Below are 242141 nucleotides of genomic sequence, written 5' to 3'. Positions count from 1 at the left end.
ATATATATATATATATATATATATACATACATACATACATACATGACTGTGATGTTGGACACTGCTAAGTTCAGGTAATTGTCTAAAACTTTCAGAGGAAAGATCATTGCTTTGCTTAAACAAGGAAAAGGATACAAAAAGATAGCCAAGGCATTGAATGTTCCTTACTAAGAATACAAATGGAAGCATAGGTTGCAAGTTTTGAGTTAATGTAACAAAGCAAAGCAAGGCAAGTTTATTTGTATAGCACCTATTTATGTACAAGACAATTTAAAGTGCTTCATATGAAACATTAAAAGCATTACAGATGGTGTAAAAAAAAAAAAAAAAAAAAAAAGCATAAAAGACAACACAAATAGCAAAATCACAATAAAATAATAAATTTTCAATTAAAAGTTAATTTGCAGATGTCATGCATGGGCGCATGAGAAAAGAAATGTTTTAACCTGGATCTACATTTGGTGAAAGTTTAATCTCCATTGGCAGATTATTCCACTTGTTTGCAGCGTAACAGCTAAATGCTGCTTCTCCATGTTTAGTCTGGACTCTGGTCTGGACTAGTTGACCAGAGTCTTTGGATCGAAGGGCTCTACTTGGTTTATATTTTCTGAACATATCACAGATGTATTCTGGTCCTAAACCATTCTGGGATTTGTAAACAATCAGCAGGGTTTTAAAATCTATCCTGTGATTGACTGGAAGCCAGTGTAAAGATTTTAAAACTGGTGTGATGTGTTCAGACCTCTTAGTCCTAGTTACAGTGACTACACTACCTGAACGTGGCAGAAAAGGAAAGCTATAAGTGTGTGGTTTTTGGATGCTGCTCTGTGGAACAATAAAAACAAAACTGCAACTTCTCCAGCCTATGGATCAGTAAGTAGGTAAGTAAACTTTATTTGTAGAGCGCTTTTCACAGACACCAAGTCACAAAGTGCTTCACAATATGAAATCAGAAAATAAACATAATAAATAACCATAAAACATGTGGAGAAACACAACAATACGAGTATATAACAGTAACACCATTGGGTCTACATTGAAACTAAAAAGCTTGCCCAAACAAATATGCCTTTAAAAGCTTTTTAAAGGCATAAGGAGTTGCAGAACCTAGGGAAGTTCGTGCCAAGGACAGGGAGCGATAGCTTTGAAAGACCTGTCTTCCGCAAGTTTGTGGGACCATCAACAGGTCTTTCCTGGATGACCTCAGGCTTCGAACCAAACTGTAGGGCTTTATTAATACCGCAATGAAGCTAGGGGCCTGTCCATGTAGGGCTCGGAAAGTTCGTGCCAAGATATTAAATCGTATGCGGTACAACCTGAAGCCAGTGAAGAGACTTCAGTGTGGGTATGACATGGACTCTCCTGCTGGTGCTGGTCAAAAGCCTCGCAGCTGAATTTTGGACCGACTGAAGATGAGCCAAACATCAGCAGGATGTCTGGAGCAGGAAGAATGAAGCAGACGTTGAAAAGAACGCCTTGCCTATACAGCGAAGAATGGCGCTGGATCAGTGATGCTCAGAAGTTGCTTTGCTTCCTCTGGCTCTGGAAACATACAGCGTCTGGAGGGCAAGTTGCATTCAGACAAGTATCAGGAAATCCTGGAGGAAATGAGATACTGTCTGTGAGACAGCTGAAGACTGGGCACCACTGGACCTTCCAACAGGACTATGATCCAAGCATACCACCAAAGTCTACCAAAGCTTGGTTTCAAAAGGAGTCCTGAAGGATATTAGAGTGGCCATCACAGGCAGTTGTAGCATAGAAACCCAAGACCTTTAATGAATTGGAGACTTTGCCCAAGAGGAATGGGCTAAGATTCTACAGGAATGCAACCAGAAACTGGTGCATCACATTTGCAGCTGGTCATAAAAGCAAAAGAATGCTCTACTACTAAAAATGCTTATCATGAAGGGGCATAAATAATTCACACTGAATAATTTAAACCTGAAGCCAGCATGCAGAGGCAGTGTGATGTTTTTTAGAGCTCTTTAACAAATAAAACATATTGGTTAACAGATTCTCACATTGTTGTGGATCGGTTTTGGCCCAGTCTTATGAAGGTTAATGGAAATTTATTTTATCACAGGTCTGGAGGTTCTGCAGCAGAACTTAAATGGAGTCTAGGTCTGGACTTTGAGTCATTTCATCACTGATTCTTTTCTTGAGAATCATCCTGTATGGCTGATTGGGACATCAACTCCTGGGGAGATTTGCAGTCATCTTGAATTTTTTTTATGTTGTGAAAAGCCTTTTTAATTGTCAGTGGACTCTAAATGGTTTGGAAATTGCTTTAAATCTTCCCTGATTTATAGGCAGAAACAATTGCTTTTATAAAAATTATTTGATGGGCAGTTATGTGCATCTGAAAAGCAGAACCTGGCTTCTATAGCCTCTACATCAGGGTGTCAAACTCAAAAATACAGCGGGCAAAAATTTAAAATTCAAATTCATGGGCCAACATTAATATTTATTGAAAAAAATCTTCTAGCTATTTTCAATTAACTATTTTTTCATAAACTCTCCCTCATTGAAGGACCGGGCCTATTTTGCCATCTCAGTTGCAGTAGCTTGAGGTTGCTATGACTACTGTCAACAGAGGAGAGAGTCCAGTCCGGATTGCACACCAAACCACCAATAAAGCAATATGGGGTTTGTAATATTAGTACTTGTGCTGTATAATACCGGCAGGCCAGCTCTAGTAGTCAGGTATTTCCCTGGGCCAAATATAATGACAATAGGGCCAAAGTTAGCCCACGGGCCAGAGTTTGACCCCATCATCCTACAAAACCAGTTAGGGTTATGGTGTCAAAATTTTGAGGAGTTTCCACCAACTGCTTATACATTGCGGCTTAGATTTGATTAAATAATGACATCTGCAGGTGTCGCTCTTCTGTGACCACATTTGCGTTCTTATTATTTTCTTCTCAAAACAAAATAAAGCCATAGTACGGAAGAGTATTAGGGCCACTGAATAAAAAAAAAATTAATTCTGTGAAAAAAGTCACAGAGGAGGTGACTTTGGTGCTGCTTCCTCCACATCTGATGTCAATTTACAGACCATTGTCAATTAACTCTTTGGCCAGGTAAGGTCATGGCATCAATTTAAAACAAAAGTTTGGTCATTATATTCCCAGCTGCTCAGCAGGTTCATTCCAATCTGACATGCAGTGTGTAAAATGCAGTGTGTAAAACATAACTTTGAGCATAGTTTTTCGTAGATACTATACGTATCAGTAATGAGAATACGTTGAAAATGTAAAGACAGGCTCAGAGTATAGGGCCACTGAAAAAAAATTTCTGTAAATTCTGACTTCAACCTCAGAATTCTTACTTTTTTCTCAGAATTCTGACTTTAATCTCAGAAGTTTAACTACAAGTTAAGACTACAAGTGTAATGCCTGGGTTTTCAGTCGCTGTGTTCTCATTTCATTCTTTTGCAAAATTTGTCAGTTTTGACTAAAAAAAAATTGCGATTTGCAGGTATTTCCATTGAGCTGTGTATAGTGTGTAAGCCTCAGTTCAGAATTGTCAGAATTGCTGCTTATATGCAAGGAGCATGGCTACTCAGAATTCTGGCTTTAATCTCAGGATTCTGAGAAAAAAGTCAGAATTTTGATTAAAAAGTCAGAATTCTGATTTTAAAAAAAAGTCTGAATTCTGAGATTAAAGTCAGAATTCTGAGATTAAAGTCAGAATTCTAATATTAATTCAGAATTCTGAGAGCCAGAATTCTGAGGAAAAGGTCAGAATTCTGAGATTAAAGTCAGAATTCACAGAATTTCTTTTTTATTCCGTACCATGGTTCCAATCGCTATTGATCGCATCGCCAGTTAGTTCTGAGCTCCACATCCTTGGGTTTGTAAAATTTAATCGACATCCTCATGGAAAGTTGGGGAATCGTGGAGATTTTTCACCAGCCTCTACTGCCACGTCACCACCAGGTTGCCACAGAAATCATTAATGAGCAGGTGACGCGCTCTGCAGCAGCGCACGAGCCTCCTCTGCTCCGCTGTCTGCGCGCGCTCCGGTCGCGCTGGTGCACAGCAGTCAGGTGGTGAAATGTAGCTCAACTCAAAGCGGACAGGCTTCACTGAAGACCATGTTTTGACAGTGGTGGAGAAAATTATGTCGATGCACAACCCACGGAAGCAGACTAGATCAGATCCGCCGCAATGAGCGCCTCCTTTCCTAAATCTGATTCCACAACCTCCCTTCTGAAATCCTCTTCGGTGGCGAGGAGACCGACACACCTCCCTGGACAGACAGCAGATAGCCGAAGAGGTCAGCATCACCATCAGCATCACCACCGTCCCGCAGCAACCCAGAGCAGCAGCAGCAAAACGGAGGAGTCCTTCTGGTCAGCCGAGGGCGACGTGAGTGCCAGAAGACCCCTGTGCCACCCCGCTCTCAGTAGCCAGGACAGTAGTCACAATGCAGCCACGCGGGTCAAGTCCAAGTCACATGTCCCCCACAGCCAAGTCCCCCTTCTGTCGGATGCCAACGGGGACGCAGGCCAAGGAGAGAGGGAACGCTGCAGGACGTCCAAACCCGCACACCGTCACCACCGCAGGAAACACAACCGCGAGGACCACCCGCCGGCAGCAGGACCACCTGAACCTGAGCATCCCCGGCGTAATCACACGCACCCCCGCCCCGTCCCCAGGGTACCCTCTCTATCAGACAGCACCGACGACAGAGCCCCGCTTTGTGAACCGAGGGATAAGAGGGGCGGCTTGGCCAATGGCCGGGGTCAGGTCAGCAGTCCTTCCCCGTCCTCATGCTCTCTTGTCCCGCCATCCAGCAGGTCGTCACGCCGTTCGAGGAGGTCCAGTGCTGCTTCCTCCACATCTGATGTCAATTTACGGACCATTCTCAATTCACTCTTTGGCCAGGTAAGGTCATGGCATCAAGTGAAAACAAAAGTTTGGTCAATATATTCCCAGCTGCTCAGCAGGTTGATTCTGACTTGATATGCAGTGTGTAAAATGCACAAACAGGCCTATCTCAGAAAAATATAGGCTACTCTGAGTAGGATTTGGGACATCACTTCCATAACTTATCACAGTTTTGTTTTATATAGCTTAATGAGTCAGGCTGTTCTGAGGGCTGACAGATTAAAGGCTCGCTGAAGGAAAGATATTTTCCTGCAACCTGCTTCAAAATCTCTTTGAATGGATTTCTTATGATAGATTTGATTAGTTTTCATCTGTTGAAGTTTGGCTTTGTTTGTGTTGAGTACACATGGACATAAATTAGTTAATCCTGACATCCTGGCTGCAATTCATACACATTATGCTCTGCAAACAGTCCTGGACAGGCTACAGAAGAAAACCAGATTCTACGTATTTCTTATGTAATTTGTAAATACACTGCTGCCTCCTACAGATTTCCTCAATCAGGCTTCTGCTGCTTCTGATTGAAGTGGATGTGCTGAGGCAAATAAAATGTTCCAGTACCACAGAAGTGGAAATCTCTGATGTGCTAATGCCTCTTTGGTGAAAAAGACACATTTATACTTGTAGGCCACAGTCATGTTTCTGCATCATTCAGGAACATTGTGGCTGATTATGTTTTGTGTCTGAAGGCAATCACCCCGATGCCTCTGTGGCTGAGGGAGGCTGTACTCTGAGCATCAGATCTATTTATACAAAAGGAAGAAGTACAGCCTTGTGTGCCTGTCTTCTTATCAGTTCTGCCATTTTGTGTATTTTCCACATTATGAAAGCAAACAGCTTTATTTTTGCACAGAAGATCTCCACATTCCCCCAGTTTGCTTCTTGATAATTGTTGTTTACTGGGAGTATTCCACAGAAGTCGTTCTTTTGTTTCCTTGAATGGTGTTTCGATTTTTATCAGGAAATGATTTCCATATGCTGTCAAAAAGAACGGGGTCCTTGTGTAAGCATGGAAATTTCTTCCTTTGTGGCTTCAGGGAAAAACATCTTGTAGATTTCATAGTATGAAAGCCATCACTACAAATAACCAGTGAGTCAGCTTGGGAGCAGTTCAGTGAAAACATTAGCGTGACCTGAAAACGGTCTTTGATGAGACACCTACTGTTGATGGTGAAGGGTACAGTGGCAGACAGAAATGTAACACATGGTTTGAGTGCTACACGCAATACAGTTAGTGTGTACAATACATTCATCAAAGATGCTCCTTTGGCTGCAGCTTGTGGCCTGACAGGCTGTATGTGCTACAACAGATGCTCATCAGGTACAGTTAATAGCTTGAAACCTATCTTGAAGAAAACCATTTTTCTCATAAATCTTCTGTGCATGCAGACATAAGTAGTGGACGGCTTCTTTCTCTCTTATCATGTCTGTCTCTGTATGGTGCCATGTGGCTGGCGTGTTGTAGGTCAGAGTAACCTTGTAACTGCCTGCAGAGGGCAGAGGATGCTTTGTGAGAGATGAGGAGAAAAAAATCCAACTAAAAGCAGAAGATAAAAAAAAAAAAAAAACCACTCAAATTAAATCCCAAGGCTAGAAAATGGCAAACTGTTTTCTAGCATTGGAGATTGCAAGTGATGCAAAAAAAAAAAAAGAAAAGAAAAGAAAAATAGGTCATAACAGAGTGTTCTTTTAAACAGATGTTTGCAGCTCAGAAAGAATAAACCTCTTCGTGTGCAACCCTGGACATGTCAGGTGCACATTTTAAAATGAATGTATTTCCCTTGGAGAGCTAAATGCTTTTTCCATATTTCTCTTGTTTATTCTAATGTTTGGTGCTGGTGATTTTTTGCTGAAGTGTCAGTGCTGTTTACAGAATAATCAACAATTTGGCTGGTGTGACAGTTGCATGAAATATCTTTCAGACGTCTCTTTACCTTTAATAGGCATTATTCTTGGGTCACATCCCTCCCTCAGTTGCTTTCTCACTTTCCCCCTTGTGCATCCTCTCTCCATCTCACTTTCCTGCACTCTTTGGCGCGCTTAGTGTTGCTTAAGTTCATTTAGGCTAACCCAGGCTGTATGGTCAGGTCACTGTTTTCATTCTGGAGGTACAAATTAGCAACCCGGGCTTCATGGGTCTTGCTGAAAGCAGAGTTTACATTCCTTTCAAAACTGCAAACCTAACAGAGAGAAAGCCCTCATGGTCCTATTTAACGCCTTTTTTCTCCTTTGGAATGGGAAACTGCTTAAACTGGCCACTGAGAGCGGTAAGAACTTCCTCCATGCGCTGTACTCTTCATCAGATTGCTTTTGTGACACGTTTTATACTGAAACTAGACTTTTAAGTTGCATTCTCAGACGTTTCCTCTATTTAGCATTATTTCAGAACTGTTATTAGCTGCATTATTTTTTGTAACTAAATTTAAAATTTTTCCCTTTTTTCAAAATAAAGAAAAAGAAAATCAGTGGATCACTTTTTAACTATTTAGGATTAGATAGCCGCAATCTTTATTGTTATTTTTCTGTGACTACACCACAAACTGAGTTTAATTAAACTTGTGTTACAAGTGCTTCCAGATTTTCACAATCCTTTGCTATACAAGACTTATTTACCAACAAGAACTGAATGTCCCACAGAAGAAGACGTGTCTTGATGTCTCTGCTGCATAATGTCTTCTGCAGTGTCTTTTGTCTCTCGTGCCCTGCTGCTTTGCTTGCCTTTTCTCTTCCTCTGAGTATGTTTACTCTTCCTGCGACAGTGTATAGTTGTGAGGTGCCAGTCTGTACAAGTGGCAAGTAAACTGTTATGAACAATGAGTGGAAAGTTGGCATCATGTTGTTTAACAGATGTATTTAGGCTAACCTTCTGCCATGTTTTCATTTATGACATCATTACTCTTGCACACTCGTACAAAACGGACATGTAAAAATCGGCGCGGTAAAAATGTTTTTACCGCGCGAGTGTTTAAGAAGGGTTGTTTCACAAAATATGACTAGGTTGCGCTCACTTTCATTTTTAAGATTTTATGGATAAGGACAAAGTAAAAATTTATCTGATCCTTACCAACTCTTAGAATTACGGAAAATACAACCAGAGATAAACAACAGCAAATAATACAATATTATATTGTGTCATTACTTAACAAACAGCAACAAAGCCGGAGTGAAGAAGCAGTGTAAGGAAAAGTACACTCCATTATTATTACATATCTTGTTACACCACATTCAGCAGCAATATTATCTGTTTGACATTTCTCACATTGTTGTGGGAATATTTTTATTCACTGTTTTTGCTTCAGTTCAGTGACATTTGCAGGCATTGGTCTTCTTTTGTAGTTTTTTACTAGGCGTTTGACATTATTTTCATGTTTCATTAATCGATTTTTGCCAAGTTTTAGCTGATGGCTTCTTGTTTGATGTTCTTTTTCCACTGATATGCTTTGTTTTTGTTTTCATCAAATTTATTATGGCACATCGTGACCAAATTTCTCTATTTGGGTTTCATCTTTGCAGGAAACGTTCCTCCAGATGTTTTTTGGTTTAGCTGTAATGTTCTTTTAACAGAGAGGTTTCTTTTGACAATACTTTCAAACAAGTCTGTCTTCTTCAGACATTTTCTGACTGTATGTCATGAAACTTAATATTTAACATGCTAACTGAGGCATCTAGAGAGTAGTTTGCAGATGAGCTGTTTGTTTTCGGAGCGAACTTGCTGGGATGCCGTCTTCTGGGAAGATAGGCAACTGTCTTGTGAACAATCGGTCATGGAGTTGTTTAGAAATGAACCAATCACTCTTTCATTCATTTATAGTTTAACTGATAAGGGCACTTTGTAGCTTTGTATGTGCTGTAGTTCATCTGAGGTTGTATTTGACCAATTTCAAGACCTAGTAAGGAACCAATTTAAAGATATAGACATAGATACACATCACTATGAATTTGAAGACACCTTCTTTAACATAAAGCAAATTAGTGACTTTCTTATGTGAGCTTACAAATCCCTACTCTACTCATGTCTACTCTGCTCTGTGTCTGCATGCTTATGGAAAGATGCTCCAGGATGCTGAGAGGAGGCTCAGACTGGTGCTGTCATGTGAGGAGATTGGCCAGACAGACTATCTTGGGCTTTATCAGGACTCCATTGTTTCCATGACACAAAACTGCGTTTTCGTGAGCAACATATTGGGACAAACCTGTGTCTTCCTGAGTAAAGGCATGGCAAAGAGCAGGCAGGCTGTACGTAAGTCTGGACAAACGTGCTTTCATCTGCTATGTTCATATTAGCAAAGCTAGGATTTCTATTATTTCCAAACAAGCATGATAAATGCCGTCAGCTATAAAAGTAGGGAACACGTGTGTGTGTGTGGGGGGGGGGGGGGGGGGGGATTGTACTGGAAGTTCATATATAAGCGCAGAGTCAAATCAATGTGCTTTAAATTTGTTCTACCCTCAAAGTCAACGCGTGCCGATTTTTTTTTTTACACCTTGCAGGCGCCACATTACCCTTTGACGCCTTGCAGGTGTCGCACTAGATCAGCAGTTTTCACTTTTCATGTTGGAACAGGTTGAAGGTTGAGCTGATTCACCTTTACTTTGTATAGTTGTTGTTAAAATGTTACCTGTCTGGCAGTTGAACATAAAAAACTGGGTTTAATAAATAACTTTTTTATATGTTTTCAGTTCACAAACACCCACACACCAAAAGTGGCAAAACCACAAGTTTTGGAAATCACCTGCGATTTGAATAAGCCTGACGTTCAGTTTGTATAAGAGCGCTTAGACTCTTCCAGACTCCACATGCTCCCAAATGTATCGCTGAAACCTAAGATACAATGTAGATAAGTCTGGAAAGAGAGGTAAAACATGGCTGCACCCCTGTCCTAACTTTTATTTTCAATTTATAAAATCACACATGTAAAACAAATTAAAATAAGAATCATGCATTTATGATTTCAGGCTGAATTTTGTTAACTTTATGCAGGTTTGGTCTCCATCTTGTTTCCTCTTGTTGTGGAAAATGTAGTCAATTGACAGAAGGTTGTAACTTTGAAAGTGGCATCAATAACTTTAAAAGCACAAATAACCTTATATTTCTTTAAATGTCTTGACATTTGATGACTTAAAAGTAATCTGCACACTAAACAACTCATGCGGGTCGTTTTTTTACACTTCTGGGTTATTGATCATGATGGCGATTTGGATGTAGGGAGTAAACATTTTCTACTATGAAATGTCAGTGATGAAGGTTCATGGGCATAAAAATAGTTCATTTATAAAACCTTTATTTATCCAAGAAAATTACCCTTGAGACTTAAAGCTTATTTTAACAGAAGTGCTGATTGTGCTGTGTTAATTAGTGTTGGATTGCTAAATTCTTCTGGGCCCATGTGACTCTTGTTTTCTGTGTGGTTCTGTACGGTTGTTCTTCGGGCCTGACGTCAGCAGGTATGTTGTGTTTAGACATCTCACTACTCCTGCTGTTAACCCCTGAAGGCTCTGGGATATGTCTGCCTTTCTCTCTGCCCTTTAAAGGTTGCGTTCATTGTAAGCAAGCACTTAAAAAAAAAAAAAAAAGAAGAAGAAAACAGTTGGATTCTTCTGTGAACTGCAGAGTTACAATTACCGGTAGCCTACTGCTCTATAAGGATCAGCCTGTTTTTGTTGTCATGATGTGAGGCAGCTGTTCACATCTTTTCTTTTAGGCATCCTTTAGTTGAGATTAGCAACACGACGGAGGAGTGTCATGGAAAAGATCGCTGATCTAGATTTGGGCTTCACTCGGGTCACAGCGTTGTCAGTGGTATGTTTGCATGTAGCTCACAGGCAGACAAGGCTTGTTAGGATTTAATAATGCCTGCTTTTCATCTGTTGTGATTTGTTTTTAAATTGGGCATTAATAACATGTTTTACTTTAACAGGACAGAGAACTGCGGCCAGAAGAAATGGATGGTAAGATGTTTGTCCTGTCAGTCTTCATTAACATTGTGTTGAAATGCTTCATATAAAATCATTCACTTCTGACACTTAAAAGATACCGCTTTTTGCTTTTATAACAGAGCTGCGAGATGCTTTCAAAGAGTTTGACAAAGACAAGGATGGTTTCATCAGCTGTAAAGATCTTGGGAACTGTATGAGGACAATGGGATACATGCCCACTGAAATGGAGCTGATAGAGCTGAGTCAGCAAATAAACATGAACTGTAAGTACTTAGCTGTCTTATGTATTTATGATTTATTACGGAGATGTTTTGGTGTTTAATATTATGTGGTAAAATCTCTTCTCCTTAAGTGGGAGGTCATGTTGATTTTGAGGACTTTGTGGAGTTAATGGGCCCAAAACTCCTTGCTGAAACCGCAGATATGATTGGAATAAAGGAATTAAAAGATGCATTTAGGGAGGTAGGAGTGTCTATATTGAAATTTCAGTTACTGAATTTATTTGTTTATGTTAATGTATAATGTTTTTTGTCTCTAATGCTGCTGTCGTTCTCTTTGTTTTCAGTTTGACACTAATGGCGATGGTGCCATAAGCACATCTGAACTCCGAGATGCAATGAGGAAGCTGTTGGGCCAACAAGTAAGTGTTAAAAGAAAGAGAGAAAAAACGTCATGCTTCTAAACTTATTTCACCCTAAAAATCTATGTATGTTTGTTTTCAGATATGTCTACCAACCGGTATGCTTATCTATTTATTTACTCAAGAATTTCTTTTTCCAGGTTGGTTTGAAAGAAGTGGAAGACATCCTAAGGGATGTGGACTTGAATGGGGATGGACTCGTTGACTTTGAGGGTATAACAAATATCAAAACTGGATTATTTCAGCTGGGCTGTGAAGTTTTACATTGTTATTCATTTTTCTTTTTCTTTCTCGTTTCATTTCAGAGTTTGTACGAATGATGTCGCGCTAAGATCATGGAAATGATCGGTCCTGAATGTGAAGCTATGTCCTTCTTCACATAAGTCCACGTACTACCAAGGACATGCCAAGATATTCTGAGCCATCCAAATCTAAATACACTGGAAATAAAACGCCTCGAATGTTATGGAGCGAGGAGTCACCTCACACTTTCAATCAATAAGTGTTCTTCCAGAGAAGTCTTTAGTTAATCTGAGGCAGAATTTGCTGTAGCATAGCTGATGATTGTCTAATTCATGTTCTTTTGCACTTTAATTCTCACTAAATAACTTCATGTGTGGATAGATTGTTGGTATTGTCTCATCTTCTACATGGTACTGTTTTCAAAATGTCGCTTTTGATATACACCAACATCAGGAACATGTAGGAAAGACATAAAATATCAGCACTGTTGAATGTTTCTCTATATAATCACACGCTATGTGTTGTATTAGAAATTGTCTGTGGAAGTACCTGTGTGTTTCAATGGTGCTTCACCAAGGAATCCAAGTGGCAATATCACACCAGTAATGTACCTTCGTGACCATCTGTGATTTTTTTTTTTTTTTTTACTGTGCTAGTCCAGGCTGATGAAAAGCATCACTGTATGACATGCAACAAAAAAGATCTCTGATCTTAATGAGAAGCAGATCTTTGAAATGCCTTGCATTTTTGTTATTCACTCGTCCTAGATCAGGGGCAGTAGAAACAAGACCATATAAGATGTGCAACTCTCTTAAAGTTTAAATGGAGAAAGCCAAAGTGCTCACTGACACTGACAAGCAGTGGTTTGCAGCAATATTGACCATCTCTAGACTTTTAGTCTTTTAATGTTCACAGGTTTAAAATTCCCAAAACTTGGGAACAAGTAATAGCTGTTTTTAAAACTGTACTTAGCCCTGCATGAGGTTACACAGTAGGAATGACAAACGTAAACTGTATTGACTGTGGATCTGATTATGTTCATTCCTGTACTGTTTGTTGGTCACTGTCATGATTCTTGATGTGATAATGTCCCACACATCTGTGTTGTCCAAGGAATTTTTATGCATGCCAAAGAAAACAATTTATTGAATTTAGTATGCACATTTGCATTTTTGTCTAATAAAGTAAAAGAATAAAAAATCTGCCAGGTCAAAAATAGAAAAATAAAAGGTGTTGACATTTGAGAACCCTTTATTCTTGTGGTTGGTGTGGAAAATGTGTTTCGTCCAAAAGATTTTATCATGGCACTTATGCGGTCTCTCAATGTACTGAGTCTTCTAGGATATGTATTATTTATATGTGTCAACGGTAAGGCTGCAGGGTGGGTATACATTACCTGCAGCAATACTGCAGTAATCTAACAGCACTAGTCTCCAAATGAAAATGATTATAGAATATAACGATGGCAGCTGTGCTATATTCATTGTGAACCTCAGCTTGTTGAGTTCTGAATGAGAATTTAGTTTTATTACACTTGTTCATTTAAAAGAACATATTTGGCTGCTTTACTGTATCCATAAAATACTTTATAAAGATGACTTGGTTCCTTTTGGTAGATCTGACAAAGTAAAGTTTAAACCTTTTGCAGTAACTATCTAGTTAAATTAGTTTGGAAACATAATTCTAAAAGTGTAAAAAGAAGTTTGATCCAAATTTAAGTCAGAAATTGTAACAAACACATGAACATCCCCAAAATAACTGCAGTACAGTCTGCCTCATAGCCCTCTTCTGTAGAAACAGTATTGCACTGTATGTGGCAGGAAATAAGCAGCAACTTGTACACCACAAAATTCTCTACAATGACTTTGACTGTAAATTCATTTAATGGGGGTTTTTTTTTGTGTTTTTTTAGTATTATTTTTGTCCCTCTCATTTTCTGATATCAGCCTAACAAATTTCATTTAACAAAAGGAATCATTTTATCTTCAGTATGAGCTACTGGGCTTCATTTCAAGGACAGAGTATTTCAGCGTATGTTCACCAACGCAGTGTTACTGTTGCCATGGAAACGATCTTCATTCATTTGTTCCTTCGTCTTCTTCTTCTTCTTCTTCTTCTTCTTCTTGGTCAAATTGAAAGTGCACAGTATGCGCGTTGCGTTGGACTCTCCTGATTGGACACAAATCGGACCATACCATACTGGGGGAAAAAAAAGGGGGGCGTGACGTTTTCCTTAAGAACACGTGTAATAATAATACTGAACAATTTGAAATATGCTGCAGTCGCTTGAAATTAATCGTGAAAGAGTTGGAAACGACTGATTAACTTGTATCAGAATTCATCGTTGCATTGCCATTGCAATCAACTTTCATTTTCCAACTGCTGGCGTCTGTAAAAATTGATAGATGACAGCAGTAAACCACCTACAGCCGGAATGAGGGAACAAAACGATTACAACAGCAAATTAATAGTATAAATACTTTTTTTTTAAAAAACAAGTTTTCACAATAACTTAGCCACTTTGTAAGAGATCCAAAGCTTCAGACTGTAAATAAATGAATCGGTGGTTTGTTTTCTTCACAAATCTGAAGTCGTGCCTTATCATGTACAATTTAATATTTTAAAAAAAAACAAAAAAACATTTTTTAATTTATAACCATACAGAATGTGGTTATTTTATGATATAAAATGTGTGAAATAAGTCGGAAGTCTTTGACAGTACGATGTGATTCGACAGATTACCTGTCAGTCAGTGATCTCGGGAAAGGTTAGGTAGCGCTGTTCCGCCTCCGTCCACTGGCAGCTGTTGTAGCTAGCAGCAGCAGTGCAAATGTTCATCTGGATAAACACATTGAATGAAAGTCAGCGTGAAAAGCTGCAACTAGGAAAATTTGCACACAGTTTATATTAGGCTGTAGAAACCCGGTGAGACTGCGCCAACACACTGACAAAAGATAGGCTGAAGGAATTTGTGGAAGGTAAGAAACATTTGCATTCACGTTAGCTGGGCTTTCATTCACCAAGAATTTCTGGTTAGACAGGTAGGTTAGCTGGATTATTAACCTTTTTATTTGCTAGTTATGACTATTTTTAATAGTTGCTTTCTGAGCTGGATATCATGGTGACGTGTCATAAAATTGTTCACGTTAAGTTGGTGTACTTGTTAGTGATTCCTCTTGACATTTTCCGCATCTGTGTGGAAATGGTACCCGGTTAGCTTCCTGGCTAACTTACGGGTCTCATGTTTCATGCCTCTAAGACACGCTGGCTGGCTAACCTTGTGTGCTTAATGTCACATGCGGAAGGGTTACTTGGACACAAAAAATTATCTTAAACATAACCCGAGCAATTCCCGACCCTGACTTTTTCTGTATGTAGGCTGTACGGCGAGAGGAGGCGATGCAGCGGGTCACGGCGCAGCTGGTCGCCGGGCTGGTCGCAGCGGTGCTGCTGCTGCTGCTGTCCAGGCAGTGTTGGGCGGACGGCGGGGGCCCAAGCCTTTCGGAGCGGGTTATCTGGGCTGTAAACTCTGGAGGTGAAACACATGTAGACGTACATGGTATTCACTTCAAAAAGGACCCATTGGAAGGGAAAGTTGGCAAAGGTGAGTGTAACGTTGTTAGGGGTTACTCTATGAGCTCGTGCAGAGAGGAAGATGTTGCCAGCACGAACCTCTGCATGCTGCTGTGGTTTCCGCAAGTAAGTACTAACTAATGAGGAGTCAGCATAGAGAGCTGCAGTCCCGCCCCTTTCAGCATGCAAAGCAAGCAGGTGATATGATCAAATACACCGCAGAGGGTAATTCCTGACTCCATCCATGAGGCAGACGTACAATTAATGCAGTGTTTCTCAGTTCCAGTCCTCAGGCCACCTCCCCTGCCCTGCCTGTTTTAGACATGATCCTCCTCCAAAGCACCTGAGTCAGATTTTTGAACTTCCCCAGTAAGTTCTTTGTAGCCTGTTCAGGAGCCATTTATTTTATTCAGGTGTGTTAAAGTATGAATGAATGAATTAAACTTTATTATCCCACCAGGGTAGATTTGTCATTGGCATGTAGTGCAGATTCAGCTGCAGACACCATACATTAACACATTAGTATGGGTGGGAAAATCAAATCGAAAATTGGGATTTTTTTTTTTTTTTTTTTGTTTCACAATTTTAAAATTGATTTTTTTTTTTTTTTTCCAATTAGATAAAATTAATCCATTTAAAAATTTTTGTCATTTTTATTGTTTTTATTGATCTTTTTACTTGTCTTCTTGGGCATTGTAGCAGCAGAATGATGGTCTGGCTACTGTGTTGTTTTGTCCTACCTGAAATCAAGAAAAATTGCTAGAAAAAAAAAGTTTTATATATATTTTTTTTTTATCTACAAAATTCAGCAACACTGAACAATTTTGAGAATCGCAATTTAAATCGAATCGGCACCCAAAAAGTCGGAATCGAATCAAATTGGGAGAAAAGCAAATCGTCACAGCCAATAGTATACACAAGATGAGGCATAACAATGATACAGTAAAATCGATATATATATAACTAAGGAAAAATTGGTACAGACTTGTGCAAGTAAAGTGCATCATGCGTGTGTGTGTGTGTGTGTGTGTGTGTGTGTGTGTGTGTGTGTGTGTGTGTGTGTGTGTGTGTGTGTGAGATTATGGAAGAGGAGCGAAGGGATGAAAGAGAGTGAGCGTAGATGGACAAGAGATCCCCAGCTGAAGGCCTACCCCCTGCCCTATAAATTGGGAGCAACCAAGGGGGAGGTCTACATTCCCCTGAACTTTACATTAGGGAGGTTGGATGTCTAGGGTAGTGAATCCACAGCTGAGTCCCCCCCCTACCCCGGTCGGAAAGTGGAGGAAGGCTGGACTGTGCTGATTTATTTGTTAAGCAGGGAAATCGAGGTCAGGACAAAAGAGAGCTTAAAACGGTTGTACTTGCATTTGCTTGCTCTATAGCGCCGCCCTGAAGGCAGCCGGTTGTACTTCGAGGACGTGAGAAGGGTCAGGTGAGATTTTTGAGACTTGCCTTACCACAACTTCCTCATACAAAAGCTGATTTCTCCAAAGTAGGGTTGCCTATAAAACATGCAGGGCAGGGGAGCCTGAAGACCGGAATTGAGAAACACTGAGTTAATGCAAGATGAAGGCACCACAGTTGACCGCTTGCTGTTTTAGTAAGAAGACTAGAATCTGTCAAATTCGGAAAAGGGCATTGTTTGTGAAATGTGGTGTTCTCGTTCAATTTTTTTTTCCAGTGTTGTTGTTATTGAAGAGGTTTATGAGCATTGTGCACATTGAGACTTGTTGTTCTCCTTTGTAGCATCAGATTATGGGGTGCGTCTGCCAATACTGCGCTCCAGTCCAGAGGACCAGATTCTGTATCAGACAGAACGTTACAATGAAGACACTTTTGGATATGATGTTCCTATTCGTGAGGAAGGAGACTATATACTAGTCTTGAAGTTTGCTGAGGTTTACTTTGCACAGTCACAGCAAAAGGTATTAATTCATCAGTCATTTTAAAGTCTGTTGTGTTTTTTTTTTTTGGTTGGGTTTTTTTAACAATTCATAAGCTGCAAAACTTTGGATTCATGAAAATTAGTTATTTCTCACTACTTATTTTGGAATATGTTTCTGTAGGTGTTTGATGTCCGTCTAAATGGCCACGTTGTGGTAAAAGACTTGGATATCTTTGATCGAGTGGGTCACAGTACTGCTCACGATGAGATTGTGGCCTTTTCTATTAGACGAGGAAAGCTGAGTGTGCAAGGAGAGGTGTCCACTTTCAACGGCAAACTCACTGTAGAGTTTGTAAAGGTGAGTTGACATTTTTTTCTGTAGGTCAACATTAGTAAGAAGGGGATTATTTTGCAGGACAAACAGCAAAAAAAAAAAAGTAAGATTTCATTAAAAGTTGTGATTTTTACTGCTGTGAACCCACTGCCAGAGAGACAGCTGGTTTGTTACAGAGTGAAAATCTGTGAGTTCAGACCGGCCTTCATTTGGAAATATATTCATCCTGAAACTGATAGACGCAAAACAACACTTGTCATGTGTCTAGCAAATGTTCAGAAGAGGAAGTTATTTTGCATTGTATAGTACTGATAATAGGAAAGAAATCTCAATACAAAAAACATTAACTGATGCACAAGCATACCCAGACTTAAGTAGGTTAAGGTTAAGGCAGGTTGTGGGTAAAAACATGATAGGGAAGTTATTATAGTTCAAAAAACGGGAACAATCGACCACTATCTGTTGTGGAAAATTCCCTATTTTACAGCTTTTTGAAGAACTTTGAGCCATTTCAGCTTATAATTACAGTCTAGGGAGTACACAAGACACTATTGTGCCCAAATTAAGTAACAGAACATTTAAAAAATGGTAAATCCAGATTAATTTTGCAACATTTTACCATCCAACATATTTTAGTATATTCTATTGTGTCCTTATCTGAAATTTGAACAACTTTTATTAAATAAAATTGCAGTGATTACATTAACGGACAGCTACACACACATGCAGCAGGAGGATTTTGGCTTATAATCATGTGGTCAGAAGACTCCAAACTTTTTCCCACCATAGTTTTCTCCAGGATAAAAAAAAAAAACTGCACCAGATTGCTCTATTTGATTTTTTTTTTTTTTTTTTGTCAAAATCTGCACCAGATGAACAAGAGAAAATAGCTTGAAATCATTTGAGATGACGCTGAAACAGCTGTTCTCTTACTCTGTCGTGATATTTTCAGCGGCTCCCATCTGACACCATTTTGTTAAATAAAACAACACCTGTTTGTTAGGTTGATGTCAGTTTTATTGCAAACCTGCAGTCTAATTAATATGAGCCTGTAAACTTTTCAGGGAAGCTTTGATGACTGTGGCCATGGTGTTGAGTGAATTAAAAGAACCTATTTTTATTAAGCTGATAAAACCCACGTTGTTATGCCAGTGCAGCTTAATCTTCACTAGTGTGGTGTTGGTTTTTTCTAACATGGATAAAAGTGTGATTTTAAGCTGCTTCGATCTGCTGCTGTTATGTTTTACACAACTGTGACATATCTGAAACACTGAGATGAGCGGTTAATGCAATATGACATGTTGATGTGTGACTACATGAGAAGTTTAGTTATGCATGGTACTAATCAACAGTTTGGACACATCCATTCATTCATTTTGAATGAGTAGATGTGTCCAAGCCTTGGACTAGTATTTTATGTTACTGGATTACTGTCCAGTCTAGCAAACATCATGCAGCCCTGTTGGTTCTTTTCACATAAATATCTGAATGAACCCATGAGGAACATAAATGTTAAAATAACCTCTGTTTAGCTGTAAATTTATTCATTTTAACATACTAAAAAACCTAATATAGTTCTGATTTAATGGATCACACACACAGATCAGTGAAGTAAAGTGACTGTGTACCACCTCGGTTGCTACAGTTTTATTGTCCTCATTCATTCCTGCCCAGAATTTGTCCGAACACAGCTAAGAAGAAAAAGTAGGAGTGTGCTGGCAGAGGACTGCTGTCATATTGACATAAAGTAAAACATGTTTGGCAGTTTCCTCAGACTGGCTTTAAATTAGATTTGCCTTGTCAGCTTTTATTTGGCACTAACTTCCTTACTCGGGCCACATTTGCTATATCGTAGACTAGATTCTGTTTTTAAATTGAAGAGCTACTGACTATTGTTAATCCACCTTAAACAGGTGCATCTCTTTTGGAAAATAAAATTATTTCTAAGCTGTTCTAAGTAAAATGACTACCTTAATCTTTCTAGGTTTGTAGAGCATGTGGTTGTAGGCTAAATTTGTAAAATGGCTGAATTTAAAACCTTTCTGCTCAGACTTCTTTATCCTTTCTATGAGTAGATCTTTGGTCACCTATTTGTCCATCCTAAATGACAAAAATGGGACACATTGTCTTATTCTGGATACTACCATTAGTTATTCTCTTATAAGTGGTGTATTTACATTTCCCAATAGCCATGTAGGAGGGTACATAACATTAATAAGATGCATGTAAACGTGTACTGACTGCTTTATTGGGGTTTTTTGAAAGCAAACATGATTACAGCTAATTGTGAGAAACCGGTTTTGTCATCACTTTTGTGTACATCAAATGTGTTTTGCTAATAAAGGCTCAGATAGAGTCCTGCTTACATTAAGCACCACACACTGATGTTTTCATATTGTCCTTTTCAGGGTTATTATGACAACCCCAAGATCTGCGCTCTCTACGTTATGAAGGGGACTTTAGAAGGTGAGTCTTAGCAGATAGGAAACACACCCCTTCAATTATTTATAGCTATTATTCCATCCATAGTGCACTTTTTAATAAACTGTGTATAAGTGTCTTTATTTTTTTTGTTCTTGTATTTTGTGTGTTTTGTTGCTTTAACTTGCCTCAACCACTTTCATATGTTTTTTTTTCTAACAGATGTACCAAAACTTCAGCCTCACCCCGGCTTGGAGAAGCATGAAGAAGAAGAAGAGGAGGAGGAAGAAAGCGAAGGAGGTGAAGAAGGTGGGAAGAAAAAGATCTCGCCCGGTTCCAAGTACAGGGTCCAGTCAGGTCCCCGAACACCAAACCCCTACGCAGCAGACAACAGCAGCCTTATGTTTCCCATCCTTGTTGCATTTGGGGTGTTCATCCCAACACTGTTCTGCCTCTGCCGGCTGTGAGCCAAAACTCACTGTGGGGGAGACATCGGGAGTCTTAAGATGGACGTGGTACTTTGAAGAAAGAGGGGAAAAAAGGGTGGGGGTTGGGGAGAGGGGTGGGGAGAGGAGGTGAAGGTGGCAACAGTAGCACAGGGAAAAGCATACACACAGGAGATAGCCGAAGGCTTGGGGGGAAAAAAAGAGGACAACGGAGGACAAAAAGACACGCTAACTGTTCGGGAAGCCAGTGCCAGAAGAAGCAACCGCTGCTGTTGACAGAAAAGGAGATGTTGGAAGTGTATGCTGTGCGATTCTTTGAATGTGTTTCACATCCACCTCTGCTAACCCCATTTGAACAATGTTAGTCATTTCTACTCGGTGGCTGGGCAGGGTTTACAGGTGCCAGTCTTCATGGGTTGAAGCCACATTTCCACAGCTAAGAGATGCTCAGGAGTGATTGTTCTGGGCCCTTTTTATAAACTAAAGGCATTGTTTTGTACTGGGTGTAGCAAGGAAGCACACTCTATTAAACACTCCTGCTCAGCATCTGGTCGACATGTTACCTTCAGGATGAAAATGGTGCTGCTTAGAAACTGATTAAATGGAGTAGAAACTATAAGTGAGGCAGTTAATGGAAGTGCAGTTTCCATTTGAGAGGCTCCCATTCTTCTCAGCTTGGAAGCGTTTGTATCTTTCCATTCAGATCTACTTGGCCTTGTGTCGAGGTGCCATCATATATTTTGCCATAAGATGTGCAGAGATGAAGTCAGCTGGTGGTTCCTCTGCTGTCTATGTCTGCTTGCCTTTACATGAAACATATTTTGGGTGTCACAGAGCTGTTTGTGGCATGTGGTTCTGCTTAATGAACAGCACTGTTTCACCGTAGACAACTCCAGAACCATAGGAAGTGTCCAGCAATGATCACAAAAGATGGATCCTTTTTTGAAATTCACACCTTAAATCCTTTTTATAGAACGAGACGTGTGGTTGGCGAGAGGCAAAGCTTATGCTGTGAAACGCTGAAACTCCAGTGAGCAAGAATTATATTACTGTATTTGATTATTTTTGCCTTAGTTTTTACTCACTCATTTTGCATGTCTGCCTTTTTGTTTCACCAAAGAATGTCTTTGTTTTATTTCATTAGAAAGTGAAAAAACATAGTGTCCCCTTTTTTATTTAAAAATGACTCACAAATTCAATTCTTGTTGGCTTTAGTGGTTCCCAGTTGAACGGGGCACAAGGAGAGTAAAATATGCCCATCAATTAAAAGTAATAAAGACATTATAATTAAGAATCACAGGAGGGGTTTTTCTCTACTCTGTACATGAAAGTTGTAATTTGCGTCGAGCATTTTGAGTTAAAATAGGATGACCTATCCTCCGAGCAACCTTTAGCTCCAACCCTCCATCGTATGTTAAACTGAGCAATCATGCTGCTCCACCTTAATGTTGAGTCAAATTTATCAGAATCTGTGCCCTTCAGTGCATTTGTGTTGTACATCCTCCATGTTGCTCTGTACCACAAGTTTATCCACATGCAGTTAAAGATAAGAAAGCACAACATTAGTCTGAGCAGAAAATTAAATGTTTACCAGTTATATGTAAAATTATCCACTTTTTTTCCTTCTCTTAAAACCTTTTCAAATCATGTCTTGATAGATTTTAATGTATGTAGGTAGAACCATATTGTTGATTCAGTCTAACTTGCAGTGCAATAAAGCTGCATACTCCAGTCTTTAAGAAGGCAAACAACATGGCCATGTTATCAAAGTCCACTTTGACTCTATTTAGTCTTCGCTTTTGGACAGTGATATACTTTTTGAGCTCTCCATGTGGAATGAAAAGCAGCTTTGTTTCTCTGTTTTTGCTGAAGCATTTGTGAGCCTTCCTATTTATGTGTCAAGTTACCTCCCTTAAGTGCTAAGCTCTTCTTCAAGGATGATTTAGAAACATTGCCTGTTTCACAAATGCGTCTTAAATGCCCTTCCCCTCACGAAAAACCTTCCCCTCCTCTCCTTCCCCAGTATTGCTGTTGCCATAAGCAGTACTTGGAAAGACAACCAATTATTCAGGTGTTGTAAATCTTCCTCGCTCCTTGACTCTCCTTCCCATTTCGACTGGCGTTTGAGAAGCTTGTCACAAAACACTTGGTCAGTTTTTTGGCAGTTCTGCTGTTTTTGTTTTTTTTCTGTAACCTCGAATCACATTGAAGTCATACAAGCACCTTTCTTTTAAAAAGCTGCAAAAAGTTCAATTAATTCACCAAAGTCACCATTGCCTGCTCCACTTTGTCTACACAGTCGCGTGTGTATATATACGGTACAAAAAAAAATCACATTTTCTGTTGAGTGACTTTTGTTTTCATAAATTTTGTGTTGTAGCCGAGGTGTTTGGGGTTGTACAATTTTTCTCGTGAGGAAGACTTTGTGGCCTTTCTTTCTGGGGAGGAGTGGTTGTTTGTACAAAGTTTTTTTTTTTTTCGTTTTTTTTTTTGTTTTTTTTTAAACAAGCAGCCACATGAACTGGCTGTCAGAAAGTAAAATAAATGAGATTGTCTGAAAATATGGGATCTTCCATTTTATTATATATAATTTAAATCTGAGTGGGGCTGACCTGGAGATGTTTTATAATACACATAGATGTGTTTTGAGTTTTTTCCTCAGGATCTGTTTTAAGTTTTTAAAACATGATATTTTATTGGTGTGACATTTTGCACTGCCCCGTGTATTTTCAATGTGTTTTTTATATACATGTTTTTTCTTTGTTGCCTTGAATTATTATTGAATACATCTTGATTCACCATCATTCGCCTTGAGATTTTCCTTTTTCTTTTCTTTTTGTCCTTTCTCCGCTAATCTTTCAGAACAAGATTTTCATTCCACACCAACAGTTCGTGGTAAGATTAGAGAAGAGAAGTTTGTAGATTTGTCATCCTGAATCCAGTATTGATAACTCTTTTGGGATTAAAACCAGTCAAATGAAATGGAAAACGTCACACAAATGGTCTGTAAACCGTCTTTTACTCCTTTCTAACCTGTAAGTGTGTCTGATTGCTGAAAGAACTGGAGTGGAATGGAGATCTGCTCTTTGCGTCTTTGCCACTTAAGAACCAAAGATTTGCCGTCATTCCATCTGAACATTTATCCACAGCGACATAACATGACTTCAAGGGTTTTTGTTTCTTTTATCCCCCCCCTTTTTTTTTTTTTTTTTTTTTTTTTTTTTTAAACCACCCTGCAAAGCAACGAATAAACCAGGTAAAAACAAACATGTCTGTCATCAAATTTGTTTTTACAAAACTTGATTTATCTGACAAGACTCTACAAACAGCAAGTAGAAGTCTTCTGTAATTATTATAAATTTGTTTAGGACATGTTTCTGCTTTTTTTTTTCTTTTGCAAAGCAACTAAAGATGTGACATATTTAAATGGATAAACAGCATCTTGGGCAGCAGACCGAACACTCAAACGAGGTCTGCTTCCACTTACACAGGGTGATCTGCAAAATGGAAAGTGTGCATTACAGGTCCCATCAAACTGTAGATACATGTCTGTCTTGGATAAATAACTGCTCTTCTGGGGGCAGGAGGCAGCAATAGGTGGACAGAGATACTTGCTCGACCCCTGATTCTCTGATGTGGCATATCTCTGCAAAATGGGAAATGCTGAAATATGCTGTCTCTTTTTAATAAATGTGCTATTTTATCAGAATGTGTTGTGTAGTCTTTTGTTTCTTGAGTCAGTGCTGAGCATGTTTTTTTTTTTTTTTAGGTTTTCATATTTACCAGACAAAAATATACTTAATTTTTAGTTTTGAAAACCAAACCAGTTGAACTACATTTCTTGACATATTAAAAGAGATGGTCGCATAGTTCAGCACATTTGAAGCTCTCGTACCAGTCTTGTTTGTTCAGGTGTCCCACCCACCCAGTTTTTCCCAGCAACTAAACGTCTTTAAATAGAAACACATTTCTTAAAAATGTCAAACAGCTGAAACAAGTTAACAGAACCAGGTTTAATAAGTAAACAGGTCGCACACACTTTTCATAAGCCACTGCTTGCTGTTTTAATAAACAAAGGCTAAATAAACTATTAATACACCATATTTACATAATATATATAAGGAAAGAGGGAGAGGGCTTGTAAAATATTTATAAATTAATAGCTTTGATGAAGTGCATTATATCCTAAGTTTTGAGGCAGATGTTTTCTTAAAAAAAAAAAAAAAAAAAAAAAAAAAAGTTCATCTGTAATACAGAGCCATGAAGGGTGAGTGTGAGAGGTGAACACCGCCAGTTCTACATGGGACCCACAATCCAGCCCTGCTGCAGCCCAGGATCAAGCCCAGGTCCAGAGCTGGCACTGTGCTGGAGAGCATTTCCCCCCATGCATCACCGTATGTGTCCTGCAGAGCCCCTACAGAGGGCTTTTCACCTGGTGGCTCCTCACTGGAGAGGAGAATAGCCCGTCTCACGTTTACCAAGCTGGGACCTGGTCCTGCACCACCTGCCGCTTCATGCAGACTCTGGAAAAGGAACAACAGATCCACTCTCAGCTGTACCATGTCACCCAGCAACTTCAAAGTGTACCTAAAAGGAGCAAGAGACAAGTGAGTTATGACCAGACCCAAGACCTGCAGAGACCATCTATGCAAAACAATGTTTGCCTTTGGTAGCTTTCATTCTTTTAGCTAACATGAATGTTAAAGCAGAGATTTCACCTGGTAGGGAGGTTGTGCTTTGACATAAATGGAATCAAGGGTTGAATGTCCAGATGTTGTGGATTAGAAAGCTGGAAGTGAAGCTCAGCTCCTAAAACTGCCAACGATAAAATCTCCCTGGTGACGACAAAGTCCAGATCTGCTTCTGGTGAGGAGAAAAAGCAGAATTTCCTGAGTCAGTGTTGCATTTCAGGTTACAGGTCCATCTTCAGTCATGATAAATCCCAAGGATCAGTAAAGGATCTCCACTGCAGAGGTTATGTTTTCACTCCTAATGCCTTGGTTAATCTGTCAGCAGGATGTCTCAGCAATTCTTCATGGGACTTTAAGCCAGCTGAGTTATTTGTATGCAGATAACAGTCTTCTACAAGACTGCATTCACCAAGCCATATGCACAGGCGACTGTTTTAATGCCTTACCTCTTTCACCTAAAAGCAGCTTATATTTGCCACAGGAAGGTTCTGCACGGTCACTTTTTTTTTCTTTTTTTCTTTTTTTTTTACATGCATCTGCTAATAGTCACTGCATCGTTTTATTCTTGCTAAGCAAATTCATCTTAATAAGCCAAGGTTTATTTACACAAAAATGCTTTTAAACATACCTTATGATAATCTGAATTCTTATTAATTGCTCCTTTGGTTTATTAACACATTTTTAAGGAATATTTATTATTACCCTTAAGAAAAAGGTTGATTTAAGCATGTTAAAGATCAGATCCATTAATCTAATTACAATAACTTATATAATCTTCATAAAACACATTGAGTCCAGGAAAGAAAGGCCTTTTTTTTCTTTTAGTTAGTTGCCTTAGCATTGATTCTGAACATTTGTGTAATTCTGCTATAAAATTAACAAAATAGTTCCCTGATTTGAGGGAAAATGTTTTAACAGTTCAATCCAAAATCTTCCAGAGGCTGATGGATTGTGATGAACTAGTAACTGGAAAGGCCACAACCAGATATTTCAAATGATCCTGTAATCCCTTGCACCCTAAACATGGAGGACCTGACATCCTGAAAGAGACCACTACCATAAAATGGAATTAGTCTTACCTCCTCTCAAGCGGCCTTGAATCCCTTTAACGCTCCTGCAGTTTATTCCTTCTTGACAGCAGCGATAAACCTGTCTGACCAGGCTGAAAAGAGACTTTCCAGGGAAAACCAAACCCCGCGAGGCCCTTGGAGAAAACGGTCGTACACGGACTTTCAGCAGTGTCCCACCCTCCCCCGTGGCTTGCTGCGTGTTTTCCAGCCAAGGGGCCGCCAGCTCTGCGCATCGATCCCCTTGCGCCTCCGCAGTCCCGCGCCTCCACGGACCCAGTACGTCCGTGCGTAAAGTTTCTTCCGACGATTCTTCTGCAGTTTTTGACGATTTTGACAGAACCACGTGGGAGTCCACCGCCCTACCAACAACTCCAATGTCACTTGTCATCACTGAAATAAGAAATGAAGCAATCCAGAAGCAGTTTGAGGCGTCCATGGTGAGATCCTAAATCCTTCCCTTTGGTGCCAGCTCTCCAAAGTTTGCGCTCGAACGGGTTGGTCTCCGTGCTAAATAGCCCACTGACAATGGGGACAACTTATCACTTGGAATTTGAATCCTGGTCCTCCTCACAGTCCCTGCCCCTCTTATTGTCCGTGCCCTTAACCACCCGTTTGACCCCCACTGCTTTCTTTTCATGCGCGTGCATAATGAGGCGCCCCAAAGCGCGCCGACCTCGTCCATTCAAATTCAGACACTTAACTAATGCCTGTAATCACTCTTTTTTTGGACAACCAAGTACGATCTAATTTACTGCATGGTATAGTATTCCTGCTGGATCAGAATAACGCCGTTTTACAACAATGAGTAAGCTTTTTAATACTCTGCACTTCATGTCATTATGGGATCAAGCAAAAGGTGCAAAACGTAAGGAACCAGAGTGGAAGGTCACATACAAGCCACTGATAGCTTAGTTGATAAGGTTACTGAAGCTTTATACACCAATGTATAAAAGCTGCTCAGGTAAAAGCCAGAACACAGTGGATCAGACACGTCTTTAATTTGTATCAGTGCTGCAGACACTATAAACTAACACCAAGCTTTGTACACTTTTTAGGATTCTTAACTAATTGAACAAAACTTCAAAGAGAAGTTTGACATTTCCATAGATGTTGCTTGGAAACTTTTTGTTTAAATATATAATTAAATGGAAAAATACAGGACAAACATACCATTTGGTGCAGTGGGAAATGGAGAGCATCACAGTGGGAAGTCTGCAAACTGTGCATTTAACACAGCATTTTTAACACAGTTACAGTTCTATATAAAAACTTATATCAGAATATAGGGGAAATTAAGTTATAGTAAAACAAAAAGTGTAAATAACTGAACTCATGGTATAGATGAACTCCTATACTTAATATTTAACAATCATCCTTTCAGCCTACATTTATAATTCTTAGATTTTTCTGTTAAATTCACAATTTTACTGCGCAGTTCAGTGCAATGATGGTTTTATAGCACAGCAAAGTCTTGTATACAGTCTGTAATGAAGAAAACTAAACTCAGCAGCCACAAAAAAACAAATTTAAATCGAATTCTACAACCACCTACATTTGTTTTTAAGCTTACTTACATGCTGGTCTTTTACATTTTAAATACAGTTTCTCTGGAGTTTTGAGAGCTGGTTTCATGCTACCGTCCAGTCAGAGCAGGTTAACCCCGTGTTTCAGCAGCCTGTGCCGGGCTTTACTGGGCAGTGAGAAAGCGCTGTCCTGGTGGTTCGGGATGCCCGAGTTCCTCACTGATCCCCCGTGCTGCTGGAAGTAAGTCTCCTGTGCCGCACTACGTGTTCCATACACAGCGGTGCTCGCACTCCTGCCATTAGAATTTCATAGAAATTTATAATATTTCAAGTTTTTAAAACGAGTGCATGCAGGACACAACAACATAGCAACGGTTTAAAGTAGCAGTGGGGCAAATGGTAGAGTTGGAGTGCGATCCATATAGGTTTAAAAATGAACGATCAAAAACAAGTGTGATGTGAATTATTACATATGATTAAAAAGACAAATTCACCCCCGACCCCAACTTGTACTGTAGAGTAAGAAGAATACCCCCGACCACCATGTGACAGCCATGCTGACCTGATAATAGCATCCTGCAGAGTTTCAGTGTTACAGAAATGCGAATGAAGAAGTGATGTGGCTCTGACAAAAGGATGCTCTGGGGCTCCCCCTGGTCGGCCAGACACGTTGGCTGCAGAGACACACAATAACAGAGGACCATTAACCTGTACAGGCATGTCTGCTGCACAAAGGAACACTGATCACAGTCTCACTAATTAGTCGTTAGCTCATGCAAAGACAAATATGAACTACAACCCCCCCCCTTACCCAGTACCCCGAGTAGAGTTGCAGGAGCTTGTAATCCCTTGAGCAGAAAAGTGGAAAAACAGGGAAGGAAAGAATGGGAAGCACAGGAACGTGATCCGAGGGCCTTACTTGTCAGGGTGCTCTGAATGTGATCAAAATGGGCAAATAGGTAGGGCCCTGGAGCAACTGGGGGTCCTGGAGAGATGCTCCTGAGATGGGCTTCAAGTCCATTGAGTGAAGCCAGACTGCTGTGATACTGGACACAAAACACAAAGACATGCTAGCCCAATAATACTCAACAACTGCCCAAACGTACTCTAATTTCTGTTTTTCTGCGGTCACAGAAACGTTAAAAATGAATGTTTTCTCACCACTTCCTCCATGGAAACACTGTCGCTCATAAAATGAGGCTCCACCAGCAGAGCCAGCACCAAGCCGTTGACCCGGTGCATGTAAAGCATCACGGGGATCAGTTGACTCTCATCTAAACTGTCAAAGGCGCAGCAGAGGGGAGGAGGGTGTCTCATCTCTGCCTCGTGGCCTTTAGCAATCCCACAGCAAACTCCACTATCTCCAACCACTATCTTATCATCATGTGCCTGCTCATTCCCAGAATCAGCCCTTCTGTAGTCAAACACTGGCCCACAGGCAGCGTCTCTATCTCCATTTAAATGGGGGTGTTCCTCAAACACTGAGCCGTCTCCTTCCATTTGTATCTGGCTGCCTCCGCCTCCGCTGTTGTTGAAGCTGAGATAGAACGAGTCTCCCAGTGCTTCCTCTTCAGGTCCATGGGAGACACTTCCGTTGGAGGGGTTTGGTGAATCCGTGGTTTTCTGTGACACAGCTGGGCTAAAGACAGAGTTATCCAATTCTGTAAAGTGAGGGCTGTGGGACAACGTGTGGGAGGAACTTGGATCAGATGGCTCTGACCCAGTGGAGGGTGTGTCTGATAAGGTTCTGGAAAGACGGGTCCTCTTTGGAGGGGCATCTTTGAGTGGAGTGGAATGGGAACTGGTGGGTGAAAAACCATTTGAGACTGTCAGAATCTCTTGCAAATGTAACTCAAGTATTGCTGAACAACTTTGTAAAAGTTAAACATTTTATATGTAAAGGTGTTACTGAATTTCAAGGGTTGCTACCTGACATCTTTTTGGACAGGAGCAGACTGCAGGCACTGCAGCTCAGATGTGGTCAGGAACACGTTCGTGGAGCCGACAGCACCACCAAATGAACCGGATGTGCTCGGGGCATTGGACCTATTTGGCTTAAGGAAAAAGTAACAGATCCACAATCTGCTTTTTCTACTTGCAGAGAACTAAATTAGTAATCACCAATTCTATGTTGACTTATGTCTGTCTGTACACTGAATTGTGCCCGAGATCAGCAGCAGGTTTGCCTGATGCAGTGCTCGAAGTTATGCCAGCTAAGCAAAAAGAAAACCTGCAAATCATCGGCTGGAAAGAAATGCACTGGCATAATATCCTGGGAGATGGAAAACCTTGGTTTGTCACTTGTTTCAGGTATTTCTGATACCTTGCATTTTAACAGCGTATGCTGCACCAAATTTACTTGAGATTTATCCAAAAGTTAAGACTAAATTGGATTAATCTCAAGTAGATTTGGCTCCTGGTCCTTGAAAAAAAGCCTTTCAGTGGTGTAAAATGTAATGTGCAACTATGCAAACAGAAACCATGACACTTCGCTTGTCCTACCTTGGTGTAGGTTTCACTCTCATGTACCATGACCTTCATTGTGAGCTCTGGAGGCATTTGTGTGCTAACAAGTCTGAAAGATGGAGGAGGAACAACAAAGTTACAATTCATAAGTCATAATTATAAAAAAAATATATATATTTAAAAAATATATATAAATAAAGAAAAAAAACTGTTCTAGAAAAATGTGAATTATTTAAAATGTCAGCGCACCTTCCTTTGAAAAGAATGCAGCCTGCTAACACCAGAGGGCAGCGCTGACATGCCTGGAGAATGAGGGCAGCTTTTAGGAGGAGAAGTGGGTCAACCTGGCAGTAAAAAGGAAAATGTGTTACATTTAATAGTAGAAATTTATTTAAACTGTTACACAAAAAATATTTCATGTTATGGATATGAGATGTTTAAGCGCTAGAAAACTGCACATTTCAACCTTTATTAGATCCATGTATTCTGCCGGTACATAAATGCATCCCAACTTCCAATTAAACTTCTTATGAAGGCTGTGCCACACCACCTCTTCCTTTCACAGCTTCTGTATTTTGTATATTGAAAAGTTAAAGCTTCTCTGCGTTTACTGGTCTATGATTTCACTTGCTCAAGAAATTGGAAGCTTCTTTCTTTTTTTCTTTTTTTTTAAACTAATTGCACAACAATTGACTTAAGGTGCAGCTTGGCGCCTGCCCTGCTGTTTCTGGTTCTGCATTGTTGTCTTGCAGAAATAAGAAAGTATTTCTCTAAAACTGATTTTGGTTCAGTCAAATAGTCTGATGAAGAGATAGATAATGTAACTTATAATGAGATGGCCTTTGGCTCTTTGGAGAATAACTTATGAAAAACAGACCCACATCACAGCTTAATGTGAGCTTTGAAGTCCTAAATTTCTCTGATCATCTTTTCTTGACTTGGTGACATGAGCGTCAAGAAAAAGTGCACGTAGCAGCTAAGTTCGACCTTCTTCATTCTTCATTGTTCGACCTGCTTGTCTGGATGACAACATACGCTGCTGAATATCTTTACTGATGGTTCAGCATTACCGATTATTTCAAAGATGTTGAAGTTATGGCTGTAATATAAACTAATGTACTTGCATACCATTATAGATGGTTGCTTTTTAACTGTCCTTTCATACTCTGGATTGTCTCTACTTTTACCTTGAGGATTCAGCAATAATAATTTCACAAAGTTTTCACATTTGCTTTATCTAAAACCACAGTATAGACGTCTGATGTACCAAAGTTCATTCTAAATGATTTAAGTACAAGAGAAGGCTGCAGTGCTTTTACACCAAACAAGCATTAAGATTTTCATTTCCTTTCTTTATGTAGTAAAGCTGGCATTTGTACTTTTTCCTGAAACGCTGCATAGTGATGCAGTGCTAAGCACCGTCACCTCACAGAAAGAATATTCCTGGTTCAAACCTCAGCTTCCAGCATCTTCTCGCCGTAAAAAGGCGAGGTGAGGTTAGGGGGAGTGGTGCTTCAGAAATGACCCCAGCAGGGAGTAGCCGACGGTCCTATTCGTCCCTGTGTTGGTTTGTCTTGTGATGCACTTTCAACCTGTCCTGGATGTATTCCAGCACCAGGTATAGAAAATGGATGGACTGATCCTCCTGAGTCCATGTCATAATTTCAGCAACAGAACTGTGTGTCTTGTCTTTAATTTGCTGCAGCTGACGAGTCTAAGGAGTGTTTTCTCTTGCATATAGATATTTTCAAGGCTGTTTGAATCACTTAACACCCTGACATTTGTATAGTCGCTGTAATCTGACACTAACAAACAAAAGTTCAAATGATTTGCAAAAGTCTTGCATTTAATTTTCTTTACAATGCCTCATTTTACCATAAGCGAGCTTAGCTGTTGAAATTTTGAGTGTAAAGACAGACCGAGTCTTTTTAAAACACCACAAGACACAGTGACAGTCATATCCTGTCTCCTGTGAAATAGCAGATTTAAAAACAAACCACTCCAAGCCAAAAAGCAGAACTCTGACGTGTTGTACATACATTAGTTGAATCGATGGTCCTCACGCTGCTGAAGGTGTTGTACAGCTCTGAAGGTCCTGACTGCAGGTGTGAGAGGTAGTACGCCCACTGAGCTGCCAGAGTTTCACGACTGTTAAACTACAGTGCAAAGAAAATTGTCGATTATAAGAAACATCTTGCATTAATCTCCTCAATAGTTTCTGGAAGTTGATTAAATTATTTAATAAAACTTTAAATATAATACAGTCAGACAAATCTAGTGTTAAAATATGAGAGGCTGTACCTGATAGCTCTGGCGAACAGAGCCATGGTAGAAACAGAAAAGGTTTATGAGCTGATCCAGGAACTCACAGACACTAACTGTGGGGACGTCCATTGAGCAGCCCAGAGCCTGATAAAACAGAAAATACACACTCAGTTTAGAAACCTCATCAAGTCCAAGTAAGAACAAAAGCTGAGCCAAGTCTGAAAACTCTCTGGAAGTCAGTAGCGCCATCTGGGAGCACGCATACCCAGAAGAAATCCCCCTTCATGCGAATGGCAAACTTGCTGCGTCGAAGCCTCAGTGTGCGTACGGGAGAGGAGGAAAGCTCAGAGACACAGCGGCCCACCCCAGCCAGCTGACCGCAGAGCAGCTCCTGCTTATCTAAAGGGGTCTGACAGAAATATGTACAGAAAAAAACATCAGCTGAAGACTGATCATCCTCATCATTCTCCCATTCACAAACTCCTTGATAGTTTGCAATTTGTGACAGTCAGACCTGCTCAGGGTAGAAGTAGCAGATCCCTTCTCGTGTAGGGTCACCCTCCTCTCTGACCTTGGATCCATCATAGAGGAAGAAATAATTACACCTGCAACATGAACACAGATAAACAGATAAACAGCTGGCAGAAGATTCAGACAGATGCCACACATTTCATTCTTTTAAATAAAGTCTGATTGATAACAAATGCAAAATTACTGATCAAAGCTGCTACAAGACTTGACAAACTACAAATCACCTACTAGTGAAGGGTTGTGTGTTGATGAGCCTATCCCGCAGGATAGCACCAACCTGAAGGGAAACTTGTCTCGGCCAGCCTTACCTCATTGAGCCTGGCGGCTTAAACTCAGCCATCGTTATCTTGTATCCATGTATGTCCACTCCAGCAGCCTGAGGGATGCACCTAAACTATAACACAGTAGATGCCGTGATCACGCAAAACCCTCCCACGCATTGCGGACTGACAGATGTTTGCGCCAAAAGTGAGTTTACCTGTCACAACTCCGGAGAATGAGCAGTTTTCTCAAGTTACTGTTTGTCAAAGTCGCTATAAAAGTTGTATCGCTTTTTCAGACTAAAAGTGCAACTTGAGGAATGCTTGTAGGTCACACGCAGTTGAAGTCATGTGAAAGTACGGTAAGCATAAAGGGACAAACTACTGCGTCACACAGAAATATTTTCTCCTCGAGTTTTTTGGTTCGAGCTTAAAATAAAAAGAGGTTTACTTCCGTGTTTTACGTAAAGTTCAGTTTGAGAAAATATTAATGTCTTTGCTTACGACGAGGGTGTAGTACTACAGCATTTCAGAGATTAAAGTTAAGATTAATTTCTCTTCGGAAGCTTGTTATCTGTGATTATTAAAGCTCCAGCATGGGATTTATAAATGAAATAAAATGAAAAATGAAAATGAAAAAACACTTTATTAATCCCCAAAGGGAAATTCAATATTGTAGGATATAATTAATTTGAGGAGGTCTTGTTCCGGAGGTTGCTGGCTGCTGGCAGGTATATGATCTTCTGTATCTTTATATCTTTTGAGATATGTTTTTTTTTTTTTTCTTCTTCTTCTTCTTTATAGAACGATAATATGACTTTCAGTGGAGATGTAAAAGGGTTTATGTTCTGTATTTCATTGTTCTTATTAAGTTGTTTTTCATTTTATAAAAAGAAAATTATATATAATCTCATTATGGATGGATGGATGGATGGATGGATGGATGGATGGATAGATAGATAGATAGATAGATAGATAGATAGATAGATAGATAGATAGATAGATAGATAGATAGATAGATAGATAGATAGATAGATAGATAGATAGATAGATAGATAGATACTCATATCCATAAAGCGATAATTCGGGATCAGTTTTGTATTTCAGCAGGATACTGAACGTAATAAATTATCTGAAAACCATGACATTTGCAGGGGATTTTAATACCATACTGTCTTCCTGGTGTGCTGCAGGAGCACCAACGCAAATTATTAAATTAACAGAAATATAATCAATGACAAGATTAGCAGAATGGGACAAAGCTTGCTCGATTGTCTCGGATGAAGGTCAGTGCCTGTTTCAACCCGTTTTATGACAAAGACACACATACACACACAGCCAGACATAAGAGAGTTATACTTGTATACTGACTAAAATCTGTGTTCCTAATAAACGATACATAAAGCAGTGGTTGCTCTTAAAGTCTATGGTCGCTACAAATCTTTATTTCGGTGCTCGATTAAACCGGGCTGCATAAACGGAGCATGGACGCGCACAGATCTGTCAGCCAATTGCTTCAATAATAAAGCCCAAACTGGAATGAGCTAATCGGGAGATAATTTTGAGGATAAAATTCACCTATTTAGAAATCGAGATTATGATTTACAGACATATTTTGGTCTACTCTTGATCATGTAACAGCTTGGAGCAGCACTGCCGCTGGAGGATGTCCGCCAGGCGTCATCGAGGATTGAGGCGATGGGGGGGCAGGATGAGGCTCTGAGGGCGAGGGGAGGATTTGTGAAACGCCTGTTTTTCTAGAATAATCCCCAAAAACAATTAATCGAAAAGATTTGTCAATAAGAAGATGGACTGACTGTATAGGCGCCCTTTATTAATTTCACGCAGCCAAATTGTTTTATTGGACCATGTCACATTATTTTCTATATTTTCTAACGCTTTTCTGCCTTTAAGCCAAAGAACATGTACAAAAATATTTTTTTTAATTAAAAAAAAAATATTTGCAGCTACGGAAACTCGTAAGTATCAATGTGACTTAGAAACCACACAAATTCAATTTTAAACAAATAAATAATGATGAAGAAATCTATCAGTCTTTATACTCTCAGAAGAGAAACATAGGTAGAGCTGATCAGCATATGGAGCAGTTCAATATGTTAAAAAAAGAAGTGACAATTAAAAATATCCAGATTAACATCTTAACTAAATACCCTCTCATTAGCATTTACAAATAATTTTACAATATAAATATGGAAGTACCATGTAGTTAAAAAAGAACAAAGTAGCACATGCTGCTGTCCCAGCTGGAAATCTATTTAAAATTTCTTTTACCTCTGTAGTTCCTCTTTATATTACAAATATTTCAGAAGAATGAAGTAAAATATTCCACAAACAAGTGACCAAATAATACAAAGCAGAATTGCATTCTCAAAAAGTTGACCTAAAAGCAACTTAAAATGTTTCACTTGTTTCTTCTGAGATTCCATGAAAAAAAACCCTCTGAAAAAAGGAGTAAAAATGGCAGGAATGCAGGTTAGCAGACTGCAATGACACATGCCACATGTAACTACTGTCTCTGACAGTAGCAGATTACATTCACAATGCAAAATCAACTTCTACCAATCACTACTGTTGGTTCATATGCTAAAATAAATGTATGCTGAGGTATTTCATCATTGCCAAATGAAAAAAAAAGAAAATTATGAAAAATAGCTGTCATATAAAAAGTGCTAATCCAGATTAGAAATTGTAAACTTCTGGCGCTTCTGCATTGACAGTGATGCTCTAATGATGGCCTACATAGATACGTTTTCATATATTACACAGTAAAATATTTTTTAAAACCAGAAATACTTTTTCACATCTCCTTCCAAACTTAACTTACCAACCTTATGGTACGTACACTGCAGGCAACACATGCCAGTCTGGGTGCACTTTGACAATGATAATATATCAGTTTATGTAGGTAATGAGTGAGTGATATAAATACATGTAGCTTATTATATTAGGAGGACAAGATAAAAACATTTTTTTTACAAATTTACAATCACATCAGCTGCTTATCAAGTAATAGGATTTCTTTTTCCAGCTTCCTCATTTTAAGTTCTCTGTAAGCCATCTCTTGGTCCCGGTTTTCCATCTCCTTCTTGAGGTAAGAACAGTAAAGGTTCCTTAGGTCTTCTGTCTGCTTCTAAAAAAAACAAATATGCACACTTATTAGTCTGGCCCTTTGTTTTTACCAGTGCTTAAACAGCATCATCAGTGTGTCTGGTGTACATCACCTCTGCACTTCTTCTACCAGTTGTAGCCTCGGCTGAACTGCCAACCTCCTGGAAGCTACTATTATTTAATTCCTGGAAACAAAATGAACAAAAGACAAAAAACAACAAAGGAGAAAAGTTTTTCTTAAATATTCAAAGAAAAAATACTTTCTTTGAAAGGAGATACATTTATAGATCCTCACCCTTTCGAAATGAGCATCGCTGATGTCTGTCTCATCACCACTTAAACTCTCTGGTTCAGTCTTCGTAACAGGCAAGAGGAGGACTGGATGACCCGACACTGTCCAGGTGGGAACAACGTCAACTTCTGCCACAGTGAATTACAAGCTTCCTTTAATTGTGTTAAATAACACCTACCACTAATAAAAGAACTATCAGATCCAGTTATGGGGGCAATGCAGGCACCTCCAGGCAGAACTTCTACTCTGAGCGTGCTGTCTCGTTGATGCAGCACATCCTCCTCAGTAGAGGTCAGAGAGGGGGTTTCTGACCCCCCCTCTGTCCTCATCACCTCTGCCCTTTTTCTTTTTGCTGCAGAGAAGGCACACCTCTGAGTTAAAAATCTCTCTTGGATATTAGTTTAGAAAATAAATGCAATTGTGGAAAGGAAGAATATCTTTTAGTTAGGATTACCTGTTTGGACTATATTCTTGTGCTTGACTTTTACTTGCTGCCATGTCCTTTTATAGCCACTATCTGAAACACTAAACACATGAAAAACCAATCGTTTCATACAGTAAACAACTTAGCACGTAAATTAAATAAAGCTATGTTTGGTTAATTATTTTGTTGTTGTTACATGGCATAACTGTTATACTGCAGGGAAGTATATTTATTTTCCTTTTAATGAGGCCACATTAGAAAGGAAAATGCATCTGTGGGATTAGCGACAGAGATGATGAGTATGTGGGTTACCATGAAAAACTTGCCATATCTACTCTCAATAAACAACCGATTTCAAGCTTCTGAGATCCAAGTTTCTAGATTAAACCAACTGTATTCCTATCCCAGTTCAGGTTTGCCTCTGGTACCCCAGGTGTCTACAATCAGGCAACTTAAAAGCAGCAACTGGGAGCATGGACACTGGTACAATGATCAGAAGATCTGACCAATTATCATTATTATTATTATTATTATTAGGTGCAATCTATATTCTCCACTGCTGTTCAGACAGAAATAATCTTGTTTTTTTAAACAAATATAGCACTTAAAAAGGAAATTAACAGACTTCCCAACATTAACACTGATTGCCAAAAAGCAATTACAATAAAGAAACAATGGCCTAAACACAAATTTATCCACTTTAGTCCCTTTGTGAAAAGGACTAAATGGAAAATGATACACAATTTTTTTTTTTTTTTAAAAAGGGAGAATATGAAGCAATATTTGCTACAGTCAAACTAACCAGAAATGTATTAGCAAACCCTCTTACGCATTTATCTTATCAGCAATCCTTTGCCAGGCTTCCTCTCTCTGTTTAGAGGCACAGGTGGTGTTGGATTTGGCTGTCAGGATCTCTCGCTCTTCTTCATACAACTTCAAAATGAGCTCCTGTTCTCTAGAGCTGAAGAAATGCGCTCTTTCCTGTTTTCTAATCATCTGGAAATCTATAACCACAACAAATTATATGTGCATGTGTTATTGTAAGAGTCGTGAGTGATTTTTATTGACTGTTTATACACATTATGAAGTCTTGAGCGAGGTCTTCTCACCTCTGTCCGGGTTCATCATCATTGTGATCCGCGTTTCGGTGTGCGACTGCTCTCCCCTTAGTAGCGGCGCGAGTGCGCGCAGTTATCCGAGATGTTTCAATGCTAGATTTAGTAATCAAATCGTAACCCACCTCAGTGAAAGGGTATAAAAACCAAGCTTAATCCAAGGGCCAGTTGCACCCAGTACGCGTCACGTCATAAATAGTCGTCCAAGAGATGGGAAGGAGGGAAAGATAAAGGCAGACATCAGACGGAATATCGACAAGCTTTTTTAACCCAGGATTTTCTAATTCGGCTTAAGGCGCGTTCACGTGAAAGAGGTGGAGTTTATAACAAAGGACGAGTCACATGTAATAAATCGTCACATCATACAAGCTGATTATGAGCTTCGTACGTTGGCCTCTTCGGTAAATACTAAAAGGACAGTGCTGAAAATAATCACTACAGTACAACATGGGTTGTATGAGACATTTGTCATGTGTCAGAGCGCTAAGCCGTTGCCATGGTAACCGGGAGTAAAGCTCGAAGTGTCAGAGATCTGTAGTTTGCATTTCCATGAAGGCGTACAGTTTCTGCCACATTTACTACATAGGGCGAGGAGCAGGGCCGGATTAAAAGTGCACAGGTCCCTGGGCCCAGAGTGTTACAGGGGCCCCAATCCACACCATAATTGTAAAAATTGTGAATGATACACTGTGAAACGACATTTCTAACATCTCTCAGCCAGTGGTACCAGTAGCAATACACCAGACACTGTGGTGTAACTATCTGGCTTTTATTAACATTTTGTGTCATGCCCAAACTGATGGTGTTTATCCTACGCGGGCCCCCAATGGGTGTGGGCCTCACCTGTGTCTTTAATGCCCATTGGGTAATCCGGCCTTGGCGAGGAGTTTCTCTTTTCGATTCTATGGGGTGTGTGTGGTAGTGGGCGGGGCGGGGCGGGGCACTTAAAGGTTTTGTTTAATAGCATTTTCAGTGGAAATATTTGTTAAAATGATCTTGTGTTTAGGGTATGATTGTTGCGCAAGGCTGATTAAGTTGTGGTTTAACATGATGCTTACCACACTGCAAGAACAACACCTGGATTGATAAACATCTCTGCACTTCATGTTCTGCAAACCCAAACTGTTTTGCTTTAAAGGTATATTATTCAGCACCAAGACACTTACTCATCTTTAATCTTATCTGTAATCTGTATTTACCTCCACTGATTTAATTCAGTATACTCACAATTTATAAAACATTTCCATCTTCTGGTCACAACATAATTATTAAGAGATGCTGTCAGATTTGAAATAACTCTGGTTAATTAGCTTTGCAATTATATCAGACGTTGACTTTATTTACATATCCCATAAACACAAATATATGTAGAAACTTCAAATAAATCATAAGTATGCCTTCAGTTTAACTCATTGGCTGCCAGCCACTGTTATAGTAGATGTCTTTGGCATCCAGTGAGTTACAAGCCAAATTACATTCAAATTAAATGGATGACTTAGTAAGAATACAAATACTTCCTAAAATGTTCATAGTGCATCAGATTACAGTTGATTACAGATTACGCTACAGGACTTTTCTGCAGTTACATTAATTTGCCAGTGTGGGAAAATTTGAAGCAATGGAAGAAAAGCATTAGTTATGTTTCTGCTCCAAGCATAAAGTGACATCAATAATGATCAAGAATGTTTGACTGGACTATTATGATTCTTGTAAACGTGCTTTAGAAATAAGCTCGAACTTGTTTTTAGACCAGGGGTATCAAAAGTCAGACCTTGAGGGCCAGGAATCGGCAGGTTTTTGTTGTTTCCCTGCTCTCACACACCAGATTCAAAGCAAATGGATCCAACAGCTTCTTGTCAACCTATTTTGGAGTTTGACACCTGTGACTTAGACTAAAAAACAGACTTTAGTCTAAAAACAAATCTTCCTGCAGTGAATTTTCTGGGAACAGGAAATCTCAAACCTGAAATGAATAGAGACAAAAATAAATTAGACTGAGGTAATAGTTACTTTATTTATGTTAATTCGGTTTAAGCTGACATTTTGTCTTAATGATCCAGAGCTGTGGAATTATTGTTTCCGGTGCCCCATGTCAAGAGCACAGAAGTAGACAAAAAAAAAAAAACAGGTAAGAGTAAACTGGAATTATGGGAGTGTGGTCCTGTAACAAAACGTTGAGCTATTAATGAGGTCTGAAAAGGTTACTCGTCATGCCCCTCATAACCATCTGGAAGAGCATTCACATGTGGGTTGTGAAAGAGTGTCTTATTGCCATCTCCCCAGGGGAAACGCTGCAAGGAAAAAGAACAGGTAAGCATTAAAAAGATATATAACAAAACTTGTTTTTATTAATCTTACTACTGAGATAAGAATGTAAATCAGTGAATAAATAAAGCTGTCAAACCTTGGAACGGATGCGAAGGTGGGAGTATGGGACAAACTCTGGTTGCTCATGGCTATGGTGCTGCTCTTTCAAGTACATGTTCAGCATGCACACCCCAACACCGGGCAAGGCAACCACAAAGGTGAGGATCTTCCATGTTTTAGCTGGAAGATAGATATGCATTTCATAAACCAATAAAAATTACACTCTATAGCAATGGTCACCAGCTCCAGTCCTCAACTTCTAGCATCCTGCAGGGACTAGAGTTGGTGGTCTGCTCTACAGGCAGACGGCAAAATAAAAACATTATAAAAAAAAAACTCAAGACCTTTTATTTATGTATGTATGTATGTGTCAGATGTTCTTGGCAATGGCAGCAGTGCTCTTCCATCTGGGGGAACTACGGCCGTATGACGTTTCAGGGGTAAATGCCTGTTGCAGTGTTTGTGTCTGGAGTTTATTATGAGCTTTCGTCACCACTTGATGCTGCTTGACTCTATTCTTTATTCTGTATTCTTTATCCTGATTCTTGCACAGGTGATAAAATTAGTTGTGTCGGAGTCCGTTGTTGGGACTGTGAGCGAGTCTGTTGTCGGTTCCACGTCTGTCTTTTTATATCCAAACTCCATCCATGCAACAGAAATTTCCCGTTTTTTACGAACAAGCTCATCGGTTTTGGTTGGCAAGTCATCTTTTAGTTAAACACGTCTGCTACTGTCTTTCCCCATGTTTGTTTTGTACATTGCAGCGTGCATGCTGTAAAGCGCATCTTGACTTAAAATACTGCACTCAAGCACCTAAACCACAGGTGTCAGACTGCAGTCCTCGAGGGACAGTGTCCTGCAGGTTTTTGTTGTCTCCCTGCTCCAACACACCTCATACACAAACTCATAAATAGGTTGGCAAGAAGCTGCTGGATCCATTTGATTTGAATCAGTTGTGTTGGTGGAGGGAAACAACAAACACCTGTTGGATACCGGCCCTCGAGAACTGGAGTTTGACACCCCTGACCGAAACAATAAAGCCTCATATGAAACAATAGACATTTTCCATCATCCAAATGATGGATATCATCATATCACCCAGCCCTATTACTACCTCTAACAGACTCACCTACTCACATACATTATAGGTTTGTTCACTTCTACCTCAGTACAATATGCACCCTAATGACCCAGTAAACTTTATTGTATTCATTATTACACTATGAACATTCACTGTGTGTGGCTTTTCAAATGTTTTTCTCAATAGTTTTAATTACTTTAACTTAATTACATTAGATAAAATGGTTTGCCTCTTTTTCTTATTTCTCTTTAAATTACAAGCCTTTCATTCATACAGCTTAACAGTGCCCTTTAAATTGATCCTTGGAGACTAATTTTATTCATTCAAAATTGAATGTTGCAACTCAAACAATTTAATTTTTGTGCTGTCATTTTAAAATACGACACACTAATAGGGTTACATTGCAATTATGCCATGATTTTGTTTGTTTGTTTTGGTGGTTAATAACATTATTCAGCAGACTTATAACTTTACTGCAAGTCATGCTGTGTGACATGGATCAAATAACCCTAGGTACAGTATTTTCCTCTGTGTAAACTATTTAACCTTAAGCTAGACTGAAGATATGTCTCCCCATACCTTACTTCTGAAGTGGTACTTTCTTGTTACCCGTGTGGTCATAGACAACAAGGAATGGGACTTTTTAATAAACAATGTGCTTCTTGCAAAATTTTGTATACACAAATGCAGATTTATTAAGGTGAAACCCAGATTTAACATATTTCATAATGAGCTCCTTTCCCATATCAAAGCCTTGAACTTATTGAAAAGTAAATACGCTATACAGCTTGTCAAGTTATTTACAATGTATAAGCCCTAACAAATTATTATTATTATTGTACATGTGAGTATGTCTATATGTACTAGTTCAGCATTCTCTAATGATTTTCTTCTTTCTTTGCTTCCGTACACGCTCCCGAAAATGGTTTTCTTTTAAAGAAAAAAAGTGTTGCCAGATTGTTGTATCTGACTTAGATCAATAAAAATAAAAACCTTGTTGCTCCCCTCTGGCTCACTCTGCGTTTCTTTCCTGACACCTGAGACACTGCACTTGATTTAAGTCCAGACTTTGTGTACGACTGAGCTAAAGACTTAGATAAAGCTGTGCATTTATTTATTTATTTTTTAAAAGTCATGTTTTCGCAGCAAATCCTCGACTTCTGTTCAAGGATGTGAAGCTTTAGCAACAGAAGCTAATGCTAGCTCAGCAAGGTCACATTCAAATAACACAAGCTGGACCAAAACTCAACTACAAATAATACAGCCCCTGATATGTCGTGAAGTTTATTAATTACCTGACTGTTCGCCATGCCCGGCTGCAGCAGAAAGCTGGCGCCGAGTCTGGGCCAGAGAAGACCTCAGCAATAGTTGAGTGAAGCGTCCGAGAGCCGCCATTTTCTTTCCGTGAGAACAGGAGACCGGAAGGAAACTTGTGCGGAGACGTTACGTGGAGACCATAGACATAATATATACAGAGAAGCCCCATTATATCACGCTGACGTCCCATCGCGCCGCCATCTTGGATGGGTCCCCCATGCCCCTCCAATGCATTTATTTGTAAGGTGGAGGCCCAACCACAACAATAATTTCACGAATTTTCACTGGATTTTTCTCACAGTTTGGTTTGTTACAAAGGGCAGAGATATTGTTATGGTACAGATCACTGTAAAACATAAAAAAAACAACGTGTGTTTTTATGTTAAAATATTTTTTATAATGTTATTTAACAAAGACACAAGGTACCCACAGTATAAATAAATGTATAAATGAATTTGATACTAACACGTTTGATTGTTTATTGATGCATTTGGATTTGTCTTTCTATTTTTATCTGGCTAAGTAAATTATTATTCAACCTTGTGAAATGTAATTCCACACACTCTGCTTTCAATATTTTGACTGTTATTGCAACCGTATGCTGAACAAAATACGGGAATAGTTGCTGGCTTTCTCTTGACTATGGTTGACTCTTTTTTTTTTTTTAATTTACATTTATTAATTTATCAAAATAGAGATATAGTTGTACAAACACTGATAATAAAGTATTGTATCAAAACTGCAATTCAGAAGTTACCCAGAAAAACACCAGGAAAACGCAAACCTCCGCCAAGGCCTTCAAAAAGTTCCTGGATCCAAACTGTGATCTGGCTCACCACCAAAATTAAATCAGTTCTTCCTTTTTTACGTTTCCAAAAATTCCCGAAATTTTCATGAAAATCTGTCCACGACTTTAGTTATCTAAAACACAAACAAAAAAAGCCGGTAAAAACATAACCTCCTTGGCAGAGGTAATTAGGCTACTATGTACAACTCTCTTTGTGAAGCATCAATATCATATTTTTACATAAACACCACATAGGAGTAAAATCCATCATTTGCATTTAGTAGATTGTTCACTGTGTTAACATTATTTAGCAACCAGTTATGTAGAAAATTGTTTTGTTTGTGTGTTATGTACATATGGAAACCCATTCCCGCCACTTGAAATTAAAAAAAAAAAAATCGTACAATCTCATAATTATGAGATTGTTTGTAAGATTTTTTTTTTATTTCAAGTGGTGGTAATGGTCTTCCATATATACGCGTTGTTCCACAAAAAATAGTTTTCTACGTTGACTCTGCAGCAAGACTTGAAGAAAGCATATAACCATCCAATATGGCGGCGACGCTGGTTTACTCTCCAGCGCTCAATGAGATCTCTCTGTACATACCGTGTCTATGAGTGGAGACGCAACCGAGCGTTGGTACGTGACTGTACGCTACAGCGCCGCGAGGCCATCAAGCGGTGACATTGTGAACTACAAGCGCTGAAACGTGAGGCTATCAACTCATCTCCCTCTGAAATTTTACATTAAAATCTTATTTCTACAACATTTCACGATTGAGTGACTACTCCTGAATTTTCCACTTTTTCTGTAATAAATAAATATAACAAGAAAATCCACGAACATATGACCCAGAATCTGTTCAACTTCAAAGTTAGCCACAACAACCATTTCAGAGGAGACAACAAAACCATCAGTGTTTTCTGTAAATGTTCAATAATGAAAGGAACGTGAAAGGAACCTGGAGACCTTTTAAGAGATTTTTAAATTTACAACTACACAGGGACTGTTATTTCAATGTCAACAATCCATAAATCAATCAAATTAATCAATATCAACACAAGACATTTGAACATTTCTCTCTTTTTGTTTTTTTGAATACTCTCAACTATTCAATTTTTATGGTAATCTACATTATTAATAATTTATAAAATACTCTAATATTTTATGTGAGGTTAATAGCAACATTCTCGCCCCCTCTTTCTCTCTCAGTTTTTATTTATTTATTAATCAGATCTCTTTGCATCACCTTCAGCATGGTCATCATTATGGTCATCTTTAATTCATTGTTAGGGATTTTTAAAAGAAGAAAGTTCTAACTCTCAAGGTTTATGTCAGCAAATGAGATTTCCATGCAGCAGTTCTGAAGGTCCACAAAAAAGAAAAAGTATAAAAATTGGAGTATAAATAACATAACACTTAACAACCTCAGAGAGGATATAAAATAGTCATAAATATGTTTCTCATTTATCATACACACACACACACACACACACACACACATACACACACATATATATATTCATTCATTCATTCATTTTCCGAACCGCTTATTCCAATTCAGGGTCGCGGAAGCTGGAGCCTATCCCAGCTGGCTTTGGGCGACAGGCAGGGTACACCCTGGACAGCTCGCCGGTCCATCGCAGGTATATTATATATATATATATATATATATATATATATATATATATATATATATATATATATATATATATATATATATATATATTATTATTATTATTATTATTATTATTATTATTATTATTATTATTATTATTATTATTATTATCATCATTATTATTATTATATTACTGATATTAGTTAACTTAGAAAATATTTCCCCAAAACATCTGAGAAAAATTGCAATTGTAATTTGGCAATGGTTAATTTGTCTTCTGAGGTCTGTATTAAAGACAAGGTCTGTATTTATTTATACAATACAGTATTTAAGTTCAAATTTGACTACACAAGGCCAGAAAGTGCAAAAATATTAATTTGTGGGCATAATTCAGACTTTTAATGATTTTTAGGAGGAAGTTAATTTGTGTTATTGTGATCCTAGATAATCAAGGCAGAATAAAATTGCTTTTTTGCACAGCTTGACATGACTTGTTGTCCTTTAATTCTTTAAATGAAGGTTTGAATAGTAAGTAGTATGAGGTCAACAAATCACTGCAGTTTGTCTTTTATTTGAATAGTGAATAGTATGAATAGCCACGCATACCCTAATATATCAGTCAAATATTTAATGTACAAATACAACACATTATAGGCCTCACGGTTTGAATGAATGGAGACTGCAAGTGTTTCATGATTAAAATGAATGGTTCTTGTCCCTCACAGCATTAATATAATTCTGGTGTTGACACATTCTGATCAAGTTATGGATATCACTGTCAAGTGAAGTGGACTCATCTATATATGTTGTTAATCTTTTGCCTCTAAATCCAAAATGCTATAATGTCAACCATTTCTCTGGGGCAAAAAAAATACAAAAATGGTAAAAAAAAAAAAAAAAAAAAGATCACAAAAGTAAACTTTTAAAAGAATTGTTTTTAATAAGAATGTATGTGACCATCAAATATACATTTTTTGGTTTTGTATGCAAATGTTTGTTTTAACTCTCATGACAGGGATAAAAACCAGAACTGACTTATACTGACTTCATGAATACATAGACGCTGCAATTTTGTTACCATAGAACAATAATAACTTTCTTCTGGTTACAGTTCACAGTCCTGCATTCAGTTGGGTCGGTTGACGCTTTGGTAACTAACTAGCCTAATGGAAGTGTCTTCATGTTAAATTCCCAGTTGCAGAAGGATGAAGGTTAAACTTCCAGAAGACTATTTATTGAGCCGTTAATAGTTAACATTTGTGGCAGAAAACAAACTGCAGGGATTTGTTGACCTCTTATCTGCTTCTGCATTTGGCACTTGTCTCTGAACGGACGACTTCGATTGACAAGAGTAGAAGAAACTATCAAATGGCTGTAGTTTCTACTGGTTAAAACTCAAATACGGTTTTTGTTTCCAAACTGATCTTGTTACCAGTACTTGTTACAGTACTTTCTGTAATGGATTCTCAGTATCACCAGTTTGAACCAACTGATGGCAGTACTTCTCGAGGTGTGCAGAGTACCACACAAACAGGTAAAAAAAACCCCCACTTTGATTGATTTTGCTTCACTTATTTCAGATATCATTAAGAATAATTACACCATGTTTATCAGCATTTTCAGGTATGAAGAGGATAGTGATTTATATCCTTTACAGCATCCTGGTGCTGCTGCTGTTGATTCTGCTGATGGTAACAGGGATAAGATGTAAGGCTTTAAAGACATTACTACAAAGTGAAGATGGTTTATTGATACAAAATTAAATGAAAGTAATATAACTACCTTTTAATGTCTTTATCTTGCAGTCTCTCAGATAAACAAGGACATATCTGATGTCAAACTTCACCTTGAGACTATCAGCAAACAAATACCAGCTTCATCTTCTAATGCAGGTTAAAACAAACTGATAACAGTTTTATTATAATGATCAAACTGCAGATTTTATGTTTTCTAAATAATTTCTGTTTTTTTACGATTTTTTTCAGGAGCAGCAACATTACCAGCGATGACTCTGGAGAAATTGATCCCAGTCAGAGGTAAAAATGTCATTGTTAAAAAAAAGTGAGAGAACATTAACCATTTCACAGCCATCAGACTGTTTGGTTTTTGTCAACCCCCCATTTAACCAGGAACATGTAAGGAAGGCTGGGTAAGTTTCCAGAGAAACTGCTACCTGTTGTCAACCACCACTGCTACCTGGCACAAATCAGAGGAGCTGTGTAAATCACACAGAGGATACCTGCTGGTTCTGAACAACGTGGAGGAACTGGTGAGGTTCATTTTAAGCCAGACTAGCGGTACAGTAGCACACAAGACTAACTTGAGTCACAAAAGCTTGAAAATAACCTTCTGCTGCTTTTTTTCTAAAACCTAGGACTTTATTTCTAGAATAGTTGAAATCAGATACAGCTACTGGATCGGACTTGTGGAACGACAGCATGAGGGACACTGGAGCTGGGTGGATGGAACTGATTTCAATTCAACCCCAAAGTAAGATATGTAAATACATATAAAGAGGAATAAAGACAGAAAATGTGTTTTAGAATGAAAATCTCCATGGTTCCATCTCCTCCTTGTGTTCAGTTTTTGGGATGCAGGTCAGCCTGACGACTGGGACTACAGAGTGAACGGAGAGGACTGTGGACAGCTTCATGGCTCTGCAAATCGTAAACGCAAGTTGTTAAATGATGCAGACTGCAATCTGATGGAAAGGTATATCTGTGAAACCAAGGCATAAGACACTGGTGACGTTCCTGAGATGACCAATGTGCCAGACTTGTTGAAGTGAGGAAAGATGCTTTAAATGCCAACAGATGGATTTTTTGTGTGTAAAAACAACTTGTAATCAAACATGTACTGCATATGTGAAGGACTGTATTTTTTAACATGTCAGTTAGACATTTAATTACTTTATCAGGCCATATTTTAAGTTCAACTGTTCATTAGAAGTTTTATTTGCAAGATGTTTCCAAATGTTGTTTGTTCTGAATTAATACAGAAGGAAATTAAAACAGTTACCAGGGAATGCCAGCAGGGGGAGTTTGAGCCTGTTGAGCTGTAAAACGAGACACCGCTTCCTAGCTTCAGTTAAATACATGCAGGAGCCAAGGAAAGCTGGTGCCCGTGTATTTTATAACAAATTCTTCCCTTATCAGGTGAGAACCCATTTTTAATTGCAATCTGAGTTCTTAAAAGGGTTAAGCAAATGTTAAATATGGTCTTGTTGTTTCGTGAAATTGAATATTTAAATGTAATAAAGTAAGTTCTGTGGCAACTGTTAGCCATATGCCGAGTTGAATGAATTAGCTTAATCGTGTCCTATGCTAACTGGTTCACTGTACATCAGCTTGGAGTAATAAGAAACATGGAATTTGCTGTGCTGTAATTTTCAGTGTTTTGTGTTTAATTCATGTACTGTCAGGATGCTGTTGATTGTGGAATAACAACTAGGTTAGAGAATGCTTAAAGTGGAACTATTGTGTGCATTTCAGGCAAATTTTATTTTATTTCTGAGACCAGAATGGCTGGGATTGATCAAGTCATTGTCACAAATGGCTTTATTTACTTCAGACCGACCCTCTCCGTAGGCTGTCAGATCAGCCCGCCTCCCGCCACTGCACTACATCGTGAGCGCGCACCGCAACTGCTTTCGCCGTCATTGTAACATCTCATAAACACAAGGATTAGGCTAATATAAACAAAATACAACGTCAACACATAGCACACAGTCCTACATGTTTGAACCTGAATCAGACCCTGAAAACAAAGTGGAAAACACCAGCAGGATGTCTCTCTTTGGTAAACTCACCAGCCATCGTTCGAAATAACTTTATGTGATGTTTTTCACCCGCCTGATGTATTTGTACATGCCCTTGTTAACAAGTAGAAGGTAACCAATCACCGAACCTTATCCCCCAGGATGTCACAAGTATCTCGAAGTAGAAAAAACTCTCTAAAACGACGCGTTTTTCGTTGCCATGGAAACCGAATGGAAGAGTGCTGGAACTCAAACTCAAACTCAAACCTGCGTTTAGGTGATAAAAAAAACAGTGCCGTTCACATGTCTGATGAGGATTCAACACTGTAACGCAGTAGAAAGCTCAGAAAACTCGAAATACCATAATAGGACCCCTTTAAAATTCTAGCAACAAACTCATCTGCAGTATTTCAATTTTCTTTCCTGTATAATACTTGATCTGCAAATGTTGGTAACAAAGCTGTACATGTAGTGTTACCTGTTCCCAAATGTTGTATGCTACTTATGTGATGTCCTAGCTTCAGTTAAATACATGCAGGAGCCAAGGAAAGCTGGTGTCTGTGTATTTCATAAAGTCTTCCCTTATCAGGGCTTTTACACATAAAGTGATTAAACATTTATGTAGTGTCTGTAATGTGTTTTTTGCACACTTTGTGTGAAAGATGTGGATGCAAAAAACATCTGTCTGCCACTGATGACAGTTCATGTAGAAAAGGCTGCCTAAAGGATTGACACGCTGGCTCTTTAAGGGGCGGAGCCTGGACTACCGCAAGACCGGTTGGGTAGTCTGCGTTGTGGTCCCTGTTGTTCACAGATGAACAAAAGAAATACCCTTTATGAAAACTTATTTTAGTGTTTTAAACAACTCAAATAAAGCTTGATAGTGAGCGCAGGGATTTGATAAGGTGTTTCAAAGCCTTATCTGTACACCACAGTGCCACCACAGTCATGTCAGAAAACACTGAGACACAAACAGAGATGTTTTATCAGTTTGGCATACCCATCAGAATAGCTTACCTTTGCTTAATGCATATGCATACAATAAAATGCAACAAAATACCATCAAATGTGGCAAAACTAAGCACATGAAAGTAGGACAGTTTACTAACAAAGACTTTTGTAATGTCTTTTGGGGGTTAGGGTTAGGAAAACAACTTGGGTTTGGCTGAATCAGTATGTTGTTTCGACAAAGCAGCCAAAGCCAACAGGTAACCTATAAATGGGAACTTGTGGTAAGGTCTTCTGATAAGGTATGCCAAACCCACAGAACAACTGCTAAAATCTATTACATTAAGTCACATAAAATCAAAACATCCCTCATACTGACCATGCAGACCTTCACATTCTGTATCAGGAAAGGTGTCATTAAAATAAAGAAGGTAGAAAAACAAGATAATCAATGAGTCACATACATCTTACTGTTGTAGGTCACAAGTTTGAAAATACAACATTAAAATAACAGCAAACTGAGTTGTGCAGTTTTAGAAGTAAGTATGGTGCAAACTGTCATGTGCCAAAAGAATAATACATGCATACACAGAGATTTTTATAAGCACAAAAATAAACAAATCCTTTTTGTTGTATCTAATTTAGTCTCATCTCATGCTGTACCATCAATTTTTTTTCCAATGTTAACATGATATATTTAAAAAATAAATGCAGATGTTCAGTAATAATATCTCATGTGGATACTCTGCACTGGAAAGCCGTGGGAATCGCTGCAAGTGTTATTTGCACAGGTGTGTGAATGAGAAGGTGAAGGGGAGTTCATTTTAATTTAAGTCCAGGAAATAAATCTGTGAAAATTCAAAAGTGGCCAAAAAGACATAAGTTAAAACACTTGTGAATAATTAGGGAAAAGAACATAAAAATATCAAAACAAAAAAGGAAAATCTGCTCCCATCACCGGTGAGGCTGGATGTAGGGTATTGTCAGCCTGAATCCCTTTGTCATGTCACTTCTTTCTGTGATTCATATTTCCTTTAGTGTTTTGTTTTCTCATCATTTTTGCTTTGTATATAAATTTGGTAAAACATGCAGATAAATTGTCTTAACATGAAAATTCTTAAGAAAAATGAAATATTTAAGCATTTTAAGTATTTTTCATCACGTCAATCAAATTTTGTGGTTTAACTGAATCTCATTTCACAACTGCATATCAAAAACTTCATTTGTAACCCTTTCAGTGCTAAAATACAATGTACTTTATCAAACTAAATTACTTACAGCAAAAATTTTACAAGAAGGAGGGAAAACAGATTAGAAGATTTTTCAAAGCATTAAAATCATTCAATTTTTCAATATAATTGTTTTGAAGACTTCCATGAATTCCTTAAGTTTAGCGTTACACTCTCAAACATTTGATCAGAATATTTAAATTAATTTTTTATAATTGAAATAGCTGCTGATTCATTTTAATAATTACCTTTTTGATTAATTAAACTTTAATCAGTTAATCCAAATATAAAAATGAACACGGTGGTGAAAAAATTATGTATTCCCAGATAAATATTTTCTACAAATTAAGCTCCACTGTGACTGCAGGAGTCTAAAACTTAATCTATCTTCATGCAACAGAGTCACTACAGTTAAGTCAGAGGTTTTCATTTCTTATATTGTTCAAATGAAAACTATTAAACACAATAAAGGCATTTTTGATAAAGACCCATCTCTTCTTTACATCAACATATACAATTACACATGTAGATTTTACCACATATTGAATCTTGAACTCAGATAATACATGCAAAAGGCCAACTGATAAGCACAAAAATGCACAAATATTATAAACATACTTATGTTTCAGTGTCTTGCAAATATAATACCAGAAACAGATAAATAAATCCAATGAAAACATCTCATGTTGATAATCTGCAGTGGAAAGCCATGGGAACTGCAGCAAGTGCTGGGTATTTGCACAGCTGTGTGGTGGAAAGTTGTTCTTCATTTAAGTTTTGAAATACAAGCCCAGAGCAGCCCTGTTTGGCCTGAGAACAGATGTATCATTGTATTCTAAATGTACAAATAAATTGTTGACATAAGTAATAGGGTATATAAATAAATTAAGTTTGTTATACTTTTTCAGACTTTTAAAAAAAGTGTCTGGAAAGATCTAAATGAAAATAAACCTGACCAGAAAATCCACATGCAGTTTATTTTGACTATACAGACTAAGTTATTACACTTTATTTTGTGTTTTGTTTGAATTATTAATTAAATACTTATACTAGTTTTCAACTATAGTTAATAATGCAATATTCTAGCATGGTTCATAATGTACCATGACTCCTTGCTATCTGACAGATGTTACAACCTGACATAAAGCCACAGCATATGATCAAGGCTGACACTACTTTAATGAGTAATAACACAAAGTACTGTATATTTAATATAGTGAGACAAGAGCAGTAAAAATGACCCAAAAGTCTAACCATGCAAGCCAGATGTGCATACCATTTACAGCTGGAAAATATTTAAAAGTAACACGAAGACCAGCCATTGCAGGTCTATGGACCATTGGAAGTTAGAAAATGTTTATGAAGACAGTTAAAGTAGCACTTTCTCTCATTATTTTTAATAAAATGTTTATTCAGCTGTTTGTTCATTAAGATTATCTTATTTTTTATTAATTCTAAGGCAGCCCACCGTTATTTTCTGGTGAATTTCTTTCAGTGTTATCTTTTATTTAAAACAAATCTCTGTGCTTTCTGTGCTAACGGTATTCATGAAACACATCGAAGATCATGCATACAAGTGCAGTCAGGGCTAAGGATTAAACGAGGACCTCCTTGTTTAATCCGTTTATAGCATGATCCCTCACAGTAAACATTTCACAACAAATCTTTTTTTTTTTTTTTTTTTACAAAGCTTTGTATATATGCTGAAGTATAGCAACTATTTTTGTTGGCCTAAATTTACTTATACTAAAAAACTGTCCGCTTCAGCACGTTTCTCTCATTCACCTGTCAAAACCCAGCTGATGAACATGTTGCTATGGTGACACCTGTACCGAGTGATTTCACAGTGATTTAACTTGCCATACTACGGGTTCACATATACAAAAATAATGCAGCCAATTGACATTACAGTTATCACTGGCCATGGTATAAACATAGTTAAAAACCTCACTGGTAAACTTTTACAAGGATACCCGCATAGAGCTCCCTCCCCTTTGTTTTCTCCTTATCTGAGTTTTCTCTCCCCTCCTGTCTTATAAGAGCGGACAGGCCCTAATTCAGGGTCCTTCAGGCTGTAGTCATGAATGTGACAGCTGCTCTGCTTCTGCTTCTCACTGGTAAGTCTTCAAAAAGCTTCTTTTTTATTTTTTCTGATCCATTTATGATGTATTTGTTTTTCTTCCAGTTTATGTGGCTGATGGAGCACGGCTGCCCAAAGCCTTATGGCAGTTTGGGAAGATGATCACCTGTGCCCAGCCAGGTGTTGGTCCTTTGGCATACAATGATTATGGCTGCTGGTGTGGCTTTGGGGGGACTGGAACTCCAGTTGATGAAGTGGATAAGTAGGAAGCAATGAGTTTTGTATATAAATAAAACATTAAACTGAATCTTTTAAAAAAAAAAAAAATCATGCTCCTTTTCTTGCCTTATTTTTAGGTGCTGCAAAGTTCATGATAACTGTTACAAAGAAAGCAGAAAGGCTCCTGGATGCACATCTTTGTCTGATCTTCCTTATATTATTGTTTATGATTTTACCTGCTCCAGCGAACAGGTGAACTGCTCAGGTAAGATTACTTCTGGATGTGACACATTCACACACTTTTTAAGACCTAAAATCCATACTGACCTGTGTGACTTGTAAGCTTTTTATTTATCAAATTCAGACACTTTGTTATGAATTGGATATCTTCATTTAAATACACAATTCCAGTAACAAAGCAGTCCAACACAGGTTTTTTTTTTGTAAAACAGATAATATACAGTTGAGACAGTCTGTATTGTTTTTTTGTATGTCTAAATACTAAATAGACAACAGCTCTTTAAACAGCTGTACTGCAAGGAGCACATTGTAGAACCAGCTTCACCTATATATTCAAGTTTTTTGCATGTGATCAACAAGCTACTTTACATTTATTTGTTGACTCGACTTTTTCTCTGCAGCTACTAATGATAAGTGCCAGGCTGCTGTGTGTGAGTGCGATCGTGTAGCGGCTCACTGCTTTGCTCAATCCACATACAACCCTGAAAACAAGCATCTGGATCCTGAAGTCCACTGTGTCAACTGACCTGTGTGTGCGTGTGTAACATAGTTCTTTAACAAATTTTGTCTCTTATATTTGAAATCTGATGTGATGTGAAGGATGTTTGATCTTTACAAAGCGATCATCTTGTAATAAAAATGATAAGGGAGCTTCTCAGAGTCAGTCATGCAGTAGAACTTCAACTTGTGAGTGGCTTTATGTTTATTTACACACCAGTTGTGCTGTTATTACATTTGAGACTGTGCTTATCTCAGTGATACAAAAATATTTTTATAGTATATTTTATAGATAGTTTATATTCACCTCTGCCAAGTTTTTGCTTGGATTTATGTTTGTGTTTATGTTATGTCTTTTGGCAAGTTTACACAAAAACTACAACACGGATATTTGTGATTTTTATGTTTTGACAATGAGTCTTGGTCGGACTTAGACTCAATTAAATTTTGTGTGTGATCTGGAAGGAAATGTGGACATGTGAATTTTAAGGATTCTTCAGATTTTGGGTAGGAACAAGCTGCTTGGTGGTGGTCTGAGTGTTTTTCCAGCTTTATTACATCAACAGTAACTTTGATGCGGAGGCTTTACTCTGACACAGCTATGGTACAGAGGTGGCAACTTTTTCTGTTAAATGCTAAAATACCTTTGTTTAAAGTAGTTTAAATGCTCACTCTTAAAGGCAAGAAGGAACTGGGGTGTATTAAGGGATTAATGTGCACCAGCACCGACAACATACTTCAAACCAAGACAACGTTATTTAGCTCTTGAATGGAAGTATTGATCTATTGCAACACTTCCTAATGTCTATAGGACACTAATTACTCTCCTTTGGTCATGTTTGGTCAGTAAAAAAATCATTTTATTTAGGATGTTGCTTATTCTCTGGAAAACTACAAGAGAACAGGATTTTTGCCAGAAAAATATCTTCTTTACAGAATATGATGCTGTCATTATGGTTTTAACCTTGTCAACAGAGAAAAGGTCTGTTCAGTGGGGGTGTCATGGTTTTTACACAACATATAAAAGTCAAGTTACGTTGACAGACTGATGAGAGAAAATTCAAACTGAACTTCCACTAATAAACCCACTAATGTAAAATAGGAATAAAAGATCATTTTAAAAAAAACTATTTTAATGTGCACCAATGAGATTTTGTTTCAATGAATCAAAACACGTTTATTCACAGAAAAAAAGAAGAAATTGAATTAACTAAAGTATGCTCATGATTGCCAAAGAGGTAAAAAATAATACCAGGAATATACTTTTGTCAAGTTGCAACAAAACAAACAGCAGCTATGCACAACAACACATTGTTAACATTTATAGAGTAAGATGCTGGATTGTGTTTCTGCAGATTATATTGGCTTGTACAGAAGAGTGGTCACATATTTTTTCTTGTATCTGTGTGTAGCGCTGAGAACCATCACCCCTTCCTAAAACACAGAAACAAGAGAGGAACCCAGATTCAAATTAGGTCTTACACTTATTATTATACTTATACAGCATTTACACTTTTGAATGAGATCCAAATTGTCCTGCTACTGAAGTTTCACCAGGAAGGTTGGATGCAGTATTTTTTTAATGCATATGAATAACAAATTTCACATCCTATTAATGTACTTTTTTAAAAATTAAAAGAAAGTCTTATTACTGTGATGAACAACTGTGTAAAATCAGGAATGCATTTGAGTCTACTACCTTGATAGAGAGGGCATACAGGTGATTGAGCATGACATGGTTTGGCTCTGGAAGCAGCGTCGGGTCACACTGATGGGGACATAAAGGCAAGATGCATTATTAAAAAATTCATTGCTTTTGTCGCTAGTCTCATTCATGCAGACGCATTACTGAGACAATCATGGGTACCAGCATCATGTCTGCACTTACAGAGACACCTGTGTCCTTGTTGAGCAGCACTTGAAGCAGGTGGGGCGGTAAGATAGGAGGTTGTTTGATTTTGTCTTCTGGCTTGATAACGTATCCGTCCTGATGATACGGGCCGGGTGGGGAGCTGGACAAATCTGGGAAAGAGTGACCATATAAACATATTCCAGCATAGCTTTCAGCCAAACAGTAAATGTCACTGATGAATACAGTCAGCATGACGAGCACAGATCAATCCAGGTATCCTGTATTCTAACTATTCATGTTGGTTGCGACATTTATTACTAAAATTTGAGAAGTTTGAGGTAAGAGGAAGTCTGGTGCCATTACCAGACATGTCTGCTGAATCCTGCGAGTCAATCCTGAGGGCATCAAAGACTTCAAAGTCAGTACTTTTAACCTGAATGACATTGTTGACTGTTCCAGTTTTGGTTGTCGTCACAGCCTGCAAGAGATCACAAGCAACAATTCAGTGTAAAATACTGCAAGTACACACTACTGATAGACTACTTTTTGTACAACCAAATGGTTTTAAGCCTTCACTCACCCCTGTCGGATCCAAAGTCCACTGACCATCCACGCAAAACTTGTACTGGTGCTCTCCCTCCGGCAGATCCACTATAGCCACAAAGTTTTTCTGGCTGCATATGGAAGATATTCATATTTAATACAAAGACATAGATCTGACATAAAGATCTACTGAAACAAGAGTCAGACTACCTTCTGTTGAGGGGAATCTTGGTGGTCCAGTTGTTAAAAGACCCAGAAACATACACTTCCTTGGCAGACCCCGACCATCTGAACACAGTTGGGGCGGCCTGCATTGGATTTTTAGTGTCGCAGTCCAAGTCCTGCTGCCAGGCGAGAAATTCCTGTATTTCCTGTGGAGTCTGAGCAGAATGATATTAATGTATAGATGGTCTGTTAATGATTGCTCGTCTTTGTTGCCCAGAAAGGTTTTCTGTCTGAACAGTCAGCTGGGAGGTGAACTAGTGCATAACTGAGGTCTAAAGTAAGTGTTTATGCACACATTTTAATCAAGTTTAATTAATCATTTCTATGATTTCACATGTTTGTTATGTACAGTTTGCTTCTGTTTATAAAAGGTGTGACCTTATCTGCTTCAATGACACATACTGTAGATTCCTGGCTCAGTACACATTGTTTTTATACTAACAGTTTATTACTTTGATCAATTAGCATTTACCAGTACAACATGTTGATTTTCTCATGTTTCTGGGTGTTTTTATGCAAAGCCAATTTAATTATACAAGGCAAACAAAATTGGCTGAAGATGCCTTCTAAACTGAGTCATCCAGCAAGTTTATTTATTAGCAGCAGGTAGCTTTCTTTCTGTCTTTCTGATTTAACTTGCTAGGTTCTGGTGCTCCTGACAGTCAATGGTTTTGTTCTCCGCGGGGATCATGAATCTAGAGTTGGCCTGGGTGGGTGTATATGTGTGTGTGTGTGTGTGTATGTACATATGTATGTAGGTGGGTATGTATGTGTATATACGTGTATGCATTTATCTCTTTCTCTTGTTTTCTCTGTTTTCTTTTCTGTTCTCTTTCTGTCTCTCTTCTGTCCTCTCCGGTCTGGTCCAACAGCATAAACGGACAATTAATACGGACAATTATCCAAAACACGGACAATTATCCAAATACGGACAATTATCCAAAACACGGACAATTATCGTAATACGGACAATTATCCAAAACAAATAGAAAAATAAGATAAGAATCCAGAAATACAAGGGGATCATTATAGCTATAAAAGCTCCCCTTGGCAAAATAAACTTGCTCAGCAGAACATAGCATCCAGAACATCAGTCTGCTTGCTTAAATGCTGGACAAGACAATTACAAAAAAAAAAAAAAAGATGCCTTCTAAACAAGCCTCTTTTTTTATTCATCTTTTGTAAATCAGTGTTTAGAAATCCATTTTGACTTTATATGCAAAAACATTAAGTGCAGTAGAACGTATTAGCAATATACCAGTCCAAAAGGTGACATTTTTTGTACACTATGCAATGTTAAAAATATGACAAAAATAGCCATATTGTCCTTTTAGATGCAACATACACATGTACATATACGTATGTGCTGCAAACACTCTCCTTTGACTTCCATAGTTCATTATGGGCTCAGCCCTTTTCTCTGCCCACGGACCACACAAAGATGTGCCCACATGCACACACATATGAGATAACATGGCCGTTAGCAATGAAGAGCTCATTCTAAAAACACACCTTGTTATCAATTTGGAACTGGTTTGGTTTTGCTCAACTCAAACTGGTGACTCAGACTCTGAACATGTTAGTTAAAAGGGCTTTTTCTACCAAAGGTGGCAGCACAACCGATTTATTGCAACTCCTCTAACAGAGGCATGCTGTTGAGTGGAAGAAGTGCTACTCTCTGAGACGCACAAGAGAGGAACACAAACTCCGATAGGAGATGGCAAACACCAGGGAGGATGTTTTCACACTGTACAGCATATGACAAGTAAGTGTCACAGTGGATACAGAACACGCATGGAATCCCATCGCATAACGCTAAAGACATGGCTCCTATTTATATGGTGGATAAGTCCTACTTTATTTGTCTTATTTATCAATTTTTTGGCATATTTACATGCAATAACATTAGAGATAATTATACTTTTATTTGCGCAATACCAGTCAGAATGGTCAAAAGTATTTTTGTAATAGCACTGAATATTAAATTTATATTTTTAAAGGTATTTAGCAAAAATATTCAAAACAAATGTTCTAAGAAATATTATAAAAAATGAGAAACTAACTCCCTACTCTGGGACAATGTTAATAGCAGGACATTTTAAATGTTTTGTCACAAAGTTATATTTTCATCATTGTATATAATAGCAGGGCCTGACATTCTCTTTTATAAGCACGTTTTAAAGTTTGTGTTTAGATGCACAATAAATTTGTATAAACTCTGACAAGAGATGATGAATAAAAGCAAAATTTGTTTTAATTTTCTGATACTTGTACTATGTTTTTAAGACAAGAAAAAAAAAAAAAAAAAAAAAAGTATATATAACAAAAAAATTGTACCTGTTCTCTCAGTGTATTTTTAACATGAATCAAAGTGTTGACAAATGATTCCTGGACCTTATGACTGCATGGGTAAATTTTTACCCACTCCATACAGCCAACACAATTATTTCATCATCTGAGATCTCAGAATCTTCAGCAACCAATGACGTTCAACATTTTCTTCCTGACAGGTTTTTTCTGCCCATTTCCAGCCCTCACAACCATCATGAGTTGGATGGTCATATGACTCCCACCTCGTGTCTAAGTAGTGGAATTGGTGATTTAACTCCCCCCCCCCCCCCCCCCCCCCCCCCCCCATGTTACAACTATACCCAACCTCCCAATCCATTTAAAAAATTTTAAAAATAGATAATAATTTGCATCTATCTGTAGGCTCAATATATAAACACCTACTTTTGGATCTTCTCTGTGGAACAGGTCTGCATCCTCTGTGGTGTCCACTATGATCTTAGATCGGTGTTCCTTCCCTCCTTGCTGCCCATCTCTGAATGACCTCTCCGAACCGTACCTGTCACTGCTGCTGTTGCCCATCCTGTAGGTGTTGAACACTAAAAGACACAACCATATACACAACACAGAGCTGTTTTATTTCCACACCACAAATCCATGAGAAATTACACAGCAGGCTGTATGTGGTTCACAACGCCACCACAGCGCTTGCTGTGCTGCAGCAAGCATCAGCATTTACAAATAAATTATTCATTCATTGAAACCAACCAAATTCTTCTCGGATGAAATTTCACTGCTTGTGGTCTCATCAAATGCAGTGTTTAGTTTAATGAAGGCAAAATCTGTGAGTGGTTTGAAGTCGTGCAAAGGTCTGTCCTGGTCGTCGCTGTTTCCGTTTTTGAAGAAGTTTTTTGTCTGACTGAAAAGACTCGGCAGCATCCGGCGGATAAAAACAATCAAGCAGTCTTGTGTGTACTTTCAGCATACAGTTTCTCTCTTTTTTCCTGTTTGCTTTCTTCTCTCGCTGTCAGACGTCCTTTGTATATTTTCGCCATTCGGTGGAAACTTCAGTGTTTCTGCCGTGAGAGATAGTGAAAACACACCTCTTCCGCCTCCTTTGCGCTTCACGGAGAGTTTAACCATTTAATGGCCCTCCATGACAACTGTTTCATCTTTCAAGACAAATAAATTACTATTTACATATTGGTTGGTCTCTTTTTTAAGTGCATATGTTCAACAGGGGAGGCTGTGTTAATGTCCTAATCGCTTGTTGAAATGTTTGCTTTTCTCCGTCGTCTTTAAATGCACAATAGCAAATTTAAAGTAAAACAAGATAAAATAATTTGTGCTTTAAAAATGTTAAAATATCAAACAAATTTCCTGGATAGTTTGATTCGTGATTTATTAATTCTTAGTCTCAAAATAAGTTAGCATCTTTACTAAAAAACAAGTGACACACATCTAAGCAAACTGATTTAGTGGATTAATGCTATGACTTAGCATTGACTTAGCATTGCTAATGCTAAGTCATAATAGAAACAAAGGATATCAGAATAGGTCTACTGAAAATTTGTTTTATTCTAAGCCTATTAGCAGAAATATAATACATATCAGTATTTTTAAAGAACATTAATTCACATAATTTCTTAACAGGGGGTCTTTAACCCTGTCCCAGCTAGCACTGATCAAAACCCAAACAAACACACTCACAAGCTCTTCCTCACATAAATAACAAATATGGTCAATTAATTTGCCCTCAATTAAATGCATACACCTGATTTATTGTCTTTAAGTAAACATGCATTGTTTTTTTCATTACATTTTGTTTGGTCAAAGTTCAGGTAAATGAGCAGCCAGAGCAGCTTTATTTTCTTGCAAGATCAGGTCACTTTTCCCATATTTTCTCCAATTTTATTTGTCTTTAAGATTTATGTGACTTCGCAGTTTCTGTGTCATAACACAGCAGATATATCTGAGACATTCTCACAGCTATCAGGTTTCCAGGGTGTTGCTGCTCTCTGCACTCCAGATAATGATAAAGTGTCATCAGCATTTCAGTGACTATGAGGTCATCCTTCTCCTCTTGTCAGGTCGGTGGGTCGAGATCAGCCACACAGTATCACTATTTCAAGCTGAGCGTGACTGCGTAAACAAATTATACCATTTCCCTCATTTAAATACCTTTCATTTCAATCAATTGTGCTACACATGTTTTATGTGTGTTGCAGCTCTGTAGAAACTAGTTTGATGCAAGAGTGAAACTCCAGTAACTGATTCATACTGCATACTAAGCTACTTAATACTACAAAAAAAACTGGCAATATTCACTCTGGATGACTCTAAATTTATTATATGTTACCGTTCCATCAAATCTTCAAGCTGAATAATGTCTTACACCGTTAGCGGTCTCTGCTGTCATCTTCATTTTTTCCTCAACATTTCCTTGAAGACTTAATGTTTAGACTTACATGCAAAACCACATGTTTTTTTAATTTCAATGTTTTTTGTTACTACATAAAATAAGCAAAAATATATGAGTTTTATGACTAATGCTGAACAACTGCAACATGCACTGAACTAACCAAGTTTTTTACGCTTAAGAGTATGTGGGACAGAAGACTAAACTTGAAGCTTGATGTACCTTTGAATCACTTTTGAAAGAAATTCCCTTTAGACAGACAACATAAACAAGTCACGGACCAGTAACAACTGAGCCTTAACCAAAGACAAGCGATGAAAACTGCAGCAAGTACTCACAACGGTGTGTAAGGATACATAGGGGCGCATGTGGACAGTCAAAAAGGGAGAGAGGAAACAACATACAGTCCAACCACATATGAAATAATACCACCAATAAATAAAAGCAACAAAATGACACAGTCAACAAAATTGTTTTAAGAAGCACAGTAGATTGTTACAATAATAATCTACTGTGTTATAATAAGAAAAGACCAATTTATTTATATCGTACACTTTATACACTAAGAACTTGAAAGTTCTTTAAGTCAAACAGAAGAGAGAAATAGCATGAAAAATGTTCATGAGAGAATAAACTGAAAGAAAATAAGAAATTAAACAAATGATGAAGAAACAATGAAATAATAAGAAATTATTTAACCAAATTGATAAACAATAATGTTTGATAAATGTGTAGTTAAGTGTCAAACAGTATTTACCATGTGAGAGTACCACGTGTCAGCCTGTAGCTTCTACTGAACAAAAAAAAAAAAAAAAAAAAAATAGAAACTGCAGAAAGAAAGCGTGTCTTTCTAAAAGGTTTCCAACAGAGGGCAGTGTAACTTAAAGTTATTTTGCATTGTTTGACATTACTCAAAGCATCACTAACAGACCAAAAGCATTTTATTTAATTTTGTCACCCAACACATGTCTCATATAAGTTGAAAGCATGTTTGGGATTTTCTCCTTTTGCTTGTACATTTTACCTCTCATTTACCTGTAACAGCTTTGATATATCTGATTCAAAATAAATCCTCTTAAACAAAATAACAAAATAAACATTATTTATCTGATCCTTATTAGTAATAAAGATAGATTACTACAATGTCAGATGAAGAGCAGTGTATGACACATCATGTAGCATTAGACTATGTCATTATCTGGGTAGCAAAAACTGAACAGAAATACAGAGGCAGTGTGGGAACGAAGCAACCCCTCACTGTTTCCATGAGAATTTAAAAGGGAAATAGTGGAAGCATGAGGCTTGATTTTGATTATCAAATGCACTTGATGATCATCAATCTGTCATTGTGTCCCTGCGTAGGACACTTCACCCTCCTTGCTTCCAGTCCCTCGTCATCGCTGGTGTATGAATTAAATCAAATCAAATTTTGTTTAAAAAGGACTTTTCATACCAAACAGAAACACATGCTTTACATGCTTGGAAGAAGAAAAAATATCTGGAGAATAAAATATTTCTTTCACATAATTACACATGCACACACATATGTACGCATGAATATGAATTAATGTTTCAGTCGTGGTCAGAGGCTGCTGGGGTACATTGGTTGCTTCGTTTCTGTCAATGTGCCAACTCATGCAGCTTACCATCAAGTATGAATAAAAAGAAGGAAAGAAGAAAGAAGAAAGCACTTTTGGTGACTGAAAAAACACAATATGAATGCAATCTATCATTATTATGTGTGAGCAAATTGATAAATACAGATGTTTTAGCTGATTGTCCGGAAATTATATGGAGAAGCAATATAAGTCTGAGGCTTCTAAAAGTAAATTATAAAATTGTTGAATAAATGTTGAAGTTAATGACAGTATGGCCAGAAAGAGACTGGTGGCTGGTTTGAAAGGGTTACAGGAGAGCAGCTATTTGAACGGGAGAGAAAAAAGTGGAGAAGTTTGATCAAAATGCAGATTTCAGTTAAACATCCTTCATTCATAACACAGTGGAATATAAGAATGATCAATGGAAACAAAAATAATTAATCTATGGAGGTATGAACTTAAACTCGTACACAAAATAAAAGTGGAAAGATCAGATCAAAGGACAGTGATCCCAAACATACTAGAAAAACTGCAACTTAATGATTGCAGAAGAATCAAGGTGTTGCAACAATCCAATCAAAGTCCAGCCCTCTACCCGACTATAATACTGTGGTGGGACCGAAAGAGCTGCGCATTAACAAATGACTGCAATGAATGAATGGATCAGTTTAATATTTAAGTCACTTTGGACAAAAGGGTTATGACTAGATTAATATTTAACTTTTAACTTTGATCTGACTGTTTACTTTTAAAGTGAAATTTTAGTTCATAATAAAATACAAATAAAAAACAAATGAATTGAGTAAAAGTAGTTGGTTTTTTTGGGTTTTTTTTTCCCTGTTGGCCCATTATTCCTTATTACATGATCACAGAGTTCATTTGTGCTAATAAAGAAAGGTGTTTATTATGAATCTTACGAAAACAACTCATTAGTAACTCATTTAAAATTCTCTCCATAAAGTTCTCCTTTGATGGTCACAGCAAGGCAGGATTAGGACACATTTGAGTAGAGCTTACTTACATTTATAACTGGGAATATTTAATGGTCTGGTCTTTTATAAGAGACTTTGTATCATTTAGTATTGACATGCATTTATAAACAATAAGGAACAGAACGCTGGTTGAAATGATGAAGGTAAAAAAGCTTTTCAAGGTTTTACCATTTACCTTTTTTTTTTTTTTTTTTTTACTATTTCAAACTCATCCAGGTTCAAATTCACATTTCCAACCACATTTCATTGTCCCTGGGGAATGTCCATGAGTTTCTGAAAAGTGGCTGCCATGGTCAAAACCAAGTCACTGTGACCTAATTTAGCTGAGTTCCAGCCATAATTTTCAGCTCATTTGTTGTGCACCACTCAAAAGGCTTCATATTGCATTGATGTTTGTCAGGTCCTGGCTTCATGGTAACAGTGGAAAACAGTAATTAAAATGCTCCACAAACTCTTCATGCAGATATCTCTTGTCTCAGTGATAGGCTGATGATTACACTTCTATTTAGTTTTTAATTAGTACGTTGAATCGCCACGCTTGGAAATTAGATGCTCTATTTTTAGACTTGTCACAGTGATAAGATTTCGAATCAGAGAACTCGAATCCCTCTGACTCAACAACTTGCAACAGGTGTCAAACATGGTTTTTAAGGGAGCTAAGTGCATATCTTTATTGAGCAGATTTCAATAAAGATAACAGGTATTGAACAGTATCAGACAGTAGTGATGCTGAATGTTTGTATTTATTCCTTCAACAGTAAGATATGTTGTATTGTTATTAAAGTGTGAGTTTTGGCAAGATTAAGGCTTTTAAATCTACATATTCCAACATGTTTCCATTATATTTTCACAAAAACTTCAAGAGTTGTATCATTTAATTTGATCAAAGCACGAATGTCCAGTCTTTTATTTAGTTATGTCTTTGTCATTGTTGTTAGTTCAGATGTAGACTTAGAAAATGCATAATTTTTATTGGTGCTAATATTACAAGATCCTCTTTTCTGGATAAATGATCATTCCATTTACCAAGCAATTACAATAACTTAATTAAACATTTTAATATAGCTGAAAAAAAAAAAAAGAGTATCTGGTGGTGAAGAGAGGCTGCCAGAGCTGGTACTTACAGAAGCTAAGCAGAGCTCTGCTGCATCCGATGAAGCTGGTCTTTCCATGCAGTTACATTTGTTTGCAACTTCTACTTCCACCTCAAGGGATCACACAAGATGCTGCAAAATCAACAAAATTAGCTCAAATCATTTGATCTATTTGTAAGATGACTTATGCTGTGTGTACTTACAGTAGTAAAGTGACCAATGTTGTATGCAGAGATTATCACAAGGCCAATTCCAAATGAAAAACGCACCAGGTGGAGAGCTTTCCTACCAAGCTGCCTGGAGCCGTCATAGTCCTTTTCAGCATAGCTCCTCTGAGCCTAAAGGATGATGAAAAAAAAATCAGTTTCAACACACAACTATACACATTTTCAATCCTGTTCCATTATTCTGGTCAGTAAGGCAATAATAATCTCTTGTAGCAAATGTTGGAGTTGTGTGTCTTTCACACTGAGCATTCACAAAGAAACAGTCCTGCACTTGCATTTATCTTTTTAATCATCTCTGATTCAAATTTATATTCTGGGTTTTGTTCTCATCCGAGATAGAAAGGTGCATATCTGTCCCTGAACACATCGTCTTATGACTCATGATACAGCTCCTGCATGTTGACTGGACTGTGTCCACTCATACAGATTAAAGACATGGGACAGATCTAAAAGATGTTACTCCTATCTATCGCTTTGACATCTTAAAACTTTCTATCATTCCCACAGGCAGTGAATGTTTACTGAGAGCAGCAGGAATGGCTGGGCACCTGAATAATCTATAAAATGAGAGTATATTTGTGCTTAGTGTACTTCAGGAAAGGCAGTCGGGCACCGAAGTGAAGAGTACAGACACTACTTTACAGGCAGATTTTGCTTTAGAAATTTATGACAGGTATTTAATATAATCACGCGTTGTACTTAGTGGGATTTCTCTTGTGACACTGTCCTCAATACTTTCTGAATTCATATGTTGTGCTATTGACTAACTTTACTGAATAATACTTAAAACATCACATGCAGTATTTCATCCTATAACTTTCCATAGCAATATACTCAGAATATCCAGATTTTCAATCTGTTTTGTGACTCACCAACAGAGAGAAAATGAGTGTCACAATATTGATGGGCCACGCTGGGCAGAAACAGGGTGAACATGGTGAGACAGAGGTAGGTCCTTATAGGGGGAATCTCCTGAGCCTCCTCATTCTTCAAGAAGTCAGAGCTACCATCCAGGGACGGCTTTGCACTCATGACCGACTGCGATGTCCCGCAAGACAGTAAAAGCAGAGGGTGAAGCAAAAGCACTGAGACACTGGGAGATGGTGCTGAAGGCAGGGGAGGGGAGGCAATGGAGCATTGATGATGGAAGAGAGAAATCAGCCAGCAGAGAGGTACGACAGGGAGGCAAACGCAGACCGGTCTGAGCTGCAGAGAGATTTGGAGAGGGTTACTGGGAAATAAAATATAGAGGTTGGATTTATGAATTGTAAATTACAAAATATTACCAATCCATGTTATTTTTTATTTTACTGAAGTTTAATGAGAACAAACACGTATCAGTAAATGCAGATGCATAACCTTACTGTTGCTGCCTAAAACAATAACTTTAACACAGACCACTTTGCATTAACTATCATATTTGGATATTTCTAAGACCTTCATGAACCTTTGATGGTTTCTCAGGGAGGAGAACACAAATACAAAAAACACTGACACAGGAATAAGGCATTTATGTATTGTTACTGTGATGTTTAAAGATTGGTCTTCATTACAGGGTTCTACCATTGGACAGAAACTTTACAATTAACATCAAATGCCATCCATCCATCCATCCATCTATCCATCCATTTTCTGCCACTTATCTGGGGTCGGGTCAGGGGGCAGCAGCCTAAGCAGAGAGGCTTAGATTTCCCTCTCCACAGCCACATTTATCTGGGTCTTTCCCTGAGTGTCTGCCCAGAGGGACGTGCTGGAACACCTCACCAGGAAGGTGTCCAGGAGGCATCCTCACCAGATGCCCGAGCCACCTCAACAGGTTCCTCTCAATGTGGAGGAGCAGCGGCTCTACTCTATGCCATTCCCTGATGACCGAACTTCTCACCCTATCTCTAAGGGAAAGTCCGGCGGAGGAAACTCATTTCTGCCACCTGTATGTGCAATCTCATTCTTTCGGTCATGACCCACAGCTCATGACCGTAGGCGAGGGTAGGAACATAGACCGACTGGTAAATCGAGAGCATTGCCTTCTGGCTCAGTTATTTCCTCACCACGATAGAATGGTGCAGAGTCCGCATTACTGCACCGATCTGCCTGTCAGTCTCACGCTCCATCTTTCCCTCACTCGTGAACAAGACCCTGAGATATTTAAACTCCTCCACTTGAGGCAGGACCTGACTCCCATTTTCAAATAAATGCATGGAAATATAATTAGGGTGTTTGTGTGGCAGTTCAAAAGAGTCGGCTACAAGCTAAAGATATAAAACCGGACAACGCCACCCTGGGTATGATGTCCAGGGAAAATAGCTAGGTGGTTACACCCACCACCAGGCACTCAGGTTCGTTAGCAATGGAGGCAGAGACATCAGTTACAGATATAAAAATAGATATTATTCCTATTTAAAATCTACAAAAATACTTTAAGGTAAATCAGGGCTGAGACCTACTGGGGTGGATGTGTCCAGAGAACTAGGGAAGGGACCCCAAGAACACCACACATAAAAGGATAAACAAAACCACACCAAAGAAGTAGGGAGGCACCACCACCAGGACACCAATCCACCACTGCAGTCTCAGCACCTGAGAAAAAAAACCCAGAAATGGTTAAAACACAAAATTAAACAATATAAAAATATTAAGATTAAACAGCTTTGTCCCAGAAAATGTCCTTCCGTTCCCCACTATCATGGGCGGCTCGACTGTCCAGTCTGCACCAGCTCGTGGTGAATCCGGCGCCCACGTTAGCGTTTCCTCTTCTCCAAGAAGTTGTTGAAGGCGGAGAAGGAAATGAAGTGAAGTTGAAGCCGCAGTAACAGAGCGGCCGAGGGAACACCTGGAAAGATGCGTCAGAGCAGAGCAGCAGCGGTCTCCAGAGCAGTTTGATACACCGTAACGCTCCCCGTTTCCTGGTAAAAGGAGATCGGCGTCCGTCCAGTGCAACGCGGGTGACAATATTTTGGCATCGACTAGTCTAGCTCCAGCATATTTATGTCAGCTTCCGCCTGACCATAAAACTGGAACACCGTCGTATGCCTCAGAACCAGTAATGCTACTGGCAACAGCTTGCCGCAGCAATGAATGATCCAGGCTACTGAACCAAGCCTTAGAACACCCAGCGCCGATCTCTGAAACGAAAAACAGCAGAGAGCAGTACCGGATGGGTAAAATGTAATTAAAACGTGTGATGCTGCACCGCCACTGAGCCTACCTGCCACCAACCTGAAGCGGAAGCAAGGAATCCCCTGAATGACGTAGCCCAGCTGCTAGTCGGCAATCGATGATCTAAATTCAGAAAAAAGTGAAATCATGATCTTTGGAGCTATGTACCTCATCGCACGTACCTCATCGCATCGCATCGCACCGCACCGCACCGCACCGCACCGCACCGCATCGCATCGCACCGCACCGCACCGCACCGCACCGCATCGCATCGCACCGCACCGCACCGCACCGCATCGTATCGCATTGCATCGCATCATATCGTATCCTATCACATCATATATAGCTTTGTATCACATTGTGTCGAACCATATCATATTGTAATTATTTGTATTTCAGTTTAGTGGAACTGAATTGTTTTAATAGGACCAGAATTCAACTTGCTTAGTTTGTATACTTTGTTTTGAATTGGTGCTGTATAGATAAGCAGAATTAAACTGAAAGTGAACTGAAAAGTTAAAATTCAGTCCAGTAAATTCAATAGCCAGTAGGTCAGACAAGTGTAGTGGAAAACTCCATTCATCCTATTGGCCAGTGCTCCCCACCCACTCTCTGGCTCAATGGTCATATTTCCTCTGGTGAAGGGTAGTGGATACTGACAATTATTCCTACTTCAGTCTCCTATTGAACCTTAGACAGAGGGTCAATAGCGGTGATACTGTTGTTCTTTAGTGGGGAAAAAATTGCCAATAATAGTGATGCCACAGGCTGTGACAACAGTCACAATGCTGAATTTGGTCATTTCCATTGGGTGGTTGAGTTACTACAAGTAACATGTGAAACTGTGTCCCAGAATCCTGAATTTCATTTTGAAGCTAATCTACCTCATGTTTTAAATTATATAAAGCCTTCATAAAAGTTTTTCATCACTTTAGTAACTGAAACATAGATATGTGTTTACTGTACTTTTGTTCTTTCCCATTTACATATTTATATTGTGGTATATGATGTATATCATGCACAATCATAGCTGATAATGAAATCTTTTTATCTCTATGTTCTAACTCAGAAAAATGGTTAGAAATAGATTTAATTATCTATATCAGGGTACCATATGTGCATGAAAATTTGCCATAATTGTATCTTCATTTTTCAGTCTTTTATTTAAATATTGTATAAAAATGTGAAATTTCTTTAATGGTAAAATTAAGACTAAAAACAAAATCCACATAAGCCATAAAGTACTACTGTAAAGCAATAGCAGAAATCATAATCCTTAAGAAAATGCTTTAAAAGGTTATAAAATCAACTGTTTAAAAAAATGTAAAAAGAAAAAAAAATCAACAGGAGATCAGAGTGGAATGTTTTAAAATAATTTATTAGGAATTTTAAAAAGTTTTTTCCCCCCTCAGGAATAACATGACAGGAAAAACAAAATCAGAAAATGTTACAGTGTTGACAAGATTGTTATTTTCAGTGAAAACAGCATCAAAGTCTGAAAAAACCTCAGCATTGAGGGCAAGTGTATCAAAATGTAAAACCTGGTATGTTGTAGATCAAGAGTGCTTTGTTTTTTCAGCTAAGGAAAATACATTTATCATGATCCGCCAGTGCAACATCCTAGTAGCTCTTGTTTTGGTCTAAAACAAAAAAAGCGTCACATTGCTACAGTCCGTGACCTCCAGTGAATATGCAGTGATGGATGGGGTAAAGGAGAAACCCATTTAAGGGCTTCCTTTTCTAAAAGGTTTTAACCATCCACACTTTGAAAAAAGATGTTAATGTAAAAAAAAAAAAAAAAAAAAAATCTGATCAACATTTCACATTTTTCAACTGAGAAATCTAAAAAAAAAAACAGCACATGGCACATTGGAACCCAATGTGTAGAAAACCACATGACATGCCCACACAAACATCCACTTAACCTGCAGAAGGGAATCACTGACTGCTCCTGCATGTTTGTCCTTCATTTTCCTTCACAAGCAATCATCACATATTTGAAAATCAGTTAAAACAACAATATGATAAAGTAAGAAACAGCATATTTTCCCTCTCCAGACAGAGGAGTGTTTTCACACCCTTATCGCCCAAACGCAGTAACTGTTTGCTCCAGACTCACCCTCACTCCTGCTGAACTCAAAGTAAAAATGTCATCTCTGAGGAAGCTTCTGACTGTCATAAAAGACTCACACGATACATGGTTTATAAACTCCTGGAGAGAAATACAGAGTATGGCTGGTCTAACATAGACAGACACACTGAAATGTTCTTGACCTCCAGGTGGGATTATAACACGTAAGAGTCAAGCTCTCCAACACATAGGAATCGATTAAATGTACCATACCTCCAAAAGCCTTCCAACTTGAAAAACAGCAGAGCCCCGTCACCCAGAAACCACTCATATTTACAATATTTTACAAATAAAAAAAGTACAGCTCATGAAAGTTAATTATGTAACTGTGACAAATGACCTTTCTTGTTTGATCATTGTTAGCGTAACAAATTGTTGTTAAAACCTAACATGATATACAATTTGTGGCATTATTTCAAGAAATAATATTAATACCAAAGTGTTAAAATTCAGTATGAACTAGAGACAAATATAGTTTCCAGTCATTTTACAGCTCCAGATGTTCAAACAGGCGTCACCTGGAGGCTTCAGTCCTCTTATCTCAGAGAGATCATTTTAGAGGTAAAATAAAGCCCTCCCAAAAAAAGAAAAAAAAAAGACGGATAAAACAAATAATGCCATAATGTGGCAATCACAAAAAACATGAAAGAAAAAAACTACAGCATTTAAATGTGTAGCTATTACATGTAACAATAAGCTTTTTGCTCCATTTTGCAAACAATTTTTTAAACATATATTCAGACAAGGTGGAGTTTAGTGAAACATCAGTAGGGTCGACACCAGTGTGGAGGGGTGAAGCTTCAGTGCCCTCCCCCCTTAGCTGGAGACGTACACTGGACAGAGACAGGCCAGATCAGCTCCAAAGCAGCTTCAACTCCTTCCAGCTCTCAGTCTACGGCTCTGCACTGACACACAAACCAGTTGCATTATTCAGTGGTCTTCTTATGTTATGTTACATTATGTTACACATAAAGATAGCAGCTAGCACGAAGACTCACTCACACTCTCAGTGATAGCCGTTAGTGAAGGCTGTGGCAATCAAAGGGCCCTGTGGGAAGCAAGCATGCAGTGTTAAAGTTACTGTTCGACAAAATGCTGATTTTGAGTTCATATGAGGTAAAATCTTTTATCTTTGAAGTCTTTGAGGATGATCATCAGTGAATACAGCTGCTGTGGTTTTGTTTTAGACAAAACTTTAGATGTGGAAATGTGAGGGGAGAATAACATTTTCTTTCAGACTTATAACAAAGAAAATAATGTGTCACTTATGTTTTTATCTTCATGCGTATGTAACTTGAGCATCGAGGAGGAATTTTAAAGCGAAGTATGAGAACTTAAAAATCTGGTCTATTTTCTTAAGCAGGCAAATAAAAAGATCAACACTACTCTTCAATCTCTAAAATCCCTTTACCAGCAGAAGGTTGGTAAAGGTTGGTTTAGTTTAGCAAAAAGATTAAAAACAGCAAAACAGAAAGCCTTGCTATCATTGAAAGGATATTTCTTCTTTTTCTTTTTTTCTAATGTGTGTAGTACAGCCTGAAAGCTCTGTCCGGAGAATTAAATCATTTCTTAGCAGGCAACGCTAAAAAGCAACTCAGAATGGAGCCACCGGGTAATAAAAGTGATATAAATAAGAACTATATTGTGTGTATTTACACTGCATCACCTCTAGCTCAGACAGTTACAAATATTGGGCTCAAGAAACTTGCTCCATAGCGCCACATGATCAGAGCATGAGCTGTTTCTGAACACTGCAGAATGTGTTGCTATGCAGACGTTCAGCTGTCAAAGTGTTAACAATTTCATGCAAAAGTGAAGCCACGTACATCCACAATGTGGCTTTTGCTGAAAACACAGACATTTTTAGGTTTGATCTGTTTTAGATGGTGAAAATATTCCTTTTAAAAGAGTTTCATTGAAATTTCCGTTTCATTTAATTTTCCTTTAGTTTTAGCACAGTTGTCAGAAATGCTTTATGCTTTACGCAGGGGGTTCTGACCACAGTCGATAGCATTTAAAACTGACTAATCAAAAGTAGTGCATCCAACCCCTAACCCTTTAGCAGCAACTCAATCTGCAGGGCTACAAAAAGAAATATGAACAAACTCAGTACCAATATCCACAGTTGGTCAGATGGCCATTCAAGGCCGTGTAATAAAGGGGTTGTGCGAAAGTGCAACAATCAACTCCGTGATCTTATAAAGATTTTCAGCTACTTCAGATATGTATTTATTGATTTTAATCATGCCTTCTGGATACATTCTAATAAGATGGCACCACTGGATTAAATAGAGTCATAATAATAATGTGAGTTGTGCAAGTGGATAGTTGGATTCTGTGAAATAAAAGAAGACCTGTTGATGACATTTTCAGGAGAGCTGTCAGTGTTTTACAATAAAGTCTCTGTTATTGTAGGTTTCAAAATATGGGGATTTCAAGGCTTTTCCTAACAGTTAAACATTTTCATGACCAAATGTAACGAGTTATAAATCTGCAGTTTTACAGTGTGGTAACTAGGATGACAGACTACAGATATATATTTTAGATAAGTTGCCTCATTTATACTTTCAAATACTAACTATAATTTTTAACACTTTGAGCTCTTGTTTTAAATTTTTCATGTGGCTTGTTTGTAGGTTCCTATCAAAGATTGTAAATAAAATATGAAGTGTTGCCACCAACAAGGACAACACAGACACACATTAAGGCAGTGTTTCTCAATTCCGGTCCTCAGGCCCCCCTACCCTGCATGTTTAATAGGCAACCCTACTTTAACACGCCTGTTACAAATAATGCCGGCATGTGTCCCTAAAACTAATTTAGTAACATGTGTTTAGTCTCTGTGACTGGAAACAGGCTGTTTTAAAAAATGAAAGATTCAAATGTGTAACAATGTAGTTTTTGTGAGCCAGAAGCCATTTCTTTACACTCTTCACATCAAGTTAAGCTGACTGACAAGTTTGGCCTTAGGATTTAATGGAAAGGTACAAGCGTGGTGCCAGCTTCTCATTTATTCCACCATGCAGCGATGTACCAAACACAGCACACAACCTGTGGCTTCAGCGCTGAAACACATAATCATCAGTGATGTAAACTTACCCCTAAACTATGGCTGAATCCAGTGCTTGGGGCAGGGCTCGGAGCACTGAGGTAACTGCTGACAGCCGACTCCTGGCTGGCTGTTCCATAAAGGTCTGCCATCGGACCAGGGCTGCTTGTACCTAAAAATCCAGCAGAGCGGGAAGGGGTGGAGCCTAAAAGCAAAATAAAAAAATATTTGATTTTCCATCCTGGAAAATCCACTAATGAAGTTTTGTGACATGAATTAAATCCTCTGCTGATAACTAGATCATTAATATCATGGAGTGCACAAAGAGAGAAGAATGAAGCATTAGGTCACACAGTCTAAACTATTTCCGCTGTAGTGCAACAGTCAAGCGAGCACCGACTAGATTAATGATGGATACAGATATTAAAATGTAAATTTTTTAAATCTTTAAGGGTTTAAAGTAATTTCTCCAAAACGATTTTTCATGTGTATCTCATGTGAATCTCTTTTCGCTGGACTAGCAGGATGTTCAGGGGATGAAACTGAGATAATCCACCACTTTAACTCAAAATTATATTTACACTTTTTTAAAATATTGAATTGATTTCCATTTATAATTAAATCCGCAATGAAAGAAACAAATAAAAAAAAACTTTCCAACCAACCTCTCCTGTGCTTATTGCTAATAAGAAAATGTTAACAATCCAGCTAAATTGGATTTTAGTTTTGACCTTTACTTGACATGTTTATACCTCGGACTACTGCCGCCGCCGCCGCTGCAGCCATTGGTCCGTATGCTGTAAGAGGAATGGCTGATGAGATAGCAAAGAAAAAAATCCAGGTTAAGCATCTTGGTTTGGAAGCATGCAACAAACAACAGAATCATATTACAAGTCATTTATCATGTATTAACAGAGGGCTTCTGATAAAATGGAGGAAGCCTTTTTTAACAATTACAACCTTCGCCATTACTGTCCGCAATCCTGTCTTCAAAGAGAAACCAAGGAGCATCGACAAACACAAACATGCAAACCAGAGTGATCAGATGATGATGCTAATGTGTTGTGAAGCAGACTGACAACATGCTGCTTGTAAAGTCCAGAGGAGCGGCTGACTGACCTGTGAGCTCAGGGGGGTGGGGTGAAGTCAGAAGGGGAGTCCTCTCTAAGTGGAACTCTAAAACAGAAACATCAGAGTGCTGTTGAGACACACACCGCCGCCACCAACAATGACAACACGCACACACATTAAGGCAAGGGAAACACCTCAAAGGTGAGGAGGTGAACACAAGGGGCTTGAGGAATGCAAACAGGAATTAAAGGATGGAAAGATGCTTTATAGTCCAAAAAGTGGAGTAAACAATGCTCCCAGTAATCATTCTGAAATAGCAAGAAATAAAGCAAGTGTTACAAATTTGTCATTCAAACTGATAACGTCTAATTCAAGGAAAGATTTAATATAAAAAATAAAAAAAAGACACAATTTACATTTTCAATTAGTTAAAAATCTAAATTGGGATTATTTCCCGGCTCAGCATCACACACTCCACTGAAATACACAGCCATGCTAGAATGCACATGCACACGAACACTCACACAAGCAAAAGCATTTCCACTCCCTGATATTTACAAGCAGCCATTTCCACTCAGAGTGTGTCATGTGCATCTATGGAGACATGTTTGTATTTGTGACAGCGTGCACACTGCCAAGTCAACATAAAACTGCACCTATTACTGTGTATTTACAGATATGGTTAAAGCTTTTTAGTTCTTATTAGCAATGACACATTTTGTTACTGAGTAATCTGTTGGTTGAGAACACCTTTCCATTCAATATGCTGCTCAGTGGATTCATGCCTTTTAGGTATATGCTGCAGACCACATGACAATTCATCCAACACAATGAGTCATTTTACACAAATTTTGCACATTTGTTGTATAATTTTTTCACCCCCACAAGGTGCAAAGTTGCTGCAAGTCATTTCAGAGTGTTAAACTCAAGAACAAGCAGATCATATTTCTTATTTCATCATTTACTAAACAATCAGGAATCATTTCAGTGTCAATTTTTTCACTGATTAAAAAAATAAAAACACTTAAAAATGTCCTGTACTAAGGATTTCCTGTGCTATTCACTTGAACTTTCCCAATGAAACATGACCACATTAATTTCTCAGTTAGTTTGACAAAAATCGTGTGAGTTGCTTTTGATTACCAGGGAACTGATAGGTGTATCCAGGAGTGATGCCTGCATAGCTCCGACTGGTGTAAGTGGCAGTCTGGAAGCCTGGATAACCTGTACGGACAAAATAAGTGCAGAAATATGAGTCCCTTCAAGAGCCAATAATGGCACGTGCATCATTAAGCATAAAACAGCAGCGTTACAAAGAAAAATATAAACGGCACAACTCAGAATGGAGAAATCGGTTTGTGTGTTGCGACAGGAGCACTGAAGCCTTCTACATTCGTGACAAGCAGGTGGATGATATTCTACACTTATGGTCTGGTTTTCCTCACAAAGACAGGACTGAGCAGCTTACAGGTTTAGTCTTTAGTTTCAGTCCCAGCAGTCCACATAACACAGATTTTCTCTGCATGCAACCAGATACTAGGAAAACTGACCTCAGGACAACACTAAAAGTGTTAACTATGATGCTATCTATTATGAGAACCACAAGTTAGAACAGTGTATCCCTTTTTCTTTTTCTTTTTTTTAATTTGTCCTCACTGTGGCTTTACATCTATTGATCTGTGTTTGCTAAATAAAAAAACTAAAAGGTTTTGGAAAGTAGTTCTCAGACTGGACAGTAGGTGGTAGCATTGGTGCGGCAAGTTTAGGTCCAGTTCTATAAAAACTATTGCCAAAACAAGGAAAAACTATCAGAAAAGAAGTTTGAATGATATTGCAGCTGGAATTTTAAGATTATCTCTATGAAAGCGTTAGTATTAAACCTGCAAACAGCCTGAGTAAAACTACTGCTTTGCCTCTGTGGGGATCATCCAAATTACTGGAAAGTTGCTCTAATAATACTATGGAGACCTCTTCATTAGTTATCACAGCTTGAGCTTGATAAAAAGAAAATTTTAATAAGTGGTTGCTGATAAGAGAGCTGCCTTTGGTTTGGTTTAAAGTATCAGTCATTCTGTGTATGTGTATGAAACTGTGTCTCAACCAGTCAGGATTTCTTTTAAATGTGCCTCTTGTGTGACCATGAACTGTAACTACGATTCTTGACGTGTAAAGATACAATGAAACATAACGGAGACGTATCAAGTGGTTTGAACATATTTCTTTTTCATTATTTGGACACTTTTATTGTCTTAAGTGTGGATAATAAAAGCTATGAGGCGAAGTCAGCAGCCCACATCAGCGGTCAGCACTCTCCCCATGAGGTGCCATATGACCTTTAAGGCTGTAAGGCCTTTAATCCAGTAGCAGAAACCATCAGTTTCAGGTGTGCTGCCACATCTTTCCTGTCTTGAGCAAAACTAACTTACCTAGCATACCAATGCCCAGCATGAAGGCGTCCATTCCATAGGGCATCACACGAGAGCGCCCCCTAGCTGAGCCAGTGGGGGACATCACCTCTTTGGGTTGAGCTTTCTTACACTCCACCTGTTTCCGGACAAGAGTAAAATAAGTCCTGCTTAGTTTTCTAAATAAGACTGGGACGTCAAAGTGTGAATCAAGGTTCTCACCATTTTGTTGTTGATCTCATGGAAGTGGATCTCACAGACTTTCTCCACCACGTCCTCATTCTCAAACGTCACAAAGCCAAACCCTAATGAGCACAAGGTTTGTGGTTAAAAAAAAATCCCTGTGGTATGGTGGAATTAGACAGTAGGCTTTTCTGTACAGTGGTAGAGCTAATATCCTGCAGTAATTAGTGCTGTAATAGCTGCTTAACACATTTCCCCCCCTTCCCCCCTTTCAATGTTGCTATTCTGTACTCATCCTTTTTTTCCCCCCTCCCTTCCCGGCCAGAAGGACCGGGCAAAGCTGGTAGGCTGTCATAATCGATCAATCCCAGGGTGGGGAGGAGGTGCTTAAGGAGGCTTTATCCTGATCCCGATTAACGGACTGGCTAATTAGACTAGTCCTGTTCGTCTCCTCCAGATCAGCCTACAGGAAGGAGACGCGTATGGGGGGTTGAAGGGGATCAATAGACCCCCAGTAGGTCTAGAGGAAGACTAGTAAATCCAGAGCAAGAAGGGATATGAGGAGTGAGTGGGCAGAGAGAAGGGTTAGTCCATCTCACCTCTGTGTCTGTTTGTGGTCTTGTCAAACATGAGCATGGCATCATCGACCTAAAGGGAGACAAACAACACAGGCTTTTACGCAGTGCTCCGTCTTGCCACGCGGCATATTGCCTGACCTCAGCCCTTCTCAAGTTCTGCAGGGAGGCTCAGCAACAGATGGACAGAGAGGAGGGAGGAGGGGGGGAAAGGAGTGGACTAGAGACGAGCGACAGGTTACAAAGAGGAGGCCCAGGGGGGTAAAGACAGGAAAATATGTTGAAAACTGTAAAACAAGCCCCAGAGCTGTATGAAGCTAACAGATGCAACCGGAAGCAGAAAAAGCTGGAGGTTGTGTTTGCAGCTAAACTCTTTCAGTCACAATCCTCACAGAAACAACCCCTCTCTGCATTTCCAAAGTTTGACATTCCCATGGCAACTGTACAAAAAGTTCTCTAAAAAAAAAGATAAAAACAAAGTATTAACTCCAGCCAACATCCAAAATGCTTTTATGAATGATGGGAGTGAGCTAATGAGACCAAACGGGTCACAAAGACAGAAACACTGACAAACACAAGCAGCAGGTCACGAGCAGAAAGGTGAATCCTGTGGGCAGGTGGAGACACGAGGAGAAGGTAGAGCTGATGGTGAGAGGAATAGTGACAGGTGGAGATTCAGTGAAAGAGCGTACAGAGTCCTGTAAGAGTGAGAAAGATTCTGTCAAAGTGGAAAGGAAAGAAAAAGAAGAAACAAAGGGAGAGGAAGAACAAAGAGGCCTGGAGGCTTTGTTTGTTGGCACAGTCAGCCATAATTCCTCCTCCTCCTCTCCCTTTGACCTCTCCCTCTGGCCCAACCTCCCTTTATAGAGCAAAGACACAGGTGTCTATTCAATGAACACACACACACACACATGCACAGTTTCTTATGCCAAAGTTGACCCACTCTTTCTGCGACGATTTTTTGCTTCCCTTCTTCCTCTTGTCACATGCTGACATGTTTATATTCCAGTCTGAACACTAAGGTCCTTTTAAACATTTGGTAAATTCATCTGCGCTCCTGGTCTATAATAAGTTTACTGGATGTTCTCCACAGAATAATCTGTCATAGTCGAAAAAGGAGTGTCAGTGATAGGGCAGTGTCTGTGTGTATGTGTGTGTGTGTGTGTAAACCCTTGAGGGCATTTTGCCCACAGAAAGGTCAAAGGTGAGTGAAGAGTGTCAGTGTGAAAGGGGACCTTTTAGTCCGCCTCTCAAGTCACCGTTTGCTTCCAGCCTAAGAGTTGCTCTCTGCATACAACTTTATATGTCTCCAAAAACATTTTTTATTTTATTATTTTAGGCATAATTCGAAGAAACTCCCCAGATTATCACAATTTACAACTAAAAAAGAAATAATCCCAGAGATAAAGGAGTGCAGCATCCTGATCACAGTAAGATTTATGAGAAAGAGACGAAATCTAACAAGGCTAACCCAGAATCCCATACAATCCCGTCATGAGCTAAAACCTACCAAATCACCCTGGAGGACCCAAGCAAAGCATCACAACTATGTTAAGCACCACAAGTAGAGTAAATTGCACATCACTGGTCAATATTTCAAACATTTTTCAAATGGCGTATGGCCAAACAATATTCCCTCTCATCCCCCCCCCCTCCGACTCTCATCTTCCCTGTTATCCGCTGCCCATCCCTCTCCGCACTCCTTTGTCCTCACCAGGACGGGACACAAAAGGTCCAGTGAGGCAGTCTAATCAGGAACTTCCATGGATGGCTGCAGCCTACATTTCACCATCCATCCCTCGATATCTCTCTCGGCAAAAATTCATCTAGACGTTATGATTGAAGAGGGAGCAGAGAGAAACTCGAGGCCAAAGCTTTTGGCGCTGAAAATAAAGTGCCGCGCACTTGGAAACGTGGCGACTGAAAGGAAGTTTTTGCACCTTTGACTTAAAAAAAAAAAAAAAAAGTTTCAAGGAGCTTAAGGTGCAGAATACTGAAAGGTTTTGGATGATTTATTTATCATTTTATTATTTATTTTTGGTGTTTTTTTTTTGCAAACAACCACTAAAAATTAATAAAGTAGTTAACATGTTGCACCTGATTACACACAGTATTCATGGTCATTTTCACAATATTGAGCTAGAAAAGTCTAAGACCATTAAGTATGCATATAACTTCTGTGCAAACTAACAAAATATTTGCCTTGCTTTGTATAGGGGTATAAAGCCTTCGTTACCACTCCCCCCAAACACACAACACACCCCATCTTTGCCCCAGTTCCCTCTCCTGCGCTTCCACAAGTACGGCCCTCCCTCCCCAGTCAGTGCCTTTGTCAGCCCATCATCTATTCTCTGCCTCGAGCCTTGAAGAGTTTCATAGATTATATATGAGAAACTTGCTAAAAGTTTAGGAATAAAATGGTTTAAGAAATAAAAACACAGACGGGAGCTGCCTGATAAGTTTGTTGGGTTTGCAGAATCATTCAACTTGTTTTTATTGTTACTAAACCGCTAATTTGACCCCCACCAACGCACTCGTTCTAACACCCCCCAAACACCACCTCATCCCTCCTCCTTCAGAACAAAAACCCCCTTACCCACAGAATTATATGGGGACAATGGGCAAGCCAGGTCACCACGGTAACAGGCCAGGAGGGGGTTGTGGGTAGTAGCAGCTGTTACATCAGATTAATTCAGATTCTGATAATCCCTCCTCCTTCCTCACGATCACCACACACTCAGCACAAAACTTTTATACCCCCCCCCCCCCCCCCCCCTATCACCTCCCACCATCCCCGCTCCCTCCACTCCCTCTTGCAGTCCCCCAACCCAAAGTTCGCCTGCTGCTCCCGGAGCCTCACAGCTTCGTTATTTTTCCTCCTCTTACTCTCCTCCAGCCCTTTCTCTCCCCTCCTTTCTCGCCCTCCTCCTCCTCATCGCGGTAACTCCTTCATCTCCGGGCACTCAAAGTGAAGTTTTTCTCTGAGAATTTGTGGTGAATCAGAATCAGCAGAGCTGGTGGGATGTGGTACTATGTGTTTCTAAGCTGTCGATCTGCTTCTGCACCAAGAAACGCTTACATGCCCGTTAGAACTGCCAAAGTTATCTAACTCAGTTCTTACATTCTTATATTCTCATGTCAATCTGACACCAAAACTGTGTTAAATTTCTCTTAAACAACACTCACCTTCCCAAACTGGTCAAAGTACTGCTTGACGTCTTCAATAGTTGTGTTTACTGACAGGCCACCCACAAAGATCTTTTTGGTTCGAGTCACCAGCTGGAAGTAGAGAGGCACTCATTAACGAAGATCATTAGAAATACTTGCATTTTCATCTAAATCTACTATTTGTAGATGTATTCCACCATGTTTGTGACATGGTAGGTAAAATCACATCGTCCAGTGTCGAACATGTTGAGTATTTTTTTCAATATTACCCCTAAATACACACAAAGACAGTAGTTTGTATCATCACATTGGGAATTATTAGAAAACTTAATTGTCTTTTGAATCATCACACCATCAAGTCATTACAGATATAACCATTTTTACACGAGATTTAAAAATAAAAAACAACATTTTGGGCTATAACATCTTTCTTAAATGAAAAAAAAAATTAAAAACAACATTAAATCTATGATACATTGATACTAGCTATCAACTTTAAATTGTTACCCACCTTTAAAAGTCATATTAAACAATTAAAGTAAAAAATACTTTGACTGCCATCAGAAACAAAACCAGCAAGTATGTATGGCTGAAATATCACAGCTACATTGTGGGTCATTTTTAGGAATGAGTATCCTTTATAAGACAATTCAATCTGTGTCTCAATCTGAGGTATTAGATATATTTCAGGGACCAAACTAAATGACTTGGGTTGAAGCATTTAAAATCCAGCTAATGGTGTGAGACTAAGAAATAGTTTTGACCCACTCTGACCGTTAACCCTGACAATATCGCAAAAATCTCAAGTCAGCTGTATGATCTGCAGAGAGACTCAGGAAAACCTGTTAATAGTTTATTTACTTGATGCAGTGCTCTGTGTAATTACATCTTAGATGTTAAAATCTTGCTCTGATGATTCATCTGCTACTCATCAAACACTGAGCACTTTTGCTTAAACTAATTTATGGGCAAAAACAGTTGATCAAACATCTTTCATTTAACTAAATAATTAACTTATTGTAAAAACAGTATTATACACCAACTCCTGTCAGACTTAAAACACGAAAGTAACAATTGAAAAAACACTCATTTTAAACTGATGTCCCTTTTTTATGTGTTAGTTTGTCTCTATTATTGGTAAAATAATTTTTAAAAAAGGAAAAATTCAACATATAGTCACACTTTTTTTTTTTTTTAATCTATTACAATAATCTTTTATCGTGTGATTCTGTTGAAAACTAAACAAAATAACTTTAGAAAAGACAAAAGAGCCTTAGCCAGGATGGAGCACACAAAAAGAAAACAAAACAGGTTTTTAAGTGTGCTAAAACCTCAGAAACTTTTCGTCACCTAACGCTCGAATTCCTGTTCAGCAGCTGCCACATTTATCACATGATGCAGCATTAGTTCAGATGAGAGGCTGAAAAACTCAACACACATCAAGCTGGTGCAACCAATGCTCATCACAAAGGGGGACAATTTATCTCACCTTGGGCTGAGCTCTCCGAGGGAAAGCAACCTTTGGATCAATCTACAAGAGAGGATACAGAGAACGAAATGACTGGTTAGTAACGTGCTGCGACCCAGAAGAGCCAGTCATCTTGCCAAGCTTGTCATCTTCCCTCGCCGGACTCTGATATCAGAGCCTCGTCTTTCATTCTTTAAAAACTCTGCAATAAAGGAGAAATCCAGGGTCCATGTTGTCCAGTTGGTTTGGATTTATTCAGCTGCTCAACGATGCAAAAACATCTATTTTCCAGTCTTATGAAGCTGTCTCAATGCTTAAAAAGAAAATCCAGAAGATGTTTCATGTTTAGTTTACTCTAAATAAAACTCACTTTTAAAGCACAACATGCAAGGTGAATAGGCTGACATCTTTTACCGATACATTTTTGGAATTTTTCTAGCTGATTACTTACAGTCTGAGAAATACTGATTTAGGTTTAAGAATTTTATTGATAAATTAAAGTCAAAAGGTTTGTAACTAGAGGGATTTTTAATTAAATGTTCTATAAATCAGGCTGTTCATAAGGATTAAGTCCTCTGACTAAAACATTAGAATACAGACAAGGAAAACTTTCTGAAGGTAATATATAATGGCCAAAATAGGAAAAAGGAAATAAAACTAGTTTTCAGTAGAAAAATTGATGTTACAGGAATTAGAGCGATTCATGTAGCATCTATTTGGCAAAAATGGGTAGTTTTGAGTTTTTTCTCACAAAAGCTAAATTGTTCAAAACCTCAAAACAAAAAAAAGAAAGTTTTGCCTTCAGTGTCTCGCCCACTGTAAGATCAAAAAGTTGCTAACAGATTCCCATTGTGTAACGTACCAAGATCTGACGATGAACTTTGCACAGTAGTGTCTGAACACACTGTTAAAACTACATGTGTGCATACAGTATATGTGTGCTTAACAGTGATGTCAGTGTATGAAGCTGTGATGAAACAACTCATCATTCTGGTTTGCAAGGTACTAAACCATGCTGTTTTGGTAACAAATGGCAAAAAAACCCCAAAAACTCCTCAAATGACAGTTTTTCGTAAACTTACTTTATTGTCGTGATGTGAACTGAATCAATACAAAAATATGGCACATATATATATATATATATATATATATATATATATATATATATATATATATATATATATATATATATATATATATATATATATATATATATGTACACATACAAATATATAATGAATGTATGTTTGTGAAATTCTACATACAAAAGGCAGCATTTCAGCAACTTTACTGGCATTTTGAAGGTCTTTTATGTTTCTGAATAATATATCAATTAATTTGTTTATGCCTATAATAATATATTATGTATTCCTTTGCACACACACTTTTGGCATGCGTGTAAGTGTAAATATACATGTGTGTGAGTGCTCAGGTGGAATGCCCGGGAACGTCCAGTGAACCCCAGCCTCTCTCATCACCAGCATGTGACATGTGATCTCGTGGAATCTCACACGGGCACCACAATCACAAACGCACCTCACCTACTCAGCGAGGATGGTCGAGAGTGTGTCGGAGAGACAGTGAGAGAAATGAGGAGGAGGGGACACGGGAACGGGAGCTGTCAATCACGCCACGCTGATGGCAGAACGATACAGCTCTGCTTGTTTGTGTTTGTTTGCTTTTGCATCTATCAGCTATTTGACAGAAGTGATGACAACAACAGGGGCTATTCATCATCCTGCACACATTCAGGTGATCTGGATCTTCCTCTGCCCTGTGGTTTCTTCCCTTTGCATTTAATCCCACTAAAGAGGTCAAGCTTGACTGTTTCTCAACAGAAAGAAATTTTTACATATCAATCTTAACAACACAACTTGAAAATCCAGTAAACTGGTCCTTGATGTGGTGAAGCCCACTGAATGTCACCAAGGTTAAGATTGGAGAGAGAACCAGATCATGCCATGAGGATGCAATCATACACAGAACAGTAAAATTGGAATTTGAGACCTCTATATTAGTCTATACTGGTCTAATAGAGCTAGAGAACAACTAGACTACGCCACACTGTACTGCTGTTACACTAAGAGATGGTGAGACAGTACAGCGCTATGGTTAGTCCGTAACCATGAGAGGGTAGAGTTCAACTACAATAGAGAGCTAGAACCTCTATGGTAAACCTCATGCGTTTACCAGTGTAAGGGCAACATTGTTGTTTCTACCAAGAGTTCACATCACCCCAAGTTTTCTCTTTGTCTTTTTGTTTTTTTTTTGTTTTTTTTTTTTACTTCTGTTCTAGAGAGCAGAGTGAGAAAACTATAGGCTAAGACTTTAGGATCAAATGCAGACTCTAATGTTTAGTCTCTATGGTAGCTAGACTACTCTGATAGTCACCTCTGGTCACCAACCCTCCTGATGTCCAACACTCCTGTGCACATTCAAAAACAAACAGACACACACACACAAACAAACAAACAAAATCAAACACATGGCAGCACACATCACATCCAAGAGGAGGAAATTGTGGACATTAAACAGATAAATTTGCCGCATGAGTGAAAGCGGTTTATTTTGTGGGGAAACAATGTTGATCAGTGCAAAGATTTGTACTCAGAGGCGTTTTGCTTATTGTTACTTCAGTTAGATGTTCAGCCTTCGTAGTTCATGAGAGGTTGCTTTCACATTAATCTGCAGTAGTACTTACCAACAATCTGATTTTAAAATGGTTACGTACAGCAATAAATAGTGTCTAGTTTGGAAGTCAGATAAGATGGAGAAATGAAACCTTCAGAAATATTTATAATTCAGAAAAATCTAAAATCATTCAACGCTGAAGAGAAAATAAACTTGAGACATGACTGATTATTCCAAGCATGATGCTATAAACCCAACCTCCTTTATAAAGCTGTGTGAAATTACTTAAAGGCTTCAGAGACGTCGTCTACAGAGTTTGAGCCTCATTCTGCACTCAGAGCAAGGTAACAGGGAAGAAGCTTGGACATAATTCCAAGAGAGCTTTATGAAATCAGGGCAATCCCCTTTGACCATCTACATCCCAGCTATGCAACAGTTGGCCGAGCGTGCTGCCTGTCAAAGCCGGAGCTGGGAACACAGTCGGAGCAACCTGCCGATTGGGCAGCAGTCAACATCTCCGAGGAACAACTCAAGCCTGATGACTCCAATCCTATTAGTTAGGAGAGCCATAGTAATCACAGATGGGGTTATCCGATGCCACCACCCCCCCTGCAGCCAGCACTTTTTTCCCCACTTAACTCGGTACTGAAACAGTTGAAGGGGTCACAACATATGCCTTTTGAGAGCTGTGTGTCTTTGCTATGAAACTTCAGCGAGTTGAAAGTTTGCCTCACAAAGGGACGGCTTGCAATGGTCGTCGCCTCACTTGGCAAATAGCGGGAAGCTGGAAGGCCACCCAAAGGGGCAGCTTGAGCAGAAGTAGTTTCATAAATCACTGAATGTACTACACCGGTGCAAACTGGACCACATCTGTCCTTTAACACAATAAGTACCAATAAATTCCTCTGCAGCACTGTATTTGCTCTTTAGCCTCACAGTGGTGTAAAGCTCTGTTAATTCCAGCGACAGAACGGTTCAGTCGGTCACAGCATGGCACATTCTTTCTGTTGCCACTGGAGAACTTTCCTCTCTGGCCTCTCAAACAGGATAACCTGCCTGCATGAGGGAGAGGGGAGGGGCAGTGGGAGCAGTCTAAAAAGGCCTACTCTACTCACCATCCAACCCCTGTTGCTGATTACTGAGCCCAGTCCGCAGCAAACACACACTCGATGAGACAGCCACAGCCCCCCCACCACCCGACTCCAGCAAATGCAGCCGACACACCCAAGTGCCAGCCACAACGGGCCCTGCCATGGCCCGCGCGCTTGCGCAGAGGTGGCACATGCACATGATGTGAGGAAAAGTTCAAATTAAAAAGACAGAATCGCCACCTATGACGTCTGAAATGTTTAAACTCAATAAGCTGCTTGTGTGAAGAGGCGATGAGGAGACGATGTCAGTATCATGTCCTCCCCTGTTTCTGCCTTTACGTGCAGTCTTGATTTCTGCTATCTAAGAAATTATTGTAAGTGATGTGCATTGGGTTTTTTTTTTCTTTTGTGACAGAACCATTCTTCAACAGTGGAAGAGAAGGGGAGGGTCACTATGGAAACAAACCCCATGGTGAGTTAGTGGCGTCCAACCATGATGGCACTACTTGTCATAGCTGTCATGTTTGCAAGTGACACTAAAGCAGAAAATATTTTTAAAAAGAGGCAACAACAACAAAGAAGTCAAATCAGTGTCAAAGACAAATTTCACATCTGCTAATTTTCAATAAGTTAGTTAAGTAATTGGTTTTTTTTTCCTTTAACTTTCTAAAAAACCTGTACATTCTTTATTCTCCTCTTTGCAGCTTCCAATTATCTTCCAAAGAGTTGCAAAGGTGCTTTACTCAAAGCACAAAAGGGAAAAAAGAAATAGCCTCCCCTCATTTCAATACAGTGACTAACCCGCAGCCATCACCACTCCCACTGAGGAGAGAGAGGCGGGGGCAGTGGTCCCTATGGCGACCAACGGGCCACATTGTTCCCAGACCAGCCCACATTCATTACGGACAAAAAAAAAAAAGGAAAAAAAAGACATCCACACACGCACACACACACTTTGCAACACAAACCATTAATACATTTTAAGTTACAATTCACACAGGTGGAAGGGCCTGAATTTATCATCACAAAAATCCATTTTCTTCCCCTTGAGATTAACAAGAAGCTTGCAGGAGTTTGATTGTCACTTTCACACCTTGATGGTTTCAGGTTGCATTCACTTGTTCCATTGAGAAACTTTTTTTTATTTTCTATTAGGTCAATTCTACCCCCTTAGGGACAGAAAAAAACCCAGTCTTGGCTCACTTGTTCAAAGAGGACAAAATCAAAGATTGACTTGTCTTGTTCCCCTTGTTTCTATGGAAATTGACACTGGGTGACATTTTGTTGCTTTGGCAGAAGAAAGATGAGAGAGCACTTTCTCAGAGTGTCGACTAATGACTTTATCATGTTAAGTGCTCGCATCTGAGGTGGGCAGCAGACGCAGACAAGAGTCCACGTACGCAGTGTGTATTAATGACAGAGTTAGAAAAACATCAGCACAGCAAACCCTCAGCAAATATACTAAAATGCAGCAATGTTTCACCTCTCTAGCGGATTATTAGAAAATCCACTAATCAAACACTGAGCGGTGGGATTAGCCGGTGGAGGGAAGTAAACACAGAGAACTCACTGTTTTTGAGTCCAATTCGTGCCTGGTTTGGGCCAGAACTTTATCCACGCCGGCCTGATCAACAAAGGTGACAAATCCAAACCCTCTGCAGACATCGGAGGGAAGAAGGTATTACTGACACAGGAGCTGATGTTGATGTGTAATGATACATTATGAGCAGAGAGGAATCATGGAGGTCAGATAAACTTTCAGCACCAGCAGAGAAGCCAGGCACACACAGCTCCCTCACCTCGAGCGCTTAGTAACCGGATCTCGCATCACCATACACTCTTTCACCTCGCCATACTTGCAGAAGTACTCCTTCAGACCCTCTGGGAAACAGAAACGGAAGAACGACTCATTCATATTGTTGATTTTTTTAAAAAACTAATTTTGGAATAAAAAGTTTGAAAGGTTTTAGCTGCTCTGCTGAGATTTTTCACACATTTTTCAGTTCAAAGTCTCAAACATAGAGTGTGAGCAAGATTAAATAAATGATTTTTTTTTTTTAAATAAATAAAATTACATAATTATTACACATAACATCCCTCAATTTATTCAAATCTGACTAATTTATGATACTTTGAGAGAGCTTTTATGAATCACTCAGTTAGCCTGTGGAAGTTCTGAATGGGGGCATTCATTCAGGAGCAGGTTCCATGAGCAAAATTTAGGGTGGGGGGGAGAAGAAAAAGCAAACGTTTTCAATGAAAACAAATAGAAACACTAAAAGTACAGCTTTTGAAACAAGTTTAAAAAAAAATAAAAGAGGAATCAAGTGGATATTTCCAATCCCTGCCTAGATTTTTTTTAAAGACAAAGTGAGATTTGAGCAGACTTAGTGGTGGAAGAAGATTTTACCTTGCGTTGTTTGCCAGCTGAGTCCACCTATGAACATTTTGCTGTGGAAAAAATGAGAGAAAATGGTTATATTTACCAAGTCAACAGAGGAGGATTCAGTGAGTTGCATGTTTACCTGCTCACACAGTCATGACAAAGTTGTTACTGAGGTTTACAAAGAGTGAATCGCGACATGAACACATGAGTGTATCATCTCTGGTTTAAACACGAAACTCTGCGTGGAGGTGTGTGTGAGTTGAGTCCGACTGCACAGCAGAGTTCTCGAGCAGAAAACCAGGTTTGTTTGTGAGGTGTGTGTGTGTGTGTGTGAGAGAGGTGAGTGTGTGAGCAGAGGTACGACAGAAAGTTTAAAAAGCTAAGTTTTTTTCGTTACCAGGGGTCGTGAGGGGAGTCCGTGGTGGACAGGCTGCTCTGGCTCCCTTCCGTCTCCATTCCGTGTCCTCGCGGTGTGTGTGAGTCTGGCTGCTGCTGCTGTTGTGTAAGTGTGTGTGTAAGTGTGTGTTTGTGTCCGGGCCGAGCCGTGCGGGAAAACAGGCGGAGAGTGAGTGAGAGGAGCTGGGCGGGTTTGGCCCGGGGTGACAGAAAGGGGAGCGGGCCAGATGCAGGCTGGGACAGACTCCACCTCCTCCACTTTAGTCCCTGCTGCTGTCCCTCTCTCATCCCACCACCGCCGAGGCACACGGCCCGGGTTGCCAAGCCAACTGGTATCAACCTAAGTACTTCCGGTGAAGCTTTTCTAAATAAAAGCCTTATGGCGGGTCGTCCGTAGATAACAAAGACGGACCAAAGCACCTGTGACATCTTTATTAAGAAATAATGGATCAATGTAAGTACGTGTGTGTAAATATTTATGTTAAACATTTCTAAACTTTTAACAATTTACTTTCCAGTATAACTGTGTTTATATCTAAATATAACCTGATATATTCTATAATGTTTAAGTACTATAAAACTTTAGCTACAGTCATGCAACTTAACTGTTATGAGGCATTTTCAAGCATTATGTGGAATTCAAACTTGGACAACAACTATAATAATAAAAAGACTATGTTTGCTATCAATTATGTCACCTTAAAGTCTAATATGATAATTCAGTATCAGCCAAGTCCTTTCTGAGAATTACTTGTAGTCTAAAAATGAAAATGTCTAAAACTTATTTAAGGAGCAATTATCAGATAGATAGATAGATAGATAGATAGATAGATAGATAGATAGATAGATAGATAGATAGATAGATAGATAGATAGATAGATAGAGAGAGAGAGATAAAACTGCAGCATAATCTTCAGTCAATAGATAAATTTATAAGCTAAACCAAAATCAAATATTGAAGTTTTATCTCCTTCCTCGCTGCCTTTAAATTTCAGCCATTATTTTTAAGAGGAAAACCTCCTAACTTCCTGTCACCTTCTGGGTAACGTTAAATGCAGTGATTAAATTTTACAGCTTTAGTTCAGATAAAGCAGAGGTGTCTACCTGTGGTCCTTTAGGGCCGGTGTTCTGTAGGTTTTTAGTGTGTCTCTGCTGCAACGCACCTGACTCCAGTTAAATGGCTCTAACAGCCTCTGCACAATGACTCATTAATTTGGACACACATGAGACAAGATGTTATCAGGCACAGTTTACAGATAAACATATGGGTGGTGACATCCCAACTTGTTCAAAGGAAACGTTAAAAGGTCAAGCATAAAATAGGACAGGTAAAAATTATAAAGAAAGTCTGACCCACTATATTCTTCTCTGACTGTGTTGATGCGAACTGTATTTTGTTCTAAACAATAGATCATGATGTGCATGAATGGTTCCTCAAACCGTGTCCAGCATATTTATCTAAATGTCGTCCTAATTTCACTAAGCTCTACAATTCATGACATGTCTTTTGTTCATCATGAGTGAATGTTTTAGAGGAGCTCACATGTTTCAGTGTCCTTGATTGCAATGCAAGCAAAAATCTGTCTGTCTCAATGTGCCTTCCATATTGCAAGCTGGCTTATGCAATCCAGGAGGATTGCGCACTGCATGCTCATTCATTGCCAGGGTTTAAGTATTTAATTAGTGCCAAAGCCAGCTCCAGCTAATCTTCTCAACACTGACTCAACATGTGACCTGGTAACCAATGTTAAGGCCGATCAATAGCCTGAGCAATTCAAACAAAGACAATGACAGCTTTGACTTACGGTGGATATAAACCTGATGCTGTTTTGCATGAGACTCAGAGTTATGAGCAAAGTTTGGAGACTATTTTTGCATCTTTTTAGAGTGGACTTACGCTGTCATTCATTAAAGTAAAAATAAAGGGCAAATTGTGTCTGCACAATGCACCAATAGTTTTAAAGGGACTACAAACTTAGAGTCTGCAACGTTAGGTGTGCAGACATAGATTTGGATGTGTGATTGTTCTCTCCTGCACAGTCCATCCTTTTTCTAGTGCTGCAGCCAGTCTCCTGCCTGCACACTGTCCTGTTCTCTATAGATGAACAGATGAAGCTCTGGAAGTGGGACAGGGGCTATTTGGACAGGAATTAAGGGGTGTGTTAAATTTCTGCATGCATGATCAATGGGGTTGAATGGTGGGGTTGGGGATGTGGGTGGAGGGGCAGCACACCAGGCTGAGGCAGGGACAGAGAGTAAGAGAGCAAGCAGTGAGAACATACACAGATAGGCAATGACCAATGGTTCACTAATGAGAGATGGACAGTGTGGATTGTGTCTCATTACCAATCAACATAGCTTTGAGCTCTCTGGAGAGGGAAAATGCGAGCTCTAATGTGTGCTGCATGTGTTCCTTTTTGATAAACCCAGCATGTGTGGTGGAGCATTAGTCACAGCAGTATCTGAGTTGTTGGAAATCCACACACACTACCCTCTGTCCACTTGGGTGAGGAGTTTCCTCTGAATAGTACAATGGGACTTAATTACAGGTCAGTGGCATGTCTCAGGGAGATAGAGGGAGCTCTGTTACCCTTCCAAATACAGTATAATGCCATCTTCCCAGGGGTGGGGTGGGGTAACAAGAGCTCGACACAAAAAGGTGCTGATAGGCTGAACCTGAGAATGGTATAAGGTGATCCAGGCAGAGAAAGTGAGCATTTTACGCTGAAAAGAGAGAGGAAAGATAAAAGACTACATTAACTATCAAAGGTTTTAACCCATTTAGTTTTGCCCTCTTTCCTTTCCAGTTTTCTTCCTACTAATCCTTCCTGCCAACTTTCCTTGACAAAAAGAAAAGAATTGGATCAAAGACAAAGAAATGTTAGATTTGAATTAAAACACAGAGGTCTACAGAGGGAATCCAGTGAAAGCATGTGGAAACTTGCTCACAGCTGCATGCAAATAAAATCTTTAAAAACAATGATATATGTGTATTCAAGCACAAACAAATAACAAAAAGTAATTTTGTCATTAGACCTTCCCAGGTGAAGAAAAGTGTTGTAGGATAAACCTGTAGTACAAAAACGAGGACATATTTTTCTTATAGAGTACAACATTTTTAATGCAATGCTTAGGTTTTTAGACATATTATGTCTTATAAACTGCAAAACATCAGGAAAAATTTATGGTACATACTAAATTCAAAGTTTTGGCCTTAGGAGGTCAGTATTGTAATTATGTGCTGTGTATAACCTTAATCTGTCAATTACAAGAGAAACAAGGTATAGACTCTAAAAAAATGCATTTAACTTAGCAGAACAAGTAAGGAAATTTGGGGTTTTGGGGGATATTTATTTGTTGTAACAATGAATTGTTCAGGTCATCGTTTGCCATTGACAGACAATTTTGAAAGTTTTTCATGGGCCCACACACGCAACTCTGCTAATCAAAAGTTACACCATATAAAAAAAATGAACAACCTTATCAAAAGTATTGCCAAGAAACATTGAAGCAACAAAAAATAACTAAGCAAACACAAATTTCCTGACTGAGTTTAGTTCAGTTTTAAATTGCTGTTAGTGTTTCCATTAAAGATGATCTCTTTAAAATTTCTTACATTACCTTATACAATAAGTTTGAGGTTAAAACATAAAAAAGACATGTTCTCCAAAAAGACGGTAAAAAATATACAATCCCAAAGATTTATTTTTTCATCTGCCATGACTTATTACTTTATAATCATTAAAGACAGAGTTGGAAATAGTTTTACTGCAATCAGCAACTAGCTAAACTTTAAATTCAGTAAATTCTCCATTAAAACATAAGTTTAAATTCACAATTAGATTAAATTCTGGAGGTAATGGGTCCAAATCATTAAAGGATTTTTTCAGAGTTGTTTTAAAGGCGGACACTGACTGAATGAAGCCCCACCAGAATAAGTAGATTTAATACAAAAGGAGGCAGTCTGAATTATAGATCAATGGCGCTCTCTACTGGCAGAGAGGACCGACAAAGTCATGTTTTATCTCCTGAACCGTTGTGCATTATGCTCCACCTTTGCCAAAAACGTTGAGTTATTATGAACCTTTATTCAAGCCACCAATCAACATAACTGGAACATCAACGACATGAAGAAAAAAGGTTGAAAGTTTCTCTGTGTCCTAAAAGTCCTATTGTGGATTGATAAGAAGTATGCTGCTGAAGCATTACTTCCCCACTTCTTATGTATACTTTCTTTTCTTCTCTTTTACGTTTTCTGCTTTAAGAAATATGTTGCGGCTTCTCACTTTAATATATTGTTTTATAAATTGCACTTTGGTCACTGTTGGGGACTGAGGGAGTGGGGACAAAGTTCGCAGGGCGCTTATAAGGAGGAGGGGGTGAAGAGGAGGAAGGTTAAAAAAAAAGAAAATTGACCTTTGAAAGCAAAACAGCAGGTGGAGAGCTAAAACCAGACAGCTCAGGACACATCGGGAGGAAATCCAACCAAGGAAAATGAAAGTATGATTTTTTTTTTCAAGTTGAAGAAGGACTGGAAACACAATAATGAGGCCCAACGGTGACTGTCTAGCTGCCATTTGAGTGTGGCGGAGTACATAAGAGCCGTGTGCGTTTGTGAGGCAGTGGCAAGGTAAGACATAAAACCAATGGAGGGAGAGGAGAGGGCCGGGACAGCAAAAGCAAGGCCGAATCGTTTGACGGCACTTCAGGAGCAGCTTATCTGGGCCCTCTTGGAATCTGGACTGTCCCGGGATGTTTTGGTCCAAGCCATTGGAGAACTGGAGCGAAACAGAACAGGTACCGTTGCTGAGAGGAAAGACAGGGGGGATGGAGAGAGCTCCGAGGAGGGGGAGATGGATTTCCCACCACCCATATTCCGAGAACTGGAGAAACTTCCTCAGGATGAAGTAGCGAAACTGAGGGCTGAAGTCGACCAGTTACTGCAGTAAGTAGATTCCATGCGACCATGGAAGCTCCATCGTCACGGCAAAAATCATCTCTATGTCTTAGTAACTAAAAATTAGTTGTAAACTGACAGACATCCTCGGCACTCTGATTCTCCTTCCTCTTCTGTCCCCACAAAGCAAAGTCACTAACATATGAAACAACGTGCCTACACAACTATTCCTACTATCTTATTAAGCTTGATAACCCTCTCTTTACCAAATCCTCCCTCCTTAACATGCTGTTTGGTCTCTCTGTCTCTGCAATCTGGTGTCTGAGGCGATTTTAAAGAGGGTTCCTCCTTTGCTAGTTACTAATTACCCATCATTATTACCTTGTCATTTCTTAATAAATAAGCTACATGCATACATGTAGGTGAAGATTAATGGAGTGAGGACTGGTCCTGAAAGGCTATGTTTGTACAACAGTTAGGCAATATTTCTGCATTCAGATTTACTCTTAATTGTGAATATTTCAAAGGCAAACATGGAATTCATGTACATCTTTTATAAGTAAAAATGTGTGATTTATAAGCTGCCATAAAATATCTTATACAACTAAACTCCTTCTAAAAAATAAATTAAGTAGTTAAATGGTTTTTAATTAAACTTCTAAAATTGAGTATTTTTGCAGTTTTTTGGATTTTTACTGCTTCAGCTAGAGAGATAGAGCATTCAGCTAGGCCTCATAAACCTTTCACACGTTTTTCCCCTCCAGTGAGCTGAAAGAGCTGGACTTTGCTCCTGTGTGCTTTCCCTTATCTCGCTCTGTCAATAAGCTGCTCTGCAACTTCCCTCTGAGTGACCATATTTTAAGTCTAATGCCGTCACAGCCTTCGCCTATATAACACTTACCTAGAAATTGGTAAACTGTTAGTCGAAAAATATAGAATAAAGAAAGAAAGAAGAATATGCATTTGTCAGCAGACAGGTGTATGCATGTGCTCTAGTGGAAGATGTTTTCAGATCCTTTACCTGAATAATAATATCAGTGCAGTTAAATAGTAATGATCCACTACAAATAAGTCCCAAATGAAAAAAAACTTTATAAAAGTCATATAATCATTAGCAATTAAATACAATCAAGTCATATCATTATGGAATAATCTTCAAGATGAACTCAAACAATGTCCAAACATTATCCAGTTTATGTAAAAAGTCAAAGAAATGTTATTCAGAAAATATAAATTAAATGAATGTATGTAAACCAATGATAAACAGGTATGTAAAGCTATACTTCCAATAATATATGGAAGTATATGCACATGTGTATGGGTATGCACAACTGAAAGTATGTAGGCGTATGTTTTGCCTACATGCATGTGTGCATGTACATGTAATAAAATTATATGTGTATATGCAGGTATTTAAGAGACTATATAGATAGGTGTAAGGCCACCTATAGATGTATATAAGTCATTGCTTTGTCTCTGTGAGTGTATGTGGGTATGTATATGTGTACATGCTGGATGTACATATATATATATATATATATATATATATATATATATATATATATATATATATATATATATATATATATATATATATATATATATATATATATATAGATAGATAGATAGATAGATAGATAGATAGATAGATAGATAGATAGATAGAGAGATAGAGAGATAGATAGATTATTTTGACAACTGCAAGGAAAAAAAGATTGTAATTGTAAAGGGGGGCAGGAATAAATAAGCATTGCTTCATCCTGCTCCTTTTCAGACTCTATAATAACTGTTACTTTTCTTTAACCTGTTCGTTAAATTGTGTTATTTTGTTCAAAATAAAGAAATATCCATCTATCCATATAGTAAAAAGTACTGGAGTGAATTCTGTGACTGATATCCTATTATATATGACCTCGACAGGGTTAATAATCCTGAGAAACTATTGAAAACCATAAATACTTTCACAAGAATCAAGCTTCTTTCCAGAGTAACTGAGGTACAGCACTTGTGTAAATATATTAAGTTACTTCCCTTCTGTCTAACAGGGAGGACCCCTGGCACGTCGCAAAAATTATTAAAAGCTACATGCAGCAGCACAACCTACCTCAGAGAGAGGTGGTGGAATCCACAGGGCTCAACCAGTCCCATCTCTCCCAGCACCTCAACAAAGGCACACCCATGAAGAACCAAAAGAGAGCTGCTCTGTACAGCTGGTACGTCAAGAAGCAGTGCGAGATCAGCCAGCGTAAGTACCCGAGGCACCATGGAGCACTGAGTTCATCTTTCTGACACATGTCTAATATAAAAAATGTCCAAAAAAATGCATTTTCCTTTCAGAATTTACCAACGCCAAACATGGACTTACACCTGCTGAGGAACAGGGAGAGGAAGTAAAGAAAGGACGAAGAAATAGGTTCAAGTGGGGCCCGGCTTCCCTCCAGATCCTCTTCCAGGCATATGAAAGACAGAAGAATCCAAGTAAGGAGGAAAGAGAAGGGCTGGTGGAAGAGTGCAACAGGTGAGTAAAAGGTCTTTTTAGCCTTGCTTTTCTGATTTTTCCGTCCAGATCAGGTGTCAGATTTGTAAAACCTGCATTACAGATATCTTATCTTCTCAAATGATGTAATATTATATGTTACATACCTAAATTTATGAGATAAACCTCATCTTGGTGCAGTTCCATGTGACACATCTTAGTAAGACTAAAAATCTTAAATTGAGTACACATATGCTTAATTTTTAAAGGTAAGATAATTCTTAGTTTTTACGCCAGAGAATTCCTTTTGTTTAAAGAGTACTTTTTTACTTGTTTTGGGAAGTCTTGACAAGCCAAATTTTCTTGTTCTGTTGGCAGATTTATTTTGTTTTAAGCAACATTTAAATAATATTTATAAATTTTTTTTCTTGTTTTTTAAGGCTGAGTTTTTGGAGTGAAGGATAATTACCGCCCAATGTTAGTTTAAACATTTTAAATAACTTTTATTGATAATTTTAGTTAGACTAAGTATGGACACATATCATACAGACAGTGCATATCTCTGAATTGTGAAACCATTTAGCAGTATGCTCTTTGTTTTTCAGGGCAGAGTGTCTCCAGAGGGGGGTGTCTCCCTCCCAGTTAGCTGGCCTGGGTTCCAATCTGGTTACTGAGGTCCGAGTGTACAACTGGTTTGCCAACCGACGGAAAGAAGAGGCTTTTCGCCACAAGCTGGCCCTCGATACACCTTTCACCAACCAATCCTCCTCTAATCCCACCCTTGCACCAAGTCCTGAGCACGGTAAGAAGTCCTTCAAGCAAGCCTGGACTAATTCACTGAGCTGTAAAAGTGAAACCAAAGGAGAATCAGAGGATATGAGGAACTGTTAGAACTAGTCCCCCTTAGACCACGTCTGTGGACTTCACGTTCTCTTGTGTTCAGCTTGTACTTGTTCTGTGACCTGACTTGTGTTACTTGCCAGGTGTGAAGTACAGCCAGCAAATCTCCTGTGACACCGTGAGCTCAGCTAGAAGCAGTGGTGGGGAGAGAGTGGGACGTCTTGTGGTCAGTCCTGTCCAACTGGAACCCAGCCACACACTCCTGGAAACCCATAACCCCAAGCTGGTGAGTGTGTGTGTGTCATAGCACTTTATAACCTCCTATCATATAGCCTACCAGCATGCTTTATTGCCATCATGACAACACTTTCCTCTGGTTAAAGGTGTCCAGCAGCGGACCACTACCCCCAGTAAGCACTCTGACCTCCCTGCACAGTCTTTCTGCCTCCCCTGCATCTTCACAGGGCCTCATAATGGCCTCAGTGCCCAGCGTCATGAGTCTGGGAGAGTCCTCTCTTCTCATTGGTAACACAGGCTCTCAGTTCACACTCTTAATGTTTTTAAAATATAAAAAAAAAGAAAAAAAATTTGTGACAACAAAGCTATTTCCTTATGTTTCACAGGTTTAACCTCCACACAACCACAGACTGTGCCTGTCATAAACAACATGGGAGGTGGTTTCACAACTCTCCAGCCAATTTCATTTCAGCAGCCGCTTCATGCGTCTCACCAGCAACCGATAACACAACAGCTTCAGACTCACATGGCTGCCAGTCCATTCATGGCAACCATGGCACAGCTGCCATGCCACAGTAAGCCCACAGCAACAACATGAAACCAGCTGAACATCTTACACGAAGCAAATAATTATTCATCTGTTCCTCTTTACAGTGTACAACAAATCAGATTCACCCCAGTACCATTCATCCAGTTTGCTGTCCCAGGCCATGGTCATCACAGACAGCAGCAGTCTGGGGACTCTGACCAGCCTCGCTGCAGTCAGACAGGTACTGATCCCAATAGATCCGGTGGTCTGTTATAGCTCCACTCAGGTTATTCAATAATCCTTCATTTTGGGTTTCTTTTGGGTAGATTCTCACGACCGATTCTGAGGAGCAGACGGATCTGCCCTTACAGGAAGATTCTTTACACCTGCAGCCACACACACCTGTGCCAGGTAAAGGAAACAGCTGGAAACACAGGCTTACTGTTAAATATACACCGATCTCAAAATGAGAAATCAATGAATTTCAAAGTTAATTTCACAATTTAGCAGATTTAATTCAGAATGCATGATTGCTGGTGACATTTTTCAAGATTAATCTGATTGGATCAAATATATTGAATGACTGCGGTTTTACAGAAGCTGACAGTCATACTAGGAAAGGTAATATGTTAATATGTGTTCATATGTCTTTTTTACATGAATTGGAGAAGGTTTATCCCTCTGGAATATCTGGTCAAAATGAAGCAGGAACCAGCTGTTTTCTGGCCAAACAATAGACAAAGTGTTCATAAGTGAGACCCAGAGGTGCTTGTCAGATTTTATGTGAGAATGGATCCATCTTCTTATCACACAGTGGATCAATACACAGTTTAAAACACTTCACTGCATTCATCAAAATTGTTGCAGAAACAAAAGTGCGGCCCCTGGCATCCACAAATGCCAGGGGCATGGTGTCTACAGCAAGTATCCAGATGTCTTTTAAAAACACATTACTATATCTTTACTTTAATTTTTTTAACAAGTTTAACAGCATTTTGCAGAAAATATTCACTGATGCTGACTTTTGGCTAGTTGTATAAATGTCCCTTGTACCTGTATACAAGAACCCATGAAAATAGATATTAAAACCTCAGAAAGCAGCTTGAAAGAGAAATTACACCCAAATCAAGTTTTTTTCTTTTTCTCCTAGTTTCCTCTGAGAGCCTTGAGCTGTATTCTTCCTCTCAGACGGCAGATCGTCATCAGTCTCAGCTCCTCTCACCTTCTCCAGCAGACATCAGCTCTTACATGCCATCACAAATGGTGTCGACAGCACAGTGAACTTTTCTTGGCACCAGTAGCATCAGTTCCCTGTCAGCTGGACTCAGGAATCTAAAGTTCTTTGGGATTTTCAGAAAAATCTGGAGAAGCGCAGATAACGTCTCAGACTATGACTGACTCAAGTTCACAATAAGCACTAGCTTCAGAGGATTCATTCTTAAAACATCAGAGAATTAAATCAAGATCAACACAAAAATGTTTTTTATTTTGGTAATGTTCTGTAATATTCAAAAATAGTAAATTTTGTTTAAACTTTGCAACTTGTTGCCTGTGATGTTTTTAACTCACTGCCTTGAAATATTTTTTCCCCACACTTTCATAAAAAAGTAAACTATTTTCAATATCAACACAAACAATTTATGTAAAGCATCTGAATGAGTGACATCATTTTGTTTTTCTGGAGAATATCACAGCATCCAATCACCTCGAGACACTGCAACAGAAAGGAACATCAACGGCCCAAAACAGTGGATTCACGTAAAATAGAAGTTCAGGTTTAATCATTCTCTTCAACATTTCCTTTTCGCTTTTTTTTCTTTTTCCTCTTTAATTTAACTTCTGTGTGTTCCTGATCGGAGTTCCCGTGTTCACCGTCGCTTTGATTAGCAGGATAAGTAGAGTCCACCTGCTCGCTCTCGTCTTTATTCTGTTTCCTCTTTTTCTTTTTCTTGACAACATGACCCTCTTCTTCCTCTGAGATGATCTTCTTTTTCTTTCTTCTTTCCAAAATGGGAGACTCTGCTGAGGACGGTAAGCATGTAGAGGGACATGCTGATGAGGGTAACAGATCTTTGACACACACCGCTGCCTCCTTCAACCTCATTTCCATCTCACTGTCGCTGTCACTATGAAAACCAGGGAAATGAAGAATTGTTTGGTGTACAACTACTGCCACAACTACCACTACTGAAATAATAATAATAATAATAATGATAGTAATAATAATAATAAGAATAAGAAGAAGAAGAAGAAACCTTGAACTGGGAATAGGCCGCCGTCTCACAGGAGCTGGAGGCTCCTCGGCTATCTGTCCTGGAACGGATGTAGAAAACAGGCGAAATCCTACAAGAAGAAAAGTTGTAAAAAAGTTGTACATTTAAAAGCTGAATCTAATAAAACTAGGCAGAGACTTTACCCTCATCATCATCATCATCATTATCATCATCGCCTTCGCAGTTTGTTGATTTCAGATGGGATGAGGTCTCAGACTGAATCTCTGAAATGCAACTTAAAGCCAAATGTATTCATAAATTGAGTTTTTTCAAAACATTTTTATTCTTTATGATTAAATCGTGTTTTTTCCTTCAGTGAAACAAGTTACCTGTCAAGAAAATGTACCAATTTCTTTGCAACATGTGTGCGAAATCCTGGAGTGACCTGGAGCTCGTTGCCATCGTGTTCATGGTCAGCGACTACAACACTATTGCATCAGAGAACATTGATTTATTTCTCATATTTCAATACATGATTTAATATGGATTACTTATTCATTACTTTTTTAAATGAAGTGCCTCTACGGTACATATACATTTTTCCACAAAGAATTTAAACTCTTAACCCAAATAGAAACAAAAATTTTATAATAAACACGCTACTTAGAGGTTTATCATAGGTGAGGCTCATTAAATGGTCCCTTCATGCCTTAATACTGTATAATAAATAGATACTTACCGCTTTGACTGTATGGCAGCGCACTCCCCATCTTAAATCAGACACAGAATCATGGATTAAATTCTCGTCTTAAATAAGACAGAATCATGAATTAAATTCTTGTCTTAAATCAGACACAGATACATGAATTAAATTCTCGTCATGAAGCAGCTAGATAGATTAATCTATCTAGTATCGTTAGTATCGTTATATCGTTAGTAATTACTAACGATAGCAGCTCACTAAAGTCTGCACAGATCTACCTCCTGCTGAAAGAAAGTTAATATTTTAGTCATAAGAGATTCAGATTTCTTTAATTAAGCATTAATACAAATGGTTACAGACTTTACTGGGCTGATATTTAGTCTGTTGACATGGCAAAAGGTTGAAAAATACCATTTGTTCACGACTACAGATATCGTCGATAAACTCCCACCTTTGGTCCTGACAGCTTTTGTTTCCCAAACTGCCTCCTGACATCTTTTAAGTTCCTCGTCGTCGCTACTGCTCGACTCATCCGACACACCAACATTTTTAGAGACGGTCGCAGCCATATCTAAACCACGTGCAACTAGTGTTTGGCTGTTCTACGCTGAGGATTCTGGGTAATGTAGTCTTTCGGTGGGACGGGATTTTTTTTTTTAAAGGTGCCATTTCTCAGATTTGTGTTCTTGTTAGACATTTATATCTACACCAATTCCAATAACTCATAAAAATTTGTCACTTTTTAAAAAAATTTAACTCACTTTTCAAGGCATTTTGATAACCTACCATTGACTTTTTAAAAATTATCAAATAAGATGCTAAGATACCATTTCAAGCTAAACCAGTGCCCCTGAGCTGTAGTCTCATACATCCAATTCACCACAGTGCCCCAAAACTGGGAATATATAAAATAATCCCATCTGTTTTTCTGAATGATATAGTGTAAGTGATGCCTCCTACGATCAAGATTTAGCCTTTAAAAATAAAAGGTAATGACACAAAATGTCTAAACAAAGGCTTAAAAAAAAACCCATTTTATTCAAGGAAGTACTGTAACATGGTGTACTTCACTTCTGCTTGTTGTTGTGCTTTTTTCAAAAGCTGGTTATAGAAAAACAGTGGATTCTTACATTAAAAAAAAGAAGTCATCACGAGGATCCTAGGCACATGGAAGCAATATTACATTGTACAGCTAGAGTTAACATTGGTAATTTGCATGTTGAAAAATTATTTCCACACTACAAAAAGCATGATTTAAATAAAATTTCTTTCTGTTCATTTGCAAGGTTTTACACTTACTTCCTTCTTTATTTATGTGTAATTTACACTGCTGCCACTTGAATTAACTATAGGCTATTTCAAAACGCCTTCCAGTAAAAAGGGGAAACAATGAAAAAGCACAACAGTATATAGTTATGTCAGGACTAACATAACAGGACTTACTGCAGGGCTGTTGTAAAATAATCACATTACATTGTACAGATCAGATTGACATCATTTGCAATGGGATAAAACCTGCAAGACTATCAAGTGAGCAGAGCTTCTGTGAAAACCTCAGCTAGGTCTGTGTCATAGCGCCTCATTAAAAATAGATCAACTATCAAGCTACATCAGTCTGTATGGTCAAGTTGTGCACTACTCTGCTAGGTTATCAGGAAACTGTGAACCTGAATGCAACAGAACACCAAGTCTCCAGTTAAACAAATTTGCTGCACTTATGGTCAAACTTAGGTTTCAAACAGAAAGTACACAGTGCTGCCATGCCAATTACCTCAGGAAGACAGATTTAAGAGGATTAAATGGCATAAGTACCAAGAAGTATTTTAAAAAAAAAAAAAAAAGGCAGACAAAATGGTTAGCAGACAGAAAACTTTGAATTAAATTTAATGAGAATCTTGTTTTTTCCATGCACCCCAGATTATATTAGAAAGAACAGACTTCTGAAACATCTGAAATCATGAAGCGTTCAGGTTCTTCCTGGATTAAAAAATGTCCTTCCATAGCAAAGACTGATGAACATATAAATGTGATATGAAAAAAAGGATGTTTTATCTGAAACAAACAGTCCCAGTGCCTTTCATGATATCTAAGGAAAAAAGCAAACTTGGAAAAAAAAAAACTAAAATTGGAAAAAACAACTCATGCTACATAATAATCTTTAATTAACACTAGAAAATATCTAATTAAACTTTTTTCTATGGGGAAATCCAACTCTCACTTGCTAATGTAAGATGAAACAAACATGAACTAACAACTTCTGTAATTCAGTATATGATATTCTAACAAACTTCATCTTTGGGTGTTGTCATGAGAGCTTTGTGGCTCAACGTGTCCCCTGCCAGCAGAGACGCCAAAAAAGCTAAGGCAAAAGTGTTCAACCCAGAACGTGAAACACACAAAGCGAAAACCAAAATACATTAAAAAGAAAGAATTTCAGTCAGATACAACAGACATGTTGAAGAAAACATTCCTCTGAGTCCCAGAAACTGAACTCGTTGAGATACAGTTAAATTGATCTATGACTTCTTATGAAGGCAGAGTTGGTCTGTTGTTCTTTTCTTTTTAGTTCGTATGATGCCACATTTATTAAAATGTTTATAAAAAGAGAGAATACTTCTGTCTCCCCCCCAAGGGGAAGCTTCTGAAGGGACATAATCCAGGAAATCTATCCACTGTGAGGCAATGCACCCATTTTTTTTTTTATTTCAGAGATTACAGCCCACCATTGTAGGCATAGTCTGCCTTGTTGTGCATGACGAGTTTATTGTCCACAAAGTAGAAACTGTCTGATTTGGTCTCATAAGGATGCTCCACCATTTGGCGAACTGGAAGAGGAAAAAGAGAAAAAAAAGATGAATTAATGGATCATTATGTTTAAAAAAAGGAGTCCAATAAGAACTGTTGACGAGAACTCACTGAGGTCATCTGGAAGCTGGGGAAACTCATAAATGTGTTCACATGTGTTCCGGCTGTTTGGTATACAAAAGCCGAAGTCAAAGTCAAAATTCTTGAGAAGACGTCCCTGGAAGTAATGTCTCTCGATCATACGAAAGCTGTTAATGGGGCGGTCACCGACGGTGAACTCAACGCTGCAGTTAAGAAAGAGACAAAACAGAGATGGCTTTTTAAAACTGACAAAAGAGCAGAGGGGCTAATGGTCACGCAGGCAGAAAGTTAGTTTGCTTACGTTGCACCGACAGTGCGCAGCTTTAGGAAGGCTGGTGTGAACTGGTATCTGACAAAACGTCCTGCGCTGGTGTCTATGTCTCCACTCTCATCGTCAGTCTCCAGAGGAACTGAAACAAACAATATACTCAGCTGAGTACTGTTAAGACATGCCAACAACATAAGGATACATACTTTGTTATATCATTAAAAAACACTGTCCAGTGTCTTTCATGTTATCTCCCATTTGTCTTTTCAAATACCAAATTATTTAAATAATCAGCAACTTCAGCAAATCAACAGTTTCCTTATTTCCTTCCCATAATATATGGAACAATGGAGTAGGAGAGAAAAAAACATTAAATACTGCTTCAGATTCTGCCCCACTTGTGGGTTTTAAGTTAGTTGATAGAAATATTAATATCAGGGATAAAAATAACCTTGAAAGAGCACATGACAACAGTGCAAGAGCAATACACAACACCCCCATAAGAAACTTGTTCTGACGTTTGGTGACACTGCAGTTTACTGACTGCACAATAGCCTTAGGTTATACATGACCAGCATCACTGTGTCTGTGTGAATGTCAGAGAAAACTCACAGTGTTTACAGTTTACTTTACTCAACTTACATTTGAACAATTTTGAGCTTTGTTTTGTGGCAAACATTGATGTGTGACTCACCGCTGTTCGGGGGTTTGGCGATCTCAAACAACACTGTGCCAGTCTCGAGATCTCTGATTTTGAAACGTGTGAAGTCAATGTTGTATAAGTTGTCTTCGGGTCTGCAGAGGTAGTCTGAAAATTTTAATTAGAGTGTGAGTTAGAGACATACAGTTAATGTTTTTTTTAAATACCAGGTCCAACTCCACTAATCATATAGGAGCAATATACTTCTTCCTGAAATGTGCAGAGGAAACAATAAAACTGCTTAAAGGTAGAAAGAACAATTACTGCAACACGTGATTAAAGCCCTTATAATGGTGAGTATCACTCCCTCAGTTGCAAATGGAAATCATGAAGGAGGCTTACAGCACACACACCCCTCTGGCTTTAATATCTACTTCTGTCTTGGAGATTTTCTAAAGGAAAACAGATTTGTGTGCTTGATAAATCTACCCATCTATACACTCGCTAAACTTACAGGACTTTAAAGTGGTCGATAGAAACCATCATCTGATACTAGCTACAATTATCACCGGAGACTTGTGCTCATTCAGCGGTATAATGTTACAGACTGCTACCAAGATCTGGTTAACTTGTACTTTAGGTACCTTCCGTGACAACCCGCAGACCCAAGACATGGTCGGGGGAAATATCTTTGCCCAGAGCCCGGAGTTCATCCTCTGTAACAACAGGCCACTTATCCGTGTGGCTGCGTCTCGACTTCAGTTTCTTCAGCATTCCTCCTCCAGACTTTCTGTCCCCGTGGTTCGTCTCCAAAGCGTCCGTGTGTTGCCTAATAAATTACTGTGACGGCTTGTTTCGAGAACTGTTAATATCGCACAAACTGTGGCGATAAAAACACAGTTTGGCTTTGAGGGATACTAAAAAAAAAAACTGCGGGAGTAGTTTTAAGATGGCGTAAAATGTGTTTGATGAATGGAAATCTGAGCTTCTGATTGGCTGAGAGAGATGAAGGTTGTCATAGATACCGAGAGGGTATGCTTAGTTTAAGCCTCGGGCTTTCCCGTTTTACATATCACCGAAGAATGCTGCGCACATACAGATGTTGTCTGCCAGTATCAATAAGCCAACAAAAATAGAGATAACATAGTGAAATTATTTTTTAAAAAGACCTATGGTACCTGTCTTAAATGGTCACCTAAGGTAAAATAAGTTCAATTCAAACTGATAAATAATATTTATCCTGCTGCTGAAACTATGAGAAAAAGGTTCAATTTTGAAGTTAATCCATGCGGTTTTTGGATGACAAAAAATGAAACAATTGAACACCTCTTCTTTTCCTGCTTCGTCACAACAATGTTTTGGAAAGATGTTTACAGGTGGTTAAATATTGGGACATCAGCAATTTTTGGTTTAACACACAGCAAGTGATGATTTATATGGAAGGTCTGCCAAAAAGAATATCTAAAATGGTAAATATTATTTGTTATGGGAAGATATTATATCCAAAAGTGGAATAACAGTAAACCCATCAACAGTTTTAAAATTTAAATAAAAACTACATAACTTCCCTGAAAGTATTTATAGAGGAAAATCAGTCAATACTTGAGTTATACAAAACAGTGTCGGAGTCTCTTTTCTTTTAAGTTCAGATCCTATGTTCTTGAACACGCTTAAACATTTTATCTAAAAAAATAAAAAAAAAAAACCTGAAAAAAATTCTTTTTTTTTTATTCTGTTCTTTTCAGAATTTAAAAATGATATAATAAGGTCTTAAATACAAACAATGGCTTTTTTGTTTTCCTCAATTGAGTTCTTTTGTAAATTGTTGTAATGCCATTCACTGTGTAAGACATATTGTGAGTTTAAATAAAGCATTTAAAAAAATAGGTGTTGTCTGCGTTAGATTTGACCAGATTCAATTGTCTACATGGTCCTGTGTGCAATATCTTCCATTTCTAGAGCCTTTTTTCCCCCTCCATTTTAGAGTTTTTGTCTATAATGAGAGTAATTCCAATGAGAAGGTAAGCAGACTTCAAATTCGTGCTGTCTCGTATATAATCTCAAACGCATCCGTGCAGTAGCGCTGCATGTCCAGCAGGCGGCGCTAGCGCCAGTCTTTGGGTGATTGTTTTGTTGCCGGAAGTTCCCATCGTCGGAAATAAAGCAGCGATGGTGCGGTTGAAGTCAAGGTATATATTTAAAAAAAGTGCTCCACGGAACACGTTTCGTCCTCTGTTTATTTTACAGTGTATAATGAAAGTTAACTTTCTGTTTGCAGATATTTGCTGTGCGAGGTGATTGTATCAGAAAAGAGTGATCTGTTTCTGCTGGATGACCGAGCCATTGCATTTGCGGTGAAGGCATCCGTGGCCCGCACACATGGGGACTACGGAGCTGCTCTTTGCAGCATTGGATTCTCTGGTAAGACTCAGTAAAATAAAGCCGGAGATGTATTTTTCACATAAAAAAAAACGTATTATAATTTTAGCATTGCCATATCTGTAACAGTTTGTGATGGCTTTAAAGCGATATTACTGATTAAACATTTTAAACAACGCCATGGTCAGTATGCGTCTACAACACTAATATATACTAAGATCTACACCAGTGTTTTTCAGCCTTTTTTGAGCCACGGCACACTTTTTTTTTTTTTAAACTGAAAAATCACAAGGCACACCACAAACCAAAATGTTTTTTATGTTTTTTTTTTTGTTGTTTTTTTTTACAGTCCATATAATTAATATAAACTCCATCTTGTCAAAGCCTCTTGAATAGAAATCAGATAAAGGAAAGGAAAGGAAAGGAAAGGATTTTATTGCCTTTCACTGGGACCTGTTTAGATGAACACAGAGCTTTTTTTTTTTAGACCAATTAGGTGAAATTGGATAATTTCTCATTGGCACACTAGTGTGCCACGGCACAGTGGTTGAAAAACACTGATCTATATAGTGAAAAAATATACATATATGTTTACTTGCTGGAGCAATACAGAAACAGAGAAGTTGCATGAATGAAAACATTCGTCCTCACATGGTTTAACTTAAATCTTCACAATCCAATTGATTATTATGATTGTGAATACAATTATTTTCAGTACGCTTCTATTCAGGGGTGCCTTAACTAGATAGGAGCCCAAGAAGATGTGCAAACTCTAAGAACATTATAAACCCTTCATTAAAAAATATTATTTTTTTCCAAAGCTATATGAAACAGTAAAATAACAGTAAAATAAACACATAAACAAAAAAAGAATATTAATGTAATGTAATTAATACATCAGGCCAAATAAAATCAGCCTTCACGTGCATATTCAGCGTGTGCAGCAACAGGTTTGGACTGGTAAGATGGATTTATCAATGTGGGGCGGAAAAACTTGACACATGCATCGCCAGGTGTTTCTGAAACAGAAAATAAGTGTTGTATTTTATTAAATTATTTTTTTAATTTAAAATAACAAAAACTTGAAGTCTCCAGTTTCTGTAATAAGCAGTTGCAGCTGACACAAAGTTAAACAATTAGCAAACAAGAGGTGGGGTCTATGTCGTTGTCTTTTATAGGGCCCAAAATTTCTAGCGGCGCCCCTGCTTCTACTTGTAATGGCTGATTTCCAGTGCTCTTAGATGTTGTAGAGTCGACTGACCTTTCTGTTTCTATTTTTTTCTTTTAGTGAAATATCTAAATGCTCATACTGGGATGATATTTCTACGTTTCCGCAAGAGGTATTACAAACTCCTCTGGTCTGCTTTACCTTTTATCACCAGCATTCAGTGCCGTGGACAAAAAGTTTCATGTTTTCTGAATTGTTTGCATGTAGGAGGTAAGAAAACTGCAGTGCTCTTTGCAAGTCACCTGTGTATATAAGCTATCTTTGATATTTATTGAATGTTAATCTAACTTGTGGAATTTGGTGTCCCCAGGAACAATTAGAACATGTCAGAAGTTTTTGATCCGATACAACACTCAACAGCTCCATCGAATGCTCCCCAAATGTAAAAATGAAGGTGAGGGATTTAACCAAATAATGTGAAATCTTATGTATGGTGCACAGAAAACTAATAAAATAACTTCTATCTCTTAACTTAAGGTGCTTGCCATCATTACATCTGAGCCCTGTAGGATGATTTGATCCTCTCAGTCTATTTAAGTTTTCTGTCGCAGCCTTTATTTTAGTTGTCACACCAACATGGAAATTTCAAGAGAAATCAAGTTTTGACATATTTTTTTTTTGTATTTTCATTTGCAGAAGAAAAACAGCAAATTCGCCTGGCAATTTCAAAATGCTCTCTAATACGTGGTGGCAACAAGGAACGGATTGAAGATCAGTCAGAAAGCGAAGTAGAAGATGAAAAAGAGGGACTTCATGATATGCCATAATCTTCTAATTCTGCTTGGATAACTGACTGATATATTATTTTGGTAACGGGACTTATATGGTAATAAGAAGCATTGAATTTTGATCTACTGCTGCTTGTACTTTTTTGTTAACTTATTTTTATTTTTTAAAATGGACTAAACCAAGCACAGAATGATCACCCTTTGGCTCAATTTAGAAAATACTGAGCAATGTCTTTTTTCAACCTAAATTAGTTATTATAAATAGGACCTCAAGTTATTAAGTAAACTCACAGGATCAAATCAAGTGTGAAGAAGTGTTATTTTTTTCATTTTCATTTATAAAATCTAACCTTCTCTTACAACTAGAGGATTAACACCCAGGTAGTTCTGCACTGACCTAACTTTTCAAACTAAAGTTGATTACTTATGGCAAAACTCGTAATCCTGTTCACTCATTGGGTCATGTACAGAATGCTACTTAAAAACAAAAAGACAGATGTTGATTGTCATCGCCATTAACGTCCTTCAAAATGCAAGTCCTGTTTTTGGATCCTTACTATAGCTATTGTAACTGGATTGATCTGTCAGGTCAAAAGAAATAATGTGGAAAGCTGAAAAGTGGATTACAATCTATTACTGACAAGTCAATGTCTTGAGTTACTCGGAATTTATTCTACCTTTATATGTTTTGTCTGAATGTGTACACAGGGGAAAAGAATGTTGACTAAAATGGACATAAATGTAGAGGTGGGATGTGTAATTTTCTTTCAAAGTGAACTATATCTTCCTGATGGATTTTGCAAAGTTGTGATAACTGCACAAGCAAAGACTATTCATAAATAAATAGCTACATTCAACTAATTCAAGTTAAAATGGCAAAAGCCTTTTGTAGCACTTGCTTTTGAAAAACGACTGTGGGAATGAAAGGAGATTTTTGGTTGGGTTTTCCCCGGAAAATTCTTTTGGAAAGCTTTATACTTCTGAGAACCGAGGGCGAAAAGTATAATTCTGTTTCTTTTTTGTGTAATATTCTGATTATACTGACCTAAAAATAACATATTCCTTTTTAAAAAAAAACAAAAAACAAAACTAACAGCATGACCTCAGTGGACATCAGGATGATTTTAGTGTTAAAATAAACTAAATTCTGAAAATGAGCAATGATGACTTTTGAGTTATATTAACTCATGAATACATTCAATTTGATCTAAATAAAATTCTTCATGGATTTGTGTCATGAATGTGATATAGCTTCATTTTGATTTCCTTTTTCATAATATTTTAATCAAATCAAATCAAACTTTATTTGTATACTTTTCGTGCTTAAAAACAATACAAAGTGCTTTACATAATAAAACAGTTTACATCAAATTAGATAAAACACATACACCCATAGTCCCCTTTTTCCCACTCACAACCACCCTTAATTATCACCTATTATCATTCATTCATTCATTTTCCGAACCGCTTATTCCAATTCAGGGTCGCGGGGAAGCTGGAGCCTATCCCAGCTGGCTTTGGGCGACAGGCAGGGTACACCCTGGACAGTCCATCGCAGGGCCACACACAGAGAGACGAACAACCACACTCATGCTCACACTCACTCCTAGGGGCAATTCAGAGTGACCAATTAACCTAACATGCATGTCTTTGGATGGTGGGAGGAAGCTGGAGTACCCAGAGAGAACATGCAAACTCCACACAGAAAGGCCACTGACCAAACCAGCCAAGGATCAAACCAGCGACCTTCTTGCTGTGAGGCCACAGTGCTAACCACTGCGCCACTGTGCAGCCCTCACCTATTATCTATAACAGTTAAAAGAAGATGAATGGCCAGGTACATGTGTACTAGATAAGGAAACGATATCCTCAGGGTGCATTTATACCCCCAACCACGACCATCCAGGCCATCACCATGGAGGCCATCAGGGTCCGGGCAGACAGGACCCACGCCACAACTGTAAGGCTGCAGCGCTGGATCCCGACCCACCAGACAGGGACAGCCCCCACAGCAACACCCAGGCAGTCAGAGCAGGGGCAGCCCTCGGTGAAGAGGACCCCATTGATGAGAGAACATGAGTGATAACTACACAAAAGTAAAATCTATACAAAAAATAATAAAATAACATTTATGCTCATATGTAAATAAATATATAAAATATGTAAATAAATCAAACTAAAAAGAAGAATAAATATAGGCTAATATGAATATTTTAGGCAGTATGCATATGTTGGCACATGACACAATCACAATAAAAATTTTGTATAATAACCGAACTGGATCCATCAGCCTCATATAAAAGGAGAACTGGTCCAGAAGGTGTGTTCCAATAGGGGGATCTCTTTGGGGCTCCTGGAGAAGGAGGGTCCAATAGTTGAACTTTGGATTCAGGGGGGGCAATGTGGTTTTGGTCGTGGTTGGGAAGTGGTTGACCCGCTTTACACGCCTCGCCAGGTTTTGAGAGGGTATTCACACAACCAATCTACATGTGCTTTCTACACCTGGAGAAGATTGTATCCTTCAGAGAGTGCCTCTAGATGTACCAGGAACCTGGACTGGTAACAGTGTTGGGCTCCTCCAAGACTACCCTTTTCCACCCACTCTGTGACTTTCATGGACAGAATTTCTGGGACCAGCCGAAGTGTTGATTGAATTCAGATTGATGCTTTCAGGATTTTGGCCTCTGCTTTTTGCAGATCAATCAGTCAAATCAATCAAAGATACTTTATTCATCCCCGAGGGGAAATTCGGAGTTCAGATCACATCTTCTCTGGGTCAGGAATGAGGTCCTCAAGTGAAGGAGTTCAAGTACCTTGGAATCTCACTCAAGAGTGAGGGAAGAATGGAGCGGGAGATCAACAGGTGGGTTGGTGCAGCATTGGCAGTGATAGGGACTCTGGAGTGGTCTGTCATGATGAAGAAGACGCCGAGCCAAAAGGAGAAGCTCTCAGTTTACTGGTTGATATTTGGTGATGACCTGTTAGTGGTGAGTGAAAGAACAAAATCAAACATACAAGCCAAAAGTTCCCTCCTCACATTTACATATGGGAGGAGAGCCTCGGTCATCTAGGATGAGAGCACAGAAGAGCTGCTGCTTATCCACATTCAGAAGAGCCTGATAAGGTGGCTTAGGCATCTGCTTGGGATGCCTCCCTGTATAGGGAGGTTTTCTGCATGTCCCACAGGGGAGGGGTGTGGGAGGGGCCAGAATACCCACAGACTATGCCTCTCAGCCAGTCTGGAAAAGCCTTACAATCCTTTGAGATGAAGTGGAAGAACTGGCTGAGAAGCAAGTCCAGGTTTCTCTGCTACTGCAGTTGTGGTCTTGTCTCAGATAAAAAATTCTTATTCTATTCTTATTTACCATCTCTTCCTATCCAAGGCTTAAGCTCATTCTTTTCATCATTTTACTGCTCAAATTGTGAAACTGCCTCTACAATTTAATAGTGAATCCTCTCTGCTTCATTTACTAAATACATTAAAATGGTCTCAGTGTCCACTAATATGAACAATCATAAATGACAGTTATCTAAAAACAGAAATCTGTTCAGAGGTAAAATTTTCATACCGACAAGACCTAAATATGGTGAAAATAGCAACAAAGGAAGAATATTTTAATTTCTTTTCCTCTTACCGTAAAATATAAGCCATATTTTGTGTGTCAGAAATTTTGATTGAAAAAATAAACTTAAATCTAAAATTGCAAACTTATAAAATGGTTTATTGCTGGAAACCCCAATATGTCCTCCAAAGAATACTGTAGGTCTTGATAATGTAATGCTGAGATATGTCTAAATAGGGCTGTGACAATATGCTTTTGTCCCTATTCGATTCTGATATTTTGGGTGCCGATTTGATTTAAATTGCGATTCTCAAACTCTTCAATATCGCTGATTTTTGTAGATTGAAAACAAAAAAAAAAAAAGTTAAAACTTTTTTTTTTTCACTCGTCATTTTACTTGATTTCAATTAGGAAAAAATAACACAGTAGCCAGACCATCATTTTGCTGCTATAATTTCCCAAGAAGACAAGTAAAAAGACAATTAAAACAATAAAAATGGCAAAAACTTTATAATGTATTGTTTTTATTTATTTATTCAATAAAATTTTTCCACCCCTATGTCTAAATGTGTATTTTATTTTCAAAGTTTTTTTTTTTTCAGATTAATATAGCAATGTTGTGAAAATTAATTTCTCTCGCGTGAAAGTAACTTCTTTGAAAGTAACGCCAGTAACTTTTATTATGAATTAATAACTACATCCAACTGATTCAAGATGAATTCGCATAAATACTTTGTGCTTTCCAAAGCAAGTGCTAATATGTTATAACATGTTTTAATACCAAATGGAAGGGGATTTTTTTGTGGATTTTCCCAGGATGTCATGTTGGAAATGTGTATTATTACTACATTTCCCACAATGCCTCACTCGGCCTTCGCGTAACAGGCGGTACAAGAAACATCCGGGTCTCTCGGCTTCTTGTCTGGCGACCCGTCGCCATCAGTGCATGCTCAGTTTGCCGAACGAAATTTTTTCGCTTACATTTATAAAATTAACACGTTTTCCACATTTTGGAAAACATTTCACGCCTTGTTAAAGGCACATTGTTTTCATTAGCGGGTAAAATAGTCCTTAATTCAGGGGTGTTGGCCCCGCGTGGCGAGCTTTCGTCCTCTACTCCAACAGCATTCTTAACTTGAGACGCCATAACCGTGTCTCTTATTTTTTCTCTAGTTAGTTTTGTTGTCAAGATGTCGCCGTGATGGGGTCCCCGCGTTTGATAGAAATGAATCAGGGCCTTCGTCGCCTGACCCGCACTCACTGCAGCCCACTTTCCAACATCGTTTTTCAATTTGATGCTAGAGAGCTCGGCGGCTCTCTGCTCGGAGTTTGGCCTGAACAGCGCTCACTGCACGGAGACAGACATGGAGAAAAACACCAGCAGTACCAACACCAAGGTTCCGCCCCGTTCCAGCTCTACCGGTCCAACACCGGGCGAATCTAAACCAAAAGCAGGTGAGAACCTCTCTGCATAAAATAAAAAAAACAAACAAACCTATTTTCTTTTTTTTCAAGGTTGTCAGACAGTGGGTGCACTTGCAGCTAAACACCAATCGCCCTCTGGCCTGTTGGGGCCTAGCAGTGCTGCACAGATTGTTTATCTGGTTACCACTGACGTCATCGTCGTCGTCGTCGTTGTTGTTGTTTATTTCGAACAGTAATTAGATTATAACTCAAACAGGAATATAAAACGACAAAGCAAACTAAATTAAGAGGTCACACATGTGACGCAAAAAACCCAATAACATATATATGTACACACAAGGGAAAAATCTATATGTTCGAAAAGGAGTAGGAAGAAGTGTAACACTTGTGAAATTCTACATCTTTTTCTGATTGTCAATGTTGCACAGCATAAATCCACATGTAAATACAGAATTACAGCTTCAGACATCAGACCATGCTTATTAGTCGTTTTCAAAACATTTGATCTTCCGGCTGTCAGGACTGAAGCTGAGACATTATATTCAGTAGGGAACGTTTTTTGCTTTAAAAAGAAAATAAATCTATTTTTTCCCAAATGAATAAAAAATAATACATTATAAAGTTTTTGTAATTTTTATGGTTTTATTGATCTTTTTACTTGTCTTCTTGGGGAAATTATAACTGCAGAATGATGGTCTGGCTACTGTGTTGTTTTTTCCTAATTGAAATAAAGTAAAATGACGAGTGAAAAAAGTTTTGGACATTTCTTTTTGTTTTTAATGTACAGAAATCAGCAATATTGGAGAATTGTGAGAATCGCAATTCAAATTGAATTGGCACTCAAAATATTTGAATTGAATCGGGACAAAAGCATGTCGTCACAGCCCTAATATTCAAGCAGCATTTGTTTGTTTGCATCAACATGTGCTGACTCGATCTAATAATCCACAGAAAGTCTCAAACTTCTCATGATTTTATTTACACCTGTTTAATTTAAAGTAATCAACAGTTGTGCTCATATTTATTCATACCCTTTAATCAAAGAAGGAAAAAACAACTGCCTGTAAAATCAGCTGAAATTGACTAAAGTAATGATAAATACATTTTTTTAAATGAAAATCATTACATTATTTTCTAATTCTGGTTCAATAGATATTTTTTTTTGTAATAAAAAAAAAGCAAACAAATAAGATAATTTATTACATATTACATCACTCATAAACTAATATTTTGTTGAACAATCCTTTTAATGTTTCCGTTATAGTCAGGTGTTTTCTGTTCCTCTCAGTCAGACTTCTGCACTTGTTGACATGTATTTTGTCCCACGGTTCAACAGAAAAGTGCTCTTATTTGTCCAGGACTTTTTTTTTTTTCCCCCTTATTTTCTTTCTCCAACTCAATTAAATGAAAAAAGTGTCTGATATTACTAAATTATATTTTTGCAAATTTTTAGTTATTGTTCCTTTTTTAAGTCTCTAGTTATTTGAGTGACTGTTGTATATTCAGCCTTTTCTTTAATCAAAGGGTATTAATACATATGAGCACAACTGTATATCTGGAGGGGAAAAAACCTAAAACAACAGCTAATTAAGTTTTAGTTCTCTCTGCCATTGAACTGATATTTGAAGAGCCACCAAATCTATTAAATTTACAATGCATGATTTGCATAGGTCAGCTTGTCTTGTTGGTTTTTAATATTCTTGGTTATATATGTAACAAACATAACATCAGATTGTCTGAAAATATACAAATAGTTAAGTGACAACAAATTTACTAGGATGTTAAAATGCCTTCAAATAACTGTCCACAGATAGATTCATATAATACATGTTTAAAATTATTTAAAAACGGCTACTTGTCTTTTCTCACGCCTAACTTTGGTTTTTGTCTGTTTGATTTTCCAGAAGGTAAAAACAATGGAGGCCCTAAACGCTACAACCGTAAGCGCGAACCCTCATTTCCCAAAGCCGACAGTTTTTCTGGTCCTCGCCGCACCAATTCACAGAAAAGCAAGAATTTTGACAAGAGACCCCCTCAGAGAGGTGGAGGACGACAGTATGGAGTTGCAGGTGGAGGACGACGTGAGGAGGTTGGTGAAGGCATTTCATTTTAGATTAAAAAATGTTTTCTTTATTTTGGGAGGAAATGCAATGCATCTATTGTTCTCCAGGTAGTAGAGACGCGCAGGGCCGAGTTTAGCCCGGCTCAGTTTGCTGGACCGAAGAAAATAAGCCTGAACCACCTGCTGAACTTCACCTTTGAACCCCGTGGAGGTAATGGTGGTGTCGGAGATGGGGGTCATTCCTGTTGGGGTCGCCGAAACAAATGGGGCCACAAGAACAAGCCTTTCAACAAGGAGCTTTTTCTGCAGGCCAAGTGAGCAGCCCTCAAGGCAGCCATCAGTGTGTGTTAGAGCACATGCTGAACACGTGGAAGTAATCCAGTCTTTGTGTGTTGCAGTTGCCAGTTTGTGGTGACTGATGATCAGGCCTACAAGGCTCACTTTACTGATCCAGACACTCTGGTCAGCTGGGACTGTGTGCAGCAAGTGGTGAGTATCCGTTAATATCAAATTTGTTTATTTAAGAAGTACAGCTCATAATAACAATTATCTGCATGTTAACAGCGCATTTATAGCCACGAGATGCCATCTTGCCCTATTTGCCTCTACCCTCCTGTGGCAGCACGCATCACTCGGTGTGGACACATCTACTGTTGGCCATGCATGCTGCACTACCTGTCTCTTAGTGACAAGAGCTGGTCCAAGTGTCCCATCTGCTACGAGGCCGTCCACAGTGCGGACCTGAAGAGGTAAATAAATAAGAGGCTAAATGTTTTGAGTAATTCTGAGATGAAGCACAGCAGAAAGCAGTGACATTGATTTCCTTGATTAAAAGCTAAACAGTAATGAAAGTCTAACAAAAGCTCCTCAGGTTATTTTTGTTTGCGTAGGGGTTTTTCTGACAGTCACTGTTGTTACAGTGTGGTTGCTATGGAGACCAAGCAGTATGTGGCTGGTGACGTAATCACCATGCGCCTGATGCGAAGAGAAAAGGGGGCTTTGGTGGCCATGCCAAGTTCTCAATGGGTGAAGGTGGAAGAGCCTGTTCGCTTTGGAGGTAAGGGTCAAACATCCTGAGGGCTTATTTTATTTATTACTAAGTTGCAAATATATATATTTTTTTATCTTATACTGTTTGGTTTATGTTATAGATGGATTTAGTCTATTTTGAAAGAAATGGGAACATTCGATATTTTTATTTAGTAGATTAATTTATTTAATAAGAATAAAACAAAACAAAAATGGCTAATAAGAAAATGGCAAGACAATTTCTAATCATTTGCATTTCTTTTAAAGACTAATGACAACATGTTTTGCAGATGCCTGTTTGAGTCCATTCTCCAAGCTGTTGCTCACCTCCCCGGTGCAAGTCCTGGGTCTTATTGCAGAGGAGAAGGCTGTCCTGCAGGCTCAGCTGAGCCATGAAGAGGATAGCCAAGGATGCTTTATCCAAAGCGCCCTTTGTCTGTTGCAGGTGAAATTATAGACCTGCATGTGCCACTACTTGAAATGATGAACCAAGAAACAGAGTATATATATATATATATATATATATATATATATATATATATATAAATACACACACACACACACACAGAGAGAGAGAGAGCGAGCATATATAGATAGACGTGTGAATAAGGGGAAAATAAAAACTTAATATGGGGCCTTTTGAAATTTCTGGATGTGACAGTCATGAAACAACACTGCAAAACTTTTTTTTCGCATAAATTGTAGAACAAAACCATACAAGTGTATAATTGTATGTCTGTCTTTGAAGGAATGTGAGGAAATGCTCCTGAAGAAACAGAAGGCAAATGTAGACAGCTTTGACTTGTCGTCTATGACTCTAAAAGAACCCTCCTCTCCTGAGGAGGAAGTTGTTACCAATGTAACCAGTACTAAGGTAAATCTTTAGAACAATTGTTTGGGATAATATTGCATATCTGGTGATAAATTATTTTTGTGTAATTTCTTTATGATGCTGTGTTTGTTGTGTTACACTTGTATGAAGAAATGCTCCTCTTTCTTTTCCTCCAAGCCTGTGCTGAAGTACTCCTCAGCTTTTGATGACGAGGTAGTGGAGCCTGCAGATGACAGTGCTGCAGAGGTGCCAGGCTTTTCTGAAGCCATTCTGGAGAGTGTGCTGGAGGAACCCCCTGAATCTATGACTGAAGCTGTCCCGGAGCATCATGATGAGGAGAACACGCCCAACCAGGCAGAGTCAGTCCGCCCTCCAGGAAGCGTGGTGCATGGACCTTACTACTATTTCTATCAAGGTGGGGAATTCTCTTCCTTCCAGCCTGTCCTACATCATAAATTATTTGTAAAATATTACAGTGAAGGAGGAACAGCGTATGGTGTCACAAATTCTGAAACAAATCAAACTTCATAAAGTGCTTTTAATGCCAAGGGGAAGACAAAGTGCTTTACATTGTTAAAAACAAAAAACAATGCATGCATGTTAAATAAAACAAGCTTTCACACACTAAATTCAGCTGCATAGCAATTTAAAAACTCTTTTTTTTTTCTTCTTTTTTTTTTTTACCATCCAGTCATACACACACACACACATTCAACAATGGTCCATCCGTCGCCCGCCCTTCTCAAACATGACTTCAAAATTTCTGTCTCATAATTCAATATAGATAAAAATGAATAAATAAAATATAAAAGTAATGAACATCTGGCTCGATTCATGAAAATTGCTGTTTTTTAACTTGCATGCTTATGTTTTCCTTCATTTTTTTATGTTTCTCCATTCAGCTGATGACTGCCAGCAGATGTTCCTGCATCCTGTGAACGTGCGCTGTCTGCTGCGTGAATACGGCAACTTGGAGGCCTGTCCTGACTCCATCACTGCCACAGTGGTGGAGATAGTGGGACAAACAGTCACTGAGGTCAGCAAACCAGTATAGATACAGATTATGTCTGCAAACTTTAATAAGTTTTACTTGGCTAATTGGCTTTAGTCTGTCATTGTTTGAAATAATTTTGATATTTTACAATTGTCTCATTGCAGGAGATCCGTCGTCGGCATCGCTATCTGGCTCATCTGCCACTCACTTGCGAGTTTAGCATCTGCGAGTTAGCCTTGCAACCACCTGTCCTGTCCAAAGAAACTCTGGACACATTTGCAGGTATTCAAACTTAAACCTCAATTTTCAGTATTGGTGAACAAATTTAGTGTTTCTATTTATTTTTTCCAACGTTTTGACCAAAAAAAATTGTTGTAAAATTTTCAGATGACCTGGAGAAACGAAAGCGCCTGAGACAAAAGAAAGCGAGGGATGAGAAGCGCAGGGAGAAGCGAATTGAAATTGAGGAGAACAAGAAGCAGGGTAAATGTAAGTAAGATTTGTGACTTCGAATCATTTTAAAATGATGCTCTGTGTTGATTCCACAATTCCCTATTTATGCATGTGCACTTGTATTGTCTCAGATCCTGAGGTGCATATTGGGCTGGAGAACCTTCATCATTTCCCAGCATTTAACTCTCCGCCACACACCAGTAGTCCACCAATCCAACCTGATTTTACTTTAGCTCCTCCATCACCTCTCAGCAGCAGTCCTTCCTCTGGTAAGATCGCCTTTTATCCAAGTTCATTTTTATATTTGGCTTTTTTTTAAAATAGTTTACTTACTATGGCTTATGATTAGGCATCTGATAACCAAATTATTATTTATGTTTCTTTTTCCTTTTTTTTTGTTTTAGATGGAATGAGATTCCTGAGTCTAAATGTGCCCTCTCCCACTGTGGGTAGCTTGGAGGAGGATTCTCACTGTATGTCCTTTGCACAGGTGTGTATGGTAAAAATCTCATTGAGATTTCATTTGTTGGAAGAAAAATGCATCACATGTCTTGATGCATGACCCTAACTGTGTCCTTTTATAGATGCTAAAAGATGGGAAAGCCAGAGTTGATGCTGGGCCCAGGATCACTCCAAAGAAAGGTAGTACGAGATTAAAGATGGTGTGATATATGTGGAAAGTGCTTATTAATTAAGCACAGTTAGTTTAGTACAAAAGTTTAAAAATTCTCTGCTAAATATACAAAAAGATTGTATATTAGAAAAAAAGCCAACATTTCAGCAGTACGTGTTAAAATCATATTTACTTTCTAATAAAAGTGTGCTGACTGGAACGATGATGTGGGGAATAACTAATTGGATAACTATTCTTCTACTTAACCTAACCTGTTGTCTTCCCATGCAGAAAAGCTGCTTGCCCCCCCAGCAGCAGACAGTGACGGAGAGAGCGATGGCTCAGATCGCATACCTGTTCCCAGCTTTCAGAATTCCTTCAGTCAGGCTTTTGAGAAGGCACTTCTACAGCTGGACAGTGGTCCAGCTTCTCAACCCCTACCTGCGGTTGAACCAGGTCTGTCACTTTTAAAACATTTTTTTTTATTATTATTATTGAGTACAGTTTTGCACTCACTAACTTTAAATTGCTTGTTTTTCAGATGAAAAAGGAGGAAAGAAGAAAAAGAAAAAGCAGAAACTTCTGTTCAGTACATCCATGGTTCACACAAAGTAGACAACGCTGACTTTCATTTAATTTAGTAGTTTCTTGAGATTTTCCCACTGCTTGTGTTTCTTACTTTCATACAAATCTTTCTTGGAACTAAGAGCAATCCAAATAGGTTTTAGCATGTAGCTGAAGTTCATGCTACTGTTGACATTGTTCTACTGGCGGACACTTTTTGGGTGTCTTCCTATCAGTTTCATTAACATTAATTTTTGTAATGCAAAGCTGTGCACCATCCTCCTGACACACTGAAATTCTGATGGGTAACTTATAGTTCTGATGTTAAGGGAATATAATAAGCTCCTGGCTCCAATATTAACATGTGCTTTTAAGCTTTTCATTACTTCCAAATACTTGATGTAAATTTTGTTTTTGAGCTTTGCATTAAGTCCCATGAGTAATGTGGATGACCCGTTGGTAATGTGGACAAGATCATTTGAGGGTGCTTCATATTAGAGTAGCAGTCAGCCAGCTGCAGGTATGTTGCACCTTTAAACCTTTCCACACAGTATCGAGATTGAACCTCACCTGACAGAATACAAATAGTACATTTTTCAGTATTTCACAGGGGGGGAAAACACAACTTTGGCTTCTGCAGAACTCGGTGAAGTGTTTTCCATCACCAACATAAATGCCACTGTCATGAACACAGTATTGTATAAAGGAGATTAGTTTTGAAGGTTCAACTGAACATGTACAATCTGCTTGGTGAAACCATACATACACACTTTGTTGTGTTTCTCCTGTTTCATTTCTCCCGGTTTTTTTTCATTTGCAATGCTTACTCACTTTAAGTATACTCCCCCAGTTTTATTTAATTTTTGGAAAGTTGGTGGGTTGTTGAGATTTAAGAAATGCTTGCAAAATCTGAAGAAAAATGGATTGCATATTTTTCGAGGGTTCTCTCATTCACCTTTATTTTTGTGCAGGTTTGTAGGCTAGTGAGTAAAACTAGTCTATTATAATAAAGATTTATGCACAAAGAAACTGTTATTTTTTTGTTTGATTAAGTTTTATGAAATCACATTTTTATATTGAAGTATTTTGTCCTAGCCACATTAGGGTCATCACAAGCCCACTGTTCTGCCAAGGGAGTTATACCTAATGAGGGTATAAAAAGGATAAAGGTTTAAAAAATGCTTTAGGAAAACATCAATGATACCAGAAATATAACACTGGTGATTAGCATGCCACCAAGCTGCTGAACAGTACATTTGGATTATCCCACAAAGGTTGGCATGTAAAAGGGTTTTACATGTAAAATGACCACTTAATCTAATTTATGTGAGATCATTGCAGTCAATAAGTTTGCCTTCAAAGTCAATACATGCATAACTAGAATAAAATAAACTTTGTCATTGCAACAAGTACAACGAAATTTAAAGTGCCATTTCAGTTGATGCCTCATTCATTAAATAAAACATAAAAAGATAAAAATAAATAAAATACACAAACATCACAACAGTGTACATTCTGCTGCCCCAGCTCAATCATCTATGATTGCAGAATTTAAAATGATGACATCCGTTAGGTAAAAGCTGTTCTTAAATCTGTTTGTCTTCTTAAATGATCTATACCTTCTACCTGAAGGTCATTGTTCAAGCAGAGAGTGCCCAGGGTGCGAACAGTCTAACCAAAAGTTAGTTTTTCAAACAAAAAAATAATCCATTATAAAATTTTTGTCATTTTTATTGTTTTTATTGATCTTTTTACTTGGCTTCTTGGGCATTATAACAGCAGAATGATGGTCTGTTCTATTGTGTTGTTTTTTCTTAATTGAAATCAAGAAAAATGATGAGCAAAAAAAAAAAAAAAAAGCTTTATACATTTATTTTCAATCTACAAAAATCAGCAATATAGAAGAATTGTGAGAATCTGAATTTAAATCGAATCGGTACCCAAAAAAAAATCGAATCGAATCGGGACAAAAGCATATCATCACAGCTCTAGTGTTTACGGTATGTCTTATTTTGAAAGGAATAGTCGGAAACGTATAGGTTGACGCAGCTTGACGTCGCCTTAGCGCCTAACCATTCAGACGGCTTGCGCTGGTCTAGCCTGTCAACAACACTGCAACCTGAGACGGGATAGCCAGTCATTTGGCTGGCTAACTAAACCAGCTAAGTTAGCTGTCTGCTAGTCCTAACAGACTGTCACGACTCATTATTATTCTATAAAGTTGGCTGGATTGGTCTTTGAAACAGTTTCGACGAAAGGTGAGGAAACTTCACCGTTTGGTAAGTTGTCTCCACTTCGGCCAGTCAACCAAAGACAGGTCCAATCAATGTTTCCATTTTGCGAGTTCAGCTTCTTGAGTTGTTAGCTTAGGGTTGCTAGCGAGCAAGCTGTTGATGCGTTTCTTTCCTGTGGTTTGAAGTCTCCGGAGTCGTTACACAGTCCAAAACGATACGTTTTCCCTGAATCCATTGTGCTCCTTCTGGACACGAGTTCAGGTTTTGGTGAAATATGCACTCCTGTTCAGGGTGGGCTAACCGAGTTCATTGCTGAACCGGACCGGATACTGTCCACCATATAAGATAGTTGAAATCAGGTTGCAAGACAGAAAAAAAGAAATCCCAACTGTTGATATTTAAAAAAAAAAAAAAAAAAAAAGTTTTCTTAGAAAATCTCCATTGAAGCTATTGCCAATATAGTCAAATATTAAAAAATCAGTCACTTGCTTGGTCTTTGGGGTTTGTTTAATCGCTACAGATTGTCTGTATGAACATCTAAATTAGTTATATAAGCTTTATTTAAGTTCTTAAGTGTGTTAATGAAGGAATCTGTGTTATCTAACAAGTACATGTAAAATGTACCTCCGTAGGTAAATGGCATGTCCTATTGCATCGGATTTTACTAAATAAAAAAAAAACCTTCCAAACCTACTTGTTAATGTCAAGATAAACTTAAATCTGCTGTTGGATGATATTGCTAATTGCTTTTAGATGTTACAGTTTTTGAAGTACATTATTTAGGGATATAATCTAGTTCTTTGTTTTACACACTAATGTACTGTTAGTATATCAGTCAATATGAAGTTATCTGTTGTTTATCTAAGGAAACCTTCTTTGTAAAACTGGCTTGGTCAGGTTATTGACTTAATAGCTGCTGATGTCAAAACACAACAAACCCTTTGCTGCTTTACCCTATCCCCTGCTATCTTGTATGAACTAATTGCTGAAAGTCTAATAAATCTCTTGGTGACTTCTTTAGAAACAATACATACCAGGTATATTACATATAAACACAAGCTCTGGCACAAGGAAGTTTATTTCTGTGTCTGTTTCACTTATATTTTGTTGTTTGTGTATAATAGTAAGGCAGACACTTTACTAATCCCCGCTGTTCTGCTCAACCCACCATCACAGGGAATGTTTTGCATTCCTGCTCGGCAAAGGCGTTTCCTGTCAACACAAAAAGTTCATTTTAATAGTTTTGCAATCTTCTTCAGGAAACCCCATCTTGTGTTTTCTTAGCATCATTATCTTTGCTTGTCATTTGACAACAACCACCAGTTTCTACAGCATGCCTACTTTTGATGCTCACACATTGAAGTATCAAAGAAATACTATGGTGAGTGTTTTATGAATCAGGGTGAGTGAGTAGTGGTCCAGGATATAATGCATGTAAACAAACTGGAAAAGAAGAACTCAGAGCAGAGTTAATCAATTTTCTGTATTTTGTTATATACATCTGGACATATGCCATTGGGTGTGACTCTGTTTACCCAAGTCTGTGTCACTGTGCACATTATCGTCTCTTTGCCGCTGTAGAAAGGCGTGAGAACTCCACAGTGAAGCAGCCTTTGGACAACTCTTTTGTGGTTCTGCTTTGATTTGTCTGCCCTAGCCTAAAGCATTGCAATCTTGACAAGTGAAAAACGTGTGTGCTTTAACACAAAGCGTGTTTTTCTTAGGCTTCTTCAACTTGTTCCTCCTGTGTGATATGACATCGTGGCTTGGTTACAACAAAAGCTCAACCTCGACAGCTGACGGTTGACATCTGGTCAGGTAAGAAACATTGGGATTTGTCACATTTTTTGCAGCAAACATTAATTTATTTTTTTTTAATCCACCAGGTCATTATTTTGTAAAGAACTTGCTGGTCTGTGCAACAAAGTAACTCAGCACAGCAACATGTGGAAAGCATTATCAGATGTGAAAGAGCCTCTTAAAGGGCTGACGCAGGAGTGCTTGAGTTCTTTTTTTTTTTTTTTCATGGTTGCTGTAGAAACAACTGATTCTAATTATTATGGTCATAAGATGATTTACATTAATTCACACATATCCATTCATCTCATTTGGACTAAAGAGGTTGTTTAAAATAAACGTGAATATCATCATGGGTGGAGCTGTAACTTTAACTGCGGTCTGCTGCGAGTTTGCAGTGGAATCCTGTATTCACTGCCAGTAAAGACTGATATGATGTGTTACAACAAGGAAGAAATTAATGTCAAAGCAGGATTATCCAGCCACTTCTTATCTCAAGATCTACCTTAGGGGAATGCAGGTGTGATTACTACTATACCAGTAATTCAAGTTGATGGTCAGTCAGGCTAAGTTATTATAAAGTCTCTTCTGAAGCAAAACATTGTACATCCAGATTTTAAGTATTTAGCTAAAAAAAATCTTTCTAAAGTTTAAATGAATATTTTAAATAGCCGTCAAAACACTATTCACCAAGCTTGCCACCAACACAGCTGGTGCTTAAACTGCTTCCTTTTTCATCTTACACATTTTTGCATGACATTTTAGAAAAGACGCAGGCCTAATGAATTTATTTGTGATTGATGCCTGTCATGTAGTTTCATCAGCTGCTCACTTTTGCTGTTATTTATGTTCAATGGACCTGAACCAAAGTCAGCAAGTCCATCTGTGGTTTTATAGCTATGATGTGGCAGAATGAGTAAATCTTTACTCGAGACAATAGAAAAGTAGTCAATCAAGGACACGTTTAGTAAGAGATTCACAAATATAAGCTATATTAAACTATTTAAGATAATACATCTTTAATTGCCTTTTTTTAACCTATAAAACATGTTTCAACTTGTCATAGTTGAAATATTGTGAAAATCAATGTTTTCATTCCAGTATGGCATTTTACAGCAGGTCATCTTGCAAAATGTAAAGATCCTACCATTGATGATACAGTTAAATGAATTTCAGTGACCTTTAGATCTATTATTCACACCTGTTCTTTTCATGTTGTTGTGAAATTTGTGAGAAAAAAATCAGAGAATTTCTTCTTAACCTCTCTCAATGTTTTATGTAAAGAACTTTGAATGGGTTTGTACATAAAATGTGCTATATAGATAATCTTGCCTCGCCTAATGACCTGCTTAGAAATATGTTTTATTATTAATGTAGATATATGGATTGTATAATAGGGCACTCCCAAGACAAAGTCCACAATGATAGAGTAAGGCTTTTGAAGTTCATTGTGAGATTGAATTTGCATGAACTGTGAGAATGTCATGAAGGCAACATTTGGTTTCCTATTCTGAGGATTTTTGTATTTCTGTTTGTTTGAAAAGGATGGCTGCTCAGGTGGAGGTTCAAAGTGGCGATGTAGGACGGGCAGTGGCAGGAGCACGACTTCACCTGAATCCCCTGACTGACACCAGCAATAAGAGCCTCATCGAGATCCCATCGATTAATCAGGCCCATATAATTTCACAAGAGCCTAACAAACCTGTCCCAAGTCCGAAGCCACGACTCACTCCCAAACCCTTTACTGTAGAGAAAAATCCCACCATCAAGCCCATACTTGCACCTAAGCCCCAAACCAAATCCCGACCAGAGTCAACTCGCCTTGCTGGATACAAACCAGACCCTCCAAGCACTCCCAAACCAACACCAAGACCGGTGTCAACCAACCCTAACCGTCCTGCCACTACCTCCTTTAAAACATCTAATAAACTGGGCACTGGACAGACAGCCAAACCAGTAGTTCAGCCATTTAAACCAGCTCCTCCTCTTCCTGGAGACATCTGTACACCCACTCTTCCTGTGTCTGCTGAGAGGGAGAAACCTGCTGCATCAAGCTTGGCCTATTCCAAAAGCCTTAAAGGACCTTCAGCAGCAGAGTGGTCTGGAAGCACTAGAAAAGATGATGAGAGGGGCCAGAAGGCACAGAATGAAGGTGGATCCTCCATAACTAGAGCAAAGTCAATGGGGTTTCTTGTTCAGGTCGGACAGGAGGAAGATGTAAAAGATAAAGGTCAGCCTGAAGCACCTGTGCCACTGCGACCCCAGCCCAGAAGCTCCAGGCCCAGACCTGTATCAGCCATTTTTCCCGTCAGTCCAACTAAGGCAGAAGCGCCAGTTCCTGTTCCTCGTTGGGTGGGGAGACGACCCCTTTCAGCTGATCTCACTTCCAAGTTTGAATCCATTGGTCTGTCACTACATCGTAAAAGTCCTAAGGAAAACACTACGGAGAACACTCCAGAAGAGAAACTGCTGCCACAGAGGAAAGAGCAAGAAATAAACCCCATGAGTGCCACGCCACAACGAACGGAAGGTACAGCTGATTCAGCCATCGCTGACCAAAGCGACAAAAAGAAGGAAGAAACGGCTTTAAGAGAGACTGAAGAGGAGAAGTGTGGAACCAGCATCAAGTCCCGAATCAGTCTTCTTCTCGATTCATCAGCTTCTCCGGGGCCAGGTGTCATCGGCACAGTGTTAGACCTTCACTCTCCAGTTCAGCCAGTTCCTGAGACAGAACCACAAGTCGGGGTTAAACAGCTCATAAAGCAGCTCACTGAGGATGTATCACCAATTCAGAGTCCAGTCATGAAACCAGTACTGAAGCCCCGCCCCTTGCCTCTTGATCTGACCAAACGGTAAGAGCTGCATTTAAGGTTTCCTCTGTTTGTTTTTGTTCCATGTGTTTGTCCATGAGTTCCATTGTCATGCATGGCTTTTTGTCTCGTGTGATGTATGTTTATCAGGTTTTCATCTGAGAGGTCACCAGACCTTGTTTACCTAACAGAGGCAGCAGACCGCCATGACATCAGCAAAGATCCTCAGACAGGGGTAAGAGAGGGACTAAGCCTTGTAGGAGCAGGTTTCTTTTGGACCTTTCGAGCTTCTACTGACTATCCATTCAACAGAGTTGCATTTCAGTCTGTCTCTTTTAGAAAAAATGTAAATTAAAGGAGAACATGCAGGAAAAGGTTCAAATTTACAATCCGCAGTGAGGAATACATTTTAGTGACACAGTTTAGAATAAATATAAGTTGATTAAATTAGGCTGATTGTGCAGCTGTCCATGTATCTGCACACAGATAAGACTTTTAACTTTGTCAAACTTACATTAACCAAAGCTTGTTTGCATTCAGTAGAAACTTAGAGGAAACTGGGGTATTCCATGGGGTAACAAAACGAAAGAATTTAACTGTTGTAGTCATACAAAACCAAGAAACCTTAGCCAGGCTGTATTAATCATCCCCAGTGGCAGGTAGTTCTGAAACATGCAGAGAAGAGATCTCTGGGAATAGGTCATTTCAGGCTTTGATTACCGCTTCAGCACCACACCCAGTGTTATGAGGTCAGGACAGAACAAGGGGATACCTGTTGTGTACTGGCAGTTGCTCACTTGAACTCATAGTTGTGTCTTTTGTGTCGAGCAGCTCTTGTTTTTTATTAAAAATCATTTTTGTTTTTAAGGTCAAGCCATTTTTTACTTTTATTTCTGATGAGTCTATTTGAAATAAATGCATACATTTAAAATGGTCAAAATTGGTTGATGATCAGTTGCATATGTGCTAATCTTTCTCAGGTTGAAGAGTCACTTGTCAGTCCTAATGATCAGAAGATGTTTCTGGATTTAAAAGATTCCTCTGAGGCTCTCAAAAAGCCCTCCACACCTGATAGGCCTGAGGCTACTGTTAAGGAAAGTGGCTCTACTGGGGAAGCGCACACAGTCCGAGCATCCATGTTTGAAAATGTTATAGAGAGGCACAGTGTGTTTATGTTGGACGAAGGCAGAGCCATAAACACAGCCAAGGATCCACTTAGCAGCCTGTTATTTGATACAGGAGCTGTAGAGAATGAGGGATCCCTAGTCACTGCAATCTACAAGGAACCTGTATCCCCATCAAGTCCTCTCCGTGTGTTGCATGCCTTTGATACAGTGCATGCAGTCGAAGGGAACAAGGCAGTGAGTGAGAGTGTTGCATCGGCCCAGTGGGAGGATAAAGCCATGACTCTTCGCTCCAGGCGCTCAGAAGGGACCAGATCTGTGAAGACTGATCCAGTGCCAGCACAACCGGCTTCGCTTATGCCAGAACCACCGCTCCGATATTTGAGAATAGGTGCTTTGCAAAAATGGTCCACTACTGGTCTTGACCAGGATGCAAGTTCAGAAAAAGGGATGCTGAAGAAACCGCAAAGCGAAGTGCAAATGACATTAGATAAAGACGTCCACATGCAGAGAACGGCAGATCAGGATGAAGCAGCTGCAACACCTAAACGTTTGAAAATGCTGCAGACAGAAGAGCAGCCGAAACCCAAGGCAACTTATTTTGCTTTGACTGGGCAAATGCAGGAGCCTGTTTTTCCTGGAGATGTTGCACCGAATTTTGGGGACATGACTGTGCCCTTTGACAATTTTTCTGTAAGGTCTGCTCTAGGTTGTTCACAAGGGAAAGTTCTTACAGTAAAGAGGAATCCATCACTAGAAGAAGCTTTTGGCAAAAACCCTTCATCTCAGGAGCAGTTTGATGCATTGACGAGGAGCCACATGTCGCCCATGAATGAACAGACCAAAGAGGAAATGATAGATGCTGAAAAGAAGAGGGAGCAAAAAAAGGAGATGGACAGAGAAAGGGCTAAAATAAATGAGTTTAAAAGGGAAAAAAGGATGGAAATGGAGAAACAAGCACATTTGGAATTTACATGGATGAAAGAAATGGAGATGCAAAGAGAAGCTGAAAGAAAAAGACAGAAATTATTTGACAAGGATAAACAAGAATTGGGAGAAAGACAATGTTCGCTCGAAATCCAGAAACAGATTGAGCTTGAAAAACAGAAACTACAAGAGTTTGAAAAGAAACAAAGGGAACAAGGAAGAGAAAAGCGGTCTGCGTTGGAAAAACAGAAACTTCAGGAATCAGAAATTGAGAAAAAAAGAGAAATTGAAAGAGAGCGACAGCTGGAGAAGCTGAGAGAAAAAGAAAGGGAGAGAGCACAAGCAATGGAGAGGCAAAGACAAAGGGATGAAGAGAGGCAGAGAGAGCTCGACAAGGAAAGACTACAGCTAGAAAACCAAAAGGAGAAGCAAAAAATGGAGGAGATTGAAAGGGCGAAAGAACTGGAGAGACAAATGCTTGTAGAATATGAAAAACAAAAGCAGAAAGAAAGGGAGAAGCAACAACTCATTGAGCTAGAGAGGTCAAGACTTAGAGAAAAGACTGAGAGAGAAGAAGCTGAGAAATTACAGCAGATGGCACTGGAGCAGGAAATGTTGAGAATAAAAGAACTTGAAAAAGAGAGAGCAAAACAAAGGGAGATGGAGCGTCAGATTGAGAAGGAGAAGCAGATGGAACTGGAGAAACAGAGTCAAAGAGAATTAGAAAGGGAGAAACAGAGGAAGCTAGATCTTGAGAGACAGGAGCTGGAAAACCAGAGGGCGAGACAACGGGAGCTGGAGAAGGAAAAGCAGAGGAAAGAGGAACTGGAGATGATGAGAGAGATGGAGAGAAGACAGCTGCTGGAGTTTGAGAGGCAAAGACTGGCAGAGAGAGAGAAACTTTTGGAGCTTGAGAAATGTAAAGTGAAGGAGAAGATGGAGCGGGAGGAGGCAGAGAAAATGAGACTCATTGCCAAACAACAAGAAGCAGAAAGACAGCGACTGAAAGAGAAGCAAAGAAAAGAGGAGCTGGAGAGGCTGAGGCTGGAGTCGTCAGCTCTGAAACCCAAAGTTTTGGATCTCGACTCGGTGCTCAGAGATGATTTGTCACCCAAGAGCATTTCACAACGTAGTGACCCTGCAACTCGCTGGAAGGAGCCGTACAAACCGGCCATTCTGGACATTGACTCCTTTACATCTCAAGCTCAACTCTCTCCCAGTAAAGACTTCTTTCCTGTATCTAGTTTTCAGGGACCACATACTGAGTCAGGGGTGAGGTTACAGCCTACACCTGAAAGAGATCTTAACTGGAAGGTACCACCACAAAACTCAGGAGGTTTCTCAAACCCAGTTTGGACAACATCTCCTCAGGATCCATGGGAACTCCGGCCTGTTGAGATATCAGCAGACAAACCTATGGCTGAATCCAGAAAACATGCTAATAAACTCAGTCCAGACCAGCTGCCTGTCAGGCAAGAAGAGTGGCTTCCAAATCCACAGAGGCACTGGCCTGCTTTCCTGGATGAGCCTCTCTTCTTGGCTCCTATTCCTGTGGCAGAGGTCAAAACTGGGAACTCCCCTTATGGAATCACTAGCAGCACTCCCGAAGAGCCGATCTGGATCCCCAGAGAGCCTCAGCCTCCAAAAGCGAGCAGAGTAGAGATCCAGAGTCAAAGGAGATCCCAGGGATCCCAGGTGAGTGAGACAGATCTACACCTGTCGCGAGAAGTCAATTAACCGCATGATAAAGAAAAATAAGTTTGCTGGACGCAATCATTTTCATTTGTCTTTCTTTTCTCTCTCGCTCACTCCAAGCGAGTGCCGCATTTGTTTTAAGACAACATTAACTAAACACAGCAATACAACAAGTTTCCATCTGCACTTAAAACAAAATCATGAAATGCAGTTTTATCCCAGCTGGGGGAGAAAAAAAAAAGATATTAACAATCTGCCTGGATGAACGTGTTACAAATGGCTATTCCACAACTTTTACAATGACATGAAAATGACATACTGAAGGCGATCAAAGACATTCAGTTTTAGTTTTTAGTTTCATTCCACCTCTAGTCCAGACCAAACATGTATCTTTATATGAGCTCGCAACACTATGTAACTAATGTTTAGAGACCATATGTTCCAGATGACCACATTGCCAAAACCCCAGGAGAAATCCTGATCTGTTTTAGCAGACTGGGGACTCGATGAGCATAAACTAGTCTGCACATCAAGCTAAATTTTCTTTAAAAATTAAAGTGTGTTGAAAAGGGTGTACTTGCATTATTATGGGATTATTGTTATTTTAGTTGATATGGTCTCAAAATAACAACAATAATCGCTCAGCGCAATATTATCTTTTATCGCAATAATTTCTGAGATAGTTAATCACATGGCAAAATTTGTTACCGTGACAGGCCTAGACAGATCCATACAACACTATCAGATACATAAATTAACGATTCTGTGTAAATGGTTACGGTCTAGCCTGGTGGAGATTCACGTTAATGCAAGGTGTAATCATTAGGGCTGTGACGATATGCTTTTGTCCCGATTCGATTCCAATTTTTTTGGGTGCCGATCCGATTTAAATTGCGATTCTCACAATTCTTCGATATTGCTTACTTTTGTTGATTAAAAATAAAAAAAGATGTATAAAACTTTTTTTTCATTATTTTCTCTATTTCAAATATGAAAAAACAACACAGTAGTTAGACCATCATTCTGCTGCTCTAATGCCCAAGAAGACAAGTAAAAAGATCAATAAAAATAATAAAAATGACTAAAATTTTATAATGGATTATTTATTTGAAAAAAAATCCATTTTTTTAACTAAAAAAAAAAAAAAGATTTTTAAATTGTGAAGCAAAACATCCCGATTTTTTAATTAGATTTTCCCACCCCTAGTAATCATAGTTACCAAGGATGGATAGTACAGAAAGAAGTTTCCTCAGATGTCACGTTGTGCATTTATGTTCCAAAATGTCATTCTCATGAGTATCCTGTAGCATATGGAAAATTTTTCAGGAAAAAATGTGTGTTAATTTATGCAGAATTGGTTTTAACTTATTCCGCTTATGTTGTCAGGAGTTGAACAGGATGCGGTCTCGAAGTGTCTCAAGGCGATCAGCTCCTTCAAGCAGTGCTGTGGAAGGAAATCTTTCCAGGATGAGGAGTCGTAGTGCCCACAGAGAGCAGGACTGCCACCCCATGGTAAGTCAAGCTGCAGCTCCGTCTCTCAACAAGCAAATTCATGTTGTTATTTTAAAACTGCTGCTCAGGTTGTTATATCTGTTACATGCCTGGTGTGAATGAACTGTTTCACACATGTCACCTCTGCGTGAACTCAAGCTTAATGATCTGTATATCTTAATCACTGTGTCTGTGTCCCGTGCATTGAAGACAGACATGGGTGGAATGAAGTTAGTTGCTGCTGAGTTCAGGTGAAAAACGAGCTGATGATTAATGCTGTAGGCATCACCTCAACTCGTCACACATTATGCTGTGGACAGAAGCCAGTCAAACACATTCCCAGACTTGTAATACAGCACGGGATTAGACATTGTTACTAAGCACACGTTATCGCTGCTCATTTATCAAAAACCTGTCAATATGGGTAGTGAAACCTGCAAAGGGAAACAGCAAGTCATGTAACCTACAGCCAAATACACTTGATATTTGTGTCATGTGTTGCTGCACTGGATACACTTGCTTTTTATTTAACCTGAAGCTCGATTTTTCTTTAAAATTTTTTAATTCTAAAATAAACAAATCTATGTCTACAGGTTTGTGTTTGCATACATTTCATATGTACACCTTTTTATTTAATTAATTTATTCACTGTTGATTAGTGTTTTTTTACAATGTTGGGTGTAGTTGTGTCTTTATTGTTGCTACCAATTGTTATATATAGCTTCAAAATATACAAGGACACTACCACCATATAGTGGTTGTTTTGTTGTCTGTGGTTTATTGCTGCTTTTATAGTGCCTCTGTAAAAAAAGATGTTGAGATGAGGTTAAATTAGGTAACAGAATACAGTGTGTTTGGAAAAGCATTAGATTAGAGACTTCTACTTTTATGAGACCAAGTACAACATAGAAAAGCAAGTAGTCTAAGGGGAATTTCAGTATTGCAATGACATTACACTGCATGTGATGTAAAATGTGTGAAAATACTTGCTCCTGTCATTGTCATTGACCGTGTTGTTTAACCGCAAGGAAAACATGCCTGTGATTATTTTTACTACTGATGTTCATCTTCAGTGAACATAGTGGTAGCTGATGTCAGTTCAATGGAAAGGCAGGCTATTGGTGGGCAACAGGTATCCACAGCTTAATGAGGTTTTATTGCCATGAGTTGAACAGGTTTCAGTGCTTTGTGTTTAGCAGCAGTTGAACTTTACTGCACATCATCCAGTTCTGCCTGCTTTACTTTTTGTTGTTGTTGTTGTTTATTAGAGCTAAAGTTATATCTTTAAAAAAGTGTGACTAAAGTTTTCAGTTAGAAAATTTTGAGAATTTTCACTAAAGGTGCATCGTAACATAGTGTAGTTACTGTTAAATGCTACAATATGAGATCAAGGATGAAAAAATACTGGCAATGTTGGTTAAATAAAGTCCTTTGGTTTTTTTCACACCTTGAAATGATTTTTAATGAAACTGCATGAGGTGGAATTTAATAAGAGCAATGGATGGACAGGGGAATTTTCTTTTCCCACTGTTTGTAATGAATAAATACAAATCTACAAATGTACACTGTGTACTCATATATATGTGTGTGTATATATATATATATATATATATACATATACATATATATATATATATATATATACATATACATATATATATATATATATATATATATATACATATATATATATATATATATATATATATACATATATATATATATATATATATATATACATATACATATATATATATATATATATATATATATATATATATATATATATATATATATATATATATATACATATATATGTATATATATATATGTATGTATATGTATATATATATATGTATGTATATATATATATATATATGTATGTATATATATATATATATGTGTGTATATATATATATAAATTTTATTTATTAAGCTTTATTTTGCTTTTTAAAATGCACAAAAAAGGCATTTATGGCTAAAACAGCTGCCTTTGTGTTTCTTTTTTTTTATCAACATATAATCCCAAACTACAATAGTCAGGTTTGTGTCAATCCTCACCAAGGAAACTTTACTTTAGGAATCTTATTTAATTTTTGGGATGATATAAATCAAAATCATCAAATTCGGCACAGTTAAATTTCTTTTAGTTATGTTGATCTTTACTGTGATGCATCATGGAAAAAAAATGTAAATGTACATATAAAAAATAATCAGCTGAAAGCATTTAGATACAAGGTTTCAGAAATCTTAATCTTAAAGGTCAAAATCTGTGTCAGCAAATATCAGAAATGATGAGTTTTCTTGATTATGTATGGATTTATAGAGCTGCTGAGATGTGATATAAGTTTTGTGCTGACATCGCTGCTGTGAGTGTGTGTGAGGGTCTGAGGCTGCAGAGTGCAGCAGAGCAGAAATGGGTACCAGGCTGAAAGTAGTGTTGTACATGTGGTCATGCTGTCCGAGTCCACACTGCCTCTGGGTAAGTGACAGTCAAATTCTCTCTCTTCAGTGTTTCTCTGTGAGACCTGAATACCTTCTTCTTTCTAAAGCTGAATCCACAATAAGTAGTTATTATACGCAGCGAGCTGCTCTGCTTGTAAATCACTTTAATCTTATTTCGCCGCCTCAGTGTCGATGTTGGTTGAGTTTGTGGCTGAGACTGATGAGGTCAGAGGAGGAGAAGTGATGAGCAGCTATGCGTCACTTCCAAGTGGATGTTGCTAAGTACCATGAGGGGGAAAAGAAGCGTACTTATTTGTAGGTTATAACAATTTGAATGTTTTTTTTTTTTCTTCATTTACTTGAAAAAAAACCCCAACCAAATGGTATTTAGTTTAAACTATTGTGAAAGAAAAAAGTGATACAAAAGGTTAAATTTAAGAAAAAGGAGCTACCTCAAGAGATATCTTCCATAAATAATATGTTGGGATCAAATTACTCATCAATTGTTAATGAATTCCAAAGTTAGTTTATAGACAGATTGTTTTATTTCTGGTTCTTTCTTTCTGGTATTTCGGGTCAAATTGATAGTTAAGAGAATGCATAATACTGATTAAATCACTAAAGAATGGAGCATATAAATCAGAAAATAAGTGATAAATATTAGAAAGTAATAAGCAAAAAACATTTTATGACCCAGACCTGCAGATATAATCATCTTAATCTAGAAGTGAAACACTTGGGAGCACCATCTTTCCTGTAATAGTGAAATTTCCTTGGAGGCAGCCCTTTTAATGTCAAGGCGAGCATGAGAGCAGATAGTTTGTGTGCTCCTGAAAGCTGAGAACCTCACAACACATTTTCTTTTAGCATCGTACTTTAGAGAAATCAGGTTTCCTGTAGGGGGCATATGTGTACAACGACTAAGCCCTCCTGCCGCTATTTGCACAAAGATTATCTCTGATGTGCATCTGGATGCATCCAGTTAGCTTTGTTTTTCATTTGTTAACTTTTAATATTTTATTTCATGCTTGGATTCATTAAGTATTGCTCTGCTGTTTTAGGTACTTTTTGTTGCAGTTATGCTTAAAACATTTGTAAATAAAGCTGAGTTGAGTCAGATGACGTTTGAGGGCATAAGTTCACTGAAACCTGATGGTCTCGTCTCCTCTGGTGTTTGCATAAGTTTGCCTCTGAGTGAGAGTTAAACAAACATTCGCTTGTACCAGGTGATTCTTGCCTTTGGTTAAATCGTGCTGACAAACTGGTTGAGCATGTTGTTAATTGTCTTTTTAACCTTTTCTTTTCTCTCGGCTGTCTCGTACAACAGACATAGCTATAGTTTTCTCTTAAACAGAATCATGCATATGTGCTTATTCTTATATGATTGTATCGTACGTTATCATTCACGCTTTCTCCCCAGCTTTCTCTTTCTAATTTGACGTCGATGCTGTGGCCTCATGGATAACACTTTCCCTTTCTTTTCTGTCATGTATCCGTGTCAACTGCTTTGCTAGCCCGGCTTTGTCACTTTACTTTCTCTGATTGCTACTGAATCAGATTGGAGAGACGGAGCACTGCAGAACATATATCACCCGTCTCCATCCTCTCCACCCCTCCCGTCCTGAATGAGGAACCTCCCATTCTCTCTCTCTCTCACTCTCTCTGTATCCGTTCCACACTCCCTCTCTCCACCCAGTTTCTCCTTGATGGTGAGTCCTATAATGCTGAGTACAAAGAGCAGCGCTGCTGACGCATTTTCTCCTACCTGCCTGTACCTGCAGAAATAAGGAAAGGAGAGAAAAATTTCCTTCCGTTCTTTCTGGATCTGACTTAGTCCCGCAGCACTCTCTCGTTTCCTCCGTCTGCCACTGCGTTGTCTGCCCTCTGGTTTTCCTTGTGGAATACGAATGACTACTGCAGCTTTCCTTGTGCCACCAGCTGTCCTGCACAATTACTACGCAGCTTTTCATGGGCACTACGGAGATGTAGCCCTGTTGGATGGACGAATCTTTCAACTTTAAATCAGAACCTTAATTTGGGGTAAAAGAACCAACATCGGCTCAGGGGAGCTATTAGTTTGATTTTAATTCATGTTCAGTGAGAACAGGAAGCTCACACTTGGAGGACCAGCAGAGTTGCTTGAAGATTGCTTAAAAAAGCTACATTGGCTAGAAATAAGTGAACGGTTTGCTGAAGATACATGTTGATTATATGATTCTATTATTATTAATAGGTTTATGTTGTAGTAGTTTGAGTTGTGCTTTTAATACTTTAAGGCAGAGAAATCTCTAAGAAACCTGTTGGAAAGCAGTGAAGCAGTGCTTCTCTGCTCACTAGTGTCCTTCATAACAAATACAAAGAACTGGCCTTGCGTAACCTTTACTTTCCCATTTGGGTGTTGTGCTAGGCATATCATAGCAAGCATATCTTGGGAGTGTCGAAATAGACATTAGAAAGCTTCACAAATTCGCTTGAAGCAGACAGTGTGGAGCCTTGACTGTGATGAGTTGAAACCAGAGTCCTGACGGCTCCAGCGGGACTGCACTGCAGAAAGGCCTTTTAGAAAGTATCTCGCTTCTGCAACGGTCCCCAGCTGACTTCTGATATCTGTGCTGCATCATCCTTTCAAAGTGGCTGAGCTCTGTTCTCTCTGTCACCTTCCTCACTGCTGCAGTATTGACCCTGCAACATGCGTCATTGAACACTTAGGACACCGTCTCCCGACTGCCATCTCTGCAGCAAACCCAGACTCTAATGATTCCCTGCTGCTGTGAAAGCAGGAGTCACAGCTCAGCTCTCAGGCTCTGTTCGGATTCAGGTGGCCGGAACAGGAGTGGGCTGGGATGGAGTATCTTGGAGACAAGCTGTCAGTGGCTCACTCGCAAGTGTCAGGGTGGGTAGGAAATGTCCGGCGTTCTTTCCATGGAGCGCTGAGCTTCTTATCCAGCTCGGTGGAGAGGGGAGCCAGGGGAGAGGATGGGATCGGCAACTTCAAGAGAACCAACTCCCTGCGTTCTTTGGCTTCTCGCAGCCGGGAGTCCATCCGCAGGTTCTCATTACGCAGCCAGCAACGTCTCTCCTTGCGCAGACGCACGGCACCCAATACCCCTATCGCTGTAAGACAGCACACACACATTCCAAGTGCAAACACACAACATGTAAATGCTGGCTCCAGCTACAAATAATAAATGGGTGCGGATTTCAGCAGAATTGATTAAAATGTAGTTACACACTCATAATTATTACTTAAATGTCTACTGGGGTTAAATAAAGCACAAGTGGAATTCAAGGCATTTTGCAGCACTGTCGATGTCACTGTGGTAACAGCTGCTCCTTCGTCAGCTATGTGGCGTCCAGCCAAACATGTCCAGAACATCGACATCTGCTGCAATAATCATAACCCTGCTGCTTTGAATGGTTTGCACTACTATTATACCAAAGCTTTGTTTCTCTTTGATTAGCGTTTGATTTTAAATGATGGGTAATAAAAGTATATATATATATATACATATATATATATATATATATATATATATATATATATATATATATATATATATATATATATATATATATATATATATATATATATATATATATATATACACACACACACACACATATGTAACTGCTATCAAAATGTAACCATTGAATTGCTCAAAAAGTTGCTTTTTGCTCTCTTTTTCTTTTTTTCTCACTTGCCTCACCTCTGACCTTTTGCCTGGTCTGAACAGATTTAGAAATCCACGAGAGGCATGTATGCATTGTAGTGAAACTGCTGTCTTTAAGCTAACGCCTGTTTGTTCAACTGCTGCACAACACCTCATGAGTCAGTTCCTAAAGATAAGAAATGCTTCCATGACTTAGTGATGACTTAATGATGTCAGTTGTGCCAGTGTGTCTTTGTCATTTTTAGACATCAGCAGCTGTTATTGTGAGAAGATAAATTAGCGTAAGGTGTCAGTACCTCTTGAATCTGATAGATAGCTGTCCGTAAATGGAGTAGTGTAGTTGGTAATGGGTAGTATAATAAGAGTGGTGTATATCACAAATGAAAATGATTGTTTTGTTGGCTTTAAGTGTGTTGTTTCTCCTAAACCTTTCAAATTAGAGTAAATACATGAATTCCACCAGTATGTGTGTAAAGTTAACATTTCTTTTCCTTTAAACAAAGGGATGCTCAGTGTTTTTGAGGCTTGTGAAGCTCCTATTTTTACAGTAATCCTTTATCGCTGCTTTCTGTTCTCTTTGGATATTCCTTTATAAAACCTCTAAATTTGATCCATTTTTTTGAGTAGCTATACTAAATATGAAGAGGGTTATTTTAGCATCTGGTAGGTCATATAAATTTAAACTGTAGTTTTTTTTCAATCAGTTTGGAAAGCAAACCTGGTGTCATTGGGTTGTTGATACATGTTAATGCACGTAGTAAGCATGGGGAGGGTTTTAAAGTAAAGTACCTGCTGCTACAAGACCTAACAAAGATGATAAATGTATGAAAATGTGAAATCCTCCCAGGGGATACACATTTGCACTCTGACATAGGTGATGAATACAAATATCTTTTATTAGTTTAAAGTTTGTGTATCCTCAAATGATCAGTAAGGTCACTTGCTGCTGTTTGATCACAAACAAGCTTCAAATTGGCAAAAACCTGATAAACAAGCCCCAGGCTGGAAGTAATCCTTTAGGTCTAGTTAAGCACACTGGGGAGGAAAAAATCTTAAGCCAAGTCAGGTTTTGACATTCTTGCACTCTGTTCTTGTTGAATGCTTTGTGCAGCACTGAGCCATTGCCTGTATGCACCACTTGTGTTATTCTTTCATTATATAATGGTACATTTTGCCTTACAGAATTCATATAAGCCTTCTTGTCAGGCAACTTGAATGCCCATTTGTTGACATTAGTTCTGTACTTGCAGAATCCGTTGTTTCATATATTGAATACAGTGGTGCTCACGGAGCATGTTTTCCTACCCCACCTTAGCCGGAATGGACATTTGAGTAGATAATAGAGTGATGACAGACTGCAAGAACAATGTGTGACTGAATGTGTTTTTACACCTGTTAACTGCCTTAAAATGAGACTGCCACACAATCCACTTCCCTATAATCAAAATGATATTTAAAACAGATATTTGTGGTTTAAAAGCTTTGATTAAAAGACAACACATCTATTTTGAACACGTGCTGATTGTAATCTAGAAACGTGCGCGCGCGCGCGCGCGCGCACACACACACACACACACACACACACACACACACACACACACACACACACACACACACACACACACACACATTCCTGAACAGCATAATAATCCTGGCTGACTTTGTGCCTGCAGTGTTGTGTTCGTGTAAACTCATGTATAATATCTACAGTAGCTGTTCTTGTCTCTGAAGTAACACCATCTTTTAGGTGCTTTACAGAAGAGATTGCCCCTTGTCAAGGAATAGCTATGTGTTTATTCACTTTCCACTTAACTGTTGTGATTGGGTGTGTGCCGCAACCAGCAATCTGTACGGTGTCAAGAAGTTTCCAAGGATTTTTCCCTGCCTTTTCCCTTGCAGATTGTCAGACGTGCAGTGATCAGCCCTTTCTCTCCTTCATCCTTCCATTCATCCGCTCTTTGTTATTTTGTTTCCCTTGACACACCCTTCCTGTCCAGGGGAAGTTACTAATGTTATTAAGGGAAAGCTGTCCTCCTGATGGCAAAGGGTTATTAATACTTAACCTGTTGATTTATTAGGTTTTCTTCATTAATCATATACATAATTTTTTCATGGTTTATTGTTAGCAGTCTGTATATTAAACGCTTGTTTGTTGCTGTTTAAGCCTAGAAAACTAACATAGCATGAGTTGCTAGTCAAAATGTTCACGGGTTAAACTTGTATTGTTTGTTAATAAATCTAGTCTGCACCAAAAGCAATGTGGGGAAAGATCAATACTGAGATTGCTGACGTCCATATTGTCCTGGCTAACAAGGGGCATACATACATACATTTTTGACAGAGTCTAACATGTTTAGCAGCTCTATAATGGCCCCTCTCTCCAACATGTTCCAACAAAGGCAGTGTTCCTTCACTAAGCTGATTGTGTAAGGGTGTGTGCTGGGTGCATTTAGATGAATTACACACACTAACGCACAGGATTGGAATTTTTATCACCAGGATTTTACAAGGCCCCGTTTAAAGCTTTTGCCAACAGCGACGGCGACATACAGCGATATGCAGAATTGGGACAGATGGCATAATAACAAAAGCCGTCTTCACTAGCTACAAACATAGTGTTTGAGTCTGAGGTGTGTGTATTTCTAGGCTTGACCCTGTGGCGTAAACTTGAAAAGACTGTAGAGCTGTAAATCCTTGAGATGAGCAGAAGTACAAGTGCTCCTTAAGATTCAGGGAACATTGCTGAATGCCATTCTCAGTAATTTCTGTTTTCTCCTTTCCTGTCAGGAAAGGCTCCCCTGATGAATGACATCCTGAACTGCTTTTCTCTTTTCTCACCCTCTTTAGTCACTTTATGCACTCCTCAATTAACATTTCTCACATTTACACTCTGCTTCACATGCTCATTGTCTCTTGCATTTGTTTTGCAGTTCTCTTGTATCTGCTTATGCTCATAGCGAGAAAGCAGGAAATGCATTAATGAAGCTCAAACAATGAGCATTCTGATCTACAGTCAGTACCCAAGTTAACATCACAAGTGAACCTGTCTCGTAGTTAAGGAACCTGGGCAATTACAGAGCCAGGTGTATCGCATTTCTCTGTCCACTCCTCAGGCACCATCTGAGGACAGGCTTTTTCTGTTGTTTGTTTTTTTTTTTTTTTTTTATCGTATATAGGCCAGGGTTATCAGTTCACGTGTAGGCGTGCCTTTTTGAGCTCTGTTTGGTTTTGAGACAGTATGTTCTCTGTACCAGCCTCATTAAAAGAGGCATGGTTCAGTAGGCAGCAAACACACAATCACTCAGCCTCCCATCTCTGTCTTTGTCCCTTCGCTGGTCCAGTCTCAGTTCACTCATCCCTCCACCCTTCATTATCCGTCTTACAACTGCTCAAACTCGCTGACCTGCCGCTGTATCACTATTAATTTTGGCACTTAAGAAGCAGTGAAAAAGATATCAATTGACCAGAAACATTAAGAAAACTTTAAATTATTAACTTTCACATAACAACATTTGACCATTCTTTGTCAACTTAGATTTGAACATGACTTCCCTTTAGTTTGACATTCATCATTTATTATTTATCTTTTTTTTCTCTCCATCTTCCCTCCAGTTACAGCAGAAGCAAAGTAGTGAAGAGGATGGGAAAGACTCTGAAACACCAGTTCATGAGCCTGATAGTCAGTATGGTACCTGGGACACAGGACTGCACACTGATGACAGGTAAACCCATTACAAAGACTGAAGTATAACAGCCAGTCCAGGTTTGAGTCCACGCCAAGGGCCTTTTGCTGCTATTGTTTCACCACTTTCTCTGGCTCCCTATTCTGCCACGTTACTGTTAAATAAAGGGTACTACAGCCCAAAAAAAGTCCTTTTTAAAACTGTTGCCTTGAATCATTGAAGATACTAGCAGAAGACAGCCTCATTTATGTCAGATTGCCTTAGAAAACAAAACTAAATAAATGTTTAATAATTTCTAATCCTATTACAACAACACTTGAAACCAGTTTTAATGACCTTAGTCACAGTAATCAACCCCTCTTTAAATGGATAGAAATTATGGAAAGGGTGGGGTCAGCATACAAATGCTGTTGCATTTGTACATTTAGTGTTTATTCCTTTTTAGACTTGGTTAGAGATGGATGAAATGTTGAAAGTAGGGGTGGGACTTTATTTAAGAAAAAAATATCTAATTAAAGGCTTTGTATTTAATTTAGATAATATTTTTATTTAATTTAAATTAATTTGTATAACAATATTTACCCCAAAAGCAACATTTTATTTAATTTAAATAGATATTAAAGGATGACTAAATCAAATAATAGACTCAGACAATAATATTGTAAATTCAAGCTCTATTAATGTTCAGTCATTAACACATTAATTAAATTCTAAGCAATAAAAAATATCCCTGGCCAGATTAAAATGTCATTTCAACAAACAGCTCCAGCTGTTCTGTAATTAAGAGTCTACAACATGTTAGAGTATGTTTAACTTTTAAAGTGTTTTCATTCACACACATTATTAAGCATTAATATCTGACAGTAAACGAAGGCGGGATCAATCAGTGTCAGCTTCAGTCAGGTCACAGCAGAGATTATCACCTCCTGCTCTGACAGCATGTGGATGCTGATTGCTGGGACTGAGCTTATTGTAGTTATACTGGACAGGGGAACGGCTTATGTAGCAGCCTCTGCTGCTAAACTGGAAGAGTAAACTGCACGTTAGTTCACGTTACTCTACAAAAGTCTCCAATATCTCTAGAAAAGTTGCTAAACTTGTTGAAAATCGCTTTTTCTTTAAATAAACTCTCTGCAGGGGTGTGAAAAATGGCTAAATATAGCACCAAAGTTGCTAAGTTAATGTATAGGTCTACCGTGCACTGACAAACGCTCCACGATTAAATCCGTTAACTATTTTATTGCATTAATTTTTGTGTAATTAATTAATCATAATTATGTGTTAAAGCCTCAACATTAGTTTAAAGTTAAATGAATATTTTCTATTTATATTTTTAACAGGATTTTTTTTTTCTTTTTTAATTTTTTTCCTTATAACGTTGACTTGGCCTAAGATTTGTATTGTATACAGACTGAAACTATAAACGGCTATACAGTCACTGTTTACCAGCAACTAACAGCAAGAAGCAACAGGAAATAGACTGTTTCCTTTATCTGGTTTAAGCGAGTTTTCTTCTTTCAACCTGCTGAAGACAGTTACTCTGACAGGGTAATATGACTGTACAATTCATCACAGGTTGATATTATAGTAGCCTCGCTGTAGAATGAATTCTGGTTCAGACTTTCTGTAACGGGTTTTGCGTGTTCTTCCCGTACATGTATGAAATCTACTTGAGTGGTAATTTCTCCCTGAGAGTTTTTAGTGGTTCTTTAGCTTCATGATGTTCTGGTAATCTGACCTTCCTTTTACTTCAAAGATGCTAGGATATGTCACAGCCCCCTTACGACCCTTTATTGGAATATGTAGGTATAGTAAATACATAGCTGAAATCCACAAAATGATTATCCATGAATAAGGCCAAACCTGTATTATCTGTGCAGCCACAACTTGATACTGGTCATACCACAACAGCAATCTGTTGCAGTTTCTCTGTGACAGCAGCTAGACTGCATCACAATGCAGCGCATACCTGACCTCCTCTGGCCATTATGTCATATTACAACTTTAAGACAACATTACTGAAAGATGAATTCATTATTTCAGTTTTGTTTTTTTGTTTTTTTTTAAAAACCTAGTCAAATGCATGTAGTCATGGTAACAGCAGACTCATGGTCAGTTTTCAGTTTCAGCATAATTTAGATCAAAACATCTCACGGTTATCTATTCTGTTATTCTGCAGTCGTTTCAGCCACACAGCTGTTTGTACAAATGTTTTAAAGCTATTTATTTATTTTTATTCATTCATTTATTTTCTTTGACTGTGGCAGCCTGACACCTGCAACTCCCAGTTCAGAAAGCAATCTCACCCCCTCACCAAGGAAGCCCACGCCACCACACACCCTGACTGATCACACCCCACAGTTAATAACTGACACTCTGGATGGCCTCCTTTCTTCGTCATCTGCAGACAGCCAGCAGCTTCCTTTCCCAGATGTAAGTGTTAAACTCAGCTCAGTTGTTTTATGGTAAACACCATGAGCTTTAGCAGTCTCTAGTATCTGTAATGCGTTTGCATTGAATCATACGTTTTATGTTTAACTTGCTGTCTGGTGGGATTTTTTTTTTGTGTGTCAACATCCAGGCTCCGACCACGCTGTTAGACACCAGTGCTCTCCGCTCCAGAGCCCAACTAGGGAAGAAGCGAGCCCCACGCACACGACCCTCTAGGGCAGCCCGTCAGAAAGACGAGGAAGAGGGAGGAAACGCAGATGACTGGCTTTACCGAGACTCGACAGGTAAATACTTGTCAAAGAACTCCATATGTGTTTGTGTTTATTTTTACCTTAATGGAAAACAAAACCAGGCCGAAATGATCATACAGCTGTAATCATGGGATAAAATAAGATTACAGCGCTGGGACACCGATCAGCAATGGAGGGTGTTTATTTTAACTTACAATGTCCTGCAACAACCTTTACCCCTGTGAAGGTTTCTGCACTGAACTTTTGGGTGAGAAAGTATCGGTTTGTATGCTCTCATCTTCTGACAGAGGCAAAGACTGAGAAAGACCATGACTCTGAGTCTGAGGAGCATGCCCGAGGAGCTGATTCTGGCCCTCCTGTTTCCTTGCAGCCACAGAGGGTTGCCCTGTTCCCTGGCGTAGACCCCTCAGCTTTAAAGGTGAGCCAGCAGCTTAGCATCCACCTCAATCGATGTTTATTAACAACTCCTGATGCAGAAGATCATGCATAGCACCAGACAAGCTTTTCAGCTGTCACTTTTAAATAAAAAGTGTTATTACTTGTTTTACCAGCCTTTTCCATGTTACTTTTAAAGACGGTGGCAGCGTGGACTGTCAGATTTGAACGCACTTCCAAAACCCAAATAAAATAAAAAGGGAAAGGATTTAGAAAATTATAAATACTTCAATTTTCTTTCAACAAAAAAAAATAAAGGTGGATCGTTGTTTATTTTTTCCAGTTAACAAAAACCAACAAAACGCTTGAAAGTGGTCAAAAAATCCTTTTGTCCTGTCTCACACCACCTGACGCTGATTTCCAGAAAAACAAACAAATAACCTGTCTTCCCTCACCGTCCTCACACTCATCAAAAAGCTAAATAACAGACTTTAAATAAAAATCACTAAAATATAATACAAAAAATGATTTAACTTACATGACAGCCATTTCTCATGAAAGAAAACAAAAACACAAAAATGGCCTCTACACATGTGGGCAGATGTCACTTTTACTCTTTTGCTTAGTAACTTGAAGGAAAAAAAGTTCTCCTAGGTGTAGTTTTACTGTATTATACTTCTACTTGAGTAAATATGTGAAGAAGGAATGCTGCATTGTACTACACTGGGCAACACTCAATTCTTACTTTTTAATTTATTTTTTCTTACCATCATTTATTTAATTAACCATACCTGGTTACAGTCATTACATGACTCTGTTTTACCAGTCAAACATAGCCACACTGTCACATGACCAGATACATAAACCATCAGTATAGGTGCACAAACAAGCTTTACATCTTGGGGACAGGAAATGAAACGCAATGAAATTATTAATGGGAAAGTGTCCAAACTTTTGACTGGTACTGTACAAGAAGCATGTCTCACAGTCTCAGATCTGAACGTGTTAAGCTATAGCAGCTCCAGGTGACCTAGTTTTGTTGTTGGAGTGCTGTGAGATGTCACTTGGTCCAATCAGGCTGACTTGATCACAGATTCAGAGGTGAGGCTGATAAAGGTGCACTGCCTTGCTGGTAAACCTTAACATGATTTGTTTTATAAGTAATCTGTAATTTAGACCTAACCTCATGTTAGTGTTTTTCTCATTTAATAAACTGTGTCAGTTCCTGTGTCAGGAACTGTGTTCCTGTGTCAGAGGACAGTTTCAGCGGTTTGTGATCGGCATGATCAAATCATTTTCTCACATCCTAAAAGACAAAAAGGGGGGAAAACAAAAAGGCTTGGTAATCTGGAGCACTGATGTGTTGTTTAAAATTAAAGTTCAGATCTGAAATTATTATTATTATTTTTTTTTTTTTTGTTTGTTTGTTTTTTTTGTAAAATTGGAGATTCGATAATTGTCATTTAATAATACAAAAATATTTATTTGAACATAAAACTGAGGTGTAAAGGCATCTCGTTTCTGCCTGTATACTCCTCATTTTACTAAAATGGGTGGTCAAGGTGTTTTTTCAGGGTGTTTTTTTTTTTTTTTTTTTTTTTTGGCATTGATAGTACATTTTTTTGTATAATTGGGCTATTGATCAGATCACAATTCAACCATTACTCAGTTCTCCAATAGTCCTTTTAACAAAAACCTCTACTTTTAATATTGTTTTGAAGTAAGAGTTTTTACATGAGTACAGTTTTGGCTATTCTACACACCTCTGCAGATGGCAGGGATCCGGAAACCTGGTTGTTGAGGGCCACCATTCTTCAGGTTTTAGATGTTTTCCTGCTGCAGAACACCTGACTCACACTTGTGCAGAGCTTAATGCTTTGAGTGTGGTGCGTTGCAGCAGGGAAACTAAGCCTGCAAGACACCAGCCCTCAAGGAGGGTATGGTTTTTAATTGTAAACTGTCTTAAAATAGTACCTGAAGTAATAAGTACACATACTTTACTTTCTGTCAGACCCAGCTGAAGAAGAGGGGTGACTCTGACAATCAAACTGATGCACCTGTACCCTCCCCTTCCCAACTGTCTCGCTCTCCTAAGTCCCCATTTCTCCCACGAGCAGCGCGAGTGCTGCCCCCTCCTGGTGGGAAAGACAACGGGTGAGCTAAATGGGTTTTTCCCTGTTCACACAACGAATCAGTATTTTGTTTAGCTCTACTTTCCACTTAATAAATGCTGTTTATAATCTTTTAAAGTGAGGAGGGTTCCCCGCAGTGGTTGAAAGAGCTAAAATCCAAGAAGCGCTTGAGTCAATATGAAAATGAAAGCTAAATAAATAAGGTAAGAGAGATGTTCAGTGTTTTCTGTGTCTGCTTTATATTCCAACAACTAAGAGTTCATCATCTTTTGACACTTGTTTTCCTCATCCTCCCCTAAAGGTTGCCTTAACAGATGAATCTGTATGAATTGAAGCCTTAATGTTTGCCCCAGAGAGTCGGAGGATCTACAGCTGCTGATTTTTTTTTTCTTTTTTTCTTTTTTTGTGTGGTTTGGGAGGGGGTCTGTTTGTTTTTGTGTTCCTCTTCTTCCCATATTAGTTGATTTAATGTGCATGGTGCCTTTTTTATTGAGAGTCTGGCTGAAAGAGAAAACTGAGCTAGGACAAAAACAACAGGCTGCTCTGCTTCATCCATTTTACGCTCAAACCTGTGGAAGCTCTGCTGCATCCATCTGGAAGAACTTCACATGAACACTTTAAAAGGGACCAGGAGAAAACAAGGACAATGGAGGCGCAAAAAAAAAAAGCAATTGTTGTCTATTATTTCATGGACACATTTTAGTTTGTGGGACCACAACACCTGTATTTCCTGGACTTGCTTTTTTGTCATGCTGGAGGACGGTTTAGCCAAACCTTTACAAGATGTAGTTTCCTTGCTCAACTATAACCACAGGTTGGCTGTGTTTCCAACAGTTGTGTGTGTGCTGTATCTGTAGAGTTTGTTTAAAAAGAGGTCACACAGGCATTGCCATGAGATGACATTTCAGACACGAATGTCTTTTTGAATCTAGAGAACAAATCATTACTGACTTGATTGTGCAAGTGTGAGTCATGTTCATGAGTGTAATCAGGAAGTGTTAGATTTGTATTTATGATGTAAAAAAGAGCTAGTTTTGAAGAAAGAAAACAGGTAAAAAAGCATCACTACAATAGAGGCTGCTCAGCATTTTTCTTTGCTACTCGACAGCCTCAATAGTGTCACAGATGCTGCGTACTGTAAATACATATATATATATATTTTTTTGTCTGAATATTTGCTTGTTTTTGTGGATGAGGGACAGGGTGCATTTGGACAAGTGACTTTGCATTTATCAATCGTACACACTCCAGATCAGCACAAACATACTACAACTAATCAGCCTGTCTTCCCTTCTTTTGATAGACAGAATGATTGTAGCTGCAAGCATCCAATAATACTGTAAGCCATACTGTCACCCTGTAGCCCTCACATGCTCTTCAATCATGTTTTGACAATGTCTTTCCAATGAATGTGCAATCCTCACCTTTATTTTCCCTATAAAATGTTCATGCACAATCTTTTCCTGTCACATCAAGCTTTTTGCTGTAATCAACAGGCCGAGTGCCGCGAGTCGGCTCACTCTACTCCACGATGGCAAGCAAATAAGCTGGCTCTACTTTCTATATCACTCCAAACAAATGTGAACATTTGCACCTAATTATAAAAGCTCAACTTCCTTCACATTTGCCATCCAACCATTTAACGCTGGGCTTCCTCCAAGCACTTGATGCACTACACTACACCACTGACCTCTGCCACCTCCTGTTGGCCATGGCATCTGTGTGGTCGGCCCGTGCATGCAATGCAGGTGAATGTGTTGATGGAGGCTTCAGAGTGATTGTCCCTGGTTTCATTGTAGACTTTTTTTTTTTTCTTTGTCATACGATTTGAGGGTTTATGTTTTTTATGGCCCATCTTTTTGTCCTTTTTTTTATTATTATTTGAAAGTAACAAATATATTGCACTGTGTTGTATTGGCCAGTGTCCGAAAGTGAATAAATTCTTAATAAAAAAAAATAAAAAAAATCTACTTGACTTGATTTACAGCCTCCAGTCATTCTTTTTCCTTTAGAGAGTTAAACATTTTATTTGAACAGGTCAATAAGTCCTACATTGCCCAGCAAGAGCTAAAAGAAACATTTCGAAGGATCTTATGAAGTCAGTGGACTGCTGTGTGAAGTATGTTAAGTCTTATTGTAAAGAGAAATGACTGCATGGTTTGAGATTTATTGTGAGTTTCAGACTACACAATAAATCTCATGGTTTGAGATTTATTGTGTAGTCTGAGAGGCTGTGTATTCGTGTGTGTGTGTGTGTTTGTGCGTTTGTGCTTGTGCTTGTGCTGAGCAGGCCTGTTTGCTGAATCCTCTTGGCTCTCTCTCCCTGTGCCCGCACATAGCGCTCACTGGCAGCCAGGCGGATGGGCAGGGCAGCCTGTGCCAACACAGCTGCCTATTGAGAGGCAGCGTTACGGACACAATGTGAGCGACAGACTTGCTGTATCAACAGCTCCCCCTTTTCTGCTGTTGTGGCCAGAAATAAACCATAAATACCCCCCCTGTCCCTGCCCTCTAATGGCTCAACCACTCCAAACACCCAGAGGGACTCTACCACTTCTTAGCAGGCATACCCAGGTAAAAGCCTCATTCTGGATGCATAGGAATCAATTACAGTGTGTTTTAACTCCAGTGGAGTTAGATGATTCTGCAACAGTGAAGAACCATGTTTGGAAGTTTTCGGTATCGTGGGTAATTATGGACGCTTATGAGAGATGTTTAAATTGTTGGATTTATGGCTGTTTGATGAATCGGTGTTTCATGTCCAAATGAATCCTTATCTGAGTTGAATTTGCACTTTGGACAGCTTTCCTATCCCATTTGTCCATGTATACATGTATTGATGGTGCTTTGTGTGTGTGTGTGTGTGTCTGTGTGCTGCTGCAAAAAAAGTGGAGTAGCAGTGGATCAGGAGGATGTCGGAGCAGCAGAGTGCCCCGGAGCAGCTGGCTGCTGGGAAGAGCCAGGGTGGAGCAGGAGCTACATATAAGGTGCTCTAACAAACTTCTAAAGGAAGAAAACCTGATTTGTTCATTCATTCATTATCTGTACTGTTTAGTCCGATTAAGGGTTGCACGATTAAGGGTTGCAGGGAAGCTGGATACTATCCAAGTGTTTGGGCTCGAGGCGGGGTACACCCTGGACGGGTTGCCAGTCCATCACTGGGCTGAAAACCTGATTTGTTAAGAGAAAAAATGCACTTACATTCTGAAGTATACAAACAGGAAGTTATACAAAAGTTGCATCTGTTGGTAAAAAAAAAAAAATCTAAAATTAATGCAACAACCATTTTTTTGTTTTTGTTTTAGTTTAGGTCTTTTCTTGTATTTTTTTTAAAACTGAATTTCACTCTTTCTATTGGCACACTTGTATTCCATTATAAACCACTTAATCTAGACCTTTCTGTGTCATCTCAGGGGAACTACTTCAGTAAAATGCTGGTTTCTGTCTGTGATCCAGGTGGTGCTTTTTGAGTTTGAAAACTTTCAGGGCTGCAAGGCGGAGTTCTCTGCAGAATGTAAAGATGTGACAGAAAAGGGGCTAGAGAAAGTCGGCTCTTTGATTGTTGACTCCGGACCGTAAGTAAAGTCGCTTGCAGTCTCTATTAATGTTTTGTGACGTTGGTCGTGTTGGTGAAGCAAAGCTCTTCTCCCTTTCAGCTGGGTGGGGTATGATCGACATGGGTTCACTGGAGAGCAGTTTATTCTGGAGAAGGGAGAATATCCACGCTGGGACACCTGGACCAATAGTCAGAGCAGCTACTCCCTCTTGTCTCTAAGGCCACTTAAAGTGGTGGGTGTTTTCTCCAACTGCAAAACTGATTCTTGTAGTTGTGCGGATGTTATTTCAGTGTGTGACCTCAATTAACTTAGTCACTGGTTTCCTTAGTTAACATCAGCTGGGGAAATTTGAAGATCTGGGAAGTATCTGTGCCTGTTTCTCTTTTGTAGGACAGTGCTGAACACAAGCTACACCTGTATGAGAACCCTGGATTTACTGGCAGAAAGATGGAGATTGTTGATGATGATGTGCCAAGTTTGTGGGGCCATGGTTTTCAGGATCGTGTAGCAAGTGTCAAGGCTCTTAACGGAACGTAAGGTTCCTCCTTTATCCTTATTACAACTATGTCTCACATTGCTCCTGGTAATTCTTTTAAACTTTTCACTTTAAATATTTTGTTGCCAAAGTTTGAGGGTTTTCTCACAGTGCCTGTATCCCTTTCTTCCAGATGGGTTGGCTACATGTACCCAGGCTACAGGGGTCAGCAGTTTATCTTTGAGCGAGGGGATTTCAAGCACTGGAACGACTGGGAGGCCCCCGCGCCCCAGATCCAATCTGTCCGACGTGTGCGGGACATGCAGTGGCACCAGAGGGGCTGTTTCATTGTTCCTGACCCTGCTCCAGCTCCCGCTCCTGGTCCTGTCCCAGACCCTGATCCAGCCCCTGCACCTCCTGCCCCTCCTACTACAGCTGGGGCCAGCTGAGCAGGATTCTCACCTGCCTCCCAACCCCCACACTGCCCATAGTGCCTGCCCTCTGCCTTAACCTAACCATGGCAAAAGCTGCTTGTGCCCAGTGACGAGTGCCATGTATATTTCAGTGGCAAATAAAGGTTGTTTGATCTGGAGTTTGTTGTTGATGTTATACTTGTACCTTAAGGTGGGAAATGCTTATCGAAGATTTGAAGAAACCACAGTCACAGATGTAAAACTGACCTCCATGTGGAAAAATGTAGCTTGCATTTGGCAGACAATTTTTCCTCAAGATTAACTGCAGATAAACTGAATTTACTTTTGAGTCATGTGTGCTGCTTTCAGTGACTGTGTTTTCTTATTTTAATCATCTCAAAACCTCATCCAGCATTAGAAACCCATGACTGATTCAGTGAATATGTGGATATGCATCTGCTAAACAAGAATGGAAATGATGTCATGCTGTATGTATGCTTGCTATTAAAACAGAATGCACTGCATCCCCTTCAATAGTCATCATTTTATAGTTAACGATTCTCATGTGGTCACAGGAAAACCTGAGAGATGTAATGTAATGTAATGCTGTGCAACTAATCAAATGCACATTCAAAGCTCAAGCTTACATTTATGGAAAAACAAGTCTGCTTTTAATCAGTCATGATCTGTGCTGTGGAATCTTAGTGGATTTCACATGCAGATATAAAAGTGAACTCGCAGGCCTGTAGAGCTTTAGTATTTTTTCTCCAAACTTTTCCATTACAGCAGAATATTATCTACTTTACATTTTCTGATGTCATTCATGAAGGATAGAAAAGGTAAAATATCATGACCCATAGCAAACTTCCAAATATAGGATGTAGCCAGTCAACTGATTAGTGTATCTCTAATACTCTGTCAGAGTACAATCCCCAGCTGGTCACCTTTCCATAAATAAATATGAGGTTTTCACTGTAGCATAAATCTTTCTTAACCATTAAAGGCCCAACCCATGAAAAAAATGTTTTAATTATGAGGGGTTTATTTGCTCCTTTAACAAAGTGTAGAATAAATAAATAAATAACAAAACTTTTTAGATAATTTATAACTATGTGTTATGTAAAAAAGAATAAAAAACTTAAGGTGTAATCTAATGCTTTATGGCATCCATTAAAGCACAGAAGATTAATCAGATTGTGTTTTACAGGATTTTGAAGTTGTTTTTTTATTTTATTTTTAATTTTTTTTATGGGATTTTTTTTTTTTTTTTTTTTATCATAAAATGATGCCAAGTGTCTCAGAAACTTGATGTGTCATATATGTACCACTGGGCTCTAATGGGTTCCTTTTGTTGTATGTAAGACATACACTAAAATGTTGCAATGCAATGTGAAGCTAGAAAGCTTTGCGGTTCCCCAAATTCTTCAACTATGATACACAAACAGTTGTAAATGTGTCCTTGGATTACTTTCAGTTTAATTACTTTTAGGAAGGAGCATTTGCATAAACACAGCTCTTCTCTTTCACAAAACAGCATTAATATTTAACCAGTGATCTCTTACACATCTAATATAGACTCATGCAAAGCAGAAAACTACCTCTGCTCAGCAATACGTCCCAAATCAGAGTTTTCCAGAATTCCCACTGTGTGTCAGAATAAACGGTCAGATTTATTCTGTTCATGCAGCAGTACTTTATAACACTGTTTACTGCCAGAGTGTTTCATCATCACTCAGTGTATCATCTTGGTGTTTTCAACATCCCAGCACAGCAAAGAATATTAAAAATACTAAACTTGCCTTTGCACAAAACTACTTCATGTAGTGATATTTATAGACATCTCCACCCAAATCAAACCTCCATGAACGAAGACCAATATAGTCACAAGTCATCTTTTTTTTTAAATTCTGTGATACTAGCATGATTATTAAAGACAAGATTTGCTCTATGAAGAGCTTCTAAGTTGCCTGCTTATGGTATCAGTTCTGCAACGATAATGATTAGTAATATAAAGTTTCCACTTACACTCCTGTCAGTAAATGTAAACAACTCAAATTTTTTAAAAAGTGACCCATCACAATCATATCTAAGGGCCGGTCAAAAGGTTAATTAACATATATACTATTCAATATGTTTTATAAATATAGTAACATAATGGTGGAAGCATAATCTCATAAATATAAACATGTAAATTATAATAGAATTAGTTTTGAAATTAAGAATTTCACCACCTTGCCACATCAAATCTATAATCTCAAAGAGTAGATTTGTTATCAGTAGTGACCTTACCTTTAAGCTTACTGTATTTAAGTGGTGTGTGTATAGTTTAAATGCGTAAATTTACAGTATAATATAAAGATGAACAAGTCAATGTTCAAATGAAATGTGCACACCAACATAAACTCAAATTAAAATGTGACATCTTGCTGCAGTACTGAAAGTGGTATACAGTTCCTATGTTTGTGAAGAAATGAATAAAAACTTCAACATTTTATTGAAGTCACAAGACCAAAATATAGAAATATTTAAGAATTGGAGTTAGGCAGAGATGTCGAAGGGCTAGATTGTATTGAATAATCATTCACCCGAGCATATTTTACAGACACAGTGAGTTTGTTACTTTAGTCCAGGAAAACCCAGCCTTGAGGTTGACCTCTTCCCAACTGTAAAAGATAAAATGGAATTGATTAATGTTAAAAGAAAGAAGTAAAAATTCACAAGCACATGTTTGTGTTTATTTATGGGACTCCTTGCGACATCTAACAGCAAAACATATTAAGTGCATAATAATCTATGTAGACTTTCTTTGTGGTAATTGCTAAGTGAAACATCTAGATATATCAGTAAAAATACAAACAATAAGACATTATTTAGAATTGTTGCATGGAAAGAAGTACAATGGTGCTTTAAAAGAAAACATTCAAGTGTGAGGATCTTAAATAAAATTTCCAACAGTACATAGAGTACTTCTAATGTGTGGTTTCCTTCTGTTGGCAGGCAACAGAAAGCATGTTTGGTCAACAGGTTTATTTTAGGCATCCTGCCTTTATGTCCCCTATCTATTCATTAAATTGCTCACATTGACCAATAAACTATGTTTTTCTAATTTCCAAAATAAAATATAAACAAACTTTCAGGTGTAGAAACATTCAACAGTATTTCTACTGTTCTTCATCCCAGTCCTAACCTCTACAGCTCTGTAAAACCCATCTTTCACAATCCTTCTCTCTCCCACTCACTCTCTCTCATTGTAGGTGTGGGACTCTTGGCACTGTTTGTGCTGAATCATGTGGATATCAAACAATGAAAGGCTGGACAAAACTGACAACTAATGAAATAACTGTGGGAGTGTGACACCCTGGGGTGGGGGGAGGCTGCATGGTGACCCCTCATTTCAGTCTGCTGGGCCTATGGCAGGCCGATCTGCTGGCTAGCTTGGACACTGTGGGTACTGTTGGCAAAGTTTCCACCCCTGGGCGTCCCGTATATATTGAGCTCACCGTGCCATCACAAACACACTGGCACAGACAGGTACTGGTAAGGGGTTCATGTCCGTCATGCTATTTTATAAAGTTTTGATTATTTTTTAATCAGTATTTGTCTTCTTTTTGTTGCTATGCTTTTAATTAAGTATAATTAATTATAGAAATTCATTCAGCATTGCTGTGATTCTGAAAGCTGATATTGTTTTGGAAGAAGGAGGAAAAACAAGTACATCTGTGTGGAAAAATAACAGAAACCAAAAACCATTAAAATGTGATTAAGGCCCTTTAAAAACCTTTAAAATTCATAAACATTTTCAACTAAATCTGTAGTTATACTTTTGTTCACCTTTCTTCTCAGTTTTATCTTTGCCAATCCATTCATTATGGCCACAGACCACCAGATCCCTGCATCCAAGCAGCAGCAGCCAGGCACCAGTGCTTTTAAGGTAAGCTCAAATGCCACCAAAGTCAAAACAATCACATTTTACTACTTTTAGAGAAAGCCCTAGTGCACCACCCATTTGGACTCACAGCAGACTTACATCAGATTGTTACACAATGGCAGTTCAAAAATGGTTCTCTCCAGGTACTCTAGCTTCCTCCCACTGTTCAAGGACGTGCATGTTAGATTATTTGGTTACTCTAAATTGTCCCTAGGAGTGAGTGTGAGCATGAATGGTTTTTTTTTTGTCTGTGTGTGCCACTGTGATGGACTGGCAACCTGTCCAGGGAGTGCCCTGCCTCTTGCCCTATGATTGCAGGAATAGGCTCCAGCTTCCCCGCAACCCTTTATTTGACAAGTGGTTAAGAAACTGACTGACTGACAGTTCAAAAATATGCTTGGGGCTCTTTCAGTGAGATTAAAACAAGTCTTCTCTCTTTCTTGGTGCACAGCTGGTTATCTATGAGCAGGAAAACTTCCAGGGACCCTGTCATGAGCTGACTGGCCCCTGTAACAACCTCCAGGAAGCAGGCGTGAAGAAAGTGGGCTCCATACTGGTGCTGTGTGGACCGTGAGTGTGGGTCAGAGACAGACAGAACACTGAAAAAATTATTGATAGCCCAAGGTAGACGAAGAGGGACAGGTTCTGTGAGTGAGCATGAAGTGGCGAAGAGAAAAATAGACAGAGAAAGTAATCAATGTGTGCCGAACAGATTACATTAGTTGTTCCTCCAGTTTGCCTCAGCACCAACCACAATCATCTATCTTTTGTTTTTGCTCTGGTTTGTCAGATGGGTGGGATACGAACAGGCCAACTGCAAGGGGGAGCAATTTGTGTTTGAGAAGGGGGAGTATCCTCGCTGGGATTCCTGGACCAACAGCAGGCGTAGTGACACCCTTGTTGCATTCCGCCCGATTAAAGTGGTGAGAAAGACCACTTTTTTTTACTAATTCAACCCATCTCCCACTGATCAAGCTTTTTCTTTGTTTACAGCTCCTTTTTTATTGGCTTATTGTTCTCTCTCAGGACAGCCAGGAGCACAAGATTGTTCTTTACGAAAACCCCAGCTTTGCAGGGAAGAAGATAGAAATCATAGATGATGATGTACCCAGCTTTCATGCACACGGCTACCAGGAGAAGGTCTCCTCTGTTCGTGTCCAGAGTGGCACGTGAGTCCCTTCTTCCAGCAAAAGTTGTATGATTAGGAAAATGCTCCAACATATCTCCTGTAATCGTTCATTCTCTTCTAAGATCTCTTTTCTCTCTCTGTGCTCCTTTGCACCAGTTGGGTGGGCTATCAGTACCCAGGATACAGAGGCTTTCAGTACCTGTTTGAAAAGGGGGAGTATAAGGACAGCACCGAGTTTGGAGCCCAGATTCCTCAGATCCAGTCAGTTCGGCGCATCAGAGACATGCAGTGGCATCAGAGGGGTGCTTTTCACCCTGTCAACTAAAGCTTGTGACTCTTTCCTGTCATGAAACCTGACCACAGCAACCTTGATCCTTTCCAGCAGTATTCCCTTGCCTTTCAGTTACACCATACAGCACTTTGATATCTATTGTAGCTGTTGCAGTAGTGACACTCTTTAAAGCAAACTAATAAATACTTGTTGCTTAACATTTCACTTGGTTATTTGTTTTATTTATGTTTGGTTCGCTTTACAAGTTATTTAGACTCCAAATGTTACTAGATTGTTTTTGTTGGTTTTAGTATGTAAACGATTTGCATCAAATGGAGTAACGCAAGTATATTGCAGCAGAAGTTCGTATGCAGAGACCAATTTAGGGCAATAAGTGGCGCTGTCGGATTTTACAGCTACCGCCGTGACTTCCGGTTTCCCGCTGAGGAAGAACTACCAAAACATGATGTAACCGCATGTTGCTAAAGTTGTTTTAGTACTAAGAATCACATTTTTTCCGAAGTTTTTCGGCACCGTCACAGCTTCAGATCGGATCTCGGTTCGTCTGAAACATTGGTATGTAGATTTGACTTAATGTGGAGGTTTCAGGTCAACGTCACAAGTCTAAACCTGCTCGATGTAATCTGGGTCGTGGTTAATAGACCACTTTTTTTTCGTTTTTGTGCCCGGCTTGCCTTCAAGTCATATTATTTAACTAATTTAGCAAAGTGTTTAGTCAAGCTACTTGTCCGAGAGACTTTATAAGTATTGTTAGTTATAACGTGGTTAGTTATCTAATAAGCATAGTGGAACACTGCAATCCTAAATCTGTGGTGCAATGCGTTGTGGGTTGTTAGTGAAATTAGCATTTAAAACCCAAATTATTTTGATTAAAAGAAATTATATTCTATAATTTTGTTTGTGACGTATTGGTCACTATATTTGCCATCAATATAAAATAGTGGAATAGTGTGAACCTCATTTTTATTAGTTTCATTATCATTTTCTTGAATAGGTAATGTTTACCCTTTCTAAGAGTCCTCACCACCATTTTTAAAAAAAAAAAAAAAATAGAAGTTAAGAGATTTAAGGGTTTATTTCACCAAAATAATCATTTCAAGTCACCATTAAGGCATTTGGAAATTAAAAGGGGGTAACATGATATTTAAATTAGATTTTTGCAGAACCAGGGCTTACATGTTGATATGTTCAGAAATATTTCTGAGAATATTCTAAATCTAAATATTAAATATTGTTCTTTTCACATATTTATATGTTAACAGTCAAGATGCCTGTTCTATGCACCAACTGCACTGAGAAACGTGCTGTCCTGAAGCGGCCAAAAACCAGCCATTCGCTGTGCAAGAAGTGCTTCTTTTGGGCCTTTGAGGAGGAAGTACATCAGACCATCATGGCAGCAAAGCTTTTCAAACCAGGAGAGATTGTGGGAATCGCTGCCTCCGGAGGAAAGGACTCCACTGTGCTCGCACATGTCATGAAACTCCTGAATGAGCGTTACAACTACGGCCTTGAACTACTACTTATCTCTGTGGATGAGGGCATCACTGGTTACAGAGACGACTCTTTGGAGACAGTGAAGAGGAATCAGGAACAGTATGAGCTGCCGCTGAAGATTGTGTCATACGAGGAGCTGTATGGCTGGACTATGGATGCCATAGTGAAGCAGGTGGGACTGAAAAATAACTGCACCTTCTGTGGAGTTTTCAGAAGGCAGGCATTGGACCGAGGTGCTACCATGCTTAAAGTGGATAAGATATGTACAGGTAATCTCAAATTGTTCTAAAAGTTTGAACATGTGAGTAATCTCTTGAATTAACTGAATGTGTTTGTGCTTTTTAATTCCTCCATAGGTCACAATGCTGATGATGTGGCAGAAACTGTTTTGATGAATGTCTTGCGAGGGGATATAGCACGTCTGCGTCGCTGCACTGCCATCTCTACAGCCAGTGAGGGTGAAGGGGTTATCCCGCGCTGCAAGCCCCTTAAATATGCTTATGAAAAAGAGATTGTTATGTATGCATATTTTAAGAAGTTAGACTACTTTTCCACTGAATGCATTTACTCTCCTAATGCTTATCGGGGCTATGCGAGAACCTTTCTGAAGGACCTGGAGAGTATTAGGCCTAGTTCCATAATGGACATCATCCACTCTGGTGAGAACTTGTCTGTGCGTGAAGGGGTGAAGATGCCTGTTCAGGGAACCTGCAGCCGCTGTGGCTACATATCCAGCCAAGCACTGTGCAAGTCGTGCGTGCTGCTGGAGGGACTGAATCGAGGTCTGCCGAAGCTGGGTATTGGCAAGCACCACCGCCTTCATGATAAAATCCTCTCTCAGCAGCCCCTAACGGAGAAGGAAGAGAGAAAGCTTAAAACGGTCGACTTTTGATGATGGTTATTAGGCACACAACAATCAAGAAGCAGAATGAAATTTTATTGTTAACTACAGTTGTTTCGTATCATCGTACATTTGTTTATTTTTTTGCCATCTGTATACATTTTTATTTGAAAATATTTCATTATTCCAAAGATGTCATTAGGAAGGTAAAGATTAGAAATTGTACAGTTCAATGTGTTATTAAATATGCTAAATTCTGTTGAGTATTTTTTCTCAGGTTCAGTGATTGTGTGAATGTCGGTGGAATTATCAATAAAACATTATTTAGCACAAATATATCTTTAAAACGTCCATCATTGTTTTGATTTCGTCTCCACCCCAACCAGTTTAGGCAGATGGCTGCCCTCCCTGAGCCGGGTTCAGCCGGAGGTTTTCTTCCTGTTAAATGGGAGTTTTTTCCTTCCCACTGTCGCCGCGTGCATGCTCAGGATGGGGGATTGGATCGAAGTCATGACTCGATGCAATCAGTTGGTTTCTATTATTGGATATGTATGAATTGGCTCGAAATGATGTGTATGTTGATTCGTGTATGTGAAGTGCCCTGTGACAACATTGTTGTGAAGTGGCGCTATACAAATAAAGTTGAATGATTATTTAGTATGGTTAAATCATTCGCGTATTTTTATTTAGTCTTTTGTCAAAAATGGAAGTAATTTGACATCTTTTGACCTCGGAGCGAAATAAATTCAAACACGTCATGTCACCTTTTGGCCACAAGATGTCGCTCATGAGCTACATCTGAAACGAGTGCGCGCTCTGGTGAAGTACACATGCACAAACGGGGCGCGTTCCCGAGACCAATCCTGACTAACTTCCAGGGAAGCGGTGGTGAAGTTTGACGAACAAAATTCACTCTTCGTAAACAGTCTAAAAGCTCGCCAAGCAGAAAACTGACGCACCCCACAACTAAACAGCCGCCATGGACGATTTAGGTGAGTTCTCAAATTGTTTTGGAAAAGCAAAGAGTTATTTTTGCCCGCAGTGAGGAACAGATAACAGGGTGGAGGAGTAGTCATCGTCACGTAGAGGTTTTATGTTGAAAAGAAAAGAGCGTCTCTGGTCCATTGCAGGTTGGTCACCTTGCGCCGAAAAATCACTTCATTATCAGCCTAGCACATTTCAGCATAATGTGAAAAAGTAAAGGTTTTCTGCACTAAGCAGCTCAGCCACTTCTTTAAATAAAGTATTGTGGTAACATAACATAGCCACTGGACATTGCTAGCCTTCACCACCTCCTCCTTTTATAAACTCTCCCTCTTGTAAAAGTCTCTGCTAACAACACGTCGACCTGTTCATGTATGTAAACTACTTGTAATCTAAATATGTGCCTGAAGGATGAGCTGCTTATCTGACATTTTGTCATCGAGCTTACACATTACCTCCTCTCAACCATTGCACTAGGCTACTCATACTCATTCCCACTTTGAAGTGGTAGAGTCAACAGGCCTCCGTATTTAGATTGGTCATTACAGCACGATGTGAGCTCAGCTCTGCTTTGGCTGACTAAAATCCCATTTTAATCGTGATGGTGACATGCAAAAAAACTGTCTACAGATTATTATGAAAACCCTGATGTTGGAGACCAAGCAAAAATGTAGGGAAAGAAAAAGCCAACAAAAACAAGCTTAGGTTTTGTTTTTATGCTGCAAAATAACCTTTTTGGCTTGTGTTTATAAGTGCCACGCACACAGAAAGATATAATCAGATAAACATTTACAAACTTTTTTTTTTTTTTTTTTTAAAGTGATTATATTCTGGTACTTAAACGCCTATTGGCCTTGACCACAGGGAGGGTTTGGAGGATAGCAAGTGCCAAATAGCGATAAGGTGTTATGTTTGATCCACCTGGAAGCAAGGCCGGATTATCCAATGGGCATTATGGACACGGGCCCAGGGGCCCACATTCATGCCCATGTGGGGCCCACATAGGGTAAACACCATCAGTTTGGACATGACACAAAATGTTTATGAAAGCCAGATAGTTACACCACAGTGTCTAGTGTATTGCTATTGGTACCACTGGCTGAGAGATGTTAGAAATGTCGTTTCACAGTGTATCATTCACATTTTTTACAATGTTGCGGTGGGGAAGGGGGCCCCTTGAACACTACGGGCCCAGGGGCCTGTGCACTTTTGATCCGGCCCTGCCTAGAAGGCATGATGGATTGGGTTTACTGCTTTAATAACGCCACAGTTCTCTTTGACATAATCAACCTAAGCTGTGACAGCGTTGAGGACTTATTTGATGGTTTTATTTCCATATCTTGGACTCTATTGCTCCACTCAGGACCGTGCGCTATGAGCCGTTGTCAGAGCTATGGTTAGATGAACATTCACCATCAGGCGTGAATGATGACTTTCTTTAAGGGAGTGTCTCTGAGCCTACCAAGATGTGGTCAAGCTGCAAAGACTAAGTTAATGTCCACAAACAGCCATAGGCCTTAAGTAGTGTTTAATGTTTTTAATTGTATCATTAATCCTTGTTGGTGGGGATGGTGGTGTTTTCTAACAAAGTGTATGTGAAGACCTTCTGCCTCAGATCCCAGTGATCCTTGTGTGTGTGTGCTCAGCTGCCTGGACACAGTTTGAGCCTGTTTCTTTGACAGAATAACTTAAGACAGTTCATTATTTAAGACCATCTCACTGCACCTCAGGTTGTCTTACATCAAAATTTTGTAAAAGATGTTTTTGGCCCTTATTCAGAGATTAATTAATACATCCCTCGTTATAGGTTGTGTCCCATCATATTTTAAACAGGCCACAGTTCAACCCCTTATTAAGAAACACAGCCTGGACCCTACTGTTCAGGCTAATTACAGGTCAATCTTGAAGCCTGCCTTTTCAATCGAAAGTCTTAGAAAAAGTGGCCTGTTTACATCTGCAGACTATCTAGATCTTAATGAGATCTCTAAAGTTTAATTTTGGTCTTAAATCTCCCCATAGCACAGAGATGGCACTCTTTAGGATTTTTAATGGTCTTTCTGGAAAAAACAAAAAAACAAAAAAACTCTTGATTCCTACAGTTCTACTGCATGTTGTTGGACCCAACAACTTTGACATGGTTGACCAGGATATTCTTCCTTCATGGCTGGAATCATGTATTGGCCCTAGGAGCTGTTCTTCAGTGGTCCCAGTCTTATCCAGAAAGACTTTTTTGTGTGTGAATTTGGGCCCCGATAGCTTGAAGATGGTCCCCTTATTTGTGAGGTGCCCCAAAGCTCAATTTGGGGTCCGGCAATGTTGCCCCTGGGGTCAGATAACCTTTTCATTTGAATTAAGTGGGTTGTACCAGAAAAACACTAAACCATGCAGGATGGTAGCTCATAAGGACCCCTGCACTAGAGCAATTCAAATCTCTGTTAAAGACACATTTTTATCAACTGGCTTTTATCACAAGTTGATCTGAATATTTAGTTTTAACTATCATAGTCATTGTTCTTTTAGTTTTTGAAAATTATTTAAATATAGGTATAAATAATTGCATTGGTTTTATTGATCTACTATTATGCACTCTTTTAATTTAGATGTTAACTTGTAAAGCACTTTGTGCAGCATGATCTGCTGGAAATGTGCTGTATAAATAAACTTGACCTTGACTTTGAAGGTTGCATGGGTTTCAGCCTGTGCAAAAACACAGGGGTATCATTTCAAATTATTTACCAGCAACCTGACCGTTGACTTCAGTTTACTTATTCAACAATCTCAAATATGCTCGAGGCTTACACTGTGCAGTTGTTGATCGCAAACCTTCTGGATGCAAATTTCTCATGTTACTGAGTGAGTCATTACTAAATAGCTGCCACGTTTTTAGCCTTAAGAGAGACCTCCAGTTGTGACTAGCCATTTGTCATTAATGCTTTCTAAACATATCAATATGAAAGTGGGATGCAGTATGTACTACTGATTTGTGAATGGTTTGTTGTTTTACTTTAATAAGTGTTAGTTTTACTGATGCTCAAATCTAGTTTGTGATGATTTCTCTCTCTGTATGTCTCAAATAAAGTCACAGTGGACTTGTTTGTTTTGGCGTTAACCTTTTATCATTATCAACTAATATGATTGAACATTTAAGCTACATAATGTGGGGAAAAAAAGCCCATGAAGACCCATACGAAAAGCTCACATTTGTAGTATTAGCACACATTAAATAATCATGAGGATTTTGCTTGCAGTTATTATCAGAGAAAAGAAGCAAATTGTCACTATTAAGCAACAGACATATTAATTTTAGGAATTTCTATCAATCAATTTAGCACTACTACAAGACTAGTCTTCTCTATATCCAGTACTAGCTCTTTTAGTGACTTTATTTACTTTTTGCACCATGTAAATCATTGGCCTTCACACTTAATCTCCAATTCTGTTATAGTATTTTATTAACTGGTTGGTCTGTTATATTTGCCATGCTAATTCACGATAAATAACTTATTCTGCCTGGTAAATATCTGTAGCAGTTGTCCCAGGTTTTACTGATCTCCCAAAGTAGAACTACAGTAAAATAGATTTGTGAATTGTTTAAGTGGAGAGATGATGGGCCACATTTCGCATTTGGCCCAGTGTTAGAATACCTTCAGGGCACACTACAAGCTATTGCTGCTGAAAGAACTTATTGTTGGTGGAGAGGGCGCTTACAACCCCTGTGAAGCTGCGTGAAAAGCAGGCTGAGGAAGGGGGCGAGGCTGCTGTGGAATTTCAAACATCACTCTGTGTCAGGGTCCAAGGCCAAATACTCTCTGGGTCATGACTTAACTCTTGCCACTTCTCTCCACTTTGAGTTCACTGTCAGTTTGAGTCTGTCCTGCTACAACATAGGTTGTAATTACAGCAGTTTGAGATGTTAAAAGCTAAAGAAGCTGAACATGTTATAGCATTACAATAACCTTCTTGTCACAGTTCCCACATCCTCTCTACATATGCAGAAACAAACCATGTTTACAATTTGTAAATTCCTAATGACTGTATTTTACTGTACTTTGACTAAACCCAAGCTACAGAGTCTATGTAGGTTCTTGCATCGAGGCCCAGTTGTTATAGACACGTCTACATTGAGATATTTGTAAAGAAGTTCAAAATTTACTCTTTCCCTCTTCTGTCCTGCCATGTGTATTGATCTATGTTGCTTACCACTGGCGGAAGGGAATTCCCGTGGCAGGGTGTGAGTACTCCTCCAGGCTGTTACTCTGAGTCAGGTATTCCCAGCAGATGTCTCCATTTAGGCTTTAACAGTCCTTACCAGGTGGTAGCCAGGCCTGACCTCAATATCATTACTGATGTGGCCAAGGGGACAGGCCTCCACCCAGATGTGGACCTTACGCCACATGTTGCACATCACTGTTTGAATGCTCTGTGTTTGTGTTTCACTTCTGTGTGTTACAAAGCCACCATTCGACTCTTTGTGAATTTCTCAGGCTTGTGTGAGATTCAGGAAAACAGACCTATCTCACTTAGTTGCTGAAACTGTTTTTCATGTCTGCAGCAACATGTATTGCAGATATCTTTTTATCCATTACAGTAGAGCATAACTAGTTTGTAATGTTTGCATGCCAGTCTCAAACACCTCTATGAAAGTATTGTTGTGTACACTGCTTTCCACAAACTTGCTGGAATGTTTCCATTTTCTGTTTCTTAATCTCGCAGTTGGGCGATTGAAACACTGTTTGGGAATGAGATTAAAGGCAAAATAACTTGGATTTGCCAACATATAAACATTTCTGATTCTTGCAATCGGCTGAGAAGAACCACAGCGGAGAACAAGTGCTATAGAGTGTTTTAAATCAGTGGGAGAAACTGGGCCTGAGTTTGAAGACACAACAACATGTGTGTACAGGAGCAGACAGCAAAACCTTCATACATTTGTAAACACACAACAGTCCTGTAGCATTTATTGTAATAATATCAGCTGATCACCTTGCAGTGGAGGGTTTTATTACCGAAACAGTAGTAAGAGCTTAAGTTTGAGCAGAGTGATCTTTAATGTTTACAGCTTTTTGCACTGCATACCAGAAATCTTCGAAGGTCTTCAGTGGTTTCTGTGGCTTGGTGGAACAGTAACACGGAGTTAGTGTTACCAAACTAGCTATCATCACTCTATGAGAGCTGCATGGGTTAGTGCGTACCACCCTTAACCAGTGGGCTTGCCTGTAAGGCGAGAAAGAAGCTCCTGACTGTAAATCAGTCTTGTTTCTGAGCTCCACACCCATCCTGTTCTGGGTCTGGGGAAGAGAGTGCTACATGGCTGACCTCATCGCTTAGGCAACTGAGCCTGCCCCACATCCTCAGGAAACATAGGAGAAAAACAATGAGGAGAGTCAGTGCTGGAGGCCAGCAAACACTGCTAGAGGGGGCAGCTGTGGGCCCTCCGTCTGGGAACTTGGTGCTAGAACAGCATTTCTTCTGTACAAGGCTGTTGTACCATATTGTTGTTTAACTTGCAGCTCTTTCCAGTCTCTTCCTGTTTCTCTGTGTCATACTTCATAGCTTTTCAGTTTTGTAGCTTTGTAACTTGACTCAAAGTACAGCACCAACTATTTTCTCACAGTTCTGAGTAATGAGGTAGGAAGGAACTGCAGGCCTTGCAGCATTTTTCTAGCGTCATTCAAGTAAGAGACACCGCAGGGCATTTACCAAGGCTTTCAGTATATTTCCAGAGAAGGAAACTCTGTCTGAAAGAAAAATAAAAAAGAGAAGGGTTTTTCTAAACACACTTTTTTTAAATTTATTTTTTTATGCAAGATTAAAGCGTAGGTTGGTAATCTTGCTCAGAGACATTTTTCTTTACTCTGGGTGAAGTGCTTCCTTGTCCTGATAGTAGTTTGTGCATTTTATAATCATGAACATTAAGTAATAAAGTTAGACCCCTCAGTTTACTGTAAATCTGTAAAAACTTTGGCTCTGCTATTTCTTACAATTCGTAAGCTTCTTCATGGCTGAGAAAAGCAGGAAAGATTTCCTCGATCTGGCTCGGTTTATTTGCCTCCTTCCGCTAAACAGAAAGAGAAAATTGTTGGTAGAAAAAAACCACGAACTAGAAAAGCACTCGGAGAGCGCAAACCTCTGCCACGGCTTTTAAAAAATTCCTGGATCCAAACGGTGATCCTGATCACCACCAAATTTAAATCAGTTCTTCCTTTTCACATTTCCAACAACTCCTGAAAATTTAATTAAAAGCTGTTCAAAATTTTTTTGGGTTATCTTGAACACAAACAGATAAATGCTGGTAAAAACATAACCTCGTTGGCGGAGGTAAGATAAAAGCCCCGGATCACGCAAGAAGCAAAGCCAGTGGGGGAGGAGACAAGACATGGTGCCACTTTCAGATCTTGCTAACTCTCCAACGTTACCAGCTTTGATCACACATTTTCTGTTCTTATTTTTACTTTTAGGACTTCCTTGTGATCAAAGTTCATAGTTTCTGATTTAGAAAATCTGCAACAACCTCATCCTATTTTTGCTGTCAAAACCTTTATAATAACATTTAATATTTTTAAGCATAAAAAACTTTCAATTTTTCACAACTCACCACCAATTGACATGGGAAACTGTATTTAAGTAATCAAACCTGGCTTAAAAAGAAAAAAAAAACAAACAAAACATTGATGTTGCAAACTTGGAGAAATTTCAAGTACTTTTCTCAAGTACTAAGTTTTTTTTCTTTTTTTTATTTGGTCTTCTTTAAAATATGCAGCAATATTCAGTAGGACTGGGTTACCACTAATTTCCTGAATCGATTAAATTCAAACAGACTGATTCAAATATATTTGATTTGATTGGATGGGGATTTGTTTATAGATATGTTTGTAACAATGCCGATTTTTCTTGAAAAATTAAGACTTTCCCAGATCTTTTTTTTAAAAATATTTTTAAAAAATTATTATTATTTTTTTTTTATAAAACATGAAACCCATTGACATGAACATCAAAATCAGATATTTGGAAGTAATCAGACTACTGTAATAATATATGATGCGTCTACGTGCACTTCTGAAATACCATATTCAAAAGAGTGTTGTTGATGTTTGCCACTCCCTTATCAGTTTTATTCTGAAATCCATACGCAGGTGGTGATGTCATTTCCTGTTATTTTCAGATCATTAGATGTTGGTTGAACATTTCAGACGTCAGTCTTGGCTGCTAATGTGAGAGGTAACAGGCTGCTAAATAGTTCATAGGTAAATGTAATCCATTGTTGAATGAAAATGTCAATATTTAGTATTATTTTTTTGAGAGCAGCTTATTTTGGGGCTTGACACAGCAGTGAATCCATCTAAAACCAGTTGTCCTACTGATATGTGAAGTTCCTGATGAGCTCTCACCAAGCATCGATAAGCCACATGAGAGTAAGGTCACTGTTGTCACTGGAAAAAAGAAATGTATAACGTAAATCTAACTGAGTTTTATAGATGGATATTGGATTAATTTAATTTGAATCCTTTCAAATGAATAGATTTTTTTAACCCAGCAATAGCTAAATGAGTTGATTCCTTTCTGCTCACAAACCTGATTTTCTTTCTATTAATCAGACTTGGGCCACTTTCATATGTGATCTTAAATTGGCCATCTGATGTTTTTCAAAGTGACTGGAGCCTTAAAATTATTCTGCATTTCAACTTTTATGTGATATAGAGGTAGACATTGCATTTCCATCCTGGAGGAGGTGGTTGCAGCAACTGGAGCAGCAAATGTTGCTTCTGTAAACACGGCTCGGTGTGCGTCTCATCCCATTTTCTTTTCTACATGCAGGAGACTTGAGGGCTGTAGACTGCTCACTCTAGATGTGGATGTTTGTTGTATTTAAATTATGATGTGAAAAACAGCACAAACCTTTCAAATCTCAATAAAAATTGGAATTGAGCATTAAAACCTGCAACATGTACACTGCCTTTGCTTCAGATAATGCATATAATAATTAGTCTTCAAATAGGCTGTTTTTTTCAGATAGTAGCATTTGATAAATGAAAAGATTGATAGTTTAAATTGCTAAAAAAAAAAAAAAATAGGGATGCACCGATACCAATATCAGTATTGTTATCGGCTCAATACCATGTGTGTGTACTTGTACTTGGTATTAATAAAAGTGTGCTGATACCACAACTGATAACCGATACCACACTAGTCAAGCCAGCGCAGATGTTTAACGACATGCCTCGAACATGTTTTAAAAGAAATCAATGCCTTAAATGTTAAAATGTGACATTTTTCTTTGTTACAAAACCACACATTTATAGTTGTATTTAGGTAAAATATGCCAAATCAAAATAAAACTTGTTGAAATTATTACATCTGAAATGTTATGTTTGTATTGGTGAGGTAACTCAAGAAAGGATGGGTAATTTATTACAAACTAATGAAATCTTACACAGTTATAGAAGCAATAATAAACATAGTCACAGTAATGTTCACATAAACCGACTTGATATCGGCAAATATCAGTATCTGAAGATATTCAGATTTCAGATATCTGTATCAGATCAGAACTCCCAAAAAGTGGATCAGTGCATCCTTAGAAAAAAATAATAAAATAAGTCATTTGAAAATCATTTTAAACTCCTTTCTACACAAGTAGATAAAACACAATACTTTTGGTAATGAACTGTCATTGGTAATTACAGTCGTCCTTAAATGTATTAAAGCCTCCCAATAAAGAAGGAAAAAAACTGCTGCCTGTGAAATTAATTTAAATTGACTGAAGTAATGATAAATAAAAAAGTCTGTGAAAATGATTACATTATTTTCTACTTCTGGTTCAATAGAAAATTTTTTTAAATGCAAACAAATATAAAATAACAAATGTTACATCAGTCATAAACTAATATTTAGTTGAACAGTCCATTGATGTTTCCACTCCAGTCAGGTGTTTTCTCTACCTTTCAATCAGACTTCTGCACCTATTGACAGGTATTTTGTCCCACTGTTTATTAGAAAAGTGCTCTAATTTGTCCAGGACCGATTTGTTTTGTTTTTTTCTTCAACTCTGTTAAATAAAACAGTGTCTTGTACCACTAAATTATAATTTAGCAATTTTTTTTTAGTCATTCTTCCTTTTTTTTTAGTTTCCATTTATTTGAGGACTTGTAAATTCAGCCCTTTTCTTTAATAAAAGGTTACAAATAAATCTGAGGACAACTGTACCTGTATGTAGAAAGTTTAATCAACTTAATCATGAAATGAAATGAAATCCCAGAGAAAAATAGCAAATTTCCTATAATAACAACATTTGGAAATTGTTTATAATTCTTAAATGTTTGTATCTCCATAGGATGACTGTCAATGTTTATAATGGATTAGTATGTTTTAATAAATGTGGACAAAAGAAGAAACAAGGCCTTTATCCAACAATGCTTTTCACTCTAGTTGCACAAAAGGCTCTTCATTGACACATGGTTTTATGCATACTTGGCCCTGAATATGTCCTCAGTGACTGACTGTTACATCAGTCTTTAGACTTTCCCTTGTCATCTGATTTACTGGTCTGTGGGGAAGTACTTTTATTTTGGTCCAGCAGTCTCTCAAGGGGAGTGTCATCTTTCATATGTGGAGCTGCTTGGCAGAGTATTTTTAGGTAGTTATCACCCTAAGATGCTTCTGATTGTATGTCATTACTCATTCATCCCTTGTATGCCATTGTGTGTTCTACATTGGAAACAGGTAGCCATTTACAGTCTCAGAGGCTTGAAAATGGTTTACTTTTCTATTTTTTTTTAATGTAAGTCTGTCCATTTTTGGATCCCTTCCATATATCTGGTTGCTACATAGCCACAGCCATGTCTTCCTGTCTCATTTCACCCACCACCCCCTCTCCCTGGCCCCTACCTACTTTGTTTAATATAAATATCACATTGGGTTGGTCTGGTGTAGAGTTTCGATTTGAGACTGGGGGTCACATCTGCTGTTTTTGCTATTAACAGGTGAGCTCTGAGGGCCCATCATCATGGCCCGCATGTTAATAGAAAAGATTAGAGACCCCTGTTTTGTCCCTGCCTGAGCTGTACTCTACACTATGTGGGAAAGGCCAAGTAAAACTCTGACATCTCCCTTATTGTGGAATTTGAAGCATGCTGTAGTTAGCAGAATGGGTCCTGTAATTGTCAACACTTGCATTTTCATTTTCTGGTTTGACAGATGGTGTTTTGTATTCAAGCACATTCTTCACAGACTCAGTACCTAGAATCCTTTGGTGTTAGAGGAAAGCCTAGCTGGAGCAGATTTTAATGGGAATAATCTTTTTGATTCCACAGACAGGTTGTGTTATAAAGGGGCTTTTCACTGAATTAGAGCTGCATACTCTCATTCCTGAGCAACTTCCCCACATCCCCACCTGATTGCTTGCTTTTTACAAAGCAGACAGAGGAATGTGTGGAATTCCCCATGTACCTTCATCCCATCTGATAACCAGTGCAGGACCATGGCAGGGCCCTGGGTGGGTGGATAAGGGTGCACAGTCAAGACTATACATGTACCCACCGCCATGAGAATGTGTAGTACGAAGTGCATGAGCTCTCACTGTTTGTTGAACATAAGGGAGATAAGTCATCACAGTGTGACCTTAGCTAGAGCTCTTGACAGGGCTAGTGTAAAGCAGTGCATTGTTTGACTTGGAACTAATAAATTAATCTGAAAATTAATCTAAAAAGATTAAATCCAGTCATATCATTTCAAATGACAGCTTTATTCCTCCAGACCATGTACAATGCACCATTGAGTCAGGATGCTGTAGGCAGAATTGGACTTTGTCCATTGTGGCTCCTACCCCCTGTCTGTAATGGAAAGTTTAGTTGTTACTTGGCCTGGAGGGCATGTTTGCATTTTTAATGCTTCTAACCCTTTATGGATCAAACTTTTTTAGTTGTGTCCTCACTTCATGCTGGTCTCATTACTGCCCTCCTCAGTGAAATAACGGAAACAAGAGCATTTCAGTAGCATCTTCATTCTTTAATTCTCCATGATAGAGGAGATTATGTGTGTTTACATACACTACTCACGAAAGGCTACAAATATTTTTCTGGTTTAATGATGTCTGAATGAACCTAAAATGTAAAATAACCTTTACTAGTGAACTTAATTTGTGTACAGCTGTGCAGCGTTTAAGAACTAGTGGTACAACATGCTGTTCACTAACAAGGTGATTAAGCAAAAAAAGAAACTCAAAACAAGTGTCTGAACCATGAATTGACCACCAAATGTTCTGATTAGATAACAGCGTGCATCTGAACAGTTCTCTTCATTATCCTATTCACATTTAGACGTGATCAGACCAAGGCCAGACCAAACACAAGTTATGGAGATGTTGACAACATCACTGTTGTTAGTTTTTGTTTCAATAAATTTTTTGTTTCAACACATTGGTTTGACAAATTTTCATTAGGATTATTCATTTTATGGTTGTATTATTTCCCATTGTGGAATGAAAGCAGCAAAATGCTTAAGTTACTACATTTATTTAAACAATTTATCCACCTACAGAGGATCTGTAGTGAAGTTGCTCCTTTGGCTCAGACACAGATATCAGCAGGTGGTAGTGGGTTCAAATTAGTCTCAAAACTTTGGCTTCGTCTCTGAGTATTTTAGTTATTTTATTTCTGTGCTCTGCCAAGGCCAAGAAGAACTTTCTAGGAATACTTTTTCATAAGTAGCAAGTAAAGTTTGTTTGGTTCGAGCTGTGACAATATGCTTTGGTCCCAATTCCATTCGATTCCGATTTTTTGGGTGCTGATTCAATTTAAATTGCGATTCTCACAATTCTTGGATATTGCTGATTTTTGTAGATTATATATAACTTGTATAAAACTTGTTTTTTTGCTCATCATTTTTCATTTCAATCAGTAAAAAACAGCACAGTAGGTAGACCATCATTCTGCTGCTTTAATGCCCAAGAAGACAAATAAAAAGATCAATAAAAGAAATAAAACGGAGAAAAATTTTATAATGATTATTATTTATTTATTTAAAAAAAATATATATATATATATTTTTTAACAAAAACAATTATTTTAAAATTGTGAAGCAAAAAATTCAAATTTGTTTTTTAATCTTTTATTTTTCTATTTATTTTCCAACCCCTATTTTTTTGGTTTTGTAATATGAAAGTTGCTGTGGGAGAAATGTGAAAATGTACCTAAATCCAGAACAGTGCAGTTTATGGGTCGCCTTTGTCCTAACACCAGTTCTGGTATTCTTCATTCTGGATGCTTTGTTTTATGAGTGACAAAGTCAACCTCAGTGAGGCCTTGTTTAGCATGTCGGCACCAGGTGCAGATTATTTTGAGCTGGTCATGATATTTCAGCACATTTGCACAGACATGGGTACTCGCTGAGCTTACTGCTTTAAATAGGTTTGTGCTCCCATCTGGTTTACGTCAAACTTCAGGACTTCTGGGCAGGATCCCCCTTTGGACCGAAGATGATGTTGAGAAGTTAAGACCGAATATAGTGGAGGTTAAGATCTAATAATCTATGAGAGGCTTTAGCTTTGCAAATTATTTAGGCATGTAATCAGAGCTGAACAACTTTATGTATTTGTTTTAACATCATACATGAAAAATACAGTTGACTTTGACATATATTTTCTGCAAATGCAATATATTTGAGGATGAGAGTTGATTAATAAAATGCATTTTCAGCGTTAATCATTGAGATAGAGAGGCACTAAAGGGACACTGTCCCCAATGTCGGCTTTTTAACCACTCCCCCCTCTTATACCAGTATACTGGTAGAATGTTATCACTGCTGGTTGTTCACACTATCTTTCTCTGTACTGCTGTCTGCTTCACACAAACACACTCAGACAGCCCTTTACAGAGGATATTACAGATAAAGCAGACCAGTACTATGTGAGTACACATTTTTAACTTTTTATGAACTGAAATATTAATGTTTGCGTTGCTTAACTCCTATGATTCTGCACATTGACAGGTTATCTTTGGTTTTAACAGGTAAGTTTTAAGTCAGGCAACTGGGGTTGGGGGGTATAATTAATGTCAGGCTTCACTTAATTTCTCAGATATTTTCTATGTATACGTTTGTCTGTTTTGAAAGAAAGTTATCTGGTAGTTTTTGACTTCGTTGATGACAGATACTCCCTATAACATTGGTTGAATTGTTGGTGCAGAATTTGGAAAGTAGTAATCATTTAGATGACATATCAATGACAGGGGAAACTAAAAGTCCTCTTGTATTATATGGACTATGCTTATCTTTCAAAAACTTAAAGGGAGGACTCTAAATGAAAGTTGTCCTCCCTGAACAAACTCCATATCTGAATGCATTTTGTTTCAGTGATATTGCATTTAAGAAGTTGCAGGACACTGTGAACTGATTCCAGGCTTCTTTAGTGTAACAGTATGCAACTAGTGATTGCAGTCTATTCTGGACAGGCTGAGGATGGATGGATTGTGTGATGTAAGAGTCTATTTTGTTGCTGTGTTACAGCAAGCTCTCAACAGGGTAACTCTGTACCCCGTCACCCCTGGACAGGGTTCAAAAATGCTGTCTGTCTACTTGTTATCAGTCTGTCTTGTGAAGTTCATACTCGGTCTCATAAAACTGAAGCAAATTGTAGACATGAAGTGAATGACTAGGATGCATGAAGAAGACATCAAGAACGTTGACAGATACTTACTATTGACTGATGTGTATTTAGTGTGGACTGATAGGTATTCAGAGGGATTTTCTTGAAGGCCCTGTGGGTTTGGATGAGTTCAGTAATAAGCCATGCTTTGGTGGTCACATGGCCTTATCTTACCATTGGATTTGTGATGAGGCAAAAGCTTTTTTTGGTTTTGTTGAACAGACTGGAAAGGGAAACTTCTGGTCATTGTCTGTTTACTGTCTCCTATGGTGACTTGTAACTTTTAGAGCAAATAACCTATTATTCATTCAACCTAGATGTGAAATATCTTGGGGAAATAAAACTGCTAAAATATTTGTTCAAATGGCAAAAATAAATGAGTGGTTTTTTTTTTTGTTTACTCTGTTTTAGATGCATTGCTGGCAGACCTGGAGTCTACGACATCCCACATCTCAAAGCGACCCGTTTTCTTGCCCGACGAAACCCCTTACTCCATCCCGACAGGAGGACAATCTTACCAGGATGTATCAGTGCCACCTCCAGTCCCTCCCCCACCCTCAGTTGAGGCGCTGAACGGGACCCTGACAGATCAGCCAGACTCTCATCACTCTTCTCAACAGGTTGGTGTCCTTAATTTGCAGAAAATTAAGATTTTTATTTTGGCTCTCATGTTGATAAATTAGTGCAGGCACACCTCAACTACAGCTTCAAACACTTAGGTGGTAGTACCGTTTCAGGGTGTTGCCTATTTATGAGAAAAGCCTCAGTGGGGCTGCTTTTCCTTTAAAAGAAACAGCCAAAATGTTTTATAGCTCATCATATTGGTTTCATCTCAGCAACAATACACTTTCTACAGCTGTTTCTATGTGTAAGCAATGTGTCATAGGCATTAGAATTATATTCGATTGTGTTCATGATGGTAATTTTTCCATTTAATTTTTAAAATTGCTCATTAATAGATGGGATATTTATAGGTTCTGTAATTGGAAACCCCCTGTGCGATACACTGGGTATAAGAATTAAATGCCAGTTTTTTGTGCTCCTGTCTCCTTTTAAAAAGGGTTAAAAAGTCATGTGACTTTAATCTGATTACAACTAGAAAACTCTCTGGACTTGTTTTGGCTGTTATTAATCATAGGTCACTTTTTTTTATTTCTTAATTGTTTGCCAATATAAAAAGACTCCAGAGAGTAGCAGAGCTGCAACAGAAAGGTTGGTTGTGAAAATATGTACACACGGACCTTACAGCAATTCAACAACTCTACACAGCTGGTAAAAAGGTGGCTTAATATGTCTCTGTATGTATTACTTCTGGTTTATATACAGTCCCAGAGAACAAACTTGTCAGTAAAGAAGTCTTTCAGATTTTTTTCAAATAGAAGGCTAATGAATATTTAATGCATCCTCTGCAGTCTTTAGGTTCACCCCAGAAGAGCTCCTGGTCTAGGGACAGTAGCAGTTCTCCATTGTCACACACTGAAGAGGATCACGTTTACAGGTACCCTATGCAAACTTGAGATATCATGTGTATACAAAGAAGATCACAATATCTGCTGTTTTCTGTTACTTTTAGCTATTTTCTTTGTTTTTCTACAGTTTTCCAAACAAGCAGAAGACATCAGACTCCTCATCAGCCGCCATGAGCTCTGCCCTGGGCAATAATCTCTCAGAGCTTGACAGGCTTCTGTTGGAACTGAACGCAGTGCAGCTGAGCTCTCCTTCCTTCCCCACTACAGGTAGACATGGAAAGATCATTGCATTTAACTATTTTGTTCACACTTCCTCTGTCTGCTTGTGACCTGAAAATCAGTCTCAGTGTGACATTTTGATGGACGTTTTCCTGAAAAACACCTGGAGGAATGAGGAAAGAGGATGCTCACTGGAGGAGCTACAACCAGAATGCATTAGTGAATCTTTTGCAAAACGTCTTGAGAGATGTAAATTGATTCAATAAGAAATATTTTGGTGGTCAAAAATATTTTTAATTCTCATCTAATGCAAATGATGAAACAGTGATGGCTTGCAACAAGACAATGATGCAACTGTCAGACCCTTAATTTTTCACTCACATTGGTTTCAATTGATTTCTACCCTTTCATTTTGTTTATTACCTGTCATCTAGAGTCCTCTTTCCTCTTGTCTGTCCTTGCTGCCTTAATACCCTATAGTGGGAGAGCCTAAGATGCCCAGTAGGGCTGGGCGATATGGCTAAAAATAAAATCCGATTTCTGATTTTAATCGATTTAGCAGTAAATTCACTGATTCACTGTTAAAGATTTAAAAAAAAAAAAAAAAAAAAGTAAAAAATTATTCTTTTTCAAAAATGCTTTTATTTTGCATTTAGCCTAGGAGTTTACCTGAAATTAAAGTGCTACTTAACAAGCTGTTACACAAGCTTGTAAAAAAAGATGGCAGGCGCAGCCACTGTAAACAATGAACATATAACACACAACATGCTTGCACTCAGTGCTTTTCCACAGTGAGCTTGTTTTTAGGTTTTGAGCATATGTTTAAGAATAGGCCTCACTTCACTTGTGTAACTTTATCCCAACATAAAAAACTAATAAATTAATGAATAAAAGTGCTTCCTTTTGGAAGAAAAATAATTACTCCTTTTAGAGTATTTCGACAATAAATATTTAAAACAATTTCCCACTTTGGGAATGAGGTAATAAAAATAAAAGTTTTACTTTTCTGGGAACAAGCTCTTCTTTGCTAGCCGCCATGTTGATGTGTTTACTTGCTTAAGTGGGAAACCAGCGGGAGTATACTGACGTCACTATGATCTACGGAAGCCAAAAAAGGTGCTGTCGGAACCAAAAAAACCTCAAATTTCATAAAAATAAATCTTCATAAACAGCTAATTTGAATTAATCGATTAATCGAAATTGATTAATCCCCCAGCGCTAATGCAGAGTAAGGGATAGAGGATGCTCAAATTGGAAATTGTGACAAGGGGAATTTCGTCAGCATTTCCTCTGCTGTTTGTGTATAGCGGTGTAAGTCATAATGTTACATACCCACAGAGGAGGCAGCTCCACCCTTACCATCCTGCAGCATCACCCACTATGAGAATGGCAATGGCCCTGACATCCTTGTAAGCCCCCCACCACAGGAGAAACCAAAGAGAAATGGGACAAGACTGGAGGAAGCCCGACCCACAGTGGAAAGTCTACTGGATGAGCTGGAGGGCTCAGTACCTTCACCAAGGTAGGCAGGTTGAATTTGAACAGTGTTACATTAGTGAAATGTTTATTGTGTCTGCCTCACTGACTTGTAATTGACCTCCAACTCACTTTGTCTTAAGAAAAGTCTCTGTTAAGTTCCACACAGGGATGTGTGGACATCTTAGTTAACTTTTTTTAAAAGAATGAAATAGTTGTAGTGGACAAGTGGTCTCTGTTAGTTGGGCTGGGGGTCACTGAATTCGTACTGCAACTAAGGGTTTGGGGAACATTTTATTTAAACATCTTAAATACATGGTTTATACTGGGCCATGTAGTGCTGCTGAACCAGTGGCTGTTTTGGCTTTTGCTGTTTTTTCTTTGGTAGAACAGGTGCACAATATGTTTGGTGATTTTTAATGGAGCCAAGAAAGGTTTTGATTGTTATTGACAACTTACCCAGATGATATTTAACATATTTGTTCAGGCAAGCATTTTAGCTCTGTGACACTGCTGTGTATTTATACTGTTTTTATTTATTTATTTATTTTCCACACGTTGCAGGTTTTCTGTGTTTTTATTGTTGTGAAGCACTTTGTGACCTTGTGTCTGAAAAGTGCTATATAAATATATCTTATCTTATCTTATCTTATCTTATCTTATCTTATCTTATCTTATCTTATCTTATCTTATCTTATCTTATCTTATCTTATCTTATCTTATCTTATCTTATCTTATCTAGTTTTGTTGTACACATGATTGACTGGATGTTATCACAAATCCCTTTATTACTTGTAACTTGTGTTTACTAGCCCAACCACTCGACACAATGATCTGGACACATCATCTCAACAGCAAGCCAGAATTTCAGCTTCTTGTGCCACAAGAGAACTGGATGAACTGATGGCCTCTTTGTCAGACTTTAAGGTAAAAAGCAGCATAAGTGAATAAAACTCAATCCTCTTTTAATTTATTTCTTATTTTTGCTGCTACCTTCTTCTTTATCTTGCTTATGATTCTCTGTTTTCTAGCCCAGTTCTTCTGGGTCTCCACTAGACCCTGCAGGAACATCTTCCAACTCTCACCATCCTCTGGTCTCTTCCTCTGTAACCCCTGTGGCTTCTTCTTCCCTTAGTCTGTCCCACCAGCCTGCCTCTCCTCTCATCTCTTTAAATTCTGGTCTGGAGCTGCACATAGATGAGGATAGAGGAGATTGTAGCATGTTGATGCCCCATTCAGGCCTTCTCCCTCCTCACAGTCCTGCATCCTCACTCTCTGCAGCCAGTGACATGGACCTGGACTCTGTTATAGACATCTCTGCTTCCATGCTGGCATCCCAAACAAAGTCTTTGCTTGTGCTCTCCCAGTCTGTTCCATCTCATTACAGTTTGTTAAGAAATAGCCCAAGCCCTTCCAATACCACCTCCCCTTCACTTACCTCAGTTATCACAGTCCTGGACCACAAGTCCTCCAAGTCTCCCAGTCCATCTGTTGAGCGAATCTCCCCTTCAGCTACTGTTGGTAAGGCATCATATACGCCAGAGTCTATCAGCAAAGGGTCTGCTTATTTCCATGACCATGATTTAAATTTCTCTAGTCCACCTGCTTCAAAAAGCCTCACCCCCCCACTCTCAACTCCCTCTCCGCTCCTCGTTGCCCCACCTTCTGTGCTTGCCTCATCAAAAACATCCTCGCCATGTCCAGCGTCTCCATTGAAGGTTCCCACTGCGCTTACCTTCACCACAAGCACCACAAGCGAGCTGTTGGAAGTAACACCTGCAGCTCAGATTGACACCACCCCTGTCGTGCAGCGACCTCCTGTAGCAGAGCCCTCTCTGGATGAGGCTCTAGACAAGCTGCTTGCAATGAGTTTTGCACAGAATCATAGAAATACACATGAAGAGCAACCTCAACTGAAGATGGAGACCCGTCACCTTGGCAAAGGAATGCTGGAGGTGCACGAGGAGCTCATCCTGCCCATGGACAGGAGCGGTGTGCAGCCAGACACTTTCACCAGTGCCACTAACACCTTTACAGATGACTCAGTGGATGGAGGCACTGATGGGAATGGAGATCTGGACTGGGCTGACGAGGAGCTGTCCATGTCCTTACACGATGGACTGGATGGCACCATGACTCCTTACACAGAGAGGCTGTATACAGATGGCAGCATGACCCCGCTGACAGAAGCCAGCTGGATGGATGAGTCCATGACCCCTTTCTCATGCCCGGGGACCCCTGATGTTGCCCTGGACCTTCCTCTGCTTCAGACTCCCACTTTGGACCGAGTCTCTGCAACAGGACACGTATGCGTCTGCACTGCTGCATGTTACACAAGTTGGGCTTGTTTTTATCCCGCTCCTGGCTAACGAGACTGATGCTTTTATACATGCTAGCCTCTTATTCATTTGTGTTTCCCAAACTTTTAGAAAGATTTAAACCAGTCACTTGTACACTACTAGTGTATTTTCAGACAGAGGCTACATGAATAGAAGCTTCTAATGAGGATTTTTTTGGTTTAATGCAAGACTTATAATTAATGCAAAGCTTAGCAGTACCATGTAAAATATAATCTTAAATCTATAATCTGCTATATGTTGCATTAGTTTTGTGTAAAACACCCTAATAGAATCTGTGTGAGACTCTGCAGACTAGGTACAAGTGGATAAAAGTGGCATCTCATATAAGCATGCGAGAATGATTTGAAATGTGACTCAAAGCCCACTGACCACCTTGCATCCTGGCATGTTGCTTGAGCTGATTTATGATTAATGTGGACATAAGATAAGGTGCTCACCATTCCCCTTTAGATAAAATCAGTGATTAGGCGCACAAAAGAGACTCCCAATATCCACCCCATGTACCGAGATGGTCACCTACGCAGGAAGATGGGCCCCATGATCGTGAACAAGACCTCTTCTCAGGACCGTCTCATAGAGGAGCTTCAGGGTAAGCTTGGAATCGCCCGCTCGGAGCGAAGGCGCAAACAGTCTGATGACTGGCTGACTGATGGTGTCGTCATCACCTCTAAACCTCAGCGTTTCCGTCCTGAGGGGTTCAACACAGAAGTTGACAAGGTTGGCTTCATTGTGGTTAACACTTTCACCAGAATTTCTTTTCCCAGTTCATTCTATCCTCTTGCTTTCTGCACATTTTCCTCTCTGTCTCCTCCTCTTTTGTCTGTTTTGTCTCCTCTTCAGATCATAATTACCCCTGAGTCACCTGTCCCTGTCAGGAACGTGCTCCCACATCTCTCTCCCCCTACCTCTCATCGCCCTCCCGTTGTAGAAAACCCCAACAGACCACTCCCAGTACAGCAGGGCCCTGTTCCAATGCCACCACCCCCTCCTCCACCGACCTCTACCTCTACCCCTCCTCAGACTAACCGTATTCAGGAAACAGTTCCCCCTGCACCTCAGCAGATTATAAAAGCTTCGCCTCCACCAGTCCGAATTCAGGACCTTCCCATCCCCAAACCAGAGCCCCCTCCTCCCGTCCTCAACACCCCAGCTCGGTCACCAGCAGTGGAGCCGGAACAACCAGCTGCATCCAAAGTCCTGGTGTCTGTAGGCTGCCAAACAGAATATGACCCAATCTTCCCTCCAATGCAGGCATGAATCTGCATCTCTTGTCCCTTCTGTTTTCCACATTTTTCACTCACTTTTTGTAACACTTGTATGTTTATCAAGCACATATAACTCCATTCTCACACTGAACCATTTCAGATTATGGCCCAAGGGAAAGGTGGCGTTCCTGGTGGGCCCCTGACACAGGTAAACAAACTGGACAACATGCTTGGTAGCCTGCAGTCAGACCTCAACAAACTCGGGGTGCAGACAGTAGCCAAAGGAGTTTGCGGTGCCTGTTGTAAGCCGATTGTGGGACAGGTGAGATAAAAATAAAAGTATGTGTGAAATAAATCTGTTTTAACCCTGTAAAATTGCGCACTAAATGCAGTTTACTCTCCTGTTTGCTTAGGTGGTGACTGCCATGGGCCGCACATGGCACCCTGAACATTTTGTGTGTACACACTGTCAAGAGGAGATTGGTTCCAGAAACTTTTTCGAGCGAGAAGGACAGCCCTACTGTGAGAAAGATTACCATAATCTGTTCTCTCCACGATGCTACTACTGCAATGGGCCCATACTGGATGTGGGTCATCTCTCTGAACATGTGCATGCTTTAATAAGTAATGGTCAACTTGTAATAAGTCTTGTGTCCATTTAGAAAGTTGTGACGGCGCTGGACAGAACATGGCACCCTGAACACTTCTTCTGCGCTCAGTGTGGATCCTTCTTTGGCCCAGAAGGTTTGGGGTTTTAATAGTTTTTTTTCAATACCAAATATGTTTGATTTCTACTTTTACAGTAATGATTGAATGGAATAATAAATGTTTTGCATTTGTGTGTTGCTTCTGAAGGTTTTCATGAAAAGGACGGAAAAGCTTATTGCAGGAAGGATTACTTTGACATGTTTGCACCGAAATGCGGCGGCTGTGCCAGAGCCATTCTGGAGAATTACATCTCAGCGCTCAACTCCCTTTGGCATCCAGAATGTTTCGTTTGCAGGGTTTGTATTGATAATTCCTGTCGCTGTGTTCCTCATTGAAACAACACAGTTACAAATACAGCTTATTCCTGTGTGTCTGCAGGAGTGCTTCACTCCGTTTGTGAATGGAAGTTTCTTCGAACATGAAGGCCAACCCTACTGTGAAGTGCACTACCACGAGCGGCGCGGCTCCCTCTGCTCCGGCTGTCAGAAGCCCATCACAGGGCGCTGCATCACAGCCATGTCCAAGAAGTTCCACCCGGAGCACTTTGTCTGTGCCTTCTGCTTGAAACAGCTCAACAAAGGCACTTTCAAGGAGCAGAATGACAAACCCTACTGCCACGGCTGCTTCATCAAACTGTTCAGTTAGAGTTGGGGAAAATTCTTCACTTTAGGTCAGACTTTAGTTCCGTGTCTAAATCATTTTAGCACAAATGGAGTGAGAATGGACTTCGTCTGTGTTAAAGATGGTTGTCCTCTGGTGACTGTGGCTTTGGAAGTTTGTATAAGTTGAATGTGTGCATGTGGTTGAAGCGGCATTCTGCTAGATCAAATATGTCATGTCCTTTTTGGAATTGGGAAAATAATTTCTATTATATGCTGACAGCAAGTTATTTCCAGGTGGTCTTGAGTTAGCCAGGAGACATTATGCATACATATTTAGCATTTATAGGACTTAAAAACTCTCATCAAGACAAAATGGTGCCATTTTCAGGGGGTTGTTCTAACTCAAGCAAACAGATTACAGAATTTTCCTTCTCATCTCTTCAACATGTTGGACATCATCCAAAAGCAAAAGGTTCTTTTTTTTTTTAACACTCAAATAGTTGTCTATTAAAATCTATATCGTTTGTATCTTTTAGAAGATAATTCATACTGACCACACTGACACTGAAATCTGTGATTATACTGTGTGTGTTTGACAATGCTGCTCACTGGTTGAGTGTGTCATTTTAGAAACCATAAAGCAGGGAACAGGTTACCTGTTGTTTTTAGCTTTTGCATTCTGAACTTTTTTTCTTGTTTTGGTTTGGTCTTTTTTTTTTTTTTTTTTTTTTTTTTTATTAGGAGAAAAACGCTTTTAGATACTTCTGTGGTAAATAGTTGGACAGTGATACACCAATCATGCTTTGACGAATAAAATGACTGGAAAAGGGGTGAATCAGTATCAAGGTTCACATATGTGTGAACTGTCAAGTGACTCAAACACATTTGTGTATGAATAGTAAGTGGATATGTTACAGAGCAACCTTTTTTTTTTTTTTTTTTTTTTTTTTTTTTTTTTAACAGTTTAATCAATTATTGAATCAATGTTAGCTACAGAGAAATTCATATTAATTCCTTTTTGTTGATTTTTTTTTTTTTTCAATCAATCTTGTCAGTTTGCAGCCATTTGCAGATTGCTGTTCTGAATCTTTGTGCTGCCAAATCATTCCTCATTTTTTCTTTCTCTGAAAAACATAACAGGAAAAATGGTTTCGCACAGTGAAGTGGAGCCACACGAAGATACTGGGAGTACATGGTGTTTTTATCTCTGATGTGCACCGTCATTACTGTTTAAATCCATCCCGAGTAAGTTTTCGTAAATATCCAACATTATATGCTACATTATGTGGATTGTGCATAGCGTTTATATTTTAGATAACCACGTTTCCAATGATGGCAGGTTGCTGCAGTAAATGCATAATAATGAATAAATAGATTTTTTTTTTTTTTTTTTTTTTTGCTGTGATCATTGTACTGAGAAACTTATAAATGTTGAGCAGTGCACTACATTTGCCTGTGACGTTCCAATAACTATGCAACTGTGGATTAAAAAGTTTTTATTCCAGCATGTATTAACAGGTTGTTTGTGCCATTGTATCAGTGCCATGTCACAACCCCTGCCAAATCCAACAGGTCAATTGTCCACAGTTATGGTTTTAGTCTGTGAGTCCACTGAAATGTGTAGGGAAAAAAAATAGTCTGTCAGATTGAATGACAAGACTTAGGTGACTTATTCCCCTCAGCATATGAGTAGCATCTACTGTATGAGCAGCAGGTTGGGTCTCTATGTTCATGATAATTATTTGGCCTTTCATGTCGTTCAGGGAATTCTGCAGCCTTAATTCTGCTCTTGCTCTATTTAAGATATCATGTAACAGTTTTCTCCAACATACTAGTGTTATTTAACCAAAGCCATACCTTCTTGTTTTTGAGTCTTTGTACTTTTGTTTTCACTTAAAATGTCAGTCTTTAAGTATGACTAGTGAGATCCTCAATTTTAGTCTGACCATGCAAATAAATTCTGTTTTGCTATCAATACGTCATCCACGGGCTGAGTTTTTAAAAATGTTTTATTGGTGCAACTGCTACACAACTAAACTTTAAAGAATTCTCCAAGTTAGATTAAAGGGTTTTTGAAACACATTTGTAGAAAGTCTGTGACACTAACATTAGACTTTTTGTGCACTAGTTGTGCTCATATTTATTCATACCCTTTCATTAAAGAAGGGGGAAAAAAGCTGCCTGTAAAATAAGATGAAATGGACTTAAATAATTATAAATAAAAAAAATTATGAAAATTATTACATTATTTTCTTATTCTGGTTCAATAAAAATATTTTTTTAAAAAGGCAAAAATATAAGATAATTTATTACATATTACATCACTCATAAACTAATAATCCGTTAATCTTTCCACTACAGTCAGGTGTTTTCTGTTCCTCTCAGACTTCTGCACCTGTTGACAGGTATTTTGTTCCACTGTTCAACAGAAAAGTGCTCTAATTTGTCCAGGACCAATTTGTTTTGTTTTTTTCTTTCCTCAACTCAATTAAATGAAAAAACAGTGTCTTATATTACTAAATTATATTTTTGCACATTTTTAGTTATTGTTCCTTTTTTAAGTTTCCAGTTATTTGAGTGACTGTTGCAAATTCAGCCTTTTCTTTAATGAAAGGGTATTAATACATATGAGCACAACTGTAAGTATTAAGAAACTTTTATATTATTTGTAGCTTGTATAGCGCTGTAGGTTTAAAATGGAATCCCAGAAAATACGTCGTATCAGGGACATTCTGGGTAGTAAAAGCTTCAAATTTTGAAAAAGAAGAATCAAGATTATATTGATGCTGTTTATATTAAATGTGAAGAATTATATAACTTTTGCCATTTGGTGGCAGCAATGCAACACTGTAGTTCACCAGTCGTCACAATTTAAAATTCAGGCGAAGAAGACCTTTACGTGGTTGTGATTGGACGATGTACCACGTGGTTAAAAACGGGAAGACCCGGAAGTATGACAAACATTTATTGCTAACTCTTGAGTCGGAAATTCTCGTTTAATATTCCTGATCAAAATGTATTAAAGTCATATTTCGTATACTTGAAGAAGTTCGTAAAGGAAAAAAGTTTTTGTTGACGAACTTCTTTTGTTGAGGACCAAACTTGGTAAGTTTGTCATACATTTACTAATCATTGTCTTCAGATTGCTTATAATTTATTTAATTGTTGTTTTAATTTAATATTTGTTTTAATTAAATATTAAGTTAAATGGATATCTCTTCTGTTTACATAGTTGCACGTGCTGTATACATTTCGTGGGAAAACACTTAAGTCTCAGTTTTCATGAATGAAAATTCAATGTATTTGCATTCCAGAGTTTTTATGTGTAAGAGGGTCAATATTTTAAAATATCCTTAAGTAATCAGTACCGTATAATATTTACATAATAATATTATAGTATTTACATATTCATATGCTATTTGTTGTCTTGGATTAGTCATTTTATTTTATTTTTTAGCTATTTTTATTAGTTTCTGCATTCACTTTGTAGTTTACTACAAAACATGCTTAGCTGCTCATTTTACAAAGAAATCAGTATATATATTGAAATATTTGTGTAGGTGTGTGTGTGTGTGTTTACAAAAATGTGAAGTACTCCTTATCATTTGCAGATTACTTGATGCAAAAAGGACAAAAACACTGGCTGGACCCAAATGGCATCCTACTTCGATGAACATGACTGTGAGCCCACTAATCCTGAGGAACAGTATCGCCAGAATGCACTACTTGAATTGGCAAGGTGAGACTTCAGACAATTCAAACACTGTTGTAAGGCCTAACTTTGGCTGGTACATTTTAACTTTGTGATTTGTCTTTGTATATAGGTCTTTAATGCAGGGTTTGGATTTGATTGACTCTGGAGCTTTCGATTTGTCAGACTGGGACCAGCGACTTCCTCCTCCTGCTGCAAAAACAGCTGTTCAGACCCTCACTGTGGTCATCATTTCCCCAGAACAAGCAGGTGACTCGTGTGCTCCACCAAGGTTGAAATCAGAGGAAGTAACAGATGGCATGACAGAATCATGCTTATTTTCCTCAGTTGTCTGGATTATTAACATTTGAGGAGACTAAACTTTGTGCTTTGTTCTCATAGACAAAGGTCTGAAATGTCCCGTGTGCTTGTTGGAGTTTGAGGAACAAGAGACAGTTCGGGAAATGCCTTGCAAACATCTTTTTCATTCAGGCTGTATACTACCATGGCTGGGCAAGGTAAAGCTCATAAATGTGTTATGCATTATCTCAGTTTGATGCTTATCAAAAAATTTGAACAACTGTTTTGAAATCCATATAAATCTTTTCCATGTTTCAATCTTAGACAAACTCCTGTCCACTCTGCCGACTTGAACTACCTACTGATAATCCAGAGTATGAAGAGTTTAAAAAGGATAAGGTGATTGTGTACATTAGATAGTTCATGTGATCTTATTTTCTATGCTTTCATTTTGGATGGAGCTGAGTATTTTTATTTTTTCTCTTAGGAGAGAAGAAAACAGAGGGAGCACAGACTGGAGGACCTACATGGAACCATGTACACATGATGCAACAACAGTCAAGTAATTTAGCTCACTGAAAGCTTCAGAAAAGTACAATATCTATTCACATCCCTTTGTATAGAGTATTATTTCATACATGAGAATGGGAATGTGTAAAAAGTCTTGAGAATTCCCTGATATTTGACTATATACGCTGTCTGAATCTACTAAAATGTTAGGAATATTTTGACCACAGCTGGCAGCTCCATCCTGGTAAATTTTAAACTTAACAGAGAGTGAAAACATCATATTTTGGTTTAATTCACTTATGTGTGGAATGGTAGAACAGTAATGTTGGACTTCCCCATGAACAGGCCTTCGTTGTTCTCACCCTCTGTAATCATGTTAGGGCAACAGAACCAACTGGATCTCTGAACAGTTCAAATGCTCTTTTAAAACTATTTAAAATTAATATATTTAAGGCACTCTAAAGAATATATGTCTTTATTCTTTTCTTCTATAAATCTGCGTGCTTTAGATGCACAGAACTGCTCAGCTGAACTTGCTGACTTAATTGGAAATATTTATAAAAATTTACTTTTAATCAGTGACTGCTTTCTGTTATAAATGACTATTAAAAGAAATGTTTTTATCCATTTATTTTGTATGATTCTTTCCAGCTTGATTCGTCTTGATGGGTTTAGGCTAGATGAAATAGATGACATGGGCAACATTGCAAAAAAGTGGAGTATGTGAGGTGTCTCGCCTGTTTTCTCCTTCCTGTTAAAATTCCTTTCCACCGTTACGCACCGCCCTGTGCATACTCAGGATGAGGGATTGAATCAAAGCCAAGGTTTGATGTAATCTGTTAGTTTATGTAGCTACGTTATTTATTATGATTCGACTTGTATTCATCCCCACTGTATGACAGTGAATTGGCTCAAATGGATTTGTCTGTAAAGTGTCCTGAGATGATTATGTGAATTGGCACTTCACAAATAAAGCTGAATTGAACTGAAAAGAGGTATTAAACTTTTTTTTTTAAATTATTATACACATGAAAAAGTTTAGTTTCTTTTAAAAACAAACCTGTCTTATTAAGTTACCATAAAATGAGAAAAGTGGAAGGCTGAGACATTTAGGCTTTAATGCATTTTTAGATCAGCCTATATGCGATTCCAGATCTTTCAGACATCTTCCAACTGGAATGCAATCTGCGTCCGCCCAAATGAGGAATGACATTTTTTCCTGACTATACAAAGCTCTCAAAGAACCAAAGACGTTACTGTTCTCACTGCCTGGGTGTTGCTTCACATGTAGAACAAGTTGACCTTTATGGAGGAAATTAGTGGAGTTCCCCTCTTTACTTTGTAACTCTGCCTCTCTGGTTTAAACAGATCAACCATGACTGATCCAGCCTGTAAAGCTTAGATTAGTTCTGAATGAGGACACAATAATCGTAAGTGTTGCTCATTTCTTAATGCATGCCATGTTGGGTTTATGTTGAGTTTTCAGCCTCTCCTACAAGTCATTTGTATACAAATAAGCTGCCATTTAATTCTCTTCTTTTAATAGTATTCACTGTTATTCTTCCATAGCAAGGTTATGCTTTTTATTTGGTGACAAAATTCTGTTAAAAGAAATAAAGGACATTCAGTTTTAAAACACACTCCATGACAACCAGCTGCTAATAATTTATTTTATTTCATATTTGAATATAAATCTCTTTCAAATGAAAATACCTAAATGATAAACAAATCATACATATTTACACAATTTATAAAAGGAAACAAAATAATTTGTGTTTACTTATTTCAGGGAGTTCTCAGACACCTCCTTTATCATTCTGTAACATAGTTTTCAATCTACAGGAAACGGGAGCAGTACATTTTGTCAACGCTTGTATGTGTTGCTGTTGTGCCAGTTCAAGACGTGTGCAGGTCAGACAGCCTTTTCAAATCCAGAGTTCAGGGTTCTTCCACAAACATACACTTTTACACCTTATTTTAGTTCTTAGTTTACCCAAACAAAGAAAGCAGAAAGACAAAAAGTAAAAAAAAAAAAGAAAAAATATTTGGCATGTAGAGGATGGTAAGTAGCCGTTTAGGCCCGTCGTGAGGGCTCACACAAGCTGCCATTTGGAGTCACACACGGTGACCTGGTTACAGTATGGTGACATAGGCAACAGCAGAAAATAAGTTAAACATAAAGAAAAAAAATGTCATGGCCAAGTAAAAGGGATAAGGCTGAAACAGTGAACTTATAGCAATTCATACACCAGACAAATAATAGTTTAAAAAAAAAAAAAAAAAAGACTCCAGTGGATCTCATTCTTTTTTTGGCAATGTCAGCAGAACAAGACAGCTGCAGTCTCACAAAGAATAGAAAGCACATCATTTGCACAGAAACGGAGAAAACTGCTGTGTGATATTGCAGCATATGTGACAGCACATCCAGCTCGGTCATGTTCCGACACTTGTGGAGCGAGCTGTGGATTGCTGAACCACCATAGCCAGTTTGACATGGAGAACATGTTGGAACTGCAGCTCTCTCTTGAAAAACACCAAACCAAACACCAAAAGAGATAAGAGGTAGGAGACGTGACCTTTTACAGACGAGTATTGCTGGCATCCATCGTGTCACACAGTTTGAAATACTTCAACACTAGGTAGAGGGGAAAATACTGCTTGGATAGAAGTTTAAATAAATATATTAGGAATAAATTGCTCAGTTTCTTTAACAGAAGCAGAAGTAAAAACTACATTTTGTGGCATTGGTTAGATTGACTTCGAGCAGTGTTTGTTTGTGGCAGTCTGGTATTCAGCTACTTCACAACAAAAATTGTCAACAGGAAATTATATTAGAAGAAAAATTAAACTTGACGTCTGCATACTGTGTGGTAGCGTCATGTTGTAATCTTTGACACTACTTTCCAGTTACAAATATCCACCTCTTGTGGTAACAAACACCCTTTATAAACTTCAGACTTAATAGAAAAGACTTTTTCTAAACTCAAATAAGGCTTCCGAAGGTCCAGCCTGGAACTAGATCAGTGTGTTGACAACTTATTTTTGTAAATACGTCAGTCAGATTATAGTTTTTAACCTTCACACACCCACTGGTTACATTTTTAGATGTGCTGCAGGTCACTTCAAATGTCCATCATTTCATCTATTAAACAACAAGAGCTCTACGCTCAACTCAACACACTGAAAAAGGCATTATTCACTCCAGTGGAGCATAAATTATTCAATGATTGATGGCAGTTATTGCATTAGATGCGAGATCCATGACATAAAAAAGGTAACATGTGATGTCAGGTACAAAATAAACCATCAGATCTTTCGTTATGTTGGGTATTAAAATGACAATGAAGGAGATGACCTGATACTCACAAAAATGAGTCACTATAACAGAAAAAGACCTGGATAGTTTGCTTTTAGTCACATGGATAATGATCGAGACGAACGTGTAAAGTTGTTTTAAAAATGGCATTAGCATTCAAACTATCAGTGCAACCTACTAAAACTGTCAGGTGAGTTATACGTTTAAAATACCTTTTAGATCATTTATGCCTGATTGTTTTTATAAGAGGCTGTATGCTTTAACAGCCTATACATACTTAATTATACACTTCTCAAACATTCAATATTTTCTATTTACTATGTAAAATTACAACATAAATTTTTTTGTTACTCCATTTGGGAGGTGTGCCGTGCAGAGATAATCAAAAAGCTGAAACAGGTGGACCACGCTAAACATCAGGGACAAGAGTCAGGTTGTGGGAAGGGTTTGGTTTCAGGAACTTTTTCTTTTCATAAGAAAAAAAAAAACAAAAAAAAAAAAAACGAAGAAGTGACAGTTTTGAAAAATGATTACCAATCAGGCAACACCCTATACTCATGCAGATAAACCCATATTAACACCTATCTCAGAAAACATTCATGGTTCCAGTTCTCAGGCTGGCTCCATACATTCAACCCTCCTTCCAACAGAAAGTAAGTGACTGTAGCAGCCTGCACTGACAGCAGGCGGTCAAAAGAAAAGAGCATTTAGCATTACCAGAGGAAATGCCTGCTGTTGGTATAAAGGTTAAAGATATAAGGAGTTGCTCTCTCCCTATATACTGAATCTGTCATCCTGCTTTGCTGTGGAGCCCATGAAGCACCTCTGCAGTGAATTTTCAGGACTGGAACGCTGCCACGTAGAGCTACAACATAGCTATGCTCTCTGGGGTACAGTTGAGATGTGTGGATGTGCTGCTTCCTCCTGGGGACTTGAGACCCTTTGTTGCTCTGCCCAGCGTCGAGCCTCGAGACCCGGGGCCCATGATGACCCCTGAGCCATGGTGGCTCTGCTGCAGGCCTGCCATCATGGTCTCCCTGGAGACAGTGCCAAATTCATAAGTGAAGGTGCCGTAAAAGACTAGGATGTCCACAGTGAAGACCCATTCACAAATGGCTGCTGCATGCTGAAGGATGAAGCTCTCATGGATGAAAAAGATGCCACCTGGAGGACGGAGGAGTCAAGGAATACAAGAATATCTGGACATTAATTAATAACTTAGAAGAGTCCAAAACTCACAGTATCATACACTGCAGATTTATAAAATAGTACATTTAAGCTGAACAGGCCACACCTCACTACTTTAATGTGTAAAGGATACTGAGGACGAGGGAGATCATGGCTCCCAGTGCCAGAGCCACTCGGAAATGGGCCATCCAGTAGTCGAGGGTGGTGACAGCCACTCGGTAGGTGAGCACACATTGCAAGCAGACGAACAGCAGCCCTGCTGGAAATGCAACACCGGCACCCACATAATGAAGAGATTTGGCGTGATCCACCTGTTGAACAGAAACCCAGAGTAAAGCTGACATCTTCCATCTGTCAAGAGTTTAACTTCTTTCACACCCATGTCCACAGACTGACGGGTTAAAATGTCTGGAATTAGTGCATTTAAGTTTGTTTCTTTTACTGCCGTTTACCTGGAAGTTGCCGACCATAACCAGACCGATGGCATTGGTGCAGCCTGACACAAGAGCGCCAGTGTTGACCCAACATCGGTGGCTGTGTTCAATCACCTGGGCGTAGCGCAGAAAGCAGACCATCACCACTGCAGGAGAAAATGGGAGTATTTAGGTTGCAAACCTGTAAATTAAAATCTAGAGGCTTTCCAATAAGCCCAGTCAATTACACAACCAGATGAATCTAATCTGAGGTTTGACTTTTGCTTCCTCATTCTTTGGAAGATTCATTACAAATAACCCTCCTCTTTGGTCCAGTCATGTTTGTGTTGAATAGAGAGAAGACTGATGGCACCGGCTTCAGCCATTGTGCTGCTGTGAGACTATTTGATTTGTTTCATCAATGTATCACACAGGATGTGTTCTCTCTCAACTATTGACATCTCAGCCTGCATAAAAGGCATTTTATTGGCAGACACACTGTGTTTGAAAACTATAATGCTGCAGGATGCTCTCTAGAGTACATCAGGGATCCTTAATCCTGGTCTTTGAGGGCTGGTGTCCTGCAGGCTTTAGGAGTGTCCCTGTTGCAGCACAACCAAATGAGACTCATACCTGTCATCCTCTGCACACCAGCTACCCCTTGCTTTGACTCAGGTGTGTTAGAGTAGGGAAACTTCTAAAACCTGCAGGACACCTGCCCTCTATGATCAGGACTGAGGATCCCTGCAGTACACACAACCAAACGACTAAAACATATCAACTCAACTGCAAAGATCCTGAGGTGTGAACTACATATTAATAAAGAGGAACATTGACTTATAGATTTGTGGACACAAGATGATGATGATGGAATGAAAAGAAAATACAAAAGAAATCATCTGAGATGGGTAATAAATAACGAAATGGGTAATGAAGTGGCATTGAATACAGCAGGGGTGCGGCAATCAAAAGGGGGAAACAGGGGCAGAAGTGAATGGCAATTAAACAAGACAGGGAGAGAGGAGTAATGGACGAAGGCCACAGAGGATACATGCAGGAGAGAGGACAGAGGGGGGTGTGTGTGGAAGGCAAGCTGCATTCATTATTGATTAGACAGCAACCATGTCTGTAACTCCCGGAGGCTATTGGCTGATGTCTGTGGGCGTCATGCAGGATTATTATAGACAGAGTGGACAGAAGAGACACATATTTAACACTTTAGAATAGTCATGTTGCTCAACCAAAGAATAATACACTCCTCTCATCATCCACAGGAAAATCTGTTTTAAAAGGGACCGTTTGGGCATTAGAAACATGCCCATCTCCCGCCTGAAAGTTTAATATTTTTGGTATACATGTGAAATATAAAGCTAGAACCAGCAGGTGAGATGTCCAGCTTCACATGTAGACCAGAATCAGGGATAATGTAAAAATCTGGCAAAAGAAAAAAAAATAAATTGCCTCACATCAAATCTAAAGCAAAGTCGTGAACCTGCTGTATGAGGTTTAGAGAGCATCTTCACATGATGTTATTACTGTGCATCACCATATTGTTGGTGAAGCCGTCCAGGAGAACGATAGCCTATGATAGTGATCGCCTGCAGCCAGCACATCATTGTATTCAGTTTATGATTAACATGAATGGTTTGTAGTTGTGTTGTAAATTATGTATTAGTCATTCCATCACCTGTGTGTAGGTGTCAATTTCAGTTGCACAAAAGAGACACATTTTGTGAAAAAAAAACAAAAAAAAACAACAACCTGAAAACATTCACAAAATCAGGATAATCTATCAGCTTTCTCATAAATGCCGTCAACTTTATAACTGAAAAAACAATATTAATCAGCACTTAGTATTAATACAGTTAAGTTTAGATGAGGACGTACCCATAAAGGCTCCAACGTTGCCGATCAGGCTAAACAGACAGCTTTCAGGAGGGTAAGAGCCACATTTACTGTTGGGCATGAAAACAGTACAGATTTCAACATTAAATATGCATATGTTTTCATTCATTTCTACATATTATATTTCCCTCTCTTATGTGTCAACTCTCAGCTGGTTAGAAACGATCAAACATTGGTAAAATACTACAGTAACGAATCCTAAAATCCTAATTAAATCCTTAAATCCTAATTAGAGGCTATGGTAATTTATGGCCAAACAACTAGAAAACAACCTTTACGTTTTTTAACTGGATGTCAAACTATAGTGAATTATTCAGCTGGGTTTAAAAGCATGGAAGTTCATCGTTGATCTAGACATAAAAATGGAATTTAGTGCACGCCCACAAAGCGCTTATCTTCCCATCTGCTTCCTTCTAAATGTTTGATGATTCTCTGCAGGTGTGTTTGATAAAGAGTGGTATTGTAATTGTTATTTTATTTATTTATTCATGCAGATTGTCACTATTCTACTTACATCTTGTTGTATTGGAGTACTGTAGTAGTTTATATTGTTTTGCAAATACTGTGACTTAGACATGCCTTTCTTTTCTCTCTCTCTCTTTCTCTCCCTTCAACTTCTTTTTTTCCTCTTCCCCTGCCAGGTCCAGCATGGCCATATCTGGACTGATGATGATTACAAAAATAATAAAACTTAAAAATAATAATAAAAAAAATTCAGATTATCAAGGGCAGCCATATACATGAGATGTCTCCCTTGACAGAGCAAATCTGCCTGGCAAAAATATGGCACGCAGATTGCTGTTCTGTATGCCGAGATGCTGGACAGTACAAGTTTATAAAAAAAAAAAAGAAAAAAAAAAAGAAAAAGGAATTTACTTCAGGATGTACAGACACACTTCCTAGCCAAAAAAAAAACAAACAAACTAAAAAAACAGTTCCCACTAAAAAAAGGTCACACTTCATATTTTGTTGGACTACCTTTAGCTTTGATTGCGGCACATGTTTCAAGTGGCATTGTTCAAGTTTCTGCAATGTTACTGGATTTTATTCCATGAGATCTCATATTGATGATAGGGGAGTCTGACCACAATGCAGACCTTCTCCAGACCATCCTAAAGATTCTCAATGGGGTTCAGGTCTGGACTCTGGTGCCCAATCCATGGGTGAAAATATCTCATGGTCGCTGAACGACTCTCTCACAATTTGAGCATGATGAATTCTGGGATTATTACCTTATAACATGCCCGTACCATCATGGGAAAAGAAAAAAAAAATCCATTGATGCAATAACCTGGTTATTCAGTATATTCATCTGACCTCAATCTTTGGGCACATGATGTTGCTGAACCTAGACCTGACCAACTGCAGCAACTCCAGATAACAGACCGCCATGAGCAGTGGGCATTAGGCATGATGGCTCGTTACTTTCTTACCCCGATGTTCCCATGACTCCTCAGAACACATGACCATCTTCCATTGCTTCACACTCTAATCTTCATGCTTCCTAGCAAAATGAACCCTTTTTCTTTGATTAGCCTCACAGATTAGTGGGGTTTTTTTTCTTTTTTGGCTACACAAATTTTCCCAATCCCTTGAGTTCCCTTTGCATTGTGCATGTGAAAATGTTCTTTCACCATTAAACCCAGTCCTGAGTTCTACTGTTGTCTTTCTTTCATCAAATTTTTAAGTGATTGCTGATCACCATCTCTGGATTTTTCCTCACTACGTTTCTTCCTGGAAGACTATGGTTCCTATTGTTTCCTATTGGTTCCCAGTTTTAGTAGTTTGCAATCTCTTTCAATGTTTTCTCTGCTTGATGCATACCATAATTTGACGCTTTTTAATCAGATGACTATACAATGTATCTTTCCACATGGCTGTTTAAGAAATAAGAAACTATAAGAATTGCATCAGAGGTTAAATAACCTTTTGCCAGCTGAAAGATAAGATAATCTCCCGCGTAGTAATCATTTAACAGGAAGCTCGAGTCTGTTTGCAAAGCATCAGTGTTACTTGACCTCTTTTTCAGAGACCAGATTGCATCAGTGCTTGTCTGTTGTTAGAGGCTCAATTTCAGTCTACAAAAGTACAAGTTATATAAAGTGTTGGTTAATGATGCAATTATAACGCCATAACAAGAAGTTCATTCATGTCTAAAGGTCTTTGCTCACACATAATTGCTAATTCCGAGATAAACACAAAAAAATTAAATAGGAGAAGAGGTACAATTAGAGACCTGATAAGGGGGATGTCCTGGATGGTGCAGCATGTCTTGGGAAAGCCTGGTCGGGCCAACTCCTCTGTGCACGTAACATTGTAAGACCTGTAACAGCGGCACAATGAGCACAGTTCATACTCTGCTGGCAGCAGTGGAATCCATCCAAGTATAAAAACTGACATCATTAAATATTTAAGTCAGTTTAATCACAGACAGGATCAAAATCACTTACCAGTTCTCTACAGGACACACGTGGTGATTTATCACAGCCATGGCATACCTACAGGACAAGGAGTATGTTGTCATTTAAAAGTAGGAAATGTCAAATGTCAAGTCCACGTGACAGACTGATCTCATCCCTTCAGAAACTAGCTAAAATATTGTCAACAGAAGTTTAATTTCATTCAGTCTAACAAGTCTGCCCATATCCCGCCGCTCATCGCGCACACCTGGACACAGTCTGTTTACATGTGACAACATTTAAGACACTGGTGACTCACACAATCCATATTCCTGTGATAGAGAAGGCAGACAGGCTGACAGGCAGGACGATCCAGGCAGTCATTGGGCTGGCAGTGAGCTGGCTTTATTCCAAGCATGGAGTGAGAGGGGGGCTTTGGACTTGAGTGGCAACACAGCTAGAAGGATCAGGTAGAGGGTGGATGGGGATGGGGGGGGACCACTGGTACACAGGGGAAGCACACACAGGGGAGGGAACACATAGGAGGACAAAAGGGGGAAATGACAACTCCTCTGCTCCACAGGACCCAGCAACCAACAGCAACCTGAAATTTGGGATGAAATTTAGATTAAATACATGCAGCAATGCTGTAAACATGAAAAGAATGAACTTCAGGGTTCTTTGTGTTAAAATTTGTGAACTTTTCCCTTCCTTTTAGTGTGTTTCACCAGTCAGCATTCAACAATACCTCTTTTCAATGCCAACTTCATCTCACTGAAAGTCCAACATGTACTGCAGACGTAACAGAGAGATCATCGCTTTGACAAATAAAACAAAAGCCAAACTGTCTTCCCTTTTATGCTGAAAGTGACATTTTAGGCTAAAAGGGGCATTTTAAGGAGGAATAGTTGACAGCCAGTTGACATAGATTATTCTTTCCCTACATGACAGAAAGGATTTAGCAGATAGAGTTTGGTTACTTGTAAGATTACAGCAAGATGAAGAAAGCGAGTAAAACATTTTCACAATGCTCCACTTCAGTCTTAACAGTCTTTTGATAAATGTGATATCATACTGTAATAGTGTGGGTACAAAGCAAAAACTGGTGATGGTGGGCGTGTCAGAGCTCTGAGTGGATCAGTGTGTTTACAGAGACACTGATCCAGAGAACAGACCTCATTGTTTACTGTAAAGTCAAGCACATCCTGCAGAAGAACTTTACTGCATTCATGCTGAACATCTTCTCCACTGCATACCTGACTCACAGTTGACAATGGAAAACAAACAAAAAAAAAAGACACAAAGTGTTACAAGGTGCCGTCGGATTGCATTGTGCCTTATGGAGAATGAGGTCTTCCCCAAGGTCAGATGTGTTTGTGGAGGGAAGTGTGGTTTTACACCAGCTGTATCACCTTACACAGTATTCAGTTATAAGTATGTCCTTGGCTCAGAGAGGGATCAACAGTAAACTAAGATGAACTAGTTCTGAAGAAAACCACACAACAAAAGGTCAAATGAAAAATGCATTTGCTTTTATATTAATATGCATCTTACCTGAATCATGAAGGTTGCTGAACCTTTTCATTAATGTCATAGCTAAAAAAAAACATATCAGGTATGTACTAATGTGATTTTATTCCTTTTATCATATAAGATGTACACTTTGCATGACTCTTGTTTTTAATTAACATGTTAATATATATACCAGCATATGAAATGGCATCAACCTCATTTTTCCTCATTTTGACTATTTACACAAATTAAAAAGGTTCATGCTATTTTATTGATCTGTGAGAGACTAGAAAATACTCTCCAATAGTTTATTAGAAGCTCCAATCAACAGGTAACATATTCCTGACTGTAACCCAGTTTAGTACTCTTTGCAAATGAAGCAGGCAAAACCTGAAAATAAAACCAGTTTCCATTAACTGCATCAACTGAACTACAAGTTACCGTTTAGATGTAACCAATGTACAGTACAGCTGGGTTGTTGAGGTGGTTAAAAGGTTAATTGTCCCACAATACAACAACCATTATTGATATCCATTACACTGGAGAACAATGTCAAGTTTGCCCCAATAACCACCGTCCATCTGTCACATAACTGCCTCCAGACAATAGAAAAAAAAACCTTGGGTAACAGGGTTTTTGTGTTACCTTGAGTAACACAGATGTTTCATAAGTTAAGTTTGAAGTGTCTTTTTCTCTTTTTTTTGGAGAAGGGGGATAGGATCTAAAAACATTTTTTTTCTAAAATAAGTAAATGAGTTTGGTACAGGTCCGTCAAGTTTTTCTTGGAACTGTAGTTTATTTTAAACATTATATATATTTTACATAAAAACTAATTATAAGTACTCACTATATTGTTGTTTTTGTTTCTAGTTAACCATTCAGATGACTTAACATTTCAGGACAGATTTATTATACCTTACTGATAAACCCCTGCAGAGTTTCTTATTTTTTTCTTATTTTTATTGATCTTTTATACTTACTATTTTACAGTTGTTCATGTGGTTTGATATAAAATGGCAGTTGTGGATTTATGAGTATTTTTAGCCAGCAGCAGAGAAAACTAAATGTGTAAGGCTTTGTTAGATGTCCAGAATACATCAGAAAATATCAGAAATGGTTCATAATGTCTACGCCAGAAACTGAACCGTGTAGATGGGATCATATATTAATCTCACAACATACTGCTTGTAATAAACATAAAAGACTACAAATATGTTCTTGTTTACCCAGATATAGGAAAAGGATTTTGTGTGATGCAAATTACGTATGCATTATCTGTAGAAATGGTAACAACATCCTGACAGGTCAGCGGCCTACAGAGCAATTTTATGGTTATGAAAGTCAATCTAACTTTCTGCCCTCAGTCTCAGGAAAATAAAAAAACATTCATAAATAATTCACACATTCACATATACAGAGCAGCTTATCTATCTCACACTACAGTTTTCTGAATTCCATATTAAATGTAAATTAAAACCACTGTTTCAAAAGTAAAAGACTACGTTTGTTCCTGTATTTTCTATGTTGGGTGGCATGTTGTATGCTGCCAAGGCCGGATTATCCAAGGGACATTATGGGCACAGGCCCTGGGCAAATGCCCACTTGGGGCCCATGTGAGGGAAAACACCAGCAGTTTCGACATAAAACAAAATGTATAGCTAGATAGTTAAACCACAGTGTCTAGTGTATTGCTACACTAGACACTGTGTATTGCTGTGTATAGTGTGTTGCTATTGGTACCACTGGCTGAGAGATGTTAGAAATGTCGTTTCACAGTGTATCATTCACAATTTTCACAATGTTGCCGTGGGGAAGGGGCCCCTGGAACACTTTGGACCCAGGGGCCTGTGCATTTTTAATCTGGCCCTGTATTCTCCACAGCATTTTTATTAATTCTAATAGAAATAAACGTCAGGTTAGCAAAAACATGCAATTAAAATTTAAATAGGATTTTAATTCTTGACAATGTGAATAATAACTAGGTGTTCAATCCCCTCGAGTCTCTACAAATCAACTATTTGTACTCAAGGGGGCTCATATCCTCATTCCCCACTTCCATACTGTGCAATTATACGTCCCTGTCAATTCTGCTATAACTGTATACTTATTATAACGAAACGCTAAGTAAACATGTTCGCACTTATCAGTCAGTTACCCATCTAACCAAATGATCTAAATAAATATCAGGGATCTTTGCAGCTTCCTTGAATGAACCCGGTCACGTTACCCTTAGCTTGTTAGCTTAAACCTCGCGAGCTAGTTAGCCTGCACTTCCCCAGTTGTCTCAACTTGACACTTTCCGGCATCTTAATTTCCGCTAAAACAACACGACAGAGCGCTGAATAATACACACCCCGGGGATAACATAAGTGTTGCTTGGACAGCTATAGGACCTAAACTAGTTGACACTTACCTTCCACCTGCTAAGCCCACAACAGATCCCAACAACCTTGGTTTCCCTTAAAAAAAAAAAAACAGCTTTTTCTCAGCAGATGAGGCTAGCGCTCAAATGGACTTCCGGTAGTGCTTTTCCAAATCAAATTAAAGATGTTTGGGATTATAGATATTTTAACAACTGTATAGTCTTCTGATTGTGTTTTTATTTGAACAGAATGGTTTATTTCCAGTATAAATATATATACAAGCTGCTGCGCAGCGACAACACAATGCTTCTGCAGCAGCGGCAGTACATACCTGGAAGGATGTTGCTTTTTATGCTCTTGGTGTCGCTGACCCCCATATAACACACTCTTTCACACACACATACATATCAGGCTTTGTTTTATATACACAATTTGATTGTCTTATCTAACAGAACAATAGTTTATTTGAGTAGATTACATTGAACTCTTATTTTTCCTCAATCACATGATCTCATATTGTATTGTAACTAACTTGACAGGATCTTTCAGTGATGGAAGGCCCTGTTCTGGTGTGTCAGTCCTGTTTGATTCTTTTAAGAAAATAGAAGATAAAAGGTATAACGAGAGTTTCCTTATTGTGACAGGGCTGACAAGGTCTTTACACTGTCTTTTTAAACAAGCTACCATATCAACCATGTCTGTTGAACTAAACTTGGCACAAAAAGCAAAAGTAACTTGTATATTATCTATCACACAGCATTAATGATAACAATTGGTGTTGTACATTGATAGAAAGCCTGATTAATGTCTTTTACTTTTAAATATTTGTTGATCAATTATAACAAAGTACAACTTGTGAGGATTCTGAAAATGTATAATGAGCAACACAGATTTTAAGAGGTGCCACATTTGTAAGGAAATATAAAATACATTTGTTGGATGAGCAGCAGAGTTAATTTTGTGGATTGTACCTCTGAAACACTTGTCAAGTCTTCTCTGCCAATGTCAAAGAACTTATTCTGCTATTTAGTCTTGTTTGGTGTGTTTTATTGAGTTGGATGACTGAACATGAAGAAACATGACATAGACCTATTGGCAAATTAACAATTTAGCGATCTCAGTAGCATGAGGAAGAACAATAGGCTCTAAAACAGCCTGGCACCTCCTCAGGCTGGTCACCAGTTTGGTTGCACACTACTGTGGGATGGCAAACCATTTCTCAACCAGGACTTGTTGAAGGTCAACCACTGGGATTGGGTTGGTCACTGTAGCACAAAACCATGCCCAAACTTATGCTACAAGCATTCAGTGGGGTTGGGGCTAGGACTGCAGGCAAGCAATTCCATCCTCTCTGCTTCCATACCATGTAGGCAAACATTGTCATTTGGAGAATTGCCACTGGTTGATTGCCAGCATTGTTGACGAGCCTTGTTTCACCAATGAGAGAGATGCTGCTCCACACCATCACACTGCCTCCACCAATGCAGCAATCTGCACAGCACCTTATGGTCAGCACCAGGGGTACCAGGGTCTCAAAACAAGCCTCTGTAGCAGAATAATGTTTGTGTAAGATTTGGACAGGTTTTCATTGGAAACTACCTACATTTACAACTCTTTCAAACGTTTAGTACACTTGCCTGCTTTGGTTCACAACAGTCTTTTCCAGTAATGTAGGAATCGCTTCAATATTTTGACTTCCAATAAGATTCACGCAGGTGTTACAGATCACATTAACAATGGCTCTCTTCCAGTCTCTCAGAACAATGTACAGACTGACATGGATAAAAAAAATAAAAAATTAGATATAATGATTTCTATTATTTTCACCTGTGAGTTTTTCTGTTGCAACATGTCATCACCACATCAAGTTTAGATGCTACAGAATATTAAGTCCTTATAAATACAACAGATCATCAAGCAATTAGCTAGAAATTGCACAGATTTGAGCAGGGCTCAAACGCAGCTCTAAATGTCGAAGTTGTGAGTCACACCATCTTTTCCAGACATTTCCACGTCGTACCAGTAAAAGCACAGGTGTGATCAATTACACTAATTAGCTCTGACGCGCAGGACGCCCACCAACAGATGACAGCACAAGCAATCAGAGCAATCAATCAAAAAAAAGCCTGTAAGATTAATTTAATGTTAAACATTCAAATTAATTTGGGTATAGTTGAATTAGTCCACCTTTCCAAGTAAACATAAACATAATGATGTATTTCCTAGCAGTCACAGATCAGATGCCATCCATCGTTAATTCATTTGGACCCACCTGCTTTTGGATCGTGTGAGATTCTCCAATGTGCAGAAGATGTTTTGTTATTTCTTTAAGCTGTAAAATCTGACAAGACTGGAAGAACATTCTGGCTAAAACAAAATGGACGCATTTTGAGAGCAGGAGTTGCTGGTTATTGAGAGCCACAGCTGTGTTGCCACTAAACAGCTGTTTTTTTAAAAGCCTGCTGCTATTTTATCTATTGTGAAGCTTGTCGATTTGAGAGAGACTCTTAAAACGTACAGTATTTATTCTTGATGAGAAAATATTTTCCCTGTCTTGAAAGCAGAAAGAATCTCGAGTAAATTCACTTGTAAATCTAATGAATGACTAGCCTCCCACTTGGCATGCATCGAGTGGGAGGCTAGTCATCCTCAGTATTGTGGACATTTAATCAGTCTTCATATAAATACTTACACATGTTTGTGGGAGGCGACTGGCTTGCATTAATTGTGATATCACCATCTGCTGGAGAGAGCAGATCTCGCTCCATCCCTCATGTTTATTCCTCTGTGTCAAACACTGACCTGTCTTCTCATATAAACTGTAAATAAAGCCCTTGTTTTTCAAAGCTGAAATCATTACTGTAAATTATCCACAAGTGGACATATTGCTGAATGAGATTAAATGGGGAAAAACTTTATTGATCTCTGAAAGGATATTATAATGAATTTAGTTTTACATTGCAACATATTTCAGCACAGTAAAAGTTCAAACTAATTTGCAATGATGTCCGATGAGTGCAGACAGCTGTGTTAGGGTGCTGGTGACCTGTCTGGTGTTGTCTGACTGAATGTCAGCAGGGATTGGTTCCTGCATCTCTTGATAAGGATGAAGCAGGTGTGGAAATGATGGAGCCTAATACATCATAAATAATCTTATCATTCAGAGACAAGTATTTCTGATATGTATGTCTTTATTGTGGCTACATATTGATATTTCTTTAATCTAGAAATCTTCATTGGAGTTTAGCCTTCGTGAAGACATGAGTACCATCATCACTTCTCACCATAAATTACATTTTCTAAGAAAAATCAGCTCAGTACTTCTGGTGAGAGACGGCAGTTTTAACCTTTTATGAAATTCTGCAGTGTTATGGTTTGATAAAAGCTGCTATAACACATATAACCTAAAACTCACGCATACCCAGATATGAATACCTTAAAAAAGATTAGGATCACTTAATAATGTTGAACCTCAATGTGTATTTGGTAAAAAAAGTGATAATTTACTTCATATTTGGCCATCAAATGGTGATGTGTACACAGTCATGGCAGCTGTGTGTGTATAATCACAGAAACAGCAGTAAGACCAAACACCACCAGCATTTATTATTGCTGAAACATCTGTTTCATCTGAAATGTTGGGATTTTCCAGCTGTAAATAAAACAGCGAACATATTACAGAAGGCTTTATAAACTTACATGAGGGATTTGAATCTGCATTGCTGGTTTACCAAGCAGCTTTGACATGACTTTATTATATTCAACCCATAAATCTTGCAGATATTAGTGACTGACAGGAAGCCAAAGAGCTTGAAACCAGATTAAATCCCAGCAGAATGCAAAAGATATGGACTGATCCTTTGTTTTACAGTACAGTTTCATGGCCTGTGCTCAGAGGCTTCTTTTCCTTTACTTTACTTTCCTTTTTCCTTTCCTTAGAACCTATGATCTTGTTGGTGCGGCCATCAAGATGTAATAAATCAGAAGTGCTGAGTGATAACACTCATATTTCAGTTTTTTTCTGGTTTTCAGAGGCAAAAAAAGAGAAAATATCCAGTTTGCAACAGCTGTTTGGACAGAAAATGCCGTGTCAGAGGATAATCAACAGACTGGTTGGAGATGACAAAAAGGCAACAGTAGCTAAAATAACCTCTCATTAAAACATTACAACCTGTCTGAGTATTGTTGTTGACCATATCCATCACTTTTTGACTACAGTAGCATCTTCTGATGATGTTCACACTGATGTTCACATCATGGATGTTCAGGCAAAAAATCTGCAGAAACTCTTCAATGCTATCATAAAAATAAAAAATATAAAATATCATGTAAATACGGAGAAAGCAGAAGAGGTCCAACTGGCAAGTAAAACAGGACACCTATTAAAGTGTTGTGTGAGTGTACACTTTTTTGACTTGCAGAATTTGATGTTAAATCTTGTAACATTTTACTTGGTTTGATGCCTTTTTGAACAAATTTTGAGGGTCATTTTATCCAACAATGATATGAACATAGAGCTTATTGAAAGACTGCAAAACAGCCCTAAGACGCTTTGACAAAACAGTCATGTAATAAGAGCAGTTATACAAAGTAATATCAGTCAAAAACCCTGTAGTTTGCATGAAAACTTTTAGCTTGAGCTTGAAAGTCAAACAACACTAACAAGACTATCTTAAATCTGGCAGCTTTTCTTAAGTATAACAGCTTTAATGACTTAAATAGTTAATTATATTAACCATCAATGGGTGGCTAGTACGATGGTAGTAAATAAAAGGTTTATTATACTTTATATGGGACATCAACTAGTAGCCTTGCACAAAGTTAGTCAGTGTGCAGGACAATAATCTGATAACGTAATAGGATTAAATGGCAAGAAGTTTTGTTATATATGTAGTTTCTTTTGAGTTAAATTCCACCCGATTAAATCACTCTGATGTCTCAGTTAAAGTACCATGAAGTGTATCAGCCTTACAGCGGCTCTTTATGCATAGGTTTTATATTAAAAAATAAAACAGTTTAAGGTGTATCAGTGTAGGGCTTTGACTCATCTCAAGTCTGAAGAAGTGTGCACCCCCACCTCTTCTCAGTCTGAAGCAGGCTAATACTTAAAGCCCTAATGCTCCTGTATGTATTCACCAGCCCTTCTCTGAAGGAATTTTAAACCACCACAGAAGAAATAAACACACAAAAAGTTTGTTTTTTTTGTTTTTTTTAAAATGCCTGTAAACAAAATATTACAGGTTGAATAAGGAAAACAACGTAGATATATTTGAATGTAACAAAAAAATAATAAAATAAAAGAGCACAATGCTATAGTTTTCTTTAGACACGGTGAAAAATAATTAAAGATGCAATGCTGTTTCGCAGCAATAACCTTCAATATGACTTGTCAAATAATCCGGAGGGATTTCAGAAAGATTAGTGCATAACACAGGAGCCATTGATTCATAACAACTCTGACTATTGTTTATAATGTTTTAAATCACCTAAAAGAAATGGAAAGTGTCAATGTTTATATCTTAAAGTCATTAAAAAAAAAAAGTGCACCCTTGAATGCCTTTTGTTGGGATGTACTCCATAGCTAACGTCGTGTCAACCAGGCAGCTCAGCAGAGGATAATGGTATTTAGATGCCCTATAAGTATGCAGATCCTCTCAGTCAGCAACATTAATGGGGCCATGAGGCATCCTGCTCACGCCCTCCATGCTTAGATGAAGTGGTATTAGACAGCAGTAATGCTGGTCGGTCAGACTGCTCCATCCGCGGTGTAGTCTGGGGGTGGTCACCATGGGGAGCACCAAGAAGGTGGACAACTTGTGGAGAAGGAGACAGAGTCTGTTTCCCAACTACAAGGTGACAGACTCGGATGCCAACCGAAGACCTTCTGAGATTGTTTACCCATTAGCAAAGGAAAGCTGTGTGAAGACATGGAACTCCATGCAAGAACTGAGCAGGGACATCTACGACATTTATGCTGAGTATGAGGAAGAAGAGGATGACGGTGGTCTGTACAGTTTCTCAAGGCAGAGCTCACCCTCCAAGAAGAACTATGTGATCAACATCAATGTAGGTGGGAAGCCTTATCAGATTGCCTACAAGATGGCAGCAAAGTACCCCAAAACCAGAATTGGACGATTGGCCACCTACACAGACCACAACATGAAGCTGGACCTGTGTGACGACTACATAGTGACCAAAAATGAGTACTTCTTTGACAGGGATCCAGATGTCTTTCACAGTATCTTCAACTTCTACAGGACGGGAGTGTTGTGGATCAAGGACGAGCTGTGTCCTCGTAACTTCCTGGAGGAGATCAACTACTGGGGCGTGAGAATCAAGAACACTCACCGCTGCTGCCGCATCTCCTTTGAGGAGAGGCAGGATGAGCTGAACGAGCAGCTGAAGATCCAGAGGGAGCTGGAAGCGGAGGTGGAGATCGAGGAAAATGAGGAGCTATTCCATGACATGTTCATGGGCCAGACGCGTCGAGCTATCTGGAACTTGATGGAGAAGCCTTTTTCTTCCATAAAGGCCAAGCTGATGGCTGTGGCCTCCAGTCTCTTTGTCCTGATCTCTCTTGTAGCCATGACACTCAATACAGTGGAGGAGATGCAATACAGAACCCACGCAGGCCATCTCAGTGGCAAGACCTACTGCGAATATGTGGAGTCCATGTGCATCGCCTTCTTCACCATGGAATACCTGCTGCGCCTGATATCCACTCCTGACCTCAAAGCCTTCAGCAGGAGTGTACTTAACACTGTGGACTTGATTGCCATCCTGCCTCAGTACCTGCAGGGCATCCTGGAGTTCTTTGACAATGAGGAAAACTACATGAAGCATGAAGCGGATATTCAGGCAGTGGGGCAGGTGGGAAAGCTGGGCCAAGTGCTGAGGATCATGAGGCTGATGCGAATCTTCCGTATCTTGAAGCTGGCACGTCACTCCACAGGTCTCAGGGCGTTTGGCTTCACCCTGCGTCAGTGCTACCAACAAGTGGGCTGCCTCTTCCTCTTCATCGCTATGGGCATCTTCAGCTTCTCTGCCATGGTTTATACCGTGGAGCATGACATGCCACAGACTAACTTCACCAGCATTCCTCATGCGTGGTGGTGGGCAGCTGTAAGTACATCTCTTCATAGTTTAAAGTACCAACACATATAGGGGATAATTGATATAAGATGTATGAATATTTTTTTGTCATCTAAGTTTTATTGATTTTCTATGCAAGTGAACAAAGAAAATTACCAGAATAGTAAAATAGTTTGACATAAAAGGAAAAATGGGACATTTGAAGGTATTAAACATTGGAGGCAAAGTCGTGTGATGTGATAAATGAAAGAAAATGACTCCATATTTGGCCTGTTTTTTTCTGGACATTGTGTAGTTTAGCAATTAGAGCTTCAAATGATGCTGTTTCTGTCATGAGTTTAACCCAATCCTCAGTCTGAGGCGTGTGGGGACTCTTCCAGTTCCTCAGAAAAAGTCTTGCAGCCACAATAAATCCACTCACAAGTCCAAACAGTTCCTTTGGAGATCCAGGAGGCATGAGAGACTGGTCTCCCAGTAGACACAGTTGTGGTGATTTAGGAATAGGTAGTCCAGTTAAATTTTCCAAATTTGTAATCACTTCAATCCAAAAAGAGAACACCAAAGCGCTCTCCCAGATAACATGACGATAAGCGCCATTGCCATTGCCACGGTTCCAGCAGTAATTATCTTGCAACAGGCCAAAGATGTATGAATACTGAATTAATTATCTAAGCATGTAAAATGAGGGGCCTCTTCCTGGAGTCCCTAATCATCTCTTGATGTTGTGGGAAGCTTGCAATAGTTTTTGATTATCTACAACATAATGACATCATCTCTCCTTAAGGGTGCTCCTTCATGCCTTATTGCAGTGGGTTTTGTTGTCATGTTCAGATGACTAATTCTACACTCATTCAAAACCTCTGCCTGTGGCCATTTGTTTTTGTATGACACTGCCTACACAAACCTCCGACAGAGTGTGTCTGTCTGCTGTTAATAAACCCATTAACGGATTTTTCTCTCGTTCTGAGAGCAGCTGGTGGAATCTTACTTCTAATCCAGGGCGAAGGAAATCATAATCCTTAAAGTGATACTAATGTTTATGTTGAGGGAAATTGTAATCTCTGTTTTACTGCTGCTCTTTACTTGTGAAGTTTATGACAAGAGCTAGTCTTTAAATGGAAGATTTTTCCTAAACAAAGACAGGAAGGACACCTGAGCAGGAAACTGAGAGTGCTGCAAAATTATTGTCTACTGCAGCGACAAAACACTTCAGTCATCATATAAACGCATATCCAGATGCAGGAAATGCATCTCCTGAGGTGAAATTAATCTGTAAAAAGGATACAAACGAATTTGGTGAAAAACTTGTTTCTGTCATGTTTGTAGAGCCTCATGGTTTGAATAGTAGGTCTGTGACAATATGCTTTTGTCCTAATTCGACTCGATTCTGATTTTTGGGTGCAAATTCGATTTAAATTGCAATTCTCACAAGTCTTTGATGTTGCTAATTTTTGTGAATTTAAAAAAAAAAAAAGTATAAAACTTATTTTTGGCTCGTCATTTTTCTTGACTTCAATAAGGAAAAACAACACATAGCCAGACCATCTTTCTGCTGCTGTACTGCCCAAGAAGACAAGTAAGGAGATCAATAAAAAATAATAAAAATGACAAAAATTTATAATGGATTATTTTTTATTCATTTGAAAGAAAAAATCTATTTTTTAACAACAAAAAAAATCTATTTTAAAATTGTGGAACAAAAAAATCCGGATTTTTGATTTTTCAATTTGATTTTCTCACCCCTATTGAATAGCATGAACACAGCACAATGATAGTTTTATTTTCTTCATCATCTGAACAGACACATACTTGTCAACTCGTGTGCACTGACATTGGTTCACCACAATTACTAAGACGAGTTTTTATCTTGAATTAAGCTTTAGGCGCAGGTGTGAGAAGGTGTACTTCCTGTTTAGGTGTGAGCTCCATGTTTCTCCATCAACATTGAATGCTCTCCTCACCCCCCTGCAGGTCAGCATCTCCACTGTGGGCTACGGAGACGTGTACCCAGAGACCATGCTGGGCCGTATCTTTGCTTTCGTCTGCATTGCTTTTGGAATCATCCTCAACGGTCTGCCCATTTCCATCCTCTTCAACAAGTTCTCTGATTATTACTCTAAACTCAAGTCCAATCAGTACACAGCCTCCCTGAAGAAAAGGGGGAGGGTGAGATTTGCCAAGAGGACAGTGAGTAAACTTGGCCACACATTTGGGAGCAGCCACTGATTATTTTCCGTCTGTATTACCAGGCTTTACTGTGAAACTGTGCATTAAGATAATGTGAATGGTACATCCACAATGAACAGGGATTTCTGGCAATGAGCATGAGTAAGGTAGCTCCTTTGTGAGAGAAAAGATTATCTGCATCTGCAGGAGAAGAAAAAAGGAGGAAACTAAAAGCTATAACTAACTTATCTGTCAACGCTTTTGAGTTTTGCAAGCAGTTTACGCTTTTGGTCTAGTTTAATAGACTAACATGAAATGCATTAAGATGTCTGCCTTAAACTGCCATGTTTTCATATTAAAATGTCAAACTCTTACAGTTTAAAACCAATTAAATTTTGTGCTCAGGTGGTCTTTACTCTGACACAAGACTGTTACTCCACCGACTTAATATTCACATTTTCTGTGATGGTGCAGCTACATATTACAGCATCCTGCAGGAATACATCATTGGAAGTATTCAGGTTTCATGTGGCCTCAATGAAGTTTAAACAAACAAAGTATAATATTGTCATAAATCAGGGGGTTAAATTTTTTTATTTTTACTTTTTAATGCAATTATCCTGTTTAATTTTTGATGTGAAAATCCATGATATTAATGTCCTAAAGGCTGGATGAGAAGGTCAGACATTGCTGGCTTGGTCCGTTAAGAAAATAATTGTAAGCCTTGCTTATAATTGCACATCAGTCTTTTTTTTCTTTTCTTTTTGCTACTGCTTCTCTTTTGTTTTGCAACATTGACTAGATTTGCCAACGATGAATGCATATTTGTTGTACATAAAGCTGCAGTACTTTCACTCTCATAACACTCTTTATTAAACTTTTTTGTCATAACTTTGGTGGGTTTATTGGATTAGATGCTTTGTGTGCACACATCTCTACTGACCTCTGCAGATAAAATTTACTTCTGTAATTTCTTCTATAGTTTGTGAAACAGTAGAGAATGCACAACTTCATTTAAATATAAGGTTTTATTTAGCATGCAAGTAATCTTGACACACACCGGCAGTACCTGTAACACTCTCTACAATGAATACCAAGTAAGTACCTTTACCCAGACTTGCTTCAACAATTAACAATCTCAATGGAGCCAACTTCTGGATTAATTTGTCTGAAAGAAAATATTGAAAAAAAACCTGTAAAAGCAAGCTTTTGTTTAGCTGGACATATTTCTATGGATGCACGAAGAACAAAGCCATCATCAAGTGCAAGTGAGTATTAGAAGGTGCAAAGGTGGATGAAATATTGTAGCTTAAGTATCAAAAATTATTTAAAAAAACAGATACTTTTGCACTTGAAAAGAGCAAAACCAACTAAGGTGTAAGTCAGTATTCAGACAGTTAAATGACACATGAATGTTTGCTGGATTTGGGAATCTGACATCTTCAAGTGAGAAGCTGTTGCTTGTTTTGGTTCAGATAGTGAACAGGCTTTTTCCTGGTGGAAGGAGAATAAACAGTCCATGAAAAGGATGAGTAGAGTTCATGATACTGGCAGACATGTTCCTACATCTGATGATCCAAATGTTTCCAGAAGGTGGACTGAATGACTGAAGTGTTTAGGATAAAGATAAAACATTATAATATACTGCTTATAATATGCTTATTGGTGAAATTACAAGAATGTATAGTTAAAATGAAAACCACTACGTAAGTAATAATAACCATTTTCACTTCTTAGAAGAAGTGGATTGACAACGGACAGTGTAAATGACCATTTACCAGGGAGACTCCTATCAATAGAGTGACTATAGAGAAGCTAGATATAAAACAAATCATGCAATTTCTTCCCTTGTGAAGGAACGTATTACTTCAAATCTGAGCAAGATATGTGTTAAAAATGTAAATGATGAATGAGCATTGGTCCATATTCACAACACTACAGCAAACACAGTCCATAAACAAGACAATACAGAAACTGGTTACAAAGCTTTCGGTAACTATGGGAATACAAAATGTATTTAAGACAAGAGATGTATTTTATGATGAATTCTGAAAGAATTAAACAACAGGAGCCAAGCAAACCTATCAGAATTTTAAAATAAATTGACTAAAATTGTGAAAAGCTGTAAAATAGAGACTTTAAAAAATCCCACAAAAGATCTGAGTTTACCACAGAAAAGATAATATTACCGGTACATAACATTATCAAAGATGGAACAAGAAAATGAGCTTATTAAAACTAATAATAAACCTGGAACAGCTTCTGAATGAAGTGATAAATTGAAAAAAAAAGCAAAATCAAACTAAACACAGAGAAAAAGAAACTTGGTTTTATCATGTTAAAGAACACAAAATTTAAGGGAGACTAATTTCATAAAATTTTGAAATTTTTTCACCTTGACAACCAATAAGTAACTCAACAGAAATAATTAGGTCATTTATATTAAAATTTTTGCATTGAAACTACATAATAAATTATGTTGGAAGCTACATTTTCACTATAATAAAATAAAAGATCTAAATTAGTTACGTTATTATTATCATTATGTAAAATAAAAAATGTTATAAACCAAAAATCCTTACACACTTACAGTTCCTTCACTTCCACATATGACATGTTGTGTAGAAGTGTTGGGAAACAGTTACAGCTCAAACACCTCCTAAGAAGTAATTGAAAATTAAACAAAACATCAACTACAGATGATGAAATCAGCTCTTTATCAAACCTAAATTTGGTTGATTTGAAAAAACCTCACATTATGTAAAGTAAATAAAATGTATTATTGCCCCCCAATATTCAGAAGTTGTCCCAGAGAGAAAAACCTCGTAGTCTTAAAGGAGTGTAGTTGTTGGGTAAACTGGCTGTTGATACACAACCAATACAAAATACTACAGCAACACTGCAACAGGAGAAAAACTGCTCAGCAATGCTTCTTTCTAAACACTTGTTTAAAAATCTAACTTAGAGATTATGTTTTTATGTTTTATCATGATTTCTTCCAACAACCAAACTGTCAAAATATGTGATAATCTTGGTATTTATGACACTAACTGCTCAAATAAATAAATAAATAAATAAAGGGGACACTTAAACATCACATCTTAGATCTTGATTAATTAATTATTCCAGTTTAAAATCTTCATTTATTACATCGTAAAATGTGTTAAGAACAAAAGAATTATCAATATTTAACAATAAATTGTTAACTTTCTTAATAGTATTTTTCCTACTACAAAATTGCAATATGATTCATATGGTTCATAAATTAAATATCAATGCAAATACAGTTTTATATTTTGTCCCTTCGCACTGATTGAAAGTATATTACTAAACCAAACCCACCACAAATCAGAAATTTTTACAGTCAATAAAAATGCTATAATAATTTATCTCTTCTTGGAAAAACACAGTACGTACAGTTATGCTCATATTTATTCATACCCTTTCATCAAAGAAGGAAAATAACAGCTGCCTGTAAAATAAGCTGAAATTGACTAAAGTAATAATAAATAAAGATTTTATGAAAATCATTACATTAATTTCTAATTCTGGTTCGATTAAATCTATTTTTTAAAAAGCAAACAAATAAAATAATTTATTACATATTATATCACTCATAAACTAATATTTTGTTGAACAATCCTTTAATGTTTCCACTACAGTCAAGTGTTTTCTGCTCCTCTCAGTCAGACATCTGCACCTGTTGATAGGTATTTTGTCCAACTGTTCAACAGAAAAGTGCTCTAATTTGTCCAGGACCAGTTTGTTTGTTTGTTTTTCTTTCTTCAACTCAATTAATAGAAAAAACAGTGTCTTACATTACTAAATTATATTTTTGCTAATTTTTAGTTATGTTCCTTTTTTAAATCTCCAGTTATTTGAGTGACTGTTGTAAACTCAGCCTTTTCTTTAATGAAAGGGTATGAATACATATGAGCACAACTGTTTATAATGAATTTCTACTGAAGATGAACATTTTGTCCAGACGGTGGCAGCAGTTCACCAATAAACGTTTAAGCGTTGGTTTATTTGCGAAGAAGAAGAACTCGCCTCCTTCTCTTCGCGTAGTCCTCTGTGGTGCTAAAGTGACCTCTGCTACTCGCAAGGCAGCTGGAAAAATATGGCTCCTCCTGTTGCAGTCTCACCTTTGATTAAGGTTTGTGTTGTTAACCAATTGAATATAAGTATGCTTGAACTTTAAAACGAGTCAGAATTATATTTAACCTCTGTAATGTGCGGAGCAGAGCAGGCTAACATGCTAGCTATTAGCCAGAAATATGCAGGTCAGTTGACGTAAAATCTTATTTCTTCTGCTACTAATGTGTTTCTACTTATTTATTTATTACAGACTGCCAGGTATTCAGCTTTGATTGCTGGCATCATCTATGGTAAAAGAAGATATGGTAAGATGTTTTGTGTGTGTGTGTGTGTGTGTGTGTGTTTTTTTTTACAGCAATTATACATATAAAATAACTACTGCCAAGTTGAAATTATTCAAGCGTTAATCTAAATCGTATCAGAATTTACACAGATGTTGTAAATGCTAGAGACAAAACAAAAGTCAAACAAACACAGACTCTGAATTAAAATCACAAATTTCTTGTATGACTTCTATATGATAAATGACAATGTTTAGATATGCTGACATTCAAAATTTTCCACATTGAGGAGACAAATTTAGATGTTTTCTAGGTAATGGCTATGTTAATTATCATAAGAAGTTCATTGTTTATGAATTGATGTGGAACTCAAATACATTACCTATGAAGGAATTGGACTGTTTTCCCCAGAGTCAAAAACTAATTAATGACTTTGTAAAGATCAGCTTTGTATTAGTGATGTCTTGTTATTCTAAATGACAAAACTAAGTAATATTGATTCTTCTAAGCACGTATGGGTAACCTAAACATGTTTGGTTTTGTAATGTTTTAAATAATTTATTTTTTTTGCCTAGATCATCTTAAGCCCATTGCAGCAGAGGAGAGGAGGATTGAGGAGGAGGAGAAAAAGGCCCGTGAGGAGCAGGAGCGCATTGCCAAGCAGTTAGCAGAAGGTAATTTATTCATGGTTATTGCAATCAGTTATTTACCCTTCAGTTTGTATACAGATGCATGTTTGCATAATAGTAGCACATAGTGCAAATATTGTAAAAAAACAAAAAACATCCCTTTTTGGAAGGTGCAACTTGCTAATGTTTGACTTTTTTTTTCTCACAGCAAATGAAGACACCATTCTGAAGTAAAGCTCTGGTTAGAGAATGTCCACGTGCAATGTCCAACCTTTTCTTCCTCTTTTTTATTGGAATAACAACAGCAAAGTCGGGCCACTGTCAGACACTCCAACTTTGTGGATGTGCTCACTGTTACCAGGACTAACAACACCCCTTGTTTGCCTGATGCATTTTGTTAGGTACATAAAATGAAATAAGGCTCTTAAACTCAGCATTGTATAACTGCAGATGCTCTCATAAGTTATTTAGTTGTTTGTAATGAAGCAATGTTGCAAATACAGATGTACATGATCACAGTTGTCTTTGCCTTTGTTTACCAGTGTGACATTTGTGGTGAGTTCCCCCTCAGTAAGTTACATCATGTCTGGTTTGACGTGTAAAACAGATTAGCTTCAATTTTATTTTCTAGATCACATTCACCTGTCCCTAATTTGCCAACACCTTTTTGGATCTCTGAATTTATGAACATCTACCCAAATAATTTATTTTCTGTCAATTGTAAAAAGAAAATGAAAACCATGACAAGGCTCACTGTGTTATTTTTATTTATTTAGTTTTTTCTTTTGTCTTTTATGTAATTTTCTCCCACTGCTTCTGTTTAATGCTGTGGTTGGCTTTTGTTTTGTTTACTCCCTAACAGATTAATGATCACTGCTGAATGCAAAGACCTGCTCATTAACAAGCAAGTTACATTAAATGTCATACATTAAAGCTAACTGGATTATAATAAATACATTTTACTTATAAACACATTTCAAAAGACACTGTACAATAAACAAACTTTGAAATGCAGTCAGTAGTTTTAGTCATCTACTTTATAACCACTGATTAAGTATTATATGAAAAAATGGAGCATTTGTGAACAGATTTTTAACTTTTGATAAAAAATGACCATATAATTAAAGTGACTGATCCTACAGTTATAGAGTAGAAACATGCACTGGAAGTGTGAATTTGAGATTTTTGCTCATGAAATGCAGGCTCATTGAAAGCAAGGATACAATACGATTCCTAAACATTCTAACTTCACATTATATCTGCAAAAAGAAAGTTTAAATGTACTTTTGTTAATTCTGGAAAAAAATAAGTGCTATTTCATGCACATTAAATAGAAGTTGTGAAACCTTGAGGTCAACTTTTTTTTGTTTTAATAACATTTTTATCTTAGATTGCAGGGACAACCAGTCCTGGATTAAGTGGAAGGAAATCCACAGGGATAAAAACATGGACATGATGGACTAATTCAAATAGTTGGACATTGTTTATTTCATTAGATTATGTGAACATTATTATCTCTCAAATCAGTTACAGCTATTTGTCTATGACACAGCTACAAATAATACAACATATTCAGGCTAACAAGGTAGAATAACTTTTATAAAATATGGTTAAATGACTAAACCAGACTAAATCATTTGGTGTTGACTGATTTGTTAAATATGATTATGAGGGACATTTTATAAATGATCTTACAGACCTGGGGAACTTCACAGGATCCACCTGATGGCAGCCGCTGAAAGGAGCAATGGAGATGATAGGATAGGAGCTCTAACCTGCGTAGCTTTTGTGATAAAAGCAGCCATACAGGAACAATGTGGTGAGCTAATATTTTAACTGGCTTGATAGACAATTCAGTAAGAGGGTGGCTTGTGTTTGATGGACAAAGTTGTAGCAGGATGAAACACTCAAGGTAAGAATTAAGTGTAAACTAAAGCTAAAAGTGGTGTTAAAGTTCTTCCACAGCACAAATCATTAGTCTTTATTGTATTTAGCGCTTGAGAGTTTTGGGTAAAACTTAATTAAATAACCAACTATTACATGCTAATAATAGATCAATGCAGTAGCATCTGTCAGATGTGCACACAGGGCAGTATCAGCTGCATATTTAAAGAGCCATTCATTCTCCATGACAACAGAAATGAAGAGAGATGAAACACAGCCCCGAGGAAAATGTGTGTTTAACATCAACACTGGTGCTACAAACATTCACCACTATTTTTCTTAGAGACATCTAGTCCTTTTTATATATGAAAAAAAAGTGGGTTTTTTTTACATATTGCAAGTTGTACTTGCCCTAATCGTTGTTGAAAACAAGTTTAACCCTAGATTACCTTCAACAACATGTGCCTTCAGAGGGATCACTAAACCCAACTTTAGTTTTCAGAATAGAGATGCAAAGTTCACATGTCCCCGGCTGTGCCAATGACACATCTCACAGTGATCAAGGGCCCCGGAGGTCAAGGCAAAAGGGTGTTACTTAACATTGTCAAGCCAAGTTATTATTAGAACATCAACATTGTCTGGCCTGATACAAACTAGGTGGTAAATATATCCTCTGGGGACTGGAGGGATTACAGTGATCTTCTTAGAATCTGTTTTTGTAGACATCATTTTGTTGTATCTGCAGCTGATACAACACAGATCATTTGAGTTCACATTTGTGACATAATATTTGATGAAGGAAATTCTTCCTAAAAACTTCATATGCAACTGAGATTTACATTAACCCCATGAAATGGCAGCATTTTCACTCTCTGGCACCTTTCTGCACCCTCTGCTGATGCACAATAAAGGTAAAGTGTCTGCAAAACAGCACAGGGGTTTCCTGTAGGACCCATTCTGTCCAGGCTCACTCACACACACACACTGAAGGTTCGGCAGCATGTGTGGAAAAGATGACAGAGGGTTACTTAAGGAATAAGTGACGGCAATTGAAAACACGTGAGCCTCTGCTAATACCAAAAGTACCTCACACAGTGTTGTTCTTCAATGTTGTCATTTTGACTGTTTCACTCTTTCCTAAACTCAATTTTTCTGTCATTTATCTTAAAAGAAAATATTAAAAAAGCTATTTTTCAGTCTGTGAAACTAAATAATTTGTTTTTAAAAAGGTTGAAAAAGTTAAAGTAAAGAAGAAATCCAATAAAACAAACTATAAATCATTCACGGAGTTGATACTTTTCTCCGTTTTCATGTTAAATACACCCAAAAACAAATTAACAAAAAAAGTTGTTACAGCAAACACAATCTCTCATTTTCCCATCAGAGAGCTGCAGATACTGTTGGAAGATCCAAATGTTATAAAAACAAGACTTCTCTATCAGAAGTCATTGCAATAAGGTGAAATAATTTCATACCGTTTCAGAAAAATTGCCCAAAAGTCAACAAATGAAGAAAACTGGAAGAACGAACCCAAAAAAATCATAAGAAAATCAAAATTTCATGAACTCTTACAAACACTGCATCACACCACCTTGTAAGCTGACAGTATGACTCAGTGTTGCTGAATATATCTGTCCAGCAGACGTGTGACTTGAGGCTAATGCCATTGTATTACCCGGTACATCCGCCACTATGTACTGCAGCCCAACAAACAATTATATAAAGCTGAATGCAAGCGTTCATCAGCTTATAGCAAAGGATTTTCTTAACTGGATTAACGCTAGATTTAAACTCTGCATTTAGGTTCAAGAAGTGAACATAATCAGAAAGCCTGTCTGGGTGTAAGGTATAAAAGGCTCACCTGCGGTATTCCCGCCACAGCTCACACACGGATATCTGCAGTGAAAACTTCCAGCGGATTCACCCTACACACTCCAGGTAACAACACTATGCATTTCTCTTTAATAGAAAGTCACTTCTTAATTTTTCAGAATTTTAGAGAAGATTTAATAAGTAATCATAATTAATATGAATCTTGGCTTTAAAAAAAAAAAGAAGAGAAAGAAGAAAATGATCTGAATGAAGTATTTTCTTACTTGGGTTTTGCCCAGAATGGACTTCCAAGTCTTTGCCATGGTGACATTGTTCCTGGCCTGCGTGGAGCAGAGCCTAGCCTCCTGCGTGGTGGACAGCTTCACGGTTAAACAAGACTTTGACCCCCAAAGAGTGAGTACATAATAACTTTATTTTTACAAAAATACATTTAAAGGAACTCATCTTCAAAATCCAGAGTTAATTTACCTTGAAAAATAGTGATGGGAATCAAAAAACTAGTTGTTTGATGAAACTATTTACAGTGATACCGCCATCTAGCTTCAGGACTTCTGGTTCTCTTAAGATATAAAGATACAAAATTAGCATAAAGGCAAAGGTCAACATTGTCTTTATAAACCAAGACATCATCTGCATCCAGTGATTTACTGTTTGGTCCAAGAATGAGCTATGTTCCCTCATCATCCAAACTTTAGAAAAACAAGACAACCAGAGTCTCACCGTTCAGCTTCTGCTGGTAAAATACCAGATAAACTCATCATCTGTCATTTTCTCCCTCTGACAGTATGCAGGAAAGTGGTACGCTCTGCAGAAAAAAGACCCAGAGGGCTTGTTCCTGCAGGACAACATCTCTGCTGAATACACTGTTGGGGATGACGGCGCCATGGTGGCCTCTTCCAGAGGCAGAGTCACTCTTTTCGGGTGGGTTTTTATCCTTAAACCTACAGCTTGCACTTTGAACGGTCCCTATTCCTGCTAAATATAACAGTTTTATCTCTGTTTGACCTCCAGGTTCTGGGTCGTCTGTGCCGACATGGCAGCGCAGTACTCCGTGCCCGACCCCGGCACACCAGGCAAGATGTTCATGAACTACCAGGGACTGGCCAGCTACCTGTCCAGTGGAGGTAAACGACACCAGCTTTGCACCCAGAGTCTCTTCTTTACCTCTTTTCATCCAGCTAAGATAAATATCTCACCGTCTTCTGGTTCCAGGTGACAACTACTGGGTCATTGACACGGACTACGACAACTACGCCATCACTTATGCCTGCCGCACCCAGAAGGAAGACGGAAGCTGTGAAGATGGTTACGCACTGGTGTTCTCCCGCAACCCCCGTGGCCTCCCCCCTGCCATCCAGAGAGTCGTCCGCCAGAAACAGGAGGAGATCTGCATGGCTGGACAGTTCCAGCCCGTGCTGCAGTCTGGTGTGTTACAAACACACACAGACACACACACACTTGTATTTGAGTGAAAAATTGTTGCTCTGAAGAAGAACGACTTTAAACACTAAAAATTATCTATTTTCTCTCTCAACAGGAGCTTGCTGAACCGCTTTTCACAATGAAGTCTGCTGAGCAGACCTTCGTAAAAATGGAGCAGTCGTCATGTCCGACACGAAGACATGCCTCTTCACAGCAAACAAGTCCCACTTCCAATTAGCTTTGTTTCAAGGATGTAGGAGAAGATCTTCTGATAAATAAATCAAATTAAACACCCCATGTAAAAATCGCCACACACTACCAAAGGAAATTCACTGCCAAGTCCCTCCAAAATATTACCAGTTAAATGGATGATGTGTCATTGTGATGGGCAACATCTGTACTACATCTGTCTGTGTTGGTGACAATAAATTTTCTAAAGAAACTTGCTTTTATCTTTCTTTTTAAAAACAAATTAGACTCAGGCTTTACTTCTCTGGTGCACAAACACCAAAACAACTTTAAACAACCTTTAATGTGAGGTGGTGTTGTTTGCCATACGGAGGATGCTTGCAGAGGAGTAACATAAAGTAACTGAGTCTTTTACTCTTCATATTAGTGACAAAATGTGCTTAAGATGCTCAACTAAACACAATCTTTCACTGTAACTTCAAGTGTTGAGCAGATGCATTTGCATCAAACAAATGATTTGAAAAAGAAACAAAAACAACATGAATATGATGTGATCTTGCTTCATCGGTCCTCTGAATACCTCTCAGGCAGCGAGTATGGTCCAGGTCTTCCCCAGTAATCCACAGCTCGAACTCTATATAAACCGACAACATCCCGCTCCACTACAGAACACACAAGAAACTGGATATCAAGAACTGTCAAAAATTAAAAATAAAAAAAGCAGGGTTACTTTTATTACTTTATAGTTATTCTTGTAAGATTTTAGAGGGAATTTCTACCTGGTGAAAAGACATAAGAAGTGAAAATGGTGTCCTGCGTATTTATTCTGTTGAATTCTGTCTGGTCTGTGGAGAATTCCACCTCAAATGTCTTAATGCATCTGCCAAGAATAAGGAAAGAAAGAAACGTGGTCTTGCTCCTGCTGATTGGACATTTCAGAGTGTTGCTGCGGAGTGAAAAATGAAACCTGTTAAACAGGCGTTTACCTTGAGTTGATGCACTTGTCAGACCAAACGATCAGGACTTGGCCTGCAGTGATCCTGATGAAGCGTAATCCATTGACCTAACCAGAGGTGAAATACAGCTTGATGCTCGATAAAGAACTGAAATCTTCAAGTTCAAGAAGCTCAGTTGTTTGCGGATGAGTACTGAAAGCATGCCATGTGTATTCACGCGTTTCCATGAGTTCAGTACGCGTGTTTATAGATTAGTGATGATGAACATGTGCTTCGTTGGTTAAATAATAGTCGGTACGGACCTGGTCTGGCACCGCCTTGGGCTGGGCACAGACATGGATGAGAAGTACGGAGGGCACAGACAATTTGGATTTCAGAGTCAAAGAGTCGCCACCAGGAACTCTCCACGGTCCATCGGTGTGAGGGTCCTGCAACAATGACACAACAATCAGTGGGTCAAAGTCTGTCTCAGGGTTCTGAACAGAGCAGGAAGGCTGAGTAGATCTACGACATCTACCTTTAGAGTTTCATCTACAGTACACGTCATACAAAAAGGAAAGTGCAAATTATTTAACATTACTTCTACACTCCTGAGGCGTCTGAACTGCTGTGCTGTGGGGTAGTCCGGGCGGCCCATGCGTTGCCACAACTGGTATGGATTGGTCACATTATTGTCCATGTAGTATGTGACATAAACAAGACCTGAAGGACAAACGACAAGTATCAAGTTGGGCTGAAATGAAGCATTTGCTTTCTGACTTGCAGACCACTCTGAAGTCTGTTTGTTTTTTTGGTTTTTTTTTTTTAACACGTAAGTAATGAATTTATTTAGAATAAATGTTTACAAATCCTTCAGTCACTTTTATGTCAGAATAATGAAGTCGTAGAGGTAAACTGTTGTCTGATAACCGGAAGCAGGTGATGTAATTCTAGACCATCACTCTTACAGTCAGACATTTCTTTTCTTTTTTTTTTTTTGTTATTTGACAAAAGACAGATGACAAAAAGCAAAGACAAAACAAACTAAGTTGGAAAAACAGGACGAGCCAAGAGTGAATGGAGAAGAAAGAAGAATGAATAATAAAATAAGATAATAAATTGAGTGAGTGTGCGTACATGTATGAGTGTTTAATGTCAGTATGACAAAAAACAAACATACTAAAACTTTGGGGATACCGTGGGTTGGGATTGTCAAGACTTAAACATAAATTTGCTCATGAATGGGGACCAAATCTTACAGAAACTGTGATTCATGGAGGCGGACATTTATCCCAGAGAGATTTGGTCTGCTACCAGGTTCTTCCGGAGGGTGAAGAGGGTTAAAATCGGTTTAAATCCACATGAAAGCAAACATTATTGGATTTAACAAACCTTCCTGCTGAGCGAATCCTGTTATTGTGACAGTGACATCATCCGTGTTGTTGGAGGTGCGGTTGTCGTCACTGTTGTAGACCAGCACCGCTGCCTGCCAGCTGTCCGCGCCGCCCGCCGTCGCAGGCTTGTGGCTGCTCGCGACAACTCCCAGCGTGTTGTTGGGACTTCCTGAGTTGAGAACCTGAGCCATGACCTGGGTCTCCCCTGAGTTTAGAACAAGGAGAGGTACTTCAGCCATCACTCCCATGTGGAATAAAAGGATATTTTCATGATTAAAGGGTTGTAGAGGAGAAATAGTCACCTAGCAGAGCCAACAGGCCCATAACGGTGAGAACCGGCTTTCTGACAAACTGGACGTGAGGTGGATGGGTGTTGTTGATCTGGAAGCGGGCGGTGAGCGTACGCTGGGTAAACGGATGTGGGTGGTAGCTCAGAAAGGCGTTGTCGTTGCTAAGCAGGGTGTAGTTGATGGTGCCGTTTGGGTTTGCCAGAAGCAGACTCTGATGCTGGTTTATTATCTGTAGAAGGAGCAAGTCAGACGATAGCTTTGCAACTTATGCAACCCTTGAGCTCATTCCCCACTACCACACCTCTATAATCATAATTTCACTTTGATAAAATGATGTTTCATAGAAATATCTTTTCTGATTTTCACTTTGACCTTCAGTATTTCTTTACTTCATAGATGTAGAGTCATGAAGTAGAACTATTTCACTAGTGTATTTAAGTAGTAAAGTTTGGTATTTCTCCTTTATTGAAGTATTACTTTCTTTCCTACTTCCACTTTTACTCCACTACATATTTTGGATCACTGTGATACTTTTACTCTGATACATTTTTAGTGTTCTGCGTCATTACTCGTTACAACAGCAAAAAAAACCAAACAAAAAAAAAAAAACCCACAATGGTAATTTGTTTAAATCTATTATACTTGTAGAGTGTGATGTGTGTCGCTATAGAAAATCTCTGTACGCAAGTGTGTAAGTTTCAGTTTCATGCCAGTTAAAAAAAATAAAAAGAGTGGGACCTCTTTCCTCTAGCAAAAGAAGCTCCTCTGGCCGCTTTGCTGAACTGGACTGAAGGAGCCCCACAGCAAGTTAGAAGCAACATAATATGTCTCTTGTGCTTTATAGATAAGCGACATAACCGTATAAAAATGTGTGTGTGAGTCTTCAGAAGAGGGATCCTGGATCCAAAGGGACACGTCCGCTGCAGGGGAATCAACAATACTAATTACTTTAGTTTTCACAGAAGATCTAGCTTATAAATGACCAACTTGCCTTTAGTTACCATAAGTTATGGATGAAGAGAGACATCTTTATATATATTTTTAAAAAAAACAAAAAAACATCTAAAGTATACTTACTGGTTTAAGAAGGGGAAAAAAGCTATGGAGGGGAATGAACACACTTGATATGTGTTTTTTTCAGGGATGTTCCTGTTCATGTACTACTGCTCCAGCAAAAGGATTTCTGAATGTCAGGCTAAAAGTTTGACATCAAAAACAATATGATATACAAAGTTTAATGTCTTAAATAACTACCCAACACAATGAACTAATTTTACTTTCAGTACTTGAGGAAAAATTTTAAAATAAAATACTTGTAATACTTAAGTAGAAAAAATGTTGAACACTTTAGTACTTCTACTTAAGTGGGGCACTTCAAGAACACTTCAACTTCTATTCAAGTAACTTCATTCATAGAGTACTTGTACTTTTACTTCTGTCTTGATTTCTAGTACTTTATACATGTCTGCTTTACTTCACCTTTACTACCATCGCAGCGTAAGTGACATCAGCTCTCCACTCCTGAGGCCTGGACCACCCCACCAGAGGATCAGCCTCATCATTATAAACAGGGAGACTGCGGAAACCGGGGAACCGCTCGTGGATCTCTCCTACTGTCTGGATCTCCTGCTGGAGGATGGGCAAAGAGTAGCCTCCTCCCTGACAAATGACACCAGAAAGTCATCTCGCATCTGCTTAATGTTAAACCAATGAATACATTTTGTCTTGTTTTGTTTTACATAACTTGAGTGAGGTAACTTGTATTTCAGCAGCATCGTTTCCAACGTGATTTGAGCTAAAACTTAACATAAGTAGATGATATAAAATACTGATTTTCAACTTCAGAGGTCCAAGCAGCTATAAGAATTTGACAGGGACGGATCTAAACCTCTAAAAACTAATTGCTCGCTGATTTATATTTTCCAGTCCTGAGAAAGCCACCTTCTTGTGCAGGGCGATGTAGTCAATCCTGACCCCTGTCTCCCCAGTGAAGAAGTTGGTGCCATTGTAGCAGTGTTGCAGCATGGCCCAGCAGTACGGGGAGTGTGGCGTGGTATGACAAGAGTCTCCTGGACCTCCAAACTTCAGGAGGCTGCTGGCAGCTCGCAGTCCCTCCGAACAGGCATCATAATAGTTAAGAAACCCTATTGAAAAAAAAAAAAAAAAAAAAAAAAAAAGGTGAGAAAACTTATGCTGACCTGCTTTGGTGTTTCCAGATTAGAAGTAGCAATTTATAATTTAACAAGCCAATCTTGGATACACAGAGGTGACGTTAATACACCAGTTTGACATAAAAAATAACAATCCACAGCGAAGCGTTGCCAGACATTTATCCAAACAAATAACTAACATTAACACAGAAAGATCATGGAAACTGTTATTATTTACCTTGAATTGACATGGTGACATTATCAAAATCATGGTTGTTGGGTTCGTTCCATGTTTCAAAGTTCCACCGAGCAACACTTCCCAGACCATATTTATCTGATAGGCAAAGAAAAGCAAAACAAGATAAATGAAACTTTTACTTTTTGTGATCAGTCCTCTAAATTCCCCTTAGCGAAAAGTAGTATACTTGAAGTTTATTTTTATTAAGTATAGTTGAGTATAAGTATACAACAGAACTTCTATTAGTATTGTATTAGAGAGTATACTAACATAATACTTCTTCGGACTAAATTAGAACATTTTTAGTTTATAAAAGTATAACTCAAGTATACTTGAGTTATATTGAGAACTACAACTTCAAGTATAAAACAAATACTCTCTACTAGTCTACTAGGTACATACTTCTCATCCACATTTTAGTTTCTAAATTTGATTTTAAGTAAAATTTTATGAATTTAGAATTACAAAAAAAAATGTTTATGCCATTGATTCATTTATTTATAATACTTTACTAAGTATATTGTAAGTTTGCTGAGCATATTACTTTCAGCATACTATTTAAACACTTACGCTCTTAAATACTTTTGATTGAGTATTTTTTAAAGTGAACTCATACTGTATGTACACTAGACTAGATCAAAAAGTGGTGAAGGAAAAAGTTTGCATCTGTTTGTAAAAATATAAACAAAATAGTGTCTCAAACTGAGAAGTGAAGTCTTTTTTTGTCAACAAAGGTAAAAGAAAAGTACTCATCTGTGGATCCAAAAGTTGTAATGTACCTACAATGGTCTTAGACTTTTTTTTTTAACATACTTTTCACTATAAGCCAAGTATACTTTTACTATACTATCCCGAAGCATATACAAGATACTATATAGGGGTAAACTTCAAGTATACTGTGTCAGTTATAGAATAAAACAAGTATACTTATAGTATAATTAAATAAAATACTTTTAGCTGAATGTAATTTATCTGTGTAATTCATGAAATAAGAAATAGCAAACCAACACTTTGGTTTCAACCATAGGTGTTTTTAGCCCATTTTTGGGGGTGCTGGAGCACTTCCAAAAATGAAGAAAAGTGCCCCTAAAATCTGATTTGTTTTTTTACTTTTAGCGTATGGATTTTTAAAATGAAAAACAAACAAACACACAATAAAAGTGTTCGGCCGCCGTAATGGTTTGATCCATCGTCCTACCTCGACAGAGACAGGGAGAAATCTTAGCGCTCTCTGCTGATTAATGTACTGCCTGAGTTGTTAAACCGTGATAGTAGTGTAGTGTAGGCTTTAACCAGAATTTGTTGCACAATGCTTAACTTCTACTTCATACCAACACATTTTTATGATCACTGTTCCTCCTCATTGCTCCTGCGCTTAAACTTAAGTTACTCTTTATGTATGTTGAGGTTGTTTGGGTACGTGCCATGAACAGCATAGAGAAAACTTCATTTATTAGTTTCCTTCATTTTAAATCTATCTCTCTGTCTATCTATCTATCTATCTATATATAATGTATAGAACAACAGTGATTTAACATTGGCAGCTGGTTCCCACTCACCAATGTACCTCTTGGCAATGAGATGAATCAGATTTCTCCACTCAACCACTTGTGATTTGTCCTCAAAGTCAGTGAAGTAGTTTGAGACACTGCCCATCAGTTCAAAACCTACAAAGTGCAACAGAACATGAAATCAGACTCGATCCTTTGTAGTTTTATTTCTAAGAGCCATCTAGGGTACAGGTGTCAAACTCCTGTCTTCGAGGACCAGCATCCTGCAGGTTTTTGTTGTCTCTGAAGTGAATGAATGGGTTGCTGGGAAACAACAAAAACCTGTCAGCCCTTGAGGACTGGAACTTGACACCCATGATCTAGGGAGCAATGACCAAAGGAATAGACAGGTTCCAGCAACTATATTGTGTTAATGTCACACAGCACCTGGTTGAAGTCCATTGATCCACAAGAGATCTATCAGCTGATCCAGTCTAGTGAAGTTGTATTGGGGCCTTGTGCCAGTATCGCTACAAAACAGTACATCTGCTGTTATTAACCATTTTGTGTGTATGTGTGTGTGTGTGTGTGTGTGTGTATGAATGTCCCAACATTTTCTGCTGGTTTACTTACTGTGCTGAGACCAGTTCCAGCATCCAATGAATCCTGACCTGCTGAATCCCTCCATGAGGGACTGAACCCACGTAGGCCAGATTTAGCTGCTGGTCGATGCTCAGGTCAAACTGGTGGGCCTTTGTATGGGGAAGTGGAGGACTGTACACACACACAAGCAAAAACAAAAAGTGATACCAAAGTGCAGTCCATGAAGACTTTCCAGTCACGTGACATTTAACATAAAAAATATAGATTGCTTAAAAAAAAACCAAAAAAAAAAAAAACTGGTTGAAAAAACGTATTTTTAAATACTTAAATATATTAAATAAAAAAAAATATTTGGACTTTGTTGAAAAATGTTGCAGTTTCGTGTAAAATTTAATGCTTAATGACACTTGCAGAGCTCCTCTGTTATATTCGGTATGAAAATATAAACACTGTTTGCCGTCCCTACTTTAACTACAAAGATATGGTAAAGTTTGACCTACCAGAAACCAGTGCTTCTCCAGAAGTGGTTAAGCTCTCTTTCTGATCTCCCCACATCAACTGTGAGAACATAGGAAGAGCCTGAAGTTTTGGAGAAGCAAAGTAGTAAAGCAAGAGGAGAAAATCCTTTCCACGCCATGTCCGTGATTTCACTCAACGTTGCGATGGCGCCTTACTCTTAAGACAATAAAACTTCCGAGTCATTATAATACTAACATGTTTCACACTGCATCGGGGACTAAAGTAAGGAAATTCTAACATAAAAAATATAAACACATTTTCCTCCCCACTGCCTACAGATAAGTCACCTGAGCACGATGACGTATATTACACGCGACAATGCTTGTAGTCTTTTGGGTGATTTTTTTTTTTTTTTTGCCACCCAACATGCTAAACAGCAAACTGCATTTTTGGAAACAAATTAAATATAGTATACCTAGAAAAAAGTTATAGAAATAATAGCTCTACTTATTTACCATAGAGTCTGTTAACTGCACATTAGTTTGTGTAAATAACCTAAAAATATTATAAATATACCAAAAGAATATCAAATCTTATGTCCATGTGATCAAAATGAAAGTTTCTGACCAACTCAAAAGTTTCTCCATCTCAATCTGTTGGTTTCCTTATATAGACGATTATGAATTGGCTTTCATTATGTTTTTTTTTCCTGTCTGTAAAGCGTCTTGAGATTGCATTGCTGTGATTTACACTATATAAATGAAGTTTAATTGAACTGACAAAAGGAGGAGCTGTTAATGGGACATTTATTAAAAAAAAAAAAAAAAGGAAAATCAAGGCATGAAAGAAAAATTTAGATGTCATTTACACTTTAAATTGATACTGTTAAACAGCAAGTTATACACAACCATTTACACAGCCTGTACAAATATTTTTTCCCTCACAAATTTGCAATTTAAATTCAAAATAACTTAAATAGGTTTCTATGTAAAAGTGCAAATCCATATACATGAATGTCTTTAAGAACATGGTGACATAAAGGGTGCCTTAATGAGCTTAATTGAATTGAGGTTATTAACTTGTAAGGCATCACAAGCACATGTCAACATCTACTGTATGGAGCAGTCATATGTAATGCTTTTAAAGTAACAGTATCATTATGTGAAAATATGTCTTATGTTGCTTTGCTAAGCGCATATCCTCTCATGCAAATCAATATTGTAATATCAAACTGGTGTAGAGTTTTGTGTTTGTACAGGGAAGAGTCTGCAGCCCTGAATAAAACCACTAAGAAGAAATGTAACAGTCCACTGTTTCTAGAGTCCTTGTGATGAAAGTTAAAGTTTTATAGTACAGTAACCACATACTATTTTCTGTCTGGTAGTGTTATTTTTAAGCATAAAAGAAAAAAATCACAGTTACCACACACCAGACATATTGGATAAACTCCACTATCAAGGTTGTAGTAATCCACAGGTTCCAGGTTTTCACGGCGAGACTATGTGGGACTTCTGGAGGTCAGTAAACAGGAAGGTGTTGGTGATTCTCCACAGTGGCAAGGCATGATGCAACGAAGAGTGACAAACTATTAACGCTGATTTACTTTGAAGTCTCAACAAGGATCCTCCTGATTGGTAAGGAGGGGGAGGTTTGAAGGGTAACAATACTTAGGTACTAACCCACGCACGCTGTTGGGCTTCACATGCTTCTGTAATAACATGCAGCCAATGCAAAAAAAACCCCAACTAAATATCACCATGAATAGAGATTTATAAGCAAATCTGCCAATGAAGCACTGGTCACCGTGGGCTCTACTCGGCAGGAGACCGGAAATGTGTTTGGTAATGAAAAATGTGTTCAGGCATTTGCAATACAAAGGAGAACATAACAACCATTGAGTCCTTATAAGCGTGTGCAGAGTGGAGTAACTAAGATTTCTGCTCCGCTGCTGCAGCTGATTGGGCCGCACTCTCTGGTTTAAGGATCTGATAGGTGATGAGGTACTCTGGGTAAGCCTAAGAGAGAACAGCAAGACATGAGTCAGTACTACTCAGCAAGTATATCTGCAGGTCAATATCAAAGCTTAAACCAGATTTATAGGAGCAAACTGTCCTTTTGTCTCAGTTTACCTGCTCTCCTCGGTAGATGACATATTCAGCATAGGCTAAACCATTAACGCTGGGTCGACCAATGACTGAGTGATGTCCTGGAGGGGCATGTGCCATTTTCATGGCACTGAACTGCAAGAAGGACTTCCCCAAAGTCACTCGGCAAAACAACATTTGTCTGAGAGTTTAGAAGAGAGGAAGTCAGATGTAAGTGTCTGCACTGCGTTTGAAACTCTTCACATTAAGAATGAAGACAAACAAACCATTTGAGGGGAATTTGGTTTATATGAAGTCTGTTACCTGTGACACAAGTAGCACGACCGGTCTTTGTGCGTTGGACATCCCGTGCCTCCACCGATGCCATAGACGTATTGATTGCTCTTTGAGGAGTTCTCTGCAAAGTAGATTCCTGCTCCAAACATCCCTCCTATGTACGCATGACGTTCATCAAAGCCTTTGTGGATGATGGCGTTGATAAAAGGGGAGCCTGAGGGAAAAGGTTTTATGCCAAATCAGGACAGAAAACTCCAGAATTACAAACAGATTCCAGATGAAGATTCTCAGATCGAAGCAGAGATGGTGTGGCTGTGGGCGGTTACCGTGAAACAACATGCGCTCGTTGTGATGGTTGTGGTTCTCATCTGCAATCTCCTTCTGCCGGTGGGTGTAACGCTCCCTCAGCTTCTTGTTTACCACCTTCTGGATCTGTGTGGTGCATTGTGACAAGAGCCAGGATATTATGATGAATCTTTCATTTGTCAAGCTCAATAGCTTTTCTTATTTTAATTAGTATAACTACCATACAAGATTAAGTGATGGCGCTTTACCTTGATGATGTTGTATCTGCTGAAGACGCCGCCTGCGTTGCCTCCATCTCTGTGCTCCCTGATAGTGCTCTGCATCTGAATGACAAAACCAAGAAAAACATTATTTTGACTATAAAACAAATAACACTACTTCTGATGAAAACGCTGCAACACAAAGCTATACTTGTTGCAATTACTCAAATTTAGTGTAAACCAAATTTTAAGCTCTATGTAAATCATTAAACACAATTAGACATTTTTTATCTTTCTTACAACATATTTACAAGTGATTTAGACAATCAATACCTCCTCTTCTACAGACTGATACTCCTTGTCGTCGGGAGCGAGGTCTATCAGGATGGTGCCCTGGTTGGCACAGTGGAACGTCAGGTATGGGTTAGCACCTGAAAATGAATCATTTAGAGAAGCCCACATGTTTAGGTCTATAAAACATCTGATTTAGGTAGAACAAAGCCAAACTCTCAGAGGCAGGACTCGTCTTCACCTTGCTGGCCGCCCAGCAGCCTCTCAACACCCTTGATAAGCTTGTGTCTGTGGCCATATGCATTAATCCCAATCTCCTTCAGCTCTTCGTGGCCCATGTCGGCCAGCACATCCAGAGTGATCTGGAGAAGATGAATACCACAAAAAGCTGAGAACCGTATACCAAACTGGATAATCAACCACAAGTTTAGACAGGTCCACAACAAATGAACCTTTTCTCTACTTTAGCCTGTAACTAACCTGCTCCCGCTCAAATATGTCCCTTATGTGTTCCAGGCCGAGGCTCTTCAGGAACTGACTGATGTTCATGTCCAGCACTGCCACTGTGACAAAACAGCACGAGGAAAGATTTTACCACAAACCCCATACTTCTTCTGTATTGACCACTTTTTTATGCGAATGCAACAAACTTACTTTCCCCTTCCTTGCGATCAGTGCCAGTAGCTCCATCTGCCACCCCAGAGGTCCCGGCTGCGGCAGCAGCTGCAGCCAGATCAGTGAGGGGTCCGGCCAGGTTGTCGATGCTGCTGGCAGCCGACAGACACGATGGCGTGGAGGCAGGCGAAATGACTGAAGCGCTGACCACTGTGGCCTGAGGCTTGAAGCAGCTTGGTAAAGCATCTGGTGGCATGGCGTCCATCAGTAAGGCTCGGATATCATCAGCCTGCAGTGACAGTAAAGAGAAGTAATTAAAAAACATAAAAAGTCCCTTTTCAGTTCAAGTACATTTCTCTACTAAATATTCCATTTTAACTTAATGTTTATAAAGTCACCAATCTGCAGCTTAAATGAAAAACAATGGTCATGCTAAACTAAAAATATGTCTGACAGGAGCTGTTACCGTGGCCAGGTCCAGAGCAGTCTGTCCCTCTTGGTTCTTCATGGTGGGGTCAGCTCCATGGGCCAACAGGAGCGCACAGAGCTGTGTGCGACCTTTCTGGGCCGCCTCGTGGAGAGGTGTGAAAGCCCATTTGTCTGTGGCATTCACACATGTGTTATACTTGATCAGTAAGGCTGCGATGTCCACATGCTGTGAAAAGAGAAGCAGGAGAGCAAAAAAATTAAATAAATAAAAATAAAACAAGTGTGTATTAGATAAAATGCCATCGGTATTGATCACATTTACTGTGCTTCATACAAGCAAACAAGTGATTTTAGTTCACATGTGTTACATGTAGCACTTTTTCTTCCTGGCAACGTCAAGCTTTTCAAATTGTTGATCAAACATCCAAGAATCTGCATTTCATACATGAGGAGTTTGTATTTATGTTGCTGAAACTGACCCCATAAGAAGCAGCATTATGAAGAGGGATAAGCCCCCCTTTGTCCTGGGCGTTGACATCCGCCCCATGCTCCAGCAGATACTCTGCCACCTCCAGGTTGTTATAACCAGCTGTGGACAACAAGCAGGAATAAGAGGATGAAGATGTAGAAAGTGTAAAACACCAGCTTGTTCGCCTCCTCTGTAAACGCCCACCAGGACTGGGAGGTTGGACTGACACTCAGAACAAAGTGACAAACTGTTCGCACCTGCCAGGTGGAGTGGCGTGGAGTTGCGCCCCTGAGCGTCTCTGCAGTTGATGTTCTCTGGTGAGCAAAGCTTTTGCACTCGGGCTAGGCAGCCTTTCTTAGCAGCATCTAGCAGGGCGGCGTCTCCTCGTAGCAGGTCCTGGATGTCTGTGTCTCCATCTTTCACCATGTCCAGAGGAATGTTGCCATCACGGTTCTTCTTGGTGGGGTCTGCTCCATGCTGCAAAGAGTGAAGATCATTTTACTATACTATCTTTTAAAAACACTTTTTGTATACATAAGACCATGTTGAATTTTGCCTTAATATTAATCATAGTAACCATAAGTAACCAGAACACGCTGCACAACAAGCACAATACAGTTGACAGGTTCCTCACTTTGAGAAGAAGTTTACAGATCTCATATTTTCCTTTGGCCGCAGCTTCATGTAGTGGGGTAAACTTCCAAAGATCTGCCACATTGACTGAAGCACCATGTCTGACCAGCAGCTCGGCCACTTCATAGTGGCCGTAAGAGCATGCGTTGTGGAGCGGAACCAGACCACTAAAAAGTAAAAAGCAGAGAGAAAATCTCCAACTAGAACCACGAATCCAAGATATGGTTTGGAAAAAAAAAAAGCAGCAAACTCACCCCTTGTCTTTGGCGTGAACATCAGCTCCATGGTGCAGCAGGTACTCAACGACCGCCACTCGGTTGTAACCCGCTGCAAAATGGAGAGGAGTGGAGTGGCGGCCCTCCAAGTCCCGGCAGTTTACGTTCTGTGGGGTGCAAAGTTGCTGCCATACATAGAAAATAGTAATTCATCTGATCGGTGTGGCCATGTGAAACATTTCAATTCCACAATTTCTTTCAAAAAACCCAAAAGGAAATGTGAACTTACCTGCACTGTGTCGAGATCCCCCGCTTTGGCAGCTTCCAGAAATCTGTAGTCCACATCAGAATTACGTGTCGGGACATTTTCTGGGAAATAGAAAAGAGGAAAGTCATCACTACATAAAATATACACATAAAACAGAAGATTTAAAATGATTACTTCACAAGAAGACCACGGTTACCATATCAAGGTTAACAAGACTTTGGGAAATATAAAGCTCTGCATTCTTAAACTTTTAAACTCAAATATAAAAATAAACTATCTTAAAAAGAATCCAGGAACTAATTACCATTTAGGATCTGCTGTACAGCCTCGTTACCCATCTGAGCAGCAGTGAATCCCTGCAGAGACACGATGGAGGGGTCAGCTCCGTAGCTCAGAAGCAGCTTGCAGGTCTGGATGTGACCGGCCAGTGCTGCTCTGTGAAGAGCCGTCTGACCAAGTGTGTCCGCAGCATTTACCTGTCGGCACATGAGGGTGGAAATCTGTTTTCACCAATGCAACTTGTTTACATTTCAAGGAAACATTTCCATTTTGATAACAGGAAAAGAGGACATATAATAACCTTTGCTCCATGTTTCTGCAGCACCTCCAGGATATCATTGTGGGCTCTCTCAGCAGCTACATGCAAGGGAGTCATGAAGCTAAAAAAAACATCACAATGGTCAGAACTGTCTGCTATTTTCCTCCCCTGGGATACAAACCGATTAATGTATAGAAACGGAAGTGCTCTTTTTTTTTTAATCATTTTATTAAACAGTGCTCAAAATAACCCCATTTAATAAACTGGGAACAATGTTGTTGACTTACTCTTTGTTCTTTTCATTAATGTTGGCACCTTTACGCAGCAACAACTCAGTCACCTGCTTTCGCTTTGGGTGGGGGGACGCCACAGCACAGTGCTGAAAAACACGAATTGCAAAGATTCACCAAACTGCTAAATCTGCAGCCAATCACATAATCTTCACAATTTCCACAGAGCATAGCCAGTAATACTACTGAATACCAAACCTGCTGAAAACACAGTTTTATTTTAATTTTTAAGCTGCACTAAAGTAAAAAGTGGGCTTTAATCTTAAATCTAGTGAAGAGACTTGTTCTGACCAGAGCTGTCTCATTGGTCTGAGGATGTTTGAAGCCAATGATCTCCAGAGCCAGTGTCTTCTTCACTTTGGCCATGTCGGCTTCACGAGCCGCCTGCAGCAGCGAGTGACCTTTAAACTCATCTGTATGGCAAAGAAAGAAAATAATACAAGTTCAATTACTCCATTTTTAACAGATTAACTGATGTTAAAAGACTTCTGTGTGCATCCTAACTCAATAGGATATCACTTATTGGCCGCCTCAGTGGTATTACAGTATGTAATCCACATATATGAGTAAAACATACTTAAGTCTTTCTCCTGCCATCATCATGTGTATATAGGGGTCAACTATGTGCGAGAACTCACAGGTGAGTCTTTCTTTAAGCTCTGGAGTGGGAGCCATGTCCACAGCACTCTTGCTGTGACAGTTTAGCAGGGTGGGATCGGCCCCGTGGCTCAGCAACAGGGAACAAACTTCCACTCTGTTCTTGGATGCTGCTTCGTGGAGAGGAGTGAATTGCCACAAGTCCATGGCATTGACACAGGCTCCATGCTGCAAAGAAAGCAGCCAATAAGAATAGATATAGGGAATAATTATCACATCTGAGGTATCATCGTGATGCTTGCTGCTTTCAATAGTGTAGATTGAACAACTTTCTCCATAATAATGCTAATTTCACAATGACTGTGTCTATTTATACACTATATTCCACCATGTTCTATTAAAAAATGACAGCTATATATTGTAAATATAAATAAATACATAGTAAGTACATAGCTGTATATTGAAACAATGAAGATCTTAGAATAATATTCACACATAATTATCCAGGATGGTGAGGTGTATATTTACTTTATCATTCAATGCCCAATTTTAAAGTAGTTGGTAGTTGCAGTAGTTATTAGGGGTGGGAAAATCGAATGGAAAATCAGGATTATTTTCTTCACAATTTTAAAATTTTTTTTTTTTTTTTTTTTTTGCTAAAAATCTTTTTTTTTTTTTTTTGCTAAAAATCTTTTTTTTTTTTTTTGCTGAAAATCTATTTTTTTTCCAAATAAATAAAATGAATATACTATAAAATTTTTATCATTTTTATTGATCTTTTTACTTGTCTTTTTGGGCATTATAGCAGCAGAATGATGACTGACTGCTGTGTTTTTCCTAAATGAAATGAAGAAAAATGACAAGCAAAAAAAAAAAAAAGTTTCATACATTTTTTTTTGTTTGTTTTTTGTTTTTGTTAATCTACAAAACTCAGCAATATTGGAGAATTGTGAGAATCACAATTTAAATTGAATCGGCACCCCAAAAAAATCGGAATCGAATCGGGACAAAAGCATATCGTCACAGCCCTAGTAGTTATCCTACTCTTGCAAAATGTTAGCTGCACTTTTATGTCACTTTTATTTGTCATTTTTATTCCTAAAAACAAAAACAAAAAAAGGCATTTAACACATGCGACATAAAAATCTGCACTCATTGTTCTAACAGAGACTATTTCCACATGACTATGTCTAGAAACCTTTAAAGTGCAATCTGAGTGCATCTGATGAAGATCTGACATTTCTGAAGGACCTACTTTAAGCAGAAGCTCAGTAACTTCAAAGTGACCGTAGGAGCAGGCATTGTGAAGAGGAACCAGTCCCCTACAGGACAAAAGATCGATGTCTAAAAATTACTGGACAACTAAAAAAAATTGTGCGTTTTATCTTTTCCTCACGAGTCCCTCACCCTTTGTCCTTGGCGTGCACATCCGCACCGTGCTGAAGAAGGAGCTGAACAATACGAACCCGGTTGTAGCCAGCAGCCAGGTGGAGCGGCGTCGACTGCAAGAGAGGACAGCTTGTTAGTAGATGACGATCGCTGGAAGGCTGCGTGTGTGCTGCTTTCGATGGCCACATGGACAAGCGGCTGATTAGGGCCAGAAGCAATGTACTACTGCAGGCTATGTTTGGTGAGTTGCAGACGAATGGCAGATTTGATGATGCAAGTTCAATGGAGTTTGCGGGCAATTCCAGTGTCAAATATTCTGTTGCTTCACATTTCTGACCCGAGTGAGTGACTACAAGCAACTTCATCCTCATTAACTCAATTTTAATCTGATAAAATTATTGAAATTAAATGTCATGGCCTCAGAATTAAAAATATGTTTTATTCAGAGAGCAAAAAAAAATCGAGTATCAGTATTAAATCTAAATTGGTTGTGTTTACATTACAGTTGGGATACATCACCTGTTTAATTCACCTCTAGTTTATGCTTGTGTTTAATCTAAATCTCACAAGACTAAGGTGATTATGGTGGCATTTGAACCAAATTTTGTTTTGAAACTCTTAATCTTTTGTTTGAACATTTTCATGCAATTGAATCCCAACCGTAAACCGATGCGATGAAGCTGCAGAAAGCAGGATTGGTGCCTGACGAAGCGTATCTGCAAGCTACATAAAGATCAAATCAAATGGCTCAGTTCAGCCAAAGGAGAAAAAAAAAATCAACATTAGTATAAGCAAAGCTGCAAATTCCACTCTAGTGGCAAATGTTCTTTATGCAAAAGTCTTGCAATCATCAAGCTTACATCAAAAGAGGGAGATGAATTTCCATTTACATGCAGTGATAATGCAAAACCCACAAAGCCAAATGCAATATTTCGAGCCACGGTGGTGGAGGCCAATTGATGAGATGGCTGAATTGCGGAGGCATCATTCAGTGAGAGATGACACAAGCAGTAAGGTCATTACCATGAGGGGTAGCATAGCATTGTAATGATAGGTTAAATGAAGTGCATTCATAACTGCATACCAACTGATCCATAAATGAATGTAAAAAAGACAAATTTCACGAACAATTTCAGGATGTTTTTTTTTATAAAATGCAGGGCGGGCCTTAATGCATGCACAAATTATTATCATTGGAGGAGAAAAAAATCAATTAGGAGCCCAATCAGATAGTGACTGACTGAGCATGTGACTGAAAGTTGGAGAAGTGTGGGTGAGTGTGCAGAGGAGAGGACAGACGCCGAAGAAAGCAGGCAGTGGACATTTAGAGGCTCCTCTCCAAATCCAAAAAGATGAGGTGTCACCATGACAACCCAACTCACTTACTCGCATACATGCTGCTTACGCACATAACACCACACACAGTCTCTCACACACACCAGAGGAGCATCAGGGTAGGAGATATGAGTGACCCGAACACCCAGGTCCATGATGTGCAATTAACAAGTGACAGCCAGTTTATTGGTCAAATAAAAACGATGGATTAAAAAGGAATTTAAAAAAAAAAAAAAAAAAAAAAAGATCACAACAGTGCATCAATCAAGTGGCCGTTATCAAGGTTAACTTACCAGCATTTTTTGTGAGGTTGACTGATCGACAAATGTTGCCAGAGTCACACGGAAAACAAAACGAAACACAAATTACAAAATGACAGCATCTTTTCACAGCAGTTTCCCTCTCCCTTCAAGTCAATGAAACACAAAACGCAGTTAGAAAAATTACTGATCTGTCAAAAAGTGGCTGTATGTTGAATGTAACAAGGCCAGAGAGGGTAAATAACTGGAGGGTGCTGGTCAAATAAACCAAAACCATGCTGTCTTGGGTATTAAAAGATGTTCTGCAAAGGGGTAACACTTTAAACGGATGGGGGGGGGACACACACAACCAAAAACATGAGATGCTTGACAGATCTGAGAACCAACATCTGGGGAGAATGTTTAGTTAGCTTGTTCCACCAAGTGATAATAACAACTAGAATCAGAAATAAGAGTGCCGAGTGTGCTCTACAGAAGTGCATCCTGGTTCCCTGGTCTACCTCGATCACTCAACCACATGGACATAAAAATATATCTAAAAACTAATAAAAATATTCTAAGATTATTAAACATTATTTATGATGTAGAAGAGGTGACACCACAAATTACACAGAAAAAAAATAACATGCTGAAGCTTTGTTATCCAATCTGAGCAGATTGTGTACTTAATCCGATTTCAAGATCACAAATGTTTTTTTCTTCATCATCGAAAAGCAATCAACAAGAAAAAAAAATCCACAATACCCCCAAGATGCATGAAAAGGAATAAACTTGACAGCAAATATAATCATTCTAACCTTTTTATATTGACCAAAATACAGTTTTAATTAAAATTAGAAAGAAGAGAAATACAGCTGAAAATAAACACACACACCATGGTTCATTAATTAGGTTGTTATAATTTTAACAAAATGATCTAGTTAACATAAATGAATGGACTTGAAGAAAGATGCGCAACCATTATAAGGAAAAAAAATCTACAAGTGGTTTTCTCCACGGTAATGAGGTGTCTGTTAAAAACCCCTCACTCAAATTCAATGGGATCAATCCTCTTTACACCCCAGCAAACATACTAATCCAGACTGCAGAGTGTGTTCATTTCCTGCCTGACTCAGAAAGCCTCTTGCCATTTTTATAAGATCTTTTAGAAACAGACAATGACCATTTCACACCCTGCACAAAACATTACGGAAAATGTGTCAGAGCTGCTAATATAGTGTGCCACTGCTGGTCATTTACCTTGCGGCCATCGCTGGCATGACAGTTGACGTTTAATGGAGTCAGCAGGGCCATCAGCTTTTCTTCATTTCCACTCCTGTAATTACATAGTTGGAAGTACAGTGTAAATAAATATATCCCATGAAGAAGAAGAGAAAAAAAAATCTGCATTTTTAATTTAAAAAAAAAAAAAGAAGAGAAAATCAACATTCTATAGTGTGAATGTCTTTCCAGACTTTAATCAATGATTACAATAACACAAATGTAAACAGCTTATTCTCCAATGATTCATAATACATTTCATGCATTATTAAATGTACCATCAGAAGTATAACTCCCATCAGAATGATTTCTACCATTTACAGGTAAGATTAAACAATCTTCGTTGTATCCAGTCACACTATTCTACCTCCACTGATCCACTCACCTTGCTGCTTCAAGAAGTTCATCTTTTTTGTATTCACCTGTGCAAAACAAAAATCAACACCTGGATTAGAGCTGGGAAACAATATCCACCTCTCCTGAATGAAAGCAAAATATGACTGGTGCAATCTTTAGGCTTAAATGACAGGCTGATGCCGAGTCTGACATTTAAGCTTACCAAAACTGTGCCATCTACACTGCAGCCTGCACAGTAGCATCACTCCTATCTGACACGGATTTCTCCAAAAGTGGAGCTACAGCAACAAAAACTGAGACTGGTCTTTAAGCGTGCATTAACTGTGCATACTGCTTTGCTCAAATTTAACACCTCTGTGGGACAAATATGCAGAAAGCTTCATAACATGCACAACAAAAAAAGCTGGTAACATGTTAAAGTCTTGACCAGAAAGAATTACATCATTGCAATCTGTGCATGACAAATGAGAATGACATTTAAACTTAGCTTCAAAGGGCAAAAACAGAAAAATTAAGGAGCATGGGTAACACTGAGGAGTCAGATTAAGCCAACAGGTGAGTGACAAGTAACTTTAAAGGGCTGACCTGTAAGAACAGCCTTGGCTGAAGGGTCAGCCAGATCCAGAGCAGATTTGCCATCAGTGTTGCGGATGTTTGGATCAGCTCCATGCTGGAGTAACACTGCATGACAGAAGTAGAGGCAAAGGAAGAAGCAGAGGAAAAAACATAAAAATTTTGTCCTGATTTCCCTCATACTCCCACGCAATGAAAAAATATCAGAGAACTGACAATGACCAAATAAATGTGCTGTCTGTTTGACTTAATTCATATGCTGTCGTGTAAAAAGGGTGTAGTTAAATATAAGTGCTTGAATTCCATACCAATGCACACATCTATCTTTCCTTTGATGGCAGCTTCGTGCAATGGGGTGTAGTTCCAGTTATCTCTGGCATTTGGATCTGCCCCTTGACACAAGAGGAGGCTGACAACTTCTGCGTGTCCAAAGGAGCAGGCATTATGCAAGGGGATGAGACCTCCATCATCCCTGGCGTGAACATTGGCTCCGGTCTGCAAGAGGTGCTCCACCACATCTTTTCTTCCGAAGCCTTACAAACAAAAACAATAAGTTTATTAAAGTTTTCTCCACCAAGAATGTACTAGGTACAAGGCCGGATTAAAAGTGCACAGGTCCCTGGGTGCACAGTGGTCCTGAGGGCCTCTTCCCCACTACAACATTGTGAAAATAGTGAATGATACTCTGTGAAATGACATCTCTCAGTGGTACCAATAGCAATACACTAGACACTATGGACATGAAACAAAATGTACATAAATAGTTACACCAAACTGCTGGTATTTGCCCTATGTGGGCCCCAGATGGGCATGGAACCCTGGGCCTGTACCCATAATGCCCATTGGATAAGCCATCCTTGAGTAGGTAAATGACCCAAACATGTAAAATCAGATCATTAAAAAACAGAAATGTGTAGCACAAGATGTGCAGCTTAATATTAAATGATTGAGATTTCAGAAATGCTATTTAGAGAAATATTAATATTCCTGTTAGGTATTAATATGTTGAAGCATTTACACCTGCCACTGGCTTGACTTGCAGTCAAATTTGAAGCACACAAATAAGCTAAATTTGCTGAATTTGAGGACGTTTTTTACAGAGGATTAATAGATAAAAACAAAATTAGTGGAGAGTGTCAAAACAAATTAGCTTTAGCAAGCTTTTGATAATGTCAAATAACTGTGTCTGCATCCACTGTTACCTAGAAGTACACGTGACAAAAGATCAATGGTAAACGATTATTTAAAAAAAAAAAAACTGATTTAAAAAAAAAAAAAAAAAAAACATACAAAAACAATAATCTAGTTAGCCGGAGGGATTATCCAATGAGCTTCATGGGCACGGGCCCCACACCCACTTGGGGCCCATGTAGGGCAAACACCAGCAATCTGGACATAAAACAAAATGTAAATAAAAGCCAGATGGTTACACCACAGTGTCTAGCGTGGAGCTATTGGTACCACTGGCTGAGCGATGTTAGAAATGTCGTTTCACAGTGTATCTATCATTCACAATGTTTACAATATTGCGGTGGGTAAGGGGGCCCCTGGAACACTTTAGACCCAGCATTTTAATCCGGCCCTGCGTGTGGGGCTTCTCGGCTGTGAATCTGGAGTTTCGGTAGCTTAGCTTTATGCTCACCCGCAGCAAAATGAAGCGGAGTTGATTTCCGACCAGCCATGTCTTTGGCGTTTACATTCACCGAATCTACAAGTCTCTTCACTCTGGATACATCCCCGTTTCTGCAGGCCTCAAACAGCTCCCTAAACGCTCCGCCAACGCTACTGCTGCCATCGGTGGGACTGGTGGCTCCGGAGCCGGGGCTCGACACGCTGCTGCCCCCGCCAGAGGTTGTCGTGGTGGAGCTCGCGCTGCTCGCGAGGACCGTGGCTGGTAGGTCCGGGGAGGCCAGGGCCATCTCAATCCCTCCGCTGCATTCCCTCTCGTTTTCCGGCGGTGCTACAACCGGTGCCAGCAAAGCCATAGACGGAGAGGTCGGCGGAGCCCCCGAAAGGGAGCTGTTTCTCGGTGGAGATTGTAATGTTGTCTGTTGTTGCTGCTGCTGCGAGGAGCGTCGAGACACCGCCATTACAGCAGCTCTCAGGCGACAATAAGAGCTCCTTTCCGGGGAAAGTGGCTGCGTTTCCTGTCAGCTGTTCGCTCGCAGCAGGAGCACACGATCAACTAACATGGACACTCGGTTTAAGAAGAAAATAAGTAATAAAAATAAACTAAAAGGGGAAATACCAATAAAAACAACTTTATTAAATTATCTGTGACTTATATGAATATAATTTAGGGCAAACAAGTTGAACAG

General features: G+C 38.6%; 23 protein-coding genes and 1 pseudogene across 30 annotated transcripts; 14 read left to right on the top strand and 10 right to left on the bottom strand.

The window, feature by feature from the left end:
- Positions 1-4172: 4172 nt before the first annotated feature.
- Positions 4173-11803, top strand: cabp1a (calcium binding protein 1a; the record flags this gene model as incomplete). 2 transcript variants are annotated; one of them, XM_079251094.1, is made up of 8 exons in its annotated part: positions 7028-7162; positions 8946-9131; positions 10814-10844; positions 10952-11095; positions 11185-11294; positions 11398-11472; positions 11613-11685; positions 11778-11803. In XM_079251094.1, the coding sequence occupies 8 exons, from the start codon at positions 7028-7030 to the stop codon at positions 11801-11803; spliced, it is 780 nt and encodes a 259-aa protein (XP_079107220.1). The 2 variants fall into 2 exon arrangements, with proteins under 2 accessions (XP_079107219.1, XP_079107220.1); XM_079251093.1 differs by lacking the exons at positions 7028-7162; positions 8946-9131 and adding an exon at positions 4173-4892.
- A 2729-nt stretch (positions 11804-14532) lies between these two features.
- Positions 14533-20457, top strand: mlec (malectin). The gene is made up of 6 exons (XM_079250651.1): positions 14533-14693; positions 15094-15319; positions 17035-17213; positions 17355-17531; positions 19916-19973; positions 20151-20457. The coding sequence occupies exons 2-6, from the start codon at positions 15115-15117 to the stop codon at positions 20393-20395; spliced, it is 864 nt and encodes a 287-aa protein (XP_079106777.1). The 5' UTR covers positions 14533-14693; positions 15094-15114; the 3' UTR covers positions 20396-20457.
- Positions 20458-27195: 6738 nt separating this feature from the next.
- Positions 27196-33537, bottom strand: hps4 (HPS4 biogenesis of lysosomal organelles complex 3 subunit 2). Of its 2 annotated transcripts, XM_079251510.1 has the most exons (13): positions 33399-33537; positions 33229-33314; positions 32904-32994; positions 32655-32798; positions 32426-32533; positions 32164-32280; positions 30374-30468; positions 30161-30233; positions 29588-29712; positions 28820-29459; positions 28578-28704; positions 28221-28332; positions 27196-27951 (listed from the first exon to the last, which is right to left on the bottom strand). In XM_079251510.1, exons 2-13 carry the CDS (start codon positions 33258-33260, stop codon positions 27780-27782), a joined length of 1836 nt encoding a protein of 611 aa, XP_079107636.1. In that variant the 5' UTR covers positions 33261-33314; positions 33399-33537; the 3' UTR covers positions 27196-27779. The 2 variants fall into 2 exon arrangements, with proteins under 2 accessions (XP_079107636.1, XP_079107635.1); XM_079251509.1 differs by lacking the exon at positions 33399-33537 and having other exon boundaries at positions 33229-33347.
- Positions 33538-39742: 6205 nt separating this feature from the next.
- On the bottom strand, positions 39743-43012 carry cox6a1 (cytochrome c oxidase subunit 6A1). Its single transcript, XM_079251362.1, has 3 exons — positions 42884-43012; positions 40545-40687; positions 39743-40431 (listed from the first exon to the last, which is right to left on the bottom strand). The coding sequence occupies exons 1-3, from the start codon at positions 42981-42983 to the stop codon at positions 40342-40344; spliced, it is 333 nt and encodes a 110-aa protein (XP_079107488.1). The 5' UTR covers positions 42984-43012; the 3' UTR covers positions 39743-40341.
- A 10313-nt stretch (positions 43013-53325) lies between these two features.
- Positions 53326-54310, top strand: pla2g1b (phospholipase A2, group IB (pancreas); the record flags this gene model as incomplete). Its single annotated transcript, XM_079251722.1, has 4 exons — positions 53326-53362; positions 53431-53587; positions 53682-53809; positions 54186-54310. The coding sequence occupies 4 exons, from the start codon at positions 53326-53328 to the stop codon at positions 54308-54310; spliced, it is 447 nt and encodes a 148-aa protein (XP_079107848.1).
- Positions 54311-55617: 1307 nt separating this feature from the next.
- On the bottom strand, positions 55618-60251 carry prkab1b (protein kinase, AMP-activated, beta 1 non-catalytic subunit, b). The gene is made up of 8 exons (XM_079251827.1): positions 59960-60251; positions 59636-59790; positions 56888-57057; positions 56715-56808; positions 56498-56612; positions 56171-56304; positions 55982-56050; positions 55618-55716 (listed from the first exon to the last, which is right to left on the bottom strand). The coding sequence occupies exons 2-8, from the start codon at positions 59771-59773 to the stop codon at positions 55639-55641; spliced, it is 798 nt and encodes a 265-aa protein (XP_079107953.1). The 5' UTR covers positions 59774-59790; positions 59960-60251; the 3' UTR covers positions 55618-55638.
- A 5163-nt stretch (positions 60252-65414) lies between these two features.
- LOC306764547 (transmembrane protein 233-like) lies at positions 65415-66553 on the bottom strand (annotated as a pseudogene). The gene is made up of 3 exons: positions 66394-66553; positions 65498-65632; positions 65415-65426 (listed from the first exon to the last, which is right to left on the bottom strand). The product of its transcript is annotated as a transmembrane protein 233-like (transcript).
- Positions 66554-70051: 3498 nt separating this feature from the next.
- msi1b (musashi RNA binding protein 1b) lies at positions 70052-89456 on the bottom strand. Its single transcript, XM_079251332.1, has 14 exons — positions 89233-89456; positions 88860-88900; positions 88249-88330; positions 88020-88104; positions 82749-82790; positions 81278-81370; positions 78116-78164; positions 77556-77638; positions 77355-77472; positions 76072-76152; positions 74977-75033; positions 74610-74669; positions 73908-74062; positions 70052-71708 (listed from the first exon to the last, which is right to left on the bottom strand). Exons 1-14 carry the CDS (start codon positions 89289-89291, stop codon positions 71679-71681), a joined length of 1035 nt encoding a protein of 344 aa, XP_079107458.1. The 5' UTR covers positions 89292-89456; the 3' UTR covers positions 70052-71678.
- Positions 89457-93877: 4421 nt separating this feature from the next.
- hnf1a (HNF1 homeobox a) lies at positions 93878-99627 on the top strand (the record flags this gene model as incomplete). The annotated part of the gene is made up of 10 exons (XM_079251721.1): positions 93878-94176; positions 96174-96373; positions 96466-96646; positions 97210-97406; positions 97588-97730; positions 97828-97969; positions 98068-98256; positions 98336-98451; positions 98537-98621; positions 99361-99627. The coding sequence occupies 10 exons, from the start codon at positions 93878-93880 to the stop codon at positions 99489-99491; spliced, it is 1683 nt and encodes a 560-aa protein (XP_079107847.1). The 3' UTR covers positions 99492-99627.
- A 71-nt stretch (positions 99628-99698) lies between these two features.
- Positions 99699-101696, bottom strand: cUnh12orf43 (chromosome Un C12orf43 homolog). The gene is made up of 6 exons (XM_079250738.1): positions 101578-101696; positions 101163-101193; positions 100813-100911; positions 100627-100718; positions 100466-100553; positions 99699-100336 (listed from the first exon to the last, which is right to left on the bottom strand). The coding sequence occupies exons 1-6, from the start codon at positions 101693-101695 to the stop codon at positions 99988-99990; spliced, it is 777 nt and encodes a 258-aa protein (XP_079106864.1). The 5' UTR covers position 101696; the 3' UTR covers positions 99699-99987.
- A 2142-nt stretch (positions 101697-103838) lies between these two features.
- On the bottom strand, positions 103839-106873 carry unc119b (unc-119 lipid binding chaperone B; the record flags this gene model as incomplete). Its single annotated transcript, XM_079251720.1, has 6 exons — positions 103839-103951; positions 104043-104215; positions 104314-104422; positions 104975-105088; positions 105565-105749; positions 106848-106873. The coding sequence occupies 6 exons, from the start codon at positions 106871-106873 to the stop codon at positions 103839-103841; spliced, it is 720 nt and encodes a 239-aa protein (XP_079107846.1).
- A 191-nt stretch (positions 106874-107064) lies between these two features.
- On the top strand, positions 107065-110245 carry pop5 (POP5 homolog, ribonuclease P/MRP subunit). Its single transcript, XM_079252033.1, has 5 exons — positions 107065-107109; positions 107199-107341; positions 108588-108737; positions 108838-108921; positions 109164-110245. Exons 1-5 carry the CDS (start codon positions 107090-107092, stop codon positions 109292-109294), a joined length of 528 nt encoding a protein of 175 aa, XP_079108159.1. The 5' UTR covers positions 107065-107089; the 3' UTR covers positions 109295-110245.
- Positions 110246-113750: 3505 nt separating this feature from the next.
- rnf10 (ring finger protein 10) lies at positions 113751-121826 on the top strand. The gene is made up of 17 exons (XM_079252164.1): positions 113751-114273; positions 116148-116332; positions 116414-116619; positions 116704-116794; positions 116870-117054; positions 117226-117362; positions 117625-117779; positions 118083-118208; positions 118344-118581; positions 119069-119202; positions 119325-119442; positions 119548-119649; positions 119745-119882; positions 120018-120103; positions 120198-120255; positions 120518-120682; positions 120768-121826. Exons 1-17 carry the CDS (start codon positions 114114-114116, stop codon positions 120839-120841), a joined length of 2358 nt encoding a protein of 785 aa, XP_079108290.1. The 5' UTR covers positions 113751-114113; the 3' UTR covers positions 120842-121826.
- A 4540-nt stretch (positions 121827-126366) lies between these two features.
- On the top strand, positions 126367-149762 carry LOC306764543 (uncharacterized protein; the record flags this gene model as incomplete). Its single annotated transcript, XM_079251718.1, has 11 exons — positions 126367-127673; positions 127782-127866; positions 128612-131377; positions 132764-132889; positions 142597-142706; positions 144935-145100; positions 145249-145402; positions 145657-145787; positions 147756-147898; positions 147995-148079; positions 148178-149762. 10 exons carry the CDS (start codon positions 126367-126369, stop codon positions 148068-148070), a joined length of 5064 nt encoding a protein of 1687 aa, XP_079107844.1. The 3' UTR covers positions 148071-148079; positions 148178-149762.
- A 1017-nt stretch (positions 149763-150779) lies between these two features.
- On the top strand, positions 150780-152357 carry LOC306764604 (beta-crystallin B3-like; the record flags this gene model as incomplete). The annotated part of the gene is made up of 5 exons (XM_079251785.1): positions 150780-150863; positions 151333-151451; positions 151533-151665; positions 151824-151966; positions 152102-152357. The coding sequence occupies exons 1-5, from the start codon at positions 150789-150791 to the stop codon at positions 152355-152357; spliced, it is 726 nt and encodes a 241-aa protein (XP_079107911.1). The 5' UTR covers positions 150780-150788.
- A 3484-nt stretch (positions 152358-155841) lies between these two features.
- crybb2 (crystallin, beta B2) lies at positions 155842-157703 on the top strand (the record flags this gene model as incomplete). The annotated part of the gene is made up of 6 exons (XM_079251786.1): positions 155842-155858; positions 156165-156252; positions 156701-156819; positions 157040-157172; positions 157276-157418; positions 157535-157703. Exons 2-6 carry the CDS (start codon positions 156190-156192, stop codon positions 157701-157703), a joined length of 627 nt encoding a protein of 208 aa, XP_079107912.1. The 5' UTR covers positions 155842-155858; positions 156165-156189.
- A 386-nt stretch (positions 157704-158089) lies between these two features.
- ctu1 (cytosolic thiouridylase subunit 1 homolog (S. pombe)) lies at positions 158090-160476 on the top strand. The gene is made up of 3 exons (XM_079250660.1): positions 158090-158225; positions 158933-159433; positions 159521-160476. Exons 2-3 carry the CDS (start codon positions 158938-158940, stop codon positions 160054-160056), a joined length of 1032 nt encoding a protein of 343 aa, XP_079106786.1. The 5' UTR covers positions 158090-158225; positions 158933-158937; the 3' UTR covers positions 160057-160476.
- Positions 160477-160865: 389 nt separating this feature from the next.
- pxnb (paxillin b) lies at positions 160866-183457 on the top strand. Of its 4 annotated transcripts, XM_079251842.1 has the most exons (11): positions 160866-160997; positions 175040-175248; positions 176041-176126; positions 176225-176364; positions 177655-177838; positions 178605-178719; positions 181518-181679; positions 181771-181944; positions 182020-182101; positions 182213-182361; positions 182444-183457. In XM_079251842.1, the coding sequence occupies exons 1-11, from the start codon at positions 160985-160987 to the stop codon at positions 182708-182710; spliced, it is 1581 nt and encodes a 526-aa protein (XP_079107968.1). In that variant the 5' UTR covers positions 160866-160984; the 3' UTR covers positions 182711-183457. The 4 variants fall into 4 exon arrangements, with proteins under 4 accessions (XP_079107968.1, XP_079107965.1, XP_079107967.1 ...); XM_079251839.1 differs by lacking the exons at positions 181518-181679; positions 181771-181944; positions 182020-182101; positions 182213-182361; positions 182444-183457 and adding an exon at positions 178824-180632; XM_079251841.1 differs by lacking the exons at positions 160866-160997; positions 175040-175248; positions 176041-176126; ... (1 more) ...; positions 177655-177838; positions 178605-178719 and adding exons at positions 180177-180869; positions 180993-181403.
- Positions 183458-185617: 2160 nt separating this feature from the next.
- rnf181 (ring finger protein 181) lies at positions 185618-188075 on the top strand. Its single transcript, XM_079251518.1, has 6 exons — positions 185618-185772; positions 186279-186406; positions 186492-186628; positions 186761-186876; positions 186983-187057; positions 187146-188075. Exons 2-6 carry the CDS (start codon positions 186321-186323, stop codon positions 187203-187205), a joined length of 474 nt encoding a protein of 157 aa, XP_079107644.1. The 5' UTR covers positions 185618-185772; positions 186279-186320; the 3' UTR covers positions 187206-188075.
- An 813-nt stretch (positions 188076-188888) lies between these two features.
- Positions 188889-196812, bottom strand: LOC306763813 (transmembrane protein 150A-like). The gene is made up of 7 exons (XM_079250749.1): positions 196709-196812; positions 196441-196488; positions 196227-196313; positions 193973-194040; positions 192125-192252; positions 191806-191983; positions 188889-191648 (listed from the first exon to the last, which is right to left on the bottom strand). The coding sequence occupies exons 1-7, from the start codon at positions 196771-196773 to the stop codon at positions 191350-191352; spliced, it is 873 nt and encodes a 290-aa protein (XP_079106875.1). The 5' UTR covers positions 196774-196812; the 3' UTR covers positions 188889-191349.
- Positions 196813-206051: 9239 nt separating this feature from the next.
- On the top strand, positions 206052-209582 carry LOC306764542 (potassium voltage-gated channel subfamily V member 2-like; the record flags this gene model as incomplete). The annotated part of the gene is made up of 2 exons (XM_079251717.1): positions 206052-207386; positions 209328-209582. 2 exons carry the CDS (start codon positions 206052-206054, stop codon positions 209580-209582), a joined length of 1590 nt encoding a protein of 529 aa, XP_079107843.1.
- Positions 209583-218526: 8944 nt separating this feature from the next.
- LOC306764541 (purpurin-like) lies at positions 218527-219795 on the top strand (the record flags this gene model as incomplete). The annotated part of the gene is made up of 5 exons (XM_079251716.1): positions 218527-218640; positions 219032-219168; positions 219259-219371; positions 219460-219672; positions 219785-219795. The coding sequence occupies 5 exons, from the start codon at positions 218527-218529 to the stop codon at positions 219793-219795; spliced, it is 588 nt and encodes a 195-aa protein (XP_079107842.1).
- A 604-nt stretch (positions 219796-220399) lies between these two features.
- idua (alpha-L-iduronidase) lies at positions 220400-227675 on the bottom strand. The gene is made up of 14 exons (XM_079252102.1): positions 227459-227675; positions 226989-227129; positions 226803-226885; positions 226425-226532; positions 224866-224961; positions 224419-224621; positions 223957-224136; positions 222490-222706; positions 222186-222392; positions 221395-221516; positions 221117-221242; positions 220845-220921; positions 220638-220738; positions 220400-220520 (listed from the first exon to the last, which is right to left on the bottom strand). Exons 1-14 carry the CDS (start codon positions 227593-227595, stop codon positions 220420-220422), a joined length of 1899 nt encoding a protein of 632 aa, XP_079108228.1. The 5' UTR covers positions 227596-227675; the 3' UTR covers positions 220400-220419.
- A 531-nt stretch (positions 227676-228206) lies between these two features.
- On the bottom strand, positions 228207-241925 carry LOC306764257 (poly [ADP-ribose] polymerase tankyrase-1; the record flags this gene model as incomplete). 2 transcript variants are annotated; one of them, XM_079251346.1, is made up of 28 exons in its annotated part: positions 228207-229432; positions 229547-229703; positions 229826-230012; positions 230125-230230; positions 230353-230427; positions 230638-230735; positions 230837-230957; positions 231076-231158; positions 231250-231499; positions 231677-231865; positions 232119-232228; positions 232366-232585; positions 232743-232908; positions 232996-233141; positions 233246-233325; positions 233529-233700; positions 233805-233883; positions 234050-234141; positions 234344-234465; positions 234691-234877; positions 235905-235971; positions 236057-236151; positions 237667-237687; positions 238873-238948; positions 239279-239315; positions 239836-239931; positions 240132-240356; positions 241466-241925. In XM_079251346.1, the coding sequence occupies 28 exons, from the start codon at positions 241911-241913 to the stop codon at positions 229346-229348; spliced, it is 3792 nt and encodes a 1263-aa protein (XP_079107472.1). In that variant the 3' UTR covers positions 228207-229345. The 2 variants fall into 2 exon arrangements, with proteins under 2 accessions (XP_079107472.1, XP_079107471.1); XM_079251345.1 differs by lacking the exon at positions 237667-237687 and having other exon boundaries at positions 241466-241913.
- Between the last annotated feature and the right edge of the window lie 216 nt (positions 241926-242141).

Source organism: Telmatherina bonti, assembly GCF_933228915.1.
Source record: "Telmatherina bonti genome assembly, chromosome: 13".
NCBI lineage: Eukaryota > Metazoa > Chordata > Actinopteri > Atheriniformes > Telmatherinidae > Telmatherina > Telmatherina bonti.
This window is presented reverse-complemented; position numbering and strand designations above follow the sequence as displayed.

What these genes read in the sequence shown, in the direction of transcription:
- mlec (XM_079250651.1), top strand. Translation starts at nt 15,115, where the DNA reads ATGCAGCGGGTCACGGCGCAGCTGGTCGCCGGGCTGGTCGCAGCGGTG. An exon ending in TTGCACAGTCACAGCAAAAG is followed by an intron (nt 17,214 to 17,354) that starts GTATTAATTCAT and finishes ATGTTTCTGTAG; the next exon opens with GTGTTTGATGTCCGTCTAAA. An exon ending in TCACTGTAGAGTTTGTAAAG is followed by an intron (nt 17,532 to 19,915) that starts GTGAGTTGACAT and finishes TGTCCTTTTCAG; the next exon opens with GGTTATTATGACAACCCCAA.
- hps4 (XM_079251510.1), bottom strand. Translation starts at nt 33,260, where the DNA reads ATGGCTGAGTTTAAGCCGCCAGGCTCAATGAG. An exon ending in TGAAGGGGGATTTCTTCTGG is followed by an intron (nt 32,534 to 32,654) that starts GTATGCGTGCTC and finishes CTGTTTTATCAG; the next exon opens with GCTCTGGGCTGCTCAATGGA. An exon ending in CTGCAGGATGCTATTATCAG is followed by an intron (nt 27,952 to 28,220) that starts GTCAGCATGGCT and finishes TTCTAATGGCAG; the next exon opens with GAGTGCGAGCACCGCTGTGT.
- cox6a1 (XM_079251362.1), bottom strand. Translation starts at nt 42,983, where the DNA reads ATGGCGGCTCTCGGACGCTTCACTCAACTATTGCTGAGGTCTTCTCTG. An exon ending in CGGGCATGGCGAACAGTCAG is followed by an intron (nt 40,688 to 42,883) that starts GTAATTAATAAA and finishes TCTATCTTCCAG; the next exon opens with CTAAAACATGGAAGATCCTC. An exon ending in ACCTTCGCATCCGTTCCAAG is followed by an intron (nt 40,432 to 40,544) that starts GTTTGACAGCTT and finishes TTTTCCTTGCAG; the next exon opens with CGTTTCCCCTGGGGAGATGG.
- prkab1b (XM_079251827.1), bottom strand. Translation starts at nt 59,773, where the DNA reads ATGGGCAACAGCAGCAGTGACAGGTACGGTTCGGAGAGGTCATTCAGA. An exon ending in AAGATTCCCCTCAACAGAAG is followed by an intron (nt 56,809 to 56,887) that starts GTAGTCTGACTC and finishes TTCCATATGCAG; the next exon opens with CCAGAAAAACTTTGTGGCTA. An exon ending in GGACTTTGGATCCGACAGGG is followed by an intron (nt 56,613 to 56,714) that starts GTGAGTGAAGGC and finishes GATCTCTTGCAG; the next exon opens with GCTGTGACGACAACCAAAAC.
- msi1b (XM_079251332.1), bottom strand. Translation starts at nt 89,291, where the DNA reads ATGGAGACGGAAGGGAGCCAGAGCAGCCTGTCCACCACGGACTCCCCT. An exon ending in CAGCTGGCAAACAACGCAAG is followed by an intron (nt 88,331 to 88,859) that starts GTAAAATCTTCT and finishes TCTGTTTCCCAG; the next exon opens with AGGGTCTGAAGGAGTACTTC. An exon ending in ATGAGATCAACAACAAAATG is followed by an intron (nt 77,473 to 77,555) that starts GTGAGAACCTTG and finishes GTCCGGAAACAG; the next exon opens with GTGGAGTGTAAGAAAGCTCA.
- cUnh12orf43 (XM_079250738.1), bottom strand. Translation starts at nt 101,695, where the DNA reads ATGGCTGCGACCGTCTCTAAAAATGTTGGTGTGTCGGATGAGTCGAGC. An exon ending in AAAAGCTGTCAGGACCAAAG is followed by an intron (nt 101,194 to 101,577) that starts GTGGGAGTTTAT and finishes GTCTGATTTAAG; the next exon opens with ATGGGGAGTGCGCTGCCATA. An exon ending in TTGGTACATTTTCTTGACAG is followed by an intron (nt 100,719 to 100,812) that starts GTAACTTGTTTC and finishes TTTGGCTTTAAG; the next exon opens with TTGCATTTCAGAGATTCAGT.
- pop5 (XM_079252033.1), top strand. Translation starts at nt 107,090, where the DNA reads ATGGTGCGGTTGAAGTCAAG. An exon ending in ATGGTGCGGTTGAAGTCAAG is followed by an intron (nt 107,110 to 107,198) that starts GTATATATTTAA and finishes TTCTGTTTGCAG; the next exon opens with ATATTTGCTGTGCGAGGTGA. An exon ending in GAATTGTTTGCATGTAGGAG is followed by an intron (nt 108,738 to 108,837) that starts GTAAGAAAACTG and finishes TGGTGTCCCCAG; the next exon opens with GAACAATTAGAACATGTCAG.
- rnf10 (XM_079252164.1), top strand. Translation starts at nt 114,114, where the DNA reads ATGCTAGAGAGCTCGGCGGCTCTCTGCTCGGAGTTTGGCCTGAACAGC. An exon ending in TTACTACTATTTCTATCAAG is followed by an intron (nt 118,582 to 119,068) that starts GTGGGGAATTCT and finishes TTCTCCATTCAG; the next exon opens with CTGATGACTGCCAGCAGATG. An exon ending in CAGCAGCAGTCCTTCCTCTG is followed by an intron (nt 119,883 to 120,017) that starts GTAAGATCGCCT and finishes TTTTTGTTTTAG; the next exon opens with ATGGAATGAGATTCCTGAGT.
- ctu1 (XM_079250660.1), top strand. Translation starts at nt 158,938, where the DNA reads ATGCCTGTTCTATGCACCAACTGCACTGAGAAACGTGCTGTCCTGAAG. An exon ending in AGTGGATAAGATATGTACAG is followed by an intron (nt 159,434 to 159,520) that starts GTAATCTCAAAT and finishes ATTCCTCCATAG; the next exon opens with GTCACAATGCTGATGATGTG.
- pxnb (XM_079251839.1), top strand. An exon ending in GGCTCAGTACCTTCACCAAG is followed by an intron (nt 177,839 to 178,604) that starts GTAGGCAGGTTG and finishes TGTGTTTACTAG; the next exon opens with CCCAACCACTCGACACAATG. An exon ending in CCTCTTTGTCAGACTTTAAG is followed by an intron (nt 178,720 to 178,823) that starts GTAAAAAGCAGC and finishes TCTGTTTTCTAG; the next exon opens with CCCAGTTCTTCTGGGTCTCC.
- rnf181 (XM_079251518.1), top strand. Translation starts at nt 186,321, where the DNA reads ATGGCATCCTACTTCGATGAACATGACTGTGAGCCCACTAATCCTGAG. An exon ending in CATTTCCCCAGAACAAGCAG is followed by an intron (nt 186,629 to 186,760) that starts GTGACTCGTGTG and finishes TTGTTCTCATAG; the next exon opens with ACAAAGGTCTGAAATGTCCC. An exon ending in TACTACCATGGCTGGGCAAG is followed by an intron (nt 186,877 to 186,982) that starts GTAAAGCTCATA and finishes TTTCAATCTTAG; the next exon opens with ACAAACTCCTGTCCACTCTG.
- LOC306763813 (XM_079250749.1), bottom strand. Translation starts at nt 196,773, where the DNA reads ATGACTGCCTGGATCGTCCTGCCTGTCAGCCTGTCTGCCTTCTCTATC. An exon ending in ATCACAGGAATATGGATTGT is followed by an intron (nt 196,489 to 196,708) that starts GTGAGTCACCAG and finishes CTTGTCCTGTAG; the next exon opens with GTATGCCATGGCTGTGATAA. An exon ending in TTATGGTCGGCAACTTCCAG is followed by an intron (nt 191,984 to 192,124) that starts GTAAACGGCAGT and finishes TCTGTTCAACAG; the next exon opens with GTGGATCACGCCAAATCTCT.
- idua (XM_079252102.1), bottom strand. Translation starts at nt 227,595, where the DNA reads ATGGCGTGGAAAGGATTTTCTCCTCTTGCTTTACTACTTTGCTTCTCC. An exon ending in GATCAATGGACTTCAACCAG is followed by an intron (nt 226,533 to 226,802) that starts GTGCTGTGTGAC and finishes TGCACTTTGTAG; the next exon opens with GTTTTGAACTGATGGGCAGT. An exon ending in GACAAGTGCATCAACTCAAG is followed by an intron (nt 220,739 to 220,844) that starts GTAAACGCCTGT and finishes TATTCTTGGCAG; the next exon opens with ATGCATTAAGACATTTGAGG.